Source organism: Mirounga angustirostris, unplaced genomic scaffold (genome assembly GCF_029215605.1).
Source record: "Mirounga angustirostris isolate CCGP_5_RB_7025 unplaced genomic scaffold, mMirAng1.0.hap1 SCAF_10, whole genome shotgun sequence".
Lineage (NCBI taxonomy): Eukaryota > Metazoa > Chordata > Mammalia > Carnivora > Phocidae > Mirounga > Mirounga angustirostris.
The window spans coordinates 41,763,371-42,051,728 of NW_026991718.1; the positions used below are offsets into that span (position 1 = coordinate 41,763,371).

Sequence of the window (288,358 nt, forward strand, 5' to 3'; positions counted from 1 at the left end):
TATGAGCAATTTGAAGGATGCTAGAAAGCCCTCACAGTTCTGACAGGATTCTTTTTTTTTTTTTTTTCAGGGTTTATTTTCCAGTTAGTTTTTGAAATACTCTGAAACATTTTAGAAGAGTCCCACATGTATAACCTGGATTCTTGGCATCTCTCCTTTTTTTTTTTTAAAGTATTATATGTTTCCTAATATAATGGGAATGAGGACTACTAACCTGTATGTTATGAGTGTGAGAGGTTCTATGGGGTGATGACAAGGGAATACCTGTGTGGCAATGGGATGTACGCACGCTAGTGTAGAGCAGTGAAACAGCTGAATAAATAATGCTTTCATGATGCTGGGAACACCGTGGAAAGAAAGTGGAACTAATAGATACAGAATCTGTGGAAGGTACCCTTTGCCTTTTCACAATTAATAATAATAACCCTTAATATTTATTAAGTGCTTACTAAGAGGCAGGACTTGCAGAAAGTGATTTACATTTGTTTTCTAATGCAATATCCCCAATATCCTATGAAGTCAGTGATATTACATACATAGGAGGAGAACAGAGCAAGAAGATGTTAAACAACTTGCCACTGAACACATAGCTAGTGGCAGACCCAGAGTATTAATCCAGGGAGGTGAGCCCAGAGCCATCAATAAGTGTCTGCCTTACCCTGGGTGAGAGGTAAAAATAAATGGCATCAATCTTAAGTTTGTGACTTGATGAGGAGAACCATGTGAAGATAGACACCTGGGTCATATAGAAGACAGGGGAAAGAACTCAACTTCAGCAGCCTGAAAGGAGTCAGGACCCACTAAATGAATGAAAAATAATTTTGCAATAGTAGTTCTCTATTCCCCCCCTCCCCCGTCTCCAGAAAAGGTATAATGTCTCAGGTTATGGGACCAGGCAGATGTCTATTTGATTAAATGTTGTGAACTACGTAGTCACCAAAACCCCAAGAACATCTGCCAAACTCAGTCTGGTACATGAAAATCAAAAATTAAGTTATATTTTATAGGTATATGCAGCCTGATACCACTTATATCAGACTGGCTTATTTATCATGGCCAATGTCCTTGTGCAAAAGGTATTCCTAAATACATGGGCATGTCAAAATGTCTAACTTAGTTTGTTGAAGAAAACTTCAATTTAGAGTATTTTAGAAGGCTCTTCACTTGATAAAATGGAATAAATTTATCCCTATCTAGACAATACGAGGCTAATGCTAATAGCATTTAGGTATCCCTAGGGTCTTCTCCCAACAAACATTCTCCATCTTCCTCTCCCATTGTACTGTAATAATACAGTTGCCAATCCAACAGTCTGTCCCTCAGGGGGGTTTGGGAGAATTGCCTGGAAATAGACATTAGGGAAATGCCTAGAGTGATGTAGATATTATATATTCATAGAGTTATGGGTTCCCTGAGTGTATTTATATGTTAAAATTCATCAAAATGTAAACTTGAAATCTGTATTTTTTGCATATAAATTATGCATACTATCATATGTATAGTTCAATATAATAAAACAAAATGAAGGAAAAGGAGATGGGAGGAAAGGAACTAAAGAAAGTGCATATAGATAACTATTTTAAATTGATTAGCTGCAGAAGCAAGCAGTAAAAGAGCTCATTACCATTGGAAGAGTAAGTGCTCTCAGAGAATGTTCTTACTGAATTTTTATAAGATGGAATATATATAAACAAACATCTTTATATATATTCCAACATTTCTTCACTCTAGTGAAGGAAAAATAATGATCCTCTAGCAATGTTCTTAAGTAGCAAAGAAAAGCATAGGATCTAGAACACCCTTGATGGGATTGGCTTTAAATAAGAGATGCAAAGTTCGCTTAATTAACTGAAATGTAGAGCATGTGAGTTCGGAATGTTGCAGGTGTGTATATCTGCTGGTTGGAGTCCATGGAATTCATCTTCTGATTACTTCAAATTTTTCACAAAATCAGAACAAGTGGCCTTTATCTGCAGTGAAGAAGGAGAAGGAATTGCTTTGTATTTGAGAGATGAGGGAAAGGAAGGAAGCAGTCAGATAGGAAAGTAGGAAAATACAGTCAATATTTGTCAACGTCAAGGCTCCAGTTGAGGACTATAATAATGGATCAAAAATTTGAGTCTGTTAAGGCAGGAGAACTGGACTTTCTAGGAAATGTATTGCAAATCCAAGCAAGTGGCCACTGCATGGTTTTGTTTGGTCAATAAAAGCAGAGTAAGCATTCAACCAGCACATGAGAACAGTGGCTCCACACTTGGAGTTTATGATTGATGTACTGATATGCTGCAAATAGGTTACAAATTTGCAAAATATTTGTTCCACCACCCACAGAGCAGCTAAGTGATGTCTGGGATGAATCAGAGGCCTTAGTTACCCTGTAATTACTCCTGGCCACTTCCAGCTGTGAGTACACTCACCCACGTATTCCAGTACTTTGCCCAAATTTTAGTTTCTATTTGTACCATGATATGAAAATATTGGGAATTACTCTATAAGATGGCTATTTCACATGTTCTTCCTTCTTAAAAGTTAAAACTTTCTCTCCCTTCCTCACTCTACAGTGATTGCCTTCCCTCTGATAACACTGGAAAATAAACACTACAGCAGAACACATCCATCATTATCCCCACCAGATCGCCCAACCTAAAATCTTACCCCTGTACTCTAACTTCTTTTCATTTTCTATAGGTGAAGCTTCTTTTTTTTCCCCCAGTTTACATTTTATTAGTTTACCTCCCTTCTCAGGAACTCATCCCCTGTTCCACTTTGGAAAACTCTTTAAAAAAACTGCCCTTAAAAAAATAAAAAAAGATAAAAATAAGTAAAAGAGCTGTCTTTAACTATTTTATCCAAATCCCTGCCCTTGTATTAACACAAATAATAATTAGCACAGAGAACCATAGGGGAAGAGAGGGAAAATTGAATGGGAAGAAATCAGAGAGGGAGACAAACCATGAGAGACTCTGGATTCAGAGAAACAAACTGAGGGTTATAGAAGGGAGAGGGTGGGGGATGGGGTAACTGGGTGATGGGTACTAAGGAGGACACGTGATGTGATGAGCACTGGGTGTTATACACAACTAATCAATCGTTGAACATTACAACAAAAACTTATGATGTACTATATGTTGGATAACTGAACATAATAAAATAAATAGATAAAAATATGCTTCAATTTGGTTTGGGGACTGTTCTGCTTCCAACATCTTGTATTTCTCCACAATATTAGTCTCAATCTAGGAGAAATTCTACATTTTTAATTACATCAGTAGCAAATGACTAGTGAAACTGAGGGAAGCAGGAAAAGATACTTACTATTCATATTTGTGTTTTTCTGCCTATAAATAAGTTTATTACCTCTTAGAGAGTATAAGAATATTTTCTAATTTTTTGGAAATGAAGAGGAATTATCAGGTTTAGATATGATGGCATAGGACAAACTGGAGGAGAGAGGACATGGAAATAATTTTATTTATTACACAGGATAGCTATCATTTATTCAGAAGCCAACTGTCTAGTTTTGAGCTATAAAGTTTCCATCATCATTAGCTTTCCTTCTTTCCCAGCATCTCCTTCCAAGTCCTCTAGCAATGGCTCAGAAGAAGCATTCCACCTGCAACACACACACACACACACACACACACACACTCCAATAATCATAACCTGTTAACATTCTGAGGAGGGATGAGGATGGGACATGAGTGAGAGAACCAGGACTGTGTCATATTTGTGTGTGTGACAAGTTCTGTGTGCTTTTGAAGTTTTTAAAATTATTTTTAATAGCATCCCTAACAGCTGAATTTGTTTGCCCTTTAAAATACAGACACTCTAACTGCAATTCTTAGCAGCAGCTGTTACTAAACTATTTATTTAAATGTTTTGCTGTGTGATCTTTCACTTAATTTTTCCTAACACTGACATTGTACACAATTCTGTTTCTGGACAAAAGATGGTAAAGACAGTTGTTAATATCTCCCTACTTCCCAGTTTTGCATATTTACGTCAACTCATTCATTATACTTATGAAACATTTATTCTCCTAGTCAGCTTCATGTAAATCATGTTGTAATGTATGTCACCTAACAATATTGCTCCTAAGAAAATACCTGCCATTTCTTAATTATAAAGTATAAATGACAGAATATCTAAACATGTTACCTTTCTTTTTTTTTAATTAATTTATTTTTTTATTTATTTGCAAGAGAAAGAATGAGAGACAGAGAGCATGAGAGGGAGGAGGGTCAGAGGGAGAAGCAGACTCCCCGCTGAGCAGGGAACCCGATGCGGGACTCGATCCTGGGACTCCAGGATCATGACCTGAGCCAAGGCTGTTGCTTAACCAACCCAGCCACCCAGGCGCCCAACATGTTACCTTTCTTTTTTTTTTTTTTTAAGATTTTATTTATTTATTTGAGACAGAATGAGAGAGAGAGAGAGAGCACATGAGAGGGGGGAGGGTCAGAGGGAGAAGCAGACTCCCTGCCGAGCAGGGAGCCCGATGCAGGACTCGATCCAGGGACTCCAGGATCATGACCTGAGCCGAAGGCAGTCGCTTAACCAACTGAGCCACCCAGGCGCCCAACATGTTACCTTTCTTAAGACTAATTGTATTTGAACAGGAATTGGAGTTTCAAATATAAAAAAAGTGTGACTCTAAGGACATTCAATGACTAGGGAATATACAGTATTACTGTAAGAATGCAATACTGTCAATTGCTATGCTTCTGCTAATATTAACTTATTTATATGCTTTCTGTATGTTTTATCCTTCCTCTTAATTTAGACATAGGCAATTTCACCTTCAATTTAACATACCTAGGAGTTCTTTTAAAATTTTACATTAAGAAGTAAAAATTAGCATATCGGAAGATATAAAATGACTAAAAATGTCCATGTACTTTTTTTCTTCCCCTTTGGAAGCATTTAACACAAATCAGAGTCTAAAGACAAAATAATCTGAGAACAAAAGCATAAAAATTCACACTCTCTCTGAGAAGTATAGTTAAAAGAGTACAGATAGTTAAAGAGTACAGATAATCCTGGTTTATCCCACATCCTGTATATTACAGTTAATTAATGTATACTGTTCACATTTTTATTTAATGCAGTATGTAACAAAATATAAATTATGAGAAACATGTTTTTAGTGTAAAGCTGAGCTTTGGAATAATTAAGGGAAATCCCTTAGGAGAAAACAAAGATAGAACGGAAAAATAAGAGGGTAGAAGCTAATCTAAAAGCACACGTATGCAAAATTAGTTATCAAAAGCTTCCATATTCCAACACCCATTCATGATGAAAATTCTCAGTAAATTTAGAATACAGGGAAACTTATTCAACTTCATAAAGAAAATCTACATAAAAATCTATAGATACCATACTTAATGGTGAAAAATTCAGAGTTTTCCCACAGAAAGGAACAAGGTACAAATGTTCTCTCATCACTCCTTTTTAATGTCATACTGTAAGTCTTTGTTAATGCAAAAAGACAAGGGTTAAAAAGATATACAGATGGGAAAGGGGGAAATACACTCTGTTCCTGAATGACATGATCATCTATGCAGAAAACAGGAAAGAATGACAAAGTCTCCTGCAACTAAACAGCAACTATAGCAAATTTACAGTATTTAAGGTTAATGTATAAAAGTTAATCTCTTTCCTATATATCTGCAATTAACCAGTGGAATTTGAAATTAAAAACAAAAATTTGCATTAATACCCTCAAAAATGAAATACTTAGGCATCAGTCTAACAAAATACATACAAGATCTAATGAGGAAATGTACAAAACTCTGATAAAAAATCAAAGAGGAACTAAATGAATGGCGATCCATCCCATGTTCAATACTGAGATAGAAAAACTCAATATTTTCAAGTTGTCAGCTCTTCCCAACTTGATCTGTACATTCATTACAATCCCAATAAAAATCCCAACAAGTTATTTTGTAGGTATTAATAAACTGATTCTAAACTTTATATGGAGAGGCAAAAGAAACAGAAAATAGCCAGCACAATACTGAAGAAGAATGAAGTTGCAGAACTGACACTACCCTATATCAAGACTTAGTGGAAAGCTACAGAAATCAAGACTGTGATATTAGCAAAATAATAGACAGATCAATGTAACAGAATAGAGATCCCATAAATAGTCCAACATAAATACAGTTAACTGATCTTTGACAAAGGAGAAAGGGGATTTTTTTCAACAGAGTCCTGCAACAATTGAACACACACACACACACACACACACAATCCAGGCACAGATCTTATACCCTTTGCAAAAATTAACTCAAAATGGATCACAGACCAAAATGTATAATGCAAAACTATAAAACTCCTAGAAGATAACATGGGAGAAAATCTAGATAACTTTGCATTTGGCAATAACCTTTTAATTACAACACCACAGGCACAATCCATGTAAGGAATAACAGGAAAACAGGACTTCATTAAAATAAAATTAAAAAAACCCCTGCTCTGTGAAAGACACAATCAAGAAAATAAAAAGAAAAGCCACGAACTAGGAGTGAATATGTGCAGAGGACGTATTTGATAAAGGACTATTATCCAAAACATACAAAGAACTCTTAAAACATAATAATAAAAAAACAACAGCATGATAAAAATTGGCCAAATGTATTATAGATACCTCACCAAAGAAGATATACAGGACAAATAAGCATGTGAAAAGATGGCATCAAAGAAATACAAATTAAAACAATGAGATACTACTACATACCTATCACAATGGTCAAAATCCAGAACACTGACAACAGTAAATTCCGGCAATGCTGTGGAGCAACTGGAACTCCCAGTCATACCTGGTGGGAATACAAAATGGTACATCATTTTCAAAGAAATTCTGGTGGCTTCTTACAAAACTAAAAATGCTTTTACCATATGACTCAGTACTCACTCTCTTTGGTATTTACCCAAAGGAGCTAAAAACTTACATCTATACAAAAGCCTGTACACATATGTTTATAGCAGCATTATTCATAATTGCCAAATCTTAGAAGCAATCAAGATGTCCTTCAGTAGGCGAATAGATATACACAATGTAGTATATCCAGATAATGGGATATTATTCAGCACTAAAAAGAAATGAGCTATCAAGCCATGAAAAGACATGGAGGAAACTTAAATGCTCAACACTAAGTGAAAGAAGCCAATCTGAAAATGCCACATACTGTTTGATTTCAACTGTGTCACATTCTGGAAAAGGCAAAAGAGGAAAAACATTTCTCTCCTTTTTTCATCTATGTCTCTACTTTTTATTGCTGCATGTAAATATATGCAAATAAGCGCACATTAGCATAAAACAATAAAACTTTACAAATTGAATACACAAGGTAGCCACCAAAATAAAGAAATGGAATTTGACAGTGATCCAAAAGTCACCTTCTATATCTTGACTGGACATTAGTTACCTCTTACTCAACCCTAAACATGTCCTCAGTTCTTACAGCAGAGACTAGTTTTTGCCTAATGATTATTGAGGTTGAGAACAATTTCCATTTATTTATTTACTTGTTTCTCTATTTGAATGGCTTCTTTTGTGGAGTGTCTGGTCAAGACTTTTCCATGGTTCATCAGGGTTTTATCCCTTGGATGAATCCTCTGTTAAATATAAATCACAAATATTTTCTCTCACTGTGTGCTTGCCTTTTCATATTCTGAACAATGTTTTCTTTTGATGAAGAGATGATACTAATTACAAGACAGCATCAATTTATCTTTTTCCTTTATTGTTAATTTTACCCAGTTTAAGAAATCCTTATCTAGACCAAGTTTATAAAGATAGTCTTCTAGATTTTTGTTGACTTTCAAATTTAAGTCCAATTTCATATAGAATTAAATTTTATTAAAGAGTTGGGAACAATAATTAATCTTTTTTTCTAACGTATATCCAAGTACCCTAGGACAACTTATTGAAAAATTTTTTCTTTAATACACTTTTTAAACATTTTATTGATCTATGACTATTGAAAAAATACCAATTTAATTGTAACTTGTGTCTATAATTTTTTATTTGCACATAAAAAGGTCACCAACATTTGATAAATAATTAGAAGATAACCAGTCTTCAGAATATACTTTTGTTTTTTGTTTTTTTTATTTTATTATGCTATGTTAATCACCAATAGCTACATCATTAGTTTTTGAGGTAGTGTTGCATGATTCATTGTTTGCGTATAACACCCAGTGCTCCATTCAAAATGTGCCCTCTTTAATACCCATCACCAGGCTAACCCATCCTCCCATACCCCTCCCCTCTAGAACCCTCAGTTTTTTCTCAGAGTCCATAGTCTCTCATGGTACATCTCCCCCCTCCGATTTCCAGAGGGAAATCAGAATATACTTTTGTGATGATAGTGAATTAGGGTTTGTGGATGTTTTTAAAGAGCTACATATTTTGGCACCCCTCCCACTGAGAAGCGAGGTCTACGTCCACTCTACTTGAATAGGTATGTTCTGTGGCCTCTTTAAATACTAAGACATAAGTAACATTGGGCTATTTAGTAGTTCATGACCTTAAAGGACTGGAAACTTTACATTTTTTGGAACCATTATTCAATGAACCCACAGACACTTCAGAATTCTATCTTGCTGGAGAAAATATGTGAAGAGTCCCGAGGATTTATAGAGAAGAAGAGCCCAGATGTATTCAAACTTCCATATTTTCCAGCCAAGGCAAAATGCGTGGGAGTAAAATCATCTCTGATTCTTCAGACCACTATAGCCCAAAGTTGAACACCACTGAAGGATCAATCAACCATCATCAAGTAGAGCAGAAAAATCTGCCAGACAAGCACTGTCTGAATTTCTGATGCACAACATCATGGAACATTATAAAATGGTTGTTGCATTAATTGGCTACTTTGGGGCCAGTTAATTATGCAGCAAAAGATAGCAGTTTTTTAACTGATTCATTTCCACTAACTTACTATATATTTTTAGTTTGTTCTACCCATTCCATGTCTATAACATCTTTATTGTAGAAGAATATACTTGTGAGTTTATAATTCCATGTTGATAGTTATATTCTGTCTGCTCATTAAAATTTAATTTCATTGTTTTCTAGCATCTATAATCACCATTGAAAATTTAACTGTCGGGGCGCCTGGGTGGCTTGGTTGGTTGGGTGTCTGCCTTTGGCTCAGGTCATGGTCCCAGGCTCCTGGGGTTGAGCCCCGCATTGGGCTCCCTGCTCAGCGGGGGGCCTGCTTCTCCCTCTCCCACTCCCCCTGCTTGTGTTCCCTCTCTCGCTGTGTCTCTCTCTGTCAAATGAATTAATCAAATCTTAAAAAAAAAAGAAAGTTTAACTGTCATATTCAGCCCCTTTGAATATAATGTATTATATTTATCTCAATATTTTTCTTCTTTTCCTCATTTTCTTTCATTTCTGAAATTTTATTTTTGTGCTTATTTATTTATTTATTTATTTATTGCATTTACCCTTCTTGGTTTTGCTATGCTTCCTTTGGTTTGATATTTTTGCTAGTTTCAAAAAACATTTCAGTACTTATTTTTCAAATATTTCCTCTATTCAATTCTGTCCATCATCTTCTTCTGGGAATCAAGTCATATGTATATTAGAATATTTTCTATATTCCTTTCTTTGTAAAATTTTGGGTAATTTCTATTTTCCCTCTTATTTTTGTTGTTGTTGTTGTTGTTGTTGTTTTCTGAACTACCCTCTATCCATATACTATCTTTTGGTGTGTCTAATCTGTTCTTAAGTTATTGTATTTTTTTTAAGTAGGCTCCACACTGGGCTTGAACTCATGACCCTGAGATGGAGACAGGAGCTGAGATCAAGAGTAGGACACTTAACCAATTGAGCCACCTAGGTGCCCCAAAGTTATTGTATATTTTTTAGTTCTTAAATTTTCTTTGTTTTTTCTTCCTGTTTTTTTTTCACATGAACAAAATTACCAATCTTGCTTTCTACTTTCTTGAACATAATAAAGCTATCTTAAAATCTTTGTCTAAAACCTGCATTATCTGGATCGACCTTGGGTCTGTTTTTATTGTCTTTTGGTTATCCTCACCTTTGTACACATCTTTTCACCTGTACACCTGGTAATTTTTGGTAGAGTATCACACAATGAATATGAAAATTTATAGAAATAATTTGAAAGCCTGGCAGATAGGCAGGCAACTAGGCAGGCAACACTAGTAATTCCGATTTACCTAACTTGATTGGGGATTTAAGTAAAGCTAGGATTCAGTATCTGTAAGTGTTCTGTTCAAATTGATTCCCTTGAGTGCTGATTTATTTTCAGTTCATCATTACTCCTAAGACATGGATCTAACCTCAAATAATGGTTTGTTTACCAAGCATACCAACTTGTGGCAAAACTTAAACTCCAAATCTGTCCCTTCAGTTCTGTATGTCATAAAATCTGCCTAGATTTTCAGATTTACCCATCCACTTTTCTTGCTTTGGGGATTATAGGGGTATTCTAAAGAAAAAGCAGCACCAGATGCTGAGCTCAAAGCTCTGGGCTTCTAGTATTATTAGGTCTTGCCCTTGCAATTCTCCATTGCATCTCACGGATTTTTAAAAAAGATTTGGTCATGCTTTTTTCCACGTTTTCTATTTATTTTCAATGGAAGAGTAAGTTTGAAGATCTTATTCTGTCATTATTGAAATTTGTATTCCCTCAGAAAGACTTAGTATATAATGTGATTAAACAACAATAACAACAAATTCTTAGGTCTTAGAGACAAAAAAAGCTCACACCCTATCAATTTTCACAGGAACACATGACTATAATTGAATGATCATATAATTTTGAAATGCAATGTGTGCTATTGATAATTACATGAGACAATAAGCCTAGTGGATTCTTCTGATAAGTTCACTGTTGGGGTTTTTTATGCAAGCACTATGTTTGAAGTGGCATGAGGATATATATGAGCAACTGTCTTTTCTTTTGTGAATTGTATACTTTAATGGGCGAGTAAAGGTGATAAATTGATGAACCAGGCCTTCAAGGATATATATAACTTCACAACGAATATAGGGTATTTAAAGCCTTTCCACATTGAAAAAATGGCAAAATTATGGAGGTATCAATATCCTTCGTGTATTTAAGAAGAGGAAGTTGTATTAGATAATATGAGCAGTGTTCAGTCGCTTTAAACAACAGTTTAAAGCACTTTAACTGATTATTACAAAATATCTGAAAAGTGATAAACATATAACACAAAGAAGGTGACTACCTAAAGTAAGTAATTTCAAGGGCACAATAAAACATTCTAAAATCAAGCACTATCATTTTTGTATCAGTTTACAAATGCTTGTCATTGAATGCTTTATTTATTTTTTTTTCTGATTTAATCTCCTCAATGACTCAGGCAATAAAATATGATAGAAGTTCAATAAATAATATTTGAATTAATTAGTAGCCCCAGCAATACCTTATTGCTATATTTTTGCCACAAATCTGTCTTTTCCACACAGTCTAAAAATCTTTCAAGAATGAGGCCTAACACATAGACAACAAAATTAATAAATGCATGAATAAATAAAACAAAAATTTATATAATTTCTAAAATGTACATTTTATAGTATAGAAATGTTTTATTCTATTAATTTTATTTGTTTTTTTAAATTCCAGTATAATTAATGTACAGTGTTATATTAGTTTTAGGTTTACAATATAGTGATTGAACAATTCTACACATTACTCAGGGCTCATGACAATAAGGGTACTCTTATCACCTCACCCGTTTCACCCGTGCCATCACCCATCTCCCCTCTGGTAACCACCAGTTTGTTCTCTATATTTAGGAGTCTGTTTTTTGTTTGTTTGTTTGTTTCCTTCTTCCCCCCCCCCTTTGATTGCTTGTTTTCTCTCTTAAATTCCACATATGAGTGGAATCATATGGAATTTGTCTTTCTCTGACTTATTTTATTTAGCATAATAAACTCTAGATCCATCCATGTTGTTACAAGTGGCAAGACTGAATTCTTTTTTAGGCTAACATTCCATTGTGTGTGTGTGTGTGTGTGTGTATCACTTCTTTATTCATTCATTCATTGATGGACACTCGGGTTGCTTCCATATCTTGGCTATTGTAAATAATGTTGCAAAAAACATAGGGGTGCATATATCTTTTCAAATTAGTGTTTTTTGTATTTTGTATTCTTTAGGTAAATACGCAGTAGTGGAATTACTGGATCATATGGTAATTCTGTTTTGAATTTCTTGAGGAACCCCCATACTGTCTTCCACAGTGGCTGCACCAGTTTGCATTCCCACCAACAGTGCATGAGGGTTCCTTTTCCTCCACATTCTTGACATTTGCTGTTTCTTGTATATTTCACTTAGGCCATTCTGACAGGTGTGAGGTGATATCTCATTTGGTGATGTTGATTTGCATTGCTCTGATGATTAGTGATCTTGAGTATCTTTCCCTGTCTTTGGAGAAATGTCTGTTCATGTCTTCTGCCCATTTTTAATTGGATTGTGTGTGTGTGTGTGTGTGTGTGTTGAGTTGTATAAGTTACTTATATATTTTGGATTCTAACCCCTTATCAGATATGTTGTTTATAAATATCTTATTCCATTCAGTGGGGTTTTTTTTGTTGTTGTTGTTGTTTCTGCTGTGCAGAAACTTTTTATTTTGATGTAGTCCCAGTAGTTTATTTCTGCTTTTTTTTTTCTCATGCCTCAGGAGACATATCTAGAAAAATGTTGCTATAGTCAATGTCAAAGAAATAACTGCTTTTGCTCTCTTTAAGAATTTTTATGGTTTCAGGTCTCACATTTAGGTCCTAAATCTATTTTGAGTTTATTTTTGTGAATGGTTTAAGAAAGAGGTCTAATTTCATTCTTTTGCATGTAGCTACCCAGGCTTCCCAATACCATTTGTTGAAGAAATGGTCTTTCTCCCATCGCATATTCTTGCATCCTTTGTCAAAGATTAATTGACCACATAATTGAGGTTTATTTCCGGGGTCTCTATTCTGTTCTTTTGATCCATATGTCTATTTCTATGCCAGCACTATACTCTTTTGATTACTACAGCTTTGTAGTCTATCTTGAAATCTGGGATTGTGGTATCTCCAGTTTTGTTCTTCTTTTTCAAGATTGCTTTGGTTATTTGGAGTCTTTTGTGCTTCCATACAAATTTTAAGGTTATTTCTTCTAGTTCTGTGAAAAATACGATTGGTATTTTGGTAGGGATTGCATTAAATCTGTAGATTGCTTTGAGTAGTATGGACATTTTAACAATATTTGTTTTCCCAATCCATGTGCATGGAGTATTTTTCCATTTGTTTGTGTCATCTTCAATTTTTTTCATGAATATTTTATAGTTTTCAGAGTACAGGTCTTTCACCTCTATGGTTAAGTTTATTTCTAGTTATTTTATTATTTTTGGTACACTTATACATAGGATTGTTTTCTTAATTTCTCTTTCTGCTGCTTCATTATTAGTATATAGAAATGAAATAGATTTCTGTATATTGATTTTTTATCTTGTCAACTTTACTGAATTCATTTATCAGTCCTAGTAGTGTTTTTGTGGAATCTTTAAAAAACAACAGAACAGGGACGCCTGGGTGGCTCAGTCGTTAAGCGTCTGCCTTCAGCTCAGGTCATGATCCCAGGGTCCTGGGATCGAGTCCCGCATCGGGCTCCCTGCTCCTTGGGAGCCTGCTTCTCCCTCTGCCTCTGCCTCTCTCTCTCTCTATCTCTCATGAATAAATAAATAAAATCTTTAAAAAAAAAAAAAAACAGAACAGATCAATGAAACTAGAAGCTGGTTCTTTGAAAAGATCAACAAAATTGATAAACCTCTAGCCAGATTCATCATAAATAAATAAATAAATAGGACTCAAATAAACAAAATCCAAAAAAAAAAAAAGAGGAGAAATAACAACCAACACCACAGAAATACAGACACTTGTAAAAGAATATTATGAAAAATTATGGGTTAACAAATTGGACAACCTAGAAGAAATAGATAAATTCCTAGAAACATATAACTTACAAAAACTGAAGCAGGAATAAATAGAAAATTTGAACAGATCAATACCAGCAATGAAATTGAATCAGTGATCAAAAAACTCCCAACAAACAAAAATCCAGGACCTGATGGCTTCACAGGTGAACTCTACCAAACATTTAAAGAAGAGTTAATACATATTCTTCTCAAACTATTCCAAAAAATAGAAGAGGAAGGAAAGCTTCCAAATTCATCCTATGAGGCTAATATTACCCGGACACCTATTCCAGAGGACACTACAACAAAAGAGAATTCCAGGCCAATATCTCTGATGAACATAGATGCAAAAATCATCAACAAAATATTAGCAAACTGAATCCAACAATACGTTAAAAAAATCATTTAACATGATCAAGTGGGATTTATTCCTGGGATGCAAGTGTGGCTCAATAGTCACAAATGAATCAACACGATACATCACATCAACAAGAGAAAGGATAAAAACCATGTAATCATTTCACTAGATCAGAAAAAAATATTTTATTTTCTTTTAAAATGGGGAATGGCCTGGACCTGAGTTCAAAATATGAGATTAATCCAAAACACAATGTGACTCTGTCAAGAAGTAAATAGCTAATGTCAAATAATCTTCTAAGAACTGAGCCTTATAGGTGATGTGGCTAAAACACAGTGGGGGTTAATTGCCCAATGGAGTGGAAAGGGCATAGCACAATGTAACATACAGTGCATAATATAAAAAAGTTTATATTATATAAGGAGTACCTAACCTCTTTATCCAAATTCTATTTAATATAAGCAAATCCTATACAACCACACCACTTTGTATATAAAAGGATTCTCATGATCTGGGGTGTCAGGTGTGATTCACAAATACCTAGTAGTTTCTCAGCATGGAATACATAAGTATCCACCTATCCTGATTTGTTGGCTGTCCAGTGCTTCTTCCCCAGAGTTACTCTAGCCTCTAAGGATATTCTGCATAGACTCATACTCATGTAAAAAGATGTAGGTATGTTTGCTTCTTGCTAATCACACATGAAAATTCAACTAAATGTTATTCTACATCAAAATATGCTAGGAATCCATTATTAGAGCACTATCGATTTCTATTATATCTGCTTATCTGGCCATTTATTCAAGAAAATGACTTGTCTGGGTCAGGTTCCGTTATAGTTTATCTGACAAACCATAAATCAACATTTCTATTTTTTTTTTCAGTAAAGGAGTCAGTTCACTGATTCGTGTTCTTTATTTAAGGATGCCTCTTGTAACATATCCTTCTTCAGAGGCCCCTTATTCTTCCTGAGGGATATCAATATACATTTAAATATTGAACAATATTGTTCAAGGTCTCAATGCCTTTCCTCCAATAAGTGCTCAGTTTTCAAACACACTTTTACCGTATATCCAGCCTAGCTATCTTTTCATTCTAAGCATCAATTGTTCCTCCCATGGGAACAAACAAGCAAACAAGGAAAACACATTTAGTTTCAAAAAGATTAGCCACTCTTCTGTGTTCTTAAATTTTCTATGAGCATTATTACATTATCTCTGTATCATGGTCTAGTTAAAATTTCTTATGTTGTGAGAAAACAAATCTGCTTCTAGGACAAAGTCTTCTTGAACAAGCACTCAAATTCCTAATGCACTGTATGGAAAGCTGAAATCAAAATTATATGTTTCCTAAAGACCTGATAACTTTACACAGAATTAAGAAGTAAGAAAAAACATCCATTCCAAAGATGACATTTCTAACTATAGCAAATCATTGACATAAATGGTTATTAGGCTAGTGAGTGTGTGTGAGTGTGCATATGTATATGTGGCGGGTGTTTATATGTAAAGGAATATTTATTCCCTGTGTGGTTAAATGATAAAGATTTTTCTTTCTTTTTATTTTTTTTTACTTGTCTATTTTTATCAAAGTACTACATCACCCCACAACATGCTCAAAAAGATCAGCATAGGCTGTAAAAGTCCTAAATCTGGATCTGGATTATGAAATTACTAATTTGGTTGCTTTGAAATATGTATTCTTTAAATTTCTATCTGTAATTTATGGGTATTACAATGTGTCTATGTGCAGGTAATAATCATTGAAACTGACACCTGTCAATTCTATTGGAAAATATTAAATTGAAAACTCTTCCTTTCCACAAAAGTAAGGAAAACATCTTATTTACTTTTAACTCCTAAATGTCTAGTACAATGTTTGACATTATATACAACCAATATTCATTGAACAACAACCAAAAAAGACAGAATATTAAAAAAAACCTAACAATCATCAGCCAAATAAAATATTTTATATCTAGTGAAAAAGTAATCTATATGATGGTAAAAAAGTCAAATAAGTACAGAAAAATCATACAAAATATTTTACAGATTTATCCCCATTCCTGTTGTGTATGTAAATGAAATATTAGAAGATTTTCCAGCTCCTTTATATTGCAGTGAACTATCAGATTTATTTTGGTTCCTTGAAAACACTAGATGGTAGGGGGAAAAAAGAAACATGTTACAGCTTATAGCAAATCAAGAAACAATTAATAGATTGTGAGACCCCCCGAAAAAGTTCCAACACAGTGAAAAGAAGAAATTTTTAAATTGTCATAATTATCATAATATTTAGCTATAAAATGGGTGTGTCAATCAAGCAAAAGGACAATAGGAGAAAGGTAATTCAGTTGGAGAAAATATTTCTTTCATCAGTGTTTTACGGTGTTTAGTGTATATATCTTTCACCTCTTTGGTTAGGTTAATTCCTATGTATTTTATATTTTTTGATGCTATTGTAAATGGATTGTTTTCTTAATTTCCTTTTCAGATAGTTTATTAGTGTATAGAATCATAACTGACTATTGTATGTTAATTTTTTAATCCTGGGACTCTGGTGAATTCACATGATTATCTTAATGGATGCAGAAAGAGTATTTGACCAAAAAAAAAAAAAAAACCAAAGCAAAACAAAAACACAAAAACTCAACACATTTTCAATATAAAAAACTCAACTAATTAGGTTTAGAAGGAACGTGCTTCAAAATAATAAAGGCTGTATATTACAGTCCACAACTAAACTTTATCCCTAATGGTGAAAATCAAAAGCTTTACCTCTAAGATCAGAAACAAAACAAGGATGCCCACTATCACAACTTCTATTCAACATAGTATATGAAATCCTAGGCAGAGCAATTAAGCAAGAAAAAGAAATAAAAGGCATCCAAATTAGATAGGAAGAAGTAAAACTGTCTCTATTCACAGATGACATGATCTTATAAATAGAAAACCTTAAAGGCTCTCAAAAAAAAACTATTACTTTTTCATATGTAAAAAAGGGTATGAGATAGATAGATATATATATATAGAGAGAGAGAGAGAGAGAGAGAGAGAGAGACATATCTATATATATATGGACAAATAACCTTCGAAAAAAATTCCATGTTTTTTGCAATTAAAGAAATACTCATGGACCCAAGTGTTCTAAGCTCTATGAGTATTGTTACCTTTATTGAATATATGCTATAGCCATTGAGTCTATATATCAAGTATATTCACCCATTCCTTCATTCATCCATTCACTTATTAATTCATTGACCAGATATTTATAGAAAGATATTTTATGGTGGAAAGTCAGGACATACAAGTGTATAGCATGCATTTTCTTTTAGGAATTCACAATCTAGCAATGGCTATAGGAACACAACTAATTTTAATTAAATTCAAGGAGTACAGTAATAAAAATAAAGACAGCTTGCCACCATTTGCAAAGAATCCCATATGCTGGTAGAATAAGCATTGTCTACATTTTTACAATTTAACTCATATTTTCATCTTGTTGTATACTTTAAGATTTGACATCTTTGTTGTTTCATTTTGATTTCTCAACTTGACTGAATAGAAAGCTTTCTTTCTTATTTTGTCCCTAGTAATTTAGGAGAAATAGATCTCATTTTCAATTCTTTTAGTGGCTGGGTAGAGAATTTAAAAATATAATGTACACACATTTTCAATTAAGTGAACATAGACTGAATTTTTATGGTTACTTTCATATTTGTATTTATCATTGATACAGCTTTTTGAAGTTTGTTTCTTAATATTCCACATTATTCTGCAGCTTTTCTCTTTCAGCAATCCATCATGAATACTATTCTAATTAATAGAGATCTAACATATATATATATATATATATATATATATATATACATATTTCTTTTTTCCTTGATATTTATAGGTGACATTGTGAAAGTGGAAGATCTCACTTTGAGCTGTAATTAACAATTAGAATTAAATCAACAGTAAAGAAGCATAGTCATAGCATGAGGCAAACACACAATACCTCAGATAAATTAGAAGATACCCACAAAAGGTGAGAGTGAAGGTACTTAAAAATTTCTTTTCTGTATATTAAAGGTTCAAGCTATTTTATGTGTATATAATCGAGTTGACGGTTTCTTGGTTTGAAGTCATGTTAAGTTTCTTAAAGTAAAAACAACGATTTTTTCCCCCCACTCACTCATTAAAAGAAAACAAACTTGTTAAAATATATTTCCTGGCATAGCAATCTAAATCTGCATCTGTAAGGCCTGTACAAATTTTATTATTTTATTATTATTTTATTATTTTCTTAGGTTGTTACTTATTTTTTCTTCAACCTCTTTCAGATGTGCTTACTGTTTTCCTTGTTTTGTGAAAGATTTCCTTATTTTGTGAAAGAAAATGAATTATTTTAGGAAAAGAACATGGAAAGGTAAGAGGAATTAGTGGTAGAATTATGACTAGAACCCATAGCTGAGTTAAGGGAGAGAGAAATTGAATTATCGAAGATGTTATGATCAGGAGACTAAAAGACAAGCATATTACTATACTGTCTGGGGAAGAAAAGAAGAAAAGAGTTTTCATGATGTAAGGATCATATTACCATCACGGATGTTTAAAGAGATAAACCATGAGAGTGGTATCATGCAAGGAGGTTTGAAAATAAAGAAGTGTAAGAAAATATTTAGAGAAAATTGCAGGATCAAATAATATTTTTAAGCAATGTCATTAATAATACTATTTTGAATTTATTTAGCATTTACTATGTTTCACAGGAACAATTTAACTCTCACAACACCCTAATAACCACTGCAGATCATATTTCAGAGCTATTAGGTAACTGCCATGAAACCACATGGCTAACAAATGGCAAAATCACAGTTCAGGGCAGTCTTTCCAAACTCTGAGTTTCCAGAGTCTGTCTATATTTTCAATGTATGAAGAAAGAATAAAGAAGGCACATTAAATGAGCTACATCTGGATACAGAATAGAGTAGTGAGTGGAGATGGACACATTAGCAATGATGGAAGGTAATGTCACTACCAGGGAATGTGTGAAGAATGAGATGGGAATTAAAGACTGAATAAAAATAGTAACATAAATAGCTTTACTGAAGAGGATGAGAGAATAAGAAGCTAATGCCAAACAGATCATCTCTTCTTTGTAGGTGTAAAGAGATATAGTGGTCATACATTGATAAAGCCATTTTGGATAAGAACCTAGAAAAATATATACAAAATATATATAATTCATAATAAAAATATATATCTAACATAAATATAAATATATATAACTATATATTACAATCATAATTATATATTATAAATACTACATATATATGTATGTCTTTATATATGTGTATATGTGTGTGTGTGTGTGCATTTCACATTTGTTTCTCTCATAGGGGCTTCAACTGTTTTGTGTCATTCAAAAATTAATCTCTTTTGCCACAATGGAAATTGAGAAATTATATCATTTCACATCATAGAACAGCAATTAGTGCTTGATCTTCCATTTAAATTATATTCTCTGAAATCTAATTTTTTTATTTTTTTTAAGATTTTATTTATTTATTTGAAGAGAGAGACACAGCGAGAGAGCAAACACAAGCAGGGGGAGTGGGAGAGGGAGAAGCAGGCCTCCCACCAAGCAGGGAGCCCGATGCGGGGCTCAATCCCAGGACCCTGGGATCATGACCTGAGCTGAAGGCAGATGCTTAACAACTGAGCCACCCAGGTACCCCTGAAATCTAACTATTTTTTTTAAATGTCAGTTACATGATATTCTTCTATCATTTATCTACCTATCTAATTTACATTTATATAGACATTATACTAACTGACTCACACAATTATGGAGGATGAGAAGTTCCATGATCTGTCATTAGTAACTTGGAGAACCAGAAGAGTCAGTGGTGTAATTCAGTCCATCTGAAGGCCTGTGAACGAGGAAAGCCAATGGCATAAGTCTTAATCAGAGTCCCAAAGCTTAAGAGCTAGGAGTGAATGATGTCCTAGACTCCAAGGTGGATGTGTAAACTCAGAGAGACCAAATTTTCCCTTCCTACACATTCTGTTCTGTTAAGTCCCTCATCTCATTCACTGATGCCCATCCATATTGGAGAGGGCAATCTTTATTCAGCATACTGATTCAAATGCTAATATCTTCTGAAGACACACTCATAGTTACAACCAAAATAGTCTTTTACCAGCTATCTGGGCATCACTTAGCCCAGCTAAGGTGACATATAAAATTAACCACGACCCCTTGTCAACATAACACCCATATGGATCTCCTTAAACCATATTTAGTAAGAAATTAAATGCAGTAACAGGGTCGTAATTCCACCTAACATGATACAACTATCCTTTGTACAATTGAAAATGCACTAATTCCTTCTCTAGAACAGGGGAAAGTCCTTGAATGATGTTCACTCTTCTGATATTACATAAGTTAAATAATATGGTGTAAAAATTAACATACTTAAATACTGATATAAATACTGATATATAGTTAATACATCTTATGTTACACGTAAGGAATAAGAAAATGGGAAAAAAACAAACATATTTGCTTAATATATGATATATATACATAAAAATATATTCATAACGAAATAAAAAGGAAATACTTACGAAAATGACAGTCCTCATTTCTATAAGTAGCCATGTGGTTGAAGCTGGTATTTATAATAACCTTTGTCAGGGTGCCTAGGTGGCTCAGTTAGTTAAGCATCTGCTTTTGGCTCAGGTCATGGTCCCAGGGTCCTGGGATGGAGCCTGGCACTGTCAGGCTCCCTGCTCAGTGGGGAATCTGCTTCTCCTTCTCCTTCCTACTTGTGGCCTCTCTCGTTATCTCTGTCTCTCTCTCAAATAAATAAATAGAATCTTTTAAAAATATAATAAACTTTTTCTTCTACTGCTCATTCCATATTTCCTTTGTCTTTAGCAAGCATGTCAGCTGGTTGTGTTTCTTTACCTGGTGGGGGGATCTACACCTTCATTCTTCAAGGCTCTGGGCCATTAGTAGTCTTGCCTTGACTGGGTTGTTGTAGTTTTCCATGACCTTGATTACAGGACATGGTAATACTAAGAGTTGCCCTAAGCAGTCGCCAGTACTCCTGACATACTCTTCCTATCTCCATTGTGAAACAGTAGTCCAGTTTCCCCTTCACAGCAAGTGCTGATCAGCATAGACAACACCAAACACCATTGCCTATTGCTTCAAAGATATGAGGAGTCTCAGGTGTCCCTGAGGTAGTCTTAACTTCCAGTTCAATGGAATCATTGTTGAGTCTTTTGATGAGCAGGATTTCTCCTTCTGGAACTAAGACTTCTAGGCCCGAGTTCCGCCCACTGAGAGAACTCCCCTTCACCATTGTCCTTTAGAGATATCCCAGAGAGGGGCTGAAGTACTGAGCTGTTGTCCACTTTAGGGTGATGCCTGCATATCATGAAGAACCATCTGTAAGATAGACTCAAGTTTTCTCTTCCTCTGTAAACTGATTATGGAGGACTTCCCATAGATCCATAGATACAGTCCAGGAGAGAGAAGGCAGTGTAATGAAATGGGGATGATGGACATCTGAGCCACTTTTTCACATAACTTACTTGTGGTTTCAGGGCCAGCTTGAGCCCCATCATGTATATACCACTTCCATTTGATGATGGAGTGTTGCTATGCATACCTATCTTATGGTTTAGTAGGGTACAAAGAGATGTGTAGTCACAAAGCTCTTCAAGGATTCTGGGGATCCCTCACAATTTATTTCTCCAAATATTCATTAAAGGTATGTCTTTTAGACCCTCAAAGTGTGGGTGTGTAGGGCTTAAATGGCAAATCCACTCTAACATTCTATTTTCCCTAAACCGATGGAGGTTGGGCATTTCCAGTCACTTCTAGTGAGCCATCTTTTGGTCCATGTCTCAGCCAACCAACCCAATAAACTATCAGAGTTCTTTCTAACTCCCTGAGCTGCAATATTAAATGCAGTTTTGTTGTTGTTGTTGTTTTCGTAGAGAGCTCATATCAAGAAATTTGAGCTGATCTAACTTTCTGTTCCTTTCATCATTATCCCACACCCTGAATATTCATTCCCACATACATTTCCAAGATTTCTGTCTATACAAATTTTTAAATAATAGTACTTATTTTGGAGTATAGTGCACACCCTCATGGGTCATAAACCTTGCCTTTAGGGCCCTGCTGGGACTTACATCAAGTTACAGGTCTAGAAGCAAAGAAGGGTATTAGGTATGGGTCCTGAGGAAAATCAGCATTGTCTTGCATCACAACCACCTCAGCGGAGCCATTACTATTTCCTAGGGGAATGCAAGGGTAATCACCTCAGAAGAAGGAAAAAGGCTGCAATCACTGAGGATTGGAATACCGTAGCCACTCAAAGTGAAGAGGCTGATACCATTAGCTTTGAGAAGGTAAAAAGAGATTTATTATAGGAATTGGCTCACTTCCTATAATAAATTAGGAACACTGAGAAATCCTAAGATATGCTTTCTTCAAGCTGGAGGACCAGGGAAGCAGTTGGTACAATTCAGTCTGAGTCTGAAGGCCTGAAAACCAGGAGTACTATGTAGGGCCAAAGAAGATGGATATACAAGCTCAGAGAGAGTAAATTCACACTTCTGCCTTTTTGTCCTTTTCAGGACTCAAAGAATGGGATGATGCCTACCCACACTGGTGAGGGCAACATGTTTCCCTAGTCTATGATTCAGATGCTAATTTATTTTGGAAACATACACACACACACACACACTCAGAAATGCTTTTCCAGCTTTCTGGGCATCCCTTAGCTCAATAAGTTGACACATCAAATTAACCATTGTAGGGATATAGATAGATGATAAGAAAGAAAGAAAAAAAGAAAGAGAAAGAAAGAAAGAAAGAAAGAAAGAAAGAAAGAAAGAAAGAAAGAAAGAAAGAAAGAAAGAAAGAAAGAAAAAGAAAGAGGAAGAAAAAAAGAAAAGAAAAGAAAAGAAAAAAGAAAATAGATGAAAGGATATGTAGACAGCTGTTTAATTTCAACTTTGACACACATTTCAAAAGGAAGTCCAAAGCAATGGACTGGAAAAGGAAACTTTTATTAGTTTAATCAATAATTTATAGACAGTAAAGCACACATGGTTGTGCCCCACAATGAACCTCTAACCCCCCAAAAAAGTTGCTGCTAATTCTTGTTCTTTTATACTTCCAGACTTAGATTTCCCTACTAGCTAAATTACCTTTTTCTTTCTCCTTTGTTCTAACTTCTTCTTTTAACCAGACTCTTAGTGTTGGAAGTGTTATGGGGCTCAGTTTTTAGCTTTCTTCTTTTCCTTCCAACACTAATTTCCACTGGTGATTTCATTTGGTCTCAAACTATATTTATTCCTGCTTGGATATTCAATAGACACATAAAATGCAGTTCACCAAAATTAAGCATCTGTCCCTGTCCTGGCCCTGAATATTTCCAAAATATGTTTCACCCATGTCCTTAGCTCAGCTGATAGAAAATCCATCTTTCCAACTGCTTAGGCTAAAAACCATAAAGTTACTCTTGACTATTTTCATTCTTTCCACCTCCACATGGTATCATAAAATCTAAAACATTACCACTTTTCACCACCTCCACATGCTTCATTCATGGCATAACTCAAGGGCATAAGACAGTGCCTGACACATAGCACTCCTTGTAAAGCCACGGAAACAGATTTCCATGGTTTCCGGAGATAAAAGTGAACAACCAAGGGGCGCCTGGGTGGCTCAGTTGGTTAAGCGACTGCCTTCGGCTCGGGTCATGATCCTGGAGTCCCGGGATCGAGTCCCACGTCAGGCTCCCTGCTCAGCGGGGAGTCTGCTTCTCTCTCTGACCCTCCTCCCTCTCATGCTCTCTGTCTCTCATTCTCTCTCTCGCAAGTAAATAAAATCTTAAAAAAAAAAAAGTGAACAACCAAAATAGATGTTGGGCAAGATGCATTTTGGGAAGAGGAAAGGGGAAATGGTAGGTAAGTTTAAATGGAAAAGGAAGGTTAAGATCATTTTACAAACCTTCTTACAGTAATAAGGATTTTGGATTTCAGCCCAGATGTACTGTAAACAATTATTTGGAATTTGTAAGGAATACTTTATAAGATTGTCTCCTCTTGTCTGTGATTTTGCTTTCTTTGGTTTCAGTTACCATGTTAAATCATAGTCTAGAAGCAGATGGTCTTCCTTTTGACATACTGTCAGAAAGTTAGTAGTAGTCTAACACTACATTCCTATGTCATTCACCTCATTTCATCTCATCATATAGGCATTTTATCACCTCATATCATCACAAGAAGAAGAGGGAGGACAGAACAATAAGATATTTTGAGAGATCACTTTTACCTAACTTTTATTACAGTTTATTGTTATAATGTTGTACTTTATTATTAGTTATTGTTATTAATCTCTTACTATGCCTATGCTATAAATTAAACTTTATCATAGGTATGTATGTATAGGAAAAAATACAATATATATAGGGTTCCATACTATATGTCGTTTCAGGCATCTCCTGGGTGTCTTGGAACGTATCTCCTGCAGAGAAGGGGGTGGGGTGCCTACTGTACTAAAAGTTGAGTCAGAACAGCATCGTCTGGCCAAAAAGCTAAGCTATTATGAAAATAAATTCTCTCATTAAAAAGGGGGAACTCCACATTTTTCCAACTTTGAAAAGTATTGCTCATTAAAATGTTTAAAATGTCAGCTGGTTCTTATATTAATTAGAAACAATGCCACACAATTTTATTTTGCCTCACATTCATCCTAATTAAAAAAGTCCAGGGGCACCTGGGTGGCTCAGTCGTTAAGCGTCTGCCTTCCACTCAGGTCATGATTCCAGGGTCCTGGGATCGAGCCCCGCATCGGGCTCCCTGCTCCGCGGGAAGCCTGCTTCTCCCTCTCCCACTCCCCCTGCTTGTGTTCCCTCTCTCACTGTGTCTCTCTCTGTCAAATAAATAAATAAAATTAAAAAAAAAAAGTCCAATGTTCACTTGAAAGTAAGTTCAAGTAAGTAAGTAAGGCTCATCCAAGGGATGTCAAAAAAAAGGATGTAAAAACAAACAAACAAACAAAAAAACCACAGTATTCTGTGTATTCATGTCTAAGAAATTATATTAACCCATTGGGATCTCACACATACACTATATACTTTTTTAAATCTTATGATTCCACTGCCAAAATATTAAGCACACAAAATAAGCTCTTATTTCTGTTCTATGAACACAACTTCCTTAAACCATCTTTAGTCATTTATTATAGAAATGGGTTCTGTAGGACACTCCAGTCTAAAAATATATGTTGAGTTCTGGAGAATATAAGTAAGTATGAAGCTTCTTGACTATATTATGAAATGAAGATGGAGATACTGTCTGTACATTCACTATTATCTCCCTAACACCTATCAGTTTTTGGCATATAGCAGATGCTCCAAAAATAAATGTCAAAAAAAGTCTGAAAATTAAATTGATATAATAAGGTATGCACTTGCAAAAATTAATTAAAATTCTATTATTTATAATTAAGTCCTCATATCGGCACTTGTAACTTTTCCAAGTACTTTCCTAAGTTGTCTCATTTGATTTTAATAACTCCATAGCACAGAGAACTTTTATTTTACTAATTAGGACACATTAATTGATGTGTCTAAATTCACAGAGCAGAACCACTAAAACTCAGACCCACATTTTTTTCCCCAGGAAATCATATTTCTTTTATTTATTTATTTATTTATTTATTTATTTATTTATTTATTTATTTATTTATTTATGAGAGAGAGAGAGAGAGAATGAGTCGGGGGTTGATGGCTAGGTGTAGAAGGAGAGAGAGAGAGAATCTTAAGCAGGCTCCATGCTCAGCGTGGAGCCCTATGCAGGGCTTGATCTCACGACCTTGAGATCATGACCTGAGCCGAAATCAAGAGCTGGATGCTAACTGACTGAGCCACTCAGGTGCCCCAGGAAATCATTATTTCCTATATGATATATTTATAAGACACATAAACAAAGGAAGGGGTTTCAAAATAACCCCCTCTGAGTCACTATTCTCAAATAGAATTTCTACTTACTCTGTTAAAAAAGCAATTCAAGAAAAATATCTAAATCCAATTTTGCCAGGGAGAAATTGTTATCTCATATTTCTTTTACTATTTCCCTAGCATAATATTTAGATATTATTGTATGAAATATGAAGTAAAAATAGGCTTTTCTGAATAACTTGTTTCCTGATCATTTTCATTCCTTAGATCCAACTAGCCTAAGGCCAGGAGAAGGAGGAGGATAGTTAAGTCTCCCTTACTAACTTTACTGAATCTACCAATTTAAAGGTTAACCTCATCCAAAAACACATTTATGGAAACATTCAGAATAATGTTTGACTACATATGTGGGCACCATGGCCCAGCCAGGTTGACATGTAAAACTAACCATCATAGGAGTCTCAGCTATAATTCTTGAGTGCAAATTATATGACAGTTTCCTGATAATATGGAGACAGTTACTTTGCTTATAAAATGAGGAAAGTCCTACTTCCTTTGAATTATCAAAGGAATTATCAAAATAATTATCAAATTATTGTTGTAAAAAAAAGGTAATAATTAATATAAATGTTCTTACCATAGAATTTGGTACCTGTTGGTATTTAATAAATAATAGACTCATCATTTGTTAATAACTTTGCATGTTTGCACTTCCCCCGAATGAACTTTTCTTGCCCTTCCTTTTCTGGACTAAAACCTAGATCTTATCCTTTATTAGTCTTTGCACTAAAGCTCTCACTCTCTACCTTTCTTGTACAATGAGATGAATCTCCTATAATAAATCCATTGGATTTCTATTTCTAATTCTCTACCTTAAATTAGCATACCCCTGTCTCCTTACTTGTTTTTTAAAGATAGTTGGCTGATGTGCATTGATAGCATAAACTAAGACTATTAATTGAATTATTTTTCCTATAAAATCCCTGTGAAGTAGGCACTGATATATCCTTTTATTTTGAGGAGGATAGGGAGGCTTGGAAGGTGCAAGTAGTTGTTCCAATTTAATGGCTAAAAGAAAGACCGGAACAGGGGCAATCTGAATCCAAAGCCCTTCTTTTAATCCCATGCATGCTTAACTGAGTAAAGCTTGTGTTTGTCTTCCTAGCATATATATGCAAACATAAATGCAATGATTATCTTTCTGCATTTTCATTCTTCTGTTCTTGCCTGGTAAATTATTTGCGTTCTCTCTCTCTCTCTCTCTCTCTCTCTCTCTCTCTCTCTCTATATATATATATATATATATTCATCCTCATAATCCAGGACAAAGGATAAGTCTTAGATGAGAAAGAGAAAAAAAAAAAAAACTTTGATAGTTCTGTAGCTCCAACGATGAATCAAGCAGTATGCTCCTTCTGATTATAATTTGCTGGATTCCATTTTCTAAGTGGATGAAATCTGGCAATGAGTTCCCTTCCCTGACACTACTTACATTTAATGATACCTTGTTGTGCCTGTGGTCACTGAAATAGATGACTGAACATCAGTTTCTATGCTTCCAACACTGAGTCCCTGCAATCTGATGCAAAATACTCTTAGAATAGAATGTGATATATAATAGTATCTGTTGGTATTAAAACACAAAGATTGGTTTTAAATCATTAGACCAGAATAGTTAGAATAAAGTTACATCTGTAAGACATATTACATATATCTAGAGAGTCTTATTAAAGCTAAGTTCAGAAGTAGCAATTAAACTAAAGTGATGAATTAATGATGAATCAAGAAACCAGATGTAGAATTTGTAGACAAAATGCAGTTGAAAACTACACATATGATTTGGTTGAGTAATTTTCAAAGTCATATTTTGACATAAGGAGCTAAGAATGTGTCATATAACCAGGTATCAGGGGAGAGAAAGGCTGAGAGAAATGAGTTGGAAGCCTGTGCTAAGATGAGAATTTCTGATGTCAAAACTTTATGTTTGAGGGATATTAAGAGTGTTCTTTCAAATCAGGCTGTATTAAAGTGACCAACTGAAAACTGGAATGTCCAAACCTTGGAACTGTGGGAATGCAGAACTGGAATGGGAATAAGAAATTTGTTTTCTCACATTTTTCTGTTATCCCAACCTTGAAAAGTCACAGCTCTCAGTAGTACATGGTCCAGTCAGTTAGTAGATATGTTTTAAATGTTATATACAGAGAACAACAATGATTGGGATTTTTATTAGTCAAGATTCTCCAGAGAAACAGAAGCAATAGGATGTATAGAACCATACAGAATATATAGATCTCTCTCTCTCTCTCTCTCTCTCTCTGTAGAGATTTATTTTAAATAATCAGCTCAGAGGATTATGTGTGTTGGGAAGTGTAAATCTGCAGGGTAGATTTGCAGGCTGGAAACCCAGAAAAGAGTACTACAGTTCAAGTCCGAAGGCCTGCAGTCTGAAGACCTCATTAAGAGCTGATACAATTCAAGTCTGAAGGTTGTCTGCTCCAGAATTCCCTCTTGCTTGGGGGCAGTCAGTCTCTTTTTAATTTAGGCCTTCAACTGATTTGATGTGGTCCACCCACATTATGAAGAGCAATCTGCCTTACTGAGTCTATAAATTTAAATGCTAACCTCATCCAAAAACACATTTATGGAAACATTCAGAATAATGTTTGACTACATATGTGGGCACCATGGCCCAGCCAGGTTGACATGTAAAACTAACCATCATAGGAGTTAAAAAGTCTCAGCTATAATTCTTGAGTGTAAATTATATGACAGTTTCCTGATAATATGGAGACAGTTACTTTGCTTATAAAATGAGGGAAGTCCTACTTCCTTTGATAATACTGTTGTAAAAAAAAGGTAATAATAAATATAAATGTTCTTACCACAGAATTTGGTACCTGTTGGTATTTAATAAATAATAGACTCATCATTTGTTAATAACTTTGCATGTTTGCATTTCCCCTGAATGAACTTTTCTTGCCCTACCAACACACTACCAGTCTACGCCGCGTAATGAATATGGCCTTGTTCTTGTGACAGTACGTTAAAGATAAAGAAAGACCAAATCAATTCATTATCTTAATACAAATAAAAATCCCCACCTGAATTATTATTTTCTCATTAACCTCACTTAAACTTTGAATCCTTTTTAATTCATCTTATCTCTGGTTTCCCTTTGTTCCATCCCCATATATTCATGTGCCACTCATATCCTCAACTCCTAAATGGATGTTACCCATATTCCTCTGCTAATAGCAAGGTTTTCAGACAGAATGAACCCTTAATCATATTCTGGATTTCCTGTTAATTCATCTGTGAATTCAAAAGGTGGATTTGGCCTTCATTTTAGCAGGGGACCTAATCTGCTTTCTTTTAGCCTTACATTGGTCTTTGACACTTTTTTTTGAACAGTGATCTTTAAATTATAGACTTATTTAGGCTGCTGTGAGCACAGAACATGCCCTCAAATTACAAGTCTATTTGTGTTGGTCGGCAAGTGCATTTATTAGCATTAATGTATCAATTATTTTTAATTAGATCTTAGAACTTCTCTTTCACCAATAGTTAAGTCATTAGCTGCAATTTGCAAATGAAAATGATCACAATGTTTCCCAGGCCCCACATAATAATGCCTCTCATTATCTAATCCAGAAAACGACTTATTGTTTACTCTTATTTTAGTCCCTCTTTTCTTGTTATCTGTTAGCCTAACAACCTGTGGAAATCTTAACAATGTGGCAAAAGTTTCCTAATTGCTCCTTTCCACCCCATACTGATATCAGAGTGAATTCTGACCTCCTCTATTCTTTTTCTAGTTTATTTATGTATAGCTAAAACAACAAAATGCACTTTTGAAAACAACAACAAAACCAAAAACTCCTGCCTTTGGAACTCACAGTAGTTTTGTGTTCAAGACCAGAGACAGGAACACCTTCAAATCTCCACCGTCTAGATCATTTCAGACCATAAGTGATTATAATCTTTTCATTCAGGGCAATATTTTTTTATATATTTGGCTTAAAAGTGATTAGGTTTTAGGGTAATTTTAATATTTTAAATGCATTAACAATCACAAAAACATCTTTTTTTTTTTTTTTACCAGAGCAATTGGTTTATATTTGAGGCAGAAAATAGTATCACAAATGTATACAAGGAATAAATTAAATGTGGGACCAAAAGATCTAGTTCTATATAAAAAGGACTCAGATTAATTCACGAATCAATAACCAAATTAACAACTGGTTCACTTAACATTTAATTTAACATTAAAAATTAACACTTAAATCATTGAATTATGAATTAAGGTTAATTTACAAGGACTTTTTTTGAAGCTTAGTTGAGCAGTTTAAAGGAAATAACAACTATATATAGTTTACTTGAGTAAGCTAGAATATCTGAAAGTCTCAGAACTGAAATTTAACTTGATTTGTATTTTTGATTATGGTACAAAGTTATCACAAAGTTGTATGTGGTAACAAATGTTATTTCAGTGACTTTCAACCCATGCTCCTTTGAGTAAACTTGGGTAAGCGGTTCCAGGTTATACAAAGAAAGTCTTAGACACACAACCAAATCATAACCAGGACTATCTTGTTCACATGAAAAATTAAATGAAATTAACGTGAAAAATATTAAATACTTTGCATTTTATTTTCCTTATTATTTACATTTTTAAAACACATTAGCCTATATCTCATTCAATCTTAAATAGTCTCAGGGGACATATAAAATAGCCACTGTTTTGTACTGAATACACAATTTCTCAAAACTTTCCAGTGACTTCATCAAAATCAATAGAATTAAAACCAAATTCCACTTATTTCTGTTGCAGCACAATGCTACTGTTACAATAAGACATTATGTCCAATAACTAAGATTCCATCATTAATGCAATCAATACATATACTGAATGTATTTTTTGAAACCTAAATTTAATTTTTTTTAAGATTTTATTTATTTATTTGTTAGAGAGAGAGGAAGAGAAAGAGAGAGAAAGCACAAGCAGGGGGAGTAGCAGGCAGAGAGAGAAGCAGGCTCCCCACTGAGCAAGGAGCCTGATATGGGACTCAATCCCAGGACCCTGGGATCAAGACCTGAGCAGAAGTCAGATGCTTAACTGACTGAGCCACATTTAGTAAGCTAAATTTTAAATGAAAGGAAATGATATGATAAATATATGTCAATAATCACATAGAAAGAAATTGAAGCTGATGCTCCCTACCAGGAAGGTGAATCATGATAAAAATATATCACTTCTAGTGAGAACAAACATGGAAAAAGCCAAGAACTGGGAATAAAGAAAAGAGAGTAAGCATTTCCTCAGCACAGCTCATGTTCACAAAAGTAGTTTATGCTATGTGATTTATAACCTTAATTTATCTCAGTTTCCTCCAGACTCATGAGGTAAGCATGCTTCCAGTTACATTTACAGATAAGGAATGGGCCTATGTCATTTAAAGAAGTTACTCAAGATCTCACACCATGGGAAGAACAGTGCTAGACTTGCAACTGGCTCTGTTTTTCATCAAAGTCATTCTCCCTTGATGTATAAGAATATGAGTAACAAAGAAATGAGCTGGCTGGAGCAGTCAGCTAATACTTTTAAAACTAGGAAACCTTCAGAAACAAAGATGATAGGAAGAATAGAAAGCTTTTTGTATCTAGAAAGAATTCAATATGCATTACTGTTCGGTCATAAACTGGCCCCCACACATGGAGGGCTAAGTGAGATCAAAGAAAGAGGTAGATCACTCCGGATTTGTAGGTGTCGGGTTTCATAAGCAAGGGGACTTACATATGTGGTTCATCTTGGGCTGTCACAAGATGAGTAGATCTCTGAACCTGCCTACCTGAATCTTAAAAATGTACATCAAAATGAAAAGCTTTTGCTCAGTAAAAATCCATCAACAAAACAAATAGAAAATCTATTGAATAGGAGAAGATATTTGCAAATGATATATCTGATAAGGGGTTAATATCCAAAATATATAAAGAACTTATACAACTCAACATGAAAAAAAGCACAAATACTCCAATTAAAAATGGTCAGAAGACATGAACAGACATTTTTCCAAAGAAAACATACAGGTGGCCGACAGACACATGAAAAGATACTCAACATCACTAACCATCAGGGAACTGCAAATCAAAACCACAATGAAATATCACCTTACACCTGTCAGAATGGCAAAACTCAAAAAGACCAGAAATAACAAATGTTGGAGAAGACATGGAGAAAAAGGAACCCTTGCACATTGCTTGTGGGAATGCAAACTGGTGAAGCCACTGTGCCAATACTACGGAGGTTCCTCAAGAAATTCAAAATAGAATTACCATATGATCCAGTAATTCCACTACTGGTATTTACCCAAAGAAAATGAAAACACTAATTTGAAAAGATATATGCAACCCTATGTTTTTTGCAGCATTATTTACAATAGCCAAGATATGGAAACAATCCACATGTCCAACAATGAATGAATGGATAAAAAAGAGGTGGCATACACACACACACACACACACACACACACAATGGGATATTACCCAGCCATAAAAAAGAATGAAATCTTGCCATTTGCAACAATGTGGATGGATTGACAGGGATTCACTTTTAATGCTATATTCACTTATAATGCTAAGTGAAATAAGTCAGAGAAAACAAATACCTATGATTTTGCTCATATGTGGAATTCAAGAAATAAAACAAGTGAACAAAGAAAAACAAACAAATAACAAAAATAAACAAAGCCCCATTGTTAAATACAGGGAACTGCTGGTTGCCAGAGGGGCAGTGGGTAGGCGGATGAGTGAAACAGGTGAAGGCACTAAAGTTAAGCATTGGAGGAACCCCTCCACATAGCAGGCACTGTGCCAGGTGCCTTAAAAAACACAGTATCTCATGAATCTTCACTGAGACACTGTGAGTTATACCATATTATCCCTGAGTCTCAGAAAGTCATCAGGATAAAAGAAATCTAAATCTAAAAAGGACAAATCTCCCTTCCTTGATGTAAGGAAATAAATCAGGTGATCGTCTTCTCCTATGGAACTATTTGGTTCCCTGAGAATATGGTAGTATATCAGGAATTCATGGTTAATCACCACTGCGAGAGAGTTAAATACCCAGCAAACCCTGGTCAACTTTAGACAGCTAAGGAATAGCCTTCATTCCTGCTATCATGGCCACTTTGTCCATTAGCTAATTCAGTAATCCAGGGAATGCTGGAAAAAGAGGCTGAGAGAAGTCCACCAAGTTATCAAATGCCTTGTCTACAATGTAAAGCTTTTGATAAGTGTTACATGTGGGTCATGTATAGCCTAATGTTCTGCATCATACTGAGATGTCCATTTACATGTTTTCCTCAAATTTCCTTATGGCAAATTCTCCATTTTTTGTTCTAATTCCTTGACCATTCAAATTCTTAGATACTTCCCTTTTATCAGAGTAAATTCAACACTAAAAAATATCAGTTGTACCAGGCAGAAGGGACAATATATTATTCCGCTCACTGGACAAATTTCCTTTCTCCATTTCCTATAAGTTCACTTCTGAGTTAGACTGGGATGCTACTTTAATCAACCTGAAACTGGTTGATTATTGTATTGAAACCAATACATTATGCAAGGCCATCTCTAAACCAGGTTTATTTTGTTTTTCTACCTTGGTTAACTGGTAAACGAAGGGAAAATTCCCCTGAGGCCACCAATATTCTAAACTTCAACAACTTTTTAAAATATTTTCTTAAGGATCATAATGCTTACATCACCAGTTTATATTAGAAGACTTTGATTTCTGTATCAATGTGGTAACTATGTGGGGGAGTGGAGAAGATCAGTGGCATAATAATGCATCCAACTTTATTATTTTGTGGTTCATCCCTCTACCAATCTCCTTTTAATAGGTCATTATTTCATCTGGATCTTCATTAACTTACTTTACACACAGATAGAAACTCATCTTCTTGAATGAAAATGGATTCTGGTACACACACATATATGCACAGACATGTAATTTCCAATTCAATTTAGCTAAAATACATACTCCTTCCTCCTTCAGAAAACATCCTAAAATCCATTCTGTACACACAATTCCCAGGTTTTAGTTAATTGCTATAGTTCATTTCCTGAATAAGCCTTTTCTTTTGGGGATATATCCTGCATTTGACAGTGTGGGAGAAAGTAGGATGCAAGTACAGTTACAGATATAATGGTAACAAATAATAGGGAAATGAGGGATATCTTTAAGTACGTACTATTAAGGCATTCATTCAGGTGAGGGGACTATAGTATTTTAAACAGAAGATGCTCAGAAAAGGAAGAGGGAATTTCTTTATATAGGAAGAGAATGGCAGAAGAGGGTTTTCATGCAATAGGGACCCCCAGATCTTCACACTTGACACTATTTCAACATCTCAGGTAGTATTTTTTTCCTTATTTATCTGCATTAATATCTCTTCACATAAAGACCAGAAAAAGTTGAGAATACAGCTGATAATTCAATTCAGCTACCTGCAGGAACAAATCCCAGATCTGATTTATGGCCATCTCAACTGCCCAGTTGTAAGAAGATAGCTATTATTAAAATATAGTCATATATGCTCCTTGAGTTTCAGTTTGCAGTCAGAATTTAATTACTTGAGCTGGGCTATTCTTTTACTTTAAATTTCCTCAGGCATTCAGTCATGACTACCATACTGTGTGGCCTTTGCATTCCTGCTCATCACACTAATCAGGCAGCAGTAGTGAAGTAGTCAAGAGCAGCTTCTGCCACAGAATAACTTAATTGTGTTCCCCTTACATGTCATGGGTTGTGAAGCCCCATGTCAGATTATGAATATAGTATTCCACCCTATTTTAATTTGATTTCTTTGAGGCTCTGTTGAATAGATATAATTCTCTACTTTGATGTTCTTTATCACTTAGAATTCTTCAGTTGCAATCAAGATGGTCTGACTGTAGTTACATAATCAGAAATGTAACTGAAAGAAAGGGTAGCAATCATACCGGGAAACTGATAGTCACCAATGAAGTTCAGATGTGTTTGGTTCTGGTACAGTTGTATAACAAGAGTAGCATCATGGGGATTTAGCTGCAAGAACTGAATGAGCTCCAAATATGTAGGTGTCTTTATTCATCTCCTTATAATTCATTGTTCAGAAAAAGAAGATTCAATTGTCTAACTTAGATTTCAGATTTACCCTTTGTTTAGGATAGGGAAAAGCTTCATTACATAGAATTCTGTGGGGGAAAATTATATCATCTAAAGAATGTCAAGGTATTTTAAGAAGTGGAAATAAATGCTTCATATGTGGGCTAAATTTGGTTTAAATATACATCAGCATTATACAGGTCTAAATATAGCCACAAAACCTAAATACGGTTCAAATGATCTCATTTATCTAACACAGGTACAGCCTCAACACACACCTTTCCCAGTTGGAAGGTGCTTGTCTGGTTCTGGTGTTATGATCCTTATCATAAAATTATACAGGCTCAGAGAATGGAATCCATACTGAAATCACATCTTTTATCTCCCATAGTGCTTGCCTATAGTAGAGGCTTTATAAATATTTGTTGAAGAGTTGAAAAAGAATCAATCAGAAATGAAAACTACAGTAAATGAGATTGGAAACAGGCTTGATGTAATGAAGAGCAGGCTGGAAGAAGCAGAGGAACAAATTAGTGATATAGAACACATAATAATGGAAAATAATGAAGGTGAACAACAGAAAGAATAATTATGGAACACGAAAATAGACTTAAGGAACTCAGTGACTCCATCAAATGTAATCATAGTCATATTATAGGAGTCCCAGAAGACAAAGACATAAAAGAGGGGACAGAAAATTTATTTCAAGAAATAATAGCAAAAAACTTTGCTAATCTGACAAAAGAAACAGACATCCAGGTCCAAGAGGCATGGAGAACTCTCATCAAAATCAACAAAAGCAGGCCAACATCAAGACATATTGGAATTAAATTTGCAAAATATAGTGATAAAGAAAAAAAAAATCCTAAAAGCAGCAAGATAAAAGAAGTCCTTAACTTACAAGGGAAAACCCATAGGGCTAGCTGGAGATTTAGCAACAGAAACTTGACAAGCAAGAAGAGAATGGCATGATATATTCAAGGTGCTGAATGGGTAAAAATCTGCAGCCAGGAATACTCTATCCAGCAAGGCTATTCAGAATAGAAGGAGAGATAAAGAGTTTCCCAGACAAATGAAAACTAAAGGAGTTCATGACTACTAATCCGGACTTGCAAGAAATACTAAAGGGGACCCTTTAAGTGCAGAAGAGAGACTAAAAGTGACAAAGACAAGAATGGATCAAAGAAAATATCCAGAAACAATGACAATACAAGTAATAAAATGGCAACAAATACATATCTATCAGTAATTACATTGAATATAAATGGACTAAATGCTCTAATCAAAGGACATAGGGGCGCCCGGGTGGCCCAGTAGGTTAAATGTCTGACTCACGATTTTGGCTCAGATCATGATCTCAGGGTCTTAAGATGAACCACCACATTAGGCTCTGTGCTCAGTGGAAAGTCTGCTTGAGATTCTCTCTCTCCCTCAGCCCCTCCCCCCACTCTCGCTTTCTATCTTTCTCTCTAAAATAAATAAATAAATCTTAAAAAAAAGACATGGAGTGTCACACTGGATTAAAAAACAAAATAAAACAAAACAAAACAAAACAAAAACAAGACCAATCTATATGCTGCCTACAAGAGACTCATTTAAGACCTAAAGATACCTGTAGATTGAAAATAAGGGTGTGGAGAAATATTTATCACACAAATGGATGTAAAAAAAAAAAAACTGTAGTAGCAATACTTATATCACACAAACTAGACTTTAAAACAAAGACTGTAAAAAGAGACAAACGGCATTCTATAATCATAAATGGGATAATCCAATGAGAAGATATAACAATTTTAAAACATTTATACACCCAACATGGGAGCACCCAAATATATAAAGCAATTAATAACAAACATAAAGGAACTAATTGATAATAACACAATAATAGTAGTGGACATTAACACCTCACTTACACCAATGGACAGATGATCTAAACAGAAAATAAACAAGGAAACAATGACTTTGAATGATACACTGGACCAGATGAACTTAACATATATATTCAGAACATTCCACCCTAAACAGCAGATGCACATGGAACATTCTCCAGAATAGATCACATATTAGGACACAAAACATGCCTCAATAGATAAAAAAAAATGCCTCAATAGATAAATAAATGCTTGAAATCATACCATGCACTTTTTCTGACCACAAAGCTATAAAATTAGAAGCCAACCTCAAGGAGAAATATAGAAAGACCACAAGTACATAGAGGTTAAACAACATGATATTAAACAATGAATGGGTCAACCAGGAAATAAAAGAAGAAATTAAAAAACTACATGGAAACAAATGAAAATGAAAACACAATAAAATTTGGGGGACATAGCAAAAGTTGTCCTAAAAGGGAAGTGCATAGCAATACAGGCCTGGCTTCCTCAAGAAGTAAGAAAAATCTCAAATAAACAACCTAATCTTACATATAAAGGAGCCAGGAAAAGAAAAACAAATTAAGCCCAAAGCCAGTAGAAGGAAGGATATAGTAAAGATGAGAGCAAAAATAAATGATATAGAAAACTGAACAAAAAATCCAACAGAACAGATCAATGAAACCAGGAGCTGGTTCTTGAAAAAAAAAATTGATAAAACTGATAAACCTCTAGCCAGACTTATCAAAAAGAAAAGATAAAGGACCCAAATAAATAAAAGCACAGATGAGAGGAGAAGTAACAACTAATACCACAGAAATACAGTTATAAGAGAATACTATGAAAAACTATATGCCAACAAACTGGACAACTTAGAAGTAATGGATAAACTCCTAGAAACATATAAACTACCAAAACGGAAACAGGAAGAAACAGAAAAGTTGAACAGATCAATAACCAGCAAAGAAATTGAATCAGAAATTTAAAAAATCTCCTAACAAACAAAAGTCCAGGGCCAGATGGCTTCACAGGTGAGTTCTAGTAAACATTTAAAGAAGAGTTAATACATCATTCTTCTCAAACTGTTCCAAAACATAGAAAGGAAGGAAAACTTCCAAATTCATTCCACAAGGAATGAACATTACCTTGATACCAAAACCAGATAAAGATTCCACTAAAAAAGAGAACTAGAGGCCAGTATCTCTGATGAACATGGATGCAAATATTCTCAGTAAAACACTAGCAAACTGAATCCAGCAATACATTAAAAATATAATTCATCACAGGGGTGCCTGGGTGGCTCAGTCATTAAGCGTATGCCCTCAGTTTAGGTCATGATCCTAGGGTCCTGGGATCGAGCCCTGCATCGGGCTCCCTGCTCAGCAGGAAGCCTGCTTCTCCTTCTCCCACTCCCCCAGCTTGCATTCCCTCCCTCGCTGTGTCTCTCTCTGTCAAATTAATAAATAAAATCTTTAAAAAATATATAATTCACCACAGTCAAGTGGGATTTATTCTTTGGGTGCAAGTGTGGTTCAATATTCACAAATCAATCAATGTGATACACCACATTAATAAAAGAAAGGATAAGAACCATATGATCATTTAGGGTGCCTAGGTGTCTCAGTTAAGAAGCTGACTGTTGATTTTGGCTCAGGTCATGATCTCAGGGTCCTGGGGTAAGCCCTGCATTGGGCTCTGAGCTCAGGAAATTAAAGGTTCTCTCTCCCTCTGCCCTTCCCTCCACTTGTGCTCTCTCCCTCTCTCTCTAAAATAAACAAACAAATCTTTAAAAAAGAACCATATGATCATTTCAATAGATGCAGAGAAAGCATTTGACAAAGTACAACATCCATTCATTATGAAAACCCTCAACAAAGTAGGTTTAGAGGGAACACCATAAAGGCCATATATGAAAAACCCACAGCTAATATCATCTTCAATGGGAAAAAAAAACTGAAAGCTTTTCCTGTATGGTCAGGAACAAGACAGGGATGTCCACTCTCACCACTATTATTTAACATAGTACTGGAAGCCCTAGCCACAGCAGTCAGACAACAAAAAAAGATAAAACACATCCAAGTTGGCAAGGAAAAAATAAAACTTTCACTATTTGCAGATGACGATACTCTACATAGAAAATTCGAAAGACTCCATCAAGAAGCTGCTAAAACTGATACATGGATTCAGTACAGTCACAGGAAACAAAATCAATGTACAGAAATCTGTTGCATTCTGTACACCTAAAATGAAGTAGCAGAAAGGGAAATTAAGAAATCAATCCCACTTACAATTACATCAAAAACAATATGATATCTAAGAATAAACCTAACTAAAGAGGTGAAAACCTATACTCTGAAAACTATACAAGACTGATGAAAGAAACTGAAAAGGACACAGGGAAATGGAAAAAGATTCCACGCTCATGGATTAGAAGAAGAATCCCTGTTAAAATGTCTATTTTACCTAAAGCAACCTACACATTTAACTGCAATCCCTATCAAAATACCAACAGCATTTTTCACAGAGCTAGAACAATACTAAAATTTGTATGGAACTGCAAAAGACCCAAATAGCCAAGGCAACCATTAAAAAGAAAAGCAAAGCTGGAAGCATCACAATTCCAGATTTCAAGTTATACTGCAAAGCTGTAGTGATCAAAACAGTATGGTACCAGCACAAAAATAGACACATAAATCAATGGAACAGAATAGAAAACCCAGAAATGGACCCACAACTACATGGTCAACTAATCTTTGACAAGTAGGAAATAATATCCAAAGGAAAAAGACAGTCTCTTCAACAAATGCTGTTGGTAAAACTGGACAGAAACATGCAAAGAAATGATACTGGACCACTTTTTTATACCATACACAAAAATAATTTCAAAATGGATGAAAGACCTAAATATGAGACAAGAAACCATCAAAATCCTACAGTAGAACCCAGGCAGTAACCTCTTTGACATCAACCACAGCAACTTCTTTCTAGATACATCTCCTGAGGCAAGGAAAACAAAAGCAAAAATGAACTTTTGGGACTTCATCAAGATAAAAAGTTTCTGAACAGTTAAGGAAACAATCAACAAAACTAAAAGACAACCTAAGGAAGGGTCATGGGAGAAGCTTTTTGGAAATGACATATTTCATAAATGATTAGTATCCAAAATATATAAAGAACTTATACAACTCAATACCCATAAAATGAACAATCCAATTAAAGAATGGGTAGAAGACATGTATAGACATTTCTCCAAAGAAGACATACAGATAGCCAACAGACACATGAAAAGATGTTTGACATCATTCATTATCAGGGAAATGCAAATCAAAACTACAATGAGATATCATGTCACACCTGTCAGAATGGCTAAAATCAACAACACAAGAAACAACAGGTTTTGGTGAGGATATGGAGAAAGGGGAAGCTTCTTGCATTGTTGGTAGAATGCAAATGGTGCAGCCACTGTGGAAAACATTATGGGGGTTCCTCAAAAAGTTAAAAAGAGAACTACACTATGATCCAGTAAGTACACTACTCGGTATTTACCCAAAGGATACAAAACCACTAATTAAAAGGGATACATGCATCCCGGTGTTTATAGCAGCATTATCAACAACAGCCAAAATTATGGAAAGAGCCCAAATGTCCATTGAGTGATGAATGGATAAAGAAGTGTACACACACACACACACACACACACAAGGGAATATTACTCAGCCATAAAAACGAATGAAAAATGCCACTTGCAACCACATGGATGGAGCTAGATTCAAGAGCACACACATATATATGCATATATATTGGTATATCTCTATATATGTATATATCTGTATATATGTGTATATATGAAAATACGTGTGTATATCTGTGTATATATGTATATATCTGTATATCTGTATACGTATCTGTGTATGCACATCTGTATTATCTCTGTGTATGTTTATTTGGTGTCCAGCAAGAATGGAAGCTTTAGAGCTTATTAACCATGGCCTTGCCTATCCTCAGAATGTACAGTATTACTTTTCACATGCTGGCACTAATAAAAACTGACATGTGGAAATCCTTATGTTCTTAGCACATAAATCATTTGATATTGAGAACAACCTATTAACTTATTTAATTTGCTTTCCTCTTTCTAGATTTGAGGAAACTGAGGCATAGGGAAATTACATCAGTTGTGTCAAACACGCTGTCAATTTCCTCAAGACATTTAAGACACAGAATCTGGTTGGCGGGGATGCGGAGAAAGGGGAACCCTCCTACACTGTTGATGGGAATGCAAGCTGGTGCAGCCACTCTGGAAAACTGTATGGAGGTTCCTCAAAAAGTTGAAAATAGAGCTACCATATGATCCAGCAATTGCACTACTGGGTATTTACCCCAAAGATACAAAAGTAGGGATCCGAAGGGGTACGTGCACCCCAATGTTTATAGCAGCAACGTCCATAATAGCCAAACTGTGGAAAGAGCCAAGATGTCCATCGACAGATGAATGGATAAAGAAGAAGTGGTATATATATATACAATGGAATATTATGCAGCCATCAAAAGGAATGAGATCTTGCCATTTGCAATGACATGGATGGAACTGGAGGGTATTATGTTGAGCGAAATAAGTCAAACAGAGAAAGACATGTATCATATGATCTCACTGATATGAGGAATTCTTAATCTCAGGAAACAAACTGAGGGTTGCTGGAGTGGGGGGTGGGGTGGGAGGGATGGGGTGACTGGTGATAGACACTGGGGAGGGTATGTGCTCTGGTAAGCGCTGTGAATTGTGCAAGACTGTTGAATCTCAGATCTGTATCTCTGAAACAAATAATGCAATATATGTTAAGAAAAAAAAAGAAGAAGAAGGTAGCGGGAGGGGAAGAATGAAGCGGGGGAAATCGGAGGGGTAGACGAACCATGAGAGATGATGGACTCTGAAAAACAAACAGGGTTCTGGAGGGGAGGGGGGTGGGAGGATGGGTTAGCCTGGTGGTGGGTATTGAGGAGGGCACATTCTGCATGGAGCACTGGGTGTTATGCACAAACAATGAATCATGGAACACTTCATCTAAAACTAATGATGTAATGTATGGGGATTAACATAAGAATAAAAAAAAAAAGACACAGAATCTGTTCTCAAATGTTAAATTTCTTGAGTTGATGCTTAAAAAATGTATTGATGAATGAATGAGCATGAAGTGTATGAAAAACTGAGCATAACCAAGATTTGTAATCTTGAAGGGATAAACTGAATGCACTTGCAGAAAAGATGTCCTTATCATTCAGAGAAAGGAATCAGTCAGTAAAAGGCTAGATAAACAGTCACTCAACCAAGGGTCAAACCCGCATGCAGAAATCTCTGCCAATGCTCAGTCCTCCAAACAAACAAACAAACAAACAAACACTACAGAAGAGCAAGCAAAAGTAAAGAAGAAGAAAAGAGAAAAGAAGGAAGAGTGGCAGAAAATTGGAAAAAAGAACTAGAATTTAAAAACAACATAGAATACTGAGTAAGTCAGTGACCTAAAAAGGCTGCGCTTGAAGCTGAAGGTGTGGAAACTCTAAGGCTACTGGCTCAGAAAGAAAAGCAAGAGGAGAAGCCAGGGCAAATGTGGAGAGAAAAATGGATGGAGATAGGAGTCCTGAGAAAGACACTAATGGCCATGAGACAAAAACAGGTGTAGGAAAAAGCAAAAGGCATTCAGAAGTTGAAACATATTCTAAGATAAAAAAAAAAAAAAAAGAAGAAGAAGAAAAGATGAAGTGCCCAGGACATTCTGAAGTTGGAGAAAAGGAAGATCAGGATGATCCTGTGAAAGGTAAATTTAACTGGAAGGGAACTTTTAAAGCAGGTCTGAGACAGGGCTCAGATAATAGGATAGCAATCAAAAAGCTAGGGGAGAAGATTGCACCTCAGTATTTACAGTGCAAAATGAACATCACAAAGCCAAAGAGGAAATTCTGACCAACTCTAAGAAGAAAATCAGCAAAAATCTCACCTTCAAGTTACAAAAGGGCAAAGTCAAACTCTTAAAATGAACAAATTTGTATTTCAAAAATAAATCCATTCTACTATTGATGTATTCCTTTCACCGTTGTTAATAAAACATGTAATGAATTACAACAACTAGAACTTTGCTTTCCAGTGTTGTATTTTTAAGATAAGAAAACAATATATTTTTGGTAGTACTTTTATGAAAAAGTAAAATATATTATTTTCCACACACACACATACACACTTGCATGATGCATATTCATTGGCCTATTGTTGGATGCAGGGTCCAGGTTTTTGGTTTGAGTACATGTCTACTAACTGGCAATCCCCATAATCTCTCTTGCATAAATCACAACCAAAAACGAATTCTATAGCATTTCAGTATCAAGTTCTTTAAAATGAAGAGGGAAACAAAAGCTGATTACAAAGTCATCTTAGTGCAAAATGCTTTTGATATTTTTTGCATAACATCCCATCTTTTTTAGCTCTCTAGTACTCAATTAGCAAATTTTTAGTGAATTGTCTGGCTTATATTTGAAAGCATTCAACTAATTTTTCAGGAAACAAGTCTTTTTTGACAATTATAATTGGATTGATGCAATATTTAATTAAATTATGTAAACATAATAACTGATATACCTGGAATTAGTAGACTTGGAAGCAACAAAATCAATCTTGACCAGCCTAATATTCAGCTTGTGGGAGCAAATATTCATAAGTTTCTCAGAGAGTAATGTACCAGGTGCATGTGTTTATCAAACTTTGGGCATCAGTTAGTAAGTTCCACAGCCAAATAGGAGAATGCTGATTAATACTGCAAAAAAGCTAAGTGGGGTTATTTAAGACAAATTCCTTAGTCACGACTGTTGTCAGTCACAGATATCTGACAACTGTTGATGATGATGTTTCTGAATATTTATAGGTCACATGTGAAGTACCTCCCTCTGCACTTGCCTCTGAAGGGTGGCAGAAAATGTGCCCGCCCCCCCAGAATATGCCACTTAGACACAAGGATTATTTTGAACTAAAGGCACTTGAAATATAGCAGATGCAAGAAGGGCATTTGAACCCTCCCTTTTCTTCTGGAAAACAGGAAATAAAAACTCCCCTGTACCAGGAAAAAAAAGGAATATTCTTTAATAAGAGTCACAGCTGAGGAAATTCCATACAAGTAGACCTTGGTAAAATAATTCTTATCTTCCTTTAGCTTCCTCACATAGTTTAGTCACTTTTCCACACTTACCTCTCTTTGTTCAACCTAGCATAAAAGCATTTAGGTTTCCGCACTTCTTTGGGTCTTTTTTTCCCTCATGGGGGCTCCCATCTCACGTAAAACTTATCCATTTGTATGCTTTTCTCCTGTTAATCTCTCTTATGTCAGTTTAATTCTCAGGCCCAACCAAAAATCCCTAAGAAGTAAAGGTAAAATTTTGCCTCCCCTACTCCTCTTATTTTCATCATGGAGAGTTTAGAACAAGACATTTTAGAGTTTAAGAAAAAAAAAAAAGTTTTGAATTTGAGTCCTCAATTTGCCACTTACTAGCTGTGTGAATTTTTTTTTTTTTTTAAGATTTTATTTATTCATTTGAGACACAGACACAGAGAGAGAGAGCATGAGCAGGGGGTGAGACAGAGGGAGAGGGAGAAGCAGGCTCCCTGCTGAGCCAGGAGCCCGATGTGGGGCTCAATCCCAGGACCCCAGGATCAGGATCAGGACCCGAGCCGAAGGCAGACGCTTAACCATCTGAGCCACTCAGGCGCCCCTAGCTGTGTGAATTTTTAAATAGATTTCTTAGCCTCTCCATATTTCAGATTCCCTATCTATAAAATAGAAATACTAATGTATATTTTGGGTTGTTGAAGTAAATAAAAACTATATACAAAGGGTTTAGCAAAGTGCCCAGGTAAAAAGTACAGATTTAAAATATGGTAGCTTTAACTATACTCCCAATCTCCACTTTAACATTCTTCTTTTTTATGAGAGTTATCCTATCCTTTCTACATTTTCTACATATTGATCAGACTGGGGGAGGTCTAAGATGTGTATTTTTACTCCTAACACTCTTTCTCTTGGAAATCTCATTCTAGTGATGTTTTCCTAGGTTCATTTCTTGCTCTCATTCTGTCAACTGACAACAAAGACTTAGCTAATCCAATTCCTCTCCATTTACGTTGGCAAATCATGTCATCCTCTCTCAATTTATTGAGAAAACTCATTTTCTGACATATATGTCACTGAATGGGTAGTGCAAAATCCAACCAACACATTCAATTGAGGAGCGACTGAATATCCTGTTTATTTCAGGGAAAATCAGAAACTTATTAAAGGGCAAGCATGAAGAGATTATCTGTGAGATATTTAGATAATAGTGCAAGGCAGAAGAGAGAGAAGTAAGGTTCTGAAGCTGTGGCTATTTAGTTGTTGAGCCAATTTCCTGTTGGCTACAGGAAAAAGGACTGATTATCCAAAAGTCACTTGTTTGCAGGAAGCATCACATAAACATCACAGTTCAAGTTCTAACTATAAGCACAATCCTCTGCTTTAAGATGTGTATTAGAGGCCTTGATCACATCCCAAACCTATAAAATGTGGCCTTATTTCTGTAGTAAAAGCATACCCAGAGATCTAAAATAATCTTAAGTTCACTAAACATACTAGACATATAACAATGGTTTTCTTCACTATAGAAAAATAAAACCCTTAAAAGTGTTGTAACCCAAGTCTATGAAATCATAAACACACACACACACACACACACACACACAAAACACTGACTTAGGAACACAGAATATTTCCCCACATCCCAGAGCGCTCAAACTAGAGCACTTTCCCCTTAAAAAGTTGAAAATCATTTAAAGGTGAATAAAACAGATTCCACTATGCCTTGAAAGTAAATTTATGGAAACTGCTATCATAAAAGTAATGAGTGATATAGTGTAAAAATACAAATTGCATTCTCATGTCTGTTGATAGGGCTGCATGAATAAATATCTTCTAAATTTGTTCTTTCTTCTCTTTATTTCTCTCTTTCATCTTATATTTCCTTGTACATAATGTGTGATAAATCTCAGTCATTAAGATTTTTACTCAATCTTGGGGCACCTGGGTGGCTCAGTTGGTTAAGCGACTGCCTTCGGCTCAGGTCATGATCCTGGAGTCCCGGGATCGAGTCCCGCGTCAGGCTCCCTGCTCGGCGGGGAGCCTGCTTCTCCCTCTAACCCTCCCCCCTCTCAGGTACTCTCTCTCTCTCTCATTCTTGCTCTCTCAAATAAATAAATAAATCTTTAAAAAAAAAAGATTTTTACTCAATCATACATGACCAAGAACTTGAGTGAAAAAGAAAAAAAAAAACAGTTTTGATGAAAAGGTGAAAACAAAGACTGAACTACTTCTCAAATTTTAAATGTGCTCTCTGAACATGTGGGAACATTGCACTATAATTAATAGAGCTAATGGGTCAGTTCCAATATTTTTTTAGTTGTGTGATCTTATAAACATTAGTTTACTTATCTTTGAAAGGGCAAAAACAACCCTTCTTACAGTGATGTTGAAATAAAACAAGGTGATAAACTATGCAACATGTTTGCTACAATGCCCTTAACAAATGGTAATTAAATTGTTTTTATCAGTATCAGCATCTGTTTTATCATGATATAAGGATAGCAAAATTCAAATGACTGCATGTTTGACAAGCCAACTGATTTTGAGTTTCCACAAATGACAGGCACTAAATACTAAACTGTAGTTAATAATCTCATACTTTGTATCATTTATTCAGATAGAAGTCATTGGGCCATCACAGAAAATTAAGGAAAACTCTAAATATATATATATTTATATATATCAGTATGTTATTATATATTAATATAAGTATTTATATTATATTATATATTATATATTTATAAAATATATATACAAATAAATATATTATATATAATATAATATATATTAATTTTAATATTATAATAATATATATAAATATATAATATACATTAAATAAATAAGAGCTAAATATATGTTTTTGCTGTAAATCAAATACTATTGGGCATTATATATTCACATGGAAAATACTAGCAAGACACCAAGAGTTAAACACTAGTTAGGGTGCAAAACCATGAAATTGTAATAATTCTCAACGTTATTACATTTTTAGGATTTCCTAAATCAGAGCTGGATTTCATTTTCTATAATATCCATGGATACAGATAAAAGTACAGAGCCATCTGTAAAGTTTTGCTAACAATACAATAAAGGCATGCCATTAACTAATGAATTGGGAAGCTTACAGTCTTTGAGGAAGTAAGAATTTTAGCCCAAGAAACAATAAAAAGACTCAGGAGTGTTACATATATATATACATATATATATATATGTATATATATATATATATTATTTATTACACATGATAAGCAAAGAGACAATATCTTATCTGTTATATAAAAAATGGGTTTAATTCACCTAATGAGTATATAGGACACAAAGCTATATTTTATTCCTTGCAGAGAATAAGACCAAGGCTCAAGCACTGGGTGAGTTGAATGTTTGACCAAGGTTTTTTTTTTTTTTTTTTTTTTAAGATTTACTTATTTATTTATTTGAGAGAGCAGGAATGAGAGAGAGAGAGAGAGAGAGTACATGAGTGGGGGGAGGGTCAGAGGGAGAAGCAGGCTCCCTGCTGAGCAGGGAGCCCGATGTGGGACTCGATCCCGGGACTCCAGGATCATGACCCGAGCTGAAGGCAGTCGCCTAACCAACTGAGCCACCCAGGCGCCCCTTGACCAAGGTTAATGCCTATGAATTGTTCTAATTACACCCACCTGGTCCAAAAGATACATTTCCCATAATTGTCAACCATGATTGATAAGACAATGGGTAGATATATGGGATCAGGAAACCTGTTGATATGTAATGAATGGTACAAGAAACTCATTTTTATTAATTAGAGGTGAAGAGCAAAATCACTAGGACAACTTTCTCAAGGCCTGATTCAGTACCTAACTTGAGAAACACTGCTATATAGAAAGTATGATCAATACATGATCTCCCAGATCAAGGGTTCCACAACAATGTGTTCTTTTGTAGAGGAAATTTATAGAAATTGTAGACAATCAGAATAAAACTTCATTTTCTCTTTTAAGATTTTATTTGTTCATTTGATAGAGAGAGCACAAGCAGGGGGAGCGGCAGGCAGAGGGAGAAGCAAGCTCCCCCCTGAGCAGGAAGCCCAAAGCTGGACTCAATGCAGGACCCTGGGGTCATGACCTGAGCTGAAGGCAAACACTTAACAGACTGAGCCACCCAGGCGTCCCTAGAATAAGACTTGGTAAGAGCTTAAAAAATTTTACTTTCAAAAATATTTGGGGTGGGATCAGTGAAAAGATAAAATAATAGAAATGAGCTATATTTTACCAAAATGAGCAAAACTAGGATTAGAAAATCAAGAAAGTAGACTTTAGTTCAGTGTGATAACTTTTCAGGATATATTGAAATGGCCTTCTTACAAATATAGTGTTACTCCATCATGACAAAACTCTGGAGGAAGCCGAAACAGCAGTGGCATATAAATGGTACAAACATCCCTATTCTTCTGCTCTACCAATTACAGATACAATTAATTGATTATTATACTTTTGTTTTTCTTATGAATGTGGATGGGGTAGGAATCCTTATTAGCACAGCGCTGCAGGGAGTGAACAAAATGGATTAAATTTGACATGCAACATACAATCTATTTGATATACTGGAAATAAATAATTTCTGTCTCTTTAAAATCTAAGATTCTGAGTTAATATTCTATATGCTTTCAGAAACATACAATGCACAATTTTTGTGATTCTCATCCCTGCCCGTTTTCTGCATATGTAATGTAAAATCCAAAGGGCTTCACACTAAAGATTTATAATAGGCATTCCTTCCAAACTTTGTCAAAGTATTAAAAACACTTCCAAATTTTTCCCAGTAAAAATTAACCATATGCCAGAATAGCAGCAAACTTCTTAAAATAAAATAGAACTTGATAAAATATTTTTGTGTGGAAAACATTTAATGATTTACAATATAGATACAATTCTATTAACTTGTTACAAGCATAATATATGGGGGTATGGAAAAATGTGTTTTAAAACAACCTTTATAGAAAAAGCTGTGTACCTATGAAAATCAGATTCCCCAATGAATAAAAAATAAAAGCCAAAAAAAAAAAAATCATCAGATCTATCTCCAAAATTGTATTTAAAATACATGTTAAAATTGTATTGTGCTCCAGTCATAAAATTTAAATACTGCACTAGTAATACAGGGCAATTGTGATGCATTATCAGAGCATTTTTGCTCAAACTTTTAGTTTTTTTCCTGGCTTATTTTTTCACTAGATAATGAAAAAATCATTAGTCTTATAGTTTTCATGATCACTAAAACTATTCTGATTTAAATAACTAAATATTCCAGTTTGCATTAGTTACCAATTGTTACATGACAAAATACCTCAGGATAAACAATTTTATCTCACAGTTTCTGTGGGTCAGTAATTTCAGACAGACATAACTTGCAGTCATCTGAATCAGGTCTCTGACAAGACTCCAACCAAGTTGTCAACTGGCTCTGTGGTTTCATCTAAAGGGCCAACTGAATGTAATCCATTCTAAGCTCACCCATGTGGTTATTGGTAGAATTCAATTCCTTATGAGCTGTTAAACTGAGATTCTCAGTTCCACATTGGAGCTTCTCACAGGTCTTTACCATGTGGACCTCTTCATAGCTCAACTCAAACCATATGAACTGGCTTTTTTAATATTAAGTAAGGGAGAGAATAAATGATTTGTAAGAATATTTTATCAATAGTCTGGTTACCTAAGTAAAAGCACATAAAGATGCCACACTTTTCAAAGCATTATGGGGGAAAAACTGTTATTAATTTCTAATTTCTACTATTTGGTTTAAAATGTAGTTTAATACGATCAATATGGATCTCCAATGTAGGAAATGCAGCATTTGTTCCTTTCTGTATTTTATTTCACTAATTATATACTGCACTGAGGTAGTTGCTTCTGATTTCCTAATAACTCAGAACTATACAATATTAGGGTTTCATGGAGTTTCTAAGTTGTAGATGACTTTAAAAGTGATCATGTCTCACTCCGTGCCCATTGCAAGACTTTAAAAATATTCCTGTTATGAGATTGCTATAGCTTGTTACTCCAAGTAATAATAAAAACAACAAAAAGTAGCTTTGAACTTTTGTACTTGAAAGTCATCATTGGGACATCTGGGTGGCTCAGTCGGTTAAGCATCTGCTTTCAGCTCAAGTCATGATCCCGGGGTCCTGGGATCAAGTCCTACGTCAGGCTTCTTGCTCAGTGGAGAGCCTGCTTCTCCCTCTGCCTGTAGCTCCCCCTGCTTGTGCTCTCTCTCTCTAGCAAATAAATATATATATATTTTTTAAAGTCATCATTATCTAAGTACTGCTTGTTATCAGTTGTATTCCCATGGCTTCAAATGGTAATCTAATTATTCTTCCATATGAAATGACTTTCCTTCCTCCCTAATTTTTTTTTCCTCCATCAGTGTCTGTTGGTAACATGCAGACCAATGGAAAGAGCATTGGTTTTGGAGGTGAAAGGAATTAATTCTAACACTGTGAATTAATTGGTGCTATTTCCATGGGCTTTGGCAAGTTGTTTATTCTTTAATCCTAATTTTCTTTGTAAGTAAAATGGGGTTAATGACATCTCACACGACTGATATGATGCTTAATAAGAAAACATTTTAATATATAGCATTATTCTTGTCACATAGTGGGCTCACTATAAAGATCCCTTCCCTCAAAAAACAAAAAAAAAAAGAAAAAGAAGAAGAAGAAAAGAAAAGAAAAAGGTCCCTTCCCTCATTTGTTGATTTATGTATTACAAGGGAGAATTTGAATATTTGGAGAATTCCCTAGAGAATAAATGCAATGTAAAAATAAAATGATAAGCAAATACATAATTTCCTAGCCTGACTTTAAGGAGTAGAAGTGTGTGTAAGATCAGCAATCTAGAGTGAAGGATCAATGGAGAATCCATGTCCGTAGTATGCATAATGGCAACAATTCACACTTATTTCAGAAGCAATCATATGCAAAGTATCAGTGTTCAATATCCAGCACTTACGGGGCAGCCTATAGCAAACAGTGACTCTAAAATGTATTATAGTATGTGTTTCAGAAAGGCAATATTTTGATTTTCAGAAAAAATAAATTCATTTATTTTATTATTCAGTTTATTCATTTCAAAGGTTCTTTGGCCCTGTCATTTGGGGACTTATTTTACTGAGTTAAATATACTTGTAGTTATCAGATATCTTTTAAATGAATGCTTTCCTATAATGGTTGAGAGTTCCTAAAATGTATTGTTTTTCTAGTTTCTTTAAAACCCACCCATCTAAATCTTGCTCATTCATACTCTTAATGAAGGAAAGGGTAATAAGAAAAAGTATGAAATGCCCTGTACCTTGTAGTCTTTTACTTGTACTCTATTGTTTGTAAAATATTGGTATAAATATGCAGTTTTAGGTCAAGTACTAAACTTGGAGTCAAATAAATGGATTTTAGCCCAAGGTCTATAACTAATTAGTTGAAGAACTCGAACATATAGATTTATTTATTCTCTCTAGGTTTTATTTCATTATCTTTGCTACAAGTGGGAATCAAACACAAAATATGGGACAGTTCTTACTTGCTAATAAATGAGATTCCTGAACTCAAATCCAGATGTGCTATGCTAGCTAATAATAAAAAATCACACCTTTCTGTCCTCGTAAGGAACTGTGGAATGGATGCTTTCACAGGTGATTAAATATTGGAAGGGGCTTTCAGAGACCTGATATGCTAAATATATCATGTTCAGTATGTCTTTTGTTGTTGTTGTTGTTCAGTATGTCTTTAATGGAATATTTCATCAATTTATTATTAGAAAATATTTCTCATGAAATAATGCAAGAGCTAGAACTGCTGAGTTTGCTATATGTATGCTTACAAGAGGAAGTATTCAAATGAATAAAGAATTTGAAATAGGTTTTCAAAAATTATATTACAAATTTATAAAGATATATAAAAAGTATTGTCTATTGTCTCTACTTATCATATGGAGTACATTTGTTTATAAGATTAATGTGTCAGTCAACTTAAAACAGCCACATATAATTTTGCTTCTTTACCCAATGTAAGGCTTGACAGTCTTATAGTATATATACATCAGTCTCTGTATCTGTGACTGTATCTGTATTTATACCTGTATCTATCTGTCTGTCTGTCTTTCTGTGTATCTACCATCCATATATCTCCTTTTGGCTTCTTGTAAAAGGCAGTCGAAAGTATACTTGGTGGTATGGGACCTCCACTCAAGCACGAAAAACCTTCCACATTATCTTGGAGAATAAAGAAACAAAACTCTATTTTTTCTTATGATAGGCAGCCTTCTAAAATAACACAAATGATCCACATCCTTGAGTGTGAGATGGTCATAGTGATTTGCTTCTAATAAGTACAATGTTGTAAAAAATTTGATAGGTTGTCACTTTCAAATTTAGACAGAAAACACTGACTTCCTTCTTTCTTGTACTCTTTTTTTTCATATATTCTTTATATTCCTTCCCCTCCTAATCATCTTCCTTGCTTGCTCTGATTAAGCAAACTGTGAACTACCCAATGGAGAGATACTGTTATAAGAAATTGAGGGCAGTGCCTGGTCAAAAGTCACTAAAGAATTGAAACTCTAGTCTGACAGCCCAGAAAGAATGGAAACATACCACACACCATCTGTACTTGGAACCGGATCCTTCCCCAATATAGTCTTCAGATGAGACTGCAGCCCAATGTACCTGTGAGAGACACTGAGCCAGACAATCCAGAAAAGCCATACCAAAATTCCTAACCCAGAAAAACTATGAGAGAATAAATGCTTTGAGCAGCTAAGTTTTGTCATAATTTACTTATAAGGCAATAGATAACTAATACATTCCTACTGCTATATTGGCTTCTAGTGGATGAAGCTATATTACTGTTGTTTTGTCTGTTAAACTATTACCTTTCTTACTTATTTTAAAGGTCTGCAAATTAAGATAGGTGGGTGCTAGCAACAGAGAATGGGTAGGCTTGAATATCCATATTTCACACACACACACACCCATTGTGACTTTATGCAGTCACTGCAAACAAATCCTGAAATATTAGTGAATCAAAATTTAAGTCTGAGGGGCGCCTGGGTGGCTCAGTCGGTTAAAGGGCTGCCTTCAGCTCAGATCATGATCCCAGGGTCCTGGGATCAAGCTCCGCATCGGGCTCCCTGCTCAGCGGGAAACCTGCTTCTCCCTCTCCCTTTGCCTGCCTCTCTGCCTACTTGTGCTCTCTCTCTCTCTCTGTCAAATAAATAAATAACACTTAAAAAAACTAAATCTGAGCTTTCAGTTTGAATACATCAATGTCTATGAATTATTTTTTGCATTGATGATACAACAAAACAACTTGTGGTTCTGAGTTCTAAGAGAATGTACCTATTAGGTTAACATTTGCATTTATATTATTCAAATTCCCATGGCAAATGATAAGTTTTCAGATTTAGCTGTAAGGGTTCTTCATAGTCCTGCCTCAGCACTTCATTGTTCCTTCTTATTTTGTGTTTTTTTTTATTATTATTATTGTTTGTTTTCATTGTCTTTAAAAGTGGCAGGTTTCTGAAGGACTTATAATTGAATTATCCATTAAATTCTGTTTGATATAATTACCATTGATTAGAAGAGAAGGCTGGTAGGGTTTTAATGCTTCAAATCAAGTGATAAATGTAATATGATCCAGGGATCAGAGTAAGTGGAAGTCACTGCATTATGTATCTTAATGCTGGTAAATGCTTTTGTAGGTTATTTAAAGATGCTAAATAGAAGGTTCCCGGGAAGGAAAGGAACCCTTCCAATTAGCTCCCTCTAAAAAGGTCAGCTTTGGAACTTAGAGTCAGCATCTTTGACTTTGGGGCTTGAATGACAATTAGCCAAATGTCACAATGTAATTGCAGCCTTAGCTAATGCACTAAGCTGACAGTTACCACAGGATGGTAATTTTGATATGTGTAATTGCAGTAGCTGGCTAACATTTCCTGTCAAGTGGTCAGAACTCTAAAAGGAATGGAGACAAACAGAGAAACAAATGTGAAAGATTAAGACCTGAGTTCCCTATTGTGAGATGGTGGTTAACCCAGGTTTGGGATGTCTCCTCAATTAATAAGGGACTTACCTCTTATTGCCTATATTAAAAAGGACAACTAACATTAGGCACCCAGGTTTTGGAAAAGATTGGAAATGTCAAGCTATCAATATATTCATTAGTAGTCCATGGCTGACTCAAAGGCAGCCAAATCTTGCAAGGTTGAATTGCAAACATGGAGCGTGTTATGTCATTTTTTACTAAGTAACAGTATGAAAGCACTAAGGAAAAAGAGAAGAAGGCAGAGGAAGAGTAGTAGAAAAAGAAAGGCCCATTCAATTTATATTCAGAATGCCATTAGGAATCAATGAGAGAAATTTTTCATATGGGATTCTTAATAATATGTATATAGTAAGTTTCAGTCTATGGAGTATTGACAAATATACTTTATTATTTGACCCTGATAATAACATTGCGAGTAAAGAGAGAAATTTTTAATTTTGTCATTTAAAAATGAAGGACAAAATTGTCAGAGAAGTAATAAGATTGACTGAAGAGAATACAACTAGAAAATGGGAGCACTAGTATTTATAACCTGTCTGATTGCAGTTGCTTCTTTTGTAATTATAAAAAAATAACTGATAACTGATGCATTGCAAAAATACATTACATGTATGATTGCGTATGTATATGTACACCTTTGCAACCAATAAACTCTAGCACAGGACTTCCATTCTTTTAATGTGTGTGTGTGTGTGTGTGTGTGTGTGTCCTTTATGGAGGGAGGTAAGGTAGCTACCCACATAGATTGCACTGACTTACTTGCAGCTCTGAATAAATGCCTATCTGAGGATTGATGCAAGTAAGCAAACCCCCTTCCCCTGCAACTGATATACTTTTCACTTAAAACGCATGTGAAAGTCTCATTAAGCAAGATATGAAATTCATCATCTCACACATCAAAAAACATAGTTATATTTACATTGATTTGTTTGTTTTAACTCTAAGGAAGTTCGTAAGTACTAATCATTCTAAAGCAATCATTTTAGAGATACTTGTTAAAACCATGGGATTAGAAAACTGAATATGAGGTGATTTTATTTCGTTGTTTCTTATTGGAAGTAGTTCTACCAAACTAAGAATATCTTTAGAAGGGCAGACAATGCAACTGAAAACTTAGCTGACATGCTTGATTTGAAAAAGCTAAAGAAAAACTATGCAATAATTCTAAAAATAATCACTAGCTATCAACTTTGTCTTTTGAAAGTGTCCAGTGACATTAATGAGTTGGAAATAAAACATGTGTGGTTTCAGAAAAAGAAAGTTTATAACAGTTTGAGTCAGATCTAACCTAGAAATGCTGAAAGCCCTGGTGAAGCTCTTTCCATGGCCAGATATATAGGCAAGTGTATATCATTAAGAAACATGGTGCTATAGACTAAATATTTGTATCTTCCCAAAATTCATGTAAATCCTAATGCCATTGTGATGGTATTTGGAGGTGGGGCCTTTGGGAGGTGAGCAGGTCATGAGGGTGGAACTGTCACAAACGGATTAATGCCCTTATAAAAGAGACTATAGGGAGCTTCCTTACCCACTTCCAACATGTGAGGAAACAGTAAAAAGATGATCTTCTATGAACCAGGAAGTGGGCTCTCACTAGACACCAAATCTGCCAGCAGTTTGATCTTGGATTTCCCAACCTCCTGAATTGTGAAAAATAAAATTCTGCTATTTATAAGTCACCCAGTCTATAGTATTCTGTTACAGCAGTCCAAATATACTAAGGCATATGGCAAGCATAAAATTTGTTGTGTTGGGGCCAGTGATGCTGAAGTATATTTATATGGCATGTTGGAGCTGAGGAACAAAGAGAGTTTTGCTCTTGAAGACCACACAATGTACGGCTAAGCTCAAGAGTTATCTTAGATAAGGATTCAGAAAATAGTGATGCACAGCTCCAAGGAGTAACCTACATCATAACAAATTTACTTAAAATTGTCCCTTAGATAGAATCTCATCTTTTTCATTGAAACATATAAGAACACTTCTGTATGTCTCATTTTTCCTGAAAATACTTTGCTTTCCTTTTATCACTCTTCAAATGGGGCAGGAAGGAGCAAGGAACAGATTAAGGTTTTTTGTTTGTTTGTTTGTTTGTTTTCTGGGAGAAAAGGACCATCTCTAAGACCAGAGATACACTTCAAACCACACCGAGGAAAAACTAATAATTATTTCTCTAGGATAGAGGGCATTTTGTGTCGACATATGAACCAAATCAGCATTATGCCAGTTTATTTGAAGGAAAGAGAAAAAATCTGGCAGGTACGAAGATTGATGCCCGGTTAAACAAGTCATTAGGTGGTTAGGCCATGTTTTGAAAAATAGATTTTGCTCTCCCTCCCTGTATTTTAATGCACAAGTCAAGGTAGAAATTTTATTTGTAAGTCATTCTAAAAGATAGAGTGTTCACATAACTAAAAATTTTATTGAAGAGAAAGACATTTGTGCAACCATATAATGATATCCTTTTTATTGGACTATTGTTAAAGAATTATATCATATACAGGATTGCAAATCATTCCCATAAACATTGTGATGGGGGTGAAATGTTGTTTGACTATAGAGGAGCTCTCCAGTAATATTAAAGTCAGATTTATTCAATGCTTTGTGTCCCATCGTCTGGATTGCAAAAAGATCTTTGCTAAGATAAAAGCATTGTTAAAGGGACACAAACATAATAATGAAGCAGAGTTACAGTGCAGTACTAATAAAGACCATGAAGAACCACTTTTTAAAAGTAAATTAAATTAGGGTGAGACAAATAATAAACATTTTTGGAAACAGCAGCACTATGTCCCTATTTAATTCAAGATAAAATACATGTCTTCTGAAAGACATGATTTGGAGGGGGAAAGACAGATATAACAGTTAAGAACAAAATATTAATCTAGCTAATGGCAATCTTGAAAAGTTAAAAGTAGAAAGAAGAACCTTGAAGTTGTTATTGTCCTTAATTCATAGTCACTGGAGCATGGGAATCATAGAACTAATGTAGCCTCAAAGATACTTAGGATTCTACCAGGCTACACTCAATACTAATTAAAGTTCTTACAATGACAGGGTCACAGTGCTAAAACAGACCTTGGTTTTCAAAGAAGACAAGGAGCAGACATTTCCAGCTGAGTATTCGGAGACTGGGCTCCTGAAAATCTGCAGACATTACCTTTCATGAGTGTATAGGAAAGGGAGCTAAATCTCTTCTTCCTTGCTTCATTTCTGCTCTCAACTGTCTCCCCATTGTTAGCCCTGTCCAAGTTAAGGTCAGAAGGTTGGGAGGGTGGCAAATTGTGAATCAAGAAAAAAGTCTGATTCAAAAAGTCAGATAATCTTTTACAAATATAATTTATTGGGATTAAATAGACGGGGGATAAATTCTGAACTGCTGACTGAGGACAGGTTTTTCTGTCCAGTACTCGAGATGAAGATAAGAACTCTGGCCTTTGGTTCCTGCTGGGTGCTTGAGGTTGCTTGCTGAAGTGGCTATAAAATTATAGGAAAGGGACGATTGACTACTGAACTGAAAATATTCATCTCTTTCCTTTGCTTAATAGAAGGCAATATCAACTGGATAGCCATGCTTGTCAGACAGTTAAAACAGGTAACTTCAAGATGGGATTTTAAAAACAAAAGATTTTGTCTAACAATTAACCGAGACCTGACACTGGCTTGAAATTTCCATTGTAATTTTTCTTTCAGTAGATTAAGTTTTCTTTTAAAGAATCTTGAGTGGGGCGCCTGGGTGGCTCAGTTGTTAAGTGTCTGCCTTCGGCTCAGGTCATGATCCCAGAGGGCTGGGATTGAGCCCCGTGTTGGGCTCCCTGCTCTGCGGAAAGCCCGCTTCTCCCTCTCCCACTCCCCCTGCTTGTGTTCCCTCTCTCGCTGTCTCTCTCTCTCTGTCAAATAAATAAATAAAATCTTTAAAAAAAAATAATCTTGAGTATGTGTATAGAAGTGATATTAATCAATTATGATTCATTAACCTGTTGGCATTCTTAAATTAATCAGATTTGCTAACAAGTTATTTAGATTCTAGAAGATATAAAGAAAATCTAAAGACAACAGGCATTGGGCAACTAAGATCAAATTTCAGTAGCTGGTAAGAATGATCAGATGTTCAGGATACCTTAGGATAAAGAACACTTGAAAACAAGAAGAAAATATCGGATTAAAGGCTAAAAGAGCACAGAGTGATCTTAATCAGTGTAAGAGCTTTTGTAATATGCCGTTCATTTTTATCTGTTTTAAATACCCTTTATTTAGATTTCTTTAGAAGATGGAGCAGATAATAAAACCCTCAATTACCTGGTCTTGGATTTACCAGCTTAAAAAAAAAAAAAAAAAGGATGGTGGAAGAGTTAAAGTGCTGTTACATATTTGTTTCTAGAGGATTCTGTATCATATAACTATGTTTCATTAGTAAATCTTAAAAAAATGGAATATCATGCAAAAAGCGAGTTGCATGACTTCTTGTGCACGAATCCCTAAGTGTATTTCCTGAAGAAAGAATATTTTTTCTCTGACTAAAAGCATCAAAAAATAAATAAATAAAATAAAAGCATCAAGGAAGGAAAGAAAAGCCCTAATATCCAAGAGTGGCCTAGTTATTTGGAAATTTTTGACTATTAGAAATTTCTTTGTTATAGTAAACTGACATTTCTTTTATCCTTTATATTTACTCTATTGGTCCCAAAACTCTGGGGCTATGTAGATGAAGTGCAATCCTTCTTCCAAATAATAGAGCTAAGATGAAATAAAAATAATAAAAATAAATTTCCTCATGAATCTTCTTTAATCAATGAAAAAAATTTTCCTATATATGGTATTGATTTCTTTTCTATGCTGATTATTCTCCCTGAACACATTCTGATTGGTCAATGTCACTATTTAAAATTGTGATGTCCAGAACTAAACTCAAAAATAAGTGGTATGGAATGATAGAAAAAAATATAGTTTTGTGTTTTTATCCTTCTTACATGAGATACATGTAAGATACATCAGAGTCCAGAATTGAAATATTATGTTATTTACACAAATTATATTTTCAGATATCTGCAATTTGATATATTTTATATGATAAAATTTAATAAAGTATTATACAATTGTTTTATTTAATAAATACAGGATCATTATTTTTCCCATTAAATTTATACTAGATGATTCAATCCATTATTCCCATCTGCCCAGCTCCTTCTGGATTCTACTCACCATCCAAGTTATTAACAAACTGTCTCATCTCTCTCTTATCCCTTAAAGACTTGATAAACTGAAAGAGCAGGTTGAGGATTTGGACACAGAGTAGAAACTGAACTAAATCTTCCTCTCTCGCCAGTTTTTTAACCTAAGCCTTTGACATTTAGCTTCTTTATGTATACAATGGGGTCACTTGAGTCACTGAATTCTTATAAAGATTAAAATTAATTAAACATGCGAAGTATTTAGCATAACTTTTGACTTGATGACAAATAGCCATCATTATCATGACCATTGTTATTGTTTTCATCCAAGAAAGTAGTAAAAATAAACATAAATTCACATCATAGCATTGCAGTCCATCAATCCATTTGTCCAAGGACTAAGTTAAGTTGTTGCACCTAAATTCACTTTATTAATCACTCATAAATATGCATAATACACAATTATGCTACTCAAAATTTAATGCCATTTTACATGAAGTTCTGCCAACTAAAGTCAAATTGCTTAGTGATGAATATACCCAATAGCCATTTCTTCAAAATTCACACAACTATTTAAGTACTTCTAATTTTGTCTATGGATCTTCATTTTTATCCCACCAATTTTTGAAGCATTTGAATAGGTCTTTTGGAGTGTTGGATCCTGGACTACAGTCACCTTGGAAAAAGCTAACAAATTCATCTCCCTGGGAAAAAAAAAGGATCCAAATTGAAATTTAGTACAGTCTAAGTTTTTACAAATTTTGTACAATTTCTAATTAGAGAAAATAAGTCTCATGCTTCCTAGCCTCTCTGGATATAAAGGAAGATATTTTATTTCTTCTAAGATGAAGGAGTTAGATGTAATAATCGATCATCAGATATGAGTACCCCACATATGTTAGACATGTGACTAGCCCTGGAAGATGACTAAGCTTTCTATGGTGTGGACATCTGCTGGTAAATTATTCTCTCATCTTTCAGTAATAGGACACGGCTTTTAATTTTTTTTATGAAGACTTTATGTTTTTGAAACAGTTTTGGTTTACAGCAAAATTGAGAGGAAGGTACAAAGATTTCCCATAACCCACTCATCCTACATTCTTACTGTTGTACATTATATAGGTTTGGTCAAATGTAAAATGACACGTATCTATAAGTATAATACAGAGTATTTTCACTCCCCTAAAATCCACTTATGGATGTAATGCACAGCATGGTAACTATAGTTAATAATACTGCATTGCACATTACAAACTTACCAAGAGAGTAAATCTAACAAGAAAAATATTGTTACTATGTGTGGTGATGGATATCAAGTAGACTTCATAGTATATACTGATATTGAGTCATCATATTGTACACCTGAAACTAATACAATATTATATGTCAATTATATTTCAATAATTTTTAAATGGTAATTATGTAAAGTGATGGATACTATGTGGGATGATGAATAATGAGCTTGATTATGGTGATTATTTCACAATGAATATATATATCAAAATATCAAGTTATACACCTTAAATATATATAATTTTTATTTATCAATTATACTTCAGTAAAGCAAAGGGGGAAAAAACCCTGCTTCATTATTTATATGGCAATGCAATGGGCAAAAAATAGCCAAGACAATCTTGAATATGAACATACATCATGCTGGTGTTTTTTAGTTTAAGGAATACAGAAATGGAGCAATACAGGAGAGAGGAAATAAACAGAGAAAACAGACTACAGCATTCATGTAATTTATAATAAAGATGAAAATGTTTTGTAGCAAGGTAAGGATGGACTTTTCAGAAGTAGGTGCTTTTCCACATAAAGACAATCATTGATCCTGATTGATCATCCTTACACCACTTCATACAACATAAAAATTCCAGATGTGTTATAGATTTAAACATAAAGGATAAAAATAATAATCTAAATACAAAATAAAAATATGGAGCTTTTAGATAATTATGTTAATATACTTAGAGTAGGTTAACAGTTTATTAAATAGGATAATCAAAAAAATAGGATACTCTCTCTACATTAGAGAAAAATAGGTTACTTTATCAGACTGCATCAGAATTCAGGAGCTCTCTTTATTTAAGGACCCCATTAAGACTATGAAAGGCCAAAAGACAGAGGAGAGAAGATATTTGCAAAAACAGTTTATAGCCACTATTTTATAAGAATTGACAAGATCAACACATCTGTAAAAGAAAAGACAATTCAGAAGAAATAGAGACCAAAGACTTTAAGTAAATCATAAACACAAAATCTGGCATATAATAAATTACCCTTTTCACACATTTACAGATTTTTTTTCTAACAAGTGTTTTGGACTCTTACATTCTTATCTGACCTAAAATGTAATTATTTTTATACTGTGTGCAGTTTAATTATACTAAAGCATTATTATTTTCTCTTGGCTTCTTCTTTTCCAAGTTTAGCATTGTTTATGCTATCTTGTTAAAGTGAGCTGTGGAGTTTTCCTCAGTATGTTTTGGAATAGAATGAGTAAACATGGAATTTTTTGTTCCATGAACATTTGTTAAACTTGCTAAATGAAGCCACCAAGGTTTGAATTTCTTCTTAGAATATATTGCCTATGTACTCAGTCTTCATTAATTATGAAACAATGAAGATTTTCTATTTTCTTCTTGTACGAGTTCTCAAAGTACAATTTTTGACCTGAGTTGTCCCTAAATCTTCTCACTATTCTTTAAAGTTTTCAGTTTATATAATTAGTAATTCTTTCTCACTTCTGGGGCACTCTACTCTTTTTTCGCACTCAGTCTTGCCAGAGATTTGTCAATTGTATTAGTCTTTCAAAAATCTAACTTTATTGATTCTCTCCTCTCCATTTTATATTTATTTTATATTTAAATTGAACTCTGTCTAATTTTATTTCTCCCTTTTTTTATTCATTTAATGAGTTACCTCATTAATTTTCATAATGTTTTTCTTTTAAGGCATAATCTTTTAAGGCTCTGCATAACCTTCTCAGCATCACTTTAGTTCTCTCCCAAGTGTTTTGATATGCAGTATTTTAATCACCATAGTTAGTTATAAATGCTTTCTAATTCTTACTATGATATCTATTTCTACCCAGACATTATTTTGTGGTAGGCTTATTAATTTTCAAACCCATGTTGATTATGTAATTACATGGAATCCTTTCATTTATAGCTTAGTGTATTAATAATCAGAACACAGACTGGTGTCACAGATTCTTGAAGTCCTTATATGCAGTCAATTTTATCAATATCCTTGTATTTAAAAAGATTAAATTCTGCAGTTTCTGGATTCATTGTTCTATATAGAAATGTTAGGTGGATTTAAAAAAAGAAAAGATTTATTTATTTATTTGAAAGAGAGAGCACGAGGGAGAGGGAGAGAGAAAATCTCAAGCACACTCCACGCTGAGCATGAAGCCCAATGTGGGGCTTCATCTTAGGACCATGAGATCATGACCATGAGATCATGACCTGAGTGGAAACCAAGAGTTGGAGGCTCAACTGAGTTTGCCACCCAGGCACGCCAATATTAGGTTGATTTTTAAGATATGTTTAAGTCTTCTATAACTCTTATTTAACCTTAGTCAACCTGTCCTATCAATTGCTAAGAAAAGTATGTTAAAGTGAAATGCCTGGTATTTCTGACTTTTGCTTTCTACATTTGAGGGTAAACTGTTACGTGAATGATCTCTTAGAACATTTATGTAATCATGGTAATTGGACCTTTTTGTCATAAGAATAAGCAATTTTTTAAACTAGTAATTATGTTTGCCTTACATCCTATTTGTCTTGTCAATATAGCTCTATCAGCTTTTCTGGTTTGAATTTGCTTAGTAGTACCTTTTCATCTTCTACTATGAATAATTTGGTACTTTATTATCTAGTTGTGTCCCTTATAAACAGCATGGTTTGGATTATATTCATAATCTGTGATGACAATTTTTTTTTCTGAAGTATTTAATCAGTTTTAGTTATAAAAATTAAACCTTAAATGGAGTTGTTTTTCACTTTACATTCCATCTATTTTATGTTTTTATCTTTTAGATTTTAGCTTCCATTTGAATTTATTATTTATTCTTTCTGTTTATATCCCTTTACTAGTTTGTAAGTTATACTTTTTGTCTCTACCCTGTATTATATGCCCTGGCCATTACAAAATACACACTTGATCAATCAATCTCTAAGTCTAATCAATATATTTTACCTTGTCCTGGAAAAATTAAAGATTTTAGAACATTTTTAACTTCATTCTTCCCCATCAGCAATTGCATGCTAATATGTGTGCATTTTAATTCTTTCCTTTTTCATATAAATTCCACAATCCACTAATATAGTTTTATGCAATTGATATACATTTAGTGTTCCCTATTTATATTTAACACACTGTGTGATTTCCCTTATTCCTCTTACTCAAGTCCCCCCATTAGCACAACATTTAGAATTTTCTTTAGAGAGTATCTGTGGGTGGCATGCCACAGTGATTTCCGTCAGAAAATGTCTTTATATCACTTTCATTTTGAAAGACACCTTCACTGGTTATAATGATCTAGGCTGACAGTTATTGCTCTCAGCACATGGGCACTGTCATATTTCTGTCTTCTCACACCCATTGTGACAGAAGAGAAGTCATCTGTCAAACTGTTACCCCTTCTTAGGTAAACTTTTAGTTCTGGCAGCTTGTAAAATCTGTCTTATTTTTAGTGTTCTTCATTATTACCACAATGTAAATTTCATCTTATTTATCCTGCTTGTTTATTCTTGTCAGTCTGTGGGCTTCTTGGATCTTTCATAAATCCTTTAGTGTCTCTCATCAGTTCTATGTAGTTCAGAGTTTTACCCATTTAATATTTTTTTTGATATACAATCCCATTCCTTTGGAAATGTAATCAGTGAAAATAATTGCTCTGCGTTGGTAGCCCACAAAATTCGTAGAAATACAAGCCTTGACCACTTTTTATTTAACACTATTATTATTTGATTGTATTTTAGAGAAACCTATTAGAATCTAAGGAGCTTGAGGAAAGAGACAACTTATTTTTTGTTCTTGCTTGTGTTTCTTGTAGTACTTACCATAATAAAAAGATAACATTTGGTGATTATTTGTAACAATTCATTCCTTATTTTTTTCTAAATATAAATGAAACTGGAAACCAGTAGTAAAACAGATCAGTTAGCTATATCAGTGATTTATGTGTTGTTGAAACAGGGCTTTGAAGCATTGTGATGCATTTTCCCTGTTAAGACATTTTCCCTGTTGATAATTACTGTGAAATGTTACCATCTAGAGATATTATAATACAAGTGCTGTAAAATATTTGAAGGCCATAGCCCTAGGTACAGATGAACAAAGTGGGACAGCCACTGGAGATAAACATCTCTCTTTCTAACCTACAATGTGTCTTAACTACTGTGGACATTTCAAGTAAATGAAATTGTAGAATTAGGAAAAGGTGAAAAAAATCCTTAAAGATGAGAACTCCCTCACTTGGAATTTTTGTACAATAATATACTATATGAATGGACAATATGCTTTATTTAACATTTCTCTATATCAGAGTATTTATAAATATATTAAAATAAAAATTTTGTTCAACTATGACATTTGCAAAGATAGACTGAATTAATCAATATCCCAATTTTCTCAACCTTTCTGTGTGCATTGGTTAAAAACAAGGGATGTAACAATTCTCAGCCTTGGCTTCATGTTAGAATAACTGGGGAAGTTTTTAAAAATTGCACCTCCTCGGTTGTTTGCTAGAATAATTAGTCGGAATCTCTGGGGATGTGACTCAGACTACAGTGTTTTTTGTAAGCTCTCTAGGTGATTTCATTGTGTAGCTAAGGTTCAGGAGCACTGCACACCAAAAGATTAATGCTTGAAATTAATAGACCTTGGGTAAAACTTGGTGAAGCATTATTGTACTCTTCCTAAAAAGTTAGAATGTGAGATTCTAAGAAATGAAAAATCATTTTACATGTATGATTTTTTTTCTTTCAATAAAACTGAAGCCTCCTAATCAAGCTTTAAGCTAGTTATTCATCATCCAAATTGTTTAATGACCTATGTGATATGTGTCATGTCTTTGGAATAAATTCAAATATTGAGTGTTTTGCTGTTACAGAAGTTCTATTCTCTTATTTTTAATTATGTAAACAAGGCATTTCTGTAGCTTCAAAAAATCAAACTGATGTTAGAGTTTGTCCACTTTTAGTATGACATAATATTCATCTAGGTATAAATCATTAAAGAGGTATCTTAAGTAAAATCTAACATTTTTACATTAATATTTTTTTCATAATGTGTACTTTTTAAGTGTGCTAACTAAATGCATAAAATGCTTTTGAATATTGGGCCTTTTAATTATAGGCATTATATCTATAATACATTATAGATAATATATATTATAATATTATGTTAAAATAGTATTACATATGATTTATATATACATATAAGTTATACATACATATACATGGGTCTGTCAATGTACATATTTTTGTTGCCTAGTATATTAGATAATTTTTAAAAGCTTTCAAACATAGGAATGTGTTAAATTAGCATATCTGTGAGAGAGGTAGAAGAAAAACTACAAGATTAAGGAGGAAAAAATGCACTACATAAAGAAATTCTTCAAATTCTTTTGTTTTCAATAGTAAGTGTGAGTTTCAAATCTCTATGGAATTGAAATTCATTTAGCTGTGTTTAATGTAGTGACTTCATAATTCTATTGTGAAATATATATAGTATTTCACAAATTAAAGTATCCTGTTTGATGAAATAATTTAGGTATTCATTGATTACAGAAGGGACACAGGTTTCCAAAGTTATTTTAGTAATGTTTCAATCAAAAGTTGTAAGACTGTTGCTCCCCTTCACATTTCTTTAATTTCACTAATTTTAATTTTTAGCATTTTGTTAAATAAACTTTAGAGAGATAGTTTATTTCCCCCAGGATTATTAGAATTTTTATCAGAATTCTACTAATCTTAAACTTAGCTTAAAATACCAGATATATTTTTGTTATTAATGCTTTCTTCCCAGTAATATACTATTAACTTATATTTGTTGATATTTTGGGGCCTACTAATGTTTATGTAATTTTCTTAATCTAATTGCTATGTATATTTTAATGTTTATTTCTAAGTAGTTTGACTTTACCATTTATTATATTGGAGAATTTTTTTTCTTGGTCTTCTCAGTTTATTTCCTGATATAGAAAATCTATGGCATTTTATATATGCATTTTAAGAAATTTTCCCACATGTGGATCTTTTTATGATTTAGTATTTTTGTGTTGATTCTGTTAGGTTGTCTAGTCTAAGAAAACCTATATGATAACAAGATACTGATAATTCACCTTTTAAAAGTATATATATTATTTGTTATAATTTTACTGCATCAGCTAGAGATTTTAAGCTAAGTAAATGATTATTAAAGTTGTATCTTGCTACTAACAGAAACAGCTCTGATTTCCTTTTATATTTTTATCAAATACTTTGTAATTGAGAATAAAGGCACAGTTGTGTTAGAATCATTGTGAGCAATAGATAATTTTTTTTTTATTAAGGTATCCTTATTTTTCCTCAGTCTGTAATATATTTTCTAATAGTGTTTGAGGTCTTCATTTTTAGAGTCCTGCTTGTTCTGAATGAATAGTTACCTGTCACATGCCTTACTAATACTCTGTTTAAAATCATGGCATCTAAACTTAAAACTAAGTTGTTCTGAGAGTATTCTTGCAACTGTATTGTCTGATTTTAGTTTCAGCTAATAAAATAAGATGGCAAGGGTGCCTTCGTGGCTCAGTTGGTTAAGTGTCTGCCTTCAGCTCAGATCCAGGGCCCTGGGATCTGTCTGGCATCAGGCTCCCTGCTCAGCAGGAAGTCTGCCTCTCCCTCTCCCTCTGCTGCCCCTACCTCCAACCTGTGCTCTCTCTCAAATAAGTAAATAAAATCTTTAAAAAAATGAGGTGGAAAATCAAGCATTTTTCCCCCTTAAATTCTGAAGAAGTTTATATGCTCTGGTGCTATATATATATAAATGATATACTATATCACTTTCTCCATGCTTTGAAAGAAATAATGTATAAAAACAGCATATGTTGATCCTCTTTAGGGAACAAATAGTTTAATAGCCTTTCTAATGCCCATTCCTTCTGACATTGTACTTTTATTAATGTGTATAAATTTTTTCAAAGGCAGTGTTTTTGGACATTATTTTTTCCATCTTATCTAATTCATTCCATTTTTGCTTAAAAATATAGTACTTTCTATCTTTGGACTTACTTTGGATTTTTATAATGCATCTATATTTATATTTGGTAGATTTTTATATTTGCTCTACATATTTTTGTTAATTAGAAAAATTATGCTGTTAGAGGCACCTGGGTGGCTCAGGTCATGATCCCACGGCACTGGGATGGAGCCCCGCATCGGGCTCCCTGCTCAGCGGGAAGGCTGCTTCTCTCTCTCCCACTCCCCCTGCTTGTGTTCCCTCTCTCGCTGTGTCTCTGTCAAATAAATAAATAAATAAAATCTTTCAAAAATAATTAAAGAATCTCCCCATGACTGTGAATCTCCCCGTGACTCAAGACTTGGCTGCATTCTAACATATTTTATTTTTTACTTAATTTCTTTTTTTTAAAGATTTTATTTATATATTTAATTGACAGAGAGAGAGAGAGAGACAGCGAGAGAGGGAACACAAGCAGAGGGAGTGGGAGAGGGAGAAGCAGGCTTCCCGCGGAGCAGGGAGCCCGATGTGGGGCTCGATCCCAGGACCCTGGGACCATGACCTGAGCCGAAGGCAGACTCTTAATGACTGAGCCACCCAGGCCCCCCTTAATTTCTAAATTAAATCAGAAATGGAAATAATAATGGGATTCATTTTATGATGAAATTAGAAGCAGCTCTGGAAATCTGAGTATCTCTTCCTCTGGCATGAAAGATGTAGTGGTTGTGTGATAAGAAGACCCACACATTTGAGTTGAGCAATTGAAATTATTAATCGTCTTTTCTTTTTTGCCATGTACATCTGTAATACTGACTTGATATTTCATGTTAGCCCTTCAACATCTTCATTTATGCCCCTTCTCTTTCACTTTTTTTTTCTTAATGTCAAAATAAGGAGCTAATGATGCTAATAATTGAAAGTTAAAATTTAAAGTTACTTTTCTATTGAATTTAAGTTTTCATAGGAAGTTTAAGGAATCTAATATTTATTATCTGCTATCTCATTTCAAATTCACCGCAACCCTACTGAGTTTTATGTTAATTTTCTCATTTTGTTTTCATAATAAAAAAATAGCCATTTTATTCCCATTTTACAGAAGAGTAATTAGGCATATAAGAAATAAGGAAGAAGTGCAGTCTAAATCCACAAGTGCCTAACTTTAAAAGCTAAGCCACTCAATTTGATAGGCAGTGGTAATAGAGAGTGGGGACCCGAAAAAGCCTGGAGCAGCCCCATCCCTGCCACCTGCCTAGTTTCCACTACACCCCGGAAAAGCTGTAGCTACCACAGGTGGCCCCAGTGACCATCAAGGCAACCATAAGCAGCCAGGCTGAGACCCAGCAGCAGCCCATAGCAGATGCAGACACCAAACCTGGCACCACAGTGAACAGCAGTCCAGGGGACCACACACAGGCAGTGCCTGCAGGTGGGGACAAGAAGATCATTGCAACTAAGGTTTTGGGGACAGTAAAATGGCTCAATGTAAAAAACAAATATGGTTTCATCAATAAATATACCAAGGAAGATGCATTTGTACACCAGGCTATCATAAAGAATAACCCCAGAAGTGTAGGAGATGGGGAGACTGGAGTTTGATGTTGTTGAAGGAGAAAAGGGTGCAGAGGCAGCAAATGTTACTGATCCTGGTGGAGTTCCAGTTTAAGGCAATAAACATGTAGCAGACTGTCACCATCATAGACATTATCCATATCCACATTCCAGGGGTCCTCCATGAAATTGCCAATAGGATAACCAGAATAGTGATCACGGGGAAAATAATGCAGGAACAGAGAGTACTCTTGAAGGCCAGGCCCAACAGTGCCTATCCTACCTCAGGTAATGGTTGCCACCTTTCTACCTGCAGAGACCCCATGGGTGTTGACTATAGTATTCCAACCCTAATGTACAGGGAGAGGTGATGGAGGGAGCTGACAACCAGGGTGCAGGAGAACAAGGTAGACCAGTGAGACAGAATATGTATGGGGGTTATAGACCCGATTCTGCAGGGGTCCTCATTGCTAAGATAGCCGAGGAAGGACAGCAATGAAGAAGATAAGGAAAATCAAGGGGATGAGACCCAATGTCAGCAGCCACTTCAAAGTCAGTACCTCGGCAACTTCAATTACCTGCACAGGCACTCAGAAAACCCTAAACCATAAAAGATGTCAAAGAGACCAAAGCAGTGCATTTACCAGCTGATAATGTGTCCACTCCCAAAGCAAGAAGTGGGGTGGGGGTGGGGGGGTTGAGTAAATGCTGGCTTACCATTACTATCTCTATCATCATCCAGCTTAGGGTGTAGTCATCCAACAAAAGAGAAATGAATGTGAAATTCCAGCAGTAAGAAATGAACTATTGATGGGAACTGTAAACTGTGAGTGCTTGCTTTTTGCCCACTGACCAGATAACTAGGACTATCTGCATTATCTACGCAGCATGGTTGTTTTTCAATTATTCTACCTAAATATGTCTCTTCTTGGTAATGGCAAATATGTTGTATTTATTTGTTTTTTTAAGCCTGTTATTTTTCTCAACACACCCTTAAACTTTTTAAAATTGTTTCATATCTGGTCAAATTGAGATTTTTAAGAACTTAATTTTTAATTTGTAATAAAAATTAACAACTTATGAAAATAGATCTACCCTAAGACCCAGCAATTGCACTACTGGGTATTTACTCCAAAGATACAAAAGTAGTGATCTGAAGGGGCACGTGCACCCCAATGTTTATAGCAGCAATGTCCACAATAGCCAAACTATGGAAAGAGCCTAGATGTCCATCAACAGATGAATGGATAAGGAAGATGTGGTGTATATATACAATGGAATATTATGCAGCCATCAAAAAACCCCGAAATCTTGCCATTTGCAATGATGTGGATGGAACTGTAGGGTATTATGCTAAGTGAAATAAGTCAATCAGAGAAAAGCAATTATCATATGATCTCACTGATATGTGGAATTTGAGAAACAAGGCAGAGGATCATAGGGGAATGGAGGGAAAAATGAATCAAGATGAAACCAGAGAGGGAGACAAACCGTAAGAGACTCTTAATTTCAGGAAACAGGGCGCCTGGGTGGCTCAGTTGGTTAAGCGACTGCCTTCGGCTCAGGTCATGATCCCAGGGTCCTAGGATCGAGTCCCGCATTGGGCTCCCGGCTCAGCGGGGAGCCTGCTTCTCCCTCTGACCCTATCCACTCTCATGCTGTTTCTCTCTCTCTCTCTCTCAAATAAATAAATTAATTAATTTAAAAAAAATTAAAAAAAAAAAAGGAAACAAACTGAGAGTTGCTGGAGTGGGGGGTGGGGTGGGAGGGATGGAGTGGCTGGGTGATGGACATTGGGGAGGGTATGTGCTATGGTGAGCGCTGTTAAGTGCGATTGATGTGACTGTCTGTGATTGATGAATCACAGGCCTGTACCCTTGAAACAAATAATATATGTTAATAAAAAAAAAGAAAAAAGAAAGAAAAAAATTAGCAACTATTTTTTTTAAAAGTGAACAAACTTGGGCGCCTGGGTGGCTCAGTTGGTTAAGCAACTGCCTTCGGCTCAGGTCATGATCCTGGAGTCCCGGGATCAAGTCCCACATCGGGCTCCCTGCTCAGCAGGGAGTCTGCTTCTCCCTCTAACCCTCCTCCCTCTCATGCTCTCTGTCTCTCATTCTCTCTCTCGCAAATAAATAAAATCTTAAAAAAATTTTTTTTTAAAGTGAACAAACTTTAATGAAGGTCTTAAATAATTGTTAAAAGCTAAGCCATTCATGGTAATAGCATCCAACAAGATAGGCAAACATTTAAACTGAAGAAAACTCAGGAAAAGAAGCAACTTCTCAATAATTAGCTAAATTTTGAGCTTTAACCAAGAGATAAAAAGTCAAGTAGGGGAATGATGAAGGACCACAATCAAGATTAAGCAATGTTTTTTTAAAATCACAAACCTTCAATTATAAGTAGGACCGATTATGGTCATTACTGAAGATTAGGAAAGTATTGATTGATCAGTGACTCATAGTTCAACTTAGAATTTTATAAGAGAGGATTCTAGAAACAGTCTGCTTCTCTCTTGAAATTCCTGTTTAAAAAAATGTTAACTAATCTAAACAGAGAAGAGCTGCAGACATGATACAACTAGGAAACTGACTTGACTTGGTGACCAAGAAATTTTCCAACATTTAGTAAGTTGAAACATTCTAAGATATATGAAAATCCTGGCAATGATGCCTGAATCCTCTGGCTTTGGAATGTTTATTCTGAGCTATCTTGTTATCTGGAAGAATGAAAAACAGGCCATAAACCCATTCAACATAATTTATTGACAGCAAAGCCTACTTACGCATCTATTTTGATAAACAGATGAAATGGCAACTTGCAGCATATGGGCCTTTTGAAACTCTCTCCATCCTAAAAAATAAAGGGAAATACATGTGGCAAAACACTTGGAAAATAAGCAAACCTCAGACACTTATCATGAGATGTTTGATGAACCCAAACACAGCTGTGTACACTTCTACCAATTGAATATGGCATTTTTCCTCAAAAACAGCAAACACCTCTTCACATTACCAGCCTAGTTATGACACCATCCCCATTAATAGTTTTGTTCATGCATAGCATATTTCTAAATGAGAAAAGCTTGCTCTTAGCCCATGCACAAGCTAAACTGAAGTGAGGAAAATACTATTTCTAGAAAATGTAATATCCTGAGAAAGCCCTAAGAGTTATTACAAAACAACCCATTTTGATTTGAATGAGATATAATGAGCAGCCTGTGAGCAAATGAATGGAAAGCTGACTGGCATGACAGGTTAAGATAAAAATAATAGATTATTTCAGAGATTTCACCTTCTAAATTAATATAAAAACTTATTGGTTGAAATAATTTAAATTATTTTCAAAAATTTTTTGCACAGTGTGGGTAAATACCATCTGAAAATGGGAAAAAAAAGAACAACTTTGTACTTGAAACAGTCTCTCTGAAAATAAAACATTGTTTATGTGTGACCCTCAAAAGATAGCAACAATGTCAGCATAGTAACTCAACAAGGAAACCACATACTAAAAACAAGACAAAAACAAAAGCAAACAGCATTGCTGACAGTACAGACATTCCATGATATTCATAGATTTTTTTCTTATGTGTACAGCAGTTATATATATATATAATTAGTTTCATATGTGTTGGTTTCTTCCTAACTAAATAATAGTCTCCATGAGAGTTGAGATCAATTATTGAAAAAAATATACGTATCAGAGTCTTAGGAACCTGGGCAATATCAAATGTATAACAGATGTTTAATTATAGAACTAACAGAAAAGGAGGGAGAGAATAGGGCAGAACAAAATTTTTTTGAAGAAATAATGGGTAAAATTTCCCAAATTTGATGAAATACAAAAAATAGATGTAAGCAGTTCAGCAAATAAAAGCAGAACAAATACAAACAAAATACTCTACCACAATACATTAAAGCTGCTGACAACAAAGATGAAGAGAAAATCTTGAAAGCAGCCAAGATAAAATAACGAATTTCATGTAGGGGAAAAATGATTCGGATAACCACTGATTCCTCATCTGAAACTGAAATCTAGAAGATAGTGGATTCATTATGTGCATTGAGAACAATTTAAATGTCAAATCAAAATCTGAAATCCAGTTTAAATATCCTTTGAGAATTAAGGCAAAATACATTTTCAGAAAAAAGAAAACCAAGAAAATTTGTAGTTAACAGATGCACACTACAATAAATTCTAAGGAAAATTCTTCCAAGAGAAGAAATAGGATAACTCAGATTTCAGGAAAGAATGAAGAACACTAAAATTAATAATTATCTTGGTAAATATAAAATACTTCCCCTCTAAATATCCTTTTTATTATATAAATGCAAATTTTATGAAGGCATTTGCCAGTGAAGATTTTACATATATATAATTATATATGTATAATTATATATATAAATACATACTACATATATTTATCATATATATATGGGAAAATATTTCTACTTGAATATTATATGATTGGTTAATAGAAGTATTAAGAAATATACAAGATTACTTTTGGATCTAATAATTGAATTTAGTAAGGTGACAGTATTCAAGGTTAATATTATTAAAAACTGTATTTCAGATACTGATAGCAAACAATAGGAAATAATAAAAATAAATTCCATTAACAGTAGTGTTAAAAATATAAAACAGGAATATATTTACCAAAAGTTGTCCATGACTTCTACACTGAATATTATAAAATATTGATAAAGTAAATTAGAAAAGACTAAATATATAGGAAAAGAAGTCATACTCATAGAATGGTATACTCAATACTGTTAAGATCCTAAATGTCCCAATTAATTTATAGATTCAATGCAATCACAATTATAATTGAAATAGTCTTTTATTTCATAGAAATTTACAAGCTGAAACCAAAATTTTAATGGAAATATAAAGGACATAAAACATCCAGCATAATCTAGGGCGTTGTGAGAAAATACTAAAAAAACAAATAGCATGCAATTTTTAAATAAACGTATAAATAGCATACTAAGTTGCATGCATGAATCTCAAAAAATATTACTTATATTATGAAAAAATATTTTTTCAAAATACATAATGCGTGATTTCAGTAATATGAAATTCTGGAAGAGGGAAAAAAATTCTATGGGAAAAAGGAAGAGGACAAAATGATTGCCTCTCAGGGATGGGAGCAGAAAGTAACTGACAGGGTGCATAGGGAAATTTCTGAACAATGATAAAGTTTTGTAATTAGCTAGTGTTTGAGGTTAAACAGGTGCATACATCTTTCTAGACTCATTGAATGTACACTTGTGAATTGTACATTCACTGTATGTAGATTTTGCATTAAAAGTAAAATACAGGGTGCCTGGGTGGCTCCGTTGGTTAAGCGACTGCCTTCAGCTCAGGTTATGATCCTGGAGCCCCAGGATCCAGTCCTGCATTGGGCTCCCTGCTCAGCAGGGAGTCTGCTTCTCCCTCTGTCCCTCCCTCTCTTGTGCTCTGTCTCTCTCAAACAAATAAATAAAATCCTTAAAAAAATAAATAAAAGTAAAATACAGATATTGAACTCTAATTAATGGCATGTATGTTTGGTATTTAGCAAAAATTTACTTTGAAATGTATAGAAAATAACAGATTAATGGCTGTGTAGAGGAATGGATATATGATAGAGCAAGTGTAGTAAAATATTAATCTCGGTGATATGTTTATCAGTGTTCTCTGTAAAATTCTTTCAAATTTTTAGGATGGTAATTGTAGTCAAAAGTTGGGAAAAACAAAAATTGTTTTTTGGAATTATATGTTTTGTTTTGCTTTTGAAGTCTCTTCCTCCCACAAAATAACACCAACTCCACAGCAATCATGCTCATCATTCAGAAAGCATGGGAATATAAATGTGAAGATAACGGCAACAAATCACCAGCTCAGTAGTCTTTAGAAATGTAATTAGTGAAACACCCCTATTCTTAACATAAATTTAACTAAGTGATCTTGCAATTTCCTCCCATGTTCCACACCTTTGGTCCACATCTAAGAATTATCTCTGAGTTTCCTGTCAGCTCAATTATTTTAGGATGAAGACTCAGTCTATATTCTCATAATCAAAGACCATATTAAAACATATGGTGGATGTGATATCTAGTTGAAATTGCACGGGCTTTGGAGTTTTGTAGACTAGGATTGAAATCCCAGTTTAACCTCTTATTAACTGTAATATAATAAACAGAGAAGTTAATGAAGTTATCTATACCAATTGTGTTATGATTGCATGAGATAATGCATTAAAGCACCTGACACATATTAGGCTCTCAGTAAATGGTAGCTTTTTAAATTTTTTATGCAAGAAAGAATATTTCCTAGAGGCTCAGATCTTCACAGATCATCTAGAGTTGCAGAGTAACAAGTGAAAATATCTTTATTTTACACTATTGTCTAGATTAAAAACAAAACAAAACAAGTAATGGCACCATTTAGGTAAAAAACATTCACTATTCAATAATAAGAACCTCAGACATTAATAGCCTATTAGAAGCAAAATGACGAGTAGGATGTAATCTGTGTTACAGTACCATTTCTTTTTTTTTTCTAAGATTTATTTATTTATATTAGAGAGAGAGAGAACAGGAACTGGGGGGAGGGAGAGAGAGTCTCAAGCAGACTCTGCACTGAGAACAGAGCCAACGCAGGGCTTGATCTCAAGACCCTGAGATTATGACCTGAGCCCAAACAAAGAGTCAGGCACTTAACCAACTGTGCCACCCAGGAGCCCCTATGGTACCATTTCTTTTTTTTTTTAAGATTTTATTTATTTATTTGACAGAGAGACACAGCCAGAGAGGGAACACAAGCAGGAGGAGTGGGAGAGGGAGAAGCAGGCTTCCCATGGAGCAGGGAGCCCGATGCGGGGCTCGATCCCAGGACCCTGGGATCAGGACCTGAGCTGAAGGGGGGTGCTTAATGACTGAACCACCCAGGTGCCCCCCCTATGGTACCATTTCTAATAAATAATTCTAATACAACTTTAGAAAAAGATATTTGAATAAAATAACTAATCTATTAGACAAATAACATAATTGTAAAAAGTCAGAGTTATGTGTATATAAACAGAACAGAAAATGTCAGGATTGTATCATACCTAGGGCATTCAACTGCACTAACTAAAAAGATCTAGTACTATCTCTCTCACAAATATCGTAGAATAGCTTTGTATAAGTCATGGGAAGGTCCTAATCTCAGGTTTTTATTTATTTTTTATTTTTTTAATTTTATTTTCTTAAAATATTTTATTTATTTATTTATTTATTTTTGTGAGAGAGAGAGAGAGCATGTGAGAGTGCACAGCTGGGGGGGTGGAGGGGAGAGGCAGGGAGAAGCAGACTCCCAGCTGAGCAGGGAGTCCAACCCAAGGCTTGATCCAAGGATCCTGGGATCATGACCTGAGTGGAAGGCAGATGCTTAACTAACTGAGCCAAGCAGGTGCCTCTCAGGTTTTTATTTGAAAAATAGGAGGAGAAGAATATATATTGTTTAAAAATTTTCTCTTAGTCTTTCCATTAAGAGAGTCCCCTAAATCCAATGCAATGAGCTACACAGGATAAATAATACAGTGGTTTCCTCAAAGTGGTCCTCAAACCGTCTAACATCAGAATCTCTTGAAATTTTAACAAGACTTACCTACCTTAAAAACCCATTTGATACAATGAAACTGGAGGAGAAAAGAATTAAGTTTCCACATTTGGAAAATAATCCCCCTCCTAAGAGTGGTTTCCAACATTGGCTAAATTTTAGTATCACATGGGAGTTTAACAAATAATGATATTTGGGTCACATTTCAGAGGTTCTGATATAATGGATTTGTGGTGCTGAGTATTGAGATTGTTAAAATCTCCTCAGGTGATTCTAATAGTAGCTATCATTATTGTCACTGCTCTAAAACACTGTTTTTGAACTTGATGTGTATATAATCACTTGTGGATCTTGTTAAACTATAGGTTCTGATTTAGTACATATGGGGTTGAGCCTCAGACTTTCTAACAAGTTCCAAGACCAGCCCATTCTTGGTGGTCCAACACAAGGCCATTGGCAGGGTTCAAGGAGCTGAAACTGGTGCTGGCCCTACTTTAACCTTATACTGTACCTTCAACAGAAGGTAGAACTGAATCTAAAAATCAGAGGACTGAAATCATTCCTTTTATTCTCATGTCAATTACTGAGTCCATTTATTTTTCCCTTCTGTCAGAAAGCGGACAGTCTCTTGGCAAGAATGGATAGCTTTGATTAGGTTTAAGTGGCAAAACTTATTGTTGGGATAAAATTAATTATGGGAGATTCAATGAGGAATTGAAGCTGCTGCAATTTTGCTATCCAGTACAGCGTCCACTAGCTACATGTGTGTATTAAGCACTTGAAACATGGCTAGTTTGAACTGAAATGTGCAGCAAATATAAAACACACCAGATTTTAGAAACTTAGTGTGATCAAAATGGAATGAAATTAGAAATCATTATGAAGAAAGATTTCAAACCAAAAACCTAATCTCCCAACTAGAAAAACTAAGAAAAAAAGAAGTCTAAATTTAACCCAAACCAAGGAGGAAAAATATAACAATTATTAAGTATTAGTAATTCTTTGAAACAAATTAGAGAATAAAAAATAAAATCAATGAAAAGTTGTCTTTTCTAAAAATATCAACAAAATTGTCAAGCCTTTAGTTAGAATAACTAAACAAGAAGAGAAGACTAGATAAACTAAATGAAACTGATAAATTCTGAGAAAGACATATTTCACCAAGATGACTTAAGAAAAGATAGAAATTATAAATAAATGTATAAAATGTAATGAGGGTGGTTCAGTCATTTAAGTGTCTGATTCTTGATTTTGGCTCAGGTCATGATCTCAGGGAGATCATGAGATCAAGCCCCGTGGGCTCTGCACTGGGTATGGGGCCTACTTGAGATCCAATCTCTCCCTCTGACTCTGCTCCTCTCCTACCCCCCACCAAAAAAAAAAAAAAAAAAAGGTAAAGAGACTAAATTTGTAAAAAACAAAACAAAACAACAACAACAACAACAAAACTACCCCTAAAGAAAAATCCAGTGCCAGATGGGTTCGGTGATGAATTCTTCCAAACATTTAAGGAGGAAGGAAGGATTAATACCAATTCTTTACAAACTCTTCCAAAAAACAGAAACGAATAATTCCCAACTCATTGTACTAGGTCAGTATTGCCCAATGAGCAAAACAAAACAAACACATTACAAGAAAGAAAAACTATAGATCAATATACCTTATGAATATAGATGCAAAAATCACAAACAAAATACTAGCAAGCAGAATTGTGCAATGTATAAAAATGATTATACAACATGACCAAATGAAATTCATCTGGGAATGCAAGCTTGGTTCAACATACAAAAGTCAATGTAATATGCCATATTAAAAAAAGTAATGCTAACAAACTAGAAATATAAAGGAACTTCTTTAACCTAATAAAACCCATAGCAACATCACACTTAATGGTGAAAAGTTCAAAGCTTTTCATCTAAGATTAGGACCAAGACAAGGATTTCTGCTCTCATTACTTCCATTCAACATTATACTGGAGGTTCTATCTAAGGAAGTTAGACAAAAAAAAGAAATAAAAGTCACCCTTAATGGAAAGGAAGAAATGAAAGTCTCCATCTACAGATGGCCTGATCTTGTATGTAAAAAAATCCAATGGAATTCACACAAAAATATTACAGCTAATAAATGTGTTTAACAAGATTACAGGATAAAAGATAAGTATAAAATCCATTGTGTTTCTATCCATTATCAGTGAAATCTAAAAATAAAATTAAAAAAAACAATTCTACAGCAATCAAATGGACAAAACACTTAGGTATGCATATAACAAAAAAGTACAAGGCATGTACAGTAACTACTACAAAATATTATAAAAGAAATTAAATGAGACTTAAATAAATGAAATGACACCCCATGTCCATGGATCAGAAGACTTAATATTGTTAAGATGGCAATACTTTCAAAATTGATCTAATATTACTCAATCCCTATCAAAATTCCAGCTGCCTATTTTGTTTTGGAAGAAATTAAAAAGATGATTCCCCAAATCCAAGCAAAGAACACATAATAGCCAAAATAAATTTCTAAAAAGATGAAAACTACTGGAAGACACACTTTCTATTAAAAAAACTTACAACAAAACTACAACAATCGAGGCAGTGTAGTACTTGCATATGGTTAGACATACAGCTCTGTGAAATAGAATTGAGTGTTCTGAAATAAACACTTACATTTATGGTCAGCTGGTTCTTTGCCAGAGGTGCCAGGACAATTTAATTTGAAAAAATTAGTAAATAGTATTTCTACAGATGTTGCTGCTGGGACACTTAGTTATCAGCAGGACAAAAAAAAAAGAAAGAAAAAAGAATTTGGAAACTTCCCTCCCACTATATACAAAAATTAACCCTAAATGCACTACAAACCTAAATAAATTGGATTTCACAAAAATTAAAACCTTCCATGCTTTAAAGTACACAATCAACAAAGTAAAAGGCAGCACACAGAATAAAGGAAAATAATTGCAAATCATATATCTGAAAGGTTCTAGTATACGTAATATACAAAGAAGTACTATAACTCAACAACAAAAAAAGTCTCTTTTTTAAAGGACAAATGATTTGATTAGATATTTCCACCAAGAAGTTATACAAACAACCAATCACCACATAAAAAGAAGTTTATTTTTATTACTTATAAGGGAAATGCAAACCAAGAACCTGCTGAGATGACAATTCCCATCACAGATTACTGATGGGAATATAAAATGATTCAACCACTTTGGAAATATAGTTTGGCAGTTGTCGTATAATCCAGAAATTCTACTCCTAGGCATAAACCAAAAAGAATTAATAATATATATTCATGCAAAATCTTGAACACCAGTGTTCACAGTAGCATTATTCACAGTAGCCAAAATTTGGAAGGAAACCAAAAGTCCATCAGTTAATGAATTAATAAGCACAATATGGTAAAATCCATAAAATTAATGTTATTCAATCATAAAAAGAACAAAGTACAGATACATAATTCAACATTGATGGATCCTGAAAACATTGCTAAGTGAAAAAAGCCAGACACACAAAGCCACATATTGTATGATTATGTTTATATAAGATAGCCAAAACAGACTAATCTATAGAGGTAAAAAGTAGATTAATGGTTCCAGTTACTGTAAAGAGTAAAGGAATTAGGAATTACTACTCCTAATGAGTACTGGGCAGCCTTTTGGAGGAGTAAAAATGTTCTGGATTCTGTTATTGGTAATGTTTGCACAACTTCCAAATATTAAAAAAACCCAATGATCTGTATACTTTAAAAGTGTGCATTTTATGATATGCTAATCATGCCTCTTTCTTTTTTTAAGCAATCCCTGAAGGGATCAAATTGTTTTAAAATAATTTAACTGTGTGCCAGAACACAGCCCATGAATATTTATAGGAACAGAGACATTCAGCATCCACCAAAGTAAAATTCACAATGTTTAGCATCTAATCAATTAATACCATGCATGCCAATAAACAGGAAAATATAACCATACTGAGAACAAAAACAAAACAATCAAAACTGATTCAGCATTGACACAGACATTCAACATTTAGGATTTTCTCTGCTGCTACAAAGGAACTTTGAAGATCATCTCATCATTGACCATGAAAATGAAATAAAACCTAAAATAAAACAATTTATTTTTCAAATTCAGAGAGCAGAACTCCTCCAGGAAGCAGGGTAGATATTAATATGCACACAAATTATGTCATTTCTTTTGTGGTTTGATAAGAAGTACATTAGGAAATACTTTTGTGTCTTCCAATATATCTTGCTGACTTCCTGGCCAGAGTCAACTTTATCATTCATAGTTCATACTTTGGGTTTAAACAAAAGCTTCCTTACTTCTAACTTTTAATGAAAATATGCCTGTAGTATATTACAGGATTTCATCTGAGTTTTTCACATCCTTCCTAGGAAAAGAAAGAATTATGAAAGTGGGGAAGGATGCAATCATAACAAGTGGGATCCAATGAAGAAAGATGCCATTCCTTTTCATTTCTTTTGAAGACTTATTTATTTGAGAGAGAGTGTGTGTGCATGCATGCGCCTGAGCAGGACAGAGGGGCAGAGGGAGAAACACAAGCAGACTCCTAGCCAAGCACAGAGCCCAACACGGGGGCTCCATGTGGGGCTTGATCTCACAACCCTGCAATCACCACCTGGGCCAAAACCAAGACTTGGATGGCCAGCAGACTCTGCCACCCACGTGGCCCCTGCCATTTCTTTCAAACTGTCCATGGCACAGGCTGTGTTCTGGAATCAAGGAACTAGGGGGGCCCCAAGCAAGGTCATGTCTCTGCCTCTCCTACCCTTCTTGATGTGTCTCTTAAAAAGTCTTCCATCGTGGAGGCACTGTTCACCTAGTTCTCAAGTCCTTTTTGGAGGAAAATCATTCCACATGTAGCTGTAGATTTGTTTTTTCCATAGGAAAAGGTGGGTTCAGGGTTTTCCTATGCTGCCACCTTGATTTGTACATGTGTAGTATTTCCTGTGTTGTCCTTATTGAAGCAACATTTTAATCTGCAAAAGATGCAAGCCTCCCTGTTTTCCTCCACTGGAAATGACAATGGGCTCCCTGGCATTTCATGAGAAGAAAATGTCCACTTCCACTCAGAGATAGGGAGTGCAAAGGGATATAAAGTTAATCTTCAGAGGACTTCTTTCTCTTCACTGTTTTAAATAGCCCTATTTCCAGCACCAGACTGCAAAATGATGCAAAGAGAAATGCATCCTCTGTTGCAGGAATATTGTTCTTGATTTTTTTTTTTGGTCAATATTTCCTTGCTTGATCAATAAACTTTGATGTCTAACTTATCAGAAAACAATACCTGCTTCTTCAAGCTATTTTATTTTATTAAATGGCATGAGAGGTAAATTGGTATGTCCAGTGTCATGGGATGAATCATTCATGAAGCCCAATCTAAGAAACCTAGAAGAATGAATTACTATCCCATGTTCACCCATGGTAAGTACTTCCTCTTAAAGAAAGCATAACTTCTTGCTTATGGGAACTCCTGCTTTTGTCTTCAAGATTCGAAACTTGATATTGTTTATAAAAGTGTGTCCTCATTCCAGGATATTCTGATATCCATTTGGATATTATGAGTTCCTTAACCCTCTGAGAAAAAATAATTATTATAGTAAGGCCCTGAACATAAGTGAAGAAAGTGAACAGTCCCTCTCAGTTATTTAAAGTGGAGAATTCTCATGGAGGTGGTGCTTAAAATCTAACTTTCTGGCTTGTAACTGGGTCTTTGGGAATAGCGTTAAAGTTTAAAAATATATTGTATATTTGACTATATAATATGGAATGAATTATGTAATTTCAATTAGGACATGACTTCTCAAGTATTAGAATGCTAAACAAGAAAGAGATAAAGTCCTACTGGGATATCCAAGGTTGGTAGAAGGTTTGAAGTGCACATGAACATTTCTGCCTGATGGTAATTTGAAATTTTATTTTCAGCTGTCCTCGTTTCTTTTTTTTTTTTTTTTAATTTATTTATCTGACAGAGAGAGACACAGAGAGAGAGGGAACACAAGCAGGGGGAGTGGGAGAGGGAGAAGCAGGCTTCCCGCTGAGCAGAGAGCCTGATGCAGGGCTCGATTCCAGGACCCTGGGATCATGACCTGAGCCGAAGGCAGACACTCAACAACTGAGCTACCCAGGCGCCCCCAGCTGTCCTCTTGTTTCTATTCTATAATTTTAATAGGCAGAGTCTAAATCAGTGAGTCTTGGTTTGGGTCTGAGATTCTGCATTTTTAACAAGCTCTCATGCTATTCTATAGCAACAGAAGCAACTGGAAGCTTATTTAACACAGTGGTTTTCAAGGCAACTACATGATTGCAATAATTGGAAACCTTTTAAAAAGTACCAATTAGAATCTGAGGTGAGTCCCAGGCTTTGGAACTTTTTGTAGGGTTAGAAATCACTAGTATTGGAATTTCAATCATTCTTCAAATCCCAGGTTAGGTCTCCACCTCCATATATCTCTCATTGATAACTCTTCTCTATTGATTTCATTCTTTACTTTTCATTCACTTTCCTGATAATCTGCGCATCTTCAAGTCAAAGTGACAAGATGTATTTTTACTTTTGTAAATCTGCTACATATTTCAAGTGTTAGCCTTGTGTCCCTAATAAAACATTTTTTCAGTGAAAGCAAAAACTGTTATCTCTGCAGTAAACATATAGTCTATTATCATTTAAACATATTGGGTTCGCATTATTAACTAAAAACAAACTTCTCAATCAATTAGTAGTCACTACTATTTGAAAAACAGTTTAGAAAATGCTTTTATACATTCTTATTATTTTTTGTTTTTTAGCAAACTTGTACACTAAGTACTTTTCAAAATTTATATCAGTAAATGGAGAAAAAAGGTAGTTTTTTTTTCTTTTTTTTATTATGTTATGTTAATCACCATACATTACATCATTAGTTTTTGATGTAGTGTTCCATGATTCATTGTTTGCATATAACACCCAGTGCTCCATTCAGTACATGCCCTCTTTAATACCCATCACCAGGCTAACCCATCCCCTCACCCCCCTCCCCTCTAGAACCCTCAGTTTGTTTCTCAGAGTCCATAGTCTCTCATGGTTCGTCTCCATGGGTACTAACTGCTAGGGCCAAGATAATATAAGTACTAACAAATGGTAAAATGCAGGCAAAGATAGTTGAAGTAACTGAACCAAGGACTAAAGTTACTAAATGATGTAACTTAGATTTGAACTCAGGATTCGAGCATCCATGTTTTAAGGACTTTAATGTTGACTCCTGCAGAGCTCATACATTGGTGTCTCTATTTTAAAATATCCAGTTGAGATCTGAAAATTCATCATTAACAGTTTTAGAAAGCATGTTAACTATTGATATTGATGATTTACAAATAACTATGAAAGTAGAGAATAAAAATAATTTTGAAATAACTCAAATTAAAAACCTCTTTAGTGTAAACACCCAACTGGCTAAAAGATTGATATGAAATTTCTTTCACCTCACTTTTCCAAACATTTAACAGCTATTTTTCTAATTATATACAAATAAAACTTAAGCCTATTACATATAGATAGATATAGATAGATAGATAGATAGATAGATAGATAGATAGATAGATAGATAGATTCTATTTGGTCATTTTGTTCTCTAGTCTCATAACATTAAGCATATTTTAGATAGAAGATAGATAAATACATACATACATACCTACATACATAGACAAGTAAGTATCTTTGAAAAGATACATTTCATTCTTTACTTTTCATCTACTTTCTTGACACTTTAAGAAGAAATAAATAAGATTAAAGACTTATATGAAAGGTGTATATAGTCTCTAAAGACAAAACCCATGGATCCTTAATATGGGAACTATTACTAGAGATATAGGTGTGCTAAAAGACTGATAGGCAGAATTCTAACATGGTCCCCATGACTTTTATCCCCCGATGTCCCTCCCATAATTGTAAGCTACATGGCAAATGTATACTGCAGATGTGGTTAAGTTACCAATCAGTTGACCTTCAACTGGGATGTTTGTCTGGGGGAGCAGAGGCTAACCCAACCACATGAGCCCTTAAAAGCTGAGGGTTATCTCTGTGTAGGTAGAAAAGTTGAGTCTGAGAGACTCAAAGTGTGAGGGCAATTCAACAAGACAGATCCTGCTGTTGGCCTTTGAAGGAGCAAAGGGCAATATTTATGAGGACTTATGAGGACTATGGACAGGAAATTAGCATCTTCTAGAAGTTGACAGTGGCTTCTACCTGATAGCTCATAAGACAGCGAGATCTCATTTCTACAACTGCAAGAAAATATTTCTCCAACAGCTTGAATGAGCTTGGAAGCAGACTATTCCCCATAACTTTAGATCAGCATGCAGTCAACCACACTTTGAATGTGAGATCCTGAATAGAGGATTCCAATGCTAGAATTTACTATCTTACAGTTTCCCTGGATTAGGAATTTAGCATGGCTCAACTAGATTTTCTTAAAGTATTGTATTTGAAAAGTTTTAATAGAACCTTCAATTTTTCTAGGACCCTGTAAATCCTTCAAGAAAATAGACTGCAAGGCCAACCTACACTAAAATTCCTTATGAGAACACAACCCAACTACATTTAGGATTTCTCTCTCACAAATTCAAAGCAGGGGGCGGGGGGTGTTTGTACTTAAGCCTAGCATCAGAAAATCATTGCAATGATATGCCTTTCGGTGGTGTATACAAATATAAGTCATAAGTAGTTGTCTATATTTAGGTAATAATTCCCTATCTTATTAGTCTTGCCAGGAAACTTTACCTGCTTTTCTGTAAAAAAAATCAGAAAATGGAAGATACTTAGTTCTATAGCCTTTCTTGAAATTCAGGCACAGAAACCAAACCTGAAATTTTGATTTGGGGCTAATAATGTAAAGAAAGCTTGAAGAAAATAATTTCTTCTGGCAATAGAGGCAGGAATATTAATATTATAGGGCATCAAGTGAAGATGCAGTGAGGGTTTTTATGGAGGGAGCTGTGGCAGTGAAGGCTGACTGACCTATGGTCCTACCTGAGCAAAGAATGAACAAGTGGGGAATGGTAAGGTAGAAAAAAATTTATACTTATTACATGTTTATGCACAATCTGGAGATCTACCTTTACACTATGCAGAAAAGTATTAACATAGCAGGCCTGAAACTGTTATCCTTAAAAAAGGCCTTCTTGCAGTTTGCCATTGGTTGGCATCTGGGAACTTGGATTTCATGTGTTCTCATCATTTCCTAATTTATCAGGTGAGTTCATCATGCCCAGACTATTTGTGCAGACAATGCGGTTTTTACTGAATGCCCGCTTTTGTTTTGAGAGTTTGAAATGTTATTATGTGCCAGGGAGAAGGTGCCTACAGACCAGCCTCCAATAAAACTCTGGGCACTAAATCTCAAATGAGCTTCCCTGGGCAGAAACATCATATAAATGTTGGTGTGGTTTTTTTGCTGGGGTAAAGTGTACTTTTTGTGACCTCTCATGATGGGGACAGAGCATAAGGAAGCCTACATGTGGATTCTTCCAAATTCCATCTATCCTTATAAATTGCTTTAATAAATCTTAGCTGTGAGAAGAACTATAGTTGCCCCTTGAACAATACAGGTTTGAACTCCATGAGTTCACCTATATGAACTTTTTTTTCAATAAATGTATTAGAACTTTTTTTTGGAGATTTGTAACAATTTGAAAAAAAAATTCACAGATGAACCACATAGCCTAGAAATACCAAAGAAAATTAAGAAAACATTAGATGTGCCATAAATGCATAAAATATATGTAGATTCTAGTCTATTTTATCATTTATTACTATTGAATATAGACAAATATATTATAAAAAGTTAAAATTTATCAAAATGTATGCACTCACTTACATACCGTACATGGTACCATTCAGTCAAGAGAAATGTACACAAGTGTAAAGATGCAGTATTAGATCATAATTGCATAAATTTAACAGTAGTACAAATTGTACTGCTGTGCTAATTTTGTAGCCACCTCCTGTTGCTATTGCAGTGAGCTCAAGTATTGTATCTACTTAAAATGCTTTGTGACACTTATCACCTCTGTGGAGCAGTTCATCTCTCTAGCAAATTTCATACTGCAATAAAAAGCGATCTCTCTTGGTTCTCACATATTTTTTAATCATGTTTAGTGCAATACTATACACCTTGCATAACACCATGGAACCAACAGAAAGTGCCACTGGTGATGTTGGACGTGCTCCCAAGAAGCAGAAAAAAGTCGTGACATTACAAGAAAAAGTTAAATTGTTTGATATATATCATAGATTGAAGTCTGCAGCTGTGGGTGCTCCCCGTTTCAAGATAAACGAATTTAGCATAAGGACCACTGTAAAAAAATAAAAGAACTTTCGTGAAGCCATCTTTGCAGCTATGCCAGCAAATGTGAAAACCTTGTGAAATGCCTTTTTATCTTGAATTGAAAATGCAGCTTTTGTGTGGGTACAGAATTTCTATAAGAAAAGCATACCTATAGACTCTAATATGACTTGAGAAAAAGCAAAGTCATTATATGACAAGGTAAGTAAAAGGAAGTTGAATGATCTAGAATTTAACGGCAGCAAAGGATGGTTCGACAATTTTAGAAAGAGATTTAGCTTAAAACATGTCAAGATAACAGGAAAAGCAGTTTCTGCTGGCCAGGAGGCAGCAGATGAATTCTTAGATGCCATTAACAAAATCACTGAGGAGAAGGGTTATCTTTCTGAACAGGTTATTATTACAGATGAAAGTACCTTATTTTGGGGAAAAAATGCCACAAAGAACATTTATTAGTAAGGAAGAGGAGTAAACACCAGGATTTAAAGCAGGAAGGGATAGGCTAAGTCTGTTTTGTGCAAATGTAGTCGGGTTTATGATCAGGAGTGTCCTTATCTATAAAGTTGTTAACCCCCACGTCTTGAAGGGAAAAGATAAACACTGGCTTCCAGTCATTTGGTTGTAGAAGAAGGCCCAGACAGCAACAACATCTTTTCTGGATTGATTCCATCGATGCTTCATCCCTAAAGTCAGGAAGTACCTTCCCAGTAAGGAACTGCCTTTTAAAGTTCTTTTGATATTGAACAATGCCCCTGGCCACCCAGAACCTCATGAGTTCAACACCTAAAGTGTCAAAATGGTCTATATGCTCCCAAACATAATGTCTCTAATTTAGCCTCTAGATCAGGGGGTTCATAGGACCATTAAGGCTCACTTACATGGTCCTCTATAGAAAAGATTGCCAACACTATGGAGAACACTGACACAGGGAACATGATGAAAGTCTGGAAGGGTTACCCCATTGAAAATGCTATCATTGTTGTAGAAAAAGCCATTAAAAACCCTCAAGCCCCAAATAATAGATTCCTGCTTGAAAAAGTATGTCTCTGGACCCTGACCTTCTGATAACTGAAGGTATTAATTAACTGACATACCTTGATATCGGTAAGACAATCCTCTTCATTTTTTAGTTTGCTTGGGTAAAACCATACAGTATTTGCCTGTTTGTTTGTTTGTTTTCCTAATTTTGGAAGGAGCTCATGTTACAAAGAAAGTAATAATGCTATTTGAGGGCTGAGGATTGAACCAGTTCAGGACTAGTCATGAAGTTTCTAAATTTGGTCTTTGGCACTATTTTGAGGAAAGCTATATAATCTTTTGCCAATATTTAGGCCTAACAGTGGACTATCTAACTTTACCAGGAACAAAATGATCTTATGTTATGGCTCATTCTTTCTATCATAGTTATTTCAAAAATAGCTCACAGGCACATTCAATTTATCTATATTTGCAGTAATACAGTAGACAGTATGACGTAGCCTTGTTTTTCATTATAAATAATTTTTGTTTTTGCTACATTGTTATTTTGTTCTTTTCCCATCTTTATTATTTTCCACAAAAACCTTTTCTCTGTGCTATGTCATCCCATAGCGCGTGTGCACACACACACACACACACACACACACCACTTACATACACACACACATATAGCATTAAAATTATGATTTTATTAATGTGTATTCAAGTTTCAAATAATCATGATCAGTTGTTGTAATTGTCAACTTATGCTGCCATGAAAAAATACTGTAGTCTGGGTGGCTTAAATAACTGAAATGTATTTTCTCTCAGTTCTGGAAGCTGGGAATCTGGGATCAAGGTGCCAACATGCTAAGGTTCTGATGAGACCTCACTTCTTGGCTTGCTGTGTCCTTATATGGCAGAGAGATACATTTCTCTCTCTTCCTTTTCTTTCAATGTCACCAATTCTATAGGATTAGGACCTGACCCTTATGGCCCCCTTTTACCTTTATTATCTCCTACAAACCCTATCTCTAAATGCAATCACTTTGGGGGTTAGGATGTCAATATATGAACTGGGGGGGGGAGGGGACAGGCAGGGGAAGGCACAATTCAATCCATAGCAGTTGTCAAGTAAGCATAAGGGATGGATCCTCTGTACACCTATTTTACCATGAGATAACTCTACAGAGTTACAGTGATTTCACACATGTTATAAATGCCAGTAACTGGCTCTGTAACTGAACCCCACAATAGCACCACTGATTCCTTGACAGTTGTAGAAATCAGGTGTAAGGGCCAAATTCTGAGGAAACCAAACGACCAACCTTTGCTCCTGCTTTACAATACAAATATGTCTACTTCATTTCTTTACATAGACCAAGCTTTAGTAAGTGTCAACATATTTTCTCCCCTAATTTAAAAGTTTGAACTGGTAAGGTTTCACATTAAATCTCTAATTGGATTTATTCGCCTGGAATTGGATTCATCTTTTAAAATTCTTGTAATATATGTATGTATAAATTATTAACTAAAATTGGGAATGACTTTATATTTGAACTTGGTGCAAAGAGAAAAAAATAATCATGCCTAATTCAAAGTGTGATGTCTGACTTTGTGGATGAAAGGAATAATTTCAAGGTAGAATTTGAAATTCATCCTTTCTTCTTTGCAAATTATGACCTCAGTCTAATTGTTTAAGCATAACTTTTAATGAAATTGACTTTGGAAAAGTGAGTTTTACTTTATGTTACGTTGTAATGCCTTTATGTGTTTAGATATCTAAAGTAGAAGGATTAATAATAACAGGAAGAAAAAAACCCACTCTGATATCTTCTTATACTTGACTTTCATGAACTATATCACATATTCCTACATACAGGGAGGCTTAATAAATAAATGCACTGAAAAAATTGTCTGATTTAGAGACAAAATAATTTTATAAGGCATGTCTACTATACTTCAACATTTTTAGAGAATAAAAATAATGTATAAGATGCAATCTCTTCTCTCAAGAAAATTAGAGAAACAGAACTGTTATAGGAGAGAAAAAAAAAACAAATAATATCACAATATATAATCAACCAAGTGCAATACGGACTGTAATTTGTGGAAACTTTACATTTAGATTAAATTTTAGTACATTTAGTACATTTAGATTAAATTTTTTAAGATTTTATTTATTTATTTATTATTTATTTGACAGAGAGAGAGACACAGCAAGAGAGGGAACACAAGCAGAGGGACTGGGAGAGGGAGAAGCAGGCTTCCTGCCAAACAGGGAGGCCAATGCAGGGCTCGTGACCTGAACTGAAGGCAGACGACCAACAACTGAGCCACCCAGGCACCCCAGTACCTTTAGATTAATTTAGAAAAAAAGAGAATCTGTATAGAAGAGTATATGAGGAAATAAAAAGGGGGAAATAAAATAGGGGAAATAAAAAGGGAATTAATAAAATAAAAAGGGAATTAAAATAAAATAAAATTAAATAAATTTTATTTAAATAAATTAAATTAAAGAATTAAATTAAATTAAAGAATTAAATTAAAGAATTAAAATAAAAAGATTAAAGCAAACAAGAATCAAATAGTTAAGAAATGGGGTTAAGGAAAGGGTTCACATTGGTGTGTACTAAGACTAGATAAAATAAATAGGATTTAGTGTGATACTTTTGGGTTGTTACATTTTACCTTTTTTTTTTATTTATTCTTATGTTAATCCCCATACATTACATCATTAGTTTTAGATGAAGTGTTCCATGATTCATTGTTTGTGCATAACACCCAGTGCTCCATGCAGAATACATTTTACCTTCTTAATCAGTATTCTTCATGGCTGTTTTGTGTAAGTTTTTCAAGTTGACCAGTCTGACCCTGATTGAAATTCCTGTGTCATAGACACATTTTGGCTGTTCTGTCCAGCTATCACAACTCTTTTCTCTGAAAATTTCTTTCCTCTTCCTGATGGTTGCCTTCTCTCTCAGTTCACAAACTAGGATTTCTAATATTTCTTTATCTCTGTCTAGTTGCTTGGACCAGGGGTGGACACAGGATCCATATTTGCTACAAGAACTATAAACTGGAATTCAAAAATAACTAATTATCTTCTCTCTGTTGGCGAAACTGAAAGACACTTAAAGTTCAGAAGTTTTGGGATCGTTATTTTGTGGAGAGTAAAGCCTGAGAAAACTGTTTTGGTAAGAGAGCAGACTGAAGTAGATGTGAAAAGAAATACTAGAAGTCAGAAGGAATTACTGGCTCTTGAATGCTCTCCAGTCTAGATTCTTTCTCCCTCCCTCCCTCTTCCATCCTTCCATCCTTCTCTTCTTCCCTTTCACTTCTTTCCTCTCTCCTCCTCCACCTTCCCCCTCCCTTTCCCTTCCCTTCCCTTTCTTCCTTCCACTTCATTAGCTGGTTTAGATGGTTTCTGCAACATGCCATCTAGAAGTAAATCATGGCTGAGACTTGATGTTGTAGTATAATTCATTTTAGTACTAGTGCTTTTTCTTTGACTACTCCACAGTAAGCCCAAATCCAATATAATGTATTAGGAAGCAAATGTACTAACTCAGGCAAATACCAGAACTATAAGGAGAGCTAAGGAAACTTAGCTGTTCTGAAAAGCAGAAGATCAATTTTATTGGAAATATGATCCTAGTCATTCATTGTGATTAACTAAATCATCTAAAGCAATAACAATAAGTTAACTGATTTGAAATTTTTTTTTAATTTCCTAAAAATTTTCAAGGTGAAAAGTCTGTGTCCTCTAACTAGTACTGGTCTTTGTATTATTGGGATACTGAATAAAAATTACATATGATCAATAGAGAAAATTACTGTTGTAGTCTAAACTTTTCAAAGAATATAATAAGGTATATAAAAAAGTCACAATCCTCTGAGATTTAAAGAATTGTCCTAATTTGTGAAATTAATTTTAATGTTTAATTAAACTCAGATCGTTGGTGATGGGGCATTAAATAAAACTTAAAACTTCTGCAAGATATTTGGAGCAAAGGATTGCCAGTGAAAATGAATGTTAAATCATTCTGGAAGAGAATATGATTCAAAGATATTTCCCTTTTGGGTTATTGTTACAGAATGTCAGCAGTTCAGAGATCTCCAAATACAAACAGGTTCAAAACCACTGGGAATAGAGAATACATAAGAGAAAATACTCACTTAGGAAAGCATCAGTGCAGGATGCCACTGATGACTTTTTCTAGAATGTAACTGGCTTTGTTAATAGCTTTACAAAGTTTTCATAGGCTTCAGAGGTCTCAGTAATAGAATTACTTTAGGGAGGGCAAGAAAAGGAGAAAATAGTATCTACTCTAAAAGCAGAAGGGACTACGTAAATGGTACACATGAGCTGCTCCAGGGCACTCTGAGAAACGGTCGTGCATGTGAGGAGGGAACGGGATAGTGACATAGAAAGAAAAAGAAGAGCAGTAAATGTCAAAAGTAAAATAATTCAGTCCCCATTTTTTAACCTCAGGTTGGTATGACTTGGAAAACCAGCTTACTTTTGAAACAAAAGCTATTCTAGGTTAACGATTTTCACACTGTCAGCATTAGAAATATATACACTTTTAAAAAATAAAATAGGTATGAATAGCCACAAAACAACTGATTGGTTTTATAAATTAAACATGGCCATATGAAAAATATAGATTTTATAGATAAAAAAATTTAGATACATTGTACTATCTTTTCTAATTAAATATCAAATAAATCATATTGTCTTAGTCTCTCAGAAAGGATTCATTTATACACTTTTTAAAACTTTGAAATCTGCATAGAATCAAGTTCCACATCAATAAACATATATAATGTATGCTATTCTGTTATCAACCACAGGGTCAGGAATGTCCTCCATCTAGCTTCTTTGAAGTTTTGAAAAAAATTCTTTTTCTGATATGGATTAAAGTAGACATTTTATGAAATAAAATAATTTCAGAAACATTGAATTTTCAAGGATGCATTTTCTGTAAGTAGACCTCTCCATTTATTACTCTTTTTGGAATATATTCCTAAATAATATCAGTGTTTTAAGTCCAGGGAAAATAAACCCTTTTATTTCACATTGGAGTGCATTTCTTCACTGAGCCTTAACTATCTAATAGCACTATGTTCTTCCTTTTGCTATATTTTAACAGAAAAATTAAGATAGAAAGTGATAGTAGGTGTATATCTGTGTATTTTTTAAAGCTTATCATTATTGTTTCAACATAAATATATATTTTTAAGCATTTTATTTATTTATTTGAGAGAGAGAGAGACAGAGATAGCAAGAGAGAAAGCACCAGCGGGGAGGAGAGGGAGAAGCAGACTCCCCGCTGAGCAGGGAGCTGGACAAGGGGCTTGATCCCAGGACCTTGGGATCAGGACCTGAGCCAAAGGCAGATGGTTAACTGACTGAGCCACCCAGGCGCCCATCAACATCAATATATTTTATATAAAATTCATCATCCAGAGATTATTGACAATTAGGCTTCTTTCTTTCCTTTTTTTTTTTTTTTTGACAATTAGATTTCTTTGTGGAAACTGCCCATGTAACTGGGACAGAGCACAGATAGAGTTGTACAATTTGATCTCAACTATAGAGAAAACTCATACAAAGGAGTTTAATAATATAGTTTCCACTCAAGTTTTCTATTGATAATATATAAAAATATTATGAGTTTCTAAGTTAAATTATTTGTTGGGCACCTGGGTGGCTCAGTTGGTTAAGCGACTACCTTCGGCTCAGGTCATGATCCTGGAGTCCCGGGATCGAGTCCCACATCGGGCTCCCTGCTTGGCAGGGAGTCTGCTTCTCCCTCTGACCCTCCTCCCTCTCATGCTCTCTGTCTCTCATTCTCTCTCTCAAATAAATAAATAAAATCTTTAAAAAAAAAATTATTTGTTGTTTGTTTTCTGCATTGATCTGTTCAAACATCAGTTTCTAACAAGATGGAGTAAAACTGATGAAATTTGCACACCTGCCTCAAACAACTACTGAACCAGACAAAATATATGAAAAGGTGGTTTTCAGACATTGGACAACAGGTTCACCAGAGGGCTAACCTGGAGAGAAAAAGAACAAACAAGGTAGGCGTACAAATATCCCAACTTATTATCTGATAGGAGTTTTCGAGCTACAGTGTATGAATGGGTAACCCATATACCCAGTCCCATTTTGAGGAGATAAAATTAAGAATTTGGGAGGCCAGAATTTCAGGCAGAACACAGGAGAGGAGAAAGCTACATGGAGAGAAGTGAGTCACACAGAGAAGTCTTCTGAAGAACTTCACAGGTTTCCCCTCAAGTCTGGAGCTGAGTACTTATCAATGCCTACATGTAAAGAAACTACTCAAGGCCGGGGAAAGACAGATTAAAACAAAACAAAACAAACAAAACAACAAAAAATAAAACAACAAGCAAAACAATTATTAGGGCTCAGACAGAGCTACAAATAGTTGGTATTCCTACCCACCAAAATGCAAATACCTTACAATAGACTGAACATCAGGTAGAATACTCAGAAAAGTTTTGCTTCAGTAATGTGGAGAAATTAGTCCTAGACTAACAGCTGCTTTGCTCCCTTTGAAATAAAGCCTAACAGTGAGACTTGAAAACATCAAACCATTTCCAGTGATTGAACAGTGTCCCAAATCAAAGCTCAGAAATTTTTATAAGAATATACAAATATCTAGCACAAAACAAGAAAAAGAAAATCACAATATCTGGCATCCAAAAAAAAAAATTTCCAGGCATACAGAAGAACAGAAAAATATGACTTATAATAAACAGAAAAATCAATAAGAAGATGCAGGTCCAGAAATAATAAAGATGTTAGAATTAGTAGAAAGAGTTATTATAACTATATTATATATATTCCAGAATTTAGATGAAAGTATAAGCATGTTCAAGAGAGAAACGAAAAATAAAATAGGACCCAAATTGAACACCTAAAAAAGAAAAAGAAAAAGTCTGAGATGAAAAATAACCTGCAGGGAATTAACAGCAGAATAAATACTGCAGAATACAGATTAGTGAGGCTGTATTGATATCAAAAGAAACTATTCAAAATGAAACACAATGAGAAAAAATAAAAGCTGCAATAAATTAATAGTATATTAATGAACTATGGGACAACTTCAAATGGCTTAATATACATGATATTGGGGACCCCAAGAGAAAAGGGTAGTGGGAGGAGGGATCTTTGAGAAATAATGGCCCAAATATTTCAAATTGATGAAAACTATCAACTCAAAGATTCAAGAAGTTCAACAAACCTAACCCCAAGCACAAGAAACATGAAGAAAACTACATTAAGAAATGTCATAATCAAAAAAAAAAAAAAAAAAAAATCTTAAAAAAAAAAAGAAATGTCATAATCAAATTACTCAAAACCCATGATAAAGAAACAATCTCAACAGCTGCCAGAAAAGACAGAGTGGGTCCAAGGGAACAATGGTTATAATAACAAAAAACTTCTGTCATAAGAAATGTAAGTCAGAAGACAGTGAAGCAACATCTTTTAAGTATTAGAAAGATAAAACTGTCAACCTAGAATTTTATACCTAGTAAAAAATACCTTTCAAAAGTAAAGGGGAAATAAATACCATCTCTGAAATACAACACCTGAGGGGCACCTGGGTGGCTCAGCCGTTAAGCGTCTGCCTTCGGCTCAGGTCATGATCTCAGGGTCCTGGGATCGAGCTCCGCATCGGGCTCCCTGCTCGGCGGGAAGCCTGCTTCTCCCTCTCCCACTCCCTCAGCTTGTGTTCCCTCTCTCGCTGTGTCTCTCTCTGTCAAATAAATAAATAAAATCTTTAAAAAAAAAAAAAAAGAAATACAACACCTGAAACAATCACTTCTCCATTCCAGGAATGGTGTTCCTTCGGGAAGAAAGAAAACACTCAATGGAACTCTGGATCTACATAAATAATTAAGAACAGTGGAAATGGTAAACAGGTAGGTAAACAAAATTTTTTTTTTCTTAATTTAAAAATATCTATTAAAGATAATTGATGGTTTAAAAAAAAACTGAGTGTTTTAAAAGTTCCATATCTTGACTGGGAGGTACATGAGTGTTAAAAATTTCTCAAGTCTCATTGAACCGTAAACTAAAATCCATACAATATTTTCCCATAAAGTATACCCCCAAAATTATTGTCTGTTTGATAAATGAAAAAAGGTATTTTATTATAATTTGAATTCTTCAAATTATTAGGGATACTGAAGCTATATACTTTTTCATATGCTTCCAGCTTATTGGTAATACTCTTATGTTGTTAATTATTTGAATCTGTCTCCTAATTTTGTTTCATAAAAATTGTTCCCAAGTGGCTGAAAATCATTCCAAGTACCATAATAACATGTTAAGTTCAAAGTGGAGAAATCAGTTAGTAATTAGAGAATTGCATAAAGATAGTATAGACTGCCAAAATATGTCAGTGGCCTGCTTAGATTGGTCTAACTGATTGGTTTATCAGTCTCCCAATTTATCTGTTTGAAACTTAAAATAGAAACTGGGATTATCTGCTGTTTAGATTAATGTGTTTACTGTCTTGTCTCTAAATTATACATGTTATGTGCAGTAAATGTCCAGGGAAGAAAGGCTCAAACTGCAATAAGAAAGATTTATATAATATGAAAAGAAGAATTCATCCCAGTTTTAAGGCATATTAGATTTTACATGGGACTATGGAATGTTAATTATAGAAAATCCTTCTATGAGTTTGTTTTTAAAGAGCCTTTTAAGGAAATCTAGTGCCTTCTATCCTGGAAACTGCAGATCCTTAGAACTCTCATTTGTGTAGGCATGTAACTTTTTTCTCAGCTCTGTAGAATTATTTCCACCAATTCAAATGGAATTACTCAAATTCCATTATTTAAATGAATTTTATAAATGGAAGGAGACACTTCTGGGATTTGATTCTAAGTATCTTAATCATAAGGGCCAATTATTTTTATGAAAATTATTGTATATCTCATCAATGTCCTTAATATTGATTTTTTTAGTCTCTAGCTTGGCAAAGACATGATTGTATTTTTTAAACATCTACTAAATTACAACTTTTGTTCTCCCAAAAACATAACATGTTATATACATGTCATGCTTACCCTGGTCTCAAATTCTCAGAGAGACAGGGCTTTTTTATGAGGAACTGTCAGTTGAGCTATTCTTTAACTGTCAAATACACTGCTATTAGGGAACCTTAGCAACCATGTCCCTTTTGCCATATTCAGTATATTGACATTTCCTTTTAAATCAGGGTGACAAGCCAAGTACAGATTTGGCAGTTTACTAAGGGGTTTAACTAGTGGCAGCTGGATATACAGAACTCCCACTACTCATGTTGAAAAATGACTGCATTTCTAACTCGTTTAAAACCCTACCCTCTTTTGAGAATCACACTAGCCTTCCACCTTGAGATTTCCTTATCTCCAAATCTCTCTTCCTGGCTATTACATACCATGAAGCTATTAAAGCACCTGAATCTAGGAATGGAAACACACTGATGTGGATTATAGCCACCAAATACATTTTTGCCCTATTCCTAAGACATCTTCTTCCATGTGACACCTGTGTTTTTCCCTTTACTCCAGGTCAGTGGTTTTAGATTAGTACAGTCTTATAACCAACTGCATCAGTACCATCTGAGAACTTATTACAAATCCAAATCTCCAGCCATGTCACAGATCTAATAAATAAGAAAATCTAGATATGGGGCCCAGAAATCTGTGTTTTTAAAAATTTTGAGAACCACTGCTCTAGGCATATAGCAGTGCTGTATCCTTTTACTGGTATTTATTTCTTCAACTCTCCTCCTTTAACTTCAAGATACAGTTTTTGCTTTCAAAGGCTTTAAAAGTACTATTATGTAAATCTTTAAGCTTCAGGAAATGGAAAATGTTTAGCTTGATTTTCTTAATTCCAAATCCAAAATTCTCAGGGAAAAGTTTTTAAAAAGTGGCAAAATTTGTGTTCCTATTCCTGGATTATTCAACTGTGGCCAAAGAATAGTGGTTTACATTATACTATAGCTTTTCTTACTACAGTTTCATGTGGGTTATGACGGGGGATGGAGAAATACTAATTCCTAGAAGAAAAGAGTAGCTAGGCACACAATCTCAGGGTGTCCAATTCAGCATTCATTAATGCCTGAAATCCCTACACCCCTTAATGGGCTTTTACCTTCAACTGGATCCTAAGTGCCTTATGAACATCTTTTCATAGTATATTAACATTTCCCTAACAGATAATTTGAAGTAGCTCTTAATTTTGGCATCCAAAGGGCTAAATAAGCAGTAATTTCTAGAGGTCTTTATACCGTTGCCTGATCTTAATTTTATTATGGGGAATAGACTTTCTCATATTTCAGGTCAAAACCATTCCAAGTGAAATGGAAAATTCTCTTTCCATCAAAGGTAATACTTGATCATTAAAACTCCTAAAGAATGACACCACTCTATTTCTTATAGATGCCTCTTTCCAGAAACTTGGGACAAATTTGCCTTTGACCAAGTTGGAGAATAGTTGAGTGGGATGTATCACAGATTCATTTCATTCCAATACATTCATTCTATTCAATGCCCTAGATCTGCAATGTCTCCTTATATTGAGGATAAAACTCAAGGGATTAGGTATTGAATGAAACACCAAAGATGTGGTGCTTAGTGGAAATCTTGAATCCTTAGTAATGTTGAGATGTCATCCTGATTCAATGATCCGTTGGCTGACTTCATGCATGTGGAGTCTTTGTTCTGCCACATTTCCTTGCTTATGATGAAATGTAAGATCTTCCACACAGCTTACTACTTACCATAAATTTCCTATTTTATTGTATTCCTTTACTATCTTAGGACACTCTTGCTCAGGAAGTTAGAGCTGCAAACATTTTTATTGCTCATTCCAGGAACTTCCTAAAATAGTCATCAAATCTTCAAAAGGAAGTATCAAACTACAGTTTATGACAGACATTAGAAACGTATGGTTTCAAAATCCTCACCTTATTCTATTCACAAATACTGAACTATTATATCATGATTTTTCCCAATTATAACCAAAAATTACTTTAAACCAATATTAAAATCTTAATAAATATCCTGACTTTGCCCTCCCCTTCTGAGACATTACTAAGATTCTAGCAAAATGACCTTTCTCTAAAGTAGTATAGACAGTAATCTCAAATTTGTCTTATCAACAAATAATTTTGGTTAAGTTTGGGAGAGCCAGCATTTGACAAACTATATAATGCATCAGGATTGCATACTTGTTCACACTACAATCATATGTACAGACCAAAAGCAGTGCCTGTAACTAGTTTGGCCCCAATTATGAGACTCCATCTGCTAACTAACATGGCCTCACCTTAGCTCTACTTGAGGTTATAAAACCACTGACTTTCTTCCATGGCATCCATTTGGGACCCTAAGAATTTGGATATAGGTTCCCACAAGCTGGCCCTAGCACCTCAAATCAACTATTCTAAGTGTCCTCTTAGGGTGAACAGAAAATGGTGGATTCATCCCAGGGTGGGGAAATAGCACATATGGGCTCCTGTTCTTCCTAATCTAACTTTATTGCCAAGGTTCCATTACCCCAGAATTCCCAACAAATGGACTTTTGAGAAAAATAGAAGAATGAGACATACATTATCACTTATAACTAAGCCTACATCTCAAATCAGAATCAGGGCTTTCTGATAAACATGTAATTAAAGAATGTAAGTTAGGTTTTAGTCCTGAATTGTGGTTCTCATTTCCCTCCCATGTTCTAAATCATGGGACTTGCTTGGGCTTGTACATCTACAGAGAAAAGTAAGAAATGGCTCCAAGGGTAGTCCTGAACCCACTTTCTTGGACATTTGCAATACAGCAGACTCTGGAAGATGAGTGGGCTGTCCCCAGAGGCAGGTGTGACCTAGGTCTAAATTAGTAACCAGAGAGGTGTATTTGTATTTTAAGGCATAAAAGCTTACCAGGGAAATCTGGTCCAATGCATCTAATAAGGCAGTTAGTAATTATGGTAGGCAAAAAAAATAGTCCTCCTTTCCAAGATGGCCAGGTCCTAATCCTAGAAACCTGTAAATATGTTACTCCATATGGCAAAGAGATTAGAATTAAGTTTGCTAATCAGCTGACCTAAAATAGGGATATTATCCTGAATTATCTGAGTGGGACCAATGTAATAACAAGAGTCCTTGAAAGTGAAAAGAAAGTGAAAGAGCAAAAGAGAAGGTCAAGGTGATAGAGTGTGTAAGGGATTTGACCTGGAGCTGTGGGCTTTGAAGATGGAAGAAGGGAGCCATAGACAAGGAATGTGGGCAGGCTTTAGATGCTGGAAAAGACAAGAAATCAAATTCTCTCCTCCGGAACCTGCAGAAAGGAACGTGGCCCTAGCAACACATGTGATTTTAGCCATTGGGACCTACAGTAAGCATTTAGTACAGAGAACTTTAATATAAACATTTGTTTGATTTCTAGTCACAAAGCTTATGATAATCTGTCACATAATCAATAAAAATTAACATACCAATTAAATTGTCAGTGACGCTTTCCTTAAAGAAGAAGTGATAAAGTGGGTAGGGGTGCTGATAAATGGGTGGGAAGAAGAGCAAAAGGCTTCCCCGCCACCTGCCCAATCTGAATTATACACCCCCCATTTTAGTTACTTATATATTTTGCACATGTTTCTATTACTCCACTTATCACTTGATATTATAACTGGAGATATGTCTGGTTGCAATGAGATAATGACTAACTTAAGAACCAACATCATTTTCTTAATTTGCATTTCTAGCATTTAGTATGTTTCACTTAAAAGCACTGCATTTTAAAATTTGTCCAACAGTAAGTGAGCACCACCTATGGGCCAATATTAAAAAAAAAAAAAGAAAGAAAGAAAAAAGCCTCCAAAAGTTTCACTTGCTAGTATCACTCAGAAGAGGCTAGGTTATGCTGCAGTCACACATGACCTCAAACTCAGAGGCTTAAAAAAGCAAATTTTATTTCTTGCCCATATTATGTGACCAACATGGGTCAGCTCTGGCTCTACTCCACATATTCTGCTATCCAAAATCCAGACTGATAAAGTAGCCTCCTTTGCCTGCCTTGCCCCCTTAATGACCAAAAGAAAAAACGTCATTATTACCATGCACTAGCTCTAAAAACTGTTCTTTATTGGTAATGCAATTTGCTTTTGCTCACATTAAATATGATTATCAGGGGGCGCCTGGGTGGCTTAGTCGTTAAGCGTCTGCCTTGGGCTCAGGTCATGATCCCAGGATCCTGGGATCGAGCCCCGCATCAGGCTCCCTGCTCGGTGGGAAGCCTGCTTCTCCCTCTCCCACTCCCCCTCCTTGTGTTCCCTCTCTCGCTGTGTCTCTCTCTGTCAAATAAATAAATAAAATCTTTAAAAAATATATGATTATCAGGAATAAAGTAACTATACAAAGGGCAAGTTTTTTTAATCGAAGGATATAAAAGGACATCATCATTATCATCATTGTAATATCATAAAACATATATATTTAGAAACAAAAACAATAAGCTTCAAAATATAAGTTGAACTGAAAATGCTGCTAGCCAGAATACCCTCTCCCAAAATACACTTGCGCACACATGCTATAAAAACCTTTAATAAAGAGTTTTTTGATTATATACTGTGTTGCAGATTCTGATGCTCTGATAAAATGGATAATACATTTTAAGGAAAGTTACAATATAAAGCAATTTCCAAGAATTATAATTCAATAAAATTCCCTGAATATTAAAACTCTGCTGAATATGATTTTGTCTTCTCTATTTCAGAAAGCAATTTAAACTCTTACAGAGCATTAGAAATGTTTCTTATATTTGTAGCCCATTAAATTTTATAAGGTACTTTCATATACATTGTCATTTGTTGCTCATGAAAACCTCATGAAAGGTAAACTATTATTATGCCCCATTATCATAGCTCATGTTGTATAACAAGAAATTGTTAATAAATATTTGTTATTGGAATAAATGAATGCATTCCTGTGTCCATTATAAGGAAGATGGTCTTAAAAGAGTTAAATGTTTTGTTCAAGGAGACAAACCCCAAAGCAAGAACTTTAGCCTTATGAGCAATTTGTTTTTTCTCTTCACCATGAATATGACCTCTCTTTGAATGTGAGCTCACATTGCTCAAATTGCATTTGGAAATACAATAAACAGAAAAAAGACAAATAGAAATTTATTAGAGTATAAAGTAGCCCTAGTCAGATCTCAAAGATTTAAAGTAAAATCAAAATTTTAGTTAAAATAAATTATTTGCCCTAAAATGTAATATAGATAAATCCATCCCTCAGATAATTAAAATATATTAATTTGAAAATTAACAGTGCTACTCTTGATGCAAAGCAGTTAGAATCATAGACTCTGGCCCCCAGTTTTTGTGTCATAGACTATTTGGCAGTATAAGGAAGCCTAAGGATCCCTTCTCAGAATACTATTTTTCAATGTATGTAATTAGATATGCAGGATTACCAAGGAAAGACATATAGCTGAGAGAATCACCAAATGGATAGTTAAATGATAATGATGATTATCATAATTATTGATTATTACCCATGATCTTTTAATACTATATGCCCTACTGGAATGAAAAGGATTTAAGAATCTGCAATGCCCTAGTTTGAATAAAAGTCAAAAGGTCTTGAAGGTTTGTAAGAGTTTAAATATATTCAATTTAATTTCATAGTCACTAATTTATTGATGATCATGTAAATGTCATTATTTACTCATGTAATTCCTTAAATGATGAGACCATATGCTCTTTGCAGTGTGACTTTCTCTCAATTTTATTAAGATTTGATAAACAACCATGATATAAAGTAACTCATCACTCACATATTTCTATCCCTTCTTTGGGAATATTCTCTATTTAAGAACCACAGATTTACTATAGGCGATATGATAGTAAATTTTTTAATAAATGTGATCCAGTGTCTTGAACAGCACTGAAACTGATGATAAATGGTTTGTGCTATCATAAATATGAAGGCAGTAATATTGGGAAAGTGACTGCTTTGGTTTTCTGTCATACCCTTTGACTGATGTTGGCATAAACTAGACCTTTTCTTCTCTAACTTTACTTTTTAAGGACATGAAAAAATCACTAGTTTATTTCAGCAGCTATCATATACTTACTTTTGTTTACCTTTTTTTTAACTTATGTTTTAAACTCATGTTTTACCACTTTCTATCCTAGATAGATTTTTTCTGTCTGTCCCATCCAACTGACAGCTTGCCCAGAAAATATGACCAACTTTTACTTTCAGGGTCCCTTATAGATGATATGTCTTAAATAAACATCCCACCATACTGCCATCCCTTATAAACTGGGAAAACACCCTGACCATTCCCAGAGGTAAGTGTAACTTCAGGTGTCACATCCCAGCTTAAGTGGAGTTCTCTGAGTCCTCACTGTCTCTATGAAAGAATTAATCACAAGAGCACACAAAGTAGAGTTAAAAGTGACAAGGATTTGAAGGATATTTGTGAAGTCATGTTGGGAGATAGAAAACCATATAGTGTATATGGGGCAGGGTATCCAGGTTGATTATACTCAAGGTTCATACAACCAGTTTCATGGACTGGCATGTAAGTGACAGTATAATATAATCAGAGTATTATCTCTAGAGCCAGCTTGCCTAGGATCTAATTTCAACTGGAAATAACCATGTGACTTCAAATAAATTACTTAAATTCTTAATATCTTGGCAACTTTTTCTCTATTAGAGAAATTGTAATAAGAGTACTTACCCCATGACATTCTTATGAGAATTACATGATTGAACATACAATGCACTTAGAATAGTGCCTAACACATAATAAATGCGATGTAAGTTTAGATATTATCATCCAAACTTATATGGGCTACTTTATAAATGTAAATTTAATTGTGTAGTATCCCACAGGCTTTGGGATGTTTATTTCCAAGAATAGTTTCACAAGACAGACCACCTGCAACAGAACCTCTCGTGGACAATGGTTAAAAATCTCTGGGAAAAAAAAAAAAATCTCTGAAAAAAAAAATCCAGATCTCTGTGCCACTAGCAAACACTATGAAATTTTGATGCACAATTGTGATATTCATGGAGCTGAGACAATGACCTAAGAATGGCAGGGTGAAGGTGGTCTCTGGTAGGACCATGCTGCATGACACTTTTGGTATTTACCTTAATCTAATAGGAAGCAACGGTGGTGAGACTTACATCTTCAGTGCTATTACATAGTGTTCTTTCTCTCTAATGCTGATGCTTAATTGGATATAGAACATTCAGATCTGAGGATCAAGAACACAAAACATTTTCTCTGTTTCTCTTGTTCTTGTGTTCAAGTGAGGGCAGTCTTTTGCAGCTCCCAAAAAGACTGACAGAAACTAAGCTCCTCAACAAATTTCTGATCTGAGTGAAAAGAACTTGGCTCATAAGAAGACACAATTCTATTTGTTATCATCTAAGGTCAGCCACTCTCTCCAAATCTCTGGAGAAAAATCTCTATCACTTAGCCTTTGAGTGATAAAACAGGAGATAAAAGAAAAACATATAGAAATATTTATTAAAACATTTTCCCAATAGTCTGGGAAGTGAACAGAAAATTTGGCACTTGCAAAGGAAATGGTTTGTGCTTTTTCACATGATTGAAAGCAGTTAACCAAATGTAAGCCTTTACGATATTCTCGGGAAATTATTTTTCAATAACTCATCTTAACAAGTTTGCCTAGTTAAGACAAAGGATATTTCATTAAAAAGAGGTTTGACTAAAGGCCAGTAAGGGATCACCTGGTAATCTGAACTTCCAAAAACTGTCTTAACATCACAGGATATATTTTCCTAGGAATAAATATTCTGCCTCACATGCGGAGCCAATATTGCTGGGAAGTGTTATTTCCTCTGAACTATTAATATATGCATTCCATTACATTAAAACATCTGGAGGTGATTTCAGGCCAAAATTCCACATGAGTGATAGTTATAAGCAGAAAAGAGAAAGCCAGAGAAGAGGAGGAAAACTGCATTGCTAGAGAACTGAACCATCATTTCTTAAAGAGCACACTCTCTCTTACTTTGTAAAAAAATTACAACTGATGGACACACAGGCAAGAGTTAAATCTCTGATTTTTCATTGATAAGCCAAAGATCAATATTTGGTTCATGTTCAAAATATGAATCAGAGAACTTTTTTTTTTTTTTTTTTTGAGTAGAGCTGAATTTCATTTCCTTGAATGCAGAGGAAAGGAGTTAAGGCATGCTGCGAGGAAAGAGATGCAATTATCATTCGGGAGCAAAAGGAAGGAAAACAGCACTGACCACAATTGAGAGGTGTGTGGCTTAATTATGGCTCTACTTACCATGAGAGACTATGGACTCTGAGAAACAAACTGAGGGTTCTAGAGGGGACGGGGGGGGGGGGGGGAATGGGTTAGTCGGGGGATGGGTATTAAAGAGGGCACATATTGAATGGAGCACTGGGTGTTATACGCAAACAATGAATCATGGAACACTACATCAAAAACTAATGATGTAATGTATGGTGATTAACATAACATAATAAAATAAAATTTAAAAAAATTACAAGATATGATACAGTAAAAAAAAAAACAACTGTGACTTTTGGCAAGCCATTCTCTTTTCTCATCTATAAACTTAGGGAGTTACACTAAATGATCTCCATGAAGAAGAAACAAGAACAGATATTTTGGTTACACAAATATTTTGTGAGAAAAAACATGATATGGGTATCGGCTCTACAAATGGTTATCAAATAGATTTAATTGTGACATCTTGCTAACGGAAGGAATATTAGAGATAAATCTCAACGTCTTTGAACGTAATAATTTTACATGCTTTAGATAAGGGACTGATTGGGAGACAAGACTTGAGGACCTGGCTAAAAAGAAAGAGGAAGACGGGCACCTGGGTGGCTCAGTAGTTGGTTAAGCATCTGCCTTTGAGGGACGCCTGGGTGGCTCAGTCAGTTAAGCGTCTGCCTTCGGCTCAGATCATGTTCCAGGGTCCTGGAATCGAGCCCTGAATCGGGCTCTCTGCTCACTGGGGAGTCTGCTTCTCCCTCTCCCTCTGCCCCCAACCCCGCTCTTTAAAGGAAAAAAAAGAGCAAGAAAAGGAAGATGGGTATTCTACCTAATGATTTCCATCTTTGCTTCTAAGACTCAATGCATTATGACTAAGGAGCAGACTTAGGGAGAAACATGTGCTAGGTTTTGGGGGGTGAGATAGAAGCCAGTGCAAAGAGTGAAGATCTCAAGAAAGCTAGGGGCATGCATGACTTAGAGAAACAGATATACCTCAATGTTCCACATGTTAGTCTAAGGAAGGGGAGTAATATCAATGGCAGTGGAGAGAGCAAATGGATTTTAAACACTGGCATCAGTCACTGACTTTTAAAATTGATGTGGAATCTATAACTGTTAATCTTTATGTATATATAATCTCATTCATATATAATCTCCAAATTCTTACTAATTATACTTACCTAAAATAATCCTAAATTGCTAGAGGTTCTGTCAGAAAATGTTTTCTATGATTATTTCAATGGAATATTCATTAAAAATCCACTTATAACAATATGCAACCATAAATTGAAGTGAATAAGAACTTTTCCTTCAAGTGCAAATTTTAAAATTGGAGTTTATTTTAATCTAGGCATGGTTATGCCAAATAGAAATAAAGGATATTTATAGAAAAGTCTCATGACCATTGCCCCATAGTATAAGTTATGATCCAGAGGATTAAATTTTCCAAACATCCCTGAGCTTCCTAGTGGTCCACCACAAATTTAACCCAGACATATTCTAATGGGTTTACATAATAGTATATGTGGGATTCTTGGAATGTACATATAGAAATATATTTCCATGTTATTCTAATATAGCTGGTACATAGATATATATTTCGGAAACCTTGGGCTGGACAATCGCCCAAACATCATTGCTACTAAAAATGTTTTAGACTATTTACAATGTTTCTTTTCATGTTTCTCTACATTTTAATATTCTTTAGATTTTTTCCATTTAGACCACAATGATATACCAATAAATCTTTTGCACCTGAGTCTAACCAGTGACAAGTTTTCAGGGTACATGTTTCATTGAGAACGATAAATACCGAATCCACTGTGCTTGGGGGTTGGGGGGCGGGTACAGCAAGTGCAGGTGGAACTATTGTTTGGATGAGTTTGGGAGATAAAGCTATTTGGTAAGTATGTTTCAGTTCCCAGTAGTTTATATCTCTGAAGCCAAGTCATTTGTAAAAAATGGTAAAATCAGGAAACTTTTCATCAAAGATTTCTGAAGTGTTTCTGTACCAGTTGATGTGTGTGTATGTGTGTGTCTGAGCAAGTATAAGCCATTTTTATGCCAATCAGTTGTTAGTCATCTGAGTAGGATAGAAGCTCTGAAACTTGGTCCCTGTTTTACCTTTCAGTTTATGGAACTCCAATCCATTTATGCCGGAGCTAGGTTATAACCTAGGAAAGCGTGCTATTAGATATATGTGGGGGTAGAGTTATGAAGGAGGAAAGAGGCTGACAAGCGAGAATAATTTGAAGATGTCCCTGAGAATGGCTAATTCTGCAGAGGTACTACTCCCTCATACAAAGAGGCTCAAAATTTAGGTTCAAATTGAATAGAATCAAGAGTGTTATTGCTGATGCTTTAAATTTTCTTTTACTGCTGTAACAAATCCCCACAAAATTGGTAGTTTAAAACCACACCAATTTGGGGTTCCTGGATGGCTCAGTCCATTAAGAGGCTGCCTTCAGCTTTGGTCATGATCCCAGAGTCCTGGGATTGAGTCCCTCATTGGGCTCCTTGCTCAGCGGGGAGCCTGCTTCTCCCTCTGCCTCTGTCCCTACCCTCTGCTCATGCGCTCACTCTCTCTCTCTCTCAAATAAATAAATAAAATCTTTTAAAAAAAAATACCAATTTAACTGGACCTGTGAAGAAGGAGGAGGAAAGGGAGAAGGAGGAAGAGGAAGAATAAGAAAAAGGAGGAGCAGAATCTAGATGCAGACCTCACACCTTTCCGAAAAAAATAACTCAAAATGGATCAGCAACCTAAATGTAAAATGCAAGAGTCTAAAACTGGAAGATAAAACAGGAGAAAATGTAAATGACCTTGGATATGATAATAACTTTTTTTATACAATACTAAAAGTATAAACCATGAAAGAAATAATTGATAAGTTGGACTTGTTAAAATGAAAAACTTCTGCTCTGGGAAAGACAATGTTGAAAGAATGAGAAGACAAGCCACACACTGGGAGAAAATATTTGCAAAACACATATCAGATAAAGAATTGCTATCCAAAGTATATCTAAACAAAACAAAACAAAACAAAACAAAAAAAACCCTCTTAAATCTCAACAATAAGAAAACAAACATTTTGATTTAAAAATGGGCCAAAGACCTTAACAGATACCTCACTAGGAAGATATGCATACGTCAAAAAAGCATGCAAAAACAGACTCCACATCAAATGTCATCAAGAAAATGCAAATTAGGGCGCCTGGGTGGCTCAGTTGGTTAAGCAACTGCCTTCAGCTCAGGTCATGATCCTGGAGTCCCGGGATCGAGCCCCGCATCGGGCTCCCTGCTCAGCGAGGAGCCTGCTTCTCCCTCTAACCCTCCCCCGTCTCATGTACTCTCTCTCATTCTCGCTCTCTCAAATAAATAAATAAATCTTTAAAAAAAAAAGAAAATGCAAATTAAAGCAACAATTAGATACCACTACATACCTATCAGGACGGTCAAATCTGGAAAACTGCCAACATTGAATGCTGACAAGGATGCAAAATAATAGGAAATCTCATTCATTGCTGGTGGGAATGCAAAATGGCACAGCCACTTTGGAAGACACTTCAGAGGTTTCTTATAAAACCAAACATATTTTTACCATATTATCTACCAATTGTGCTCTTTGGTATTTACTCAAAAGAGCTGAAGATGTATGTCAATACAAAAACCTGCACCTGGATGTTTATAGCAATTTTATTTATAACTGCCAAAACTTGGAAGAAACCAAGAGTCCTTCAGTAGGGGAGTGGATAAACTGTGATATATCAGACAGTAAAATATTATTCAGCATTAAAAGTAAACAAGCTATTGAGCCATGAAAATACATGAAGGAACCTCAAATATGTACTACTACCAAGTGAAAGAAACCAATATGAAAAGTATATACAGTATGATTCCAAATATATGATATTCTGGAAAAGGCAAAACTACAGACACAGTAAAAAAAAATCAGTGGTTACGAAGTGTTGGTGGGATGAATAGGTGGAGGAATGAATAGGAGAAGTAGAGAAGATTCTTAGGGCAAAGAAAAATATGATACTATAATGTTCAATGCATTTATATTTGTACAAACCCACAGAATATATAAACCTGAAAGTGAACCTTAATGTTAACTATGAACTGTGTGTGATTATGACATATCACTGTAGGTTCATTACTATAAATGTACCCTCTGGTGTGCAATGTTGATAATGGGGGAGATAATGCATGTGTAAGGACAGGGAGTATTTGGGAAATATCTATCTTTTTCAATTTTGCTGTGAAACTAAAATTGCTTTAAAAACTAATCTTTTAAAAAACACACCTATTTAATCTCTTACATTTCTAGAGGTCAGAAGTCTGAAATGAGTTTCATCATGGGGCTAAATCAAAGTGTTTTCTATACTGGTTCCTTTTGGATGTTCCAGGGGAGATTTGTTTTTTGACTTTCTCTAGTTTCTAGAAGCTACCCTTATTCCTTGCATTGTGGCTGAATCACTCTGAACTCTGCTTCCATCATCGCATTGCCTACTTCTCTGGCTCCAACTCTTCCTGCATCCATTTTATATAGACCCTTATTTATTTACACTGGACCCACTAGGATAGTAGAAGATAATCTCCCCCATCTCAAGATCTTTAACTTAAACACATCTGCAAAGTCCCTCTTATAATCTGAGGTAACATTCACAGGTCCCAGGGATTAAGACATGAACATATTTGGGAACCCACTACTCTAAATACTAAACATATTTTTAAAAATAATAAAATAAATAAATCAATACTAGACAAATTTATCCAAATGATTGAGCTTCAGCATCATATTTTTCCAAACTGACTCTTCTTGCTTCATAGACAAGCATTTTTTTTTCTTTTTTGTGGTGTTCACATTTAATTCAAGATAAGTCAGAAAGCATGCAGTGGGAATTATTGCAATAGAAGATGGAAAATAGTGAAAAAATATGTTACATATCATACTCCCAGATAAGAATGGATGACAGTTGAAGGCTGCTTTGTTTTCCAGTTGCTCATTCACCAACCCCCATTATGGTAAATCCCTTAATTCCCATATGTTACACTAGGCTTTACTGGGAGCCACATACAAATAAGAGTAAAATACAGTTGACTTACTACATCCTTATTGTAAATATGGATGGGGTGAAATGAAATCGGAAGCATAGACCAACATTTAGGATAAGAAAAGACAGTAATCTGAAATGACTGTTATAAATCAATCATATGAGGTAATTAATTTAGACCATTTTTTTCTAATAGGTATGTAGCATTACATCTTCATGCATGCTACTTCTGATTTTAAAGTCTGAGATGGTTGCAGAAGTATTTTTCTAAGACTGGTTATTTACAATATTTTGACAACATTCATTCATTCATTCATCCATTCATTCATTGAGTGAAGCAGAGGGGAGGGGCAGAGGAAGAGTGAGAATGAGAGAGAATCTTAAGCAGGCTCCACACCCAACATGGAGCCCAATGAGGGGATCAATCTCATGACCCTGAGATCATGATCTGAGCTGAGATCAAGAGTCGAAAGCTTGTAAATAATTCTTCAATAAACATATGGGTGCATATATCTTTTCAAATTAGTGTTTTTGTTTTCTTTGTTAAATACCTAGTAGTGGAATTATTGGATCATATGACATTTCTGTTTTTAATCTGTGAGCCACATAGGCTCCCCAATTTTTTTAACTCAGACTCATGTGAATAATAATTCTCTTAGGTTTTATTGCTATAGAGAAATAATCTTCCAGGAGATTGGAATGTGTCCTCTAAGTTATTATGTGACACTAACATTAAACTGTCAAAGTCACTGATAAAATGTCAATATCTGCATCAAAAATAAAATTCCCTAATATCAAATTTTGAATTTGGGAAACAAACTGGGGGGGGGGGTCGGGGGATGGGTTAGCCCAGTGATGGGTATTAAGGAGGGCACATATTGCATGGAGCACTGGGTGTTATATGCAAACAATGAATCATGGAACACTACATCAAAAACTAATGATGTACTGTATGGTGACTAACATAACAAAAAAAAATATTTGATTTTAGGGAACTGAGGACAGTTTAATATTAGGTATTCTATTATTAAAATAAATTTTAAAATCAAAAGACAAAAAAAAAAAGAAAACGTATAAATGTTCTATCTCCTTAATGAGTTAACATCCACACTGCATTTACTTCCAGATTTAATCAGTAAAATTATATTACCCAGCATGAATATTTTCTTTTTTTAAGACAAAAGAAACAATTTAATAAGAGTGTTCCTAGAATTATAGTTGTGGCTTCATTATTAAATTAGAGATGTAAGATAATACAAAGGTTTAAAATACAATATCTTTTCCCTTTAAAACATTCAACTGTCATTAGAAAATAGTATTTTTATTTCATATTTCTCTTATCTTAGAGATTAGCCCAGACTAGTTACAGTAACATGCTATATATTATTATTAAGTTAGCAGAATTAGCAGTACTTCAATCTTTTCAACTTCTGTTTTGTGCCAGATAAACTTTCAGAGTTAAAAATCTATTATAAGAGCTCAGATTATGTATGTGTGTATACACAAATCAAACAAAGGGGAAACTATATTAATGGAGAAAGTGTTTGATTTGCAGTGAACTATTTTTGATACTAATGTCATTTGGATATGCTGATCCTCTCAAACATAAGAGGTATATTGCAAAGAGGAGAGAGTACACAACAGATTTGACCCTTATTTGAATTTTCCAAATCCATTAGCCATCATTTTCTGGTAAGTTACACATGGATGGTTGACTTGGGGGAAAAAAAATCTTGGTTTGGAAATTAGTATCACTGAGTCTTAACTCAAGTACTGCCTCTTGCTATGTGACCCTAGGTGGGACTTCAAACATTTTGACATGAAGATGTAGAGAAAAAGGAACTCTCTTGCACTTTGGTGGGAATGTAAGTTGGTGCAGCCACTGTGGAAAACAGTATGGAGGTTCCTCACAAATTAAAAACAGAAATGTCATATGATCCAATAATTCCACTACTAGGTATTTAACAAAGAAAACAAAAACACTAATTTGAAAAGATACATGCACCCATATGTTTATTGAAGAATTATTTACAATAGCCAAGATATGAAATAACTGTCCAGTACTAGAAATGAGTCTTGAAGAATGTGCACTTTCAGAAGAAGGTTTTTTTCTTATTCTTTTCTTCTCACTGTATCTTTCTGAGAAGAAGGATGTTAGCTGACCCTATTGTGGTAATCATTTTATAATATATGTAAATGACACCATCATGCTGTACACTTTAAACTTATTTAATGATGTATGTCAACTATTTCTCAATAAAAGTGGGGGGGGAAAGAATGTAGAGTTGTGATCTCACAGACCAGATAAGAGTGTTTGAGGGGGGAAAAAAAAGTATAAATAAACCCTCTCTCTTCTATGCAAGCCACAGCTGTTATTTAAAAGTTTCTTTTCATATTAAGCATATTAAGGTAATATCTGTCTTTCAGTGTGTCTACACATGGGACAAAATGCATCCCAAGGGTGCTCTCTAGTGAAAATCCCCGTACAAAATACATGGGAGAATCCCTATGAAATGACTTTCACTTTAGATTTATTGATAGTGGTCACACCAGAATCCTTCTCTGCTATCTTACATTTCATTTACCATTCCCACCACAACATTTTAATGTCACTCACTAAGTCTCAGTTTTCACATCTGAAAAATAAGATTTGTTTGAATGGTGACAGTGGTTCCTCTGAGATTCAATATCTTGTGAATCTACTTTAAATCCATGTAAGAGAGGTCTTGCATTTGTCTTTTCATACAAAAGTCTTTATCTTTGGTCTCTTCTGGATCCTTCCAAGCAACTGACATAACTGAAATAATGGAAAACCATTGGACTGAACATGCTATTTCTATTTTTTTTTTTAATTTCAGGTTTTTATTTAAATTCCAGTTAGTTAACATAACATAGTATTAGTTTCAGGAGTAGAATTTAGTGATTCATCACTTACGCATAACACCCAGTGCTCAGCACAAGTACCCTCCTTAATCCCCATCACCCGTTTAGTCCACCACCCCCCACCTCCCCTCCAGCAACACTCAGTTTGTTCTCTATAGTTAAGAGTCAGAAACAGGCTGTTTCTATTCAATTGCTTTGTCCTCTATTTTTGTCTTCCAGCAGATGCAATGACATTTTTATGTCATTGAATTTTGTTGCAATCATGGCCCCTGAAAATGGTTTCTTTCAATTTATACAAGTGATTAGCAGAGTAAATTCTGTATACAAACATCCTATATAATCCATTTAATGACCTATATGAAGAAGGAAGGAACCAATCAAAGAAGGAAAAGAGGTGGGGAGGGAGGGGGTATTGATGAGCAAATATGTGAGTTTAGCAAAAGTTGGTGGTATTATTTCTGAACACTTGCATACACTTTAGAAGTACCAATCAGTTATATTGAATTTTAAATATTTAAACATATCTCAATAGGATTCTTTTATTAATATACTCCCTATGATATATCTCAACTTGGCTATTTTAACCAATTAATTTTTTGGAAGCTGCATTTGCATAGAGTTGTTGATCAACATATCTAAAGTCAAAATTAATAAGCTAAATGATTCTTTATATTTGGGTAATTTCCAATCAAACATTTTTGGATAGGAGAACCAACCCCCAAACTAATAGGATTTATAGAAAGATTATAACATTCATGTGTATTTTTGTCTATTTTCAATAAAGAGCTATAATTAGTAGAATTTAGAGGCCTAATACATGTATATTATTTTTATTTCTAATACCCTAAGATGTGTTCAGTTAGATAACAATGTAGCTTCTAACATCATCTCTAACCAATTCAATTAATCTTCTTCTGATTTATTGTTAAGCATCTGTGAGACAATAGAAAAACACTGAGACAAAGCTTCAGGTTGAGTTGCAATGATAATAGAGATGTGGAGTTTCATGTATGGATAGAATGTTAATCAAATATCTTGTAAATCGTTATTAATTCTTGGTCAGGTATCATTACTGCAGAATTACTCATTCTAATCTGCTCTGTTGTAACATAACACAAACTACTTATATGCTCACATTAAAATACATTTGTAATTTACAAGCCAGTCTCACACATCTTGATCCCACCCATCCAAGCACTGTTCAAGCTTAAATCGCACAGATATGTTTACAATTTTCTTAATGTCCAAAAAGCTCTACCAGTAAAGTGAGACACCTGATATCTGTCTTCAGATCCAAAGCTCTAGACTGTACTAAAATAGATTCAGAATTTATTTTAAGAATGTGCATCATTGAATGTGGCAAAGCAATAGAGTTTCTTAGCCACTTTGCTGTTCAAATAAACAAACAGCTATTAGTATCTCCTCACAGATTATTTGTATAAAAATAGTAATAACTATACAATAGAGAAGCATACAACATTTTCCCCAGGTGATCAAAATTAACATGTGGGACAGATACTCCTCATGTGTTCTTAGAAGAAATACCCTGAGAAAGATACACTATTGCTGAAGCACTATTGTAGCTGGGAATTCACAATTTGAATCTGTGAGGAAACATCAAATAAAATTAAAAAGAGAAACATTCTAAGAGTAATAATAATAATAATAATTACTATATCCTTCAAAAATGTCAGTGTCATAAAGAGAAAAAATGGCTGTGTTAATATTCCACACTGAAAAAGACTAAAGAGACATGACAAGTAATTCAATATTTCACTTTTGACTGGATCCTGTACTAAAGAGTAAGAAACATTATAAAGGAAACTCTAGGGTTAATTAAAAAAATAAATAAGAATGATAAACTACACAAAAGTATTGCATCAATCTTAAATTTAGTGATGACTGCATTGTGATTATGTAAGAGAATATACATACTTATAAGAAATGTCCAGGGAGGTGTTTGTTGGTAAAGGGACATGATATATGCAACTGACTCTCAAATGATTAAGTAAAAATACACACACACGCCACACACACACACGCACACCCCGTGCAGGGAATGAGGAAAAGAGAACAAGAGAGAGGAAGAATGAGAGAGACAGAAATAATAGAGCAAATGGGGCAAAATGTTAACAATATGTGAAACTAGGTAAAGGATGTCAGATTCTTGGTACTATTCTTATTCTTGCATCTTTTCTGTAATTTTAAAATCATTTTTAATAAAAAAATCTTTAAAAATTAAAAATATAAAAACCCCTTAGAGCTGTTAACTTAATTTTTTAAAAGCACATGTACTTTGCTGAAGTTTTTAAAAATAATAATTAAAAAAAAGCCACTGAGTTGTTGAAACAGAACTCAGAATGAGATAAGATATTCTGGGGCACCTGGGTGGCTCAGTTGGTTAAGCAACTGCCTTCGGCTCAGGTCATGATCCTGGAGTCCCGGGATAGAGTCCCGCATCGGGCTACCTGCTCAGCAGGGAGTCTGCTTCTCCCTCTGACCCTCCCCGCTCTTGTGCTCTCTCTCTTTCATTCTTTCTCTCAAATAAATAAAATAAAATCTTAAAAAAGAAATAAGATATTCTGTATGTTCAAAATTACCATTTAGTATTAAATATATGTAACATGAAGTAATTGCTCTTTTCTCACCATCCCCTCCCCCCAACAAATTGCTAACCTCCGGTTACAGATGAAGAAGGTGATATATGGGAAGTTTACCTAACTAATATATATACAACTATGTAAAAATGCAGGTCAGGATTTAAAAACATTATTTTGAATGATTAATAATTCATGATTTATACTTTTCAGAGTGATTTTTTTTCATCAAAATCTGTATATACAGTATACATACAGTAAAGTACATAAATCCTAAGAGTAAATCTCAGTGAATTTTTGTAAAGTGAATAGCCCATGTCACCACCTCCCAGGTTAAAGGACAGGTCAAAGGAATACTACCAGCATCCTAGAAGCATCCAATCTCTCTCACCAAAGGAATCTACTACTCTGACTCATTGAAATCACTTTGGCTCCATCGCTTCTTGGCCTTTTGGCTAAAATCAAGTGTGAAATCACTTTGGCTTGCCGTGGAACATGCTATAAATTATGTCATGATACATGAACTCTTTTGCGTCTGTCGTATTATTCTTTTAAGCTTTTATTCATTTATTTAAGAGAGAGAAAGCACATGCAGGTGCAAATGAGGGGAGGGACAGAGAAGGAGAGAGAAGGAGAGGGAGAGAATCTTCAAGCAGACTCTGCACTGAGCACAGAGCCTGACATGAACCTTGATCCCAGGACCCTGAGACCATGACCTGAGCCAAAACCAAGAGGTGGATACTTAACCAACTGAGCCCCCCAGGCTCCCTATGTCTGTCTTCTTTTGTTCAACATTTGTGAAATGAAATTATGGTGTTGCTTACTGAAGTAACTTACTCCTTTTTGCTTTTGTGCAGTATTTCTTTTTGACTATACCACCATCTATCTATCCATTTTGCTGTTGATGGGTACTTGGATAGTTATTAACAATACAGAGGTTTTTTTATAAACACATATATGTGTTTCTATAAGGATCATGCCTAGGACTAGAGTAAGTGGGCTATTCATCTTTAACAGATACTACCCAATAATTTTCCAAAGTGCATGTATCAATTTATACAGAGGAAATTTCCAGTTGTTTCAAAATCCTTGTCCTTGATGACACTTAGAACTGTCTCTTTTTCATTTTATTTTAGTTATGTGAACAGGTATGTAGTGGTAGGTCCTGGTTCTAGTATCAGACCTCACTGATGAAGCCTGTATATGTATACAGGACCTAAACATACACTTTTGTTTAGCTGCATTTTCAGGATGCCCAAATTTTGACTTTCTATGCTACATTCCCTCTAACTGCTCACCTGGAAAGTTGCAATCATCTGCCACCATCTCATGTAGATACTGTCTTCTATCTACTTAAGGGAACCTCCTATTTTGCATACAGGTAGATGTGCTTATTGTTAATATATCTCTTAACTCAATACATTCAAACAAGACACTTTATTGCCTCTCTGCCTGAATCTTTCACTGATTAGTGGCATTGCACTGACTCTGTTCTTTAGGACCAGGATGCAAGAGCCACCATTACCTCCTCTCACTGACCTATGATACATGCATAGTCCCTTAGCCTGTCATCTCTACATGATGATGTTCACCTCCACAACCTTGGTTTAAGCCTCCTGTCCCTCTCACCTGGATTTCTGCAATACAGCAAGCAGCTTGTCTATGTCCACTATCTCCCCTACACTTAGTTCTCCCTATAGCATTCACAGATTTTTAACATATAAATTAGTTCACATTTTTCCCTTCTTGTGAAGCTTCCATTGCCTTCTCATCACATTCCAAATATGATCCAAGTCCCTACACAGCCTATAAGACTAAGACTTCAGCAACCTTCCCTTCCGCTTAACTAAACTTTCCACAGCCCTCCTCCTGACTACAGGCCCCTAAACTCCCTTTTCTTCAAGCATTTACTTTAGAAAACTTGTTATTGTAAATTCTTTCTCTGTCCCTCTGAGATTTAAATCTTCCAGACTCTTGCCAATTTTACAACTCAGGAATGCCTTTTTCAAAGACCTGAGAACCATCCCTTTAAAATCTAACCATCAAGGAAGATAGAGACTGTATCTCCCAGTCTCTGTAGGATGGTAAGAGACTGACTTGCATAAGTGCCAATTAGCAAATACATGGCCTAATAACATTGACTAGCCTCCCCCACAGTATCCTCCAGCACTTTGCCTCTAGTTCACCCCATGCTTAAAAACCATCCCACCTTATGCTTCAATGGAGTTGAGTTTGATGTCTCTACACCATTGCAAAAGACTCTCCCCTACTTCAATTGTCTTGAGTAAAGTCTTCCTTGCTTTTAAACAACTGTCTGCTACAATTTCCCTTTGACAAGACTCAGCATGATCTGGCACCTCACTGTCATTTTGACTTAAACTTCTACCATCACCTACTAACCATCTCTGCTCTAACTACTCTGTTGCACTTCTACCTCAGGGTCTTAGTACGTGTTCAAACTTGTTTCCTGTGCTAGAGTCATTTTACTTCAGATCATACCTGAGTTTGTTCTCTTACTTTATTCTGATTTCTCTTCATGTGCAAGAACTTCAAAGGCTTTCTGTGACTATTTTGTATCTGTTCACCGTCTTACTCTTTTCCCCATGCTTTGCTCTATTGTTCTTCATAGCCCCCATTGCTCCTCAGAATTTTATTATATTTAGTTATTTTCTTTATTATCTGTTTCCAACATTGATATGCAATTCCACATGGAGCAAAGAGTTTTATTTATCTGTTCAATGCCGCATACCTAGATTCTATCACTTACCAATGTTTTTTTTTTTTCTTGAATTTTTATTTAAATTTCAGTTAGTTAACACAGAGTGTAATATTAACTTCAGGTGTATGATATAGTGATTCAACCCTTCCATACATCACCCGGTGCTCATCACATGTTTACTCCTTAACCCCGATCACCCATTTAACACATCCCCCCACCCACCACCCCTCTGGTAACCAACAGTTTGTTCTCTATAATTAAGAGTCTGTTTCTTAGTTTGCCTCTCCCTTTTACCTTTGTTCATTTGTTTTGTTTCTTAAATTCCACATATAAGTATTTTTAAGATAAATAAATAAATGGGTGAATTGATTAATTCCAGAAAGGAAGAAAGCTATGAGATCAATGTCTGAGAAGCAGAAAAGATCTTGCTATGTCTCAAGAAAAGATGTTGCTTTGCCTTTAGCCACCTCAAAAGGGTCTTACCTTGCTTGTTTTGTTAACTTTATCTACATCTTAGTAACACTGAACCTGGACGTGGTATAGGTGTAGGTGTATCCGACTTCTGTATTCAGATCATTCTTATTTCCTCCCTTCTCTCCCCCAAAATCTCTCTGAACCTTATGATAATATATTGCCTCATCCACTACCCCCTCAATGCTGCTATCAAATAGCAACTGGGTAATTTCACTTAACTGATTGAAAATTTTATCCACTGGCTCATTTTAGTTAGTTTTTAACAGCTTAAATTCACACATAGATGATCCTTCATTTGCTCATGCTTCTCCAATCCTTGAGCTCATCTTCTCCAATGATCATATCCTCCACACTTCAGATATGGCCTACACTTGGCATCATCAATACTAAAACTTGATTTGTCACCTTAATTTTATACTTTCTATTCTGTGACTAGTATCTCTGCTCTCTGACTTTTTTTTTTTTTTACTTTCTACTTTTAGGATCCTGATATCAACAATCCATGACTCCATCTGAATGATTTTTATAGTCCCTCATGTCCTTGATGTCCTCAATTTCTTTTATTAGCTCAAAATCCATGATAAATCATATTAATCACTCCATTACCTACACCTAGAACATTTTTTTCCCTCTCAACTAATCCAAGTTTCTTGCCCAAACCACATTTCTGATTAAATCCAGGAGGTTTTATACTCCATTCTTGTACCAAGATAGATTCATGTGCATGGGGAAAAAAACCAAACCAAACCATATTGGTCTTAATTTAAATTCAAGACCACAAGACATACGTGGTCCTTTACTGCTACCAGACATTTATACTATATGTACCCAATTCATTCACTCTCCTATCTATGTGTGTATGTGTGTGTGTACACATGCACACACACACACATATGCATATATACTTATGTAATTGACTTGAGAAAAAGTTTACGATATATTGTTAAATGAAGAAAGCAGGCCACAAAACTAAATAAGCAATCATATTTGATGGGGTGCCATTTTTCTTGATGTAAGAAATAAAGTCATTTTACGTTTTGCTTTTCTGAATTTCCCTTTGTTTAAAATGTATACAACAATGATCTGTTAATAATATTTATATGAAAATATATATTTAAAAAGAAGGACCCCAAATCTCAAACTATTGAAAATAAAATATGTAGAACTAAAGAAAGTCATGCAAAGATTATTACTCTCAGAAACTGAATGGCTTGAGAGAAATAAAAAACTTAAAAAGAATATTGCAAATCAGTTACTTATGAAAAAGATACACAAACTCCACATGGGGGTATTTAATAAATAACAACTGGTATCTCTGGACTACCAGGAAAACACTGCAGTTAACTCCTCCCTGCATCTCAGCTCCACCCTCTATAATGTAATAGGTAACCACTCACAGGGATTATAGGGGTCTTTAGAGAGACAGTAAATCATTCAATGTTGCTCTGATCTGCAAAATGCAAAAGGGAATATGTAAAAACAGGATAAAAGAGATACTTTCAGGGCGCCTGGGTGGCTCAGTTGGTTAAGCGATTGCCTTCAGCTCAGGTCATGATCCTGGAGTCCCTGGATCGAGTCCCGCATCAGGCTCCCTGCTCGGCAGGGAGTCTGCTTCTCCCTCTGACCCTCCTCCCTCTCATACTCTCTGTCTCTCATTCTCTCTGTCTCAAATAAATAAATAAAATCTTAAAAAAAAAAAAAAGAGATACTTTCAGAATGGGCTCTTATCCTGTCCTCATGACTTTAAATTAGCCCCCAAAGATTTCTTCCTATATCTCTAGATCTTTAAATCCTGAACAAGCATCAAGATTTATGAATGTGTTCATGTCCAATAATGAGGAATAATTTTCTTTTGAAACATTCCTTCAAATTTTATCAAAGATTTGTGACAACCATTTTGATCATGTTTCTCTTTCTTCTCCCGTTCTTGTCTATAGACTCCCAAAACTCCAAGCACTCCTGTGCTTTTGTTTTGTTTTCTTGCCATGGAGAAAGCAACCCAATAGCTACACACACACACACACACACACTCTCTCTCTCTCTCTCTCTCTCTCTCTCTAAAACACTGGAATCATACTATTATGTTTTAGAAACATTTGAATTTTAAAGAAGTTATGGATAGAAATTCTAAAGTAGGGAGAGAGTCTTGAGATTTCAGTTAATTTAGGACAAAACTCTATCTTCCAAACATAAGTTTATGGTCTGAGCAGTTTGCTTCTTAATATAAACAAGAGGGTGAGAAATGTAGATTTTTGGTAATCCAGAAATGAAATGTTCTTTATCCAATGCTTCTATTTGTTTACTTCATTGTAGAATAAGCTAAATCAAAGTTATTACATCTTGTTTGTAAACTGCCACCAGTTTGAACCATGTGAACTTGAAAGCGCCATCCATCTTCTTAAGTTGTTTTCCATTGGGAAGTTGATCTATCCCCACACTCTCTCTCTCCTTATATTGTACCTCAGGTAGAGTAGTCAATCATTCTGGTTTTTGATGGTGTTCCAGGAATATGGGGATCTCAATGTTAAAACAGAAAGTCTCAGGAAATGGAGACAGTCCCAGGTAAACTGAGATGAATTAGTCACCCTAATTTTCTGCTTGGGATAATACATCTGAATACAAGGTTAGTCTATTAGCTTTGAGGACCACACCAAGACAGAACAAAAAAAGAAGATAATAATGAAAACAATTCTATCCTGGGCTAGTCTCTGATACAGCCCCACCAAAGGGCATTATTTGATGATCTTGTTATCGAGATGTTTTGTTTTCCACAAAGTTGATTTCAGAAGTTTGGGAATGGTTTCTCATATCCCTGACTGCTGGCTCTGGATTTTTCTCTGAGGATTTTTGCCAACCCTTCCTGAATCTGTTTGTACTTTTAATCTACATTTCTGCTGATAAGATATGACTTCATGTGATAATGGCAGGACAAAATAAGCAAAGTCAAGAGCCTGTAGACCTGGGAATGAATCCTGAAGCAGCCATTTTCAAGTATGTGACTCTAGACAAGTGATTCCACCTACCAAAACTTTAGTTCTCTCACCTTTTAATATGATTTTGTATGAGAGGGCAGAAAAGCACATAAAACTCCTAAAACATAAATGGTTCCTAGTAAATGGCAACTCTTATTACAAAGTTGGTTTCTATTACATAAATTAAATTTAAAACAATTAATGGCCAAAATTATATATTTATAGGTTCAAGATGTACACATAACAATTCATCTAAGATTTAATGAAGACAATAGGGCTTCCTGTTTTAATGTAAAAATTTAACAGTGCAGAGTTAGGTCTCAAAGGCAGACAACTGTAGCAGAGCAGCAGGCTTGCTATTCATAAGCCTTATGAAGTACCCATCCTTGAAAAGATTTGTGTAACTACATAGGTCAAGCATTTCCAGGGTCATGAAGTCACTTTAAGAAACTGTGACTCACAAATGTGATTCCAGATGATGGATGGCATTGGAATAATTATTTCCCCAATTTTCATGTATATCACTCTTACCATCTTTGGCGTGTTTTATAAATCTTCTCTTTAATTCCCCTAATTTGACCCACTGGTTGATCTACTTTCCTTGCTTCCAACCTTCTTACTTCAATTAATCCATTTTCCCTCCTGACCCCGTAGTACTTTGACACTACGGTGATGGATTAGACTAGTGATAGCCAAATACTCCCATTTTAGCCTCCTTGATCTCTCTCTCTCTTTCCCTCTCTCTCTCTCATTTTCTCTCTTCCTCTCTCTCTCTCTTTCACACACACACACACACACACACACACACACCCTTTTTAGTGCTCTCATAGATAATACTGACAAAGCTTGGCCTGGTCCCCAAGCTGTTCAGGAACAAAGTTATCCTAATAACTGCTTCATTTCAGTTTTCTCTATGTCTTTCTAAATATATCTTATTGTTATAGTCCCACCTCACTATTTCCTGGCAATATACCCCAACAAGAATGTATATCACATTTAAACTGCTATTAAAGAGAGTATTTAAAATATTAAATCACTGTATTGTTAATTAGTTACTTCTTTTATGCCTGTAAGTATTAATAGTGCTAAAGATTCTAAATTACATAGGCTACAGTTAATTTGAAATATGACTTACAGTCATGATCTTTCATGACCAAAACCACTAAAACTTTTTGCAATAGCTGTAAACCCTATAAGATAAATTATTTTATGATCAGTTTTAATCACAGAAAAAGAAACCCATCATGTTCATCTTGTGACCTACAGTCCTAATGTTGAAACAGTTTCTAAGATTGTCCTGAAGCAACTCATTCATTTCCCAACATAATGTTCTTTAGTCATGAAGAGAATGTATTGGCAGAAGATGTACCATGGTCTGCAATTCAACTGACTCTTCAATTTCACTTTTGAAAATCATTCACTTTTGTCTGTGAGCTATTTTGTGTACTGAGTCCCTGATTGCTCACTTAACATGCACTCTTAGCCCATTTAGCCCTGAGCACTTTTCAATAATTCATAATTCCTTAAATGTGCAAATCCCTTGTCTACATTTAAGGGAGTAATTTGTGACTGTGACTACATTAAAATCACACATTTGCTTATCACAGAACAACTTTCAAACCACCAACTCTATGATCTACTGAAAATTATTATTATTATTTTTAATTTGGAATAATCATTTTACAAATAATAGTTGCTTATTTCAACTTATTGTGATAATATTTATTAAAGTGCCTTTCTTCTAGTGTTGCCCAGAGAATGAGACCAATGCATAACACTTATTATTATTACTTAGAGTCATGTCCATATAAGCAATGGCTTATGGAAGAATGAATGATAAAAGAGAATGGATGATTTGTTGTATTAAACAATCAATTATTCAGAAAAACATTTTTGAAACTCTTAGAATAAAATGATGAGAAGTGGGGCTGCTGCCTACTCATCTCCCCTATTTAGAATATCTCCATAAGAACAAAAAAGATCTAATAAATAATCCCAACCTTTTGATTTTATAATGCAAGTTCATAGACATTCTGACCCTGGGAACCCTCCAGAACTAACTCAAAGGTCTCTCATAAGCTAAACATATGACAATTCCAAAGTATATCAGAGAAGTTTTTATTCTTTTCTCTTCTACTTTTCTGTATAATTTTTTGTGAAATTCTGTCTTTTAGTTGCTTTTGTTGCTAATGCTAATGCTTTTTCAATATTATTATTATTATTATTATTATTATTATTATTATTATTATTATTATTTTCTCCCTGACTTCTCTATTAGTATGGAGGATTCATTTGTTGGTATGACAAATGAGAACAACACTGCTTCAAAAAGCTAATAATATGGGGGTGCCTGGGTGGTGCAGTTGGTTGAGCATCCTACTCTTGATTTCAGCTCAGGTCATGACCTCAGGGTGGTGAGATCGAGTTCTGCATCAGGCACCATGCTGGGTGTAGAGCCTGTTTGGTATTCTCTCTCTCTCCTGCTCTGCCCTGCCTCCCCTTCTCCCTCTCTCTCTCTTTCCCCTTTAAAAAAAAAAAAAAAAGGAAGAAAAAAGAAAAAAAGAACAGCTAATAATATATGACCATAAACATTTAAGTCTTGATATAACTTAACTTACTATTCTGAAAATAAAAATGTAAATAATAGATTGCAATTAAATATTGGCAATGCATATAGCAAATAACTGAAAACTAAGTTTAATAAAGAGCTTGTAAAATTATTTAGGAAAAAAAGATCAGAAAAGCATTAATAGAAAAATAGGGAGAAAAATATAAATAGTCACCAAAGTGAAGAGAAAAACAACTGTTAATAGTTGTTCAAATTCTCTAGACGCTAGGGAAATGCAAATTGAATTAAAAGTGAGATGCTGGACATTGCTGCTATAAACATCGGGGTGCACGTACCCTTTCGGATCCCTACTTTTGTAACTTTGGGGTAAATACCCAGTAGTGCAATTGCTGGATCATATGGTAGCTCTATTTTCAACTTTTTGAGGAACCTCCATACTGTTTCCCAGAGTGGCTGCACCAGCTTGCATTCCCACCAACAGTGTAGGAGGGTTCCCCTTTCTCCGCATCCCCGCCAACATCTGTCGTTTCCTGACTTGTTAATTTTAGCCATTCTGACTGGTGTGAGGTGGTATCTCATTGAGGTTTTGATTTGAATTTCCCTGATGCCAAGCGATGTTGAGCTCTTTAAACTGTGGAAAGAGCCAAGATGTCCATCGACAGATGAATGGATAAAGAAGATGTGGTATATAATGTAATATTATGCAGCCATCAAAAGGAATGAGATCTTGCCATTTGCAATGACGTGGATGGAACAGGAGGGTATTATGTTGAGCGAAATAAGTCAAACAGAGAAAGACATGTATCATATGATCTCACTGATATGAGGAATTCTTAATTGCAGGAAACAAACTGAGGGTTGCTGGAGTGGGGGGTGGGGTGGGAGGGATGGGGCGACTGGTGATAGACACTGGGGAGGGTATGTGCTCTGGTAAGCGCTGTGAATTGTGCAAGACTGTTGACTCTCAGATCTGTACCTCTGAAACAAATAATGCAATATATGTTAAGAAAAAAAAAAGAAGAAGAAGAAGGTAGCAGGAGAGGAAGAATGAAGCGGGGGAAATTGGAGGGTTAGACGAACCATGAGAGACGATGGACTCTGAAAAACAAACTGAGGGTTCTAGAGGGGAGGGGGGTGGGAGGATGGGTTGGCCTGGTGGTGGGTATGGAGGAGGGCACATTCTGCATGGAGCACTGGGTGTTATGCACAAACAATGAATCATGGAACACTACATCTAAAACTAATGATGTAATGTATGGGGATTAACATAAGAATAAAAAAAAAAGTGAGATGCTGGAGTGCCTGGGTGTCTCAGTCAGTTAAACAAGCTATTCTTGGCTTTGGTTCCGATCATGACCTCAGAGTCATGAGATCAAGGCCACAACTGTGCTCCTGCTGGACGTGGAGCCTGCTTGGGATTCTCTCTCTCCCTTTGCTCCCCCACACACTCACACTTTCTCTCTCTCAGAAAAAAAAGAGAGATACCACTTCCCATTATCTGATTGACAAAATAATAATTAATAATAATAATTTAAAAAGCAGTAATACGTTGTTTCTGGAGACTGCATAGGAAAAAACATGATATTTTCATTCATTGTTAATAAAATACACATTAAGTATATTTTAAAACTTCTTTGGATTACATTATGGCCATAACTATTAGAATAGTTTCTACTTTGGGAAATTTCATAGAAAAAAATAATGTAAGTACGTAGACTGAAGCATTGTTTAAGGGGGGAAACTGTAAGAAATCTGAATGTTACTCACCAACACAGGAAACAATAAATTCTGCTAAAACCAACCATGAATTATTATTTAATAATTACAAATGATGAGTTAGAGCTTTAGTAGTTAACTTAAAGGGATTTCTAGAATCATGTTTGAGCCATAAAAAAATAGCATTACCACATATTACAAAAATAATAACAAGACTCATGAAAATGATATTTTAGTTCTGACTATGTGGAAGGTGTGAGTGTGGAAGGTCAAGAGATAGGAGAGAAGGAAGAGGAATGGAAGAATTAATAAATAAAGTGGTGCTTGAAATAAAAACACCATGCGTAATATGATCCTATTCATGTATAGTTATACATTTGGCTATGCATATTTATTTCTGAGCAATGAGATTTCTGGTGAATTTTTAACTTTCTTCTTTAATTTTCTGCATTGGGCTTTGAACTTTCACAGTGATTAACTTGTATCATTCATTTAATCAGAAAAAAATAGCTATTTCAATTTTATGAAAATATTGTTGCAAAGGCAACACTTTTTTTTAAATAACTCTGTTTGATTTGCTCATGACAGGTGCATTCAGCAACTGATGTGCATACATAATTATACAGATGTAGAAACTATGCCAAAATCTTGGTCTGACTCAGGATTGTCTTTTTTTTCTTCTTCTTCGAGTGACAGAAAAGAGCTGACTGTCCCCCAGAAGGAAGAACAGGCACTTCCATTTAACATCTCTTCCCTTAAAGATCAGCTATGTTTGATGTTCTGAGCAATATACATACCTATGCAGCACTTTGGAATTGCTGTAAATTTATGTATTTTTTTTTCTTTGAGCTTAATTAAGATTAAAAACTGAAGAATTTGGTCAAACCCCAAGTAGATAGTTTAGTGCATTCACATTTGAAAGTTAGTTCTCTTCCTGGCTGGAGTGTAAATTCCTGAGAATAGTAAACAGGTCTAATGCAACACTTGGGGAAAATGCTTTTTTAAAGAACACAAAGAGCAGTCTGGCAAGCCAGTCCATCTTTCCAAAAGGATCCTGTAGGACCGAAGAAGTGGTTAATTTGAAGGAGTGAGTAAGCAAAAATGTCAAGGCAGCAGTTGTAGCCCCTCCAATTAAGTCTTTCAGCATTTTTCTTTTTTTCTGGTCTGAAGTCACTTTCACCCAAGACAAGAATAGTCCTATTTCTTCCTATTCTTGGTGCCTGATACTGAGGTATCAGGTAGACATTAAATATACATGTATCATAATGGGATTATTTAGCTGAATTTATCCTGTTTCTGTTGGTTCTGCTGTTTCAAAAGACACACATGTGTCTGTTTGCAATTATTTTGTTAAACTTCACCATTTTGCCATCCTTGGGTTTGGATCAGGATAGGTATATATACAGCAATCATGTGGAGGGCAATGTATAAGGAAATTTGAATGAAACAAGTAGGCATAAACATTGTTCTCTTTCCTATCATCAGATAAGATATATTTGGCATATTGTGGATGCCTAACATAGAATCATTTTCAATACCTTTGGGAAGTTCAAACAACTGGAAATTTTGATATTAAAGGGTGGAAGAACATGCCATGCCAAAATGTGCCACTCTAGAATATTGACTGCTTTGAGTAAAAGGTACCTTCAAAACAGCAAATGCAAGAAAAACACTCTGACCTTCCTTCTTTTTCTTAAAAGCAGATGATATTCCTATGTGAAAAGTGCCCTTCCTATAACAGAACGAAAGTAACATTCTTGTCATCAAGATGAGAAGTTAAGACCAAGAGAATTCTGTACAAATAGACTTTGGTGAAGTGACTCTCATCTTCTGTTAGCCTTCCCACCTTCATTTTTCCACAACTCCCTGTCTCTGTTCAATCCAAAATAAAAGCCTATATAGGTTTCACCATTCTTGTGGGCCTCATTTCTTTATGAGAGCTCCCATGTCACGAAAATCTTATATAAATGTGTCCACAAAGAGGTTAGAGGTAAAATTTTGCCTCCCCTACAATGTCATAATGGAAATGTTGATAACCTGAATTTAAACCAAGCTACTTTGTTCTGGATAATGTCTTATGAAACAGGTGTGCCAATCTTCTACTTCTGAAAATAAATGGGTGCCCTATATTCAACACTAGCATTTGTGTTATCTAAATAGTTTTGTGCAGAAGGACCAACTCCAATTCCCAGTGTCAATCAATTCTCTTTTCTAAGGCTTTAATGAAGATGTTAAATAACACCTGACTTCATAGAACCCCAGCAGCACTGATTCTGCCTCATATTCTTTGACATTTTATCATGGTGATTGATTTATTCATTGCCCTCTAGTCTTTTTCTGTGGCCTGGCAAGTTATTTTTCTCACTTCAACAACATGTCCCAAACTAAGCCCTTTCAAATTAATTTGTGGAAATCAAATTTCATGAAACACGTTTATTAAAGGTCATGTATATAAAATGTTCTAGAATTCCTTCCTCTACTAATTTGGAGTTCTGCTGAGAAAAACTGGATTAGGATGATTTCTGCATAAAACAGACATGTGGCTTGTTGCTCACAATTACACATCTAACTAGGCTCTATTTTACTATCTTTCAAATATTAGAATATCAGATATACTACAAGCTAATTTCAAAATATGTCATGTCCTCAGAGTTTTATGAAAATCAACATCATATTTACTTCGTCACCTGTGACATCCATAATATATGTAAATTTTTCCAAGTAGATTTGGAAAGTCACCTAATGTTTTTTTTTTTTTTCATTTCAAATGGAAAAGAATGGATCATCCAAAAAGTAGGTCATATTAATATACTAGTTTGAATGCATTGTTTGCTCATTTGTTTGTTTTAGATTCATTTACTCTAATAATCCTAGGAAGATGTATCCCCTTGGCCACCTAGAGAGGTACCCTAGGTAAAGGGACACTGTTATTTGTTGGATGTCTCTATTTGTATAGTTTCTAGGACTTGGAAAACTAGACTTGCCTCATTAGATGTGTCAGCCCCTTGGGGTTAAAAAAATGAAAGACATCTAAAGGCCAATGTTAGATCATTTGTAGAAAATACGTATTAGATGGGAAGGAAAGGTCTTGGAGTGATTTCAGCACTACCTGCTTAATTTATTACCCCACTAATTAATGTAGGAGGTAACTTACTAGAGGCTAATTCAAAATTCAAGAAGGAGACAGTAGCCCTCAGGTTTGCTTTCTGAAACAAAATATCTGGATAGGAAAGTTAAGCACACTGATTTTGGAAAAAGGTAAACTTGAGTTAGAGAATTGTTCAGGGAGACCTAGGCAGCCAGATGACAGCTGAACTGCAACCAAGAAATAATACAGACCTGGTGGTAGAGGACAGGGTGGTTACTATGTAATGTTTTATGTAATTTTCTCTAATCTGAATCTGGTTTTACATAGAATAAAGCAAAGGAAGACCAAGCAGAAATCAGGAGAGGCAGTGATATGGGTGTAAAAAATACAGATTTTAACATTAGAGGATCTAAATCTGACTCTCAAATTTACCATTTATATTAGTTATGACACTTAGCCATTCTGAACTTCACTTCCTCAAAAGAAACATAGAAATGGTAAAATCTTGCTAAAAGGTGAGAATGAAGATTAAGTTGAACAGTATGAATGGAAAGTCCATGTACCCAATGCTAGTTCTTTATAACAAATGCAAATGTTGATTATAATCATATTTGCCTGAATGATTTAAGAACCATCATTCTTTTTTTAATAGTATCTGGAATAAGCTTCCACTTGCATAACTCAAGATAGATATATAGATAGAAATATGTGTGTGAGTGTATATTCAAATATAAGTATATAATAACTTAAAGACTGGCTTTTAGATTTACATACATTTTTTTTAACCCCCTTTCCATAGCTAGTGGATTTCCAAAAATCCCCAGAGACTTGCATTGTCTGATTTTTCATTTAACTCTTTTTGCTGATTTCTCATTTGTACTTGAGCTTTATTTCCAATGCCTGGACCAAGATTTGGACCATAGTTCCTCAAAAGCACCAACTCAGCAAGATGTGAGTGTGTGTGTAGTGCATGTGACTGATACTAGGCTGCTTTTAAAAACTACTTTTACATTTTAACATTGGATGCATGTGTTCTTCAAAATCTTTCAGTCACTCCTAGGATGGTAATTTCGCTTTCACAATTTTTTTCTATTAGCTCAACCCACCACCACTCTAGCATGTTGCTTGATACCCTTACTTCTCCCTTTAAGAGAGGGAAAAATGTCTGAGGATCTCATGCCTTAGCATCTCATGTTTCCATTGAAAATGGCCTGGCAATAAATTTTGGCACCAGCACCAACAACAAGAACACATCAGGAAATACGTTCTATAAATTACGTGAGCTGATGGTACTTCAGTTCATTGTGACTATAAATAACCTTTATTTAACTTTGCTACCCAAAGTTATTAAGCATGTGTTTTATGTACAAGACTGGTAATAGTGTTTTAACCTTTGTTCTTTACTCTTCACAATTTAAAAAAAAAAATTTAATATTAAACATGTTATTTTTTTCTATATCCTGTGAACTTGCTCTGAGTATTTTCAATATTCAAAGTCACCTCCAGGGTGCCTGGGTGGCTCAGACGGTTAAGCGTCTGCCTTCGGCTCAGGTCATGATCCCAGGGTCCTGGGATCGAGTCCCGCATCGGGCTCCCTGCTCCTTGGGAGCCTGCTTCTCCCTCTGCCTCTCTCTCTCATGAATAAATAAATAAAAAAAAAAAATCTTTAAAAAAAAACACCAAAAAACAAAGTCACCTCCAAGGATAAAAATGTGTGCGCTTTAGGAGTGGGTCGAAAGAATCGACATTACTCATTGTATAAAATCTCTAGGAAAGGTCCTCCAAGGATGTTAAAGGCAAGTTCACTATTTTTATATAACAATAGATTAGAACCATCTTACCACAAGGAGGCATTTGTTTTTTTGTTTGTTTCTTGCTCTTGTTATTTTTACAATCTTATGATCATAACTTCTGATCATAAAGAACTTTTCTTCTTCATAAAAATCTTTCACCAGTATATAGTTATTGTCTTGCAGCTTGCTTTTCTTAGACTAAAAATTTATGGTATAGTTGTTTTAGTTATGTCCTTCATTGTTTTCTCAGTGTACATATTATAAAGTTGATACATGCAATGATTTTTCTTTTTATCATGCTAAATTCATATCTCAATCTATCATCTCTATCTCTATATTTATATATGTGTTATAAAGCAGGTACAAACTTACTGAGTTCCTATTGCAATCATCAATAATAAGTTGGTTTATTTAAATAACTTGGGAAACATAGTATTACACGAGCTTGAAAGTATACTGTTTCACATTCACCTTAATTAACTTTCCACTTTGCACCTTAGTGTAATTAGTAAAAAGAGCTGAATGCTCCTGGCTCAGTTCCTGCCTCAATCACTCACTAGCTGTATAACTTTTGATAATTTATCTAATCAAACAATGCTCAAAATCACAATATCTACACTGAAGACTTGAGGTACTAACAAATTAGTTCCCTTTGCATTCTTCTTTATCCATCCTTTCTCCTTGCCCCTATTTGGCTCTTCCTTTCCTTTCTCTATTAATTCTTCAACTTCTGAGAATTTTCTCAAGATCACTCCTTCTATTAAGTCTACCCGGATAACCCAAACCATCTGAAAAGTGCTTGCTGCAACTCATGCTCTGCCTAATTCTTGATTATAAAATAGGATTTAGCGTCTTCATTGTTCCATATGTGTGTATCCTTTCTTCACTATAATAAGACAATATATGTATTTGCTCACTAAAGTCAGACAATCTGTTGATATAAGCTTGCCATAGATGTCTTTATAATGGTATACCTATGTAAAGGAAAATATGTTACATATTGAAAATACTCAGCAAATTTTATTTATTTATTTATTTATTTATTTATTTATTTATTTATTTATTTATTTATATTTACGTTTTGAATGTAGGCCATGATGACACCATCCAATGTTACACAATGAAACTCATTAATAGTGCTCACCAAAAAAGTTGCATCAGGGTCACTGGCCCAAGTATATGGGCTATTTCTTATATCTGAGACAGCTTTGCAAATACGTATTTTGTTCATCAGACTGACTTGAGAAAAATAAATTGTGTCACAGTGAATATGCCCACCCCAAATTAAAGGACAGCTCAATGGGGCCTCTGATGGCTCAGTCGGTTGGTGATCTGACTCTTGATTTCAGCTCAAGTCATGATCTCAGGGTCCTGAGATTGAGCCCTGTGTCAGGCTCGAAGCTGGGCATGGAGCCTGCTTGAGATTCTCTCTTTCCCTCCCCCTCTGACCCTCCCCACCCTGGCTCATGTGCACTCTCTCTGTCTCTCCCTCCCTCTCTCTCTCTCTCAGAAAAAAAAAAAAAAGATAGCTCAATGTACTGGATAGTAATAATCACAAGTTTTGTGGATTTTGAAGTATTATATAATCCCTTGAAATTATGGAAGTCTGGTCCACCACCTGCCAGTCAAATAATTATTTCATGATTTATAATAAGCTTTTCTTGGGCTCTGTGTCCACAGACAAAAGAAAGATGAGAATTGTGGTAATTACTACAACATTTCTCTTACACAAAAGTATGACAAAATTACTATTGCAAAAAATAAACTTGTAGGGGCGCCTGGGTGGCTCAGTCGTTAAGCGTCTGCCTTCGGCTCAGGTCATGATCCCAGGTTCCTGGGATCAAGTCCCACATCGGGCTCCCTGTTCGGCGGGAGGCCTGCTTCTCCCTCTCCCACTCGCCCTGCTTGTGTTCCTGCTCTCGCTGTCTCTCTCTCTGTCAAATAAATAAATAAAATCTTTAAAAAAAATAAAAATAAAAAAAATAAACTTCTTAAGCCTGAACTTGAACTACTGACTTTGAGTACTTACATGGAAACAGTTCCCCTATGTTCAACTATCAAGCCTATACGGCATCACAGATAATTTTATATGCAAACAAAAACATGATAAATTCTTACCATTACTGGGATAAACTATCTCAATTACCTAATGTTTCTTCCTCACCATTCAATTATCATCATTGTTATTATTTTGCACTGGCACAAAGTAAAATTTACTAGAGTGCAGCCTGGATCATGTTTAAAATTACTAGGGAATGACTTGCTGTCTAAATAAACAGTCACGAACTAAACCTTAGAGCTAATTATCTCCCAATTTTTTGCAACTTACCTTTATAAACTTAACTCCTTATCTTAATTCATACCAAACAGTCCAGTCCTACTCTGAATACGCACAACATTCTATGACCTTCCTTTTTCTACACTTTTAAACCACGGAGTACTCTGTATTAGTTAAGTCTGAATGAGTATGTTCCTAGTAAATAGCAGGTTCCTCAGTGCTTACATTCTTTAAGACAATGGCCAAGAGCAAGCCTACATAAAGAAAGTCCAGCTGTGGTCCAGGCTTTAAGTTAAGGAGTGTTTCATCCACAGATTCCAGGTGTTTCTAGGCTTACCAGGAGCTATTTGCTTATACCAATCTGTGATAGAATTTGTTATTGTTGTGTGTTACTTGAGGGGTGAAATAACCACAGTAAAGTATGCTTACGTTTGACAGAGAGAGTGTGACTGTCTTGAGAAAGGAAGAAATAGCAAACATCTTGTGAGATCAGAAAGCAGCTGTTCATGAGCACAAGAATCGTACAAATGCTCAAAAGCAATTGCTATTTGCTGAAAGTTGACTTTCAGTGTTCTTAGGTAGAAACAAAATCTAGGGAAACCACAGTGGATTCTGCCTCTATACCCACAAGAAGTCTTCTGTGGGAAACTGGACTTCAGTTGATTTAAAATGACTATTTTTCCAAGTTACACCTCTGGTACAGTCAGCTGTTCTACCCCACAACCCACGCGAAGCATAGAAATTGGAATTTCATCTCTGTCCCTTCCTACAATCAAGTGTCACTCATACTTCAAGGCTCAGCTCCAATCTGAACTTTACAAAGAGCTTTCCCTTACAATATTTTTTTTAGCTTATAATCACCACCACTTATTCATTATTGTTTTCAGAGTTATCTATTTATTTGCATTGGTATTTGAATTGTTCATTTTGAATAGGTTCCAGGTTCTTCTCCAGTTAGATCTTCAGCTAATTTAGAGAATGGCTTTGCTATCATTGGGCTCAAGTGGCAAGTCAGTGCTCCATAATGTTTCAGATAGAGTAAAAGTCCTACAATTAAATTGTCCTTGTTGAACCCTGGATCCATGAAATGCTAGCTGGCTATGTGAAGTCGGACAGGCTTTTAATCTCTCTGTACCTCATCTGCACAGTGAAGATAATGTTATCTCCTTTGTAGATTCTGTAAATATTGCATAAGTTATTCCAGATAAACATTTAACCAGTGCTGGGCATATGGTAAGAAAAGTCTAAATGTTAGATATTCTTATTAAATATTGATTTTGCATATATTATTTTACCTATAAACAAGGTAAATGCTATCATTGCACACAGAGGAAAATATATATCCTGTTCAAGAACCTACATAACTGAAGGAACAACCTTAAGAACCAAAATTCGGGAAAGGAGTTTATAACTTAGGAATGTGTGCCTTACTTTTTTATATTTGTTAACAGTACAAAGAAGTTTGTAGTGTAAAGGGAGAGATCAGAGAGAATGGGTTCAAATATCCATTTTGTTAATAACTTTTTGCCCAGAGATACAAGCTATGGAGAATTTCAAGAATACACAGAAATAGATGGAACAGTATAATAATTCCCATCTACCAAATTGAACCTCATGTTTAACCTCTGTTTAGCTTTTTTAGTCTATCATATAATACCCATCATGGAAAGTGACAGAGTAGTACATTAAAAATCAGAGGGCTACAACCTGAGTAAAAAATAGGCCAAGGACCTTGTAGACACATCTACAAAGAAAATATACAGATGAAAAATAAGCATATGAAAGATGTTCCACATCAAATGTTGTCAGGCAATGCAAATTAAAAGAGCAATGAGATACCAATACATACCTTTAAGAATAGCTAAAATCCAGAACACAGACAACACCAAATATTGGCAAGTATGTAGAGCAACAGGAACTCTTATCCATTGCTGGTGGGAATGCAGAATGTTACAGTCACTTTGGAAGAGTTTGTCATTTTCTTACAAAATTAAACATATTCTTAACAATATGATCAATCAAGTACACTTCTTCATTTATGTCCACATAGAAACATGCATATGGATATTTTTAGTAGCTTTATTTATAATTGCCAAAGGTGCAGAAGGTGACTATGTAAATGAAGTGTAATACATCCATGTGCTAAACTACAGATGTCCTTTGGTATCAAAATATTTAATTAGCTAGAACTCCCCATTCCTTGATCATTTTCACTCAAGAAACTGGATAAAAAATCCAGTTTCCCACAGAAGACTTCTTGTGGGTATAGAGGCAGAATCCACTGTGGTGTCCCTAGATTTTGTTTCTACCTAAGAACACTGAAACTCAACTTTCAGCAAACAGCAATTGCTTTTGAGCATTTATACAGAGTGTAAATGTAAAATACATTTAGCACATTCAGTGCTAAAAAGAAATGAGCTATCAAGCCACTAAAAGACATGGAAGAACCTTCAATGCACATTATTAAGTGATCAAAACCAATCTAAAAATCTACATATTCTATGATTCCAAATTTGTGATGTTCTAGAAAAGGCAAAACTATGGAGACAACAAAAATAAAATCAGCAGTTGCCAGGAGCTGGGGAAGGGGAAGGATGATTAATCAGTGCACAAAGTACTTTAGGGCAGTGAAATACTCTGTTTGATACCATAATAGTGGATACACTCCATTCAGTATTTGTCTAAACCCTTAGAAAGTACAACACCAATAGTGAACCATAATGCAAACCATGGACTTTGGGTGATTATGATGTTACAGTGTGGGTTCATCAATTGTAGTAAATGTACCACTCTGGTAGGAGATGTTGATTACTAGGGAGGCTATGTACGTGTGGTTGCAGGGTATATATGGGAAATCTCTGTACTTGCCTCTCAGCTCTTCTATAAACCTAAAATTGCTCTAAACAATAGTCTTAATAGAAAAAGAACTTGGAGGACTATACGGATTCAAAGCAAAGTATTGTTTTATATATGCAGCAGGTGTCTTAAAATAGAATCCCCAACATACCATATACCTCCACTGGGCAGAGTGATTTAGCCATTGTTTGTTTTTGGAGAAGGGGGGAAAAGATAAAGAAACCAGTTAAGAAGAGTAAATAAACAGATAAAAATATCTGTATCATTTTCTGGTTTCAAGTTTCATTCTTTTCAATCTTCTATACCTCCTGCATCTCCAGCTCCAATCTTAATAAAAAATATTTGAACAAAATTGTGACCTTGAAGCTCCTAATATTTTGGCTAGATCAAGGCAGGAAAATGAGTTCAGAAAATGTAAAATATTTTCAATAGTAAGCATGAAAACTACAGATGTCCTTTGGTATCAAAATATTTAATTAGCTAGAACTCCCCATTCCTTGATCATTTTCACTCAAGAAATAGCTACAAACATTTAATACAATTGCAGGCCACAAGTGGCTCCTGAGCACTTGAAATGTGGCAAGTGTGACTGAGGAATTTAATTTTTAATATTACTTGATTGTAATGAATTTAAATGTAAAATATGAGTTTAGATTTAATTATTGAAAACACTCAAGCACCTCTGGGATGACTTGGGTATGTGAATCTATATTTGCAATTATAAATTCCATGGTGTCAAATATGGATCATAAAATTTAGTGTCTAGATTAGTATGTGCCATATGTAAAACATCATTCATAATTGCTATTGATTATATGTTAGAATAATATTTTGAATATATTGTTTCAAATAAGATATTATAATAATTTGGCCTGTTCCTTTTGCCTTTTAAATGTTGCTATTAGAAAATTTAAAATTTATCTATGTGGCTCACATAATATTTCTATTAGTGCAGTCCTGAATACAATGCAAGATAATTGCAAATAGGGTGTGCCAGTTTTTCCTTTTATCTTTCTTGCTGGGGTTTTTCTCCTAGAGTTAAAATTTTGCTTGGTTTTCCAGAGCAAGTAACTTTTCTGTTGAAGACTATGTTATCATACCTACCCAACGAGTGGCTGGAATAGCCAGTTTACTTAAAACAATCAAAAGCAGACACATCGGGTATACTTTTAATTTAGAACCTTGATATTTTAAAAATGGGCTTTAATTATTGTTCAGATTCAATCTGAAGAGAAACTGGGTGCTAGCCTCTCTCTCTTCCAGAGAGAGTATTCTCTCTCTGGAAGCCAACCTACCTCCCTTTTGAGGTATCTAGTAGCTTAAGGATCGCTTCGCAGTAATGTCCGCTTTAAGGCATTCCATTTAAGCAGCAGCTTGAAGATCACAGGGTCTAGTGAGATTTACTCCATTTATTTGAGGGTATATTTATACACTTATTCCTTTAACAGCAGTAGAATCCATCCTGTCCCTAAATCTTTTCTTCCCAACTGGAATTTTAAGTGGAAACCCAATATGTAAAAAATCAGATAAAAGTGGAACTCTGAAGAGGCTCTATAGAAGTGCTGAAAAATTAAACAGTCCCCATTCACTCAGTGTCCTTTTCAGCAGCTAAAAGGGCCCCGTGGGACACTGCTTTGGAAATCAGGAAAACATTTTATTAAAAACTTCCATAGCTCTAGAATGCAGGTCTTAGAGTATGAGAATTTTGGATTCAGTCAGTCTTCATTACACACTAGCTATACAAATTTAGTCTACCCCCACAACTATCAGAGGTTTTTTTTGTTTTTTTTTTATCATGTATAAGACAGAAGTTAATCATAATTATCTCATAGGTTTTTATAAGTAGCAAATAAAACGACAGTCATATTTTTTTCTGGCATATGTAAATAACTATTCTTACTTGAGCTTACATACCTTGACCTAACCTGTCCTCCCTTATCTATATTTGTCAATCTCATCACTATTGTCTATAGTGATACCACATGCAAATGTATCCATGTCACTATTCCTGCGGGTCATGGACAGAAGACAAAAAAAAAAAAATTACTTAGCATAGCAAATAAGACAGTCCATGAGCTGTGCCTTACCTCCCTTTAGCTTCCATGGCTTCCTGCTTTGCACTGTTTGCCCTAATAATACTGAACAAAGTAGTAAATGTTTCATACTTTAGTGTTTTATCTCAAGCTATTTCCTTTGCCTACAAGACCCCTGACTTTCCAAACACGTGCAACTGTTGAAATACGATGATGTAGAATAAGCTACCTTAGTCAGAAATAATTTTTTGTAAATAAACAAAACAAACAGATCAAAAGCTCACTCAGGGTGATCTCAGATAAGGATGATTTATTTCCAGGATGTAATAGCATTTCACAAAACCAAGGGGGAAAAAAAAAGTCTAGCTGAAATTCATCAAAGTTTATTTCTCACTCTTTTTTATTAAGCATGTCATTTTTTTTTTCTGTTCCTTTTTCTGATTTCCAAAGTCCCATCATGTTGTCAACAGCTCCAGGGCCTACAATGACATAGAGGCCCTGCTGTTAACTTTCTAGGTCTCTGTGGGTCCCAGCTCAAAAAGACAAAATCTGTTTGGGCTAGCTGGGCTAAGGCATCCATTCCTTGTTTTTGATGAGAAGGTAGGAAAATTCTCTACATATGGAATTTTGATTAAGGGAACAATTACTAACATGTCTAATATATTATGCTGTCCTTATAGAGAAGAGTAATGGCTTAAAGCATCAATTATGGGTATCATTCCCACTAATCATGAGTCTGTTCATGAGAACCTTGGAAACATATACAAATCATAACCTTGTTACATATGCATAAGCACTTTTAATTATTTTTAATTATTTTCACATTTAATAAATAACATTACAGATGTGAAAAAAAAAAAAACATAAGTAACTACAACTATATCCAGAAATGGACAAGTAGCTATGATATATGCATTCAATCCACAAAACAACATGAACAGGTAGTCAGATCACATTTTCAGGTAATCAAAATGAGATTCAGAGAAGCTAAATACTTTCTTCAGGTACTCACATTTTGTAGATAGCACAGCTGGAAGCCAAACATCAATCTGACTGTAATGTCTGTGCTTTCTCTGAATGGTGGAATTGGTCTCCTTGTCAACAAGGGAGAACAGCCTGGGATCTGGGTCAGCACTATTGTTCTATACTGATACCTCACTGGAGATCTAAGAAAAATAGAATAAAATTATAATAATAATACAGAATAGTAAACACTTATATAGTGCTTACCACTTGCCAGGCACTCTTTTAAGCATTTTACATATATAAACTCATTAATCTTCACAATAAGTCAATAAGCCAGCTTCCATTCCTGTCCCCTGAGAGGGAAACTAAATTAACTCATCGTGAGTCACAGCCAAGAGATGTAAAATCATATTAAATATCCAAGTAACCCACAGGCCAGATGGTCTTAACTGTTAAATTTTTAAAAAAATATTATGAAATATAAAGTTGCGTCTATCAGCCAAAGTGATGCGAGTGGTATCCATAACAATGGAAGTAGAGAAGAAGATCCATAACGATGGAAGTAGAGAATAAGAGTACTTACAGAGACCTATTAGCACTGCTCTTCTAAAAGTTTTTTTTCCCCCCACTCCCAAAGGACGTTTTCTTTCTGCCACAAAGATCTACTGGTCTGAGTGTAAAGATAACTGTGAAAGTGGTTTGTCACTCTATCTTAGCTTCATGTCAATAAACATTCAAATCATATAATTAATCCTCCTTGCTTAGATTCTGTGTTCACCTGGCAAGTTTTAATTACACTATATCTTCCCATTCAGATTTCTCAGCACTAAGAGATTGTAATGTAAAGAGAGATGAAATGTATACTCTCAGAAATTCTATTTACAATTTCAGATTAACAAATTGTCATTAGCCTGGTACAACAGTGATGTCAGTTGGTTAATGGAATTCTTAGTCTTCAAATACAGTCATATTGTCAAATTAGACTTTGATATTCCAATGACAGAGGCTGGCCATGGTGATTTACGAGAGGCACTTCACCAAGAGACTGGCTTAGCAGTGTGAGTAATTTCACTGGATGCCATACATTACACTACACTACGCTACCAGTACCATATTTGAATCCTTGTCCTAACTACTAGAACCAATCACTAAGCTTTGCCCACCCTCTTCAGAAATCTCCCCTGCACCCATTGCACTTTCCAAGTTTCCACTGTCATTTTAATGCCTCCAGCCCTCAGTAACGAATATCATAGACATTATAATAAGATCTTCTCTCTCCTGAAATCAGCCTTCCTTCCTTCCACAAAGCATACCACTTTGAAATTAGACTTTTTAAAATATGGATCAGCCCCTTATCCTTTAACAACTCCCCATTTTCATTATGATTAAATATAAAACTTTACACAGTCAGTATGCAATCACTACTCTTAGCATCCAGGCAACAGCTTGCATCTCAGAACGTGTGTATATTTCCGTAAAACAGAATATTTTTATTATTCTCTCAGTTAACTAAAAAGTTGAGAGAAAGTATAAAAGAAATAAACAATTTTCTCTGTTGCCATTACTTGGGCAAAAGCTTTCTATATTTTTTAAAGATTTATTTCTTTATTTTAGAGAGACAGCTAGAGAGAGAGAGAGCACATGAGCTGGAGGGGCATAGGGAGAGAGAATCTCAAGCAGACTCCTCACAGAACACAGAGCCCAATGAGGAGCTCAATCCCATGACCCTGAGATCATGACCTGAGCCAAAACCGAGTCTGACACTTAACCAACTGCACCACTAGGCAGCCCTAAAGACTTCTATATATATTCTTAAGATTTCTATTTTTTTGAAGGATACTGAACTTTTTATCTTATTAATGATTTGTATTTCTCTCTTGCAATTCTATCTTCAGACCCTTTATTCATTTCATCCTGAGCTGTAATTTTTTATTGATTTATAAAATTGCTTTATATGTTAAATAAATTACTATGTTTCCCATATATGTGATATCATTTTACCAGTATGACATTTTCTTTTTAATATGTGGGGTTTATATATACATATGTATAAATTAGTTTTAAGATATATAATTATACATATATATATATATATAGTTTTAAGAGCATGGGATCTGGAAACAAAATTTCTGAGTTCAAAATCTAGCTACTCCATTTATTAACTGACTGTCCTTAATCAATATTGACTTGTAAAAAATTATGTTGCATGTGTTTTATATTATATTATATTTATTATATTATTATATTTGTTAAACCTTTAGAAGAATGCCTGGTATAATGTAAAGATTAAGTCAATGCCATTGTTACCATTAAAATAATGATTATAATTATGACAGTTAATGGCAATGGTGATTATAGTGGTGGTAATGATAATGGGGATAATGGTTTTTAAAAACCAATAACTTTTTTTTTTTTACTATAATTTAACTTTAAAAATTTTTTTCAAGTCAGTTGTTATTTTCTTCAGTGTGATGTTTCCATTACTTGGGAGCAGAGCTTCATTATTTATGTCGGTGAAAATGCCTAAAATAGTTTCTTTCACAGAATAGGTAATTGTAATAATGGTAATTTAAAAAAATATATTTATTGAGGTTTTAGGCACTAGTCTTTATTCTAAATGTTTTGTACATATTAGCTTATTTTATTATCAAAAACAACCCAATGAGGTAAGTACAATCATTATTCCAGTTTTAGAGGTCAAGATAATAAGACCCTAAATCTTTAAGTAACTTGGCTAAACTCCATGACTAGTTAGTGGCAAAGTTCTAAATTCTAAGCCTTTAATCAGAATAATACTATCTCTTGGTTAAGAAGCATTTGGGAGTTGCTTAGCTGATCTTCTATTTTGTAGTATAATAATTTATTTTATTGACATGGATGACTATTAAAGTATATAAAATATATAAAACATATATATATACAAGTAGATATTGTTTATTATTTTAACATTTCCAACAGGTTAAATAAATTATCTTACTGCTCTCCAAGCTATAGATTTTAAGAAAAATAAATCAATTCTTATTACTACAGATCTTTTTTTCTTCTGTCAAATGAATACATGGAGTTCTAAAATTTTGAGGAGAAAATAAAGAACATCATGTCTAATCAAGTGATCTGCTAACTACAAAAAAGACATCAGTGATCCAAATGTAGAAAACTTAATCTGGGTTTAGTTTTGTTTTGCTTTTTTCCTTCTAAAAACAAAGTAATAAAATTCACCCTGCCAATGGTGTGTCTTGCCTATAATGTGAACAAAAGTTAAAATTCCACTTGACAGATATTGAAGAGATGAGTACCACAGACGTTTCAATGAGAAGAAAGAGAAACTAATTCTTCCATCAATTTATGCAGGAACAATTTCACAAAAAAATACCATGCTGAAGATTTTGCTAACTGAATTGTCCTAAAAGCTCTGCTTCGGTCCCCAGGGTATCTAAATCTTACTTATCCTTTCATATTTCTTCAATCTTCCTTGATGCTTATATTTTTTCTTTTTAACTGCATGTTTTATTAATAAACACTTACCAGCCAGACTGTGTAAGGAGGTACTTTTCCCAGTAGCTGCAAATTTGATTTTTTAAATGTGTATTTTTAAATTAATTTCATTTATTTATTTATTTATTTATTTATTTATTTATTTATTTATTTTGTGGTTTGTATAGCTTTTTTTTATTATTATTATGTTCAATTAGCCAGCATATAGTACATCATTAGTTTTTGATGTGGTGTTCAACGATTCACTAGTGGTATATAACACCCAGAACTCATCACAACATGTACCCTTCTTATATGCATCACCCAGTTACCCCATCCCCCCACCCCCCTCCCTTCTATAACCGTTTGGTTCCCAGAGTCCAGAGTCTCTCATGGTTTTTCTCCCTCTCTGATTTCTTCCCATTCAGTTTTCCCTCCCTTCCCCATGAAGCTTTTCATTAACCACACCCAGACTGCCTCTTTTTATAAATCTGTAATATTTCTCTACTATCTTATTTATCTTTTTTTGAGAATTCAGATGAAGTTTTCTAGTTAATTGTTAAGGTGTTTATTTTTTTATTATTCAACAAATATTTATTGAGCATTCACCCTTTTTTTTTTAATTTAAGTGTAATCAACATACAATATCCTATTAGTTTCAGGTGTACATCATAGTGATTTGCTATGCTAAAATATTATGAAATATTATGAAAATAATCCCCTCAATAAGTCTAGTTACCATCTGTCACCAAAGTTATTACAATATTACTGACTATATCTCCTCTGCTATATATTACATTCCTGTGACTCATTTATTTTATAACTAGAAGTCTGTACCTCTTAATCCCCTTTACCTATTTTGCCCACCCTATAACCCCTACCTCCTCTGGTAACCAACAGTTTGTTTATGGTATCTATGAGTCTGTTTCTATTTTGTTTCGTTTGGTTGTCTTGTTTTTTAGATTCCACATACAAGTGAAACCATGTGCTATTTGCCTTTTTCTGCCTTATTTCACTTAGCATAATATCTTCTAGGTCCACCCATGTTTTTGCAAGTGGCAAGATTTCATTATTTCTTATGGCTGAGTAATATTTCATTGTACATATATACCGTATCTTCTTTATCCATTAATCTATTGATGGGCACTTAGAATGCTTCCATATTTTGGCTATTGTAAATAATGCTGCATATATCTCCTCAAGTTGGTGTTTTGTTTTCTTTGGATAAAAGCCCAGAAATGGAATGGATTATATGGTAGTTCTATGCTAGATTTTTGAGGAACTACCATACTGTTTTCCATAGTGACTGCACCAACTTACATTTCCACCAACAGTGTGTGAGGATTTCCCTTTTTCCACATGCCGGCCAACAGCTGCTATTTCCTATCTTTTTGATAATGCCATTCTCACAGGTGTGAGGTAATAGTTCATTGTGGTTTTGATTTGTATTTCCCTGATGATTGATAATATTGAGCATCTTCCCATGTGCCTGGTGGCCATCTGTATGAACCTAAAATGTGACCTCATTTAAAAAAAGGATCCTGAAAAAAAGGGGGGGGGGGCGGAGAATGGATGGGAACTGGATAGCTCAGTCCTTAAGCATCTGCCTTCGGCTCAGGTCATGATCCCAGGGTTCTGGGATTGAGCCCCGCATCAGGCTCTCTGCTCAGCAGGAAGCCTGCCTCTCCCTCTCCCACTCCCACTGCTTGTGTTCCCTCTCTCTCTGTGTCTCTCTCTGTCAAATAAATAAATAAAATCTTAAAAAAAAATAGGATCCTGCAATTATAAGAGAAAGCACAGGAGAGACACATAGAGGAAAAGGTCATATGAAGACAGAGAGAGAGATGGCTATGAGCCAAGGAACTCTAATGATTACCAGAAAATACCAGAATCTAAGAGGGAGGCATAGAAAAAATTCTCTCTCCAAGTTCCCAGAAGGAACTAACCCTGATGACACCTTGATTTAAAAATCTGGTCTTGAGAATTGTGAAAAAGAATTTAGGGTGTTGTTTTAAGTCACCCAGTTTGTGGTAATTTGTTAAGGCAGTACCAGGAAATTAATATACTGTATAATTTTACATGTTCCTTTATGAAATGTTGAATTCCTGGATTTAATAATTGAATCCAGAATAACTGAATAATAGAATATCTAGTTGTTTTTAGCTTTAAGGTCATCAGTTTCTTCTGAGGCTTAGTTGGCTTTTGTTTTATTGCTCTTTGAAATGTTCAAATGGGTGGCCTGATAATGGAGTTGTCTCATCTTTTTCTTTCTTTTCTTGCATAATTATTCATTTATTACTAGCTTAAGGCTATTCACAAAATGTGAGGGACAGAGCTGTGGTCATAGCCACTACTCCTGAATGCTATCTTAGGTGTTAAGAAGCTTATCCATGATTTGTTCCAATTAATCCAGCCTTTCTTTGTTCTCAAAACTGGATTATATTCTAATCATTTTCATAATTGATTTTATTTATTTATTTATTTATTTATTTATTTATTTATTTATTTATTTATTTTAGAGGGGATGCAGAGAGAGAATCTTAAGCAGGCTCCACACTCGGTATGGAGCCCCACATGGGGCTCAACGTGGGGCTCAATTTCATGACCTTGAGATCATGACCGGAGCCCATCTCATGACTCAAAAGTAAAGAGCCGGACGCTTAACCATCTGAGCCACCCAGGTGCCCCTAATTACAAATATTTTAGAAATATTTTAGAAAACCTTGTCTAACACATCTATCATTTTTTTTGAAGCTCTTCTGGTTTCTACAACTTCATGATTTCTTAAGTATCTATCAAATCATTTCCACTGATTGTCCTTCTAACATGTGAAACAAATAACATTTATTGGGACTCCTAGATTATGTGCTGCTAGAGACATTGTAAATCTCTGTAAATTTCTGTCTAAATTGTGTAGACACCAGAACATTTTATTTTTTTAAAAATTTTATTTATTTATTAGAGAGAGAGAGAGAGCAGAGGGAGAGGGAGAAGCAGACTTCCTACTGAGCAGGTAGCCTGAAGCCAGGCTCGATCCCAGGACCCTGGGATCATGACCTAAGCCGAAGGCAAACACTCAACCAACTGAGCCACCCAGGTGCCCCAAAGCAAGAACATTTTTAACAATGGTTTTCAGTTCATATCAAAACTATGGCTAAAAATCAACCTCAAATACCTTATTCTCTTTTGAACATAGTTATTCACTAAGAGTCAGTGGAAGACTGGGATTTCTTGCTAGCCAGAAGGGAAGAGAAGAGGGCTAAGAGCAGAAGGCAATGGAGGATAGAGAACAGGACCGGGGGAATCATGAAATGAAGTCAATGAAACAGATTGTGGTTTTGGAGAATAAAAGAGAAACAGGTTTAGTTTCTAAAATGGTTTATTTGTTTTGGGTAAGGACTTCATTGAAGAATAAATTTTTAATCTAAATTTATTTTGGAAACATCTTTATTCTAATAAAAAATATAGTCTATTAGAGATTTGAAGTTTTTTTTTAATGTTACTCCTTTTTCATTTTAATGATCTTCATAAATGAATAATTATGTGCATATCAAAATTTCCCCAAATGACTACTCTAGTTCTAAATTATTTTTTATTATGACATAAGAAGATAAGCATATGAATCATAATTTTAGTACAAAAGTATTTTAAGTTAGAGGAGTCTGGCCCTAGCATGAACCTAGAACATGAACCTAGACCAAGATGAATCTAAGAATGTAGGGTAATAGTCTGTTGAAATGTTGCTTGTGTTGTTTAGACCCCTAAGGTAATAGTTAGCCATCTATAATTGCAGACTCATAAAATCTGCAATATTCAATAGAAGGGAAGTTTGGGGCCGATCTCTGTCTCAAAGACTCTCATGGACAAATGAGATGGCTGAGCAAGTTCTCATACAATTCTGATTGGTAACCCAAGGCAAGGTTTGCCCTATAAAGATGTCAGTTTGATGAGAAGGGCTGATCTTGTTAACTCTCATGGCCAGATTTCTGAGACTCGGCAGATCTATGTTAACCTTCTTTGTTATGAAATTTCTCTTCTTTTATATTTACAACAAAAATAGCAAAGACAGAGTGATAAACAGTAGTGCTATTAGTAAAGAGGCAGTTTTCCATGCCAGATAAGTTTTCAAATATGATAGATATTCAAAAGATTACTAAAATTGTTCCTTATTCCTAGAAGACAAAATAAACTTATCATTTGGGAGCTTGATGAAGACAAATTGGATCTCAGATTTAATGGAGAATCTACCTTAATCTTTTTTTTGGAGCACCAAGCAAGAGGCTCGGAAACACATGATCTCTTGTAAATCAAGGATCTTGAGCTACAGCAGCAAGACTCTCTTAACAGGATGTTAATAGAATCTTGAAATTTGATTTATTAAATATCAATTCACCAAAAGATTACCAGAAAAACCCATTTGGTCAAGCAAATATAAGTTTATTAGACATTTACAGAATCTGAACAGATCTCAGAAGGAGAAAGTCAGGAAAGTTTATAGTATTTTTAGGCGTTGAGCCAGATAGGTTTAAGGTAGGTCTGGTGTGGTAGGGAATTGTTTGAGACTGAGCAAATTTTATGATATAATAACTTAGAGTTTGGGGGCACAGTGCAGTGAGATTCTTATAGAAAGCTTTGATGAACAATCTGTAATTTTAATAATTAGCCTATTCATTTGGTTCATAGTCTTATCTTCCATTAGCAAGTATTCCTTGGATGAAGTATCTAAGCTATTCTTGCTGTTTCTCTATATTATTTAATAGAGGTACAGAAAATATACCTGGTCCCAGAAGGGACAAGAAGGAATCTCGGTTTCAGTTCTCACATATGTGGATCTCTTCTTCCTTTACTCAGTACTATATATTGTAAACCAAAGTGTTTTCAACTTTCTCCTGAGTCATACTTCTATTCTTTAAAGTGAAACCATCATAATCCTGTAGATATTTAAAAAATTTTTTCACTATCTAGTTTCCTGCTAGAATAGTATACCCTATGTATAGAAAATCTTAGCAAGTTATTTGAAAATGGAGAGGAATTTTCTATACATTATATATGTGGACCCAATTTAGTGCATACTTTTTAAAATAAATTAGTTACTATTATGCTCAAAGTGACTAGCTGAGCATATAGTCTGAGAATAGCTTGTCGCCATATTTATGGTGTTGTGATGGTGGTTGTTATTGCAGTGGTATTGGTGGGATTTTTGTTTGTTCGGATAAGAGAGGGTAGAGGATGATTTTCAGAATCCTGCAAAGTAGAATGTCACACATCCAAAGTAATACAGTTTTCTAGATCTCAGTAAGAGGCATCTAAGTTGCCAGAGAACAGCCAGTCAATCAGCTTTGGTGTTAGTGCATGGCAAGAAGACTTTTGCTGAGAGTAAGATAATGTGTCATCTACATTCACAAAGATGTCATCTTTAGGAACTAAACAGTTTTAATAAATCCCTGTGGAGCATGCTTTTGTATTTTTCTCATCTGTCTGAAAATACACTTTTTCCTTCAACAAAACCAGCATTCAGAATTTAGAACCTAGATTCTCTCATCTTTATGAAAGAATCTGATTCATATATCCACCAGAAAATACTTTTTTTGGTCCATGCTTCTGTGGCATAACATGTTGCTTTATTTAAAGAGATCAGACAGTTTGCATATACTGAGATTCCATAAATTCTTCTTAAAGCTTTCATCAAATAGAGGAAAGATAAGAGAAAGATTTCTGGAATTGAGCTAGGATTATTCTTCATTGTCTCAGCTACCTGAATACTTTAGCTGCTTTGCATAAATGATAAATGATTTGTAAAGGAGAATTAGAGTAATGGTGAAAATCCCTTGCTCTGAAATGCATCAGTGGAAGGAACCTGCAGATGTGGTTAGGTGGCACCAATACTTTTGAAGTATCTTATTTTGTGTAAAATAAATTATAAATTATATAGATTATTTATTATTTCTTACATGTATATAATTAAAATAGTATAATTTTTCAAATATATCTATATACTTATGTACACATTTAAAGGCATAAGTATCTCAATTTTGTTCAAATTCAGGTTCATATATTAGAAGCATTATAGGTTAGTGCACAGAACATCAAGTTTCAGAGAACTGAATGTGAAACCAAAAGAAAAAAGTATTTTTTTCAGGAATTTTCTTCTTTTAAATATCAAGCCCCTGAAAAAAACAAAAAAACACTGCATACTGAGTGAGGGAATTTGCTTTCTCACCTTATAATTCAGTTACATTTAAACCTTTGTGAATGGCTCCATCTAAAAGATAGAATGCTTGAAATGAGAAAAAAAATAGCACCTCCAAATAAGTGATATTCAACAAGAAAGTTATCAACCACAGCATGGTTTGAAAAACAGTTTCAAAAAATTATTATTTTTTTTGTTTCAAAATATTATTGAAAAAGGCATACAAAAAGATATGAACTAATCAAAATTTTGAAATTTTACAAACATGATTTCAGGTCATGCTTATATGCTTCTAGTCAAAATGAGGTAGAAATTTCATTTTTGTCATTTTAGTTGTAACTTCCTGCATAAGCACATATTGCAGTTGAACCAATATGCCATTTACATACGGTAGTATCATTTTATCTTTGGGCAAAATACACAATACCTCTTGTATCTCTGATCTCTGAATCATCAAAATAATACATTAAAACAGGAGACAGGGTGCCTGGGTGGCTCAGTCGGTTAAGTGTCTGCCTTTGGCTCAGGTCATGATCCCAGGGTCCTGGGATGGAGCCCTGCACTGGGCTCCCTGCTCAGCAGGGAGCCTACTTCTCCCTCCGCCCCTCCCCTAACTCATGGTCTCTCTCCCTCTCTCATAAATAAATAAATAAATAAATAAATAAATAAATAAATAAAAGAAATCTTAAAATAAATAAAACAAGAGACAGGAGATAGCGACATAAATAAAATTACCAAAGAATTGAGTTACCTCTATAAAAATGATCTTCTACTGTTCTCCATCATGGAAGAGCAAAAGCTTGAATTGAAATTGTTGACAACTCGGTAAACTCTTTCTCTAAATTTAATAATATGGGACTGAAAGCTCAGTGGAACATTTTGATTTATGGAGTTGTAAAGATATTGAAAGACGGGATTTGGATAAGCAAGATGTAGAAACAATCCAATCCAGTTTTCTAGCTTCCACTAATAACTCTGTGATATTCTTGATGAAATATTTGGAATTAATACATATTCACTTACTAGCTGAATTGAACTCAAATCCTAAACCAACTGGTGTTTTTGAATTCTAGACCAAATGAGCTTTCCAAAATGTGTGGGGATAGCAAATAAGAAAGGTCTTAGGTCTTCTTTCTCTATGTCTCACTCTTGCTATTATTAGATCTTCTAGACTGACAGAGAAGGTGGGGGGAACATTTCCTCTTAAATGAGAATAGAGCCCTCCCTGGTATCTTTAGTAAAGGTGAAAGAGAAGAGGCAAAAAAAACAAACAAGGACCTCAAGAACCAAGAATGAGAGGGAGAACAAGAGCAAGTACAGAAAGTAGTCCTTCCTACAAGGTGAAGTAGAAGCTCACTCTCATCACCTGGGTGGTCTATATGAAAGGCAGCAAGTCCAAACACATTATCTACTCTGTGGTCTCCCTTTAATGCCTTTGCTGTACATTCAAAAGGCCCAGCTTCTGTGATGGTGGCCTATTAAAATATCCTTAATTTGACAAATCAATTCAATAGGAGGAAGAAGTGGTGAACTCCCTTCCAGTCAATGGAGATTGATAGTTTCATCCCATGTTAGAGACCACCTTATATACTTGTAAAATCATGGTCATGATCTAAGAAGGAATTTCTTATTATTGCCTTTTTCTTTTTTTCTTTTTCTCTCTTTCCTTTTTTTTTTTAAATTTTCTTACTGTTTTCTTCTTTCTATTCGTTATTCATCTAGCTCTTTTGAAACTTCAAATATAGATTTGGTAATTTATTCTCTTGTTATATAATAAATAGTTCATAAAGAAAATTCTTCATATACAAGATTATCAAATGTGTTTAGCTCAGGAGCACTAACAAGCAACAATATATTTTATCTGTTTTCTTTTTATTTGAAAGGAAACATCCTGTAAACTTCTGTCTTGACTATACATAGGCTCATACAAAAGAAATACTAATATAAATGTAAGTTACTTTCTGGATTTTGTATAGCTTGCATTTTAAGGACAAAACTTAAAGGTGAAACTTTTAATGAAAATATGTTATTCATTTTTGCTTAGCATTCTCTTATGGTTCATGCAACTTTCCATAAAATCACACCCTAAAAATGCACTGTTTCAAATGGGCCTCCTGCACACAAAGGATATCATTTTCTTTGTTTAAGTGGCTTGTGAAAGCAGCATCAATTGTGCACCAGTTCATTAAACAAACCAAACATCAGCACTATATTATACATGACAGACTACTCACAAAGGGAGATAAATCAAGTGCTGGAAGCAGAGGACTTGAAACACCTCCAGAGGGTATACCAGGGCATGCTAAATATTGGGAAACTACCTCACACACAAAAGGGCAATCCTGGAGTCTTAGAACAATATTCAAATAAATGTAAAGGATATGTTCCAGGTAGAATCTTCTAAGGTCTGTCAGTATGTAAATTTTCTAATTATATCAATGAAAATATAACAAGTACCTTCTCTTACAAGGAAACTGTAATACTGAGTTAAACTGTCAATATGCAAATATACCAATTAGAGTCTCAAAACAGTAATAAATACAAATTTATAAGGGACAGTTAAAGAATAGGGAGGAAAGAAAGGTTTCATCTATTTATTTTTTGCCTAAATACTTGTTTTATGTAGGGTTTTTCCCCTTCATAATTGATAAGGCCTGTGGTGCTTAAGGAGTAGAAACTAAGAGATCCAAAAGTCAAATTATGTTTAGCTTCCCTCCCAACAGACCTTCCCAAATAATTTGCAAAGAAAACAACCAAAGGTATTTATCATCCTGTGTCTTTAGAGAGTCTGGTGTGGGTTTTGCCAAGTTGAAAATGAGGTAAGAAATGAAAGAGAAGAGCTTCATCTAGCCCTCTGTTCCCTGGAATCCAAGCATATGAAACGCTACCTCAGGTGGTGTATTAGAATGGCTGCTGCGAGCTGGTGCAGCCACTCTGGAAAACAGTATGGAGGTTCTTCAAGATGTTAAAAATAGCTACCCTATGACCCAGCAACTGTGCTATTATGTATGTACCCCAAAGATACAGATGGAGTGAAAAAAAGGGGCACATGCACCCCAATGTTCATAGCAGCAATGTCCACAATAGCCAAACTGTGGAAGGAGCTGATGAGTGGATAAAGAAGATGTGGTTCATATATACAATGGAATATTACTCAGCCATCAGAAAGGATGAATACCCACCATTTGCATCGACATGGATGGAACTGGAGGGGATTATGCTAAGTGAAATAAGTCAAGGAGGGAAACACAATTATCATGTGGTTTCACTCATATGTGGAACATAAGGAATAGAGTGGAGGACCACAGGGGAAGGGAGGGAAAACTGAATGGGAAGATATCAGAGAGGGAGACAAAACATGAGAGACTCTGGACTCCAGGAAACAAACTGAGGGTTACAGAGGGGAAGGGGTGGGGGAATGGGGTAACCGGGTGATGGGTATTAAGGAGGGCACATTTTGGGATGAGCACTGGGTGTTGTACACAACTAATGAATTGTTGAACACTACAACAAAAACTTATGATGTACTATATGTTGGTTAATTGAAAAATAATAATAATAATAATAATAATAATAAAAGAATGGCTACTACCACCTCAATCTCCACAGTAATGGCAAGAGAGAAAAAGGATCTCTCAGGTAACCAGAAACCAGACAAAAATAAGATTTCTAGGTTAACATTCGATTAATCAAAAGTGACTTCAGAACAAAAATAGCTTCTAGAAACTACAGGTAGATTATGATAATTAAGATTTATATCCTTTCACTAGTACACTCTTTTATAAACTCTTTTTCTTTGGTGTCCTAAAATATTTCTTCTTATCTTACTACTCTAATCTGTCAAAGAACTTGAAATTCCCATCATCAGAGATTTATTCATTTTATTTTATATTTGGAGCCTCTCAAAATCTGCATGAGTCATTGCCTTACTTTTATTTATTAGCATTAATTATATTGTTAAAGAAATTATTAATAACAAATTAATGTACTGAGATGAACTGAATCAAGTCAATACAAATTGAAATCAAAGAGCAGGTCCCAACATGATTGTTTACCAAATACATACATGTTACTATTACTTGACATAAGAAGATAAAGACTAGGTCCAGGTAATAAGTCCCTACCAGGAAAAAAGGCTGCCTGGTAGAAACCAAGGACAGTCCCTATTACAACTTAAGGTACTTGAATAATGTTGGTCTAGGGAAAAGGGGCATTTGTACGTGGATGAACTAAAGGAAATATTCATTTCAAAAAAGAAATAAAATTAAAAAGAAATTAAAAAATAAAGGAAAGATTCATTTCAGACATGATAAAAGGAGAGAGTTGAATATGAATCACCGCCTACATGAATTTGCTAATTGGTTTATACTAACACAAAATCTGTACCCTAAAAAGGAGGAAGCTTTGGTCTATAGCAAATGCACCTATTTATTTTGTAAACACAGGATTTCCTTTTATTTTGACCCTCAAGTCTGAGTCTGATAAATGCTACATTGATTCCTCCAACCTCTAAAATAAAATGAATTATTTAATATCTAGATTACTCTAAAACAACTCCATAGCTTCAATATTTTTTGAAGGGAAAAGAAGTGGAACATATTTTTTTTAAGATTGTATTTATTTATTTTTAGAGAGAGAGAGTGTGCATGTGGGGTGGAGGGGCAGAGGGAGAGGGAGAGAGAGAATCTTAAGCAGACTTGCTCTGAGCACAGAGCCTGGAGCCAGAGCTGTGGCTGGATCTCATGACCCAAGCTGAAAGCAAGAGTCAGATGCTTAATCAACTGAGCCACCCAGGTTCTCCGGAACATAAAATTTTTGACAGTACCCCTGCCTCCTGCAATTCCTGGTGGGGGATTTTTTTTTTAAGATTTATATATATATAAAAAAATTTATAAATTTATTTGAGAGAGAGAGGGGTGGGAAGAGGTAAAGGGAGAGGCAGAGAATCCCAAGCTGACTCCACACTCAGAGAAGAGCCCCAATGGGGGCTCAATCTCACAATCGCGAGATCATGACCTGAGCTGAAACCAAGAGTCAATGGCTCAACCGACTGAGCCACCCAGGTGCCCCCTGTCCCAACCCCATGCCCCGGTGAGGGATTTTGATAGCTACACAAGGGATTTTGATAGCTATATTTTCAACTAAGAGGAGACAGGGTGGTTAAATAAATTTGAAAAGGATTAATTAATATTAGTACCATTTAGAGTATGAGTTGTACACACCTCAGTGCATGAAATACAAATACACTTTTGGGTTTACCAATTATACTTGGATGTAATTTCTATACACCCACCACTATAAATGATTTTTTTAAGCCTAAATATAACACACACAAAAAAGTCTTCTATTTTAGAAATTTAGAATTTGGAAACTGGAGTGTAGTGTAGCATGCCATCTGAACATATGGGGTGATATACTGAAGAGATGTGTTTAGCAGACCATACTTTTCAATCTGCTTCTGTTCTAAGTGATGTTCAAAAATATATTTTTCAACCATCTTTATTTTTTCCAAGATAATTCCTCCTTAAATAGTGATTGGTAGCTGATGTGACTTATAATTTGCTAAAGAATTACTGCTTTTATCTCTTTGAAGCCAAGCCATATATATATATATATTTTTTTTTTTTTAAGGGGAAAAAAACTGCCCTGCAAATAGCTTGGGCTTTTAGGGAGTTAGGCTGTGAGAGGCTATCAAATGACTGGCTTGGGTAGAATGCCTTCTTTTCTGTGCAGGGAGGAAAGTTAGATGCTTAATAAAAATTCCAAAATGTTCGTTACCACTTCCCCTTATAATTGGTATCCTGCCATTCCAGGTCCGTCTGCAAAGATTAATCCCTATCTGGCTCTCTCTTGTGAGCCAGTATTTCACTGATTGATTAGATACTGTCAGTGTAGGTCAAGTATCAAGATGCCACTATCCAAACATTAAGACTATTTAGACTCTCTAAGAGTGTATGAATATGGATCACATAGATGCAAGCTTTAAAAGGAATTACAGTGCAAAGGAATGGATCATATAAGAAGAGATTGTTCTATGAGATGAATTCTACTAAGCTGTCTGCAAAGCAAAAAGTTGCAATACATTATTTAGTATGCCACTGAGATAAGTCATGGGTTTAAAACTTTTTATATATACCCCAGAGTATGTCATTAAAGTAATAATCTAATGTCATGCTATGCTATCAATTGCTGCCTATTATGTATTTGTTTTTCTTAAATTCATTGGCTTGTGTATGTATTATTAGGAATCCAAAGAAAACTGTTATTTTAATTTAAAATATTGATTATTCATTGACCAACTCATTTGCTTCCTTCACAATTATTTTGAAGTGTTTTCTATATGCATCATGAACACTACTGGATATTGAGACAAAATTAATAAGATACCTTACACAAAATTAATAAGATAATTTTGCTTATCATGAGGAACATAAAGCCTCATATAAAGAATAGATATATCCCTTATATAATTATGTATATTATATATACACAATATATACATATATAAAATATACATTTATGTATATGTTAAGGGTGTGTATATATATCCTTTACACACATATATTTATGTGAATATATGCATTTTTGTATATGTATATAAATAAAATAAAAACTCAGTATTTCAGAGGCTTATTATATTACTGAAACAATTTTCCAGTCTGTCTTAGGTAAAACACTGTCTAACATAACTTTCTGTAATGATGGAAATGTCTTATAATTGATCTTACACAGTATGGTAGTCACTATCTTCATGTGGCTATGAGGCACTTGAAATGTGACTAGCATGGCTGAAGAACTAAAATTTAATTAAATTTAATTTTAATTAATTTAAATTTAAATAGTCAAACATTCTAAGTAGCCACAGCATTGGACATCAAAGAAAATAGATAATGCCTTGAGGGGGAGGAGCAAGATGGTGGAGGAATAGGAGACCTAAATTTCGACCGGACCCAGGAATTCAGCTAGATAGGGATCAAACCATTCTGAACACCTACAAATTCAACAGGAGATCTAAGAAAAGAATAGCAGCAACTCTCTGAACAGAAAAGTGACCACTTTCTGGAAGGTAGGACATGCAGAGAAGTGAATCCGAGGCGATATTTGGGAAGATAGACGGCAGGGGGAGGAAGCCTCTGTTGGCTGCTTCTGGCAAGTAATAGAGCCATGGAGCACAAAATCGGAACTTTTAGAAGTCCGCTCTGCTGAGGGACGTTGCTCCAGTGGCTAAGAGAGGGGTGGAACCCTCGCTGGGACAGTGTGGGCTCAGGACCCTCAGGGTCACAGGAATACCGGGGGTGCCTGAGTGCGGCAGAGCTCCGAGATATCGGAGGAGGGAAGCCGGCTGCAGAGATGGAGCCAAGGAGTGGGCTCTCAGCTTGGTGTTGCCATAAACCATGATCCATGGTACAGTCAGGCCACTGCTCCTCCAGCAGGGGCCCAACAAGTGGTAGACCCGGAGAGATTCCCCTTCCTCCCCTGGGAGGAGCAGCGTGGGAGTGCACCACAGGAATCTGCTGTGTTTGGAGACTCCACACAGGGTCATGTGTCAGAGATAGAAACACTCGGTCACAGGCTGGGTAAGCATGGAGGGCGGCCGGAGACTGGGGAGATAGGAGTGATGGACTGCTTTCTCTGGGGGCTCACTGAGGAGTGGGGCCCCAAGTTCTCGGCTCCTCCGGGCAGAGATTGGGAGCCCGCCTTTTTCAGTCTCATCCTCCAAAGCTGTACAGAAAGCTTGCAGGGAACAAAAGCTCCCGAGAGCACCCCCGAGCAGATTACTTAGCCCAGACTGGCAAGGGCAGGACAATTCCACCTCCGGCAAAGACATTTGAGAATCACCGCAACAGGCCCCTCCCCCAGAAGATCACCAAGAGGAGCCAGCCAAGACCAAGTTTACCAATCAATGAGAACGGCAGAATGCCAGCACTAAGGGAATACAGCACATAGAATTCATGGCTTCTTCCCCCTCTGATTCTTTAGTCTTTCAAAGTTAATTTTTTTAATTTTTCATTTTATCTTTTTTTTTTGAATTTTTCTTTTTCCCTTTTTCAACCAACATCTTAATCAATCCCTTTTTTAAAAATCTTTTTTATTTTTCATTTTTAGAGATATATTCTATCCCTTCACAGTAGTTAACCTTATTATTGGTATATATATAAATTGTTCTCTCTTTAAAATTTTGGGTTACAGTTTCTACTAACAGACCAAAATATACCCTAAAACTCTATAGTGTATGGCTTTGTTCTAGTCTCCTGCCTGATCACATTCTCTTTTTTTTTTTAATTTCTCTTCTTTCTTTTTTCAATCAACTTCTTATCAATTCCTTTAAAAAAATCTTTTATACTTCTCATCCTTACAGTCATATTCCATCGCTTCACCATATTTACCCTTATTTTTGTACATATATAAGCTTTTCTTTCCTTAAAATTCTGGGAGGCAATTTCTATTAACAGACCAAAATACGCCCAAAATCTAGTGTGTGGCACTGATCTATGCACCAGCCTGATCATATTTAATCATATTTCTTTTTTTTAATCTTTTTCTTTTTTCTTTCTTTCCCTTTCTTTTCCCCCAGTTTCAGGTCTCCTCTGATTTGTTTAATGCATATTTTTCTGGGGTCGTTGTTACCTGTTAGCATTTTGTTCTCTCATTCATCTATTCTCCTCTGGACAAAATGACAAGATGGAAAAAATCACCTCAACAAAAAGAACAAGAGGCAGTACTGACTGCCAGGGACCTAATCAATACAGACATTAGTAAGATGTTGGAACTAGAGTTCAGAAGGATGATTATAAAGATACTAGCTGGGCTTTAAAAAAGCATGGAAGATACTAGAGAAACCCTTTCTGGAGAAATAAAAGAACTAAAATCTAACCAAGTCAAAATCAAAAAGGCTATTAATGAGGTGCAATAAAAAATGGAGACTCTAACTGCTAGGATAAATGTGGCAGAAGAGAGAATTAGTGATATAGAGGACCAAATGATGGAAAATAAAGAAGCTGAGAAAAAGAGAGATAAACAACTACTGGATCATGAGGGCAGAATTCGAGAGATAAGAGATACCATAAGATGAAACAATATTAGAATAATTGGGATCCCAGAAGAAGAAGAGAGAGAGGGGCAGAAGGTATGTTGGAGCAGAGAACTTCCCTAATTTGGGGAAGGACACAGGCATCAAAATCCAGGAAGCACAGAGAACCCCCCTCAAAATCAATAAAAATAGGTCAACACCCCAATATCTAATAGTAAAATGAGTCTCAGAGACAAAGAGAAAATCCTGAAAGCAGCTAGGGACAAGAGGTCTGTAACCTACAATGGTAGAAATATTAGATTGGCAGCAGACCTATCCACAGAGACCTGGCAGGCCAGAAAGGACTGGCAGGATATATTCAGAGCACTGAATGAGAAAAATATGCAGCCAAGAATACTATCTCCAGCTAGTATATCACTGAAAATAGAAGGAGAGATCAAAAGCTTCCAGGACAAACAAAAACTAAAGGAATTTGCAAACACAAAACCAGCCCTACAAGAAATATTGAAAGGGGTCCTCTAAGCAAAGAGAGAGCCTCAAAGTAACACAGAGCAGCAAGGAATACAGACAATATACAATAACAGTCACCTTACAGGCAATGCAATGGCACTAAATTCATATCTTTCAATAGTTACCCTGAATGTAAATGGGCTAAAGGCCCCAATCAAAAGACACAGGGTATCACATTGGATAAAAAAACAAGAACCATCAATATACTGTCTGCAAGAGACTCATTTTAGAGCCAAAGACACCTCCAGATTGAAAGTGAGGGGATAGAAAACCATTTATCATGCTAATGGACACCAAAACAAAGCTGGGGTGGCAATCCTTATATCAGACAAATTAGATTTTAAACCAAAGACTATAATAAGAGATGAGGAAGGACACTATATCCTACTTAAAGGGTCTATCCAACAAGAAGATCGAACAATTGTAAATATCTATGCCCCTAACATGGGACCAGCCAATTATATAAGGCAATTAACAACAAAACCAAAGAAACACATTGACAACAGTACAATAATAATGGGGGACTTTAACACCCCCCTCACTGAAATGGACAGATCATCTAAGCAAAAGATCAACAAGGAAATAAAAGACTTTAAATGACACACTGGACCAAATGGACTTCACAGATATATTCTGAACATTCCATCCCAAAGCAACAGAATACACATTCTTCTCTAGTGCCCATGGAACATTCTCCAGAATCGATCACATCCTAGGTCACAAATCAGGTCTCAACCAATACCAAAAGACTGGGATCATTCCCTGCATATTTTCAGACCGCAATGCTTTGAAACTAGAACTCAATCACAAGAGGAAAGTTGGAAACAACTCATATACATGGAGGCTAAAGAGCATCCTACTAAAGAATGAATGGGTCAACCAGGAAATTAAAGAAGAATTTTAAAAATTCATGGAAACAAATGAAAATGAAAACATAACTGTTCAAAATCTTTGGGATGCATCCAAGGCAGTCCTAAATGGAAAGTATACAGCAGTACAAGCCTTTCTCAAGAAACAAGAAAGGTCTCAAATTCACAACCTCGCCCTACACCTAAAGGAGCTGGAGAAAGAACAGCAAATAAAGCCTAAACCCAGCAGGAGAAGAGAAATAATAAAGATCAGAGCAGAAATCAATGAAATAGAAACCAAAAGAACAGTAGAACAGATCTACGAAACTATGAGCTTGTTCTTTGAAAGAGTTAATAAGATTGATAACCCCCTGGCCAGACTTACCAAAAAGAAAAGAGAAATGACCCAAATAAATAAAATCATGAATGAAAGAGGAGAGATCACAACCAACACCAAAGAAATACAAACAATTATAAGAACATATTATGAGCAACTCCATGCCAGCAAATTAGATAATCTGGAAGAAATGGGTGCATTCCTAGAGATGTATCAACTACCAAAACTGAACCAGGAAGAAATAGAAAACCTGAACACACCTATAACCACTAAGGAAATTGAAGCAGTAATCAAAAATCTCTCAACAAACAAGAGCCCAGGGCCAGATGGCTTCCCAGAGGAATTCTACCAAACATTTAAAGAAGAATTCATACCTATTCTTCTGAAACTGTTCCAAAAAATAGAAATGGAAGGAAAACTTCCAAACTCATTTTATGGGCCACCATTACCTTGATTCCAAAACCAGACAAAGACCCCATCAAAAAGGAGAATTAAGGACACAATATCCCTGATGAACATGAATGTAAAAATTCTCACCACAATTTTAGCCAATAGGATCCAACAGTACATTAAAAGGATTATTCACCATGACCAAGTGGGATTTATTCCTAGGCTGCAAGGTTGGTTCAACATCTGCAAATCAATCAGTGTGATACAATACATTAACAAAAGAAAGAACAAGAATCATATGATCCTCTTAATAGATGCAGAAAAAGCTTTTGACAAAGTACAGCATCCTTTCTTGATCAAAACTCTTCAGAGTATAGGGATAGAGGGTACATACCTCAATATCATAAAAGCCATCTATGAAAAACCCACAGTGAATATCATTCTCAATGGGGAAAACCTGAGAGCTTTCCCCCTATGGTCAGGAACACGGCAGGGATGTCCACTATCACCACTGCTATTCAACATAGTACTAGAAGTCCTAGTCACAGCAATCAGACAATAAAAAGAAATAAAAGGCATCTGAATCAGCAAAGAAGAATTCAAACTCTCACTCTTTGCAGATGATATGATACTTTATGCAGAAAACCCAAAAGACTCCATGCCAAAACTGCTAGAACTCATACAGGAATTCAGTAAAGTGGCAGGATATAATATCAATGCACAGAAATCAGTGGCATTCCTATACACCAACAACAAGCCAGAAGAAAGAGAAATTAAGGATTCGATCCCATTTACAATTGCACCCAAAACCATAAGATACCTAGGAATAAATCTAACCAAAGAGGCAAAGAATCTGTACTCAGAAAACTATAAAATGGGGCACCTGGGTGGCTCAGTCATTAAGCGCCTGCCTTCAGCTCAGGTCATGATCCCAGGGTCCTGGGATTGAGCCCCGCATCAGGCTCCCTGCTCTGCAGGAAGCCTGCTTCTCCCTCTCCCACTCCCCCTGCTTGTGTTCCCTCTCTTCTGTGTCTCTCTCTGTCAAATAAATAAATAAAATCTTAAAAAAAAAGAAAACTATAAAATACTCATGAAAGAAATTGAGGAAGACACAAAAGAATGGAAAAACATTCAATCTCATGGATTGGAAGAACAAATATTGTGAAGACGTCAATGCCACCTAGAGCAATCTACACATTTAATGAAATCCCTATCAAAATATCATCAACTAATTTCAAGGAAATGGAACAAATAATCCTAGAATTTGTATGGAACCAGAAGACCCCGAATAGCCAGAGGAATGTTGAAAAGGAAAAGCAAAGCTGGCGGCATCACAATTCCAGACTTCAAGGTCTATTACAAAGCTGTCATCATCAAGACAGTATGGTACTGGCACAAAAACAGACACATAAATCAATGGAACAGAATAGAGAGCCCAGAAATGGACCCTCAACTCTATGATCAATTAATCTTCGACAAAGCAGGAAAGAATGTCCAACGGAAAAAAGACAGTCTCTTCAACAAATGGTGTTGGGAAAATTGGACAGCCACATGCCGAAGAATGAAACTGGACGATTTCTTACACCACACACAAAAATAGACTCAAAATGGATGAAACACCTAAATGTGAGACAGGAATGCATCAAAATCCAGAGGAGAACACAGGCAGCAACCTCTTCGACCTCGGCCGCAGCAACTTATTCCTAGAAACATCACCAAAGGCAAGGGAAGCAAGGGTAAAAAGGAACTATTGGGACTTCATCAAGATAAAAAGCTTTTGCACAGCAAAAGAAACAGTCAACAAAACCAAAAGACAACCGGCAGAATGGGAGAAGATATTTGCAAATGACAGATCAGATAAAGGGCTAGTATCCAAAATCTACAAAGAACTTATCAAACTCAACACCCAAAGAAAAAAGAATCCAGTCAGGAAACGGGCAGAAGACATGAACAGACAGTTTTCCAAAGAAGACATCCAAATGGCCAACAGACACATGAAAAAGTGCTCAACATCGCTCACCATCAGGGAAATCCAAATCAAAACCTCAATGAGATACCACCTCACATCAGTCAAAATGGCTAAAATTAACAAGCCAGGAAATGACATATGTTGGTGGGGATGCGGAGAAAGGGGAACCCTCCTACACTGTTGGTGGGAATGCAAGCTGGTACAGGCACTCTGGAAAACAGTATGGAAGTTCCTCAAAAAGTTGAAAATAGAGCTACCATACAACCCAGCAATTGCACTACTGCGTATTTACCCCAAAGATACAAATGTAGTGATCCAAAGGGGTATGTGCACCCTGATGTTTATAGCAGCAATGTCCACAGTAGCCAAACTATGGAAAGAGCCAAGATGTCCATCGACAGATGAATGGATAAAGAAGATGTGATATATATACACAATGGAATATTATGCGGCCACCAAAAGGAATGAGATCTTGCCATTTGCAATGACGTGGATGGAATTCGAGGGTATTATGCTGAGCGAAATAAGTCAATCAGAGAAAGACATGTATCATATGATCTCACTGATATGAGGAATTCTTAATCTCAGGAAACAAACTGAGTGTTGCTGGAGTGGTGGGGGGTGGGAGGCATGGGGTGTCTGGGTGATAGACGTTGGGGAGGGTATGTGCTATGGTGAGCGTTGTGTATCATGTAAGACTGTTGAATCACAGACCTGTACCTCTGAAACAAATAATACATTACATGTTAAAAAAAAAAGAAGAATGTAGTAGGAAGGGAAAAATGAAGGGGGAGATTTGGAGGGAGGTGACAAACCATGAGAGACTATGGACTCTGAGAAACAAACTGAGGGTTCTAGAGGGGAGGAGGTTGGGGGGATGGGTTAGCCTGGTGATGGGTATTAAAGAGGGCACGTACTGAATGGAGCACTGGGTGTTAAACACAAACAATGAATCATGGAATACTACATCAAAAACTAATGATGTAATGTATGGTGATTAACATAATGTAATAAAAAAATAAAAAATAAATACTTGCTTATACCAAAAAAAAAAAAAAAAGGAAAAGAAAATAGAAAATGCCTTGAAATAACAGAGCATATTTGATTTGAGCCTTGATGAATGAATGAGGGGTTTCCCAAGCAGAATGATTTGGCAGAGGTGAGATATGTTACAGAAAAATAGAACCGTATTCTCAGAAAGAGCACAGTGAGTGGGGCATGGGTGGGGGGAGGGGCAAAGGGAGAGGGAGAGAGAATCTTAAGCAGGCTCCAGGCCCAGCACAAAGAGTGATGTGGGGCTTGATCTCATGACCCGGAGATCATGACCTAAGCCAAAATCAAGAGTTGGATGCTTAACCTACTGAGCCACCCAGGCATCCCATACTTTTTGTGATGTATTAATTTCCTTTTTACAATTGCCATATATAACTGATATTGCTATTATCCAATTTACAAGTAAGGAAATTAAGGCATGGAGAGATTAACTCAAAACACAGTAGGTAACAGCAGAACCAGAACTTAAACTTAGGGAGTTTGACTCTAAAGTCCATGTCCTAACCTTTGTGCTACATAGTATGTCAGCCATGCATGACAGTCCTTTCACTTTATGTAGCTCCTTTGCTGATTATTGGGAACTGGGGCAATCAATTGATTTCATGAAGAAATATATATTTATGTTTTCTAATTTCAGACCCTATTTAAGTTCCTTGAGAGAAAAAGGCAAAAAGACACAAATTTATACCCCAAGGTTTTAGTCTTATTGAGGTAAGACTCACTGAATACTAAAAGGAAATTTCAGCTGTCTGGGGGGGATTGTGTAGTATCCCAAGTGACCACTGAGCAAAACTGTAGCAGCTTACTGTTCAGAGAACTGGGAAAGGAGAAATTCTACATGAAATAGATCATCTACCAAAAGGAAAAGATGAATGAAAGTACTGGGGATGAGTAGGGTTGGAAAGTCATAGGGAGTAGGGTTGGAAAGTCATAGGGAGAGTAAATGGACTATTCTCAATGACTACTGGAGCTCGTGGGTGGTAGAAATTTGGGGTATGAAACCGGGTGGGAAATTTAGGACAAGATAATAAGAGGATACTATAGTCTGGGAGAGGGAAAGACCAGAGCATTTTAAGCAGAGAAGATATATTAGGAAACATATTTTGGAATCCTGGAAGAACACTGAAAAAGAATGTAAAGTTTTTATTCCATGGTAGAATATGAAACAAAAATGCCATGTCCTGAGATGTGGTGCCCTCAAGTAGCTTGGTGACAAATGCATACTCCTCTCTGAGGGCCCTGTTGTAGGAAGGCGTATTCTTAATTTTCTACCTCTACTTGTTCCCTGAGATAATGTGGCCTCCTCCCTCAGAGATTCATATGGTTCATGGTGTTAGTACATTCAAGTGCATTATTAAGGATTATATAATTACAAGGGACAAACATCTGTGCTAATATCAGAAACACTGTAAACTCATAAGGATAACAGATTTAGGTGAGTATTTACTCTTAGTAGTCTCAGTGCTAAACTGATAGTATAATATTATTCATTGTCTAACATAGTAAGATAAACAATGGTCTTAATGTTGTGCTACTTATTTTATGCACAGTAAAGTGGTAGGAAGTGCCCACTGTATTAGGAATCAAATAGTTATCTTGATTTAGAAAGCCACTTATTTGTAATGATAACTTGAAAAGGCACCTTAACTCTTGGGTCTATCTTCTAACATATCAAATGGGGCCAATGAACTTTGACTGATCTACCTCATGCAACAGCTTTGAATATCAAATGAACTAAAGGAAGTGTTTCACTTTATGAGACCATAACATGAAATTGTAACTGAAGATTGTAATTGTGGTAGGAAAACCCCCTCATTGAATCAATAGATTCTGATTGCTTAACATATCCCAAATATAGTACCAATATTAAGTTTGAAGATAAATAAAATTGCACCCACCTACAGACAATGGAATACTTAGCAGATAATGAAAGAAATATATAATTATAAACATAATAAATAAAAATTCACAAGAGTGGTGGAAACTCAGCATTAGATAACAGAGGAGGGAAGTTAAGCAAGCTTTCATAGTGGAGGGGCTTTTAGCTGTTATTTATGAAAATGTGTTACAGTGTACACCTCAGTACTGGGTCAGCTTCCCTTTGCATCCAATGGCACTACTTTATAACTGTTGGTGAAGACCAGGTGAGATGTATTGCCCCATCTGTATCCATAAATGCAGTTATTGAGGAATAGTCTAATTTACAGCATTAGCTAGTAAGACCATGTATTTATTTTCAATATTAATTTTAAATTTTCTTTTTATACAGAATATTTTGATGGAAAGACATTATCATATTCCCAAATATCTAGATGTTAGACTACTTGTACATATATACATAATGCCAACACTATTAGAGAGAGGTTTCTCTTAATCTGGATTAGTTTTTTACTGGGTTCTTTCATTTTGGTTTGGTTTGAATCTTATTTTTCTCTTTAGGCTGTCTGATCAATTTCTTTTTTTTTTTTATGGAGAAACACAATTGCTAGACAACATTTTGGGGATATATGGATATATTTAGCTCCTCATCTTTCTCAAAGATTAGTAAATATATTCCTTTACTAGGAACCCAGTGGGAAGTACTCTCAGGTCAGTTATTTCACCTACTATTTATGGGGCTAGAAAATACTTCTATGAGCTTGAAGTTTTCTTACAAGCAGAACTGGGTACTCTTGCAGAAATAAAAGATGTTATGGTATTAGCCTTTCTGTTATATCTCAAGCAGATGTGAATCTAGTCCATAGGAAGGGAAAGATGAATGTTTTTTGGGGGGGGCAGGGAAGCATAAGAGTTAGAAATACAATAACATATATAATATACTATAATATGAATTATTGTAAACTTATATCTTGTCCTGTAACCCTAGTAAGGTACCCTCATAATTATTAGCAGCTGCCAATTTGCCACAAATAGTGGTCATTGGAACAGTTCTCTACTGTTCATATTATATCACCACCATCTTTCTTTTAATATACATAAGGCCTGTATTGGAGATTACTTTTCTCTCAAAACGACATTTATCTAAAACATTTATCTATCTAACATCTACCCCACACTGGATTTGAATATGTTTTTAGTTAACATATATATTTTCAGGATGAGGTGAAGCAACTTCCTTGACAAAAAAAACTACAGCTCCTGCAACCACTAAAAAGCTGCTTAGTTTTTTCTTTGCAACCTGGGGCATCCCAACTTTTATATCAAGTGATTGAGGGACATATTTTATGGGAACCTTTATGAAAGAACACTGTAAGGCATTACCCCTTAGTCATAAACTGCATTGACCTTACATTTATAATCTTCTGGAAAGGATGAGAGGACAAAGAGCATTTTAATTAAAATTAGCAAAACTTTAAGAAACCCTTGAGCTCCCTTGGCCAAAGGTACTCCTGGCTAGCCCTTATGCATATAGTCCACTCCTTTGTAAGTGTGGGAAAGGTCTACCTCCCCTATGAATTGGTAACGGGTAGGCCTATGTGTCTTGGGATCTCACTTCTGATCTTAGACCTTGTCTTATTTCATGCAGACATGGCAAAATTTTGCATCCATTCCTATCACCAACAGATTAAGGCCACCTTCCTAAACATTCTCCTAACAGTCTTTTCATGATCTTCAATCAAAAGATTTTATCCATTGGAAGAGACATCAGAGAAGAAAAAAAAAACAACAACAAAACCCCCAAAACTGTTCTGGAATTCACTAGAAGGGATAAAGATCAGGCATTGTTAATAAGAAACACTGCAGTGAAACACCAGGAAGTCAGTCCTTGGATTCATGTTTCACAACTAAGGAGAAATTGAAAGTCATACCAACAGGGAACCTCAAACTGAAGATTCTCAGAAATTCTCCAGAAGCCTATGATTTCCAAAAGCAGACACCTGACCCAAGACCTTTGGAATAAGCAGATGATAAAACCATCCACTATGTCAGACCAAGATCCCTATCTACTTCCTTTTTTAAAAAAATTAAAATATGTCTGTTTACAATAATTATTATCATTCTCTATAGATACCTTGTTGTTCATCCATAATGGCTCTTTTTCTCTTTTATTCCTTTCTTATTGTAACTATTAGGTCAGAACATACTCATTCTAATGCCATCCTTATATTATTCCAAACAGTAGCCACATCTCTCAATCTTACCAACTTTTGGATATGTCACTTTCACCAGCTCCCTATGATGGAAAACTGGACAATTTCAGTTTTATCAAATGAGATCACAGTGAATCATAATTGATGTGTTTCCATTTTAACCTACATGGGTGACTGACCTTAAATAAATCAACCTGTGACACAAAAGTATCTCTCTCTCCTAGAAAAAGTTTTTACAATCTATTTATTAGACTGTAGATAATTCTAAAAATGAATTCAATAACCTTATAGATGGACAAAATACTGCCTAGAAGAGACTAACAGGGATCCAACTATGCAGCCCAGCTAATGCACCAAGGGTCTGATCCTTTGTTGTCAACAACTCCTTTATTTCTGGATATCCATAAGCCCTTACTGGATATAACTTCTTTTGTGGCCAGATGTCTAGTCATGTTTGCCTTAGACTAACATGTCACATATTTTAATAACAATATTCTGTGATTTGTTTATACACAAAGACCCTAATTCTAATTCTACAAATCACAAACACTGGAAAGTCCAATTCAGACAAATCTCCAAAATGAGGCTATTCTTGGCTATTCAGAGACACTACCTGGGGGAATTATTGACTCACTGTTTATGCAAACAATCAGAGCAATGTTTCTATTGGGGAGAATCATACAAATAGACAAAACTTAAAACACCCATCACTAACTCTGGCAGAAGTTATTAATAACTCCATTTCTGACCTAAATGGAATATAAGTCAATCTCAACTCATTGACACAAGTAGTAATGGAGAATCACATTCCTGTAGGTTTCTTGTTGACTAGTCAAGGTAGTATCTATGCCTTTGCTAATACTTCTGTTGTACTTGGATCAATGAGACAGGCAAGATGAGATAGTCTTAAGGAAAAAGCTACTTGGCATTATAAAGCTGGTTCTTACTGCCTATGAAATTTGTTCTTTTGATCTGAATTGGGCAAATGGCATCTGAAGCACCTTATAGAGACTATTAATTGTCCTTGTTTCTGTCATAGGGTCATAATACTGGTCTGCTGCATTCTATTCAGTGTTTTAAATGTTTCTATGTAGTTGTTCTCTCATCAGATGATCACCATGATGACTGGATAGCTACAAAATGTCAAGAAGATCTTATAATACAGTTGACTATAAAGATAATTGAGCAATCTCTAAAAGGTAAAGATAGGATCTCCAGCTGTCCCTGAATTGATCAACCTCTTGCAAGTAAGAGATCCAAAGGGGGGACTAAAAGACTGAGTATAAAAACAATCAATGGCCACACTGTATAAAAAACAGAACTTTGTAAACTGTAGGAATCAGCCCAGGAAGCCAACCTACTATCTACAGTAACAATAAAAGGAAATTAGACTTCTATCTGCAGCAACCAGTTCATAAAGCCAAACAATAACCCATAAATACAGCAATCCCCAAATGGCCAAGACTTGATTAAAAACTAACAGCTTTCGGGGCGCCTGGGTGGCTCAGTCGTTAAGCGTCTGCCTTCGGCTCAGGTCATGGTCCCAGGGTCCTGGGATTGAGCCCCGCATCGGGCTCCCTGCTCAGCGGGAAGCCTGCTTCTCCCTCTCCTACTCCCCCTGCTTGTGTTCCCTCTCTCGCTATGTTTCTCTCTGTCAAATAAATAAAATCTTTAAAAAAAAAATAACATTTAAAAACTAACAGCTTTCCTAATATTTGTCCCACTTTTGATTTATAACCAACTGAAGAAAGCCAAATATGCACCCCTATCCAATCATATAGGATACCCTACTTCTAAATGGCCTGTCTTCAGCTTCCCCACGTTAATTGTCTCACATCATACCCTAAACCTTCCCTTTCTTCCACTACAAAGCTTTCTCCCTCCTCTATTTTTGAGTCTTGGCTAAAATGCTAGAAATGGTGACTGGATCCTTTGCTACAGCAAGCTCTGTATAAATAGAGGGGTGGCATCTAGAGGCAGCATAGAAAAAGAAAAGGAACAGAAGTCAGAAGATTTGAATTCCAGTCCTATTTCTGCCCATGGCATGTCTTCAATTTTTCTCCATGGGTCTTTCCCTCTGTGGTCTTTGGCTTCATTATAAGTACACTGGAAACATCAGAATAAGTAATCTTAAAGGATCATTCCACCTCTGGAGTGTTCCTAGCTGCAAGTGTAACTCTCCCTTGATTTCTTAATTTAAGACTCTCCCCTTTCTCTTTCTTTCTCTCTCTCTCTCATGCTTTCTCTCTCTCTCATGCTCTCTCTCTACTGTTTCTAGTTTATCTGCAGTTATTTCCAGATAAGTGCAATTAATATATTTAAAACTCATTAAAAAATTAGAATTTAGAAATTGCCTCACCATGTATAGTTTTAATTAATTTATTTGACCTTCATGTTCCTTCCAGCCCTACCTCCAAAATTACTTGGCAAAGAATAAGTGTTCATAAATAGCATGTGGATTGTTATCAAAAGGTAATTTGCATTATGACAGCATGTGTTTAATTTGTTTGTTCTCTTTTCCCTGAGAAACTTAAAGCAAACAGTTTTGGTTTTTTTTTTTGCCCCAATGATTCCCTAATCTCCTGACAAAGAGCTTTGATTTATTCAGAAATGCCAAAATCCCAGCCTATGAACATAGGCTGTTATCAATCATCATACTTTTTAATTCCTCATACTTCTCAATTGTTGAAATATAAGCCACAGTAAGATGGGCAGAAGGTGGGTGTAACATAGGCCAATATTTTTTTTCTTTTTAAAGATTATAGGGCTGGTGATCCAGCAGGATGCATGTTATAGTAAAGAGTGCCAGGCCACAGGCTAAAACTTTGGAGCTGGAGTTTTGTCTCTGCTGCTTCTTGGCTGGATGACCTTCAACACATCAATTTACATCTCTGAGTTTTAGTGTTCTTACCAATAAAATGAAGTAAAAAATGGCTAACAATAGCTACTCTTCTTGCTTCACAGCATTCCTTGAAGCTGAAATAAGATAATATGGTATATAGATAATGTAATTTGCAGCATGTGATCTGCATGTTAAGCGGCAGTTACATTATTATTTTAATACGAAAAGAGTAAATTAGATTATTTCCACCATCCTAATGGTAGGGTCACATTACTATATGAAACAATTCCTTTAATGATACAAAATTGGACACTTCAGAGAGCCAGAAGACCTGATCTAACAAAAACAAAGATACAGAATGAAATCCAACACCAAATTGGCTGCAAGACTTTTCATTCATCACAGACTTCGACGAAATGTAAGCCAGTATTTCTTGGCAGGCTTCTATGTTCTAGGCATGAAGCACATCATGATTTCACATGTGTAAACCAGGAATGAGAAAAGCCCGTTAAGCCTCAAGGTTATCTAATCAAGAAAAGGTGAGTGAAATTTAAAAATAGCTCAAAAAAAAAAAAAAAGACTATGATCAGTATCCAAGGGTTGCAAAGAATTATTATATCAATAATAAAGTCACTGCAGACTTCAAGAGGAGAGAACACATATAACAGAAGAACTTAGGAAGGCCTAAGAATGGATATAATTTTAAGAATACCACCTAGAGATAGATAAAGACTCTCAACAGCAAGAAATAGATGAATTTCATAATTGAAATCTGTTTGTCACATGTGTATCTGCTATCTTCTTAGCAGCCAATATGCAATCATAATTAAGGGTAATTTAACTGAAATTCAAAGTTGAGGAACTTCAAGACCTTGCTTGAATAAGCAGTATACAAGATTCAAATCACAAAGCTGAATGATTGAGTAGTAATGAAATGGTAACAGAAAAAAATGAGAACAAAATAAAAGAAGGGGGAATATATTTTATATTAAGAAAACTTTTTTACCTTTATTTCTTTTGTGATAAAAAACTCATTTATTGCTAAAAATATTTTTTGAAATGTTTGTTTTCAGTTTTTATTGTTTTTTTGTTGTTGTTGTTGTTGTTGCATTTTTACTATGCCAGAGGCAGCAGAAACATAGCTTAAGTTAACTAACATTTGTTTTGTGTTTTATCAGTTCTCTACCCCCATTTTAGTAGGTCGTTATTTATTATCCCTTTGTCATGTGATCTAAAAGGGATACACAATGTCATAAAATCTCAAGCTCATTATATTTTTAGAGCCATTTAGCTTAAGTTTGAAACCATTTCTGCTATGCCATGAGACTGAGAATTTTGTGAGATTCCCCAGGACCTTCAATTCAATTTCTACTTACTTGTCATGAAAATATAATAATTTGTTCCACAAGGCAAGATTAGAAAGAATTTCTTATCCTGGCTTCTTTAAGGGAATAGAAAAAATAAGCAGCAAGATATATCCCCAGAATACAGTTCTTTTATTCCATGGTTGTCTACTTTTTTAAGTATGATTCACAGAATTCTTGGTAGATATGGACAATAAATTTTCAGAAGGCCCACCAATTTACTTTAAATTTTATCAGGAACAAGAGTACATTTCTCTTTCCTGTTCTCACTTAAATACACATCTTAGTTGTAGAAAAGAAATACCTAAAAGCACCAAAGAAAATAGCCTCTTTTCCAAGATGGAAACTCAATTTTTCTGGAACTCAGATACACCCATGTTGGCCAAATTTCTTCTTTTTCTTTTTTAATGATTTCTCCAAAGTAGGAACCCAAATCACTTTCAGGATATTTTTAAACACTGGTTGAATTCAGGAAGAATTTTTTTTTTTGATTTTCATTTTTGGGTTGTAATTTAAAAAAAAAAGAATTCCCATATATTCCTTTGGTGTGTGAAATATATAATTCAAGGCCCAATGTTGAACTCATGTGAACTAGTAAATAGAACCTCTCAGTTCTTCTGTATCCTAGAAGACTCTGGATCACTTCATTTAAATAGACTAAAGAAGAGCCTTAATTAATGGGTAGAATGCTCATATGAATTAATGATATTTATCATGCATTTCTAAAAACATTTGTTTGCTCTTGTAAAACTAATATCAGATGGGTTTGAGCCAATTTTCATTACAGACCACTTTTCTAGGTGTCAAAAGAAATCTCTTCACGTCTTCTGTAGCTCTGAATGGGCAGGAGATGAACAATTATCTGAATTGACCATGTATGAACAAAGAAATGTCTGTTGCATGCACATAGCTTTTGAGTCTGCCATCTTTCACAAATATCTCTGTAAGAGTCCCTGAGTAACCTTCTCCTTTGACTTTATGCATACCCAGGTCTTTCAGACATCAGAGCCTTATAAAAGGAAGATGGATCCTGCCTCATTCTCCAGTCTTCAGATTGAGATTTATACTCTCATTTATATATTACCAGTTTCTAGATCTCAAAGAAATATTTCCTTATTTATTCTTGCAGAAGGCCAGTATTTCTACCCTGAGTCAAGGATAGACTATTTCTTGAACTACAAAGTTATAAATTAATTATGTTGTTTTTCTCAAGAGTTGGTTTCAAATCTTTGCTCTCTTAACCAGAGTCCAACTCTTACCCTAACTCTCACTCTACCAGCATCCTTAGTACTCTTCTAGGGGATATATCTCACTGTTTTTCTTATGCACTTTGCATAAAGTTGGAGGACACTGCTCTCATTTGGGAGGAAGACAGCTGCTAATAACTTAGATTTAGGAAATAAAAAAATCCTTCTCATCTAATACATATCTTTTTTCTGTTGTTCTACATTTTATATACTGTGAATTGGATAAACAGTAGATAGAATATAAAACCTACTATGTGTGATATGAATTTTATATCAATGTCTAGGAAATGTGAAAAGTAGTAGAGCCTAGTGATTAAATACGTGGTCTTTAGCACAAAGCCTGATGGGTTTAAATTCTGAGCTCTTTCCCATCAGTCTCATCACTAAGGTCATTTATTTAATGTCTCTGAGTTCATACTAAATTAAATGAAAGAGAATAAATACTCAGTTAAATAGTCATAATATCACAGACCTATAATATTTATTTATTCATGCATTTTTCAATGAACAGTTAAATATTTTTATAAAAATTACCATAAAACTACTATAAAGGGTCCATGTATAGCATCACCAGTGGTCGGCCAATGAACACAAAGCAGAGGCCAGTATTTCAAACTGAATCTGAATCTGATCAAGATTCTCTATCAACTCTCGGTTTACAGGAAATACAGAGAACAGAAGGACTTGTTGAACTCCCCCATGAGGGTAAAATCATTGAAATCCAACTATGAACATGTTTACAAGACTACCAGTTTTCCTTTAAAAAATAAATTACAAGTAAAAACAGAAAGAGAGAAAGGTGAATTCAATACCCATAAACATTTCTTGAGTAATCTACTAGAGGAAAAGCTTTATCTACCAAAGTAACAACTAAGAAAACTTCAGCAAACGAACTGAGGGTGAACTTTTTAAAATAATATAAAATGTACATGTAATACTAACAGAAAGGTGAAAAACAGAGAGGAAGACTAATGTACAAATGTTATGTGTTGTAATGAAGTTAGAAATAATATAACTTAAAAAAAATAAGGATAGGGAAGTAGAACAAAGGAAAATGAAGTTCATTATATTAGGAAAAAAGGGGTGTCAAAAGATATGGATAAAAATTAATAAGCCAGATAGTAAAAGGTTAAAGAAGCAAGCAGGGGTCTGAGGTAATCTAAAACTTTAAGTATAAATAAATAAATATATATGTATTATTATATATTCATATATGTATTCACATCTTAATATACTTATGTAAAATAATAAATATCTCATAGAAAATAAAGCATAGCAAAAAAACAAAATATGTATAATTATAAAACATTATAGCAGAATTGAGATCAAACATATGAATCATAGCAACATATTAAACTCACTTCATTCACCCATTAAAATAAATTGCTTTCAATTTGTCTTAGAAAACAAGTCTCCACTATATGATGTACATAGGAGACATATTTATTTATTTATTTATTTATTTATTAAGATTCTTTTTTTTTTTTTTTTTTTTTTTTTTATTCATGAGAGAGCGAGAGAGAAAGGCAGAGGGAGAAGCAGGCTCCCAAGGAGCAGGGAGCCCGATGCGGGACTCAATCCCAGGACCCTGAGATCATGACCTGAGCTGAAGGCAGACGCTTAACCATCTGAGCCACCCAGGCGCCCATAGGAGACATATTTAAAACACAGTAATTTGGAATGACTAAAAAATAAAAGGAAGAACAAAAATATTACAGGAAAACAGAAACAGAGAGCAGCAAGTAATGCAATTTCAGACAAAACAGAAAACCAGTCCAAAAATATGAAATGTGACAAAGAACACTTTTCAGTTCTAAAACACTTTTCAATACAAGTTAAATTGAAGCTATAACACTTATGCATATTCATGCCCCCATTAACCTACTACTTTTATGAGAAAAAACTACAGGATGTGTAAGTAGACACAGAATCACAATAATACAACTCTCTCACTCCAAGACAGATCAGATGGACAATAAAAGGCAACAGAAAATGTAGAAAATAGATATGATAAACCTTATGGATATATATCAAAACTCTACATGCTGATAATAGAGACCACTCATTCTTCTCAAGTGTCCAGGGTACATTTACAGAAGTTGATTATATTTAGGTAACAAAACTCAAGAATTTCCATAACAGAGAAAGACAACTACCATATGATTTCACTCATATGTGAAATTTAAGAAACAAAACAAACAGACATGGGGGAAAAAAGAGGAAAACCAAGAAACAGATTCTTAACTATAGAGAATAAACAGATTGTTACCAGAGGGGAGGTGGGTGGGTGGGTGGGGGGATGGGTGAAATAGGTGATGGAGGTTAAGGAGGGCACTTGCTATGATGAGCATTGGGTGTTGTATGTAAGTGATCACTAAATTCTATATCTGAAAATAATATAACACTATATGATAACTAACTGGAATTTAAATAAAAACTTGGAAAGAAAGAAAAAAACTTTCCATGACAAAAATATTACAAAGGACAGTACTGGTCATAATACAATAAAACTGGAAATCACTAACAAAAAGAAATTGTTCCACCCAGGAAGTTAAAGAGTTAAACTCTTCTATTAAACATTTCTTGAGTTAAAAAAATACAAACTCAAATCTGAATTGTCAAAAGCATAATGACCATAAAAATACTACATATTAGACTCTATTGGATATACTTACAGCAGTATCTAGCACTAAACATGTTTATCAGAATAAATAAAATAATAAAAATAAATTGCTTAAATTATTAAATTAAATTAAACTTTTTCAAAAGAAAAAGGAGGGGAGGGAATCAGATACAGTGGAATTAGCAGTTTGGGGGGAAATTTGTGAAGGGAATGGAGCAGCCAGGAAAGGAGTAGTAACACAGAGGGAAAGGAGAAAAGGAATACTAAGTGAAAGAGTACCTGAATAGTGAATTTAAGAAAAGAAATGTCAAATATGAAATTGTAAATTGTCTTACTCTGCAGTATGTGATACAAATTCCTCCCCCATTCTCCTGTAAAATAATCCACAAAATCTTCAGTAAACTTCCATGTCTCACTAATACTCCTAACTGAGTAGTTTCAAACAATACAAGAGGCTTGGCTAACTATCTCATAGGAGATTAAATTTCCTGCAAATTCCAGAAGTCTAGAGGAGGAACAATGCTTTTTTTAGGCCACAGAATTAAGATTTATAAAAACCTTACCTGTATCCTATGGGACAGAAAGATACCAGATGGCCTCTCTCCTCTAGACATAAAGTGTACATATATAAATATGTAGTTTCACTGATGTGGACATATGATTGCTGCCTGTGAGTGTGTGTGAGTGGTGTGTGTGTGTGTGATTACATGTATAATGAATGTATGGTGTGGAGTATTAACACCACAATGAAGAGAATTCCTTACCCTTGTCAAATTGCATTGACTTTGAAAAAAATGAAGACCACCCAAATGAGAACAAGCAAAGGGTATTTTTTCAGAGCATGACATAGCAAGAAAGTCAGTCACAATCTGTGAATGGCAGAAACGTAAAAATAGAGAAGTGGGGAAGCTTTAGAGCAGAGGAAAGGGAAAACTTCAGGTAAACATGTTTTCATTGGAGGCTACTGGCATGGGGAAGCTAGAGGTGGGCTGAATAAAGGTGGGGTGTCCCATGGGATTGTTTAAGGGAGCACTTTTGGCTATGTCTAGTTGGCCTTAGTTGGAAGTAGGGGAAAAGTACAACATTATGGAAGCTGTCAGTTATTGATCAAGTTTTGGCTATTTTAGGTGATTGCTACAGAGGTTGTGGTTTGACTTCTTGGATTGGTTGCTACAAAGACTGTTGGTCAGAATTCTGCTTTTTTATATAAGGACATGGCCATCTGTATATCCAATCTCTCAAACTGTTAAAAAATGTGTCATGGATTAGGCACAAGAAAATCTCTATATACATTGAACAGATGAAATTTAGATCTTACTTCATCTCTGACCATGAATTATTACTAGTAATTATTCATAGATAACAACAAAATAAGCAATAGAAACCTCAGCCTCCCAAAACACAAGTGCTCTGAGATTCATCACTGAACAGAGAAAGAAAAAAACATAAAGAAAATAAGGGCTTTGATATAAATTACACAAAAAAGGAAGCAAAACAAAAAGTTTAATTCTTAAAAATAAATTAAAAAACAAAAGTGCCATACATTATATCTTAAAAATGAATTTAGTACTCAACTATAAAAAGGTGATGTACAATAAATAAATCAATCCAAAGAAGAAATTAATGTAAGGGAAAGCAGAAGTAAATAAATAAAATAGCAAAATAACAGTGCTTGGATAAAACAAAGTTAATTCTACTTATAACAAATCATTAAAATATATATTCACTATACCACTGAACCAAGAACATAAGATATTAAATAATATTAAATTATTAATATTAACTTATTAATATTAAAAAATACATATTCAGGAGAAGAATGAACATATAACTATTATTAGATCACAATGGAAATTGGATAATAGGTAAATATTAATTAAATGGTATTCCAAAAACTCCACGTGAAAATCACCTTTTAAAGGAAAATATAACCCTTAAAAATGCCCTAGGCTAAATGGATTTATTGGTAGGAACTGTGAAGAATTCAGTTAATAAATAATTATATTATTTAGTATGTATTTTGTAATAGAAACATTGTTTTAAAACTTTTCAAATAATTATGACTGTGACATAACCTAACACTAAAAAATGTTTAAAAAAAAAGTATAGATACACACACGTATGCAAACGCACGAGAAATCTACAGACCAGGATTGGCAAACCTCAACCAGCAAGCCCAATCCAGTTTACTGCCCATTTTAGTGTACCAAATTTTATTGAAAAGTGACCATGTCAATTCATCATCTCAGTTGCACTGAGACTTTATGACTCACAAAGTCCAAAATATTTATTATTTGGCCCTTTTAAGAAAAAGTTTGCTGATCTTTGCTATAAACTAATTTCACATGGAATTGGATATATAATATTACCAAATAATATATCAACACATCAAAACCCATATTATTGCATTACAAAAATTGACTCTGACAAAATTAATTCTATAAATGCAAATATATTTAAATGTCTGGCTATTTAAAGATACGAAATAATCACAATTTTCTCTTCCATTCTTGCTATCAAAATATTAGATTTAATATTAGTATTGTGGATTGAAGTAGGTGATATGATTTGACTCAGAATTAAATTACCCATGGGCACCTGGTGTCTCAGTCGGTTAAGCATTTGACTCTTAATTTTGGCTCAGGTCACGATCTCAGGGTTGTGAGATTGAGCCCCACATTGGGCTTTGTACTGGGGGTGGAGCCTGCTTAAGATTCTCTCTCTCCCTCTCCCATTGCCCCTCTCCCCACTCTCCCTCTCTAAAAATGGAAAGAAAGAAAGAAGAAAGAAAGAAAGAAAGAAAGAAAGAAAGAAAGAAAGAAAGAAAGAAAGAAAGAAAGAAAGAAAAGAAAGAAAGAAAGAAAGAAAGAAAGAAAGAAAGAAAGAAAGAAAGAAAGAAAGAAAGAAAGAAAGAAAGAAAGAAAGAAAGAAAGAAAGAAAGAAAGAAAGAAAGAAAGAATTAAATTATCCTTCCCAGCATCAGACCTCAAGTTTGCAGGGAACAAATTTGCCCAGGTAAATTTAAGTCATATAGAAGCAGATAATTAATATAGGTACTTGAGAATGAAGTCCACTAAATGACAAAAAAGGAAGAAGCTCACTCATTCATACCCTGTACTTTCTCCCAATTTTAGAAATCTTAAAATTCACTATTTTTCAGTTGCATAGACCTAAAGAATTTGATGATGAGGAAGTCCCTACTTTATGCAACAGCATGAAATGGCTGGGCGTAAGAGAGAATGGTTCCTCTTTACTTAACAATAAGATATATACAATGTAATTACTGCTAGTATTTTTTAGAAGTATTCAGCCTACTTCAGTCAATGACACATAAATTTGGTAAAAATTCAACATACACTCTTGAATTATAAAACTCTTTTATAACTCAGGGAAAAAAAGGAAAAATAAAATCTGCAAATGCTATAGTTAATGACAGTCTTGAGCAGCATTTTCCAAAGTATGTTTCATGGACGAAAAAATCCCTGAAGATAAACAAAATTAAATGTTTTTTTTTTTTTCTCAAGTAAGTTTTAAAAACACTCAACTATATTCAGTATTTAGGAATTTCCAATGCAGTTTAGTATATTAAAGGTTTTGCTGTACTTAACTATATATTTATTAAATATGTGACTATGTTTTATTTAGAAATTCCCAAACATAGGGGCACCTGGGTGATGCAGTCAGTTAAGCTTCTGACTCTTAGTTTTGGCTCAGGTTGTGACGTCAGGGTTGTGAGACTGAGTAACCCTTCAAGCCCCGCACTGGGCTCTGCACTCAGCACTCAGTGGGAAGTCCGCTTGGGATTCTCTCTCCCTCTCCGTCTGCTCTTCCCACTCATTCTCTCTCAATAAATAAATAAATCTTTAAAAAAATTAAAAATTAAGAAATTTCCCAAACATATTTGAAGAAGAAAGGTCTTTCAATCATTATCCATTATTTTACTATTGAAATGATGAAAAAGAAAGTTTCTTTTTTTTTAAGATTTTATTAATTTATTTGACAGAGTGGGAGAGAAAGTGTGAGAGAAAGCACAAGCAAGAGGAGCAGTAGGGGGAGAGGGAGAAGCAGGCTTCCCGCTGAGCAGGGAGCCTGATACAAGGCTTAATTCCAGGACCCTGGGATCATGACCTGAGCCGAAGGCAGACGCCTAACCAATTGAGCCACCCAGGTGCCCCAAAAAAGAAAGTTTCTAAAGAGAAAGTATAAAAGTCTAAAGTATATTAATCAGTAAAAGGCATATATGTGCAAATGAATATACCTATGTATATGTAGAAGCAAAATCAAGTGACATATTAACACCTGAAATAATGTTAATTACAGATGTGAAAAACCTCTGAATAAATCTGTACATTTCTACAGATATACCCCAAAAAAATATTTAGCATAAAAGTTGATATATTCCATTTTCATAACAGAAATATTTGTTATTTCAAATCTGCCAACACCCTCCAAGTTAATTCAAAATTTACTTTGCTCCTTTCAAAAGAAGTAGAGAATTTAAATAAATTAGAAAGATTCAGTAATATTTTTTAGTAAAATTTCTTAAATTTAAAACAAGCATTAAATGGGCTTAAAAGCAGATTGACTATCATAGATTAAAAAAAAGTAAACTGAAAATAGGTCAGTAGATAAAGTGAAGCAGAGACATAAATATTTTGAAGAAAAGAAAGAAATACAGCCTAAGTGACTCTGGGATCAATACCATATGTTTTAAAATGCATGTTATTGTGGAAACAGATGGAAAAGAGGGTGAGAATGAAGAAAAATACATGGAGGATATGGTCAATATTTTTCAAATATGATAAAAACTCTCAACTTACAGATTGAAAAATATCAACAATCCCCTGCTGGAAAAAAGAAAAATAAGGCTTTTGTGAGTGAGAGCAAAAACAAGAAAGAGCTAGAGAGTGAGAGAAAACCCATGCTTCAGTACATCGAAGAGAAATTTCTGATAAACAGTAACAAAGATAAATCTTCAATGTGATCAGAAGGAGGAAACACATAAGATATTACCTGTAGGGAAACAATATTAATGACAGCTGTCTTTTTAATGAAACAGATAAGATGCAGAAGATGATGAACATACCTCTATAATGTACTAATAGAAAAAAATAAATATGTCAATTTAGAAATCTATGTCCAGCAAAATCATTCTTGAAAAATGAAGGCCAGTAAAAGAATTTTCAGAAAAATAAAAGATGTGTGGTTCTGTGAATGACAAACACTTTCTAGGAAAAATGCAGAAGGATATTCTGTAGGTCAAAGGTAAATGACACAAATTAAAAACTCATATATAGAGAGAATACAATTATTGATAAACATGTAAGTAAGTACAAGATATTTTTTCCTCTTAATTTCTGTAGAAGACAAATGACTCTTGGGGAATGAGTTAAAGCAGCTGGCCTGTAATCCATTTATTCACTTTTTTTTTCATTTATTCACTTTAATTGGGCATCCAGGGGCAAATAATAGAGATCAGGTGACTTAACATGGAGGTTACTCTCCATGTTATCTGGCATGTTAAATAGACTAAGGATATTTGTTAGAAGACTCCTTACTTATCAGATGACCTTAGGAAGGTGTCCCTAGGTAAGGATTACTTTTGTTAAGGAAGAAAGTATGAGAGCAGGAAGGAAGGAGTAAAGAAAGAAGAAGAAAAAATAAGGGAGAAAGAGAGGAATGTATTTCTAGGGAATGTTGCATAAAATATATAAGCCTCAGAATTATGACTGAAAATTTCATAAATTAAGTTTCTTTGCTGAAACTGCACTTTGGAATCTTACTTATGATTTGAACACATGTCCAACATGGGAAGGAAGGATGCACTGGGCCATGTGAGATGTTCTCTGAACTGTGTTGTGAGTCAAGGATTGACTATCCTTGAAATTATTAGTAAAACTGGACACTGGTACAGTTCTTTAATTAGATTGAGTGTGATTTGAAAATCCAATCAATTATGATAGCACAACTACATAAAGTAAAAATAATGATTCAAGCTAATCAACATATCAGAAGTAAAATATTACACTGCCTAATTTTACACCTTATTCTAATGTTACATTAATCAAGAGAATGTGTTCTTGCTTTAGGTTGAAAAATATAATCAATAGAATATAACAGAGGGCTCAGAAATAGAATGACACTTACCAAGTTAATTGACTTTTGACAAAGACCCCAAAACAATTCATTGTGGAAATGAGAAGCTCTTTTACAAATACTGCTGGATTAACTGGGTAACCATATGGATAAAATTAAGCTCCCACCCCACACTATATACATTAAGTCTTATATATATCCAACTCTTAAAAATTTTAATCATGCTCAAGCTGTGAAGGCACTCTTCTCTCCATCTCTTACCCTCTCTTCTCTTCCTTTTCTCCCTTCCTGTTTTCCCTACCTCCTTTTGTTTTCTTCCTTTTTCTCTTCTTTTTCTCCCTTCTTTCTTTCTTTCTTCCCTCCCCATCCTTCCTATTCCTTCCTCCTCCCTGACTTCCTTTTTTTTTTACGTTCTGCATTTCTGACTTCTTAACCATTTGAATGATCATTATCATCAACTTAAATCTACTTTATATAATAAAAACAAATGCATTTTGCATCCTGTGTTTTACACTAACCATTCTTTAAAATTATTATAGAACTGAAGCATACAGAGCCATATATGAGATTTGCTATTAGAATATTATATTATCATTGTTTTTCTGTTCGTTTTTAACCAAGTTTTCAAGCTAGGGCAAAATTTAAAGATGGTCAAAGTAGCTAACATTTATTCAACTTGATATTTGTTTCTATAATTCCAATTAGAGAGTTTGATTAATAACTGTGCCTTTGCAAAGCCTAAGAGTATTAATACAGTCATATACATGTCATGGATGAGTTCAGTATTATTGCTTAAAGTTAAGAGACACAACTTAACAACTAGTATTGTTTTACTGACATGATATTGAATAATGTGTATTCTCTGGCTTTTATTTTTACCCCTGTCCTTAAGTGTGTTACCTGGCAAAATAAATTAAACTTACTAGTTACTTGGTATATTTTGTACTGTTTGAACAAAGATTAAAGATATTCAACTAAACATGAACTATTCAAGAATATACTAATGTGCCTATTTCTCCTTTCCTTTTATATCTGAATAAATCTTTGCAGTTTGGGCACAAACACATTTCAGTAATTGTTGTCAATTTAAATCTATGCTTATATCAGCTCTTAGAACATAATATCACTTCAAAATACTATGAAATTGATAGAAAATCACCAACCCCCCCCCAAAAAAATCATTCTTACTCTTGACAAGCTCCCTGCATAGTTCACATTTCTGCATTTTAAATGGTTTTCTTATGCTTTGTGGCCTTCTCTAGTAAAAACCTATAAGCTGATTCCCAAATGGATTTGACATGCTAACAATAGGAGTACTGCAGGATTTTAAAATCAACAACTTCATAAAGACCATTTCTCACAGTATGGTGACATTTGACTTTCAAATATTAGAATGAAAAAAAAAAAGGATTTATTAGCTATTAAAGTGATCCCTCTCTGCTGCCAATGCAAAACAAAAATCAGGTTTCCAGCATGCCTTTTATGTTTGCTTCGATATAGACAAGCATATTTTTACACTAGAGAAAGCACAGAAATTCTTATCCAAGTTCTGTAACAGATTATGTGACATTCGGTTTTATTATAAAGCTAGAATTTTGTTTCATTAAAATAGAATCACTATCTTTTTAAAAGCACATGCTTATTTATTGTTAAATGAAATCTCATAATCCTGTCAACCTGTCTGCCATAATCATTTGTGTTAATATGCACCTTCCCATTAATCAGTCTCTGAGTATTAGGACTGTCCTTGACCCCTTATTTCACATGAAGCAAACTCAACCCCACCCCCAGCCCAGGACCTAATCAAGCAGGACTTAGGTAGAAGTACCATATGTACCAGCTTAAGGAAACAGTCCCATTGTATGCCCATGGTCCTGGTACAATTACTAATAATGTCCCCATTGAATCTTGAAGACCACTTTAGCAATAGCTGCTTGCAACAAATCTGAATTTGGCTCTATTTTCTATATCTGAGCTGTATATCTTTCCATAAAGATCCAGAATTATCCCTGAAGCTTGGCTTAAAAAACTGATACAGATAGAGAGAGAGAGCCTATTCTCACTACTAAGCCTTTGTGCCCAATATAATGGTTTCAGTAAAATTGAGGATCTACCTTCATTAGCTATTCCTTCCCAGCAACTGAGTTGAAACCCCTGAAACTCAATCCACAGACTTGAAACTCACGGTGTGGTGATTGTTTTTCCTGATACACACTTGCTTAACTGTTTTTACATTCTGCCATTGAGTGGCTCACTTTTGTATTGAGGAAGCTGCAAAAAAAAGTCTCCTAAAATGTTCACAAAAATTCAACACAACAGGTCTACACTTCCGGGATGCCCACTACTTTCATGGAAGAGCAAAGTTGTTGCAGTATGTTAACTGATACTCTGGAATCATTTCAGAAAATTGTCATTTAGTCTACATCTCCAGTACTGATCTCCCCTCCATTAATGTGTATCCTTTTAAGTCCTAGTACTTTGAATCTGCCTGTCCCACACAGTTAACCCCTGACTACTAAAATGTTTGTTGCCTAAGATAGGAAAACAGATAATTGAGAAGATTTCACTTTAGTTGGAGTGTCTTTTTATAAAAAATAGACAGTCATATAAACAGTATGTACTTTGAACTTCTTCCCAGGAGAATAATTGCTATTGGAGTATCTAGTATTTGCTATGACATCACTTGATCTTTTACCACCATTATATTTCTTTTTCTTTCTCTCTTTTTTCTCATAACCCTGCTATATAGATATACTATTCTCAATTTTTATACAACAAAATTGGATTGCAGAAAGATTAAGGTCACCTGCCTTGTAAGTGGGGAAACCAGGATTTGAAAGCCAGTCATCTTTATACTCTGTGATGTTGCCTCTAAGCAGAGAATAAAAGGCCTTTCTGTCCCTCACCACCTCCAAGCAATTGCCTCTGACTTCTCCAGCGTAAATGGTCTCACTTCCCCATCATTTCCCTATCAACCCCACATGCTGCATCTAATATAATATTTAATCAGATAAAGCCTTGGGTTGGTAACTATTTCACACATATATATAATTGCTCCCTAATATTACTGTAAGCTCTGTAAGGGCAAAAATACTCTTTTCACTAATTTTTTACTTTATGTAGCAACTAGCACAATGCAAACACATCTGGCGAATTCCTGCTGAACTGAATTTGGAAAAATAAATTTGTGTGAGTTCCTTGCATGGAAATCTCTTTTCAAATCGAAGCACTTTTATAAATATTTAACACCTATTTTCAATGTCAGTGTCAGGTCCGTCTTGTATTTCTTGATAATTGCAGTACAAAGGCAGACAACATAATGAATCTCTCTCTCTCTCTCTCTCTCTCTCTGTCCTCCATACCTCTCTTTCTGCTATTGGGATTAAACACCAAATTCAATTTATGGAGATGACTTATTTTCAAACTCTTGTACCCATTTCCATTAATTCAAAATATATAGGTAAAATATAGGAAGCAAGTGTTCTAAACACAATAGCAAATAAATCATTGATAAAACATGTTGGAGTTGAGTTCTTAATAGTTTTTTTTTCTAAAGTCAAAACAGTACATCTTTCTTCAACTAGGATACTTTACTCACAGATTATCGAACATATTATTCAGGAAAATTCACAAATTATTTAGAACTTTACAGGTGAATATTTTCATAATGGTCACTTCAAAAAAAATTAGCCTCTAGGTTATCTTTTTTAATTATAGTATGTCCATAACAATAGATAAAATATGCAGTAGATGTGATATAGGACAAAAAATTATACCTAATCATACTTTTGGTATTAAGAATCCCTAAGATCATAAAAAAAAATATTAGTGACAGTGATAAAAAAAGTCTCCTAAAATGTTCACAAAAATTCAACACAACTTTGCATAATATACAAATATTAATTATAAAACATTCATTGAACATGGTACTGGATCAAAGTGGCTTCCGTATGTTCATGGTACTGGTAATAATAATGTCAGATGAATGGGCATAAACTCCCAGTGATCTTTTGGAAAATCCAGAATCTAGTTCTCAAACCTCTGTAACTGTCCACATTCTCTTGCTTTTTGGACATTGCCAGAGCGTTACAGGAGTTAATGGAAACTTAATCCTCCTTGTAACATGAGCTGTGAGTAATAGAAAAGACAAGACAACAAAATGCTTTGTCTAATTTCCTAGCTAAATTTAATAAATTGAAAGGCAGTTCTTAATCGCCTAAGGGATGCTCCAGCTTTACTCACTGTCCTTTAGCTTTAACTTTGATTGTAATTAAAATTTAGATATGTCATCTTCAATTTAAATCACCAGAGATGGGTGTTGTTTCAAGATTACTAGGCTTTTGCCTCATCAGCCGTTAGTGATGAGGCATATTTGACTGGTTATTATTCTCTCTATATTCCCCTTGAAAATACACTGACGTGTGCTATTCAGAGGATAACCATTTCCCTCTTGGTCTTAGGAATTTGTGAATCAACCTAATTAGAAAGCTTGTTAATGTGTGAAATGAGTTTGACAGATATGATCCAAGCAGTTGTAAATATTGCCATTTTTTTCACAAGATCAATATTGTTTTCTGTACACTATTCTCCAGTGGTGGTGTTGGCAGTGTGTGTGTGGGGGTGGGCATTAAAATGAAAATTAATGTTTGACTGAAAGACCCAGAGAGTAAGAGAGTCCAGTGTTACATTCAGCATGAAAATTTTCCCAGAGAGAAAATAGAGATTATTCTCCTTGTAAGAACCAGAGAGATTTTCCAAAACCTTAATTATACAATATGTCCTCTCTTGGACAAAAATGTTCATAAATTCCTATCACATTTAGAAAGAAAATGAAACTCTAATCCTTTGTAGAAACTCCAATCGAAAAGACCCTACATTATCTGGTTTGACTCTTTTTCTGACCTCATTTCCTACCCATTCTTTACCTTTCTAACTCAGTTTCAGCCACACTGACTTTCTTGATAATCCTTGAACAAAACAAGCACATTCCAGTCTTTGCAGGTTTTGCTTCCTCTTGCTCATGTCATATATTCATTGCTAGCACATATCTCCAGGTATTCTCATGGCTGGCTTCTGCATGTCCTGCTCTAAGGAAGGTTTCACCACCACCAACAATAACAAATAGAGAAATATATCCTGTCAACAAAGCTCCACTGGAACAATCCCCGGCTTGGGGCTGTGCATCTTTTAATGGGCTTCTTGAATGCCTACCATACCATCTTTTATCACCTACTATTTATCTTCTAAATCTGCTTTTTCTTTTTAACAGTCATCCTTACTAATTACAAATAACTACAACACATACACACACAGACACACACACACAAACAGATGCAGATGCTTATCTTAGAGGACTTTTCCCAGAATGGCACTTGAATATAAAAAATTCCCAATGGATATATAATGTAATTAAGAAATCAGTCTTTTTCAGGGTCACCTGAATGGCTCAGTTGTTAGACCATGCAACTCTTGATCTTGGAGCTGGATGGAGAGGTTATAAATAAATAAACTTAAAAAAAGAAATCAGTTTTTGTCATTTTAAGGCATTGAGGTTTTGTTTCTGTTGTGTTTTGTTTTGTTTTAGAGAGAGAGCATGGGGGAAGGAGCTGAGGAAGAGAGAGAATCCTAAGCAAGCTCCACACCCAGCATGGAGCCTGACACAGATCTCACAACCCTGAGATCATGACCTAAGATCATGACCTGAGCGGAAATCAAGAGTCTGACGCTTAACTGACTGAGCCACCCAGGCACCCGAGACACTGAAGTTTTGATCCTGTTTGTTAGCAGCACATACCAAGCCCATCTTAAATTGGTCAGGTTTAATTTCATTTTACTCTATACAGAACAGTAATGGCCACAGTACAATTTATTAAAATGTGCATCTTTTTCTGTCTTCCAATGCCAGTTCTAAAGTAAACTCAGTCCTTATATCTGTGTGCATTTAGCTACATAATCTCCTTTGACTCTTTTGCATCCCTAGAAGGTAACGATCTTCCTTGTAGTAGATGACAATGCAGAGTTTAAAACAGGTTAAACTTTTACCAAGGTTATTTTGTAAGGGGTAGAACCAAGAATGAGACCAAAATTAAGATTAAGATTCTGTGCTCTCAGGCTCCTGGGTGGCTCAGTCAGTTAAGCGTCTGCCTTCGGCTCAGGTCATGATCCCGGAGTCCTGGGATCGAGTCCTGCATCGGGCTCCCTGCTCAGCGGGGGGTCTGCTTCTCCCTCTGCCCCTCCTCCCCACTTGTCATGCTCTCTCTCTCTCACAAAAATAAATAAAATCTTAAAAAAAAAAGATTGTGTTCTTATTGTTACATTATATTCTGGGCAAATATATGTGTCTGCGGGGTTAGTAAGCTGTTGTAAAGTGCAGTTTGTAAAGTATGCTCTGGTGTAATTTAAGATTTTTACTTTCCTTCTCACATTTCCAACAAGCATTGGGGGATTTTTTTTGATATTAATTGTGGGAATCTGATCAGGCTCCCAAAGGTAAATCTCACAATACTCTAGGAGCTTCCTGATGATGAGGTCTTCCCTGAGTTTTTCATATTTCAGTTTTTCACAAAGAGCCTCTAGCAGTTTATCAATTATAGTTCAGGTTTTCCTACTGGGGCATTTTTTGTCATGGGTATTTCTACTTGTGATTCTCTGCTCTGGTAAGCTATTCTGTATTCTGTATTCACCTGTCTTTTTAATTTTAGGGGTAGCAGTTTGCCCTGTGTCCTTCCCTCTCTTATGAATCCAAGCAGAGTTGATTTTTCAGTCTGTTCAGGTACTTACTTGTTGTTAAACGAAGTGGCAACTTCCAAGCTTCTAACAGGTAGAACCAAAAACCAGAATTCTGTTCATTTTTTTTTTCAGTTTATTTTCTTCATTTTCCAGATTGGTTTAATTTTATATTCTGTCCTTAAATTCACTAATTCTATCCTCTGTCATCTACATTTTATTATTAAACTTGGCCAGAGATTTTTATTCTAATTTTTATGATTGTATTCTTCAGTTCTATAATTTTCATGTTTCTTTTTATATATTCTGTTTTTTGCTGAGATTTTCATGTGTTTAAATGAAATTTGTATTTAACCATTGAAGAATTTTATAACAGTTGCTTTAAAATCCTTGTCTTAGAATTCAATATCTGGTTCACTTTAGCATTTGTATCAGTTGATTATCATTTCATTCAAGTTGTGATTCTCTTGATTCACGGTATGACAAGTGACATAGGAGTGTACCCTGGAGCATTAGAGGTATCCCAAGGCCAGGGGACTTTTCATGAAGGAGGGGTATGGGAGGATCTCCCTACCAGCGCCCCCTGGCTGCATGGTGCCTCTAAACAGGGGAGGATAGCCGCAGCCAGTAGAACTATGAGGCTTCCCAGATCAGGCCACTTATGGTGGTTAAACCATTTTGCTAATTCTACACCCTGCTTATTGTGACTGAATCATTTTTTCTAGTCCTTCCTGCTTGTCCTGATTTCTCTGAGGACAAGAGGACAGTCAGACCTTTCCTGCACCAGGCCACTTGCTCTCACTGGGTCTATCCAGGTGGTTCTCCTAGCCGGCTCCATTTGTTTGGTGGAAAGGGGAGTCAGTCTCAAGGCCTGGCAGAGAATGGGAGTCCTTCCCTAGGTGCTTATTTTTGGCAAGGCTCCCACTCTATCTCCCTTAGCTGATTTAATAAGACTCATTCAGTGTTTTCAGAGGGGTTTCCATTCAATTCAGGGCCAGAATGAATGTACCTGGGCCCACCTAATTATTAGGTTGGAAATCAAGAAATAAGAGGGCTGAGCAGCCGTCCTCTGTTGGGTGGGGTGGATATAAGACACTGCTACTGCACTATTCCTCCAGTGCAAGGGTCTCAAGCCAGTTCTCCTTCTCACTACGTTTCAGGGGTCTTCTTCAGTTGTTAAGCAGAGCTTACAAATATAAATATTTAGGAAAATTCTCAGATGATTCTGATAGGAGGTAAACAAAGTGCAAATAAATTGCAACTTTTGACACATATAATTTCTAAACATGGCATTGATTATTTAACCTGAATTGTTTTAACTCTCTTTTGCATTTTAATAAATATTTGACTTGCATGTGTAGTTTTCAATACACATTGCAGGTTTTAAAGAAACTAAATATACCAATAGTAATTATGCTATTCCCAGGAATTTATTAATTCTTTAGAGCTAAATATTCTCAATACATCCCCATAAACTTCAAAGCAATTAAGGACTGGTGATAAGATATCCCTCTGAGGTTAGTTTCATTAAATAATGTCTGAAAAGAGAAGAGAATGAAAAAACTTTAGGTTTAAATGATCAAGTTAGCAAGAACAGACTTGAGATTTAACTGTGTTCTTTATACAATGCTGTGAAGAGATCTTCTCTTGATTATAAGAAATAAATTCACAGACCTATAGTCCTGAGTTTAGTAGAGATAACCAAAAAATGTGTAATTTGTCTCCATTGGGAATTTCTATGGTGTGATTTGGTGGGTTTTTACCTAATTTTATGATGCTAAAACTAACATGGAAACATATCTCAACACATTTTGCCCTTGATTAATAACAATTTTAGGTTGCTATAATTACTCTGAAAGAATTCAGGATTGTGTTCATTATAATTGTGCTTTTATTCTGCATGCCTCTATATTTCATTGGGAATAAAAGGAGAATCAATTCCCTTCTTTCCTAACAAAAGAATTTTTTGTAGGAAGTAGCAATGACTGCCTTCTGAGAAAAAAAAGAAAAAGAAAAAGCCTTCAATCCAGAGAAAGAAATAACAACCTGCTTGTTAATTTTTATTCTATTCCTCAGTGTGGTTTTCTTATGGAGAGACACAGAATCACAGCATAAATATTCAAAGGCCGGCACCCCATTTCTCATCTCTGTTGATTTTCTGTTCTTTTCAAAGTTAAGTGATAACAGCTAGCACTTTTACATTAATAAAGCCTACTTTTTATAAAAGAATAGATCATCCTCTTGCCCCCTAAATATTTCAGCTAATGTAGATTTTAAAGATTTTATTTTTAATTATTTGACAGAGAGAGACACAGCGAAAGAGGGAACACAAGCAGGGGCAGTGGGAGAGGGAGAGGCAGGCTGCCCACAGAGCAGGGAGCCCAATGCGGGACTCGATCCCAGGACCCTGGGATCATGACCTGAGCTGAAGGCAGACGCTCAACGACTGAGCCACCCAGGCGCCCCATAAGCAGTCTGTTTCTTTTCCTTTTTTTTTTTTTAATATTTTATTTATTTATTTAATTGACAGAGAGAGAGACACACATACAGCGAGAGAGGGAACACAAGCAGGGGGAGTGGGAGAGGGAGAAGCAGGCTTCCCACTGAGCAGGGAGCCCGATGCGGGGCTCGATCCCAGGACCCTGGGATCATGACCTGAGCCGAAGGCAGTCGCTTAACCAACTGAGTCACCCAGGCGGCACTCAGCTAATGTAGATTTTAGAGCAAAAACTTTGTTTTAGAAAAAAGAAATATTAAGCAATTCTGAAAGATGGTTTTAGAGCAATTTAAAAATAAAACAAAGGTGGAGGCGCCTGGGTGGCTCAGTCATTGAGCGTCTGCCTTCAGCTCAGGTCATGATCCCAGGATCCTGGGATCGAGCCCCGCATCGGGCTCCCTGCTCCACGGGAGGCCTGCTTCTCCCTCTCCCACTCCCCCTGCTTGTGTTCCCTCTCTCACTGTGTCTCTCTCTGTCAAATAAATAAATAAAATCTTTAAAAAAAAATAAAAATAAATAAAAAAATAAAATAAAACAAAGGAAAAGCAAAGCATAATAAAACAAACAACAATAGTGTTTAATAAATGATAGAGTATGTAAATGGAAAGCAATAAAACTCTTATCCTGAGTATGTAAAATTACTGAAACAAATTTCAAACATTGAGTATTGATTTTGATCCAAAAAGCCAAGCTATCTCTTTCCCAACTTAGGTAGGGTATCTTGCAAATAGTTTTCAAAATTAGCATACCCATACAATATATGCTTAGCCAATCAAACTTACATGTACCTCACATGTGATGTTTCTTATCTTTCCTATCCTGATTGACACTATCTTGATTAACAATCCATAGCCATATTCTCTCATTTGTTTTTCTTTCCAACACACTTGAAAGACACATACACACACACACACACACACACATGCACTATGCGAATAATCCTTAACTGGGAAATCATATTACTGGACAATCTGAGAAAACCTTGATATGACACTCATTCTCCTCCCCCTCATCCTAGCTGCACACACACAGTACAGTTCCTATTTCACCCCAGACTGAATATCACAGATGGGAGCAGAAAGAAAACAAGTCTCTCTCTTGTTTGAAAATATTAATAATTTTTAAAGTGTCTAACTTAGATATGACTCAGACATTAACTATGTGGTTTTGTGTCTCAAAGGCAGGACAGTTCATGCTAAGTTTCCATTTCCTTTCACACCAAACACGCATACACAAACAGCACACACATACACATACACACACACATACACAGATGAGAGCAAGGGCAAGAGAGAGAGACAGAGAATCTTTATAATTCCTGGCTTGGATTTGGCTGTTGGGACTTTAGGACTGGTTAACTAGACTTTGAAGATGAAGAGAAGCATCTACCCTATAGAGCTAGTTCTAAACAACTGCATCAGAGATTTGTTTCCTCCATTTTCACCATTCATTCTTTCAATAAATATTTATTGAGAGCTTTATAGACACTAGACATTATTATCTATATTAGCACCCATATAAACAAAGTAGAGTTTGATGGTAAGTAATTAAGAAGGTGCTGAAGCTTCATGAAAGCAACAAGTTAGACTGTAGGGCAGCTAGTTTACAGAAAGAACAAGGGGAAAAGATAGCTAAGAAGAGCACTTCTGGTGTCAGAATAAACCTCAAATATAAGCCTTAAAAATTGTCTCTTTAAATTTTAATTGGATCAGACTGTGGAGCAATCTGTGTGCCAGGTCATTGTCAAAAACAGTACGCAATCATCCAGCAATTAACAGAAACTTGGAGCCAGTGTGATAACCAACAGAGCCATACAGTTTACCACAGAGATCAGGAAAGGGACAGTCAAAAAGAGTCTTGCTAAAATCACTGTTGTCCTAGGGTGACAATGGGCATGCCCAAGACTATACTCTCTAAGGAGTGACATGAGAGGCTTCATGCTACACAGGAACTAGATCTCACTAAAATCATCCAGCCAAATTACTAAATAAACAAGAAAAGAACAAACAAAAAACCAATAGGAGCACCTGGGTGGCTCAGTCAGTTAAGCATCCAACTCTTGATTTTGGCTCAGGTCATGATCTCAAAGTGGTAAGATTGTGCCCTGCATTGGGCTCCATGGCTTAAGATTCTCTTCCCACTCTCCCTCTCCAAAACCAAAACCAAAACCAAATCCAAACAAAACCAATAATGCACCTTGAAGATTAGAGGAAACTATAAGTAGAATGGCTATAATACATTATCTAAAGTGTCCAGTTTTCAATAGCAACAACAAAAAATATGAGAATCCAAAGAACCAGGAAAGTATCACCTACACACAGGGGAAAAAGACAGATAGCTAAAACAGTCTGTAAGAGAACCTAGATATTAGACTTACAGATTTTAATTATGAATATGCTCAAAGAACTAAAAGAAACCATGATTAAAGAAGTAAAAGAAGGACCGATGAGAATGACTCATCAAACAGATGACATAGAATATAAAGATCAATACTATCAAAAAAAGGACTTAATAGAAATTCTAGAGATGAAAAGTATAATAACTAAAGTGAAAAAATAAAGGAGTCAACAGCAGATTTGAATAACAGAAGGATCAGTGAACTTGAATAAAGATTGATAGAGTTATACAATTCAATGAAGAGGAAAAAAATGAAGAATAATGAAGAGGTCCTGAAGGAAATAGAGAATAGCATTAAGTGCTCAAGCATATGCAGAATGGGCATAGTAGAAGGAGAAGAGAGAAAAAAAGGCAGAAAAATTATTCCAAAAAAAATGGCTGAAAACTTTCCAAATTTAAAGTAAAACATTAACCTATACACTTGAGAAGCTCAACAAACTATTAAACATAAACACATCATAGTAAAACTATTGAAAAACAAAGAGAAACTCTTACAAGTAGAAAACGAACAAATGCACAACCCCCCCTAAAAAATTCATCATATAAAAGGAAACCCAATACAATTAGAATCTGATTTTTCATCAGAAAAAATGGTGGCCAGAAGGGCATATTCAAAGTACTAGAAGACGAAAGAAAACTGTTAATGACATTATGTCCAGCAAAAGTACTTTTCAAAAATGAAGACAAAATAAATATTTTACACATGAACAAAAACCGATGGAATTTGTTGCTAGCAGACATACCTTGCAAAAAATACTAAAGAAAGTTGAAGGCAAGTGATCTAAGTAATTCAAATCCACAAATGAAACAAAGCACTGGTAAATGTAATTATGTACTGATAAAAAGTATGTAAGTGCATATTTCTTCTCCATTATTCCTTTAATTGATTTTAAACAAGAATATAAGCCAATGTGTGTGTGTGTGTATTGTTGGGATTATAATATATAGAAATATATTTGACACTTAGAAAACAAAGGAGGTAGGCAAGATCAGAAGCCTACTGAAATAAGAAATTTATACCAGTTAGTAACTCAAATCCACAGAAACAAATGAAGAAAACCAGAAATTGTAAATAAGAGTGTTAATGTATCAAACCATATAAATATTTAATTGTTTTTTCTCTTCTCATCTTAAAAAATACATTAAATTATATAAAGTAATAGTTAAAACTATGTGCCATTGGTTTGTACCATGTACAGATACAATATGCATTATAAGGATAGCACAAAAGTGGTAGGGGAGGGAACAGAGCTATTCAGGAATAACTCTGGGAGGTGGCTGGGCATGGGAGGACCAGCACCATTACATTTTTCAGGCTGCTGACTGCTGTGAGTATAAAACAAAATCTGGCTCTTATACAAAGACCTTGTGTGTGCATTTAGGACAAAGTTAATAAAGATAAAAATTAGAAACCTAACATTAGTTGTAGGAGTTCAGAAAACAACAGGAATCATAGAAGTAGAGAAAAAGAAATCAGAGTTGCACTGTATTTAATTAGGCTGTAGAGAGGGAAGAAGGCATTGGTCCATGTAGGGCTTTATAAACCATAGACTTTTTATTTTCCCTCAAGAATCATGGGAAAAAGATTTTAAAGTGGCAAAAATTTAATAAACTACTTTCAATTTTTAAAAAAATGTATTTAGGTGCCATAATGATGATAATCAAGGGTTGTTTAATAAATGGTATGTGAAAACTGGTTTATACATGGGGATAAAAGAAACTGGAAATCTGCCTAAAACTACCTATAAGAATGGATCTCAACAAGATTAAGACTACTAAAGCTGTAGTGATGCAGGATTGGGGAAGGGTTTCTTAAATAAAACTCAAAATCAAGAACTATATGGCAAAATAAAGGTAAATTTTGGGCGCCTGGGTGGCTTAGTTGGTTAAGCGACTGCTTTCGGCTCAGGTCATGATCCTGGAGTCCCTGGATCGAGTCCCGCATCGGGCTCCCTGCTGAGCAGGGAGCCCGCTTCTCCCTCTGACCCTCCCCCCTCTCATGTGCTCTCTCTCTCATTCTCTCTGTCTCAAATAAATAAATAAAATCTTAAAAAAAAAAAAAAGTCAACATACAGATGACATTGGCATTGGGAGAAGGTATCTGTAAAATCTAATATGGAATGAATATCTAAAGAGAAACAAACGGACAAAAAAAAAAAAAAAAAAAGACGGCAATTCCCCTAGAAAAACTATAACCATAACTGGAAAGTGGGCAGAGTAAAGTCAATAGAAGCACTAGATATCCCAAAGTTTAGATGATATATAGAGAAATAATGATAGAAGTAATTGGATAAATACTCACTAAAACAAGAACGTAATATCACTTTACAACTACGGTATTGGCAAATATTTGAAACTTAAGGTAATGTCATAGGTGGGCAGGAATGTTGTAGAAAACAAACAAACAAAAAATAAAACAAAACCCACAAAACTCTTCTACATGGGAACAGAGAATAATGCATCCATTCTAGAGATCACTTTTGGGATACTTAGTCCAGTTAAATGTAGGAATACCCTATGACCTGACACTTCTTCTCCTAGTGTATACCAAAATAAGAAATGCACACAGGTACATGGGTGGCCTTATGTGAAGATGTTCATTGTGGGTCATGTGTGGTTTCCAGGAGTGAGAGGCAATCTGGAGCTCATCATTGGGATACTGGTAAATATAATGTGGAGATCTGAGAAATACACTGGAGGTCAAAGGATGATGGAGCATCATAACTGAGTCAGAAGGAAAGGTCTAGATGTGCATACATAGTGATTGAAACATAGACACGTTGTTTTTACCAAAAGAAAAAAAAAAAATGAGGCCTAGAACCCAGTATCAGTTAGTTAAAATAAAAGTCATGGACATAAATCAACAATACACACTTTACAAAATACAAAAAATACACATTAAGCACATTAATGGATGTGTATGGGCGAGGCAGGAAATAAGAGTATGGGATTAAGATGAAGGGAATAAATAAATTGGTAAATTAAGAAAAAGGCTCTTCAGGCACTGATAATGATAATGTGCCATGGAAGGAAGAGGATAATTTAATCTAATCCTCTGCATGTGGAAGGAAGGGAGGAAAAGATAGGTGAACCCAATACTCTGGAGGAATTTTATGTCAAACTTTTTAAGTTCCCTGTCTCACTCTTTTAGAACTTTAGCATAGGAATAAATGATTGCTAATATGATAAATTAAAATATTACTACTAAATGTAGCACAATTATATATATAATACATAAGATTAAAATATATATACTCACATAATGAAATATACATATATATTAAATGTAGCAAACTGCATTTTACATAACATGTTTCATGAGTTGTCTTGCCTGCAATTTTGACAATTTTGAGGTAAGTGCTCTCCCATTGACGAAAAATGTGGCACTCAGAAAGACTGAGTGACTTGTTTAATAAGGTCCCTCAGCTAGGAGAGATGGGACTGAGACTAAATCTAGGCCTTCTGCCTATATCTTTGAATTATATACTGTGGTGGGAATGAGCTCTGAGGTTTTAACCTATTACAGATTCTACTTAACAACAGGCAAGGATCCCTGGGGCTTTACTAAAAGGAAGGAAAAAGCTGGAGAGTGGAGAAGCAATTATGCCAAGGTACTGAGATAATACAAAACTTTTTTTTTTAATGTCTTAATTTATTTGGTGCCAGCAGGATTTTGGAACCCTCAAAGTTGCCTTATTCTTCCTGTTTCTAGAGTTGGTCCTCCTAAAAGTCATCTGCTAAAGCAGGTCTCTGCACAAAACCCTGACTAATCAGGTTTCATCATTTGTGTAAGACAAAGGATGTTTAAAGAGGCAGGACACTATGATCCAGAAATGTAATACATGCTAGAATATAAAATAAATATTGACAAGAAGGAAGAGCCCTACAGGAACTGCTTCCCCAAGGCAGTACAAACACAATCAACTGCTGGGTGGTTGATTTCAGTTTCAACAAGTTACGTTTGATGTGGCTCTAATAAAATATTTAAAAAGGGGGAGAAAGAGGACGCCTGAGTGGCTCAGTCGTTAAGCATCCGCCTTCGGCTCAGGTCATGATCCCAGGGTCCTGGGATCGAGTCCCACATTGGGCTCCCTGCTCGGCAGGAAGCCTGCTTCTCCCTCTCCCACTCCCCCTGCTTGTGTTCCTGCTCTCGCTATCTCTCTCTCTCTGTCAAATAAATAAATAAAATCTTTAAAAAAAAAAGGGGGGGGGGAGATATAGATGTACTGAAAAGAAGGAGCACATGCACCCCAATGTTCATAGCAGCAATGTCCACAACAGCCAAACTGTGGAAGGAGCTGAGATGTCCTTCAACAGATGAATGGATAAAGAAGATGTGGTTCATATATACAATGGGATATTACTCAGCCATCAGAAAGGATGAATAGCTACCACTTACATTGACATGTATGGAACTGGAGGGGATTATGCTAAGTGAAATAAGTCAGTCAGCGAAACACAATTATCATATGGTTTCACTCATTTGTGGAACATAAGGCATAGTACAGAGGACAATAGGGGGCGGGGGGAACTGAATGGGAAGAAATCAGAGAAGAAGACAAACCACATGAGACTCTTGACTCCAGGAAACAAATTGAGGGTTGCAGAAAGGGAGGTGGGTGGGAGGATGGGGTAACTGGGTGATGGGCATTAAAGAGGGCACGTGATAAGATGAGCACTAGGTGATATACTCAACTAATGAATCATTAAACATCGTATCAAAAACTAATGATGTACTATACCTTGGCTAATTGAATTTAAATAAAAAAATAGCAAATAAAAAAAGGGGGAGAAATGAAGCCCCAGAATTTTGCTAATTATTGTACTCATTTCTGTGGATACAACGGTAAGCAAAATTAACGTGGTTCTTTCCATTATGGAACCTATAGTTTAGAATGAAAAACAACAGCAATAAAATATGATGTTTTTTGCACAGACTACAAAGTGCTATGAAGTATGAAGAGGAGATACTAAATTGTTGGATCTTTGTAGATAATATTTTCCCTTTTTGATTATGAGGAGCTTTGAGCATACCTAAAAAGTAGAGAAAATAGGACACCCCATCCATACCTCCACCCACTTCTCTTTTGCCTTTATATGAGGCATCATGTAATTTCAAAAGTAAATGTTTTAGTATATACTTTTAGAGAAATGGGGAATCATTTTTAAAATAACTATTGGTATAAATTTAGAAGGATTCAAAAATGCTGAAAATGTCCAAACTCTCTTGGATAGCTAGTGGCACTAATTAATACCCAGACTATATATTTTTGCCTTGCATTTAGTAAACTTGCTAGACTATTCTGTGTATTCAAATATCTATAAATAGATGGAAAATCTCTAGTTTTTATTGGTGGTTTATTATTTTGTTTATTAACTCATTGGTTAAGCATAATGTTCTCCTATTCAAAATATAAATTTAAAAATTACAGTTTAATAATAGTAATATAATACCTGCTGGAGGAGAAAAACTTCAGTTGAAAATGGAGGATACATATGCAGAGCCCTTTCAAAAGAGGATGCAGAGTTGTCTTAGTCTGTCTTGGCTGTTAACAGCAAAAATACCACAGACTGGGTGACTTGAACAACAAACATTTCTTAACAGTTCTGTATCCTGAGAAGTCTAAGATCAATGCACCTGCGGGTTTGGTACCTGCTGAGGGTCTGTTTCCTGGTTCACAGGCTGCCATCTTCTTGCCGTGTTCTCACAGAGGAAAAGGGCAAGGAAGCTCTCCAGGGCCATTTTTATAAGGGCACTAATCCCATTAAATAAAGCACCTCCCAAAGCTCCCACCTCCAAATATCATTACCTTGGAGATTAGGTTTCAACATATAAATTTTGTGGGGACACAAACAGTCAATAACAAGGGTGTGACGTTAATATGACATATGTGCATTATCTAGCATTGGATACTATGACTTCCCCTATCAACCTGTATTTCTTTATTTATCAAAGAGCGTCATCTTTTTTTTCTTTTAACTAGTGAAAACTCATTATCTAACTTGTATATAGACCTTGTCACTGCTTTTCATCCACTTGATGTATGGATAGTATATTTGGTGCCATCCATAGTAGAGGATACAATGCTCAACTCCATTAGCAATCTTCTCAAGTCTATGGGGCACCTGAGTGGCTCAGTCAGTTAAGTGTCTGCCTTTGACTCAGGTCATGATCCCAGGATCCTGGGATCCAGCCCCCCATCAGGCTCTCTGCTCGGTGAGGAGCCTGCTTCTCCCTCTCCCTCTGCCTGCCGCTCTGCCTATTTGTGTTCTCACTCTAGCAAATAAATAAATAAATAAATAAATAAATAAATAAATAAATAAAATCTTAAAAAAAAAATCTTTTCAAGTCTCACTGATGATGTCAATCTATCACAGGCTGCTGAAAATTTGCCAGGAGACAAAAACCCCAAAACTAAATTTAAAGTAAATCTATTTTTCCAGTATCTTCTGATAATATTCCTGCTATTTGTCTTGGCATTACTGGTAAGCATAGAAAATGTAAAATAATTCTGAAATATTACTCTGAGGAATATATTTTGTTGCTTATGTAACTTTTGGTCAAAATGCATCCCTTGGAGTATGTTGAAGGTATCATTAGCCTTATATGGGAGATATCATAATATTTGGGAAGTTCCCTATGAGCCTATGAACTAAATTGGCATCTGTATTATATATTTCAGTACAAGACCCAAAGGCTCTGGCTATTGAAATAGCAGTCCCAGAATTGAGAACAATATAAATAACAGTAGAAATAAAATTAAAAAGAAGCAAAACAAAAACAACATACATTGCTCCCATCCTAACAAATCCAACATCTCTCACACTGCTTGAGTATTTTTATATAACAATAACAATTTTATTTATAGAACACTATATCCTGCCTTTTGTTATTTTTGGTGTAAACAGGAAAACAGTACTGCATTGTGTATATATTTGCAAACATATCCACATTTTCATTATTCATTGGTTACTACTAACTTCTATCCATGGCAAATATGGTAGTTTAATAATTATATTGCTATAACACAATGCACTGTACCTTTCTCATATCATTTCTCTGGTGTTATCTATCACAGACTTGCACTAACTGGTCTTATCTCATTGTTGCTCATTTTCTTTGTTTTAACCTTACCCAAACCTGTCATCCTTTTTATTAAAGCTTTCTGTGATTACCTCAGCTCACGCTGATAACTTGATGTTCTAAAGTTGTTTTAATATTTATTCTCTTTAATAATTGGCTATCACTTTTTCAATTTTTGTATCTTTTTGTGTCAATATGATTTACCTTTATACGTAGACCACAAACTCCTTGAGAATGATGTTTATACAGACTCTTAATTATAGAGAGCAAAGTGATGGTTACCAGAATGGAGGTGGCTGGGGGGATGGGTTAAATAGGTGATGGGGATTAAGGAGGACACTTGCTTGAGGAGCACAGGATGATTTACAGAATTGTTGAATCACTATATTGTACACCTGAAACCAATATAACACTGATGTTAACTAACTGGAATTAAAAAAAAAAAGAATGAGGTTTATGGATTAGAGTACTTTGTTGTGGCCTATTAAATCTTTGGTACTGAAAATGTCATTATAGAGCCAGCTAATAAGCATCGCCTGATAGCTTGCTAGAACCATGCTATCTTAGGACGGTCCAGAGATCCAATGAACCAGAATCTGCAGGTAACAAAGATTCCCAAGTAATTCACATGAACATTATATTTTGAAGTACTGCCCTAAAATGTATCAGCCCTCTGTATAGGTTAATTGAATGATTGCTTATTTATTAGTTGCTATGTTAGTTTCCTAGGACTACCATAACAAATCACTATAAACTAGGTATCTTAAAATAACAGAAATTTATTCCCTTACAGTATAAGTGGCCAGAAGTTGAAAGGGTGGGTTGTCTGAAGGGTGGGTTCTTTCTGGAGGCTCTGAGCAACCATCCCACACCTCTCTCTTAGCTTCTGGTATTTGTTGGCAATCCTTGACATACCTTGACTTATAGATGCATCATTCCAATTTTTACCTCCATCTTCACATTGTCTTCTTCTGTCTCTGTGTTCTCTCTTATAAGAACACCAGTCATTGAATTTAGGACATGCCCTAAATCCAAGATGATTTCATCTCAAGATACTGAACTAATTACATCTGCAAGGACTCTACTTCCAAATAAGGTCACACTCTGAGACTACAGGTGGACATGAATTTTTGGGGAGGGAGGGTGAGAACAGTGTTCAACTCACTAGAGCTTGTGTAAAAGAAAGGTGTAATTCATTACTGCCATGACTATTATCATTTTTTCATTGCAGATGAGATGATGACCACTCTTTTATCCCAGGACTCAGACATGGCAAGAGGTCATTGTTGATGGAGGTAAAAGTGTTAATGTTCACTGTGGCTACCACTCCCCATTTATAGAATCCAAAGCCTAAAATGAGTGTGCTTGTGCTCGTTCCCTCTCTCTCTTACTCTCTCTCTCTCTCACACACACACACACACACAAACACACAGGCCTTTCTAACTCTAAAACTTGGTGTATGGAATCCCCATATGCCTCTTTGAGATAGATCCTTCCCACTAAATAACTGTGAAGTCAATAATCTTTCTAATATGCATCTGCTTATAGTCATTTTAAGAAAGTGCATTCTCTGCACTTATTGTATTCATTTTTCATGGCTATCACAGAAGTAACTGAATATTTATGATTTTTTTTCTATCTTAAAGTCCATTTTCCTTACAGCTTATAGTTAAATGATCAGCTAATGGTATTTACTGTGAACTGCTTACAGATGTTTCCCCTTAATGTTGTTCAATTAGCATCTCTACAACATGCATTTTCCCTCTCAGAGTGTTACTTCATGGTATATGTTAATGTATTCATACCCAGAAGCTTTTAAATTAAGTAACAAGAGCAATTGTAAAAATAAATAAATAAAAAGAAAAAGGAAATAAACATATGTAAATAAGTATGCTTCTCTGTAAGTGATGATCTTGGGATTTTTAAATGTCATTTTCTTTCTCCATTTGCTAAAAATATCTCATTATAAGCTACTCAAAATCATATTGCTGACTCTGCTTAAAATACATTATATAGTAGTAAGAGCTTATTAAAAATTAGGAGGGATTTATTTAATATCTAAGTCATTCAACACAATGTTGGGTGTGACGAAGAGGTTAGAAACATTTTTGCTTAATCCTCAGAATAGAGGAAAAATTACTTTCAAACATTTCTGTATGTTCGCGTTTCTTAAGATACATCTTTTCCAATTAAAAACATTTATTTGACCCCTGGTTAGTCAGTTAAAACCAGGACTGACTTGCTCATTTCAGTATTGTAAAATAGTAAAATTTGCCTTCAGGCAGCTAGGTAGGTAGTCTTAATGTTCTCTTGCTGTCAAGGAGTACTTATTTCATTATCCAATTTGTAGCTGTTTTATGGACAGCATCATATACCTGAAAAAAGGGAGGTGGGTAAGTACTCTCTGTGGGTACAATGATCAGGGGGTTGCAAAATTAAAGGGTTGCCAAAAGCCCATAATCAAGACAAATAGTACATTAGAGTTGCCACATAAAACACGAAATAAACAGTACAATTTGAATTCTAGATAATCAAATGTTGTTACAGATACTTTTTCAAAATTTTAAGTACTCTTCACATAATAGTTTATCTAAAATTCAAATACTGCATGAGATATATGTACAGGGTGCCTAGGTGGCTCAGCTGGTTAAGTGACTGCCTTCGGCTCAGGTCATGATCCCAGGGTTCCAGGATAGAGTCCCGCAGCGGGCTCCCTGCTTAGCAGGGAGTCTGCTTCTCCCTCTGACCCTACCCCCCCCGCTTGTGCTCTCTCTCTCACTCTCTAAGAAATAAATAAAATCTTAAAAAAAAAAAGAGGGACGCTTGGGTGGCTCAGTCGTTAGGCGTCTGCCTTTGGCTCAGGTCATGGTCCCAGGGTCCTGGGATTGAGCCCCATATGGGACTCCCTGCTCACTGGGAAGCCTGCTTCTCCCTCTCCCACTCCCCCTGCTTGTGTTCCCTCTCTGGCTGTGTCTCTTCTCTGCTAAATAAATAAAATCTTAAAAAAAAAAAAAAAGAAAAACATATGTACATAAAACTTTTCTTGTTCTAATATTAAAATTTAACTGTCCAATATTTTATTTGCTAAATCTGGTAATTCTAACTTTAATGTACTATTTTTAAAAAATCAAAATTAGGGGCACCTGGGTGGCTCAGTCAGTTAAACATCTGACTTTGGTTCAGGTCATGATCTCAGGGTTCTGGGATCAAGCCCTGCATCACAGGGCTCCACAGTTAGCAGAGAGTCTGCTTGTCCTTCTCCCTCTACTCCTCCCCCTGCTCAGGCTCACTCTCTTTCTCAAATAAAAATCTTTAAAAATTTTTTAAAAAGTCAAAAATCAATACAAAAAATTCCATGATGATAACAATATCAACTTTTAAATAGAGCCAAAATCAGCCCTACTGATTTTTCCTTTTCCCTCAGGGCTCTAATATGGCTCAGCACAGCGCAGTGACTGATTCTAAGTTTTTTTTTTTTTTAATTGCATTAAAATAGTATTTATCTTAATTACTGATTAAGGAGTGCCCTTCATTTGTCTTTTCACAATCTGAGCACTGCCTGGAATCTTCCTTAGCTCCTTATAATTTGTTTTCACACAGGCCCTGGTTTGGATGGAGAATAATGTGGGTAATGATCAGGTGGTCAGAAAGCTTATACTGAAAGGATTCCTAAATATTAGCTGATCTGATCATCACATTTGACAAGAAATTGAGGTCCTGAGAGGCGATTTGATTTGAATTGTAGTCACAAGGGAAATCATTAGCAAATTTGAAAATAGCAAACACTTTGTCCCACATGATATTAAAAAACACATATTGAGAAAAAAAGAAAAAGAAAACAAATCTCCTCACAATCCAATACCACAGTTATTTATGCACGTGCACACACACACACACATACACTTTTAGATTAATCTATAAAGTGAGGTCACACATAATCACCCTATTCAATCCCACCTAAAATCACAACTATGGGTACTCAAAGAACAAAATAGTTGTATCCTTTATGTAGCCCTCAAATATGTATTGAGCTCCTTCACATAGGAGGCATTATTCTCAGCATGAAGCATATAGCAATGAATATGAAAGACAAGGCCCCTTTTCTCTCCCACTTTCCATCACAGTGGGGCAAGCCTAGTAATAAACAAATAGAACAAATTAAACAAACAATATAATGCAGATTATTACAAAGTGTTAGTAACAAAGTAAAGCAGGATCATAATAAATATGTTCCTCAGTGTGATGGGCTATATTAGATAGTGTGGACAGAAAAGATTTCTTTGAGAAAATGACAGTTGAGGAAAGAGGTGAATGTTGAAAGAGGCAATCAAGATCTGGAAGAAAAACCTTCCAGGCAAAGGAAAGAGCATAGAAAAAACCTGGAGAAGGATGGAGCTTGATCTCAGTAAGGAGAAGCATTAGTACATAAATTCTGGCATTGTGTACTTCCCGTCTGCCTTTAGTTAACAATATATTGTAATAAGCAGCTACAAACACTTTTTCAGGGTTAAATTTTATGCCAGTGTTTGCAGAACCATATATTAACCCTCAATTTGGAAATTGCAAGTAACAAAAAAAGTGGTAACTAGTCACATATGGCTATTAAAATTTAAGTTAATGAAGTAAAATAAAATAAGAAATTCGGTCTCTCAGTGGCACTAACCACATTCAAGTCCTCAATATATATATGGAACAAACTATTATTAAAGATGCATTATGAAAATTGTTTGAAATGTTCTATTCACTATAGCATAATAGTAAAAGATGAGTTTCTGGAATTAATACCTAGCTTTGAGTTGTAGCTTAAAATCTTTGCCAATAACCATATAGAATTTGGTCAGGTGACTTCCCCTCTTTAAGGCAGGAAATGGCTGACATGTATGAAATTCAGTCAGTATACTGGATGTGGTACCTTGGACTTAGAATCATGTCATTTAATCATATGTGTGTAAATATATGTGTATATATATGTGTATATATATGTGTGTATATATAAACTCTCTCTATATATATAACTCTATGTGTGTGTGTACATATAGAGAGTGTGTGTTATATATATAGAGTTTATATATATATATAGTTTTAGAAGTCCAACCCTTCATATGCATTCATGTATTCATAATATTGACTGTCTACTACATGACAAATGACAGGAACTATTATAAGCAATGGACTTTAGTAATGAACCCCAGAGGCAAAAATCCCTACACTCACGGAGCTTATATTTTAGTGATGGAGAAATAGTGAGTTCATTATTGATAAATGCTAGAGAGGAAAAATAAAGTAGGAGAGGGGGATTGACACACTGGGGGATGTTGTGAGGAGCTGAAACAATAAAGAAAGCCTTGCTGAGAACACAGCATTGATGGAAAGATGTGAAGGAAGTAAAAGGAAGGTGAAAGGAATCAGGAAAAAGAGCATCAGGAAAAAGAGCAGGCACAGAGGCCCTGACATAAGAGCTGGCCAAGCATGGCTGAGAAACAGGAGATCAGCACAACCAAAGTAGAGTAAGAGGAGGATTAGCAGAGAAGAAGGAGCTAAAGATAAGGAGTTTTGGGGGCCAGACTCTTTAAGAATTTGTAGATCAGGGTAAGGAATTTGTATTCTAAGTATGTGTATGAAAAAAGCTTAACATTTTTCTTTTGCAAGATACCAAAAAAAAGGAACAAACTATTATTACAGATGCATTATAAAAATTGTTTGAAATGCTCTGTTCACTATAGCAATAATGGTAAAAGCTGAGTTTCTGGAATTAATAGCTTTGAATTGTAGCTTAAAATCTTTCCCCAAAACCATATAGAGCTGGTCACTGACTTCCCCTCTTTAAGGCAGGAAGCGGCTGACATGTGTGGAATTCGGTCAGTATACTGGATGTGGTACTTAGGACTTAGAAGCATGTCATTTAATCATGACAATAGTCCCAGGAGGTATTACTGTGCTTATTCTAATCTTACAGAGAGAGAAAAGGATACCAGTCCATACGGTTAATACTGCCAGCCTCATATATTTAATGTGAGATGTAGAGTAATTCATGTAAAGCACTTAGCAAGTATAGTATTGCATAATGATTATTATTACTATTATTATTCCATTCCATTATAGTTGTCCATGCAGCAGGCCTGTCTCTGAAGCAGACACTGAAATATAAATACTCTCAAAGAAAAATCATTGCAGATGGAAGCCTGACATTTACTTCAAGTGAGATATTTTTTAATGGGCAAATAAAAGCACTATTTGAACAGTCTTTTCATAGAAAGATGTTGTGCTAGGTTTCTCATTAACTAGTATAACACTCTATATTCTCAGAACTATAGAAATACCAATCAAGTGTCACATTACATTAACCATCTCCCCTAGGCTAAGGAAGAGTAAAACCAATGGGAAAATAAAGAATTACATTAACCATCTCCCCTAGGCTAAGGAAGAGTAAAACCAATGGGAAAATAAAATGATATCTATACCTTCTTATCTACACCTAATGCCACAAGCATTTGACTTTGTTTGAATTTTGAAAAACAAAAAACAAAACATGAATTGCCCACCTTAACACTAATGAGAGGAGCCTTTGTGGCAGAGGACCAGGGTACAGCACCAGATGTAATTTCTCTTTTTTTTTTTTTTAATATTTTATTTATTTATTTGACAAAGAGAGACACAGCGAGAGAGGGAACACAAGCAGGGGGAGTAGGAGAGGGAGAAGCAGGCTCCCGGCCGAGCACGGAGCCCGATGCAGGGCTCAACCCCAGGACCCTGGGATCATGACCTGAGCCGAAGGCAGACGCTTAACAACTGAGCCACCCAGGCGCCCCATGTAATTTCTATTAGTGTAAAAAAAAATACATTCTTATTTTTTGTAGCCCCATACTTAGCATAAGGTGTGAGACATAAGAAGTGATTAATAGTTGCATTCGTCTCTGAATTCAATTCACCTGCTGCCTGTATCATATGAAACAATAGGGAAACACATGTACCAGAATAAGACATCTTGATGGGTCAAATAAGACTTGTTCCATTTCTTTTACAGAGGTGTAGATAAAATCATGGTGACAGGAGAAGTGAATGAAACAACATATAACAATATAAGGTGGTATATGTCAAATGGAAGCTGAGAGAAACTAACAGTAGGTGCTCTAGGACGGTGAGTGACTCACATCCCATCACTATGACATTCACACATATGACACAGAAGGAACAGCAACAGTAGACCCAACAGTCTACAGCAGCCTAGGATGCAGGCAGGATTTGTGATGTCTCTGCTGTACCCTCAATTATTCTTTCTTGTGCTATTAAAGAAAGAGTTTTGGAATGAAAGTGACTGGGAGTGACATGATTACAGGTAGCATGACTATGGACTAAAGTGAGAAAGTGAGGTACCCAGGCTACAGAAGTTAGGGAAGCACTCACTCCCATGTGCAGGTATCTACATGACCCTGAGAGTGAGCACTTCCTGAAATTCTGCACCCTAGGAGCCTGGCTTGCCTCACATCGTCCACGACCATGTGTTCTGGTTTGCCCAGGACAGTCTGGGTTTACAGTCTATTTTTCTGGCTTAATTAATGTTAGTGCTTCTTTTCACTTACAAGGTTTTACTGATTTGGATTGATAAATTGAATGTTCATCGTAGTTCTAAGGATACTTTAAAATCCAGATTAAAGTAAATAACTGGAAAACATTAAATCATATATTTTCCTTTTATAAATTTCTTCTGTACCAATTCAGAACTGATTGAAACACATCCATGCTTTGAAATATCATAGTTGAAAACTGCTCTAGGCATGTAACAAAAATGAAAGCCTCACTCCGCGCTAATATAGACCCGAAAACCTTTACAGAAAGTATGAGCCCTAAAATGATATATGATATAAAATATATATGATAAAAAATAAAATGTATATATTTTCAGGTTGGAAAAATAATTGATAAATAAAGGGTGCCTGGGTGGTTCAGTTGGTTAAACAACCAACTCTTTATTTCACCTCAGGTCATGATATCAGGGGTCCTGATACAGAGCTCCGCAGGAGGCTCCTTGCTTAGTGGGGAGTCTGCATGCAATTCTCTCTCTCTCTCTCTCTCTCTCCTTCTCCCCCTCCCCCTCCACTCATGCATGCATGTGCATAGTCTCTCTCTAAAAAAAAAAAAAATACTTTGTTGCACAGGAATCCACTTATGCATGGGGTTATGTGGGGCAAATATTTTATAGATGTCCAGGGATAATAATCATTGAAAAAATTTGTTACTTAGATTTGGCCTATGTTTTAAGATATACCTGATAATAAACTAAATAAGGACATATTTATGTTAGTATTTTAACAAAGAGCCTGCCTCATTATCAGGCAGTTTTTACCTCTGACCTCTGACTCACCCATTTGGTCAGGGGTCTTCTTTTGGGAAAACCTTTAAGTGATTCATGCACAAGCAATTAAAACAAAAAGTGTTATTGTCAACGGGAGTAAAAATATTTACTTCTGGGATTTCCCACACATGGGTCAGTTCTTCAGACACATGGAAAGAGGAGTTTGCTCTAGTAATCTTATACTTCTGAGATTAAGATGAAGAATGGCAGCACAATGGCCCATAACTCTATGGGCCCTTGCTTTCTTCCATAAATCATAGAGCCTTGATTAGTGGTTGTATCAATCCCCTGGGTGTGGTCCATTGGATAGCACCAGTATTAGTTGGTACAAGCAGCCAATACTAGTGGTTCTCCTCAGATTAGAAGAAATCAGAGAGGGAGACAAATCATAAGAGACTCTTAATCATAGGAAACAAACTGAGGGTTGCTTGGGGCGGCGGGGGGGCGGTAAGGATGGGGTAACTGGGTGATGGACATTGGGGAGGGTATGTGTTGTAATGAGCACTGGGCATTATATAAGACTGATGAATCACAGACCTGTACCCCTGAAACAAATAATACATTATATGTTAATTTGTTGAATTTAAATAAATTAAAAAGAAGAAACAAAGCCAAGTACAGTCCCCACAGGTGGTGTCTGGCAGCAGAGTGGGGGTCGGTATGGGTTGATCCCCATGACATGTTAGGCCCTATGCACTGACTCCACGTCCAATTCTGGTTTTGTGGACCCTCATGGCAATATCTAAACAGGATCCTTGCTATATATCTCTATCCCATACACACACTTACCACTGGATATCTATCAGCTTTGCCTTTTCTTATCTTAGTGCCTAAGGGGAAGCATCTAGATCAGTTGGCAAAATAACAGGTGTGACTGGGTGAGCAGGAAAGAGAGAGTAGGACTTTATTATATAAGTTCACGTGTATGTTATCATTACAGCTATCTGGGGACAATGAGGAGATGCCAAGGCATGCACTAAGATGTTACTGTTTTTGAAGACGATAACTGGAGATTGTACACAGGAATGTTCTTCTCTTATGTATATGATTTATAAGGGATCTGAGCTAGACTGTATTTGACATGCTACTGAGACATCTATTTTACCTAATGAATACTGCTCACTGCCAGCCATACTGGCAGAAATAATCCAGTTAACGTCTCTAACAGAGAAAATTTTAAACAAGATAAAAAGCTAACGCAGCAAACAGGAATAGAGAAATGTATAGTACAGAGGTTTGGGTTTGTGGCGTCAGTTCAGAATTATGACTTTGGTATTCATTTCCTGTATGACTATGTTCAGGCCATTTAATCCCTTTGAATGTGTATTCTCTCATCTGTAAAAGGAACATGTATTCTCTCATCTCTGAGAGATGAAGAAGAACTGAAGTTCTTGATTAAATGGGATACTGTCTATAAAGGGCTTAGCCTAGTGCACTGAATATATTTCAATAAATGTTAGCTATTATTATTATTATTATTATTATTATTATTATTATTGGGTAAAAATGAAGAGAGAGACATGTGAGACTCAGATGAAGACTGGCATACTCCTGCAGATAGATCACTGTGTGTGATTAATCATCTGGTCTATCTCAGGGTAGTGCCAGTTTTGGATGAGAGGTGGACAGACTTCCACATTACTTGGGAATACTGTATTACCCTGCCACTTGCTTTGCAGTGAGCCTACTACAGTCATTCTGAAATGATTTCTGACTGTCAAACCACTTGAGAATGGACTGATCAGGCCCAGAAATCAAAGTACCATCTCTGAACTATTTTTGCCACTCCACATTTAAAATACTTATCTAATGGGGCAATTTGCAGCAATTATCGGTAAGAAGCTTTCAGTTACAAGGCACCAGGTCCCGGCCCATCTCCAAGGAAGATAAATAAAAGATTTGCCTAATTCTGCTTGCACTTGTACCTTAGATTTGTGAGCTATTTTACTGAAGAAAGTGAAGTAAGGTCCACATGCACAATCCTTGGGCTTAATTCTTGGAGGAAACTCTGGCTGTTGTACATTTTCCCCATACACTGTGTGCTTCCCTAGACTCTAAGAGTAAAGAGATTTTTTAATCTGAAGGATATGTGAACTAGGTAAATATGTGCTGTATGTGAATTTCAGACACTTGAGCAACCCCACCTTCCCCAGTCGCCCCCAGTGCTACAACTATTATGAAGTAAGGCAATTCTTTGAAGGCCAAGATCTTTAATCAACCGTTAGGTATTCCTTTTTATGCTGCATTTTATGTGTGGTTATCATAAAACTTTGTATTTTACACTCCTCCCTCATCGGGATCAGGGAAATCCAAATCAAAACCTCAATGAGATACCACCTCACATCAGTCAGAATGGCTAAAATTAACAAGTCAGGAAACGACAGATGTTGGCGGGGATGCGGAGAAAGGGGAACCCTCCTACACGGTTGGTGGGAATGCAAGCTGGTGCAGCCACTCTGGAAAACAGTATGGAGGTTCCTCAAAAGTTGAAAATAGAGCTACCATATGATCCAGCAATTGCACTACTGGGTATTTACCCCAAAGATACAAAAGTAGGGATCCGAAAGGGTACGTGCACCCCGATGTTTATAGCAGCAATGTCCACAATAGCCAAACTGTGGAAAGAGCCAAGATGTCCATCGACAGATGAATGGATAAAGAAGATGTGGTATATATATATACAATGGAATATTATGCAGCCATCAAAAGGAATGAGATCTTGCCATTTGCAATGACGTGGATGGAACTGGAGGGTATTATGTTGAGTGAAATAAGTCAAACAGAGAAAGACATGTATCATATGATCTCACTGATATGAGGAATTCTTAATCGCAGGAAACAAACTGAGGGTTGCTGGAGTGGGGGGTGGGGTGGGAGGGATGGGATGACTGGGTGATAGACACTGGGGAGGGTATGTGCTCTGGTAAGCGCTGTGAATTGTGCAAAACTGTTGAATCTCAGATCTGTACCTCTGAAACAAATAATGCAATATATGTTAAGAAAAAAAAAAAGAAGAAGAAGAAGAAGGTAGCAGGAGGGGAAGAATGAAGGGGGGGGAAACAAACTGAGGGTTCTAGAGGGGAGGGGGGTGGGAGGATGGGTTAGCCTGGTGGTGGATATTGAGGAGGGCACATTCTGCATGGAGCACTGGGTGTTATGCACAAACAATCAATCATGGAACACTTCATCTAAAACTAATGATGTAATGTATGGGGATTAACATAAGAATAAAAAAAAAGGAGGAGTGTTGATTGGTTTGCTTGGTTATTTATTATCACTGTCAGTGAAATTGACCATGAAAGTGTGCATTAAGTGGTTGATTATAAAATAAAACATTCTTGGCATCTGGAACAATGACAAAATAACACTGTGTTAAGCTTATTTTAATTAAAATTGCCCCTCTCTGACTGATGAACTATTCTGAATGCTAGCGAGAAACTAGTAAAAACTATAAAAAGTCTGAGTAAGGGGCGCCTGGGTGGCTCAGTCGGTTAAGCGTCTGCCTTCGGCTCAGGTCATGATCCCAGGGTCCTGGGATCGAGCCCCGCATCGGGCTCCCTGCTCAGCGGGAAGCCTGCTTCTCCCTCTCCTGCTCCCCCTCCTTGTGTTCTTGCTCTCGCTCTCTGTCAAATAAATAAATAAATAAAATCTTTAAAAAAAAAAAAAAAAAAAAAAAAAAAAAAAAAAAAGTCTGAGTAAGGCGCTAAAGGTGTCCAATTTAATTCATTTCAATCGTCTGACCACCTGTGTACAAGATCCTGAAGTTTAAGTGTTTAGCATGGCCTTCATAGTGACAGCACAGAATAGATTTTGTGACTATTTTGGAAAAATTTTTAACAAGTGTTTAGATATGGGAAATTGTAGTTTGGTGCCAATCACTAACCAACACTGCTAGATACTTTCTGTTCTTCCCTTCCCAGGAGCCCAAGTAATAGAATTCAAAGTAGAGGCGGGCATACAGGTAAGAACATTTGTATCAAAGAGGAAGTGTATACCTATATGATTTTAGTGGATGCTGTTTGTGTCCTGTCCTGATCCTCATTACTAGCCGGGTACGTACACTTACCCCAGCTATCCTGAGTGTGAGATGGTAACACATTTGTCCCTTCTCTTAAGAATTGCCTCTGGACAAATGCCACTGACACTATCTATTCCCATCACCACTGGAATGTCTGCAGACCTCAGCTAGTGGCTGCCTACAAGAATACAAAAGACCCATCTCTAGTCTCAAGACCAACTCTATGGAGAAAACACACACACACACACACAACAATAGAAAACACAAAGGAGGGACGCCTGGGTGGCTCGGTCCATTAAGCATCTGCCTTCAGCTCAGGTCATGATCCCAGGGTCCTGGGATCGAGTCCTACATCGGGCTCCTTGCTCAGCAGGAAGCCTGCTTCTCTTTTGGCCTGCCACTCCCTGCTTGTGCTCTCTCTCTCTCTGACAAATAGATAATAAATAAAATCTTAAAAAAAACACAAGGAAATTTTTAGAGGTGATGGATATATTTAATACCTTGGTTGTGCTGATGGTATCAAGGGTGTATGCACAGGTCCTAACTCATCAAGTGTACACATTATTGTTATTTTTGTGTATCAATTATATCTCAATAAAGCTAATTAAAAAAAATTAAAGGGGGCGCCTGGGTGGCTCAGTTGGTTAAGCGACTGCCTTCGGCTCAGGTCATAATCCCCGAGTCCCTGGATCGAGTCCCGCATCGGGCTCCCTGCTCGGCAGGGAGTCTGCTTCTCCCTCTCCCACTCCCCATTTGTGTTCCCTCTCTCGCTGTGTCTTTCTCTGTCAAATAAATAAATAAAATCTTTAAAAAAAAAAATTAAAGGACTAACTCCGTGATGCATTTGGTTTCATAGTTTGCTTAAATACCCTATACCAATTTGCGTTTTTTCCCCTGCCCTACCCTGCTTCCCTCACACCCCCTCTCCTGAGAGCACTAACCCCAATAAATCACTTGGAAATCATTTAAATCTTAGGCTCTGCTTCTAAAAATTCTCACCTAAATCATAGTAGGCCTGGTAATTTTAAAGGAGGCTGAATCACCCAGGTAATACTATATACTACCTTGTTACCTAAGTTTTTCCTGTGGGGGGAAATATTTCCTTTATCATTAATACTATGGAAAAATTTGCCAGCATATGTGCATTTTATGTGTGTGTGTACGTGTGTAACACAAAATTCAAAATTATGGAAATACCTCAATTGCTACTTAAGCATATACATAAATATTAAAAACTATCATAACTGAGTATAGTTATATTCAAGTCTGATAGTATGGTCATTACTCTCTCCACTTTCTAAATTTGCTTTATTATTATATTTCCATTCAGCATTAAAAATAGAAAATAAGAATACAATAAATTAATAAAAGAAACAATAATACAGAGGTGATTCCCTTTGTTTTTGTAACACCTTGCTAAATGAAGTACCCTTACAATAGAGAGTGATGATATATGTTGAGATGGTTGCTGTTATAGGTAGGAAGTCCCCCCTTGGGATGCGGAAAAAAGAAACAATAGAGAATTGGAAGAAATTTTGTTTGAGTGATGTGGACTGATTCTTGACTGAACAGAACTTTCTTTTTTTCTTTTTAGAGAGGGAGAAAGAGAGAGAGGGAGGGGGAAGGGAAGAGGGAGAAAGAAATTTTTTTTTTTTAAGATTTTATTTATTTATTTGACAGAGAGAGACACAGGGAGAGAGGGAACACAAGCAGAGGAAGTGGGAGAGGGAGAAGCAGGCTTCCCACAGAGCAGGGAGCCCGACGCAGGGCTCGATCCCAGGACCCCGGGATCATGACCTGAGCCAAAGGCAGACGCTTAACAACTGAGCCACCCAGGCACCCCGGGAGAGAGAAAATCTTAAGCAGGCTCCATGCCCAGCGCAGAGCCTCATGCAGGGCTTGATCTCACAACCCTGAGATCATGATCTGAGCTGAAATCAAGAGTCAGATGCTTAAGTGACTGAGCCACCCAGGTGCCCCAAGCAGAAGCTACTTTTTTGAGTAATTAAATACTGTTTAACCAAGAAACCCCTGGTGTATCTTCTTATCTAAATGCACACTGGGGGTGGGAGGTGGGCACATGGGTGGCTCCGTCCATTGAGCGTCTGCCTTCAACTTGGGTCATGATCTCAGGGTCCTGGGATCAAGCCCCACATCTGCTCCCTGCTCAGCAGGGAGTCTGCTTCTCCCTCTCCTTCTGACCTTCCATCCTGCTAGTTCTCATCTCTCTCTCTCTCTCAAACAAATAAATAAAATATTAAATAAAATAAATGCACACTCAGTTTTTCAGATTCAATGGATAACATAGAGAACTTCCACTTTAGACTGACTGTATGCATAAAACATAATCATTGTATTCCCTCTACGCAGTGAGACCATCACCTCCACCATCGATGCCTTCCTAAGTTTCTGTCCAGTCTGGGGAATGAAAAGCCTAACACCAGGCCCATGCAGAATTTTCTTCTTACCACAGGATGCTGTTTACCTGCCCACTGACAATACCATTTGGCCAAATCTAGGATTTGATACTAGAAGTGTGTGTTGGCAATAAGGCTGCTCTACATTGTAATATATATTTTAAGGACATAAATGAACTATTTCTGCACTAATAGTAATCTGCGATATTAGCTTTTCAAAACTGCACATGGACTTTATGAAGCCTCATATCATCTACACTGATATCACTGACACACTAAAATCATCTCCTATGGTAACATGAAAAAGAGATAATCAGTGTACAATCTATTAAATGAGAAAATATTTTAAAGTAAGAGATGCACTTGCTGATTTAAAAAATACTTCTGTAATTTAAGTGAAACATTTTTAAATATTAAAAGAATAAAGGATAAAGTACAATCTTTCTGTACTTTGTTGTCATTTAATAAGACCAGACTAGAAGACCCAAGGTCTCATCTTTTTTGTTATAATAATTCTGATACTCCAGTTCTCATCCATGCTGTGATTATAAGGTCTGTCAAATTTATATTTAATGATAAAACCTTCGTAGCTTCTACTATCCCTAGAATGATTGCTGAAAACAGTTCATAACACTCCCCATCCCCAGGTATACACATGCGCTTATGTCCGGAAGTCGCCACCAAGATGCATTACATGGGTTCTGGCAACAACGCCTGAGCAGCCGTCACCAAAGGACACTGACTATATTCTTCCTGTCCAGCTCCACTTTGGCCACCCTTAATTCTACTTGGTCGAGTCTCAGTGTTGTCACTGACAGCCATGAGAATCTGTTTCTTAGGGTGTGCCAGAGAATTGCTGGATTCTGTTCAAACTCGGGGAGAATGACCTTCAGCCATAGTATCTATCCTCTGATTCCAGAATCTGCTGTCATAAAGATTCACTCGAATTGCAAGTCTCTTACAGAAACTGTTGCTGTGAGTTTCTGTAAGTCTTCTGAGAAGAATCCATCCTCATTCCAAGAGTCTGAAACAGGAATAAACACCAAAACAAACTCCATCCATTGGAAAATCCCAGCAATAACTGAGAGGAGGGATGATATTTTCACTGGGTTCCTGGCCTATAAAAATTTAATCAATTCAAGGGGCACCTGGGTGGCTCAGTCGTTAAGCATCTGTCTTCGGCTCAGGTCATGATCCCAGGGTCCTGGGATTGAGCCCCGCATCAGGCTCCCTGCTCTGTGGGAAGCCTGCTTCTCCCTCTCCCTCTCCCCCTGCTTGTGTTCCCTCTCTCACTGTGTCTCTGTCTGTCAACTAATTAAATAAAACCTTTTAAAAAAAAATTTAATCAATTCAAGAAAATATAAGTCATAGGTCTTATTGCCTTGGGGTATTTTAGTTACTCCACTAATTTAAACTGTGCCCTGTGACATGTCACAGCATTTATTTATTTATTTTTCTAATTGTCACCTTCCTCCTCAAGATAGCTTAAACTGGCATTCATTCTATGACTGTCTCTCAATATTGTCCATGGCAAAATTACAAAATTGATAAAAGTTGGCTTTGGTATTCTCACCCAGCCCCATATTTGCTACCTTCCATTCACCCTTGCTATATCTAATGCCTGAAAAAACTAATCTCATTTATTGATATTTAAATTATTAAAATTATTTACATAATATCTAGAATAATTAATTTAAATTTTGGGGGGATGACTCATATCCTGGCGTTTTGCTAGGCTCAGGAGTAGAAAAATTCTAATGATATTATCTCTTTTTTCAAGGAGCTTATGGTTGACTGGGGAAAGTGGACAATAAATAAATAAATAACCAGAGAACCTCATATTCATTACCACGCTCACTATGCTCAGTATAAGAAGAGGATATTATGGATGCAAAATAGAAAGGTATGAAAATGCAGAAAAGCTTTCTATCAATAGGATGGTTTGGAAGAATAAGTAGAAATTTTCAAAGAAACAAGAGGTAGAAGTTGATTGTAGGTACAGACAATACTATATTCAAAGATACAGATGTGTAAAATATCACCAGACAGGTATGGCTGTCCATGCATTGGGAGACAGGGGGGAAGGTGGGGCAAGTGAGCAGTTGGCAGGATTCTAGAAAAGAGAAGTAAATAAAAATTTTATGTGCTAACCAAAGAGGTTTGATTTTTTTTGAAAGTTACTGAGAACCACAGAAAACTTAAAAAGAGCATACCAACATGATCATATTTGATAAGATGAGATCTTATCTAAAAACTAAAGCAATAGCTTGATAAGGTTTAACACCTCCTAGCAATATATGCATTTAACCAAAAACAGGCAATGTCCTTGGTGCCATAATCAAAGGCATAATTTTGTTGAACACATTTTCATATTAGGTCTGCAGGATTCAACTTATTCATCTTTGCACAATGTTTTCAACTAAGAAAGGAGAGGTGAATAGTTTTCTAATAAGACTTCAATATACCCAGTCAACTCTTCAACTACTTCATAGTGTTTCTACCCTTGAGATTTATCCCCAGAAGATTAAGTTGCCTTTCAGCTCCTGCAATAAGGAAGAGAGGTGTCAGAGGCCACTCTCAGGGGAGAAGGGTGTTGTCAAGATGCTATCTAGGTTGATGTACTTTAGAATGAGCACATAGAATAATATTAAAACTCCAGAAGCACACACTTTATTTTCATACTCTGGGCTACTTAGAAATTCTGTTTTGGTCTAAAGTCATGTTTGAAAATGCACTTCACCAATGTTAATAAATCCAATGGTCCAGAGTTCCAAGTTTGTTTGCATTTGCACTATCTATAGGCTTTTTCTAATAATCCTTGTAAATCCCTGCCAACCTACTTTTCTTTAAACCTCTCTCTTTGTGTTACCCTGATTGAAATCTTTCAGTGACTTCACAGTGGAGTGTAGTCTGAAAATCTGACCTCCATACTCTGACTCTATGTTATATTTGCAGCTCCCCATCCCATGATTATTTGTAAATATTAGGTTAAATTCCAGTGGGCCCTCAAATTACATTTTTAGGAATGAGCCAGAAGGCATAAAATAGTATTCATGCATGTAAAAACTGTAAAATTCTAAAAGAATAGAAAATTGCTCAGGCTTGCTCTTTTCTTCATTTGGCTATTTTCTCATGATGAGTACCCTTGGAATTCTTTAAACAAGTCAGACCTGTGTGCTTGGCTTTAAATAGAGCCACAGTCCAGAACTTGAGTGCATATTAGAATTATCTGGGGAGATTTTTCAAAAATACTGGTACTTGAGTGCCATGCCCAGAGTCACTGGTCTAGGGTACAGACTGTTAATCAGTATCATTTAACATTTCTGTGGGTGATTCTGTTACAGTGAAGGTTGAAACCCACTAAAGTAGAGAATGCAAGGAAGGGTCAGTGTTAAGTGGATAGTTGTGAGTTCTGTGCCCTCTTCCAAAGTTAGTCTTGGTTAGATTCAAAGACAAGTGACTCATAAGAGAAAATTACTAATTAATTACATCAGAATTGACAATGTGTTTTGGTTCAAAAATACCTATAGAGTACTTAATATGTGTGCCAGTCACTGGGCACCTGGGTGGCTCAGATGGTTAAGCGTCTGCCTTCAGCTCAGGTCATGATCCCAGGGTCCTGGGATCGAGTCCCGCATCGGGCTCTCTGCTCCTTGGGAGCCTGCTTCTCCCTCTGCCTCTCTCTCTCTCTGTCTCTCATGAATAAATAAATAAAATCTTAAAAAAAATATATGTGTGCCAGTCACTAAATCTTCAGTGTATAGTTCTATGACAGGGACCCTGCCCCTGAGGAGCATACAATGAATGCATGGTTACTAATAATCTGGTATTCTAAAGATGAACAGTGAGTACCGTATTTCACTTTATGTAAATTAATTTTCAATTAAAATTATCAAGTATTAAGAAATAAATCTAATGAAAATTGTGAAAAGTTTTATACAGAAATATGTAAAACATTACTAAGCACAAGTTCCATCCCTAGTATGGCAAATAAAGTTGCCAGCAAGCTGACTCTCCCACACCTATAAATTTAAACTCAATATAAAATTTGAAAAACACAGTGTAAAGAATCTAAAGAATAAGCAACTGCAGGCATATTTGGAGAGGAGTTGAATACTGTAAGAAGGGGCTAGTACAGTTAAATTCCTTGTCCTTGTAGCATTAGTCTAAGGACAGCCTGGAGTTAAGTATGATGTGGGGTGGCTGAAAGTCTAATAGAAACATACTGTCTTTCTACCCTGGGGAAGATAGAACCTAGGGAACCCACAGCTACTAAAAGGTGAGGGGAATTCCAGAAAAAAAGAGAGGCCTGGATTCTGTGTGAAATCTCTGCCCAAGCTTCTTGCTCATTCCTAAGCTATGCCTACATGGAATTATTGTGCCCACAGCACAGTGGACATCAAAAAGAACCAAACTGCCTGAAGTGGCCACTCATCTCCAGTAAGGGAGAGTTTTCAGTTTCAGGCTGTGTTAACTGTCTGCTAACAAAACCAAAGGCATCATTCAGAGAAATGGAAGGGGATCCGGAGACCATACAGCATATCACTCACAGGTTCATACATTCTAGAGTGCAATCCAAAGAAACTCAACATATCAGAAACAGGGAAATATTACCCCTTTTCATAAAGAAAGGCAGACAAAGAGCAGAGAGAGACAGACAGATGAAAACAGAGAGAGTGATAAAAAAAATTAAAGAAATAATGACCAAGATTTTTCCAAATTTCATGAAACACATATATTTGCCAGTTAATGCAGCTCAGCAAACCCCGAGGATAAATATGGATAAAGTCATGCCTTAGGACTTCAAAGTCAAATGATTTAGAAGCAAACAGAGAGAGAATATTGTGACTGTAGGCAAAGAAAAATAACATATCAAAAATGGGATACTATTACATCAGAAAGAATTAAGTCCAGAAGACAATGAGATAGCATCTTTTGAGCTATGAATAAAACCATGAAATCAGAATTCTATATTTGGTGAAAATATGCTTCAAGAATAAAGATAAAGATTTTCAGATAAAAGAAAACTAAAAGAATTCACCTTTGACCTGCCACTGTAAGAAATGTCAAAGGAAGTTTATCAGGCTCAAAAAAAAAGAAAAAAAAAATTGATAGTACAGAGAAACTTGTACTTTCAAGTAGGAATGTAGAATACTGAAAATTGTTTACAGAAGGGTACATAAAAATACTTTCCTTTTGGTTAATTTCTTTAAAATATGAATGATTATTAATAACAAAACATATAACATCATCTTGATAGATCTGTATTATATGTAGATGCAATGCATCTGATAATTTTAGTAAAAAAGGATGGCCAGTGGGGGAGATAAATGAATCCATACAGCTGCAGATTCCTACATATTCTGTAAAGTGGTACAATATTAACCTTAAACACATTGTAAGAAGTTAAAGGTGCAAGTTGTAATGCTCAGAGTAAGCACTAAAAAAGTAAAGATACAAAAATTAAAAATTGAAATGGAATTGAAAAATACGCAAATAATCCAAAAGAAGGTAAGAGAGAAAAGATATACAAAGAAGGGAAAATAAAGCAAATTATAAAATTATATACCTAATTCTAACTATATCAATAATTGCATTAAATGTTAATGGACTAAACACTCCAATAAAAAGGTGCAGATCATCAGAATGAACAAAAAAGCAAAACCTAAATGGGATGCTGTCCTCAAGAAATGCACTTTATATACAAAGACACAGATAGAAATGGGCTAAAGTAAACTGACAGAAAACATATTTCATTCAAACAGTAAATATAAAAGCCCACAGATGACTTATTAATATCAGATAAGATAAATTTCAAGACAAAGAATATCATCAGATATAAACAGGGAAACTTCATAATGATAAAGTGGTGTATTCATTAGAGAGAAACAACAATCATATGTATTTGCCTCATAACTTAGGCACAAAACACATGAAGAAAATATAAAATTAAAGAGAGACACAAACAATTAAAAAGTCACAGTAAGAGATTTTTTTTAAAAGATTTTATTTATTTATTTGACAGAGAGAGAAAGCGAGAGAGGGAACACAAGCAGAGGGAGTGGGATAGGGAGAAGCAGGCTTCCCGCCAAGCAGGGAGCCCGATGCGGGACTTGATCCCAGGACCCCGGGATCATGACCTGAGCCGAAGGCAGACTGTCAATTAAATAATTAAATAATGATATATATTTTTCAAAACAATACTAGAAACTCAAGAATGAAAGAGGATATATGAAATTTGGATCAAAGTAAACTCAATAAAGAACTTCTAGACTCTTCTAAGATTCAGTGCATGAAACAGAGTTCTAGGAAATTAAGAGTCTAATACAGAAGCAAGTATTACTTAAGATCATCCTGTGGAGCTGAGGAGCATGACTATGTTATCAAGAGAAACCTCAAGACCTATATGTACCCACATAATTCATGATTGTTGCATTATATAGTATGTATCATTAATTAACTTCATATTATAAAAATATGGAAAATGAACTTGTCTGATTCTTTTGTCAGGTATATCTCCAGTGATGGGAAATCTAAACAAGACATGAGACAAATTACCTAAGGGAAGACAAGAGCTTTTAAAAATATGAAATGATGAAATTATTCACAAACAGTAGGTCTCCTATAATAGTCCTCTTATGGTTATTCCTTTGGCCATAACCCCTACTACCAATATCTGAAGAGAGGGTTCAGGGTTGTAGAGATGGGCCAGTATACTTGATCATGAAGCCATTTCATGCTTTGTCCTTGATGCAGCTGTATTGTCAAAAGACAATTAGTGACTTTTACAAGGCATCTTTTCTTAATATCGCACCAGATTCACCTTTTTCTGCCCAAATAAATATATGTTTTGAAAGGCATGGTCTAAAGGTTTTACATGTTTGCCATATTATACATATGGTAAGTCTCAAATATGATAAATAGATTTCATTATGTATTTGAGCATGTATTATTGATATCAGCTAACAAACCCTCTGTTATATAGGAACCTGAGGTATGCTCTGACTACCGTGAAATTATTTCTGCTCTGTCAAGAGATGATAGAGAGGCTGCTCACATTTAGAAAAGTTACACATTTCCAATCCCAGAGAATACTTTTTTGTGTACATAAGAAATTATCAACTTAAAATTTTATTTTGTGGCTTAAAAATATTACAGTGAACATTCAACGACATATTTGTTATTCTCTTGAATTTTCAGGAGAAATAGAAGGTTTCTGCCATTTGCCACCAAGTAGATGTCATTCAGTGCAAGGCAAAGCCATAAAATCTGGCAGAAAATTGTGCAAATGCAATAGCACTATGGACAGTTATATTTAAAAAGCACTTTGTCTTCCAGTTTCTGGTGGATGTTGGCTAATTTTTTAAAGATTTTATTTATTTAATTGTTTGAGAGAGAGAAAGCAAGTGAGCCAACAAGCAGGGTAGGATGTGGGTGGGGAGGAGCAGAGGGAGAGGGACAAGCAGACTCCATGCTGAGCATGGAGCCCGAGGCAGGGCTTGATTTCATCACCCTGGGATCATGACCTGAGCCGAAATCAAGAGCTGGATGCTTAACAAACTGAGCCACCCAGGTGCCCCTGGATGTTGGCTATTTTTGACCATTTATCATCCATTCCCATTTTTGCTTAATCATAATAATTTACTATTCCTTTGGGAATTTACACCTCCCTCTCTAGGACTGCATGCCATGTCTCTAACCCATTCCCTGGGAAGGATGGTAGTTAACTTCAGGAAATAGCCACTTGATTGTGACCTACCCATGGGTGTAGTCTTTTGAAAAGACAAACCCCTCTGCTATTCAGAGGGGATTCCTAGAAAAAAGAAAGCATGCAAGTATGTAACTCCCAGAAGTTGTTGGCAGACAACTCTCAAGGTGATCTAGCCAGCCTTCTGATAAAGCAAACACCATGGAAGTCAGAGAAAAGAACAAGAAGAAAGAGAGAGGAAGGGAGGGAGGGAGAGAGAAAGACAGAGTGGCAGGTAAAGAGGGAGGGAAAGGGATGCAGAAGAGAGAGAGAAATGATAACATTTTGAATGTAGCCTCACTCTGAATCAAATGATTCCTACAACTGGAGTTTTTCAGTTACAAAAGCCAATATCATCACCTGAGCCAGTTTGAAAAAGTTTTCTATTATTTATTTCCAAAATATCCCTCACTTATACACCTTTAACTGTGCTAATAGTGTCTTTTGTTTTGCCTTTGTTAAGTTTTGTTTTAGTAGTTGCAGGAAAGAGATAGAAGAACTTTTTTTTTTTTATGTTATGTGAATCACCATACATTACATCATTAGTTTTTGATGTAGTGTTCCATGATTCATTGTTTGCATATAACACCCAGTGCTCCACGCAGAACGTGTCCTCCTGTACCTCTGAAACAAATAATACATTACATGTTTAAAAAAAAAAAAAGAAGAACTTTTCAATAGCAGTCCATAGACAGTGAATGGTCCAAAACCATTAGTGTACAATACAGTCTACACTCACCTGAGCCAGCACCAAATAAGACTTCAATTCTCTCATGCCCGGAATTATGGTCTGAAAGCCTGGGCATCAGACAGGCTCATTAATTTTTATGGCTTTTTTCTTTTACCCTAGTCTCACATAACCACTGGCTTAGGTGATTGCTTTTGGGCAGAGAAAACTGATTTGCAATCCATGATCCCAGCAGGGGAAGAGAAAGTTCACTCTCTGGTTAGTTAAGTTCTTGGAGAATAGGGCAGGTGTTTTTATTAAATCATGAGAGGGTCTGAGTAGGATATTCCAGCCCCCACCAAAGCTGAGCTGACAGGATAAAATACACTTTATTAGTTCAGTTAGTGCATTGCTTATACAGTGATCTAATGCCCATATATATTTGCTTTAAAGTTTTCTTAGCACCAGAGAAGGATTTTAATTAGGCAAACCATAACCTCTTTCCATTTATTAATTTTTCCCTTAGGTTTGCCTTTAAAAAAATATATGGTTAATTGAAACCTGAGAAGAAATGGCATTGCTTCCTAAAGTCTTGTTTTAAGAAAAATATTGACTTCTCTCTTCCAATGTCAAGAAAATAGAAAAGATATACATGTATGGGTGATGAATACCAACAAATATGTTCATTGGTTTGGATTCCAACCTGAGGGACTGGCTTTTCTACCATACTCTGCTATCAGAGTATGGTAGAAAAACCATGACTAGGAGTCAATGCAGAAGCCCCATGGTTATTGTTGGAGTTTGCAACCTAGTCTGGTAAAAGAGTATGCTTTGGAATGAAGTATTTTTGTATAAACGGTGGCTGTTATTAGTATTATTACCAATCTGTTTACTTAATATCTATTCTCATATTATCTACTTCTCTTTTATTGTGATTTGTTTTACTTTTCATGATACATATTCTAAATGGAATCATAGAATCAAAGTATTTGAGATTTTGGTTAGGTCATGCTTAAATTCTTAGCTCTTCAGAATGGGAAAATGTGGGAAAAGTTTTAGGATCTCATTTAGCATGAGAATAGTGATCAAAAAGAGGAGACTCATATGCCTTCGAAATTTTCTCTGATTCCCTTTATCGGGCCTTTGATAGTGATAAGCAGGGGCATGAACAACATCATGCACAGCATCATGGACCTATGTTTTCATGTTTTAAATCTTAGTAGAAGGAACAAAGAAGTGAACAGCAAAATGGACAATTTAGCAAAAAGTGACAGATACACATAACATAGTAAAATAAGACTATTAATCTCTAAACTTTCCTCAAGTAAAAAGCTATTTTCTTACAGTACTATTTATGCAGTTCAAATAAAGGATTTAAATGATTTGGGAACAACCTTTATGTAAAAGTTATGAAGAATGGTAATGATCTAATACATCAAGCTCTGTCAAATCTATTTATTAGTATTAGAATAAAAACTAAAGTGATAATAAAAAGTAAAAGGCTAGAAGTAATTATTTAAAGCAATGATGAAAGTTTTGATGTATCTGACTTTCTAGGTTAGGGTCAAACTATAATAACTGACTTTAAAATTTCATTTATGGTGAGAAAACCAAACTGTTTTAAGGGTTAATTTTTTGTGTGTGAACTTTTAATTAAATCAACAAAATTTTAATTTGAATCTAAATCTTAGTTTGTAAAGTTTATAAAGTGATGGTATCTTAGATATTTCTAAAAAAGCAATTATATATATATATTTAATTTTGTGCATCAGTGCTTTTACAAGATACACCAGCCCAGGGGGTGAAAATACTTCCTGGAGATACACTGATGATAAAAAACGATCCGTCAAAACTGTTTTGTAGGTTAGACAGGCAAAGAACTCCACACACTGGCAATTCAAAAAGTATGTAATAATCCGTAGTTAAAGAGGAAATAGAGATACATGATACATTGTTCATTTCCACTCCTTGGGAACACATGGAAGAGAAGCTGGAAAATGGACACGGGAAAAAAAAAGAAAAAAAAACAATGATTCTGCAGGAAAATATTTTTAAAAGTTCAAGATGATAAAAAATAATTTTATATAATGTTCTGCACCTAAAAAATAAAAATTTATAAAAACACAAAAGTCAAATGACTTAAATTACAATAATTTCAATGAACAAATATTAATCAGGTAAATACTACCAGTTCCTTTTTTAGGAACTGAATAATTTGGTAAAAGAAACTGCAGAGAACAAAAGGATTAAAACCTTTGGAGTTTATGTATCTTGATGTTCAACAGCCTTTATCATTTTGTATAATGTCTTTTTTTAAATTGGAAAGGAAAAGGCTTAGAAACAGAGATAAGAGAGAAGGAATGGTGATGGATGTCATCTCTCAGTTTACTCCTCAGTAGGAAAACATAATCTCACTATTCTTTATATCATTTATCCCTTTATATTATTTTCCTTCACCACTCTGCTCATACACTTTTATATATAGTTCCAGAGAGGAAAGACAATAAATACCATTTTCTCTCAAAGGAATTGCTCCTGTTCCCCTACTCAATCCCTCACTCCATGACACAAAAGAAACTATCAATAGTGGCAGTCCTCAACCTCTAAAAGGTGTAAAAACTGATATTTAAATGGCCTTTGACATTTACTACTCAATTAGCCTGCCTTAATCAGTGTGTTCCTGAATGCATGGTATGCTAGGAGCATTCCAGAAAAAAAGGCTGGAAACAGCCAGAGCCAGATAGGAATAGGGCTGGAGAAAACTGATTTTGCAGCCCAAGGTTTTGGTGCCAACTGTCAGGAGCTTTAGCAACTGAGCCTGCTCCTGCTCAGAGCAGTTACCCAAGGGTTATGATTGAAGCACTCATAAATACTTTCTATGTGTAAAATGCATTTTCAAGTTCATTTCCTCCCCTATTGGTGTTTAATCCACTCTTTATTTTCTACCCGAGAAAGTGTATCACCTTACACATAAATTAATGAGAATGGAGTTATTATAGAAAAGATCTTAAATATATACTAACTTCACAAAAAAAAAAAAAGGTGTTCTTTATTATTCAGTGTTCCATTATTGATGACTTAAACTGCTGTGGCTATTTTTATAAAAAGAGATTTAGTATGATGGACTGAATTATGTTCTCAGCCATTCACTCCTTCTTCATAAATGGATTATGCAGTCTCACTTTCTGCCATAACTGCAGTGATTTCACATTTTTGATGTTGGGTTCATCATGTGACTTGCTTTAGACAATGGGATGTTATCAGAAATAACACAAGCTTTGACTAGAATGATGCTTGTGTAATTAAGGTTGGTTTCTTACCTACCTCTGCCACTGCCATGAGAAATACATGTCTCAGCTATCTAGCCACACCAAAAGTATGTGCTTCAGCCTGAGAAAAGCTGGTAAGCTAAGCCCAGCTGAAATCAGCAGACCCCTGATTGACTCATAGACATATGAAAAATAAATGCTATCATTGAATGCCGCTGAGAAGTTCTGGTTGTTTGTTATGCAGCATTATTTCAGCACTAGCTGGTTGGAAGCCATAGGGTATTAGATACTGACATGATTATTTGAGGGGCCAAAGAAGCTGACCCTAGACCAGACCTCTAGGAATGACTACAAAAACAATGAGCTGGCCCACATGGAGGCTTTCCTTTCTGATACAATTGCTGAGCTGCTATAGGAACCACTGATTCATAGATCACTTGAATTGTCCTACATAACATGTGTGGAAGCTATTGGCTAATACAGTACCAATTCATGACCAGGGAAAAGCAATAATATACTAGCAAGCCTTATTCACTCAAAGACTAAAAGCAATTAAGTAAGCAAATATTTGAACACCCTGTCATTTGGGCATGTCAGGAGCCAACAGGGACTGTTGAAACCTGCCACTAATCTATATAAAAATATAGAAACATATCCTAGATATAAAAACAATATCCAAATGCCACATGAGTATTAATAAGTCTTTTTCTCATTCATCTTTTTCCGCCCTCCAGGTCTTTTATTCAAGCCACAAGAGAGCAGAAAAACAAAAACAAAAACAAAGGGAAAAAGGGGTGACAGGTGGCTCAGTTGGTTAAGCGTCCGACTCTTGGATTTTGGCTTAGATTATGATCTCAGGGTCTTGAGATCCAGCTCCATGTGGGGCTCCACACGGGGCATGGTTCCTGCTTAAGTTTCTCTCTCTCCCATGGGGTGCTTGGGTGGTTCAGTTGGTTAAGTGTCTGATTCTTGATTTTGGCTCAGGTCATGATCTCAAAGTCCTGAGATCGAGCCCAGTGTCAGATGCTGCACTGAGCGTGGAGCCTGCTTAAAATTCTCTCTCCCTCTTTCCCTCCCCCAGCTCACATGCACGTGCTTTCTCTCGCTTTCTCAAAAAAAAAAAAAAAAAAAGAAAGAAAAAAAGATTCTCTCTTTCCCTCTCTGTTCCCCCTCCCTCTCCTCCTCCCTCTTAAAAAAATAAATAAATAAAAAGTAGCTATGGGGAAAGAATGCAGCTTTTAGGCTCATGGGATGGTGGGGAATTATATCTTAAAGTTTTAAATAGACATCAACAACTGCTTTCATTGGCTTAACCCATCTAACATAATTTAGTAATATCAGTAGCACCCAAATAACAGTAGGGACTGAGCCCGTATGCTGGATTCAGGGGTGCTGATCTCTTGGTGTGTAAACAGTGATCTATAGTACTGACTTGATCTAATATAATTTCATGGGAGATTTGAAAAATCACCACACTCCTATGTATTTCATTGCCACAGTGCTATAGAGACATCATTATTATAAAATATGAATACATTTAAAGTCATTTGCAGTTTGGCTTAGGGTAATTTTACAACATTCATAGAAATATACCATGATAACCCATAACCTCAGTCTAATTATGAGAAAAAACATCAGAAAAATCCCATTAATCTGATGGGTACAAGTATCGGTAAGTCTCTACAAATATCTGTAATTCTCAAAAATTTCAATATCATCAAAAACAACCAAAGTCTAAGAAACCATCATAGCCAAATGGAGCCTACAGGGATAGGAAATCAAGACAATGTGGTATCCTGAACGGGATACTGGAATAGAAAAAATACTTTATATCACAAAAACTAAAGAAATCTAAATAAAGGATGGAATTTAGTTAGTAATGATGTATAATATTGATTAATTGTGACAAATATACCATACTGATGTAAGATGTGAATAGAGAAAACTTGCTGTGCGATATATAGGAACTCTGTTTTATCTTCACAATTTTTTCATAAATCTAAAAATACCCTAAAATGTAAAAGTTTATTAGAAAAATAACAAAAAAGAATTCTGTCAGGAAGTCAAGCAGTAAAATACAAATGCATTTCAGTACAAAGGAAGTTTCCTACATAAAAATGTTACATGCATTACAAACCTCCATTTTGAAGAAAGGGCTTGAAAGTCACATGATCCAAATATAATATTCAGAATCTCAAGGTAAGTTTGCCGATGACAGGGAAAAACTGAAAGTATTCTTTCTCCTGGGGACAGGAACTACATATTTAAGCATAAATTCTAGTACCAAAATAGTTTTAAAGAACTACTGTCACCTTTATTCTTATGGGTGAGAGGGGAAAAAAATCCAAAAGCTATAAAGTTTCTATATGAAGACCAACAGGTGAAAAACTAGAAGAGCTATGATAGCAAATGTGAAAATCTGAACATAATTACATCTTAAGTATTTTTTGCTACTAGATTCCTATACCTTTCATCTTTTTCCTGAGATATGACATTGCTTGCAGGTAGAAAAACTAAAAGAAAATATTTAAATGTGTCTTTTAAGAGTTCTGAATATAATATAAAGAATGCCTTTCTTTGTAGTGGGGGTGAAAGAAAGAAAACGGTCAGATGGAAGATGTTTTTCTTATTTTGACATTCTTGAAAAATGCACAATTATGAGAATTAAGATCTTGCTTTTTAAAGTGTGGCCCAAGGACAGACAAAGAGCTTGCTAGAAATGTGAAATCTCACACCTCATCCCAGAACTACTGAACAAAGTATTCATTTTAACCAAACCCCCAAGTGATTTGCATGCTCATTAAAATTTGCAAAACACTGAACTAATCTACTTAATAAGCACTCCATAGCAACTACCTCACACACACACACAAGCATATACACAAACATTTTTATCCATTCATTTATTTTACAAAGCAGAAATGGATGAATTCTCTTATCCATATCTTCAAAAAGCTACAAGATTAATGAAGTCAGGACTAGAAAAGAAGAGATGGAATGGTGTCATTTCTGCCATTTATCTGTGTGGCATTGGAATGCTGATTCTGTATTCTAAGCCTCATTTACTTCATCTGTAAATTGGGGAAAGTACAATCAACCCTAACTGCTTCACAGGAGTTTGTATGAAAATAACAACTGGTAATTCATGTGTCCATTTTGCAGTTCATAAAGTACTATAACCATATAAATTTTGCCAGGATGATTACTATTAGCATCATTTGATTAAGAGAAAGGTCACGGTTGTAAATACTTCTAAGACTACAAGGCCAACAATAGACAGGCTAGGTTCGTTTGTTGCTATGGTAATACATATCAGGTAGATGAATTTGATAAAGAATTTTCATCAGAAGATTTCCTCTTGGGCGCCTGGGTGGCTCAGTTGGTTAAGCAACTGCCTTCGGCTCAGGTCATGATCCTGGAGTCCCTGGATCGAGTTCCGCATCGAGGCTCCCTGCTCGGCAGGGAGTCTGCTTCTCCCTCTGACCCTCCCCCCTGTCATGTGCTCTCTCTTTCATTCTCTCTCTCTCAAATAAATAAATAAAATCTTAAAAAAAAAAAAAGAAGAAGATTTCCTCTTGCCTAGGATATTTTTCTTTTCATAACGTACATCTCATCATGGGATTCTATCTACAATAAAGGTTTTAATTATCAATATAGCAAAATTTGTCAGGGAAAAAAAGGTTAATAAAAACACTATTAGATCTCCAGTTAAATATTCCCGTTACTAAATTTTACATAAACATCAATATGATTAATTTTTATCATTAATTTATGTTTAATACACAGGAACACTTTTAATTCATATCAAGTTTCACTGTTAATGCTATATATGTGTAAGTTATCTTCCAATCCTCACTCTCTTTGTGAATGCAAAGTTAATTTTACTGTGGTGTATTCTAAAAAATGAATTTGATTCCCTCACTTACAACCTTCTCCAACATTATTTCCTCACTCCTTATATATAGATATGGTCTCCCACAGAGATATCATAAACAGCTGTTCAAGTCCTTATATATCAAACATTTAGGTTGTTTCCTATTTCTACATGTTAGAAAGAAACACTGAATAGTCATACATAACCAATATCTTAAAGATTAGGTTAAAATTTTTTTTTTAAGATTTTATTTATATATTTGACAGAGAGAGAGAGAACACAGGCACGGGGCACAGGAGAGGGAAAAGCAGGTTTCCCACTGAGCAGGGAGCCTGATGCGGGGCTTGATCCCAGGACCCTGAGATCATGACCTGAGCTAAAGGCAGACGCTTAACCAACTGAGTCACCCAGGTGCCCCAAGGTTAAAATTCTTAAGTCAGAATTACTGTGTCAAAGTTATCCTTCATATATATATATATATACACACACACACACACACACACACACACATGAATATGATATATATTTACACGCATATATATACATATACATATATATACATATTTTTAATATACATTTCCCAATTGTACCTTTCCCTGAAAGCTTGTACCAGTATAGTGTCCCTAACAGAATATGACAATGGCCATTGCTAGCTTTCATTCCAATACTGGTGATGACCTTTAAAAATCGACCACGTTAAATAGGCAAAAATAGAATCGATTTTTTAAAATATTTATTTATTTGAGAGAGAGCATGCACAAGTGGGAGGAGGGCTAGAGGGAGAGAGAGAGAGAGAATCTCAAGCAGACTCCCCACGGAGGGTAGAGCCAACACGGGTCTTGATCTCATGACCCAGGAGATCATTACCTGAGCTGAAATCCAGTTAGAGGTTTAACGGAATGAACCACCCAGGTGCCCCTAGAATCAATTTTTTTTAAGATTTTATTTATTTATTTGAGAGAGAGAATGAGAGAGAGAGAGAGAGCATGAGAGGGGGAGGGTCAGAGGGAGAAACAGACTCCCTGCCGAGCAGGGAGCCTGATGCGGGACTTGATCCTGGGACTCCAGGATCATGACCTGAGCGGAAGGCAGTCGCTTAACCAACTGAGCCACACAGGCGCCCAATTTTTTTTTTTTTTTTAATGTGTAGTTTAACTTACTGGCATTTGAGCTTAAATTAAATCACTGGCATTAAAATTATTGGTAAAGATAAAATTTTATTTTATCAGGTATTGTTTGGTCTTCTTTCTTCCATTTCCCTTTCCTTACTTCCTACCCCTTTCCAAAAAATAAATAAATGAATAAAATTATCTCTTAATACTGTTTCTACACTGACATGCCCTTTTGATGAAGTTTACCATAAAAGAACACAAAAATAAAACCTGCTTTTTATTATTAAAGAAAATTGGCTGTCAATGTGTGACTAACATGTTTTTAATTAATCATTTTCTTTTAATTGTCTTATTTTGATGTAAGATACTTATGTTTTTATGTTGTATTAATCCCATCCTTTATTTTCATTTGTTATTTTTTTACCAGTTTATAGTGGCCTAATATTATACTTGCCTCTTATATTTAATCTTAATTTTTTTAACTCCTTAATTCACTTCAAATTAATGTTATTCCATGCTCTGCTACAAAAATTTAAATTTTGGCATATCTAAATAACTAACTCTTTGCCTCCACACTATGTGCCATATTTAGTCTTTTACCTGCTGTTTTTAAATGTTACTGTTATACTGTTTGCTGTAATGTATATTAGATTGCCATTCTGTTTTAACCTGTTCCAATAATGCGTTTATTCCTGTACTGGCAACACTGTTTTTATAAATACTACAGCTCTAAAACATTTTACTATCTGATACAGCATATCCCCTCACAATTCTTCTCTTTTACATTTTCATAGGTGTATATTTGTTTTTCCTAAAAATTAACTCATTACCCTATCTGAAAAGATTTGAAGGATTTGAAGAAATCCATGAAGATTTCTATTGTCATATTATTGAAATATTACCTTATATAGGAATCAAATATCTATGCAATTCACCCAAGAGTATGATATATCCTTTAAAAAAATCTGTTCTTTTCAGTCCTTCTAGAACAAATTTCTCCTCGAGAATATTCTATTACCATTGGTAATCTCAATATCTGTGTGTAGTTGTTCTTTTTTAATTTATGTATTTGAGAGAGGGGAGAGGGGAAGCAAATTCCCTGCTGAGCAGGGAGCAGGAATCGGGACTTGATCCCAGGACCCTGAGATCATGACCTGAGCCCAAGGCAGACACTTAACTGACTGAGCTACCCAGGTGCCCCATGTGTATAGTTGTTCTTAAAAAGGGAATTGAGTGGCGCCTGGGTGGCTCCTTCGTTAAGCGTCTGCCTTTGGCTCAGGTCATGATCCCAGGGTCCTGGGATCAAGCCCAGCATCGGGCTCCCTGCTTGGCGGGAAGCCTGCTTCTCCCTCTCCCACTCCCCCTGCTTGTGTTCCCTCTCTTGCTGTCTCTCTCTGTGAAGTAAATAAATAAAATCTTAAAAAAAAAAAAAAAAGGAATTGAACCTCACAGCCTATCCTACTCGGAGTTTAATTATATAGCATTTGTAACTGACACACTTAGAAACTCCCATTATTTAAGACTGTTCTAAAAAGAAGTCCCTTTCTATAAAAAGAAAAAAAAAGAAAGTGGTCCCACATGTTAAAGCTCTCCACTGGGCATGCAGGTTGCCCATCTGTCTTCATTTATCCTGTACCATCTTAGCTTATACCTAAATGAAATCTTCTATACAATGAATAAAAAACTCACCCACAAAAATCTACATGAATAGTGGTTTAATTTTTATAACACTATTTCAGGTAAATTATTTGATTTAATTGCAAAGTGAGATTCAAATGAGAAACTTGATGAGAAACTTGAGGCACCGCAACGTAAAATTAAATGACTTAAGTTGCACTCCCAATAAGGAGCGGAGATGGGATTAGATACCAGGGATGCAGAACACTGCTGCCATGACCAAGAAAACCGTTCTCAGCTAACACAAGGCAAAGGATATTTTTAAAGTACTGTATGTTTTATGCATTCCCATAATTAATCATATGAAGAACTGTCATATATCAAGATTAGCCACTGTTACACAAGAGAGAGAGAGCACACAAGGGGGTAGAGTCAGACGGAGAAGCAGACTCCCTGCGGAGCAGGGAGCCCGATGCGGAACTCGATCCTGGGACCGATCATGACCTGAGCGGAAGACAGTCGCTTAACTGACTGAGCCACCTAGGCGCCCACACACATATTTTTAAGTAGTTGTTTTTAGTTACTTATGTCTTGCTCAGATTACATTTAAATATTTATTCAGAGCTGCATATACAGGTGGTCTCACTGACAGAAGAGTTCCAGTCAACCTTAAAATTAACTCCTTCCATAAACACTTGCTCTCAACTGGGGTGCCTGGATGGCCCAGTCATTGACCACCTGCCTTCAGCTCAGGTCATGATCTCAGGGTCCTGGGATCAGGCCCCACATCGGGCTCCTTCCTCAGCAGGGAGGCCTGCTTCTCCCTCTCCCACTCCCCCTGCGTGTGTTCCTTCTCTCGTGTCTTTCTCTGTCAAATAAATAAAGTCTTAAAAAACCAAATAAACAAAACACTTGCTCAACACTTCCAAAACCAAAGTTAAATTGAAAAAGAAAAGATTTCTCGGCTTTTACAATTAGATTTGGAGAAGGAGTATTTTTTATTTTTTTTTTAAATTTTTTTAAGATTTTTTATTTATTTATTTGAGAGAGAGAGTGAGAGAGAGAAAGAGCACAAGAGGTGGGGAGCGGGAGAGGGAGAAGCAGACTCCTGCTGAGCAGGTAGCCTGATGCAGGACTCGATCCCGGGACTCCAGGATCATGACCTGAGCCAAAGGCAGTCGCTTAACCAACTGAGCCACCCAGGTGCCCGAGAAGGAGTATTTTTTAAACATTTTTTGGACTGAAGTCCTACAACAATTAAGAAGTTAAAACAAAGAAAGTAAAAGTGTTTTTCAAAAATGCTTAGTCCACATCTAGACAGACATATAAAAATGGAATTTGGGACATCTACTTCAAGGCAATCAATATTCAAATGCTCTATTTGATAGCTGAAAAAGCACCATATAGTTACACAGTGGTGGAGGTAAGATTTGACCACAAAATCCATTTGTACTCTTAGCTATGCTTTCCTTTATATACAAGACTAAAACACAAAACAAAGTCAGAAAAATATGTAAGAAAAACATATATTTATATTAACTTGAAAACAATTGCAAAATGAAACAACAGGAATATATGAGACTTCCATTTTGTTTTTGTTTTTTTTTTTTTAAGATTTTTATTTATTTTTTAGAGAGCGAGCGAGAGAGAAACAGCATGAGAGGGGAGAGGGTCAGAGGGAGAAGCAGGCTCCCCGCTGAGCGGGGAGCCCAATGTGGGACTCGATCCCAGGACCCTGGGATCATGACCTGAGCCGAAGGCAGACGCTTAACCATCTGAGCCACCCAGGCGCCCCTGAGACTTCCATTTTGTATCAAGTTATTGATAAACGTTTCATGGAGGCAATAAGAATTAATAGAAACTGTCACATTCCTGAATTCTTAAATTCAAACTTTCTAGTCTCTGACCATAGTCCTTTGAGTTTTGTCACTTGGTCACTCTCACTGAAACTGTTCTCCGACTACATTGGAGTTTTACTTAGTTCATGTTTGGATTTCTCTTATATTGTCCTTTAGAACATGTCATTCATGCTATTCACAAGGGGATGCACCACTGTTGTACCAGTGTTTGGGGCCACGTAAGGAACCTCCTTAAAATACTAGTTTTGAATAAATACTAAACATGATTTGTATTTATTACATTCAAATATAAATTCGCTTGGAATAGAATCATCATTTTTCCAACTTTGATTTTCTTGTGCAGCTATATGCATGGTATTTCCATAACTGCCTTAATTATAACATGGCTTCCATTTTTAATCTGCTTTGTACATATTCTAGTTTGTCACTGATATTCATAGCATATAGGACTGTGCCTGTGCACACTATATAAATATTACATTCACATTTATAAAATTGAAATTGAACAAGCCATTGACTACATATTATCAGTGCATATCCATAGTATTTTTTTTCTATGAACTTGGTGTATATACCAGAAGATTTTAATTTCTGTTCATAATTCATCTTTCCTACTTCTCTAATAAACACTCCCATTTCAAAAGTGTTAAAGAGTAACTCCCAAGATTTCAATTCAACAAAATAGTGAGACAGATAAGGAGTATTTCATATTCACATATCAGAATGAATAATGTAACATTGTGAATTTTTCTTCAACTTCTACAAACTAAGTGAATGGTACTTAAGAAAGGCAATGCAGACTCCTGGAGGAAATGAGGAAAGATATCACATAATTAATTCTGTCATACTTTAAATTTTTTTCTAAAAATGCGTTATCATCTCAAAAGTAACTTAGAGAATTGAAATAGGAATTCAGTCCAAAACTTCTGCATTTAAATGAACCAGGATCATTTATAGATGGGAGGGGTCATCTAGCAATATTTAAATCAAAAATATTTTGCTGCCCTCACACAATTCCTACTTCAAAATTTTTTGAGTGAGAACTTAGGAAAGAGGACATAATGTAGCCTTTTTTGGGCTCCCTTCCAGGGGCAATGGATGTTTACTTTAATTAAATTAACCAAAAAAAGTATGTATATAAGTCTCATTTTCATCTCCATGTTCTCTCTTGCTTGCTTCTAAAACTTTCGACTACATATGCTCTATTTTTATAAACTCCGTAAGTCTGGCAGTTCCTGATATTCCACTTTAAGGGCTCAGTGCAAAGAAGGATAATGCTGCTTTTTAAGGGGTGTTTTAGGGAAACGGGGGAAGAGGGGAAAGAGGGCTTTGGGACAATTGCATTATTTGAAGTTCACCAGATTAAAAAGCTGGCAGGAATTCAGCATAAAGGCCTTGTTTGGAGTCAAAGGAGTACGTTCATGTGGGTAGTTCTTAATCATCCTTATTGTTAATATTGTTATTATTCACTCTCCTATTTTATTAAAGAATAATTATCAAAAAAGATAAGATCATGAGACTTACACACATATAAAGCAAACATGTGTTAAAGGTTATGTAACTTACTATTCAAGAAGAAACCAGTAAGGTGTTAAAAGAACAACCCAAACAAAGTCACATTTTTAGATCAGAAATATTGAAATGAATGCACAAAAAGAAGCATTCATTGTTGTACATAAGTGATGAATCACTAAATTCTATACTTGAAACTAGTATTACACTGTATGTTGACTAACTGGAATTTAAATAAACTACAATTCCACTTTCTGTTTATATGATTTTGACTTCTCTAAGTACCTCATTTAAGTGAAGTCATACAATATTTGTCTTTTTGTGATTGGCTTATTTCACTTGGTCTGATGTCCTTAAGGTTTATCTATGTTGTAGCATATGTCAGAATTTCCTTCCTTTTAAAGGCTGAATAATAATCCACTGTATGTATTATTACATTTTGCTTATCTAATCATCCAAGAACGGACACTTGGGTTGTTCCCATTTTTTTTAAAGATTTATTTATTTATTTGGGAGAGAGAGCACATAAGAGCAGGGGAAGAGGTAGAGGGAGAGGAAGAGAATCTCAAGCAGACTCACCACTGAGCACAGATCACCACACAGGGCTCGATTTTAGGACCCTGAGATCATGACCTGAGCCAAAACCAAGTCGGACACTTAACCAACTAACCCAGGCACCCAAGGTTGTTTCCATGTTTTAGTTATTGTAAAGAATGCTGCTATGAGCATGACTGTACAAACATCTCTTCAGTTTTTCTGGATTATAATTTCTGGATCATATGGTAATTTTATTTTTAAATTTTTTTTCAGGAACTGCTATACTATTTTTCACAGTGGCTATACCAGTTTATATTCCCACCAAGAGTTCACAAGTGGTCCAATTTCTTCATATCCTTGCCAATATTTGTGAAATAACTTGTTTCTTGAACCTGTTTGTTTTTCCCCTCTGAGCTTTCTGTTGACTTCTGTTTAATTCTACTGTATTTGAAGTGCTTGCTATAGGTTTCTGTGACATCATATATCATTAGCTCTATTATTGATGTTATTCATATTTGCCTCTTTCGTCTCTGATCTTTAAATGTCAGTATCCTTCATGTGTCTAGTTACAACTGGATTAAATTACTTTTTCTTGGGGTGCCTGGGAGTCTCAGTCAGCCTCACATTGGGCTCTGCGCTCAGTGGGGAGTCTGCTTAAAAATTCTCTCCCTCTGACCCTTCCCCCCACTCCTGCACTCTAATAAATTTTTAAAAAATTATTTTTTCTTAATTTACCTTGCAGCATGATTGAACCAAATGTTATGTCTTTAAATTTAATCATTACTATTAGCTCCCATATTTGTACAGATCCTTCTATGTGACATATCACTTAGAATTTTGTAGAATATCTTTGAAATAAGATACACTGCAAAACCCAAGAACATCATATAGATACTCATTCTACAGTTCCATCTTGAATTTACTGGTATTCAATTCCATGCAAAAGTACAGTGAAATAACTGATGTTAGAGAAGCAATCATTAAGGGATATGCTAGTATTCCATTTATAAAATGTGTTTATAGTTTATAATTGTGCAAGTTGTTTACACAATGCAGAATCTAGATAACTACAGCTGAGCTTTCATTCCAAAGTGATTTTAATTAATTTAATGTATGCTCTAGAGCATCAAGAACAATTCTGTATATACAGATATCATGTAAATGAGTAAAGCCATGTTAACTAATGATATTATAGACAATAATAGAAATCATTTGTTGTACTTGCATGATAAAGAAGCACTGAACTAAATTAAAGGTTCTATAGATATTCTGGTTTACTTTATGCAACAAAAATACAAGTAGGTTTTCTTATTTTATTTTGCAAATGTAAAGAAAGAACAAAGCTGCTTCCTGATTTGATCAAATTCAAAATGCTAAAAGTGACAGAGCTGGGAAATCAAAGCTAGGTCTGTAAAACTTCAAACTCCTGTAGTTATTAGCCAATACATATTTTAACCTTACAGAGAGAAATTGTCAAAAATGCAACTTAAATGAGAGATTTTCTCAGACCAATTCCATTTTGACAGATCATATAGAGAAAAAAATAAACACGAAAAGGTCACAGAGCACCTGAATAATATAACATGTAAGGACATATTGCTGTGCCATGTTTCTTGTTTGGGTAGTATGTCTCTGGTTAATGGTATCAGGATTCCTTTCCTGTTAGGGAAGTAAATCTAGGTTCATGATCCTATGTGTCTGTTTGAGGGATAATCGATCACTATTGTTTCATGGGCTGTCTAGAGATGTTTGTTTCATATTTCTCATTTGCCTAAATCCAAGTCCTGGAATTCTTGAACTCCTCTGTTCTATGAGTGAGTGATTTGTAATTATACATTACCTTGGCCCTGGTGACAAAGGCATATAGTTTATTAATTCAAGACAGAGGTCTTATTATAAGGTCTTGAGAATAATATGTACAGAATTATTTCTCTTCATCTTTATTGCCTAACATGAAGTTTCTCAACCCCCATGTGGTATTTCTCTGAACTTCTAACTAGTATATCTGGTTAGCATGTCTGGTTTTCAGGGTAGTTGAGTACAGTTCTTTGTTGTTGTTGTTGTTTTTGAGTGGAGATTTGAAGCGACGCAGAATCACAGCTATTTAATTCTCTCTAAGGCCTCTTCTGCTTGACTCATATGTATTAACTTTTGCTTTTATTCTTGTAATTCCCATTTGGCAGTTCTTTTACAAACAGCTAACATATAGGGTAAATAAAAATTTCTCAATCATCAATTATACTTACCTTTTATTATTAACTGTTACACATTTTTCTTAAGGGAAAAAAAGTGGGATTTATCCAAATAAAAACAACAATAAATACCTTAGTATTAAACTCTGTAAAACAAAATCAAGATTCTAGAAAAAACCTGGGCCTCCATTACCTCTGGATCAAGAGCCAGTAATGGACCCAGATGGGTTATAAAGTCCAGAGCCAATACTGAAGCCCAAAGAAATAGACTTACCTGAGAAAGAGAGAATGAATACCTGAACTCTCTACATAGACTCTATGGATGGTTTTATTCAGGGAATACCGAATCATTTCTGCTCTAAGAGAAACTCATAATTATACATAATTATATCACGGAGAGTTTATCTCCAAACAGGAGAAGGAAACCGCAGAATAATTTGAACAAAAGGAATTTAATATAAAGAAGCTTTAATTACAACAAGATGTTGGGTAATGAAGGATTGGCTAGTAAGAAGTAAAGAGAACTTTAAAAAAATACAAGAATATGAGATATAAGGAGCAACTACTACCCTTAGGGCTAGGATCCAGACCTTGTTGGAGAAAGCCTAGACATAGCCTACAAAATGGCAGAGAAGTCTCTGAGTGCTACACCAGTGGAACTTGCTAGAAATCCTCTCCCTAGGATGTTGAGAAAGTTCATGGGGTAGTCTTACTAAAGGTGCTGCACTATAAGTGTGCCCAAGGGACACTGCTGACAGAAGCCACTGACCACTGGTACTGCTGCCTACCCATGCACAGCAGAAGCTGGGTGCTGAGGAAGCTGTGGGCAGTGCAGGAACTTGGTGAGTGAGCACCAAAACCAGGAAACAAAACCCTTTCCTCCTGTAATGTCAATCCATCAACATCTACTAACAAAGTTTAATATCATGCCATCTGGCAAAGGAAAAGTATTTAAAGGGCCCAGATCCATTTTTCCAAAGCAGAAAAAATGTATGAATCGGGAGCACAGAGACATAAAAAAAGTGGGAGATATATAATTTTTATTAATAATCTTACTGTTTGCCACTGAAGTAACATGATTTCTCGTTGCATTTATTAGGGTTTGTTTAACTGAAATAAGTTTGCCTAAAACTGAAGGATTTTTTTTATATTTATTTGCATTTGTTTATATATTTATATTAAGTATTTCTATCCTAATTAAACTGTTATAATATGAAAGAACATTGGTTTTACCTTACTCCATAGTTAACAAAATGTTTTATTGAACTTCATGCCTATTTCAGTTCCTAATGAATCTTTCTAATGAAATTAAAAATTTGTTAGCAATTACTTTGGAGGAAAGAGGGAAATATTCACAAAGACAGATATAAAGTGATCATAAATGTATATAGAAAAACTGAGATGGATAATGACATACAGGGAGAGATGAAGATTTTCTATTTATGAATGCATCCATCAATTATGCCAGTCTCTTATCTCTCCCAAACAAATCTAAACTGTAAAAGAAAAAAAAAACAGTTTATATACCACTTCTTATGGTTAGAAAGCATTAATATTTTTTGGATGCATTTATAATCCACTATAATGAACCTCAGGAACATGAGGGCTGAAGCTTTAAATCTTCCCTCCACTGAAGTTGGATTTAAACCATTGTACTTCAGTTGGACAGGGGCAATTGGTTCACTTGGGTGTCTAAGAGTATTTGTACATTATTGTATCATAGTTCTTTTCTTCCTAGAATTAGCAGGAGTACACATAATATAAGTATGAGCTCCAGCCAAGGAAAAGGCTAATACCAGTGCTAACAGTCCAAGCAATGAAGCAGATGAGAGATTGCTGAGCATAGCAGTCTTTAAGTAGGTTATAAACAAGGCACAGAGAATAGCAGAAAATAATGTAGGAATGGGCTTTACAGTGAGGATGACTTCCCAATATCTACTTGAAATCAAAGCTATGTTTTTGTTTTGTTTTGTTTAAATCATTTCCACTCCCATTTTCCTCCTCTACTTGGCCAGGTGTCTTCTTTTCCCAACCATATCTGTGCAGGAAGATAGATAAGCCTGTTTCCTTGAGGCCATCCTCACCTTCCTTATCTTGATGTTTCCCTCTCCTGCTTTTATACTCATTGCATTATGGCTAATGTCCCGCCACTTCCTTAAAAGTTCTCATTCCAAGGTCACACTTCTTGCGTCCTCAATTTTCCTTGACTTCTTATCAGATACTCAAACCAATTTGATATGCTCTCTTCCCATGGATTTGTAATAGGATAGCAGCTTGCTTTTTTCTACTTTTCTAGCTCCATTATGAGCTAATCAAAACCTACAAATATCTTGAAGGTAAACATTCCCTCTTCAGAGTTCTATCCCTAATCCTTTGGTTTTGCTCTATATTCTACACGGGGGATTTTATCTACTTCCAGTTATACCATCTTTTATGAGCTGGTGACTTCCACATTAATATATTCAACCCAGATCTCTCTCCTAATCTCTGGGTAGATACATCCATTTGATGGCTCCTGCGTTCTTCCTTGGGGGCATTATTACATAATGGAGAAAGAGGGACAAAATAGATAAGATTTCTAACAAGATTAGCTAAGTACATCATTTTCTCCCATGCTACAGGAAATCTTAAATTAGTAGGAAAGTTACATAGGTCTTAACATGGGGCTGAACAGAAAATGAAAAATCTGAATAATATCACCATTCTGTGGGATGCAATAATATTTGAATCAGATCTTGAAACAAGAGATCATTGGGTCAAAATCAGTGGTTCCCTGTAGGCCTTGGCAAAAACTAAATTCCATAAGGAGACCTGAGCCTTGGGGTCACTTTTTACTGTAGCTGGTTTCCAGAGTCTGTATCACATTTCATTATTCCCCACTTGTCTAACATGTCACATATGCCCCCAAAAGTATTTTTCTCATCCTCAGGCTTCTGTAGCTAGAGATACTAAGCTAATTAATTAATCACCTGCACAATTATATTACCTTCCAACTTAAAAGAAATATGACTGAATATATCTTTATAACCATCAGTAAATTTACCAATTGACTAGCAGTTATAGGTATTATTTATTAACCAGTATTCGAGGCCTCATTTCCTCATACCCACTCTAATAAACATAGTAACCAATTACTATTATAATGACAACAATCAATTTTAGTTTGCAGATTTGCAAAAAGCCTTAACCTATTAGTGCCTGCAGATAATTTCAGAAGAATCAATGTGAATTCAAGTCTAGGTAAAAACACTGCATTTTTTTCAAAGGTTTATAGAGGTTATATTCCTATGAAAGAGATAAACACAAATAGAAAACAAATTAAGTTCATATCACTATTATTTTGTTCATCCCAATTCTTTATAATGCTTTGCTTAAACTTATATTTTTTCACTAGTTTGTAAACTTTCTAAAGTCAAATCTTTTGCTTTATTTATATCTTTGTTTTCAAAGCTTACATGACTCTGGCCATAAATTAATTAATCAATGAACAGAATAACCAAGTATTGAATGAATATGAAAAATGCATATAAAGTATTCTGGGAGATCAGTAAAGGAGAGATGATTTTCAGCAAGGGGGTCAAGGAAGGTATTAGGAAGGAGGTTGCTAATTCTTAAACTGGGTTTTGAAGGAGAGAGAGGATTTAAGAAAATATAAGTAGAGGCATTTCAGAGAGAATTTCCTGCATAATAAATGGACTGAGAAAGGGACGAGCAATGTATAATTGAAATATAAACTTTGAACAATGAGACACTTGCTCTGAGATTCTAGGATATTTATGTATTGTCAGTGGGAAGAAATTATGGGCGGGCACCTGGGTGGCTCAGTTGGTTAAGCGACTGCCTTCGGCTCAGGTCATGATCCCGGAGTCCCGGAATCAAGTCCCGCGTCGGGCTCCCTGCTCGGCGGGGAGCCTGCTTCTCCCTCTGACCCTCCCTGCTCTCATGTACTCTCTCTCATTCTCTCTCTCTCTAAAAAAAAAAAAAAGAAGAAATTATGGGCAAAATCTTTCTTTTCATGCTAAAGGTACTCCAGAATATTAGAATATTAATTGTTTTTTTCAAATCACAAATTCATTAGAAGAGGTAATATTACTATAGTAAAACCTTTTGTAAAATGAATAATGTTATTCAGTTGGATTCAACAAGATTATTGAGCAACTAGATATTGAAGCTAGGGATATAAAAGTGAAAAAGTTGCCATCCTCAACAACCAAAAAAAAACCCATAATAAATTGGCAATAAGTACAGACCTATCAATAATTACTTTGAATGTAAATGGACTTAATGTTACTTCAAAGACGTAGGGTGATGGAGTGGATAAAAAAGCAAGACTCATCTATATGCTGCCTACAAGAGACTCATTTCAGACCTAAAGACAGATGCAGACTGAAAATGAAAGCAAAAAAGAATTTACCATGCAAATGGAAGTGAAGGTAAAAATGGGGTAGCAATACTTACATTGGACAAAGTAGACTTCAAAACAAACACTAATTGGAGACAAAGAAGGACACTATATAGTCATAAAGCAAACAATTCAACAAGAAGATATAACAATTGTAAAAATTTATGCACTCAACATGGGAGCACCCAAATACATAAAGCAGCTAATAACAAACATAAAGGAAGTAATCAATAGAAATACAGTAACAGTAGGGGACTTTGACATCCCACTTACATCAATGGATAGATGATCCAAACAGAAAATCAACAAGGAAACAGTGGCTTTGAATGACACAATGGACCAGGTAGATCTAAAAAGTATATTCAGAACATCGCATCCTTAAAATAGCAGAATACACACTATTTATAAGGGCACATGGAACATAGATCACTTATTAGGCCACAAAAAAAGTCTCAACAAGTTAAAAAAGATTGAAGTCATATCATGCATCTTTTCTGACCACAACATTGTGAAACTAAAATCAACCACCAGAAAAAATCTGTAAAGAATGCAAATACATGGAGGTTAAATAACGTGCCACTAAACAAGGAATGGATCAACCAAGGTCAAAGAAGGAATCAATTACATGGAGACAAATGAAAATGAAAACATTACACTCCAAAATCTTTGGGATGAACCAAAAGTAGTCTAAGGGGAAAGTTTATAGTAATACAGGCCTTCCTAAAGAAGCAAAAAAAAAAAAAAAAAAAAAAAACCTCAAATAAACAACCTAACCTTACACCTAAAGAAGCTAGGGGGGAAAAAAAAAAAAAAGAACAAACAAAACCCCAAACCAGTAGAAGGAAGGAAATAAAGATCAGAGCAGAAATAAACAAAATAGAAACAAACAAACAAAAAAACCCACCAATAGAATAGATCGATGAAACCAGGAGGTGATCCTTTGAAAGATCAGCTAAATTCATAAACCTTTAGCCAGACTCATAAAAAATAAAAATGAGAGAGTGAGAGACAGAGATAGTGAGAGAGACAAAGAGGAGTCAAATAAACAAAATTAGAAATAAAAGAGGAGAAATAACAATGAACACCACAGAAATACAAAGGACCAAAAGAGAATATTATGAAAGATTATGTGCCAACAAATTGCACAAGAAGAAATGGATAAAATTCCTAGAAACATATAACCTACCAAAACTGAATCAGGAAGAAATAGAAAATTTGAACACACTGATTACAAATAATGAAACTGAATCAGTAATCAAAAAACTCTTAACAAACAAAAGTTCAGGATCAGATGGTTTCACAGGTGATTTCTACCAACATTTATTTTTATTTTTTTTAAAGATTTTATTTATTTATTTGACAGAGAGATAGAGAGAGCACAAGTAGGTAGAGCGGCAGGCAGAGGGAAAGGGAGAAGCAGGCTCCTCACTGAGCAGGGAGCCTGACTGACGAGGGGCTGGATCCCAGGACCCTGGGATCATGACCTGAGGGGAAGGCAGATGATTAACTGACTGAGCCACCCAGGCACCCCACTACCAAACATTTAAAGAAGAGTTAACACTAATTCTTCTCAAACTATTACAAAAAAATAGAAGAGGAAGGAAAACTTCCAAATTCATTCTATGAGGTATCTGACACCAAAACCAGATAAAGACATCACAAAAAAAGAAAGCTATAGGCCAATATCTCTGATGAACATAGATGTAAAACTCCCCAAAAATATTAGAAAATGAATTCAACAATACATTAAAAAAATCATTCACCACAATCAACTGGGATTTATTCCTGGGATGCAAGCGTGGTTCAATAGTCACATTATTGGTGTGATACATCACATCAACAAGAGAAAGGATTAAAACCAAATTATCATTTCAATAGACGCAGAAAAAGCATTTGACAAAGTACAACACCCATTCATGATAAAAACCCTCAATAAAGTAGGTTTAGAGGGAACATACTTCAACAAAGTCCATATATAAAAAGCCCACAGCTAACCTCAATATCAATGGTGAAAAACTGAGAGCATTTCACCTACAATCAGGAATAAGATAAGGATGTCCACACTCACCACTTTTATTCACCACAGTATTAGAAATTCTAGCCACAGCAATCAGATAAGAAAAAGAAGTAAAAGGCATCTAAATTGGTAAGGAAGAAGTAAAATTCTCACTATTTGCAGATGACATGATAGAAAACCCAAAGACTCTACAAAAAACTATCAGAACTGATAATTGAATTCAGTAAGATCTCAGGATACAAAATCAATATACAGAAATCTGTTATATTTCTACACACTAATAATAAAGTAGCAGAAAGAGAAATTAAGAAGACAATCCCATCTATAATTGTAGCAAAAATAATAAAATAACTAGGAATAAACTTAATCAAGGAGTTACCTGTACTCTGAAAACTATAAACGTTGATGAAAGAAATTGAAGTCAACACAAATGAAAATATATCCCATGCTAATGAATTGGAACAAATACTGTTAAAAAAAAGTTCCATACTATCCAAAGCAATTTGGATTTAATGCAATTCCTATCAAAATACTAACAGCATTTTCACAGAACTAGAGAAAATAGTATTAAAATTTGTATGAAACCACAAATGACCCTGAAAGTCAAAGCAATCTTGAAAAAGAACAAAAACTGGAGGTATCACAATCCCAGATTTCAAGATACACTACAAAGCTGTAGTAATCAAAACAGTATGGTACTGGCACAAAAACAGACACATAGGTCAGTGGGACAGAATAAAGAGCCCAGAAATAAACCCACGATTATATGGTCAATTAATCTTTGAAAAAGGAGGCAAGAATATACAAGGGTAAAAAGACAGTCTTCAACAAATGGTGTTGGGAAAACTAGACAGTTACATGTAAAAAATAAAACTGGACCACTTTCCTACACCATACACAAAAATAAACTTAAAATTGATTAAGAGTTTAAATGTAAGACCTGAAACCATAAAATCCTAGAAGATAGCAAGGCAGTAATTTATCTGATATTGGCTATAACAACATTTTTCTAGATATGTCTCTGGAGGCAAGGAAAACTAAAAAGCAAAAAATAAACTATTGGGACTACATCAAAATAAAAAGCTTCTGCATAGGAAGGAAATAATCAACAAAACTAAAAGACAACCTACTGACTAATAGAAGATATTTATAAATGACATCAGATAAAGAGTTAGTATCCAAAATATATAAAGAACTTATACAACTTAACATCAAAAAAAAAAAAAAAAAAGCCAAATAACCCAGAGGGGAGGTAGGTGGGGGGATGGGTGAAATAGGTGAAGGAGATTAAGAGTACAGTCACCATGATGAGCACTGAATAATGTATACAATTGTTGAATCACTATACTGTACACCTGAAACTACTGAAATATAATTATATTAGTTACATCCAATTAGTTATATATTACATCCAATATAGTTATATATATATATACACATTGGAATTTTAAAAAGTTGCCATACTCATCTGCAAGAAGTAGCAAACACTTGCTTTGTACAGATAAATTTTATGTATTTTTATAGGGATCACCTGGTTTTGTTCTCTTACCTGTATATTATATGATCATGCTCCCACAGGTGTCATCGGTAAGTAGTGAATATGGCAAGAGAATGGTATGAGAGAAGAGAAAACAGGGAAAAGAAGGTAAAATGATACTTTGCTTTTGTACGGAGTTGAAGACTGGAGGAAAAGGGACTTCATTAAATCATAATAGAGATAAAATGGGAATTTAGAGATTTGCTCACTAAACCCCATATGGTGGAAACCAGTCTCCATTTGAAAAGTGGTAATAGTCAAAAATGGAGAATTTAGCATAAACAAAAGTCTAAGTTCTTGTACTAGATAGTAAATTTTTAGTACTTATTTCCTTGAGACAATATACAAATAAGATATGCAAATGCCATTTCAAGAAGAATTCAGATCATGTTTTGTGACACAAATGTTTACATTTATTTATTTTCTAACAATATACTAACATGCAGTTTAAATTCCATTTTCTTGGGGCCCCTGGGTGGCTCAGTTGGTTAAGCTTGATTTTAGCTCAGGTCATGATCTTTTTAAATCTTTAAAAAAGCATTCTATTTTCTTCAAGATTCAGTCCCACAAACTAAAACTATATTCTCCATAATATAACTAGAAGAATGGCCTTTCCATAAAAGTAGTCTCAATGTTCAATATTCCTCATGTTGCCATTTTTTTTGCTGCTGTTGTTAGATTGGATTCAGTCTTGAATCAGACTTAGTCATATGTGAGTTTGGGGTCTCCACTAGGTTGAAGGCCTGAAGGATCCTAGGTCATTTCTGTATCTCCAACATTACAGTATACAGCAGGCATTCCATAAATGCTGATCAAAGTACACAGAGGTCCACAGGGGGTACCTAACATGAGAAAAGCTTGAGAACCATCCAGAGTTTTACACAAAACCACTCTTATGGTGATTTTCCCAAATAGATGCAGATGTTGGAATCAGAATTTTTATGATTTAAAATATATATTCTTCAGTGTTCTATGTTTCTAGTTTCATATTACTGAAAAGGTATAAGGGCCACTAGTAGTTCATAGGTTCTATTATTAATGAAGCACAGTATATCCATCTTTAAGTGCATTCCATCTGGAGATACGTGATTTCTTTTTGGGATATAGCATCCTCATAATGTGTGATGATGAAATCAAGTATATCCAATACCAGTGGAAAATCCAAGAATTTTGATATGGTCCAAATTATTGTAACACTAGCATCCAGAATAGAAAAAAAAGAAAAAAGAAAAGAAAGCATGAAGGGTTTTCTGTTTGTTTCTATGACAACCACATATGGAAATTTCCCATTTCTAAACAGGAGAACAAGACAACCATGGACTTCGTAAAATGAAGTTCAGCACTATTTAATTATAATTGATTTTTACTTTCAAAAATATTCATTGCCCAAACCTGTAAATGTTTACATCTGTTTTTACCTGATTACATGAGAAACAAATCATCCTAGACATCTTCCAATTCCTATAGAAATTCTAAGAGCAACTATAATTTTGTTTCTTTTACCTCCTCTGATGATAGGCCATTGTACATCCCAGTAGGATGTCAAAAACTTCAGTGCAGAACAGCCTCAATTAATTATGCTCATATCAGTTCCAGGAGCTTGTGGGCTGGTAGCAATCAGATACACCCTGAACACAATGCATTGATTTATATTCTAATGCTCTAGGTATATATAAGTGAATGTGAGTGTGTCATGCAGAGATGGAATAAATTTCAAATCAAAGACTTCTCTGCTCCTTATCATGAATCTATGCCTTCCATTCCCACCAACTCTTTCTTCCCATATCTATCATGATGACTTTTTTCAGTCCCATGCAGTGACAATTTCTGTAATGCTAAGACAAGATCTGCTTACCATACTCTGCAGTACACCAATTTCCTACTGTAGTAATATTTCTAGAGCATTTGGCAGCTGTCAAGATTTTTTATTTGTCTGTTTAATTAATCAGGCTCCAAAATTCTTTTGTATTCATTTGTATTAGATGGGCCAGTGAAAACTTGGTTTGGCTAAGAGCATACCGTACAAGTATATATTACAGGTAGACATCCAAGGACATGTCTAGCAACCCACATGGATACATCAGAAACATTAAAAAGAGAACAATGTAACTCCACAGATGCTGAGGATAACTATTCTTCATATAATGAAGATGGAGAAAAGACAAAGGAGGTATCAGGACCTCCTTTTCCCTGCTAATTATTAAGTTTAATCATCTAGAATATTCTAAAAAGTTTATTCTACAAAGATGGTAATTTCATGTGGTCTGATATAATATTATTCCTGGGTTATACTTTAAAAGCTCAGAACATATTACCGTGATGCTTCACAAAAGTCCCTTTCTATGTTCATCCTATGCTCCAGAGCTTTTATTTCCCCTACCTTTTTCACAAACTGACTGTCCCTTCCTTCTCTTCCTCCTATAGAACACTGTCTCTCCAGATTTCTCATGGTGAATAGAACACCATCCTGATTTCACCTTGTGGCCCAGCTCTCATCCTCAGGTGAATCAGACTCAATTCATAGCTGTCAGTATCTATTTCGAAATCTCATTTTTAAAACGCTCCAGTGAAAACAGCCTAGGATTTTTAAGTGAGGTTTAGTGACTATGCCTTTATAGTTCAAAGGCTTTTTTTATTTCACAAATGCCTAGCTCATATGAAGGTATTTACTCTGTAGGGGAAACTGTGGAATAACATCTTAACTCACACCTCAGTTTTGGCCTTCAGAAGGAGGTTTCCATGTGCCTTGTTATATAAGTTGGTAGGAGCTATCCTGCTTCCAGTCAAGACAATATTAGAAAGAGAAGTGTCAGACTGTAACAGTTCAAGTCTTAGACTGGCATTCACAATGTCCTATTCTAGGATATAGCCCCAGTAAGCTTCGTGAGTGTGAAAACTGTCAACAGGCTGGTGTTTTCCATAAGACTGCTTAGACCTATTCTAGATTGCAATTTTTGATCTGATTATCTCCTGAAAATCTCTGATCTTTATTCCGTATCATGTTTAAGTTGCCAACACTGATTAGATGTACTAAAAATTTCCAAATTCACAGCTACTCCTAGGTCCAAAATACTAGGAAATCTATGTTACTCAAACAGAAAGGAAACTGCATATGGGGTAACTGTGTGTCACAGTTGATTTCATGCCAGAAGTCACGTGCCTTCACAATGCATATTGCACCCTGCAGAGCCCATGACCAAGGCACTCTGCCATAATATTGATTCTGAGGTATTTTGCTTGGATCAATGGGACATTAGTAAGTGTGATATAAGCTGTAACTTAAAAGGGCTTGTGCATTTAAGGCTTGCCCTCTTTCTCTGTACTTAGAAACATGAAACCAAATACAAACGAGTCTGAGCTACCCTGAGAAACCACTTTGAGTAGAATTGAAACTTCCCAGTCAACAGCCTGCAAACTGCCAGACATATGAATGAGGCCATCTATTTTGGTCATTTTCATGCTGCATTGAAAAACACCCCAAATCTAAGTGGCTCAAAAGAACATATATTTTTCTCCAGAATATAGTATTTGGGCGTGGCTTAGCAAGGATAGCTCAGCTCTGGTTCACCTGTCAGTTGGAGCGGTTTAAAGCATGCAGGCTAAAGTCACCTGAGGACTTATACTCTCTGGTGATTGATGCTGACTGTAGACTGAGTGTCAGTTCTTTTCCATGGGAGAATTTTAGGGTGGTTTTTCTGTATGGGCCATTTTGGACATCCTCTCAGCATGTTTGGTTGGTTGAAGAATGGATATCTCAAGAAACAAGCTGGGTAGAAACTGTAAAGACTCAGAACATAGCCTCAGAAATCACACATCTGGGATAGGAACACTTAGATTCAAGGGGAGGAAATATGGACACCAGGTTTCAATGAAATGCCAGTATCACATGATAAGAATAGCACGAGATGGGCTACATGTTAGTACGGCTGTCTATGGAAAATACAGTCCACCAGATTATCCTAGACCATCTAAACCCTGCTGACCTGCTTTGAAACTTCAACCTCATGAATAAGCCAGAAAGATCTGTGTAAGAATCACCCAAGTTCCAACCCAATATATTGTGAGATAGTAAATGATGGCTGTTTTAAACCTCTGTGTTTTGGGATGGTTTGCTATGCACCAAATAATAATATAGTTATTGATACCCAGAGACAAGTGTTTCTGTAACAACATAAAAATAGGTGATACTGGCTTGGTACCAATCATGGGCAGAGGATGGGAATAAAAACAAAAACAAAAATAGAACAACAACAACAAAACAATGGACAAACTGTTAGAGATAACTAAAAAAGCAGCAATGAAACTTAATATGGCTAGAAAACTGGTGAGCAAATTCAAGAGAGACTTGAAAAGAGGAAGTTTCCTTCAGGCCTTCCATAAAAACAACAGCTACACCTTAATATATTGCTAAGATTAGCACTGCTTCCGTAACTTTAGCATCTCAAATACTACTTTTACTCTGACCTTAGAAACTATCTTTATGGAGTTTATCTTCTAGGGACCTGAAATTTCTTTTTTTTTAAGTTTTTTTTTTTTTTTTTAAGATTTTATTTATTTTTTGACACAGAGAGAGACAGTGAGAGAGGGAACACAAGCAGGGGGAGTGGGAGAGGGAGAAGCAGGCTTCCCACTGAGCAGGGATCCCGATGCGGGGCCCAATCCCAGGACCCTGGGACCATGACCTGAGCCGAAGGCAGACGCTTAACAACTGAGCCACCCAGGTGCCCTGGGACCTGAAATTTCTGTTTTCCAAAAGATAACCTTTAACTTTGAGCTAGTTTGGTATGGAAACACTACAATGCTCTCTCACCTCTGTAGCAGTGCATCTGTTTTGTAACATACTTCTATGAGCTGACACTGCAGTAGCTTCTAATCTAGGCAGCCATGGGTTTCCTCTTGTGCCCAAATTGCCAGAATTATCTTATGAAATGTATATGTTTGCATTCTAAAATCTACATACTATTTTACCTTGTCTAGGGTGCTCAGGAGATGAAAAATGAAGATTACTGAGGTGAGGTTCCTCGTAATTCCTTAAAATATGCAGCCCTTCTTGAATTTGCCTGTTTTACAGTATACATGCATCTAGGTGCATGAACAAAAGGGCATTCAAAAGTAGTCTGCAGAATGGCACACATAACTGAAAGAATTCTGATAGGTCCAGTTCCCTCTGTGGCTTATATGATTTTGTTCCTCTATCTTAGCTCTATTTCTCTTTGTGCACTGACATCAAATCTCTCTTACTGCATACCTATTTCTTCTTGGTTTAATATACTTCTTGCATATTAACATGAGAAAAAAAAAAAAAAAGGTCATCTTCCCTGCTAATGTTAACAGAAAATGTAGAGGGATAGGACTCTGTTTCAATCTGTTTGGATCACATGCCCATACTTATACCAATCACTATACCCAAGAGAGCTAAATGTTCAGAAGGTATTATTGGTTGCTTTCTATTTATGCCTGTAGTGAGGAGGAAGGATCAGAATACCAGGGCATTCTAGCCTATGAAAAAGGGAGACTTGTTCCTCAAAGAAATACTGGTCATATACAATCCAATGTCTAGTACAGCTTCAAAATATTTGTCCTCTTTTATATCCCAACTTGGTCTGTTAGCTATATAGCTAGGTTTGCCTTCCCTTTTCACTATTTTTGGACTGAAAATTCATTTAAGGCACTTCATGTCCCTGAGATACTGCAGCTCATATTGGCCTTCAGTGCCCCAAATACAGATAAACTACTGTGCCTAGTAGGCTTTAAGGTTGGTGAATCTTGTCCTGGCCCTCAGCCCTCTCTTTCTATGGAAGAGTTTGGGAGATTATGGTTCTACAATCCTAAAAGTAAGGGAAACAAAGAAGAGGTTGGTGAGGTGGTGATGTTGAAATAAACAGAAAATATATTTACTGAGCTTCAACAGTTCAAATTCTAATCTCTCTCACAAACTTCACTTTGAATATGCATTTGAATTTTTGCATAAAAGTGCCTTCTTTACCCAGAATTTTTCCTCTGTAATGCTACACAAAAACCTGCTTCCCAGGTTAATCCACATGAGTGTTATGTGTTTGGGGAAGGACTGACTTCCATTAAATAGATTTTAAAAAAGCTCTGATAGGGGCGCCTGGGTGGCTCAGTCGTTAAGCGTCTGCCTTCGGCTCAGGTCATGGTCCCTGGGTCCTGGGATCGAGCCCCACATCGGGCTCCCTGCTCGGCAGGAAGCCTGCTTCTCCCTCTCCCGCTCCCGCTGCTTGTGTTCCCTCTCTCGCTGTATCTCTCTCTGTCAAATAAATAAAAAATCTTAAAAAAAAAAAAGCTATGATAAAAAGTCTATTGTTTTTTGAAGTGATTGTTCATGATTTCAGAGTTTTAGGCCACGTGTAGCTGAAGAGGTTTAAAAAATATTCTCATAGACTTTTCTTCTCAAGCAAAATTATTATTCTGAATCTCTGAAAACTAACTAGGACTTGGGCAGAATAAAGTTGGGAGAGGATATAGGTGTATGCGAGAATGATAATACGAGATAGGGAGAGAAAATTTTAATTTATTTTATAAACCTTATATACAAAAGCAATTTCATTAAGTGGACAAGATAAAGTTGGATGAAGAAAAATATGATACTGTTCAAACATATTAGCTAATTAATGTGCACTATTATTGATTATTCAGACACTAAAAGGGTCAGAGCAACCCGGCTACAAATATTAACATGGCTTAATTAAAACTGATCATTAATTCTTAAAAGAAATATCAAGAGAGATGCACAGAGATTCCTTTTTATGTGCTTTCTACTAAAACCTAAGAAAAGGAGATTCAAGGGGTAAAAAGTAGTTAAAAGGATAATATCTGCTTTGTTCATACTTTATGCTTGGTTTCTTCCAGGCATGATTTGGATTTTATCAGGCATTTCCTCCAAATTTTTCCATCAATGTACAAACACTTTTTGATGAATATGCCCTTGATGTTTCATTTGTATCACTGTTCCTGATAACACTAATAGACAACAATTGCTACATATCCCAAACACAGGTATAAACATAAAATTCTCTCTTTTTTTTAATGCCAAATTCCATTATTTGGAGAAAGCAGTATGCATATAAAGACAGCACTGAAGCTCTGGAACTCATTTTAATTCTCTTCCAATGTCTTCCACAATGTTTTCAAAATAAAACCCAATCTCCCTGCAAGATATAAACTCACGGACTGTTTCAGACACCTCCCCCATCATCTCCAACCACTATATACTATGAGTTTCTGAAAACTAGAAAGGAGTCTTGCTTTATTCATCTTTCAAACTATCGTACTGAGAGAGCAAAAATTTTGGAGTTGTAAGTTGCCCAATATATTGTTGTAGGTTTACAAAAAGTTTACTGATGAAAAATCAGATGTTTGTCCAAGTTCACCACTAGATAATGAAGAGAATGTGCTTAAAATAAAGTGCTTTCTATCTGGCTAAGTTGTATTTAGTATAACAGTATGCCAAAGTGCCTCCTTTCTACTACTATTTCAAGTAAATAAAAACAGGCCTCCAGAAAAATTTTAAACTCAGGAAAGCTAGTGTGTACTGCCTCTAGTCTTCTCATTCACTGTCTTTTGGTAGACTGAATACTTCTCTTTTTCTTTCCCATTAAGAATCCCATGACTAACATAGATTCTTGCCTGCCCAATTTTATCCATCAAAACTTACTTATTCAAATAGACACATACTAAATATCTTATGTTCTAAAGACAGTTATTAGGCATATGGGATAAAGTTGTGACCTAATAAAATCTACCATCTACTAGTAAACATATACCATTATCAAGGTACAATCCTGGTTGGTTAATTTGATTTCTGTTTTACATCCCATATTTTATTTGTGTACACTCAAAAACAAATTATTTCCTGTCACTGTGATTGCTACTTTGTTTTTGTAGAAACAGATGGAATCAGATATGGTTCTTAAAATACTTTTTTCTCCAAGATAACACTAGATGAAGTAAGTTTGAGAGGTCCTGCTTAGGGCAAGCTTTGAAAAAAATTAAAATGCATACATCATTTTTTTACCCCTTGCTTAATTTCACAAATTCTCATGTGGTATGAAATAAACATCAAGAAGACATTTTACACCAGAATTTCCCAGCCTGGAATGCCTTGAATATGTTTTTATCTACTTTTTTTTTCTTTAGAACTATAATAAGGTTACAAATTCCACAAGATATACTTAAATGAACAACTCTGTAAGGAGTTAAGATTAGTGTCTATAATCAATATCATCAGTCAGTGGATAAAAATAATCAAAAATAAGAACATTTTCTTTTTTTTTTTTAAGATTTTATTTATTTCTTTGACAGAGAGAGACACAGCGAGAGAGGGAACACAAGCAGGGGGAGCGGGAGAGGGAGAAGCAGGCTTCCCACTGAGCAGGGAGCCCGATGCGGGGCTCGATCCCAGGACCCTGGGATCATGACCTGAGCCGAAGGCAGACGCTTAACGACTGAGCCACCCAGGCGCCCCAACAAGAACATTTTCTTGTTCAAAATATTTTTTGCCAGGAAGTTCCTGAGTATAAATATGAATTTTAAGCTTACATTACTTTTTTCACTCATTGTTATGTAAGAAGTAATTTATTTGAACTAGATACAGAAGAGTAGGAAGAGTATTTGAGATCAGAGTTAAAATTAGTTCTGATTTACAGAATATTTCTGGTCATTTGAGTTAAAATAGAACAAAACTCTAATGCTTCATTTGAAATTTAATTATTCTGATCAATGTAGATAGACAATTCAAGTAATTTAAGAAGACCTATGATGTTTGCTTATGAAGTGAATTATCTTGCCTAAATTAATTGGCAAATTGGTTTTAACTTCATTATGTCAAAATGTGTCCCATTTAAAAATCAGTGTCCCACTGATATTTATGAAGAAGCCCGTTTACTCTGTAATTTTAAGGTTTTCTCAAAGTGAATTTGGCACAAAATAATAGGTCAACATTTATTAGCCCTATATAGATGATTCTCAGCATATGTATGTATATTATTTTTATTATTTTATTTTAATTTTATTTAGTAAGTAAGTAAGCTCCACATCCAGTGTGGAGCCCAATGTGGGGCTTGAACTCAAAACCCTGAGATCAAGCCCTGAGCTAAGATCAAGAGTCAGACACTTAACTGACTGAGCCACACTGGTGTCCCTATATGTATGTTATTTTTAATGTATATTTTTCTCTCTCCTCCATCTAAGACTCAAAGCTTTGTTCACTGCCATATACCCAATGTCTAGAGCATTGCTTGCTATGAGTAAACATCCATGATCTTTTATGAAAGAAACACAAGAAAGAGAAAGGGGGAGAGAGAGAGGGAGAGGAGGAAGAAAAGAAAATATGGATTGATGAATCTCTTCTCAGGCATCTAGCACTGAGAGAAGGCTTGTGTGTTTATTCCACTTCTACCCAGAGTACTCCACCAGTTCTATATTCTTGAATCTAAAAGATGTAGGGGTGGCAGTAGGGAAATGCCTCTCAGAGCTGGGAATTCTCTGCAAAGGAGTCATGACTTACATAGCATTATTTTTCCTATTCTTGAGGGGTAATCAAGTATGAATAATTAATCAAGACTTTTCTCTGAGCAGAACCCTGTGAGTATATCATTCAGAACTCCTGCTCTTGAGTTCCCTTACCAAACAAATATTCATAAAGTACTTGTTATACGCCCAGGAAGATGAATCTTAGCAGTAAGTATTCAAAAAATTTCAGAGTTTGTAGCAAATTTCAAGGTCTATCCACCAATCGAGAATTTCAATGACATTGGGACACCTAGGTGGTTCAGTCAGTTTAGCGTCCAACCAACACTTGATCTTATCAGCTCAGGGCTTGAGCTCAGGGTCAGGAGCTCAAGCCCTGCGTTGGGCTCCACATTGGGAGAGAGCCTACCTAAAAATATATAGATAAATAAAATAAATAAAAAATATAAAAAAAGAATTTCAATGACTTCTATTACACGTTTCATACTTGATACTCTTGAGGCAATCTGTTCTATTTTGGGGAAAAAAGTCATTGGCATACCTTTCTTATAACAGGAAACAAGGAAAAAAAGGCATCCTCATAACTTCTACTGAGTTGGTTTACCAGAACAATACTACAAAAGTAGCATCTATAGCTAAACCTGCCTTTGCTATTTGCAGTTTTCTACTTGATGTTGATGATGTGGCAAGTTGCAAGAAGTAATTAAAACTTTGCTTTTTGTTATTAAAAAAATAAGAAAACAAGTTGTCTCAATCAGTAAGGCAATCAAAATAAAGAAGTGAAGAGATCCAAACTAGGATTTTTTTGTTTGATTTTTGGCTTTTTGGCTTTTTTTTTTTGATGTTTTTTTGTTTGTTTGTTTTGGTTTGGTTTTTAAAGATTTTTTTTAATTTATTTATTTGAGACAGAGAGAATGAGAGAGAGAGAGAGCACATGAGAGGGGGGAGGGTCAGAGGCAGAAGCAGGCTCCCTGCTGAGCAGGGAGCCCGATGCGGGACTCGATCCAGGGACTCCAGGATCATGACCTGAGCCGAAGGCAGTCGCTTAACCAACTGAGCCACCCAGGCACCCAGCTTTTTGGCTTTTTATGGTGCAAAAAGATGCTTTCATTATAGCAGGGGACAGGATTTGTGGCTAGAAAGAGCTGCACTGTGATATATTTTTAAGTTGGGGGCGGAGTTTAGAGATAACAGAAGTCTCCAAAGGGAGCATATTAAAGAAGACTTACAGGATCCTGGATGTCTGTTTATTGTCAAGATAAGGTTGCTTTTAGTCTCTAGCAAAGCATTAACATTAAGGCAACTGTGAGTTCCTTGAGGAAGGTCAAACTCTGCATGCCTCAGGTATTTATCAGTGGGCTACAAGTTGTAAGGAAATTTAATTTTACCTGAATTTCTATTGCCTTTGTTCTCATCATCCCCCTGAACAATTCTGACCCTTAAATCTTAAGGTTGCTAAGGGTGGAAGGTTTTATCTTCTATAACTTCTTCCTGCCAAATAGGGGCATAGAGATATTCCTACCTATGGGTCAACACTGGTCAGTTGGGAAATTATGTATAGGAGTTAAAAAAGGCAGAGGCTGCCAAATCCAAGGTAGACAACATATATGACTGTCCTTGAATAGAAAGGATCACCTGTCAGCTTGAAGTTATGGCAGTGAAGGAGTCTAGGCACCAGGTGGAGAAATGCCAGAAAAGACAACAAAGTAAGGTTAATATTGTTATGAGAAAAAGAAGCCCAATAAAAAGACCTAAAAGTTGTTCAAAATCCTCCTCCAGTCCAGTAGTTTAACCAATCACTAAAGGAGAGAGAGAGAAATTGTTTACACCAACCTAAGTATTCATATCTTCTAGCAATCCTGTTACATTTTTGTGATAATCTGAAATACACACACAACATTCTGTTTTAATAATGACACATATACCACCTTGTGCAGCTGTTAAAACATTTAAGGCCATTTGATTTTGTAGAATTTTCTTACATACTTGATTTATTTCAGTTTTTAATAATGTAATACTATTTTGAGAGTCATGTAAGGCCTTGATTGTGTTGCAGGTGGTGTTAGCCATCACAGAGACTCTGTTTTTCTTAGCAAGCAAGCAGGTAATTAGTAAGAGGCACCTCTATGGAAACAAAAGAAAACTGTAAGTTAATGGGGCAAATTACAAACCCAGTGTCTGGGTCTCTAGTGCTGCTAGTGAGATTTATAGATGTCAGGCTTGAAGTAGCCTCAGATGGAGTGGGAAGAGGCAGGCAGAATCAGATGGGTTTTTCTGGTTTGTAATTCAAATGTCTCCAGTGATCCTTCTTTTTTTTTTTTTTTTTAAAGATTTTATTTATTTATTTGACAGAGAGAGACACAGCGAGAGCAGGAACACAAGCAGGGGGAGTGGAGGGGGAGAAGCAGGCTTCCCACTGAGCAGGGAGCCCGATGCGGGGCTCGATCCCAGGACCTGAGCCGAAGGCAGACGCTTAACGACTGAGCCACCCAGGCGCCCTCCAGTGATCCTTTTGAATGGCCCATACAGCAATAGGCACAACGATTGTCTATGCATGAGTTTTGAGGCAATTTCTCTGAAGCTGACCTCAAGTTGTAGAGCATCAGTTTTCAGGGCTTTAGGAAAAAGGGCAGTTTTAGTTTTTAATGACTAAGTTAAGAGAATGGAAGAATACTGGAAACTTTAGTTTGGAGACCCAGAGCCAGATATTTGAGGAAACCAGGAGAATTCAGGATTTAGCCTAGCTTATAGTAAATAGTATTAAATTCTAAAATCTACAAAGATGTGTCATTAAAACATATTTTTTCTCTATAATCACCCTCATTTTTTAAAAGATTTTATTTATTTATTTGACCGAGAGAGAGAGAGACAGTGAGAGAGGGAACACAAGCAAGGGGAGTGGGAGAAGCAGGCTTTCCACAGAGCAGGGAGCCTGATGTGGGGCTTGATCTCAGGACCCTGGGATCATGACCTGAGCTAAAGGCAGACGCCTAATGCCTGAGCCACCCAGGTGCCCCAATCACCCTCATTTTTTTCAAGATAGCCAAATCAAGACTGATTTGCTTGTGGGGCACCTGGGTGGCTCAGCCAGTTAAGCATCCAACTCTTGATTTTGGCTTAGGTCATGATCTCAGGGTCCTGAAATCAAGCCCCGTGTCAGGCTCCATTCTTGGTGTGGAGTCTGCTTGAGATTCTCTCCCTCTCCCTCCCACTCCGTCCCCCCTCCAAAAGAAATACATATATACATACATACATAAAATGTTAGAAAAAAAAAAAAGACTTATTTGCTTGTAAAATAAGAATAGTTTTAACAAACTTGGCTTAATTATTCACATAAACCCAGCAAGAACAGTGATTGGCCATATGGATCTTTTTTCTAAAATCTGTTTTGCTAGAACTTTTCACAAGGAATCTCTAGATTGAACTTTTAGTAGCCTTTTGAGGCCAGAAGCCAAGCCAAATACTTGTCATCAGACATGCCTGCAATACCTGTGGATTTGGACAAATCCCTCTTCTTGACGTCCCCAAAATATCCTGAGGTTCCTGTACCTGCCAGGAAGTGACATTCTTTACTCACCTGGTAAGGCTTTGGGGAAGTCTGTAAGCAAGGTATGGGACCAACATTTCCAAGAGGCTTTATTGGCTTCATAAAGTCAACCTTAGTTCCTTAAAGCCATCTGGTCATATCTGAGTCGATGCATGTCTCTCAAATATGACATTCCAGTCAAAGCCCTAGTAAAATAACCAATGTTTCCAATGGTGTCCTATTAGAAGGAGAACAGATTTTTACTGAACTTATGCAAATAACTCCAATTGCCATAAAATAAAGAATATTCACTGAGAGTTTCTGAATTCTGGAGGGTTCCAATAGAGAGGAAAGTTAAATGCTTCAATTTGTTCACAAAGGAATATTTTATCATATTTCTGTATATCATGGATATCTTAAGAGAAAGTTTCATTAATCTGGAAGAGCAAATGTTAAAGAACCAATGATGTTTCAAACAAGAGTCACAAAAGATATAATCATCTTCTTCAATTCATTTAGTCCCATGTTACTAATTCTTTAGTCTGAATGCAGCTTTTTCCATTAGTTCTGAAAATTCTTATCCACTTTAGTTTCCTGATTTTAAAGATATCAAAAACCTGTATTTGTCAAAAGTCGTTTTCATGAATCTCCTTGAAGATGAAACATATCTTGCAAGAGAGTAAGAACAATAACTCTAAATGACAAAAGACTCAAAAATGGACGTGGTTAAGGATCGGATATGAGAGTTCATTATAATATAACAGACAAGGAAATGTGGTTATTTCTGTGACACACTACACTGTAATAATTAGAATGTTAAGTGATGACCTTATACCAGAACATATTAAAACTTTAGGAATTTCATATAATTTCTAAAACAGTTACAGCATTTACCCAAACAGCATAACCTAAGGCTCATCAATATTTGTTTGACAGTGCTCCCCAAGTAACTTAACATACCAAATAAACAAGCCTAATTAGTCAAAAAGACTTCATTTACAATTCAAATCTCAGGGAAGTTTGTTAAAATCCTCAGAAAGTTTTAAAGTTCATGCGTAAATAGGATTTCAAATCATTAAAAAATTAGTATTTACATTTAACCAAGGTGGCAATAAGGGATTCTTCAGGAAGTTATTTAGTTGTTAGTAAAACTTAGCTCCTTTAATACTGAGAAGTTTTAACTTTCTTAAGTAATCAAAGACCTGATGAAGAGAAAACATAAAAGTTTTCTTTCATTAAAAAAAAAAAAAAACTTTGGTTTTCAGGCAAAGAAAAGAGAAAAAAAATAACAACAAAACCAAAACTTTGTTTACATTTTCTTATCAAGAGCAGACCAACAATCCAAGAAAACTTTGTCTTTTTAACAGAAAAGCAGAATTTCAATTTTATACCAGTCTACTTTTAAAATCCATTCAACATTTTATTTATTCAACCTACTTGTTTTCTTAACAATTACCCATGCAAACTTTGAGACAGATAAAACTAACCATCATTTTAAGTCATCTTTTTGCTGACAAATTACAACAGAGGTAACATGAGCTTATTTAATCTTCAGTAAACCTTGGTAGAATAAAAGTTTTATATTTAATGCAGATAACTCTAAAGACATATCTATCTTAATTAAACTAACAAACTTAAATTAGTTTAAGTACTGAAGATGTTGCACCTGAGTCCACTTAAAAGTCAATCATTTTGTTCCCCACTGTCAATTTTTTACCTGGGGTACCTGTGGGGAAATCTGAAGTGGGCAGTTTAAGTCCAGTGGGGTGCTGTCTGTTCTTTGATAGCAAGGGTAGGAGGAGGAGCCGATGGCACTGCATAGAAGCATTATGTAAGCCATGCCCAAGGTACTGCGGAAACACGAGGAGGGGAAAGGAGAGGCAGAAGAGGTGAGGTACTGCCAGCAAAGCTGGAAGCAGATAAAAGCCCAGAGGGCAGAGAAACAGGACTTCTGCTCCTAAAGCTAGTCAGCTTGGAGAGATGAGCAGACACATGTTTTCTTTCCACCAACAAAACATGGAAGTAGGCAGTCCGTGTAGGGCTGGAGACGACAGGCAACTTCGCTAAAACAAAAGGAGGTAGACTAACCAGACAATTGGCTCCAATTATCATAGCCATTAACCCGGAAATGAATGAGGGAGAAAAACTCCCCATACAACATTCATTCACCTAGTCCTCTCAAGACATATTTCAGATCCTGAGACGAAGCAAACAAAAAATGAGATAAGTAATTCAGGAAAAAGAGGGAGGCATGTAGAGGATCTCGGCAGAAATAATACTGAAGTTTAAGGACCCATTAATGGGCCATTTTTTCTGGTCTCCTAAGGAGTACTGAGGCCATGTGTTATTTTAGAAGATGAGTTTTTTCTTCTTTATATCTTGCAATCCAATTTGGTTCCAGTGGGTTGAGAGATACCCCAAGGGGGAGTGCTTGGGGACTGAAGAAGAAGAAAAGTCCATTACCATAATTCTCCAGACTCCTAGGTGGCATCCCACTCAGGATAATGTCAAGGGTTCCCAGTGTTCAAACAACCAGAGGCATCCCTCAAAAGGTCATTATGAACACCCACCTGTCCTGCTGAAGGGATGGTGACATACTTTTGCTTCCTTACTGTTTTTCCCCTGGATATAATAGGTGCCAGTAGATGGACCAAAAGAGCCTGCCCTGTTAGTCCATGGAGATGCTAAGAATTTGCAGGAGGAAATACCTAATGTTACAATTTAAGTAACCAGTAGGGGACACTGATGAAGAACAATTAAGATGGAAATCCACCATGGCTGAAGCGACCTTCCAACACATGTAGTCTTTGCAGTTGAAATTCCCAGGTAATGGTCCCTGGGTCCCTGAATCAGGTCCTGGTTTCTAGTGGCTAGATCAGTATTAACCAATGAGGAGGAAACCTTATACCAGAGTCTTAAGATTGGCAACCATCCTAGTGACTTAAGTGGCAGTCTTGTGCCCAAGAAAGACAGCTTTGTTTAAGACTAGAAATGAAGAGAGGGCACCAAGTTTCTGGATCTTATTATCATTCCAGCCAGGTTACCAGCTTTCAGTCAAAAATCAGGCTTTTGTTCCTCCCAGGAGAATAGCTGTGGGCTAGAGGATTACAGCCTGAGCAATCAACATGAAAGTGTTCTAATAAGAACGTACTCCTTGAATAGCCCCTGAACTGAATGTAAAAGGAGAAAAAAGAGTAACTCATTAAGTTTATACCAAGGTTCGAAGTCCAGGTGAAGGAAGATGTGGGTTCCCCATACATACAGGCCACCAAAACTATAATGGGGGTTGTTGGGAACAACAGTCAAGAAAGAATTCTTCAGATGTTTTATGGGCAAAAGTCATTTTTTTTATTACAACATGGGGACATGACCCATGGGCAGAAATAGCTGCCCCAAAGCAGCTTTTGATTATTTTCAAAGATGCCCAGATACCTTATTTACCTATAGCTGAAAATTTCTAACTCGTAGTGAGTTTACAGGAAACTGCTCTTCCTGTTGGTGGCTAGATCCCTCAGATTCACAATTAATACAGGCTCATTCCGGAGCAATCTTACTCTTCACCAACCTCTAGAGATTGGGTGAAATTTTTTCAGACATTTTCAACAAACCACATAGTACTGTCATTGTAAGTCACAATAAAATAAATACATTTCTGTGGTTATCATCTATTTTTTTCTTCTTTTCATCTTTTTTAGAATAGCTGCTGTGTCTATATTTTCCTTCTACTCACTCTCCCACAAAAATTCAAATATATCCCAATAAATTCTTAACTGTCATGGTATGTTAAAATAATATCTTGTGCCCCAAATTTTAATACTCTCACCAAAAGAAAGGAGTCCCAAAACATCTGGTTCTTTTTTTTTTTTTTTTGTAAATATTTATTTGAAAGAGAGAACATGCATGAGTAGGGGGGAAGGGCAGAGGGAGAGAATCTCAAGTAGACTCCCCACTGAGTGCGGAGCCCAACATGGGGCTAGATCTCACTACCCAGGAGTTCATGACCTGAGCTAATAACCAAGTCAGACGCTTAACTGACTGAGCACCCAAGCGCCCCCAGCAAACATCTAGTTTTGAAAGTCAGGGTTTGCATCCAAGAGACGCACAAGACTACATCAAACACAAGACTACATCAAACAAAGAAGCAGTTCTTAAAGGATTTGCAAATGAAACTAAGTCATATTTTTTTAAAAAAGATAAAATAAACTCTGAGCTAGACTTAACCAAGAAAAATGAGAACACAAATAAATAAAATGGTAAGTGAAATATCAAACATTATAACTGATAACACAAAAATTCATAAGAGGCTACTATGAACAATTATAGGCCAACAAAATGGACAATCTAGAAGAAATACATTCCTAAAAATATACGACCCATAAAACCTGAAACGTGAAGAAGCAGAAAATCTGAACAGGCCAATTATTAGTAAGGATTAAATCAGAAATCAAGGGGCACCTGGGTGGCTCAGTCGTTAAGCGTCTGCCTTTGGCTCAGGTCATGGTCCCAGGATCCTGGGATCGAGCCCCGCATCAGGCTCCCTGCTCCGCGGGAAGCCTGCTTCTCCCTCTCCCACTCCCCCTGCTTGTGTTGCCTCTCTCGCTCTCTCTCTCTCTGTCAAATAAATAAATAAATAATCTTAAAAAAAAATCAGAAATCAAAAACCTCACAACAAAGAAAAGTCCAGGACCAGATAGCTTCAATGATCAATCCTATCAAACATTTAAAGAATAACTAATTCCAATCCTTCTCAAACTCTTCAAAAACACATACATATATACATACGTACATAGAAGAGAACATTTCCAAACTCATTTTAAGAGGTCAGCATTACTCTGATACCAATGCCAGACAAAGACTCTATAAGAAGAGAAAATTATAGGCCAATATCCCTGATAAACACAGATGCAAAATCTTCAACAAAACATTAGCAAATCAAAATAAATAACTGCATTAAAAGTGTCACACACAATGATCAAGTGGGATTTAGTCTAGGGATTCAAAGATGGCTCAATGTCCAGAAACCAATCAATCTGATATACCTAACAAAATTAAGAGAAAAAAAAAATCATGATTGTCTCAGTAAATACAGAAAAAGTATTTGACAAAATTTCAACATCCATTCATAATAAAAACTCTCAACAAAGTGAGTATAGAGGGAATATACTTCAATTTAATAAAGGCTGTATATGAAGGGCCCACAACTAACATCATACTCTATAGTGAAAAGTTGAAAGTTTTTCCTCTAAAATCAGGAATTAGACCAGGATGCCCACTCTAGCTATTTTATTCACCAACATAGTACTGGTAATACTAGCCAGAGGAATTAGGAAGAAAAAGAAATAAAATTTATCTAAATCAGAAAGGAACAAAATTGTCTCTATTTGTAAAAGACATGATATTATATATAGGAAATCCTAAAGACTCCACCAAAAAACTGTTAGAATTTATAACAATTTCAGTAAAGTTGCAGAATACAAAATCAATACATAAAAATCAGTTGCATTTCTATATGCCAACAATTTAGAAACAATCCCATTTATAATGGCATCTACTGAAGAATAAATTTGAGGAATACATTTAACCAAGAAGGTGAAAGACCTGGGAACTGAAAACTATAAGCCACTGATGAAAGAAATTGAAGAAAAAACAAATGGAAAGATACTTCATATTCATAGATTGAAAAAATTAATATTGTGAAAATGCTCATATTACCCAAAGTAATCTATGTATTCAAAGCAATCCTCATGAAAATTCTTTTTTTTTGAGTATATACATGTCTTTATTTTTTTTATAAATTTTTTTATTATGTAAATCCCCATACATTACATCATTAGTTTTAGATGTAGTGTTCCATGATTCATTGTTTGTGCATAACACCCAGTGCTCCATGCAGAACGTGCCCTCCTCAATACCCATCACCAGGCTAACCCATCCTCCCACCCCCCTCCCCTCTAGAACCCTCACTTTGTTTTTCAGAGTCCATCGTCTCTCATGGTTCGTCTACCCCTCTGATTTCCCCCCCTTCATTCTTCCACTCCTGCTAGCTTCTTTTTTTTTTTTTCTTAGCATATATTGCATTATTTGTTTCAGAGGTACAGATCTGAGATTCAACAGTCTTGCACAATTCACAGCACTTACCAGAGCACATACCCTCCCCAGTGTCTATCACCCAGTCATCCCATCCCTCCCACCCCACACCCCACTCCAGCAACCCTCAGTTTGTTTCCTGAGATTAAGAATCCCTCATATCAGTGAGGTCATATAATACATGTCTTTCTCTGTTTGTCTTATTTCACTCAGCATAATACCCTTCAGTTCCATCCACGTCATTGCAAATGGCAAGATCTCATTCCTTTTGATGGCTGCATAATATTCCATTGTGTATATATACCACTTCTTCTTTATCCATTCATCTGTCGATGGACATCTTGGCTCTTTCCACAGTTTGGTTATTGTGGACATTGCTGCTATAAACATCGGGGTGCACGTACCCTTTTGGAACCCTACTTTTGTAACTTTGGGGTAAATACCCAGTAGTGCAATTGCTGGATCATATGGTAGCTCTATTTTCAACTTTTTGAGGAACTTCCATACTGTTTTCCAGAGTGGCTGTACCAGCTTGCATTCCCACCAACAGTGTAGGAGGGTTCCCCTTTCTCCGCATCTCCACCAACATCTGTCATTTCCTGACTTGTTAATTTTAGCCATTCTGACTGGTGTGAGGTGGTATCTCATTGAGGCTTTGATTTGGATTTCCCTGATGCCGAGTGATATTGAGCACTTTTTCATGTGTCTGTTGGCCATTTGGATATCTTCTTTGGAAAAATGTCTGTTCATGTCTTCTGCCCATTTCTTGATTGGATTCTTTGTTCTTTGGGTGTTGAGTTTGATAAGTTCTTTATAGATTTTGGATACTAGCCCTTTCTCTGATATGTCATTTGTTAATATCTTCTCCCATTCTGCCGGTTGTCTTTTGGTTTTGGTGACTGTTTCCTTTGCTTTGCAAAAGCTTTTTATCTTGATGAAGTCCCAAAAGTTCATTTTTGCTCTTGCTTCCCTTGCCTTCGGTGATGTTTCTAGGAAGAAGTTGCTGTGGCTGGGGTCGAAGAGGTTGCTGCCTGTGTTCTCCTTTAGGATTTTGATGGAATCCTGTCTCACACTGAGGTCTTTCAACCATTTGGAGTCTATTTTTGTGTGTGGTGTAAGGAAATGGTCCAGTTTCATTCTTCTGCATGTGGCTATCCAATTTTCCCAACACCATTTGTTGAAGAGACTGTCTTTTTTCCATTGGACATTCTTTCCTGCTTTGTCAAAGATTAGTTGACCATAGAGTTGAGGGTCCATTTCTGGGCTCTCTATTCTGTTCCATTGATCCATGGGTCTGTTTTTGTGCCAGTACCATACTGTCTTGATGATGACAGCTTTGTAATAGAGCTGGAAGTCTGGAAATGTGATGCCGCCAGCTTTGCTCTTTTTTTTTTTCAACATTCCTCTGACTATTCGGGGTCTTTTCTGGTTCCATACAAATTTTAGGATTATCTGTTCCATTTTTTTGAAAACAGTGGATGGTATTTTGATGGGGATTGCATTGAATGTGTAGATTGCTCTAGGTAGCATTGACATCTTCACAATATTTGTTCTTCCAATCCATGAGCATGGAACGTTTTTCCATTTCTTTGTGTCTTCCTCAATTTCTTGCATGAGTATTTTATAGTTTTCTGAGTACAGATCCTTTGCCTCTTTGGTTAGATTTATTCCTAGGTATCTTATGGTTTTGGGTGCAATTGTAAATGGGATGGACTCCTTAATTTCTCTTTCTTCTGTCTTGTTGTTGGTGTATAGGAATGCCACTGATTTCTGTGCATTGATTTTATATCCTGCCACTTTACTGAATTCCTGTATGAGTTCTAGCAGTTTTGGGGTGGAGTCTTTGAGGTTTTCCACATAAAGTATCATATCATCTGCAAAGAGTGAGAGTTTGACTTCTTCTTTGCCAATTTGGATGCCTTTGATTTCTTTTTGTTGTCTGATTGCTGTGGCTAGGACTTCTAATACTATGTTGAATAGCAGTGGTGATAGTGGACATCCCTGCCACGTTCCTGACCTTAGGGGGAAAGCTCTGGTTTTTCCCCATTGAGAATGATATTCACTGTAGGTTTTTCATAGATAGCTTTTATGATATTGAGGTATGTACCCTCTATGCCTATACTCTGAAGAGTTTTGATCAAGAAAGGATGCTGTACTTTGTCAAATGCTTTTTCTGCATCTATTGAGAGGATCATATGATTCTTGTTCTTTCTTTTGTTAATGTATTGTATCACATTGATTGATTTGTGGATGTTGAACCAACCTTGCAGCCCAGGGATAAATCCCACTTGGCCGTGGTGAATAATCATTTTAATGTACTGTTGGATCCTATTGGCTAGTATTTTGGTGAGAATTTTTGCATCCATGTTCATCAGGGATATTGGTCTGTAATTCTCCTTTTTGATGGGGTCTTTGGTTTTGGGATCAAGGTAATGCTGGCCTCATAAAATGAGTTTGGAAGTTTTCCTTCCATTTCTATTTTTTGGAACAGTTTCAGAAAAATAGGTATTAATTCTTCTTGAAATGTTTGGTAGAATTCCCCTGGGAAGCCATCTGGCCCTGGGCTTTTGTTTTTTGGGAGATTTTTGATGACTGCTTCAATTTCCTTAGTGGTTATAGGTCTGTTCAGGTTTTCTATTTCATCCTGGTTCAGTTTTGGTAGTTGATACATCTCTAGGAATGCATCCATTTCTTCCAGGTTATTGACTTTGCTGGCATAGAGTTGCTCATAATATGTTCTAAGAATTGTTTGTATTTCTTTGGTGTTGGTTGTGATCTCTCCCTTTCATTCATGATTTTGTTGATTTGGGTCATTTCTCTTTTCTTTTTGATAAGTCTGGCCAGGGGTTTATCAATCTTGTTAATTCTTTCAAAGAACCAGCTCCTAGTTTCGTTGATCTGTTCCACTGTTCTTTTAGTTTCTATTTCATTGATTTCTGCTCTGATCTTTATTATTTCTCTTCTCCTGCTGGGTTTAGGCTTTATTTGCTGTTCTTTCTCCAGCTCCTTTAGGTGTAGGGTTAGGTTGTGTACTTGAGGCCTTTCTTGTTTCTTGAGAAAGGCTTGTATTGCTATATACTTTCCTCTCAGGACCACCTTTGCTGCATTCTAAAGATTTTGAACAGTTGTGTTTTCATTTTCATTGGTTTCCATGAATTTTTTAAATTCTTCTTTAATTTCCTGGTTGACCCACTCATTCTTTAGTAGGATGGTCTTTAGCCTCCATGTATTTGAGTTCTTTCCAACTTTGCTCTTGTGATTGAGTTCTAGTTTCAAAGCATTGTGGTCTGAAAATAGGCAGGGAATGATCCCAATCTTTTGGTACCGGTTGAGACCTGATTTGTGACCTAGGATGTGATCTGTTCTGGAGAATGTTCCATGGACAGTAGAGAAGAATGTGTATTCTGTTGCTTTGGGATGGAATGTTCAGAATATCTCTGTGAAGTCCATTTGGTCCAGTGTGTCACTTAAAGTCTTTATTTCCTTGTTGATCTTTTGCGTAGATGATCTATCCATTTCAGTGAGGGGGGTGTTAAAGTCCCCCACTATTACTGTATTGTTGTCGATGTGTTTCTTTGCTTTTGTTATTAATTGCCTTATATAATTGGCTGTTCCTATGTTAGGGGCATAGATATTTACAATTATTAGATCTTCTTGTTGGATAGACCCTTTAAATAGGATATAGTGTCCTTCCTCATCTCTTATTACAGTCTTTGGTTTAAAATCTAATTTGTCTGATAGAAGGATTGCCACCCCAGCTTTCTTTTGGTGTCCATTAGCATGGTAAATGGTTTTCCACCCCCTCACTTTCAATCTGGGGGTGTCTTTGGGTCTAAATTGAGTCTCTTGCAGACAGCATATCGATGGGTCTTGTTTTTTAATCCAATCTGGTAGCCTGTGTGTTTTGATTGGGGCATTGAGCCCATTTACATTCAGGGTAACTATTGAAAGATAGGAATTTAGTGCCATTGTATTGCCTGTAAGGTGACTGTTACCCTATATTGTCTGTGTTCCTTTCTGGTCTATGTTGCTTTTAGGCTCTCTCTTTGCTTAGAGGACCCCTTTCAAGATTTCTTGTAGGGCTGGTTTTGTGTTTGCAAATTCCTTTAGTTTTTGTTTGTCCTGGAAGCTTTTGATCTCTCCTTCTATTTTCAGTGACAGCCTAGCTGGGTATAGTATTCTTGGCTGCATATTTTTCTCATTTAGTGCTCTGAATATATCCTGCCAGTCCTTTCTGGCCTGCCAGGTCTCTGTGGATAGGTCTGTTGCCAATCTAATGTTTCTACCATTGCAGGTTACATATCTCTTCTCCCGAGCTGCTTTCAGGATTTTCTCTTTGTCTCTGAGACTCGTAAATTTTACTATTAGATGTCGGGGTGTTGACCTATTTTTATTGATTTTGAGGGGGGGTTCTCTGTGCTTCCTGGATTTTGATGCCTGTGTCCTTCCCCAAATTAGGGAAGTTCTCTGCTATAATTTGCTCCATTACACCTTCTGCCCCTCTCTCTTTTTCTTCTTCCTCTGGGATCCCAATTATTCTAATATTGTTTTGTCTTATGGTGTTGCTTATCTCTCGAATTCTGCCCTCGTGATCCAGTAGTTGTTTTTCTCTCTTTTTCTCAGCTTCTTTATTTTCCATCATTTGGTCTTCTATATCACTGATTCTCTCTTCTGCCTCATTTGTCCTAGCAGTTAGCACCCCCATATTTGATTGCATCTCATTATAGCCTTTTTGATTTCTACTTGGTTAGATTTTAGTTCTTTTACTTCTCCAGAAAGGGTTTCTCTAATAACTTCTATGCTTTTTTCAAGCCCAGCTAGTATCTTTAAAGTGATGATTCTGAACTCTAGATCTGACATTGTACTAATGTCCGTATTGAGTAGGTCCCTGGCAGTCGGTACTACCTCTTGTTCTCTTTGTTGAGGTGATTTTTTCCATCTTGTCATTTTGTCCAAAGGAGAATAGATTAATGAGTGAACAAAATGCTAACAGGGTAACAACGTCCCCAGAAAATATACTCTAAACAAATCAGAAAACACCTGAAGCAGTGGGAAAAAAAAAGGGAAAGAGAGAAAAAAGAAAAAGAAAAAGATAAAAACAAACAAAAACAGAACAACAACAACAAAAAAACAGAATGTGATCAAATATGATCAGGCTGGTATTTAGATCAGTGCCACACACTAGATTTGGAGTGTATTTTGGTCTTTTGGAAGAAAGTGCCTCCCAAAATTTTAAAGAAAGAAAAACTTATATATGTACAAAAATAAGGGTTGATATGATGAAGGGATGGAATATGACTGTAAAGATGGAAATTATAAAAAATTTTATAAAAGGAATTGATAAGAAGTTGTTTGAAAAAAGAAAGAAGAGGATTTAAAAAAAAAAGAAAAAAAAAGGGAGAGAATGTAATCAGGCAGGGGAGTACAAAAAAACCACACACTAGAGATTTAGGGTATGTTTTGATCTGTTAGAAGAAACTATCTCCAAGTTTTAAAGAGAGAACAACTTATATATATATGCCAAAAATACGGGTAACTACTATGAAGGGATAGAATATGACTCTAAAAATGAAAAATAAAAATGTTTTTTAAAAAAGGGATTGATAAGATGTTGGTTGAAAAAGGGAAAAAGAAAAATTAAAAAAAAAAGACAGTTAAAAAAAATTTAACTTTGAAAGACTAAAGAATCATGGTAAAAAAGCCATGAATTCTATGTGCATTATTCCCCTAGCGCTGGAGTTCTGCCGTTCTCATTGATCAGTAAACTTAGTCTTGGCTCGCTGTTCTTGCTGATCTTCTGGGCGAGGGGCCTATTGCCATGGCTCCCAAATGTCTTTGCCGGAGGCGGAACTGCCCCGTCCTTGCCCGGTCCGGGCTAAGTAATCTGCTTGGGTTTGCTATTGGGAGCTTTTGTTCCCCGCAAGCTTTCCGTACAGCTTTGGAGGTGGAGAGTGAAAATGGCGGCCTCCCAATCTCCACCTCAGAAGAGCCCAGAACTCGGGGCCCCACTCCTCAGTGAGCCCCCAGAGAAAAGCCGTCAGTCACTCCCGTCTCCCCGGTCTCTGGCCGCACTCTGTGCTCACCCGGCCTGTGACCGCACATTTATATCTCTGGCACCCGACCCCGTGTGGAGTCTCCAAACCCAGCAGATCCCTGTGGTGTGCTCCCGCACCGCTCCTCCCAGGGGAGGAAAGTGAGTCTCCCCGGATCTGCCGCTTGCTGGGTCCCTGCTGGAGGAGCAGTGGCCCGACTGTGCTGTGGATCACGGTTTATGGTAACCCCGACCTGAGAGCCCATGCCTTGGCTCCGTCTCTGCAGCCGGCCTCCCCGCTCCAATACCTGGGAGCTCTGCCACACTCAGGCACCCCCAGTCTTTCTGTGACCCCAAGGGTCCTGAGACCACACTGTCCCGTGGGGGTTCCACCCCCCTGCTTAGCCACTGGAGCGACGTCCCTCAGCGAAGCCGACTTCTAAAAGTTCTGATTTTGTGCTCCGCGGCTCTATCACTTGCCAGAAGCAGCTGACAGAGGCCCCTCCCCCGCCGTCTATCCTCCCGAATATCAGCTCGGATTCACTTCTCCACACATCCTACCTTCCAGAAAGTGGTCGCTTTTCTGTTCAGAGAGTTGTTGTTATTCTTTTCTTCGATCTCCTGTTGAGTTTGTAGGTGTTCAGAATGGTTTGATCCCTATCCAACTGAATTCCTGAGAGGAGACGAAATCTAGGTCTCCTACTCCTCGGCCATCTTGCCCTCATCAACATTCTTAAGGTAATTTTCACAGAAATAAAATAACCCTAAAATTTGCATGGAACTACAAAAGACCCTGAAGAGACAAAGCAAACTTAAAAAAGAGCAAATCTAGAGGTACCATGCTCCCTAACTTCAAACTAAATTTCAAAACTATCGTGATTAAAAATAGACACATGGACCAATAGAACAGAATTGAGAACCCAGAAATAAGTCATGCATATATAGCCAATTCCTTATCACTCAGGTAAAAACTCTATCCCACTGAAGTTGATGTATTCAATAAAGACTACTATCAGTTCCTAAACTTGATGTTATCATCTCTCATCTGTCAAGAGCCAGCATTCCTCAAAGACGTTTGCACCTGGATAAATCCTTCCCTTTACCTCACATTTTGCTATTATCCTATGTGATCACCTATATGATTTCACCAGTCCTATGGATTACATACCCAGATCCATGGACCCTAAATGCACTCATAATACATATCCCCATTTTAATTTGGCCACTAATAACTGTAGTCACACTTAGATCTTGGTGAGCAAAATGTTTTACTGGGGAAATCCTAAATTTACACCTCTAACATCCTAAATTTCTATCCTGATTTCTTAATCTGTTGTTTCTATTACAGGTGGTAATGCTATCATCAAGACTTATAGCTCTCTGACTTTTCCATTTTATCATGCATTCATTCATTCGTCTGTCCATTCATCCAGCCATCCACCCACCTATTGTCTTTCTATCTATATCTATCTATCATCTATCTACCTATCTATTCATCCTTCTAACCACCCATCAGTCATCAATTCAAGCATCTAGGTATAAGATACTTTCTGTCTAGATTTCCTTTCTTCCATATCTAGCTAGACGATGCAAATATATCTATTGTTTATAAGTCACCTAGTCTTTGGTATTTTGTTATGGCAGTCCAGACTGATTAAGACAATTATTAAACTTTTTTCACTGATAATCTGGCAAAGGAAATGATAAAAGAAAGCCTTGAAAATAAGGCAGAGAGAGCATGTAAATAAGAGTTAACATTAAATTATCAAAGGACAGGTGCCTGGGTGGCTCAGTCGTTAAGCGTCTGCCTTCTGCTCAGGTCATGATCCCAGGATCCTGGGATCGAGCCCCGCCTCAGGCTCCCTGTTTGGCAGGAAGCCTGCCTCTCTCACTCCCGCTCCCCCGCTTATGTTCCCTCTCTCACTGTGTCTGTCAAATAAATGAATAAAATCTTAAAAAAAAATTATCAAAGGACAGAGATTTTGTACTAAATCAGAAAGATTAGTTCTTACAATTCTTACTGAAAAGCAATGTGGATAGAATTAAACAGGTAGGATTTTAATTTTAATTGTTGAAGCTTGTAATTTATTTCTTTAAAATTTATCCTATTTTTGTGGAGGATCATTTTCCAATTGGATTGATTATTTTTAACCCATATTAATTGGAATGTATGCTATGAAAAAATAGTCTTGATAGCCTTCAAAAAATAAGTGAGAAAAATACATTTTTATGGATGAGTCATTTTGATTATTATCTAAAGTTAAATAATGCAATAATAAAAACATGCAATTTACTTATTCAGTCTTTATTGGGCAAATATCAGATGAATGCTTTTGATGAGTTAGGCACTCTTCTAAGTGCTATGGATCAAACAATGAGAAATATGATCAAGGTCACTGATTTCATGGAAATCATAATGTAATGCTAGGGAGGAAAAAAAAGTGAACCAATAATAGAAAATGAAGGCATTTCCATGTAGTTTTAAGTTCTATGGAAAAAGAAAACAATGTGGCATCATCTTTATTAATTTTGAATTTGGAGGCATAGATGTGTATCATGTTGTGGCCTGCAGTTTTTTATGTTTGAAATATATCATACATAATAATAACAGAATGGATGGAAGGTTTTATTCCAAAACAGGTATTACAGAATACAATATGGCACTAATATCTTTGTTATAATTGGTCCATTTAGGTTGATGTAGACTATGTCCTAATATAGATGTGGATCCAAAGTGAAAAACTACTTGAAATACAAAAGGATATGGTGGCAATTATGTATGATAGAGGAAAGAAGAAAGAAGGGTTTGGACGATGAGGAAAAAAGATGACCTCAATTTGGGGTCTACTGAACTTGATAGGACTTTGAATCATCCGGTTAGAAATATTTAATTTAAATCTGGATGTAATGGTAAGGGCTCTGGAGAGAGATATCTTTTATAAAGGTGTATTGGTTACTTTATGTTGTAGCAACCACTCCCAACTCTTAGAAGCATGACCAATATGGTTTGGCAGGAAGGCTCTGCACATGATAGTTATGAACACTTGCTGAGACACAGTCCAGTATGTAGGATTCCATCATCTCAATAAGGGGTTTTAGCAGAAAAAGAGAACACAAAGAACTTTTCATTGGCTCTTAAGAATTTCTACCTGGAATTGACGTGCATCATATTTCATGAGTCAAAGCAGAATACAAGCTCAGTTCCAATTTAAATGGGGCAAAAAGTATAAATGTCTTTTTTGCCTGTAATATCAAGATGATTGAAAATATCAGGAAGCACTACCAATATCTACCCCAAGAGAATTGTGAGACATTTGCATTTTGCGGGTAGTTTAAAACATATCAATGCACAAAACTGTTTATAGAGTGATAGAAAGTAAAAAGTACATATAGCATAAAAAATCTTTAAAAAATGTCAATTTTTAGCAGCCATTCTCTGACAAAATAATCTCTTCTCTATTAGGGTAGTTGAAATCTCTTTAGAAAATTAAGTTGATGAATAAATAAAAACTAACTGGAAAACAAAAATATATAAAAGAAGAATCTTTTTTTTTAATTAAAGATTTTTATTTATTTATTCATGAGAGACAGAGAGAGAGAGAGAGAGGCAGAGGGAGAAGCAGGCTCCCAAGGAGCAGAGAGTCCGATGCGGGACTCGATCCCAGGACTCTGGGATCATGACCTGAGCCGAAGGCAGACGCTCAACCATCTGAGCCACCCAGGCACCCTATAAAAGAAGAATCTTAACTAAAACAACCAAGAAATGTTCACTGAAAAATTTGAGTGATTTTATTTTCAAATTACATTGTACATTTTTTAAATTATTATTCTGTTTAGTATAATGTCAGTATTGAGATAATAACAACAAATAATAAAGACAATAAAAAATTTGTATGGATCAAACATGAAGATATTTTGTATGTTAATATTTGTGATATTGCTTGTTATCAGTTAAAAACTCATAGATTTCATAAAAATACATAAAATCGTTTTTTTCTTAATCAAGTTGCTTTTATCTCCAAACTTCAGCAACTGTAACAGTTTAAGATCAAATCTCTAGTCAGAATCATATTCAAATCTCCTATTTATTACATGTTTGACTTTGATCAAGTTGCATAACATACATAAATCTTAATTGTTTAATTTGTAAAATGAAGATAAAATTTTATTTTAAGGCTTAAATGACATGTTACTTGTACAATGCTAGACGTACAACAGATCAACAAATATGAAAGTAATTCCTTATACTTGCTCATGCAACAATTTAGTGGACATTTAACTTATTTCCTTGATTGACCATCTTATTAATTTTATGAATTTTAATCATGTCTAAATATTTGCTCTTCCAGAGAACATAGCTGTTGTTTTGGTTGTTGCTGTATTATAATTGTTAATATATAAATTTGTGATCATATAATCCAACCCTTTTGTGAGCTGGATACAAAATAAAAAATTTAAAATGTTGAGACCGTGCATGCAATTTAACAAAGAATTGAAAAGGGAAGTCTATGTTTTCCACTGAAAGGAAACTGGGAATTACTTTACCATTTAGTTATTCCATGACTTTGAGCATGTGGCATGCCCTTAGAGATTATTACCTCATTTGTAAAATGTAAGGGAATGGGCTATATGACCTTGAAATTTCATCTAGTTCTTTTATTCTTTGATTTTCAATAGACTAGTCCAATGTAATTCTCTGGGTTCTTATATTTTATTTGATTAAATCTAAATGTGTGAATTGCTTCTGTATTGTTTAAAAATGAGCTTTCCTATTAGCTTAAGCTGTACTGAAGCAGATCTCTATTGTATATTTATTATTTCAAGACAGAGAAGTCATAGAAACAGCATATTCCATTTGTTTACAACATATTTGAATGAATAATGCAAAAAAATGTTTGCTAATAAAGCCATATTCACATATCTCTGTCTTCTTCAAACTAGTAACAACATCACAATGTCACAAGTGGTGTCAGTACAAATATTATTTTCTTCCTAGGGAGATATGTCAGGTAATTTAGCATTAACAATTATCGTCTTTTGTAATTATCTATTCATTCATTTATTTCAGTTTATCTTATTAAAAAAATTCTCTAACAAAAGGAAATTTGGCTCTATGAAAATTAATCCAACATATTTTGTAAGTTTTTATTTTGTGTGAAATCAACAAATATAATAAATTTTAAATGTGACATTCTCATTACAATTATAATTTTCTCACTGTAGTCTAATTTAGGAAAGTTGAGCAATGAGGTAATAATCCAAATAAACAATGATAATACTGTCCTCAGTAGATATTATCTCTTCACATTCTCTAAACAGAGTAATACTGATGACATGTATGAGCCTCAGATCATTTTCCTCATGTTAATGCTAATATCTAATCAAATTGCTTTACCAAAACATTGCATTGATCAACTAGAATTAATTATACCAAAGTACTTTTTCAACTGTACAGTGCTATTTAAGATATTAAAGTGAGTTGAAAATAGTTTAAATAAGCTCTAATGTCAGTTCTAGTGGCTCCTAGTGATTGAACGACAGCTCAGAGGATAAAAAGCTATGAGGTCTGGATGGTAAAGATGAAAAATAAAGAAAGATTCATGGATGATCTGCACAATTTGGATAATGTGGGGGCCTTTTAAAAGGAGCTGTGTTCTGCACCTAAATTATTCAGCCAGGATCTTCTCACAGTCATCTCCAAAGGGACCTATGGCCTTTTAACAAAGTAATTTTGTATTGGAAAAAAGGAAATGATTGGATCTTTTGGGAACCAATGGACACAAGTCTGAACTGACGCTAATCCCAGGGAACTCAAAATGGTACTGTGGTCCACCAGTCAGAAGCAAAGCTTAAAGAGGTCAAGCAATCAATCAACTTTTAGCTTAGATCTGAGTCAAAACAGACCCAATGGACTCCCAAGCCCAGCCTGTGGTTATTTCTCCAGTTCCAGATTGCATAATTGGAATAAATATACTCAGCAACTGGCAAAATCCCCACATAAGTTCACTGACAGGGTAGAAAAAGCCAAGTGGAAGCCATAAGAATTGCCTCTACATAGAGAAATAGCAAACCTAAAGCAATAGTGCATTTTTCAAGGAATTGCAAAAATTAGTTCCACCATCAAGGACTTGAAAGATTCAAGGGTTGTGATTCCTACCACATCCCCATGTAATTTGCCTATTTGGCCTATGTAGAAGTTGGATCTTGGATAATGACAGTGAATTATCACAAGTTTAACCAAGTGGTGACTCCAAACACAGTTGTTGTACCAAATGTGGTTTCAATGCCTGGGCAAATTAACACATCTTCTAGTACTAGATATGTAGCTATTGCTCTGGAAAATGACTTCCCTATATGTCCGTCAATAAGGACCACTAGAAGCAATATATGCTTTCAGCTGACTAGGCCAGCAATACACCTTCACTGTCCTACCTTAGGGATACATCAAGTTTCCAACCCTATGTCATAATTTAGGTAGAAGGGATCTTGTTTATGTTTTCCTTACAAAAGACATCACACTGGTCCTTTATATCAGTGATATTATGCTGATTGGACCAGATGAGCAAGAAACAGCAACTATTTTGATATATTTTAAAGACACTTATGTGTCAGAGGATGAAAGATAAATCTGACAAAAACTAGGGCCCTTCTACATCAGGGAAATTTCTAGGGGTCCAGTGGTATGGAACAATTTTACATATCAATTTGGCTGAGCCACAGAGTAGCCAAATTCCACCAATTCAAATGTTAATCTCATCCAAAACACCCTCACTTAAACATTCAGAATAGTCTTTGACCAAATATCTGGGTACTCTGTGGCTCAGCCAAGCTAACACGTAAAATTGACAGAGTACCCAGATATTTGGAGTCTTTCCATATTTCCATATTATACTTGATAATCATTAGTAGATCACAAATAAATGGGAAAGGGCTTGGATTTCCAGTAGCCATCTTACCTTCTCTATGGGGAATTAAGCCATCATTAGAAGAGATGTGAGTAAGCAAGAATAAATGGCAAGACTAAGCAGAGTCAAGATACTGGAGAAGCCAGAAACTTTGTGGCATTGTTTGGGACCCTGGATCCATAATGCATAGTAACATCATTTAAACTGGTCTTAAGGTAGCTCACTCATTCTACCTTCAACAAAAAAATATCAAATAATATATAGCAACATATAATATATAACCAGGGATTGTTCTCAGTGCTGCTGGTACAGTAGAGAAAACCCTAGAGAAAATCCCTACCTAAATGAGGCTCACATTCTAATAGGGGAGAGGAAGAGTTTCTGAGTTAGGTGTCTGGTATTCAAAATAAAAAATCATATAAGTCAGTCAGAGAAAGACAAATACCACATGACTTCATTCATATGTGTAATTTAAGAAACAAAACAAATGAGCAAAGGAAAAAAAGAGAGAGAGGCAAACCAAGAAACAGACTCTTACCTATAGAAAAGAAACTGATGGTTACCAGAGGGAAGGTGGGGGGGAACGGGTTAAATAGGTGATGGAAATTAAGGAGTGCACCTGTGATGAGCATTGGGTGATGTATGAAAATGTTGAAACACTATGTTGTATACCTGAAACTAATATTACTTTGTATATTAACTAGTTGGAATTGAAATAAAAACTAAAAAAAAAAACAAAACCAACAACAACAAAAAACAAAAAAACAAAACCCCCCTATCAGTGGACATCAGTTTGCATGCTTTATTTCAACTAAAGGATATAATAGGCGAGGGGTCAGGGAGACATATGGTCAATGAGGGATTCTCTAAATATTCTACAGAGATTGTTTGTGGTCACACCATGTGGTGATTTTCATATCCTTGAAAAGTAGATTTTATTTCAGCAGTCATATATTCCAGAAAAAAAAAAAGTTTTCTATAAATCAACTGATGGTTCAACTGCACTATTTTACCAGGGGCAAAATTTTTATTCAGAATGCCTCATCTTCAATTTGGATGGATTAGATATCATATAGTTTATATGTAATTATCTTAGCCCCTTAGCCCTTCACTGCAGTTCCTTTATTTATCTGTGTGAATAAACAATGACAGTAAAGGAAATCATTACGTGATGAATCCCAGGTGAAGCCTTTTGCAAAGTGAAGACTCATAATACAATTTACTACTTCTTCATTTACTCCTTTTGTGAAAAAGGACTTTTAAAAATGGAATTTTCATAAAAAATTAAATCAGCAGGATGATTTATAAATTTTCAAGTAGTACTGACCTGAGGCATAATAATATAACAATAGAAAATACATATAGCATGCTAAATTATTCTCTTGAGTTATAGAATGTATTTGTGATTTTAAAAAAAATTAAAAACTTCTTAATACTGAGAGACTGTTTTATATGGAGTCTGACCTCTGAACTGTTAGAAGCAGAATTAAAATAATTAATACTTGGTCATGAGTTGAATTAATATTAAAAGGAACACAGATTATTTTTTCTGAATGAATGAAAACGTCTTCATTCTAAGTAAGAATAAAACTTAGAGACCTTTTATCTCTGATGATGTTTCCAAAGGTATTATAAAAATACAGATAAAGAAATCTCTTTATTGTCATAGTCATGCATGACATTTTGTGTGCTTGCTTTCTTTCTTTATTTTTAATAGGAGAAAATGCCTTTATTCTTCTGTTTCCAGAAACTACGACTGTAGACAAAGACTGCAAAGTGAATGCACTGACTTTGCTGGCAATTTAATTAGATTAGAAATGTCTGTGATGTTTAGAAGATTTTGTATTTAATCATTAGGCTTACATAAGGGCAGGATCCACTCTGGGTGAGACTGTGGAAGAGGTTAAGGACCTCTTCAGCACCCATTGCTAGGTCCCATCTAGTTCCCAGAGCTCACAGACTCCTTTCCTGCAACTCAGCACTGTTTGGGTTGGGGATCTGAGGTCAAAATTGTACAAGGACACAGCTGAATGTACTGGCATTCAGAATCAAGATTTTCTTATTCAGTGCGAGTGATTCTTCAATGTTACTTGTTCTTCTGGTATGCCAGTCATAGGAGGTGACCCTATAATATTCGAAGCTAGATTTATTTTCCAGCTGAATGTACTGGCATTCAGAATCAAGATTTTCTTATTCAATGTGAGTGATTCTTCAATGTTACTTATTCTTCTGGTATGCCAGTCATAGGAGGTGACCCTATACTATTTGAAGCTAGATTCATTTTCCAATGACTATCCATTCCCACAGGAAAGTCTGTTTTTAGGTTTCACAAACTCACAACCTGCTCTGTCCGACTGCAGCCAACTCCACTCCTTCCTCCCAAGATCTAACACATTTTCCCCCATATTTTGCCAGGGACCCAGTGATCTATATATACACTAGTCTATATTCACGGGTCATGTTCTGTGCTCTAGACTCTACCCTTCTATTCTGAAACACAAACCCAATTCAGGCTCATTTAAAAGGATGGATAAAATACTATGTTTACTGATGACAGTTTGTTTCCTATCCTATGAGTATTATTCATATGCTAAAGAGGTTGAATTTGGAAAAGCTTGTAATCTATGCTTCCTCTGGTTAAAACCAGAGATATTTCTCTTTTCACTTTAAGTTTTATATACCATCTTCTTAGCTGAAGCCAATTTAAAGCAGAAATTCAAGTTTCTCTGCTATATGAGGGAACACATTTTCAGGGGTGTTGGACTGTTGGCATCTTTCACATCCATTCACATAATATTTTCTTTAAAGGAAGAGATTAAATTTCTTTTTTTAAATAACTTTTTAAAAAATTCCAGCCCTTGCTTTCATTAAGGAAGTCATTAATTAATAATGAAACATTAATATTATCTTGGCAAATGTTAGTGAAAAAGTGTGGGCTAATTTAAAAAGTCACTCTTTACAGATAAATTCCAAATTAGGAAGATTCACCTATTCCTTTTGTTGGGGATTAGGACAGGCCACCCCAAAATATGCCACAGTGGCATACAGATTATTTTGAATTAAAATTACTTTAGAAGCAGCCAGTACAGAAAAGGCACCCTAACCTTCCTTTGTCTCCAGAAAGCAGGAACTATGTGAAATGTACCCTCCCTGTACCAGGAGGTAGAGAGACACCCTTCTTGTCAGAGATGGGAATTCAGGGCTGAAGAAAACCATACAAATAAGCATTGTTACTTTTACTAATTTACTGCCCTGGCCCAACTTTTGTTTAGATTTCTTACCGATTGAAACTTCTAAACTTAAGTTTTCTTTGTCTTGTCAATTCCTCACCAACTTATGTTTCTCTAAAATGTACAAAAGTTACATGCCTTGGTCATTTCTTTGGGTCTCAATTTTTAATATAGGACCTCCATGTGCACATAATTAAACTTCATTCTTTCTCCTGTTAACCTGTCCTGTGTCAATTATTAATCCAATCAGAAGAACTTCTGATAATGGAAGAAGAAATTTCCTTCTCCCCAACACTTCCTATGAGCAACTTTTCATTTCCTCCTCATCTTTTGGAAAATCTGTCCTAGAATATGAGAAAGGAATCTGGTATACTGGCTCTGACACTTTCTTATTCTGTCATCTTTTAATTGGTTCACAACCTTTCCAATTTTCAGGACCCTTTACTTGTTTGTGTTTGCTTTTATCTTTTTGTTTGATGAAATACATTTGCAAAATGAGGAAAAAATATCCTAGGTTCAAATATATGGTCTGGTTTTGTGCTTAACAGATATAAAGTCATACATAAATGCCATTTTCCTATCTTCTTACCTTGCAAGCTTTTTTTTTTTTAACACCCCTCTAACTCCCTTACTGTACTCCTCTTTTCTTTCTCTTCCATTTCCTCTCATTTATTCCTTCAAATTATTATTTTATATCTTTTTATCATCATTCCTCACCCCACAGTCGATATTCTTCCTTCTTTTTCCTTCCATCACTCAGAAAGAGAGCTAACATTACTCTCTGAATTTTCTAGTACTAAGCAAGTACTAAGGACATGGCTGGTAATGCTGCCAAGAATGACACATTTGCAACATATTTGACCTCCCTGCTTAAATAGGAGAAAGCATAGGTGAGATCTTTTTAAACTCACTTCATAAATAAAGATTTGCTCTCCACTTGGGAGAACATTAAGGTGGTTGCTTTTGTAACAATAATTGAGGCAGTTATCAAGTCTGAAGGACCAAGAAAAAGGACAATATTTGGAAAAATACAATTTATAAGACTAATAGAAATGTTTATAGAAATTTGGGGGGCACCGGCTGGCTTTCACAGACAGTGAAAGAAACTTCAACTGCAGAGAGAATTGAGAAGTGCAGGAGTCCACAGATATCTGGTTGCTTCACTAACACTATCAGGAAGGCATGAATTGGGTATTATAAAGAAAGAAAAAGGTTAGGAATTACATGAAAATCAGACTATCAGGAGGGGAACTAAACTGAACTTAAGGGCAAAAAATAATGCAGTGCTTTAGAACAATGAGTCTTGCTATTTGCAAGGTTTAACTCTTGTGTTTCCTTAAGGGCAGGGGTGGAATTAGGCTAGATAAAGAAGTGGGGAGAGACTTCCCCTCCTCTCTGCCTCAGGTATCAGGTGCAGGATGGATATTTCAGGAGGTACCTCTTCCCTAGTGTTCAGTAATATGATTCACTCTGTGATTAGGTCTTTCTTGAGGATGCTCTTGGTTTGATGCTGTTGATTCTGCCTCAAATTATTCTCCTGATTGGCCTTACATCATGCATTCTCCTCTTCATTCTCCTTCAAATCTCAGTCTGCCAATCACAACTGGTTGAGCTGGAGAATGATGTTGTTGCCTACAAAAGACCTGTATTACTATTAAAATGAGTGTCTTTATGGAACAATCCTCTTGGGTTCTCTTACCCATTCATTTATAAGGTTATAGAAAGGAGTAGCTTTCAGTTTTTGTTTAAAAGCAACACTTTCTTCCTTTGAAATTTATGTGAAAATCTGATACATACATTATAAAGGAATTCAAAGGATTGTAGAATGGAAAAGAATGAAAACTCTGTGGTCTTCTTACCCCCATTTTTCCCTCTTTCCAAAAATGGCCCCTATGTGACATCAGTCCAGGCTCTGAGGGTCTGTTCATGGTTCATATATACACATTTCATAAAGACTGAGGGATATTTGCTACCTCTGACTTAAATTCCTGGTCACTTTCTATAGATTATTTGTAAAATACTAGCATAGGGGCTTGGGCAAAGAGAGAATGCACAATATGGGAATATGATCTCATTTTAACAGAGTGTGAGATTTGATTAGAGGCTGAGAAAAATTAAAGAAGAGAACAACCACAACAACAACTACTACAACTACCACAACTACTACTATTACTGCAAAAGAAGATTAAAATACTTAGGCCTGTAAAATTCTGCTCAAGTTTTACCTCTCATGCATGTAGCAATACAATGATGATAGCCAAATACATGTGACTCACTGAGAGAGTGCACAAAATTTGGGATGCTAATAAACATAAAAGCCAACATGAGTCAACCATAGTTCATTTATTTTTTTCTCCTCTGTCCCTCTAGCAAAACAAAAACAGTCAAAGAACTGGTCCAAGGTAAAGAATGCACAAATTATTTTTAAAGAGGTAAAAGAGTAGACAGGCAGACAGGAATGACTTTCCATCAACTCTCTCTTTAACTCAGCCTATATAAACACACTGAGTAAAATTAGTGTGCTTCCCTGAACAAACAATTTCAAGAAAAATCCTCCACAATCCTTCCTTATCTGTTATTCAGACTGTCACTCTCTTGCTACGTAAGTATCTTCTGTCTGTTTTTATTTTTCAACAAAAGATCTTAAGTGCTATGATGAGCCCAGTTTTGCACTAGGTACCAAGTAGGATTTTGAGGTAAAAGATTTAAGATGGATACATACCAGTTTCTTCAGGGGTCCAGAATTATTGCCCTATCCTAACACTAATGGGAAACAATTTGTGTCATTTCTGAAGGAAATGCAAATTTCTACCCCTGACTGGCAGCATTACCAAGAGAATAAAGAAGTACATATTCTATTCAATCTAGTAGCAGTTCATCAGAATAAAATATGAGAAAGATGATAGAAGAACAGGATGGAAAATATTTTTACCTTTTGCTTGAATGTGAGTCTTTCTACCCTTCCCCATAGTTCCTCAGAGGCTAAAAGGGAAGAAATAAACTCTCATCACTCATATATTTCTGGTCAAGCAACCCTGAGGGCTACTTCCTGTTTTGCTGTGTGTGAATAATAGTCTGGTGCTGAGGGCAACAGGGTTGTGTTTTATTTTATTGTAGTGCTGTAAAGAAATTTTGGTCTCCAACTGAACATTTCATTTCTTCTTTATTAAATTTCACAACTGTTCTTTTACCTGAGGTACTTAGAGTAGTAGCTCTTGTATTTTTGGAGAGCACATTTTCTCCAATGTAAGTGCTTATTATAAAGACCCCGGTGTTTTTCAGTACATGGATTCCAGGCAAGATATGCTGGATATGGTTACTTAGACCCTGGAAGGGCAGAGTTCAGGCATTTGTACAACAGAAAGGGGAGTAAGTTGAGCTGACATAACGCATGGCAGATCAAAATGATGCCTAATCAGTGTGGCAAAAGGATCAAGCCTTCTTGGTTGTGATGTGATTGACAAGAGACATCATGTCTGTGAGTAGCCAGAGAATGAATATGAACTCTACTGAAGTTGGAGGCAAAGGACACAAGCTACAAATGAGTGTAATAGATTTCAGGCCAAGTTCAAGTGTCACCTTTTCCATCAAGTCCTCTCTGACTACATTAGCCTCACTCTTCTTCCTTTTCAATGAGCTTATATATTGCTTCTTTCACTGCTATACAATTTAATATTTAACCATATTTTTGTATTATTCATTCTTCTTTTTAATACTTTGGAATATCTAATGCCATTGGTTTAGGTGATCACACCTTACTCCTTAACCAACCTGCAAGGCTTTAAGGACAGTAATTATGTGAAACATCAAGTGATGTGGTAGAATAATATTAATGTAGCCATAGTAATGGTATAAAGTATCACTAATGTTTAAGACACATAATCAGCATTTTCACAAGTGTTGATGTTAAAATTTAAACCCAGATCTATAAAACCCTGTAGCTCATATTTATTCTATCATAGAGAAGCACTGAAATTCTACTCAAACAATCATAATTCTAATCTGACCTCAAGCTCCTTCTGGTTATAAAACTGTGGACATTCACTTCTTTTTTCTGAGTATCAATTTCATCATCCATAATATGGATATATTATCTCTCCTGAAAACTTCTCAATATGGTTTCAGTTTCAATAAAATCATAACACATATGAAGGAATATCTGAATTAAAAATTATTATGCAAATTGAATGTGATGTCTCATATTTTCTTTTGTAACCCCTCAGTACCTAGTTGAGTGTTGATATATGAAAGCCATTCAACTATTTTTAAATGCAATGGTTTTAAAGATGATGATGAAATGAGGAAAATAAAATTCAGGAAGCAGGTCTATAAAATAATTAATCAATTTAAGGTGGCCTTTTATGTTGTTTCTAATTTTAATTTCAGATGTGTGCACACAGTGTGTATGTGTGTATATACATGAATGTTTACTGTTTTGAACAAGTCTAGTGGGTAGGGAGAGAAGTTTGGTGTCTGGAAACCATGTTAGCAGAGAATATACACAGGAAACCAATTAGTTCTGAAAAATTCAGTTGTTAATACATCGGGGAACAAAATTCAACTAAAGTTATTGATTTGGTATATTAAAGTGGTAACTGGACCCCAGAAGATAATTACTAGAAACCAATATACTTTGTTTAAAAAAATTCTGGAACATTGCCTGACCTCTATTTCCCATGTACCTTCTCTATCACCCACGGCATAATAATTTAAATTCAATTTGTTGGAATTTGATGTTTATTTTGAAATTCTAATTATGAGAGGCTATTCAATTGGAAGCTCCCTATAAACCATGCCTTCCAGTATTCAGGTGCTTATGTAATCCTCTCCTACATTAACTCTGGGTTTGGCCACATAGCTTGCTTTGATCAATGGGAAATTAGCATGGCAATGAAAGCAGAGGTTTGAAACCTACTTGTTCACTGGGGCTTGTCATCTTAAAACTCCTTCTCTTAGAAACCAGCTACCATTCTGTAAAGAAGTTCAGACAAGGTTACTGAATAATGACAGGTGGCACAGAAAGAGAGAGAGACCTCGAAGAATGAGAGGCCATCTTGGAAATTACATCCCCAATTGAGCTCACATTTGAATATAGTTGCTTGAGTGACTTCAACAAAAAAATATGGAGAAGAGCCACCCACAGAATTATGATAATGAATAAGTCATTGTTGCTTAACCTCTAAGTTTTGCTTACTTTGTTTTGCTTCAATGGATAATGGAACACTCATAAAGGCTCAAATATTATCAATAGAACACAAATTTCATCCCCCACTATCCTTTAATTGACTAGATTCCTTTCATACATATTAGATAAAAGTAACCAGAAACTTGAGGTTTAAGTCTCTCAAGCTCACTGCTCTTTACCACCTAAAAAATTCAAGACTGTAGTTTAGAAAGATGGATGCTCCTTCTATATATGTCCTATAAGGATATATGGGGAGGGGGCAAAATTTGTGCT

At 35.5% G+C, this 288,358-nt stretch overlaps 1 pseudogene; it reads left to right on the forward strand.

Moving 5' to 3' along the window:
• The first annotated feature begins 22,557 nt into the window (after positions 1–22,557).
• Positions 22,558–180,686, forward strand: LOC123850756 (Y-box-binding protein 1-like; annotated as a pseudogene).
• The last annotated feature ends 107,672 nt before the right edge of the window (positions 180,687–288,358 follow it).